The sequence below is a fragment of the Schistocerca nitens genome, chromosome 5 (assembly GCF_023898315.1).
Source record: "Schistocerca nitens isolate TAMUIC-IGC-003100 chromosome 5, iqSchNite1.1, whole genome shotgun sequence".
In the NCBI taxonomy this organism is placed as follows: Eukaryota; Metazoa; Arthropoda; class Insecta; order Orthoptera; family Acrididae; genus Schistocerca; species Schistocerca nitens.
This window is the reverse complement of record NC_064618.1, coordinates 712,678,556-712,966,913: the sequence shown is the minus strand read 5'-3', so window position 1 is coordinate 712,966,913 and position 288,358 is coordinate 712,678,556. Positions and strand designations below refer to the sequence as shown.

General features: G+C 41.4%; 1 protein-coding gene across 1 annotated transcript; it reads right to left on the bottom strand.

Annotated features, from left to right (window-relative positions):
- Positions 1–81,876: 81,876 nt before the first annotated feature.
- Positions 81,877–240,872, bottom strand: LOC126260085 (uncharacterized). Its single transcript, XM_049957297.1, has 6 exons — positions 240,673–240,872; positions 206,182–206,253; positions 206,033–206,102; positions 197,878–197,966; positions 174,558–174,735; positions 81,877–83,979 (listed from the first exon to the last, which is right to left on the bottom strand). Exons 2-6 carry the CDS (start codon positions 206,248–206,250, stop codon positions 83,870–83,872), a joined length of 516 nt encoding a protein of 171 aa, XP_049813254.1. The 5' UTR covers positions 206,251–206,253; positions 240,673–240,872; the 3' UTR covers positions 81,877–83,869.
- Between the last annotated feature and the right edge of the window lie 47,486 nt (positions 240,873–288,358).

Here is a 288,358-nt window from a genome sequence, read left to right as displayed (position 1 = left end):
AGGCTTCAAGATGTTGTGCTATTCACCAAGGTGGTTTTCTTGACTTCAGACGCTGATGTTCTGCTATTAATATATTGCTGTGTACAGGTAGCTGGGGGTTCTTCAGAATGTTTCTCCAGATCTTCAGGAGAGCATCTGATCTTCGTAGAGCTGCAGGTTGGATGTTACTTAAAACTGGTAGCCATGCAGTTTGAGTGCTACGTATGCAGCGTGTGATAAGTCGCATAGTCTGGTTGAGTTGCACTGTTCATCCAAGTTGAACAACAGTATTCAGCGACAGAGTATGATAGTGCCAAAGCAGCTGATCTTAGGGTTTGAGCACTGCAACCCCAGGAGGTACCAGTAAGCTTCTGAATGATATTATTACGGGTCTTCAATTTTGAGGCCACGTTGGAGAGATGTTGTCGGAAAGTATGGACCTATCGAGTGTTATTCCGAGGCACTTCGGAGTGCTGCAGTACTGCAAGGTTTGTCCTCGGAGTTTAACATTTGGTTTATAGTCAGAGTGTCTGTTCTGCAGGTGTAATGCTGATGTAACAGTTTTCTAAGGGTTTAGGCGGAGGCACGATTTCCTGAAGTATGTGTCCAGGATTTCCATGTCGGCAGTTAATGTGCTTTCAGCAGTGGTGAAACTGGAGCTCTGAGTTACTGAACAGATGTCATCAGCACATATGAATTTCCTTGAGGTTGTGGCTGGCAAGTCATAAATGCGTAAGTTGAAATGGAGAGGGGCCAATAAAAATCCTTGAGGTAGTCTGTCACTTAATTTGAAGACTTTGCTTCTGTCGTTATCGGAGTAAATCTGGAAAAGTCTGTTGCTTAGCATGTTGTTAAGAAGGTTTTTAAGTTTCCGACATTGAATGATGCCCACAAATTTTAAGAGAAGGCCTTGTCGCCATACGTTGTCGTAGGCGGCGGATAGATCCAAGAAAGAAGCTATGTTTACGCATTTCTTCTCATATCCGTTTTCAGTAAGGATTGTTAATGCAAACAGTTGGTCATTACAGCTTTTACCAGGCGTGAATCCAGCTTGCTCTATAGGTATTTGTTTATTGTTTCATAGATCATGTTGTAGATGAGTCGTTCAAGTAGTTCGTAAGTAACACTTAACAGGGCTATTGGGGGGTAACTTTTTACTTTTGTTGGGTCTTTGTTCGGTTTAAGGATTGCTGTTAGCTTGGTTTTCTTTAATAATGGTGGGAGATTTCCGGCGGAGAGAATGTCTGAGAAGTTAGGAAGATCCACACTAACGAAGAATATGCAGATATGGCGTACGTTTACGGCTTCTGCGATGGTAGTGCTTCTGCTGCTGTTGAAGAATACCGCGGCGCTTTCCGACCCCTCAAATTGCTGACTATAGAGTGTTCACGAGAGTTTACACAACAATGCGTAAAGTAAGTACTCTTCCATGTTCGCATATTTCTTCTGAACTCGTAGTTCAACAACCTGTACGTTTAACAACAACACGTTGTTCAACTAGTGCAGCATAGTCCTAGTACCATCGCACAGCAATTTTATGCACATATCAAAGGCCCACGTACACGTGTATGGTGAACATTGAAACGTCCCCTTTGAACATTTATACATGACTGTGTTTAAACTGACACACAATATTTTTAGCGCAACGCAATCTGACTTTCAAAAATCCCTACAAAAGAATGTCCCTGACTAGCATTAACCTATACCTTTCACAAATCACTTACCTCACAAAAATCTTCGTTACTCAAGCTACAGCAATACAGCGAGCGCCGCTACTGCCAGCTAAATAAAAGATTCAAACTACCGAAGGCACTAACTACTGATATGCATAGTTAGCAAATGAAAGATTTTGATAGAGAACAAACAATGTATTTACCTTACTAGTGTTCAAAAGTCATAATATATATAGCAGTTCATGACAACCAGTCTTACAAATTTCAAAACTCCGCCATCTCTCTCCCCACAACCACCACTGCTGGCGGCTCACCTCCAACTGCGCAACGCTACGCGCTGTTAACAGCCAACTGCCCAACACTACAATGGCAGACAACAATGCAAGCTAGCCACAGACTGCACACAGCACAGCCAGTGATTTTCATACAGAGCGCTACGTGGCGTTACCAATAAGAAAACCTAAACAGCCTACTTACAACATTATATGCGGAAACGTGTACCCATTTCACATAAGTGTGTCCACAATCTTCACATTGGCGATAATACCACGCGACCAGAATTTTTCCACTGGCAAATGACAATGGCCGTCGGCTTCCATTAATACTGTTCACTGATGAAGCCGCGTTCGCGTGGAATGGAGTCAACAACACATGTGATAAACAGCGATGGTCGCACGACAATCCGCACGTTATAGCGGAAAGTAATTTCCGCTTTTCAACCATTGTTTGGTGCTGCACAGTGGGTAACATGCTGATAGGTTAAGTCATTTTAGAAGACCTAATGACGGGACGGAATCACTTATATTCTTTGGAGAAATCGGTTGTTGAGCACCTTCAGGGCGTTCCTTTATCCACTGGACTGCAGTGCACTTCCAACATGACAGAACACCACATATTACCAGACGTGAGGGAGCATCTTAACCACACCTTAATCACTGGACTGATCGTGGTAGTACAGTTAACTGGCCACCAAGATCGACAGATCTTAAATGATTTGATTTTTGTTTATAGGCTTGTATACCCCAAAAACGAAAAGTAAATACACGGGATGATATTCTAGGTCACTCCATGGACGCTGCTGTCCTCATTAGGGTAGAAGCACTCAGACAACCAGAACATGTTGTCCCAATATTTTGCACAAATGCATTCAGCTTGACGCTGGGATATTTTAACATTTACTTGAACTGTACAACAGTTTTAATGTGTGTACGATGGCGCTTAGAGGCGAATGAATTGAAAATACGTATTTTCCAGCTGATAATTTGTAAAGTGCATATTGTAATGTTTACTTGATATTGTACTTGAGTAAGCGTGTCAGTGTGTTGTATTATGCAGAAAGTAAATAACAATGTATATTAGGTATGTTCTACCTCGGAAAGCATTCGGATTAGGGCATAAGACCATACGAAGTTTTTTACTTCAAATGATAGTTCCTGTCATATAGCTGAATACTGACCATCCGTCCTGAGACACCCTGTACAGTCATTTTTCTTTGTTTAGTACTCGATGTGAATGGCATAGGACAGAAATTCGCTGTCATTAGTGATAAACACCTTCCACCAGGCACCATACAGTGGCTTGCAATTTATATACGAGGATAAAGCAATACGATTTTTTTCTTCTCCGTCGACTGACAACGTTGTTCCGTCACTGAAACGCCCTGTTATTTTGAAGGAAGGAAGGAAGATACGTATGTAACATCCAATAGTCATCAAGATCATTAGAGACGGAGCGCAAGCTTGGAATATTGTAAGGATGAGGCAGGAAATCGGCCGTGCCCTTTCAAAGGAACCATGCCGACATCTGCCTGAAGCTGTTTAGAGAAAGCACGGAAAACCTAAATCTGGACGGCTGGACACGGATTTTAACCGCTGTGCTCCCGAATGCGTGTCCAGTGTTTTTGTTTTGTGTTAGCTATGTTTTTCAGTGAATGGTTCTACTGGTACTGATTTCAGTGCATTTCATTTTGAGTGCCCCATTGTCCATATGCACTAAGGAAGAAATGAGGATGGTGATTCGTTTTTTGTACTCTGAATGTACTGCAGCTGCAGAGATAATTAGCAGAATGCAGCTGCAGTGTGGTGATGGCTGAACCCAAGCTCTGGTGATTAGATCCTGCAGAGATGCCAGGCTGATGGAGTGCTGGTTGCTACGTTTCAGCCATTGTTCCAAACGGCGCCAAATATTTTCCATGCGGTTAAGGCTGAGTGTTTTACTGTGCCATTCTTCGAGGTGCGTTAGGAAGCCTGAGCTATGATCGAAAGAGGAACCTATGCGTGCGGCCCTGTAAACATGTCTGTTCTCCACAGCATTCTAACTACTGAGGGGTGCTTAATCGAATTGGAGAAAATAGAAATTTGTGGCACAGTTTGACTATACAAGGAATCGATTGACAAGACACACCCTTAGGCATCAAGCAACATCAAGAAATCGTCGATATGGTAGTGGCAGAAAATGTGAGAGGTAAAAATTACATACAGAGACCAAGCACGAAGTACAGTAAGCAGATTCAAATGGATATAGACTGTAGTAGTATTGCAGAGATGAAGCTTACACAAGATAGACTAGCGTGGACCGCTGCATCAAACCGGTATATGGACTGAAGACCCCAACAACAGCTTGAATACTAAATAGTATATCTGCAGTAGAACTGCTGTTTTTGAAGTCTATTTGTTCTATACTTGCAAGGCAGTCACATTTACTTTTCAGCCTATGATTCAATCTTTTAACTTAAATTTCCTTGCTGCATACAGCAAGCTAATCAGTGTATAACTGTCTTTCGAAACTGTGAGGTAATGCCACTGATTTTGGCGCTTTGGTAGACTGTCTTTTATCTGTACAGTTTGTTAATGTTACTCACTGTAAAGCATCATTCAAAAAATATATAAACCATTTATAACAGTCCTGAATGCCTCTGGAACAAATTCTCAATTGTTTGCTACATTTGAGAAACCACATTTATTAAAAACTAGAAATAAAAGCAAATAAAGGTATGAAATTTTAAAGTTTTATATGTCCAGTGCCTTACCACTTTCAAACCCAGGCTCGCTATCATTTCAGGGATAACGTTACATATCAAACAGACAGAATATAAACAGTTTTTGATATTGAAAAACTAGAAACCCGCCTCGACTGCGAAAAAAGCACATAGCGTTTACCTAGGGTTCGGCGTAGATAACTACACCTTCTTCAGAACAATAAAACCCACAAGTGCCTAAGAAGACCTTTGTCAATGATTAAAAGAACGCCATAGCTATACATTTATAAACGAAAAAGGGGAACACAAACAGTAGATATGCACAAAGTCTAAACGGTTACTTAACTTAATTGTGTAACCTCCACCTCACACCGGCCTATGTTCCGTGGGCCATGACCCGACATAAACTGCAGTTAGACTTTGTACATATGTACTGTTTGTGTTCCCCTTTTTTCGTTTATAAATGTATAGCTATGGTGTTCTTTTAATCATTGACAAAGGTCTTCTTAGGCACTTGTGGATTTTATTGTTCTGAAGAAGGTGTAGTTATCTACGCCGAACCCTAGGTAAACGCTAGGTGCTTTTTTCGTAGTCGAGGCGGGTTTCTAGTTTTTCAATATATTAACCAACGATTGCTGACGCGCTGCAATGTTGAAGGTTCTTATAAACAATTTTGTCTTTCATCAGAGCATTTTCTAATTATGTTGCACCTTGTGTAGAACAAAGATAATGCTGGTGATAACGCATAAAGCCTACAGCTACAGCATGTGTACGATGTGCTATCCAGCATGTTGTAAGGTTGATGTTATTCCCTTCACTCGTTCCTCATGTTCTGGCGGTGAAGCGTGCGAGGTTTTTGATCTTCATCACATACACATCTCCCCACAGTTAGAAATCAAATGGACTTCAACCTGGGGAATGTGGTGACCACCCCGCCAAACCTCTGCGACCTAATCATTTTATGGCAAACAGGACATCCAGGTATGGCCGACAGCTGGCCTGTTATGAGGCAGAGCACAATAGTGCTGGAAGAAAGTTAGAAATATTCCGTCTTCTGACAACAGCAATGGCAGTACAACTTCGCCTAACAACTGCAGACAGCAAACTATTTTCAGTTGACGTCATGTGTAGTTTACGTCATGTATAGGGAAGTGTCGGCGGTATTGGATAGCGCCTAGTCCGTTTGAGGGTCTGAAATGAAGAGAAGACTTTTCAGAGTGGCCAGTCCAACACCCTCAATTTTCTAGTGGAAAACAGGTTCAAGTCCAGCCACACTCGTCTGAAACTTGTTGATTTAGTTCCCCGTATAGTTTACATCAGATCTTCAATTCTCACGAACAGAAGGCGGCAGTGCACTCTCAGGGTTCCAGTCGCAGCTATAAACAATGGAGCATGTATCGCAGTGGTGCGTCCTTGCTAGGTGGGTGAGGTCGTCCAGAGAGCACACTCCGGCCCCTGACGTTTGGCTAGTGAAGCCATGCAACAGTAGCTGCTAAGTGTGATAGCTCAAATGATCCCAGTTTGACCCTCGACCCACCGGAGTTGATTCTGGAGCATACAGATGATGGTTCCATAGGACGACTGTGGTTGAAGGCTGTGCCAGTGGATGGTGATAGAACGACTGTGCTTCTGTGGGCTACACAGCAGTAGCTCAGTTCTCAGTGATCGCCGACTCCATACGTTTCGTCCTCTGAATGGCCAGTACTTAACCAGGGTCAGACTTGCAGACACGGAGATGCCCAAGGCCTCATGTAGCTCCGGCATCATGCAGAACCGTCCTGGATTTCTGTAACACCGCTGATTGCCGATCGGGTGGACATACCTACATACCAAGGTCAGTCAGGCCGGCGAAAAGCTGCGCCAGCTCATTGCTGCAACAAGCATAGCTGCAGCAATGGTGGTTTGCTCTGGCCCATGTCCCTACATAAGAAATATCAGTCATAAGTCGAGAATGAATCCAGGTATGCTCAAACGAATAGCATCGTTGTTTTTCTCATGTAATTCTCCATGTCTCCATTTGAAAATTATGAGTTGTATCGAAGTTGGAAGCTTTCATAATGACCATCATTTTCGCAACATAGCTTCACAGATTTTTACTGTCTGCCGTCTCATACTATTTCACTTTCAATTCATGTTTATTCACCTAATTTGTTTTAGAAGGGTGATTCCACACTCATGTAACAGCCTTTACTTTAAAAGTTGATAATTTATTCTGTTTATGGCTGCCGCCTTACTGGGTTTTAAGGCTTTTATGGCGTCAATCAGTTCTTCCATACCGCAACAGGCAAACGTCTGACAGTTGAAGTGTAGAAGGAAAAGAACAAGAAAAAGGGAAGTTATCAGATAATGAGGAGATGTAGCTCGCCCGACGGTAACAATGGCGGCCTCTCGCCGCCCGCCCGGAGGGATTTCGACGGCGTTCCGGTGCGCTGCAGCCTTCCTTCCTATCCTCCTTCCTTCCTTCCTTCCGGAACAGGCGGAGCCACCGCCGGACAATCCAGGGCGGCAGGTAGGGCCGGTGGCGGCGGCGGACCGGCTCCTGAATATTCATGCGGCTGCCTACGGCCGCGTGTTCCTGCGGCCCCTGTCCACACTCTCGCGTTGCTGCCGCCACCCCAGGTAAGTTCAAACACGCCGCTCGCGGAAATTCGTCCGTCACCGACCGTAAATTGTATTCCGCTTACATGGCCTCCTATTAATTGGCACAGTTGCCAAGGGCCCTGCGGCTTTTCCTTTAATTACGTAAACTGTTTTCCACGAATGAGTGTCACATAGCGTCCCAGGGTCCAAATTATGAGCGGGTTATCAGGGCTGCAGCATGGAAACTCACATCACGAATAGGCACACACCGCTAAAATTTAAAATTAAACAAAAAGTTATTCTAGATTTTAATACTGTGTTGTAATAGCAAAAGGCGTGGACTTAATTATTCTGTATCACCCTACTCGGGTGAGAGCTACATAAAGTCTACATCCACTTCTCAAATCTCGTTCTCCCTCACGTCAAGTTCGCAGTGGCATTCGGACAAACGCTCGGTGCTGCAGTTGACAAAACGGTGATGATTTCTAAAAGGTCAAGGGAAGTTTCGCAGTTCCAAAAGTGCTGGATTTTGCCAACAGCCAATATCTTTTATACGTCATTTCATCCTAACAAGGACACGTCAGAGGTGTTTTCTATCATAGAGATTACTCTAACAATGCAGCGATCGCAAATGTCCAAAAAGACGATTTTTAAAATGTCATTTAAAAAGGCAAGCGTATCATTTTGTCTTCGCTCATTATTGCAAGTGATATTTTAAGACGGCTAAGTTATAATGATACTTTAGGTATTTTCATTAGTATGAAGCGTAAGGCTAAACAAATTAGCCAATAAGATTATTTAAAACTTTAATTGGAACGCTGTTTACTCCTACTTGATCAAGTACTGCAGTTGCATTAAATGCGGGCGAAATTTGCTTTGTTGATAAATTCAAACCCGGCCGCTGTGATCGAGCGGTTCTAGGCGCTTCAGTCCGGAACCGCGCTGCTGCTACGGTCGCAGTTCTGAATCCTGCCTCGGGCATAGAATGTGTGATGTTCTTAGGTTAGTTAGGTTTAAGTAGTTCTAAGTCTCGGGGACTGATGACCTCAGATGTTAAGTCCCTTACTGCTTAGAGCCATTTGAACCATTTTTGATAAATTCAATTCGTTATCTGGCATTTTCCTGACAAACTGTTATGTTTTCCTGTTGTGTGCACAAATGACTCGCTAACCTGATGTCGAGCACTTCCAGCAGACAAATGGCACAGTGGTGAGCGTTCGCGCTGTTCCTTCCTGATTCCCAATAGACGGAATTTCTATTCACACACCTACCTGCGTTTCCAACGTCAGTACTATTGTAAGTAGGCTGTTTAGGTTTTTTATGTTGGTAACGCCATGTAGCGCTCTATATGAAAATCACTGACTGTGCTGTGTGCAATCTGTGGCTGGTTTGCATTGTTGGAATTTGCTATTGTAGTGTTCGGCAGTTGGATGTTAACAGCGCCTAGCGTTGCGCAGTTGGAGGTGAGCCGCCAGCAGTGGTGGATGTGGGGAGTGAGATGGCGGAATTATGAGAGCGGATGATCTGGACGTGTGTCCATCAGAGACAGTAAATTTGTAAGATTGGATGTCATGAACTGATTATTTATATATATATATATATATATATATATATATATATATATATATATATATATATATATATATATATATAATGACTTTTGAACACTATTAAGGTAAATGCATTGCTTGTTCTCTATCAAAATCTTTCATTTGCTAACTATGCCTATCAGTAGTTAGTGACTTCAGTAGTCAGATTCTTTTATTTAGCTGGCAGTAGTGACGCTCGCTGTATTGCAGTAGTTCGAGTAACGAAGATTTTTGTGAGGTAAGTGATTCATGAAAGTTATAGGTTATTGTTAGTCAGGTCCATACTTTTGTAGGGATTTTTGAAAGTCAGACTGCGTTGCGCAAAAAATATTGTATGTCAGTTTAGTGTTGATCAGAGTAAGTAAAGAGAGAAATGTCTGAGTACGTTCAATTCTGCTCAGCTGTTTGAAAATCAAATAACGTAAGAGGTTTATCAGCACAGTAATTGATAAATTTTTCTAAGGGTACCTTTCACTATGTTCGTTATATAGTCTGTCTCGTTTCTATTTTCTGCTGAATTTTTTATTTGTCTGACCCAAACATGTTTTGTCTATTCACGCAGTGCATCATCAGTGGTCTATTACTCAAATCAGACTATTTAGTTATACATATTTAACTAGGAGATCTATACTGACTTTCGACATCTCATTTAAATTACCAATTTATTTTAAAATATATGGTTGTGGTCTTATACACATACATTTCTTTAGGTACTAGATCCACACAATATATGTTTCCAGCTGCTAGGTCACATTTAGACACTTTAGTGTATATAACCTATGCTATTACATACTGCATGCGGTCACCCTTACATGCTGTGTAGTTGACTCAGGGTGAGCCGTGTGTGGCTCGTGCTCCCGCCATCATGTATTTTACACCCTGTTTTTAACGTAATTCCACCTCGCTACGTTACTTTAAATTACTGGTGTCACTGAGTTGCTGCTTTGCCTGACCGTGAGCGGCTCTAGCAGCACGTATCACTATTTGCCCTCTCGTATTAGCTTTGCTCGACTGCTATGACTTCCCGGTCGTTGTCTGTCGTAAGCGAGGTCGGATCGCGACTTCAGGTTGCCAGTCTGAAGCGCAGTCTGGACTTGCCAGTCGGGGAGTTGCAATGCGCCATTAGTGCAGTCGGGTTGGAGCTGTCAGGTCTGCGTCGACATGGCTCGCCCGACCATTGCCGCCATGCATCACTTGAGCCGGGCCACGGTCTTGGTGGATCGTCGGTCGGTCGTCCAACCGGACGACGCGTTTTGGCTCGCCGATCGTTCATGAGTCGACTGTGTGTGTGTGTGTGTCTGTGTGTGTGTGTGTGTGGGGGTGTGTGTGTGCGCGCGCGCGCGCGCATTGACGCCCGATTTGTCTTCGTGCGTGCTTAGTTATTGTTAGGTATCCTTCAGGTCTTCGTGCAAGTGTTTCTCAGGTTGTGTATGTAGTTCGCGTTACTTCCACTGACGACTATTTTAGATTTGTCGGCATTCTGAGGGTTGGTTAGTACGGACCAGGGAGGATATCTCCGTGCGGCGCGGTCGGCTGGGTTCGCTGCCGGTCCCCGGGGCAGTGTCGGAGCGTGTGTGGATCTGTCCGATCGCTACGTGCTTCGTGGCTCATCGACCCAGGATGTCAAAGATGAGTGGTGTGGTAAGTACCCAAGCCACGTTCGTTCATGTTGTGTCGTTCGTTTCGGTGGTTCACTGTTGGGGAGCTATTCCTGTGAGCAACACACATTGTTCGTAGCGGTGAAATTGAGCCGCCATCCGGTGGAATTAACTGTATTGGTTCACTACAATTAAAGTGCACCAGCAGAATTTTCTGCCTTTTGGCCGCTACTGTTATTGTTACCTGCCCTGGCAACTGACGTAAATTCAGACAGCGTCCTTTCCTCACTTGTTGTCGCTGTGCGACATGGTGTGTAGCTTTGACAGCCAAACACGTATTTCATTGTGGATAATCAGGTCTGTAACAGTTTGATCTTTGAGTTTTATGTACCGATTGGTGGCAAGCAAGTCATTTGGTCGGTCAGTTTGTGACTGTCTCTTGGTTGGGTTACCAACGGATCAAGTGTAGTTGGGCCCACCACCTATCTCACCTATGTGAACGCCCCCCCCCCCTCCCTCCTGGAGGCGTCTGAGTGCCGTTGACTATACTGTCCTTTTCATGGGTGTTTAATGGTCCGTTGGTAATCTATTATAGCCAACGCTTTGAAAGAAATTTTTTTTATTGTTTTATGTAAATCAATTGCAGGCCTTCAACCGCTTAAAACCTTATTCTTAAATTTAGTTATTGTCGTTGCGTTGCTGTTTTTCATTTAGTGTGCGTTCGGCCATTGAAAACTTAATGGTTAAGGTATTTTGAATTTTTGGAAAATTAACAGTGGGCCTTCAGCCGCTTAAGGCCTTATTTTCTTAATTTCTCCTTAAGCGAAAACACTGCGGCCTTCGGCCTTAAAAGATTATGGTAATATATTTTAAAATTTTGAAATTTAATTCTGACCTTCAGCCGTTTGTACTGCATCTTTTATATGTTTGTTCTATCCACTTTGCCTTGAGGCTTTCCGCCTAGCTGTGATATTATATATAATTTTATTATTTCACTTGCAGTTTTAACTGCATGTTTTCAGTCACTTGAAATTTATCTTGTTGCGTTTAAGATTTCTTGTTTGGAGGCCTTCAGCTACTAAAGAATTGGATTTTGAAACTCTAAGTTGTAAAGGTTCGGCTATGTGCCGTATTCGTTTAAAGGTGTTAGTAAATTACAAGAAACTACAATTTTGAGTGAAAATGTACACCATTTTTGGTCCTTTCCACAATCCTAATCACCTTTTCTGCCCAGCGGGTTTAGCTGACCCCTCACAGGGTTCATGGGAACTGTATAGGAAAAAATTTGGTGTTGGGGTGAGGATGAAGGGAAGGTGGTTTGTGGGGACGTGTCTGTGTGTGTGTGTGTGTGTGTGTGTGTGTGTGTGTGTGTCTGTGTGTGTGTGTGTGTGTGTGTGTGTGTGTGTGTGTGTCTGTGTGCACGCGCACGCGCACGCTGTCTCTCCATCCAAGTATATCCTTTTCTTTTTGTTATGGTACAAGATGGCCATGCCTGTATTCCAGTGTGACAGTAATTTTGTCTTGCTAGATTCTGCCTATTTAGTGTGAGTACATGATTTCTTCAATTTCCATATGTGCTCCTTGCAATTGACATGAAAATATATGAATTAACAAGTAACAGTTGCAACACGAAATATATTGGGATGACATGAGAAATTTTAATGTCAGGTACAAAGAACAAGACCACTGAGGAATGACTGTACCCGCTCTAAGCTTGTTGACACCAGTGCCTACCAACGTAAATTATATATTACAGCACTGAGGATGGTCACTTAGTGACCGAAAATCGATTTTGCGGTTAATAAAACAAAAAAATACGACCAATGCTGTCTCTCCTTCTAAGTATATCCATTATGTGGTCGTGGTGCACAGGACACTCCATGGAGTCGCCAATCAATAAAAAGAAAAGGAATGCTCAGTCTACAGAAAGACTATTTCATACAGATGGCCATAAATGAAACTATACTAAAAGACAAAACAGCTGTAGCAGAAGTTCAATGTTCTAACTAATTCATAACTGCGTCTACAGTTCCCATGAATCCTCAACCAGCCTAAAGCACTTAAGCATGATAATGGACATTGTGGAGTACGGTAGGTTGTGTACAGTTAATTTTAAATGTGACCTATCAATTGGAAACATGTACTAGCTGCATCTAGTGCTTAATAGACTACTACATTAATACATGGAAAGAACTAAAAATTGAATATAGTTGTAAAAAACACATATTTGTAGTGAGTTATGTAATGAGCTGCCAAGAATCAATAGTTCTCTTGGAGAATTATGTGCAGTTAAATAATACACTTCATATTGGAGACCACTGATGATGCCTCGAACGAATCGGCGAAATATGTTTTGTAGAACAAATAAAACATTCAGTTTCAAAAGGTGGGATTTTTATCTGTATGATGAAGTATAACAGACGTAGCGATGAATAAAAGTGTCTGCAAATAGTAATACACACATCAAAAAAAGTTTTGCATCATCCCAGTTCCAAGAACTCCTGAACATAAACGTTGACAGTGGATATTGTATCACAGACACAGTCACTTTGACTGTTCAGAGATGTCACTAAACACTCCCAAACTTGTAAACAACCATACATGAACAGCGCCTATTAGACGGAGGGAGTCGATAGCCGATCAGCCCGTCATTCTACCAGGAAGGAGGTACACGGCTAGTGTTGTCTGCAGTTCAACCATGCCTAGACGGTCAATACCGCGGTTCGATCGCGTCCGCATTTTTACTTTGTGCCAGGAAGGGCTCTTAAAAAGGAAAGTGTCCAGGCGTCTCGGAGTGAACCAAAGTCATGTTGTTCGGACATAGAGGAGATACAGAGAGACAGAAACTGTCTGTGATATGCCTCGCTCAGGCCGCCCAATGGTTATTACTGCAGTGGATGACCGCCACCTACGGATTATGGCTCGGAGGAACCCTGACAGCAACGCCACCATGTTGAATAATGCTTTTCGTGCAGCCACAGGACGTCGCGTTATGACTCAAACTGTGCGCAATAGGCTGCATGATGCGCAACCTCACTCCCGATGTCCACAGCGAGGTCCATCTTTGCAACCACGACACCGTGCGGCGCGGTACAGATGGGCCCAACAACATTCCGAATCGACCGCTCAGGATTGGCATCAAGTTCTCTTCACCGATGAGTGTCGCATATGCCTTCAACCAGACAATCGTCGGGACGTGTTTGGAGGCAACGCGGTCAGGCGGAACGCTTTAGACCCACTGTCCAACGAGTGCAGCAAGCCGGAGGTCCCGTGCTGTTTAGGGGTGGCATTCTGTGGGGCTGACGTGCGCCGCTAGTGGTCATGGAAGGGGCCGTAACAGTTGTACGATACGTGAATGCCATTCTGCGACCGATAGTGCACCAATATCGTCAGCATATAGGCGAGGCATTTGTCTTAATGGACGACAATTCGCGCGCCCATCGTGCACATCTTGTGAATGACTTCCTTCAGAATAACGACACTGCTAGACTAGAGTGGCCAGCATGTTCTCCAGACATGAACACTATCGAACATGCCTGGGATTGATTGAAAAGGGCTGTTTATGGACTACGTGACCCACCAACCACTCTGAGGGGCCTTCGCCGAATCGCCGTTGAGGGGCGGGACAATCTGGACCAACCGTGCCTTGATGAACTTGTGAATAGTATGTCACGACGAATACAGGCATGCATCAATGCAAGAGGATGTCCTACTGGGTATTAGAAGTACCGGTGTTTACAGCAATCTGGACCACCACCACTGAAGGTCTCACTTTATGGTGATACAACATGAAATGTGTGGTTTTAATGAGCAAAAAAGGGTGGAAATGATGTTTTTGTTGATCTGTATTCCAATTTTCTATACAGATTCAGAAACTCTCGGAGCCGAGGTGACGCTAAACTTTTTTTGGTGTGTATATCATTAGCTCATAATTTGTGTTGTAACATTGTATTCTATTGACTAATAAACCTTAAATGCTACAATACAGGCTTCTAATTCGAAGATCGGTCTAAAATGCGACTTTTTCAGTTTAGTTATCACTGGAGTACCTGGAGTACCTCTGGTAGATCCTACACTACAGATTAAGCCTAGGAGTCTACAAATCCTAAATACCTCGGTGCTCTGCCAGTGAGATACGGGAGACAAGGACTGATTGCTGTAAGCGGTGCTGAACAGCTTCTGATACTTTTATGGAGCTGTGAGGGATCCGTCGTGTCCAATACTCCCTGTTGGGGTAAGCTGTCATCTTATACCAGGTCATATTGGTACATAGCATGTGATGTATGTCAGCTCGTTACTGGTTGTCGCTGAGAAAAGAGTGCATGATGAGCCATTATTTTATTGTAGTTCCTGTGTCAGAGGCGGTTAACGAGGCTTGTTTGTAATAATTGGCATGTCAGACATTTGTAGTTGCCGTCGCCGGAATAATAGTTCATTCACTTCTTTTACGTAAGGCAGTCAGGCTGAAACTTGGCATGTCGCTGGCACTGGTACTTCCGTGGCAAGCCGCCCTAGACCACGCGGGTAGTAGCCAGACCCTTGGAGAGACGAGGCAAGCAATTCTTGTTTGCCAGGAGTATCTCGCCAGTGTGCTAGCTAATTTAGAATTTTTACATAGTAGTGCCCCATCACGTCCCCAGTTGGTTCCTATTAATGCCCATCTTGTCCATCTTGGCCAAATCGCTAAGCGAATACACGATATACGGCAGATTATTGCCGATAAAGAAAAGCTCTCCGTAATCGAAAGATTACAGGAAACATTCAGAAAAGTGCAATATTAATCTGTTTGGAGACGGGGAGGCACTTGAAATTTCTGTAAGTCAGCAAGGTGGCGCCGAGGCGGTGGGTACTTGTGACGTGGACATGTGGCAAAAAATTAATCGTTTGCTGAATCCTCTCGTGGTATTCCTGCAAGGAATCCGTGAATTATCAATTAGTAGTAGTCCTCAGACAGCACAGCAGTAGATATGTATCGATTTCATGTTCGCTTATACTCCTGCATATTTTAGAACGGGTCCCTGGAGATGAAGGGATCTTCAAAGAAGTGGGAAGAAGAATTATTATTTTTCGTGTAGGTTAAGAAATCTGCTTGTGAATGAAAATTACTTTCGTGTGCAGGATTGCCAAGAACCTTTTTTTTTCAATATGTAGACAGTATTAAGAAAGATCAGCATGCCTTTCGTAATGAGGCTAGTGAAATGGTGGTGGTTGACAACTTTGCCTATTGTATACGATCCTAGGCTCACTCTAGAGTGATGTTTCAGTGGAAAACCTACAACTTTTATCGAACTTATTGATACCGTCAGTTTTTCGGATCATAACCGGCAGGAATTGTCAGGAGTGTGAGGGTTACCTAGATTGTACTACAGGACAGCCAAGGGAAGTATTCGGACAATTTCAATTGCTTTATGTGTAATCAGCCTGGCCATTTTCCACATAATTGTAATACAGGCCGACGGAGGACGAAGAGGAGTTGGGTGCTGGAAAGGGGCAAACCAAAAGCAGGGGCTACTCAACGGCTACAATCACATCAGAGCGATTACTAAGCCTCTTTACCCAGAGTTTGTCTCGTTATTAATAATGAACCCATGTGTGGTCTTTTAGAATCAGGCAGTTATCTTTCATTAAACGCAACACCATTGGTGTGTGAAATATGAGAAAACATACAGTTTAAGCCAATTTCATGGCGTTACAATCTTCGTACTGTCACTGGGCTGAGTTTACCCCTGTTGGTGAAATTATGGGCTTGCATAACCATTTGGAATTTTTCATGGCCAATTCACGTATTAGTTGCGAGACACCTCTCTTAGTGTTTTGTAGTGGAGTGATTTTATTCTGTAAAACTAAGTTCTTTCAGATTATTGCACTAGAAGGTTGTCGTTTAAATTTTGCCCATAAATGGAGTGGAAATCTATTTTATTGATGATTGTTTAAAACACACAGTTAAAAAATATTTAATCAAAAGACCATCATATAACTTTTCTAAAATTATGGAAGAAAAATCCAAAATGATAAAAGGAAACGCAGAAGGCTTTTAACGCACAGTTACAAATTTCTTTGTCAGAAGATCATTAGATAACCTTTTTGAAACAACTGAAGAAAGTTCAAAAACAGTATAACACAGTTCGTAGAAGGAAATCAGGAACCAGAAGACAGTGCAATTTATACAGGGTGTCCCATTTATCTTGACCACCCTAAATAACTGTTTATCCAGATGCAAATTACAAAATGTTTCAAGCAAATGTTCTTTAGCCGTCAGGGGGACATCAATCAGCATGATTGCCTTCTTTGTAGCTTTGTTTTTTTTACGAAGATATGAACAGCAATATGACTTCTTAAAATGGCATCCTGTGTTTTTTATTCGGTAATTCATTTCCTCTCGTAAAGACCTATTCAAAAATGTATCACAGTGTACCATTCACTGAAACACAACATTATTAATTACATAACACAACATTGACGTTGACGCTCCCATCCCTTAGTGCAGGTACACGGGGTAATGGAGCACATGCATGTGCTGATGTTGACAGAGGACAAATGTAAACATAAGTAGAATGCACACGCATTATTCCGTCATACACCGTCAGTTGAAGAGTTCTGTCAGTAGAAAGTACACCAACGAAGAGAAGGTAGAAATGCTACTCATCTATGGGAAATGAAATTTAGCGTAACAGTAATTGCAATACTGTTTTCTTATGTGTGGGTACATTTAGTACAGTAGTTTAGTCCTTTTACTGTTGTGTAGAGCAGGCATACAGTAAACGCTATCTTTCCTACAAAATGCATCGACGTTATGTTTCTTTTGTTGTTGTTGTTGTTGAAGGTAGGCGAAATGTTACGCGGGCAGCGGAAAGCGGAACTGTACAGAGAGCGATATCCTGACAAGAACCCACCATCCCAACGGATGTTTTCTCGTCTTGTTGCGACGCTTCAGGAAACGGGAAGTTTCAACCCACCGGTCCAATCCTTAGCACTCGCACAGACGAATCTGCCGAAGTTACTGTTCTAGCTTCCGTTGCTGATTCCACAAGTGAGCACACGACAGCTTGAACACTAGATTGGCTTTCTTAAAACCAGTGTACGTCGTGTTCTTACACGTCACCGGTCCCATCCTTACCATGTACACCTACGTCAAGAAATGCATGGGAATGGTTTCCAGAAGTGTGTACAGTTCTGAGTCAGTGGGCACAGCAGCAAATCCTCGCCAACCCGAACTTCTCCAATGTTCTATTTACCGATGAATGTTCCTTCACAAACAACGATCAGGTAAATACAAGGAACATGCATTATTGGTACGACAACCCACGATGGCTGAGACAGGTGTAACATGGTCAATGGAGAGTTAACGTTTGGTGTGGGATGCTTGGTACTACAATTATTGGCCCTTATTTCATCAATGGTAGTCTAAACGGCACAGCGTATGCCAACTTCCTCAGACGAATTCTTCCTCCTCTTCTGGATGAAGTGCCGCTAGGAACCAGAATGCTTATGTGGTATCAACACAATGGATGTCCAGCACATAATGCCTTGCGTTCACGTCGTGTTCTGAACCGAAGGTATCCTGCCAAATGGATTGGTCGCGGAGGAACAGTTACTTGGCCTGCTAGGTCCCCTGATTTAAATGCTCTGGACTTCTTTCGTTGGGGATGCGTTAAAGACGTTGTCTATCGCGGTATTCCAACAACTCCAGAGCACATATAGGAACGTATCGTGCTTGCTTGTAATTCTCTTCAGCTGGCAACACTGGAAGCAGTAAATAATTCTTTCATTCAAGGAGTGCACAAGTGTATCGGTGACCAGTGTCACCACTTTGTGTTCCTTTGAATGTTTTACTACTGCGCAATGGTACTCTGTGATACATTTCTGAATAGGTCTTTAGAAGAGGAAATGAATTACCGAATAAAAAATACAGGTAGCCATTAAAAGAAGTCATATCGCTGTTGATATCTTTCTAAAAACAAAGCTACAACGAAGTCAATAATGCTGATTGATGTCCGCCTGACGGCTAAAGAACATTTGCTTACAACATTTTGTAATTTGCATCTGGACAAACAGTTATTTAGAGTGGTCAAGGTAGATGGGACACCCTGTCTGTATACAATCACTATTTGGCAATAGTGCGCAGGTGACTTATCGCATTTAGAGACAAAATGTTTAGTCAAAGTGCATCCACAATAACCAAACAGTTTAACCAACACGCATGCAGATTAAAAGTAAGCACGAGAACTGATCAGCTCTTAGTTAAATAGAAGGCTCTATTATTCAGTTACAGTTGTGCAAGGAATAGTATTTTAAAATAAATGCTAACGCAAGATAATATTGCTGAAATGCGATATTATTCGAAACGCGCAGAAGCCAACTTACAGCGATGAGAAATTACTTTATGTAATAAAACAGAAATACCGAAGCTGGCGAAATGCCAAGTTTCGGCGAACTGGATGTTAAATGCCTTACATAAAAAGGGCAAATAGTAAAACTTTTATTTCAACTGCAAGGACAGTCGAAATCCAGTCACCATAGACTGCTTCCACTTGTTGACAACTGAAAATTTACAGTGAACTGCCTGACTCCCAGCCTACAGCCTTCCACGAGCTTATCTGCTCTAGCAACATCAGATTAAATGTGGCTGTTTTGCCGACCAGCAAAATCCTCAACCAATAGTAATTACAGGCCAGACAACAGTGACCGAAACTATACCAGATAAAACACACAATTATGGCTTAAAATACACTATTAAATCTTCAGAATTAAAATGGAAAATCCGGAGAGGAAGACCTACTAGCCAGAGAGAAATGATCCCAAAGGACAGCTTGACTTAAGATCCAAAGAGCTAGCTCATGCACTTGGCGGTTCCGTCCCCCCCCCCCCCCCCCGCCTCACCCCTCACCACACCCCCGTTCAGAGAGCCCAGTCAGACGTTGCTTGGCAGGCCATTACGTTGAAGACACCGCTGTAATGTTGTTGGGTAGCTTTTTCGGCGATAATATTCAGCCTCCAGAAATGTGGAATACACGATCAGCTAGAAATTCGTGAGAGCTGTGTTTCTTTCTGTAGTTTCCTACACAACCAAAATTGCCTTCCATGCTGCTTGCTGGGTGCAGTCCGGATGCCGATCAGAAAAGAAGAGACTGCAAACAGTCTGAACGGCAGATAACATCTTGCCATGTCCGTGAGAGAGCAAAACTTGCTGAATGTTGGGCACATTCGGTTACATAGTTTCTTCATATAACTGAAGGGAAGAACAGGACACATTTGATTGGATGGTGGCCAAAACAGTAGACATATTGGGAGACTGGGTGCCATTTTCTGATAAAAGCAAAAATTGGTTTGCTCACATTGGTCTGGGCTGCAAAATTTTTAAAGAGAGTGAGGCTGTCGCCAAACAATTAGAATATCGTTTAACTTGAAAAATCTGTCTTGCGATTAAATGAAGTTTATGGTAGAGAGAGGAAAAGTTTTGTTTCATGGTATCCCACTTGGAACGGGAAAAACAAAATTCTGGTTGGGAGACAAGTGTTTCTGGCAACTTCTCCATGGAGAACTCCGAGGAGAGTAATTTTGGACACAGAATTTGGAGTCAGCATGAGAAACATCGATTTCAACCTCAGAAACTTGGATGTCGACTTAGAAGAGGCAGCCCTCGATTTGAAGACTTGGAAGGCGATCCTTGTTCTGGAGATTTTGGCTTTGGCTTTCGTTTCTCCAGAAGGTGGATGCGGTCCACTATCTCCTGATGAAGAATTATGGTAAAATCACGCTTCCAAGGTGAATGGGGGTCGAGAGTGGTGAGAAAGATTTAGGCGCGTTCCTCTGTGAAGTTAATGGAACTTTGTTTCGAAACTGCGCTATCTCCTCAGTCACTCACTTAAGGGTTCCTTCATGCGATTTCTTTTATCCCACAGTAGACTGATGCAAGCATCATGCCACATGTGGAATGTCGTTTTTGATTTACCTCGGTGAACTTCAGATTAATTGCCACACCCTTTTATCCACCCTATCCCACAGCCTTTGTTGTTCAGCGGTTGTGCTTAACTGACTTTATTGTAAGGCTTTTGTGTTGTAATTTTCTTTTATCTCTGTCGGTTTGGACAAAATACTGAACCAAATTTTCATTCTTTTTTCATTTTTATCACGACAAATTACGGTCTAAGAAATCCTGTCTTTAATTTCAGTAGCTAGATGAAGCACGTAGCTGCCATTATTACTATTAATTTCCGCAAGGGCCACCCCCTCGACTCATTTGTTAGCGCACTATTTTCCGAATCGTTTCCATTGCAAGCAGTGTTTTGCTATTTGTCAACAAATGTGAAGCAGAATTAACATGAACAATGGCAACAGTAAACCACTCTGTCCAAGTCAAAATGTCAACGTCAGTTAAATCCAAATTAAAACGTGCATCTCGAAACACTGATGGGCCATGTAGAACCTCAATAATCGTTGCACTGTCCACATTATATCAAGATAGAGATGTAAGTAACTGTTAAATAAAATACACATTGATGTTGTCAGAAGTCGAGAAGCGATTCATCTTTGCTTTTTTTGAGCCCCCTGGCCCCTCGCGTCAGTACCTTAATTCTGGGTTTCTCTGTGAACTCAATGATTACATAATCTGTGGCTGTATGCTGTTTGCAGCCTGTTGATCTTGGCCGCTAATAAGCCACTAATCGAATGCTCACTAGGAATCAGACCAGGTTAGAAAGAGCACCCGAGAGAAATAATTAGTTTGTAAATATGGACGTGGATCACGACAGGGAGGAGATTGCAATAGTAGGAGGGTAGGTGATGTTTCCCACGGAACAGGCAGTTCAAAGTTATAGAGAAATTGTGACAGAACCAGTTGACAGTAAGACTTTAGATGCAGTGAGTGGTAATGTTAGTAAAGAAGTGGTCGCAGTAGTATCACATAATATAGAAGCGACCGTGATGATTGGAGGATATGCAGAAATGAATATCACCTCTCCAAGTAATTGTCAATTACGTTCACATATCAGGGCCTCACACCGTTTACAATTAGCCGTAGCACAGTGGTGTCTTGCAATATTCTGTTGACAGTTACTTAGATTTCAAAATGGAATGTGTTACTGGCAGGCAATTCTACGTATTGTTTTAAAAAGAGCTATTTTGCAGCTCTTAATTTTGTTACCATTAGCTTTTCCTTAACCCCGAGTCAGATGGGTCACTACCCTTAGTATAAGAAGGTGGGCTTCTTCTGTGCGACTCTTTTAATTTAAAATACGGATCTTGACAAATAACTAGCAAATGATCTATGGAAGTACCGATATCGTAAAAGTAATATAATTTTGATAAGAACCTAGTGTGTAATTATTTACGTATAAGAGAAATCTTAATGTATCTCTATTTGTGAAGACGTCACCTTCAGTAACATATTCCATCTCACTACTTACAATATGATATTTTGTAATTTGTATAGCCTTCTCTGCTGTTCTCTTATGTATCATTGAGGAGTCCAATATAATACGTTTGACCCTTTTTTGCTGCTAATTTATCCAGCTTTAGTCGAATATCAGACTGTTTTTCCCTGTCTTTTGATTGTGAAATGTAGCACGGTAAAATAGACCCATTTGCTACAAGCCCACACTTTAAATATTTTTCTTCCTGTTCTCTGTTTCATATAAAATACATGAGCTGTTAATATGTGAAATCGCCGAATTCTTCCCTAAACTGTTTTCTTTGTTCAAAAGTTTATTATCTAGCACCGTGAAAATGGGCATCTTTGTGACACTTTTAGCACTTTTCGTAACGAAACCTAATACAAATGGATACTGTGACTATTAATTTCCACGTACAGTAAACCGGGGTGACTTTGTGCTACTTTTTAACGTTTTCTCCAAAAAGCTTTACTATAGTTAAATATTAGTGAAAAACTGTGAAGCTGTATGTAAGATGAATACTTGCCCCATCCATTAGAAGTATTATTTATGTCCTGAAATAAAATTTTCTACCATAAATAATGTCATAAACTTGGCACAAAGTCAACCCATGGTAAACAGTGGGTGGCCTAATGACACCAACCTTCAATGTATCTTTGTGACAATAAAAGGTAAGAAGATCCAAAATAATTATATTTTATTACATAATTAACATATCATTACAATTTTTACTTTACAAAGTTACTGGTCCCATACTTTTTTCAATTCAGGGATACAGAAGAGTCCTCTTTCTGACTTTTTCTCTGGAGTCTTAATTTTTTGAAGAATGTCTGCATATGAATAAAAGATTTCATCTCTCTCTTTTGGCCATTTCCAAAAAAAGCCACTTTTTTGAAAAACATTCACACGAGCAGAGTCAGTTCCAGTTGTTGTAATTTGCCCAGGAAACAGCTCTCCCTCATACTGCACAATCACATAATCCCTTGTAAAGAGAGTTTTAGAAGACATTACAGATAGTGCATGATTACTATAGGATTCTTGCACAGTTGCAGACTCTGTTGTAAGGGTTGTTTCCGTTTCACGGTCTACGGACATGCCACTATTACTATCCTGGTACATAACGTTTTCTTCTTCATTCCTGTCACTTGAACAGTCTGTTTTTGATGGTCTCTTCTTTTTATTTTTACCCACTTATCTGCTAGATGTTGAAGCCTGTGGTGTGGGTGACAATGACTGTGTATGACAACCTCGCTTAGCCTCGACCAATTCTTCATATGAAATACTTTTACTGGGGCGAACATTGAGGCGTTTCCGCCTTTTTGTAGTTGGTGTTACTATGTCACATCTCGTGTTCTGCAAATGTTCTTTAAAACTCTCTTCTACCACCAAGCTTCGAATGTTACCAACCTCAGGGTTGGAAGGTAAACGAGACAGCACAACATTTCTGTCTAGTGGAAACATACCAGCCTTTCTAAAACCACTTTTTAAACTGTGGCATCCAGACTCCTCAATCGTTTGCATTAGCTTCATCAAAAGAGAAGGGAAGCTCTCCTTTGGTATAGTAGTGCATCTGGATCCTCTTGTTGTATCTTTCCATTCATCTAAAATTTGTCTCCACTGGTGTTTTAGTGGTCTAAAGAAAGCAACATCAAGAGGTTGAAGAAGATGTGTGGAGTTGGGAGAAAGAGCAATGAAAGCAATGGTATTCTCTCTGCACAACCTTAAGACCTCTGTGTTTAAATGGGAGCTCAAGTTGTCACCAACTATCCTGCTTTTTTACAGTTGACAGCAACAGATAAGTAAACCAATCCTCAAAGCATTCATAATCGAACCACCTGTCCTGTTGTATCTGCCATGGGAAGGGCCATTTTCTGTCCAGGTGCTCCATAGCTTCTCTGACTTGTAAACAATGTATGGATGTGCTAGTGTTCCTTCAGCATTACCACACATCATTAGAGACGTACATGCCTTAGATGTGTTGCAAATCCTTTCTGGATATTTGGCACCATGTTTGGTAATAACTCTTTTGGTCCCTGGATAATCTACCAAGTTCGTTTGATCGTAATTCCATACATGTGATGGAGGAATGCCTTCTAGATGCCTTGGCAAGTGATCAAAATATTCATTGTCACTTCACCAACAGGTGCTCTAGCCCTAGTGATGTTTTGGGCAAACCTGCTGCTTATTTTGTCACTGTGGCGTGCTAGGAAAGACTTAGCCCATTCTCTGTCTGGCAAGTTATTTTGAAAAGATAACACTCTGTGTCCAACTCTGCCAAGATATGATTTTACAGTAAACTGTAAGTCGAGCAATGAAAGTGGGAAACCAGAATCACACATCGTCACAGCATGTGCAGCAAATATATCTTCCTCTTCTTTACTAAACACAGTTTGCCCACCAATCTGTGCATTATGTTCCCCATGTAACTTGTTCATGAGGGTATTTTGATGAATACCGTATTTATTTGCTGCTGCACGAACTGAAATTTTCTTATCACGAATTTCTGTAAGTGCATTCTCCAACATATCATCAGTGTAGTTAGCATAGGGACGACAACCAGCGGCTTTTTTGTATGTTCGTGGCATTTTCTGCAATCGTATACAGAAAATCAGTCTTATGAATACCGGTGCAGTATATAATAGAAAAATCACCCAAAGCCTTCGTGGAAACGTGGCACAAAGTCACACCCAAATCTGTCAATATTTAATAAATCTCGCTAATGTGCAAAAACCATCATTGACAAAACAATCATACTGTGGCAACAGACTAATGAATAATGCAGGAAAACAATATAATAACCTCAGTTAGCTGAAATTCTTCCTTCTGTAAGACACAATACAAATTTTTCGACAAACACGCTCATACTGCAAGACACTCCAGACACTTGAGACGATCAGGCGTGAATGTCTGAAGTGTGACGCAAATGACGAATACACCAGCAGATGGCACCACTATCCAGCTATGTTCAGAGTACATCAGCGCTTCTGGTGGGAACACCCGGAACTGCTGGGACACATTTGTTCGAAAGAAATTGCGATTGCCACTAAGTAACCAGCGTGGCACAGTCAACCCGGTTTACGGTATACGGAAATTTTGATGGCAATGGAGATTTATGTGCAATGTGATATTCAGAGTATGAAATATTAATTCTTACAAAGTTACCCTCCCCCCCCCCCCCACCTCAGGATAACATCGTTACAAGATGTCTAAGAGCCGGCCGCTGTGGCCGTGCGGTTCTAGGCGCTTCAGTCTGGAACCGCCTGACCGCTACGGTCGCAGGTTCGAATCCTGCCTCGGGCATGGATGTGTGTGATGTCCTTAGGTTAGTTAGGTTTAAGTAGTTCTAAGTTCTAGGGGACTTATGACCACAGATGTTAAGTCCCATAGTGCTCAGAGCCATTTGAACCATTTGATGTCTAAGACAGAGAAAGTAGAGCAAATTTCATATGACCAAAAGCCGGTCTCACCTAGTGTTCGTTTAAGACACACATTTATACATTTGTTACAAATCTGCTCATAGAGTTTTGATCTACAGTGCACTGAGAAACATTTGTAACGACGGTTACCAATTTGTTGAGATTATTTCTAAATTTTCGTGAAATGCTAATAATTATAGGCCTGTCCTCACTGAAACAGAATGAGAATGGAAAAACGCTGAACTACATTAATCAATGTAATTAAACAATACTTTTACATACTTATACATGCATCGGTTCAGTACAACTGTGTGAGAAAAAAATCAGGTCACAATCCTCAGTTTTGACACAATATTCTCTAAGCTAGTTAATTAGTTGAAACTGTTAGAAGCTTACTTATTGTTTCAATGGTGTGAGAAAAAACAAATTCGTGATACAGTTAACACAGTACTTTGAAAATGTTACATTTAGAAACAAAGTTATAGTAAAAATTAAGCTTTGTCTTATTAATAGACCATTTAGAGAAGTTCCTAATTTCTTTAATGAGTCTTATTTTCTAACGTTTCTATTATCACACCTGTTTCTGCAGATATGTGTGCGGTTGCAATGTTACTCCTGTAAAACTACGAAAATAACTTTTTTCACCTTCCAGTGGCTGCAACCAAGAGCTGGGACGCTCTGGTTAGCACACTGGACTCACAGTCGCGATGACGACGGTTCAAATACGTGTCCTGCCATCCTGGTTTACGTTTTCCGTACTTTCTCTAAATCACTCCAGGCAGATGTGGTGATGGTTCAATCCGAGCTTGTACTCCGTCTACAATGATTTCCTTCCTTCCTTTGTTCCTTATCATGGATGAATTTTTATGAAATTTAACGATTCCGCAGAATGGTCTACATATTTACATCAACTGATATTCAGTTAGTCGGCTCTTCAAATTTATTGGCTCTAGCAGAAAGTTCCAAAGAAATATAGAAACACGTTTTTCTGCCTGCAAACGAAATGGCTTTGTGACTAGCTCAAGCGTAATGTAAGTACTTGTATTTTCCGTCACTACTAGCAGCACTATGCAAGCCCACACTACAGGAAAGCTATATATTGAATGTTGACGTGAGTTACAGTACTTAAGAATAAAAAGGTACAGAGTCTGTTCTCATTAAGTAACAGCGATTTCACGAAGTTGCCCACCTTTACGGTGAATAATTTACAATCTACTGATAACAAGTGTACACACACTTCGTACAGAAGCGCACTGTTGAGAAAAATATTCGAAATTTACAATTCATAAAAAACAGGTGCTCTCTCAAATTCTCTGTTTTAGGATTGACCACCATATTTGAAAGCCCTCATTCTAGTCTTTCTGGAGAATAGCTCGCCTTTCCTTAAAGCTTCGCAATTCAAATTGGCAGTTTTTGGAATGTTAGAATCTTAGAACGTAATTCTGTCAAAACTTCAGCGCTATTTTCGTGTAGTAATAAACTTTCCGTTTCCAAAAATACACAATTGTTACAGAGTAACATACATTTCAGTTAGAAAAGTGTACTGCCAAGATAAATCATGGCGAACTTCGTAAATCCCAGCACACGCTCATACCTCGGCCTAATAAAATAGAGCCGTTATTTGTATCAGTTTAAGGACATTCAGCCAATTCGTAACCAGAATAATGTCTTGCTTAATCTGAATCTGTATTCTATAGACTTGTGTTTTATGTAAATATCTAATACCTAACAACTTCATATTTTAGCATTTTGTTCGTTCTTAGAAATGCGTCACACACATAGTCGCTGTCCGCCAGTGGCGAGCATTGAAAGAATACACACACACACACACACACACACACACACACACACACTCACTAAGTCAATTCGTGGTTAGCGTTCACTATATAACGTCATATGTCAATAAGTCGGTGCCCCGTATCGATTATTGTCACTTGTGTGTAAGTTTGCCGACCTGTTAAATGCAACACGTGACCAGCAAACCAAACTGCTCAACATCACCGTCTGATATCAATGATAATGTCAACATACATATGTAAATGTGGAACTCTGACCCTACATGTTGTATGATTCATTTACAAAACTACGTCAAGATACATGGTGCTGGGAAATTCCCTTTACAAACTTCTAGCACTTGTATAGGGGAGTGAGTATACAATATTTTGAATAGGAACCTATTTCCGAAAACGTACCGTTCCCGTACTACAGCTGTTTAAAAATATATTTGGTAGGTAGGCCTGCAACAGGATAGTCACGGTTGGGGGTCGTTACGTCGGACTGGCTGATGTCATTTTACATCTATCCTACCTATGTGGCCTGGTCCGAGCTTCATTCACGTGTCTATGAGTATTACAGGTGGTATGGAGAATTGGAGGTGGTATGAATGTAGCTGTTAGTCATCAATAATATACTAGACGGTGCTGGGAGCAGCATCCATTGCACGCACAGTTGTTCGTGTAGTCGTTGGCCTCTTCCAATTCGGGTGTACGGCGAAAAGTGTATGCGGTGAAGTCGGACGAACTTGATAAAGGCGACGAGCAGCTTTTCCATTACCGTAAACATGTACTCAACCATGTTGTTCTAACACTCACATACATGTGAATGAGGCTCGAACCAGGTAAGAAGAGTAGAAAAGGCGTCAAACGACATAAGCCAATCCGAGGCAGCCATCCCTCCACCATAACTACACTGTTGCAAACCTACCTAGCAAATACGTATTCAAGCGGCTGTAGCACGGAAACAGTACTTCAGTACACCTCAACGCTGCAATTATCTTCTTTCCAGGTTGTCACACAGCGCATGACACTTCCACACAACGCTGTGCTCCACAACTACATCTCAGAAATTTATTCCTCAGATTAAAACCAGTATTTTATTCTTGTAGACTTCCATCCCCGAGAAGTGCTCCTTCTGCCTGTGCTAACCTGCTTTGATGGCCCCCCGTGCTTTGTTAGTCATGTTGTACTTCGCCATTAATATAGGTGAATTCCTTCGCTTACTTTAATATGTATTCCCCAATTTTGATGTTAAGTTTATCACTAACCTCATTGTACTACTCCTTACTTGTATTATTTCTTTGGTTTCATAATCCCAAATTATTCGCTGAATGCGAATTACGAGGCATCAGCAACAGTGGGTATACAGACACATTGCCCAATTGTGACATGCAAATTTGTGCCACACCGGGATGCGAATCCGGTTCTCCTGCCTGAGATGAGCGGTTGCCTTAACCGTTACGTATATCCGTGCACGCTCCCCGGCACTATCTGTGGTAGTCTTGTATACGTCTCCCACTGAGGTAGATTGACAATACCACAAGCAATCGAGACCGCTTATATCGTCGTATGCTTCGTCTCGACTGGTGATACTAACATGTGATATAATGATTAGTAGCAGTAGTATTGGAATAATCTAATACAGTTGCTGATCGGAAGATGTAGGTTCCTTTGGTTTACTCTCAATCCACACTAGACTGTTCACTCCTTTCAATATTCCCAACCTTTTACATTTCTGGTTGTTGCAGCCATTATTACGTTCTTGTAAACCGAAACACCTTACGTGTTACGGCAGGCTGAAAATGTTTGCTGGGTGATGGGATAATGATGACAAGTGGGAACAAACCCGTTTATTTATTTATTTATATATTTTTTGCAGAATCTGTTTTATTTTAAGAAAGCCTGAGCTGCCATTTAGACGAAGACTCTAAGGAGTGCAGCACCTGGGCGGAAGATGTGTAAACGATGCAGACGAGAACAACGAGCCAGACAACACAGTCCTACTATCATGTCAAGAGGGGATTGAAAAGAAAACTGTTATACACCCCAGTCTTTGGTCAGTATTTGTTATTTACTGACACTGATTTTATTCCAGAATGAAATTCACTCTGCAGTGGAATGTGCGCTGCTATGAAACTTCCTGCCAGATTAAAACTGTGTGTCGGACGGAGACTCGAACTCGGGACCTGTGCCTAGCGCCGGTAAGTGCTCTACTGTCTGAGCTACCCAACCATGACTCACAACCCGTCCTCACAGCTTTCATATCAGCGCACACACGGCTGCAGGGTGAAAATTTCATTCTGGAAACGTATCCAAGGCTGTGACAAAGCCATGTCTCCGCAATATCCTTTATTCCAGGAGTGCTAATTCCGCAAGTTTGGCAGGAGAGCTTCTGTGAAGTTTGGAAGGTAGGAGACGAGGTACTGGCGGAAATAAAGCTATGACGCCGCATCGTGGCTCGTGCTTGGATAGCTCAGATGGTAAAACTTTTGCTTAAGGAAGGCAAAGGTCCCGAGTTGAAGTCTCAGTCCGACACACAGTTTTAATCTGCCAAACAGTTTCATTGATTTTTATTTTCCTAATTGACACAATATGAGTGATTGTGATATCACTTATTTTCAAATAATCACAATGGACCGCAGTTTTCTTCGTTTTAAGAATTGCTAAGAGAAGTTGAGACATATTTACTCCTAAAATTGACGTATGTAAAGTCATTTTATTCGCGAGTAACTTACTTGTAACACAACAAATACGCGAAAATTTATAAGATGTTCTTTCAATAGATACCCTGATGGCTGCGTATTAGAAGTAGGCCTGCAGTGCAAATAAAAGAAATAATATTCATAGCAGGGTAACTGGTTGTATAAATATATTATGTCCTTGAAAAACAAAAACTACTTTTAACTCTTTCAGGATACCTGAACTGATGGTGGGGAAACCTTCGAATAAAACCCAATCATTCCGTAAAATATCAGAACCGCCACATACTTTAAGTCTTCTACATCTACATCATTACTATGCAATTCACATTTAAGTGCTTGGCAGAGGGTTCATCGAACCACAATCATACTATCTCTCTACCATTCCACTCCCGAACAGCGCGCGGGTAAAACGAACACCTAAACCTTTCTGTTCGAGCTCTGATTTCTATTATTTTATTTTGATGATCATTCCTACCTCTGTAGGTTGGGCTCAACAAAATATTTTCGCATTCCGAAGAGAAAGTTGGTGACTGAAATTTCGTAAATAGATTTCGCCGCGACGAAAAACGTCTTTGCTTTAATGACTTCCATCCCAACTCGCGTACCATATCTGCCATACTCTCTCCACTATTACGTGATAATTCAAAACGAGCTGCCCTTTTTTGCACCCTTCGATGTCCTCCGTCAATCCCACCTGGTAAGGATCCCACATCGCGCAGCAATATTCTAACAGAGGACGAACGAGTGTAGTGTAAGCTGTCTCTTTAGTGGATTTGTTGCATCTTCTAAGTTTCCTGCCAATGAAACGCAACCTTTGACTCGCCTTCCCCACAATATTATCTATGTGGTCTTTGGTTCAAATGGCTCTGAGCACTATGGGACTCAACTGCTGAGGTCATTAGTCCCCTAGAACTTAGAACTAGTTAAACCTAACTAACCTAAGGACATCACAAACATCCATGCCCGAGGCAGGATTCGAACCTGCGACCGTAGCGGTCTTGCGGTTCCAGACTGCAGCGCCTTTAACCGCACGGCCACTTCGGCCGGCTTGTGGTCTTTCCAACTGAAGTTGTTCGTAATTTTAACACCCAGGTACTTAGTTGAATTGACAGCCTTGACAATTGTACTATTTATCGAGTAATCGAATTCCAACTGATATCTTTTGGAACTCACGTGGATCACCTCACACTTTTGGTTATTTAGCGTCAACTGCCACCTGCCACACCATACAGCAATCTTTTCTAAATCGCTTTGCAACTGATACTGGTCTTCGGATGACCTTAATAGACGGTAAATTACAGCATCATCTGCGAACAACCTAAGAGAACTGCTCAAATTGTCACCCAGGTCATTTATGTAGATCAGGAACAGCAGAGGTCCCAGGACGCTTCCCTGGGGAACGCCTGATATCACTTCAGTTTTACTCGATGATTTGCCGTCTATTACTACGAACTGCGACCTTCCTGACAGGAAATCACGAATCCAGTCGCACAACTGAGACGATACCCCATAGGCCCGCAGCTTGATTAGAAGTCGTTTGTGAGGAACGGTGTCTAAAGCTTACCGGAAATCTAGAAATACGGAATCAACTTGAGATCCCCTGTGATAGCGGCCATTACTTTGTGCGAATAAAGAGCTAGCTGCGTTGCACAAGAACGATGTTTTCTGAAACCATGCTGATTACGTATCAATAGATCGTTCCCTTCGAGGTGATTCATAATGTTTGATTACAGTATATCCAAAATCCTACAGCAAACAGACGTCAATGATATAGGTCTGTAGTTAGATGGATTACTCCTACTACCCATCTTAAACACTGCTGTGACCTGCGCAATTTTCCAATCTGTAGGTACAGATCTATCGGTGAGCGAGCGGTTTTATATGATTGGTAAGTAGGGAGCTATTGTATCAGCGTAATCTGAAAGGAACCTAATCGGTATACAATCTGGACCTGAAGACTTGCCCGTATCAAGCGATCTTCGCAACCCCTAAGGTATCCACTTCTAAGAAACTCATGCTAGCAGCTGTTCGTGTTTCAAATTCTTGAATATTCCATTCGTCTTCCCTGGTGAAAGAACTTCGGAAAACTGCGTTCAATAACTCCGCTTTAGCGGCACAGTCGTCGGTAACAGTACCATCGGCACTGCGCAGCGAAGATATTGACTGCGTCTTGCCGCTTGTGTACTTTACATACGACCAGAATTTCTTCGGATTTTCTACCAAATTTCGAGACAATGTTTCGTTGTGGAACCTATCAAAGTCATCTCGCATTGAAGTCCGTGCCAAATTTCGCGGTTCTGTAAATTTTAGCCAATCTTCGGGATTTCGCGTTCTTCTGAACTTCGCATGCTTTTTCCGTTGCCTCTGTAACAGCGTTCGGACCTGTTTTGTGTACCATGGGGGATCAGTTCCATCTCTTACCAGTTTGTGAAGTATGAATCTCTCAATTGCTGTTGCTACTATATCTTTGAATTTGAGCCACATCTCGTCTACATTTGCATAGTCAGTTCGGAAGGAATGGAGATTGTCTCTTATCAAGGCTTCTAGTGACACTTTATCCGCTTTTTTAAATAAAATTATTTTGCGTTTGTTTCTGGTGGATTTGGAAGAAACGGTATTGAGCCTAGCTGCAATGACCTTGTGATCACTAATCCCTGTATCAGTCATGATGAGCCGGCCGAAGTGGCCGTGCGGTTAAAGGCGCTGCAGTCTGGAACCGCAAGACCGCTACGGTCGCAGGTTCGAATCCTGCCTCGGGCATGGATGTTTGTGGTGTCCTTAGGTTAGTTAGGTTTAACTAGTTCTAAGTTCTAGGGGACTAATGACCTCAGCAGTTGAGTCCCATAGTGCTCAGAGCCATTTGAACCATTCAGTCATGATGCTCTCTATTAGCTCTGGATTGTTTGTGGCTAAGAGGTCAAGTGTGTTTTCGCAACCATTTACAATTGGCGTGGGTTCGTGGACTAACTGCTCGAAATAATTTTCGGAGAAAGCGTTTAGGACAATCTCGGAAGATGTTTTCTGCCTACCACCGGTTTTGAAGTATTTTTGCCAACATATCGAGGGAAGGTTGAAGTCCCCACCAACTATAACCGTATGAGTGGGGTATTTATTTGTTACGAGACTCAAATTTTCTCTGAACTGTTCAGCAACTGTATCATCGGAGTCTGGGGGTCGGTAGAAGGAGGCAATTATTAACTTAGTTCGGCTGATAAGTATAACCTGCATCCATACCAATTCGCACGGAGTATCTACTTCGACTTCACTACAAGATAAACCACTACTGACAGACACAAACACTCCACCACCAATTCTGCCTAAACTATCTTTCCTGAACACCGTCTGAGTCTGAAATGAAGTGTTAAAGATCAATTTACGAAAGGGTAAAACGTCTCTATTCAATGAGCTCATTAGCATGTACTTACTAAAACATGACAACAGTTTCAGTAAAATAAGTAAAGATATGAATGACCCGAATCAGCTCGCGTGTTGTCGGCTCGTCACGAACAATGCCGGAGGAAGGAATCCACACATGCAGAGTGTCGTGGAGTGCAGGCCTTTCCGCCAGCACTATGGTTGCGTGTTGTCACGGGTCTGCAACCAGTGCAGAAGAGTCAGTTATTACGAAAGTTATTTGTTCCTCATGGCACATGAAAAGTATTCTCGTGACATACAGTCTGTAACGGACACAAATGCAGATATTTCTATTGGTGACTGAGAACGTGTACTGAATGACATCTGCATCTACACAGGTGCTCAGAAAGCCACCATACGCTGCGTGGCAGAGGGTACCATGTACCACTACTTGTCATTTCCTTTCCTGTTTCACTCGCGAATAGAGCGAGCGAAAAACGACTGTCTGTATGCCTCCGTATGAGCCCTAACTTCTCGTATCTCCGTGGTCCTAACGCGCAATGTATGTTGGCGGCAGTAGAGTCGTTCGGCAGTCAGCTTCAAACGCAGGTTCTCTAAATTTTCTCAATAATATTTCTCGAAAAGAATGCAGCCTTACCTCCACGGATTCCCATTTGAGTTCCCGAAGCATCTCCGTAATAATTACGTGTTGTTCGAAACTACCGGTAATGAATATAACCCGCATCTGAATTGCTTCGATGTCTTCCTTCAATCCGACCTGACACGGATACCAAAACCCTCAAGTAGTCCTCAAGAACAGGTCGCACCAGCGTTCTATATGCGGTCCCCTTTACAGGTAAACCACTGTTTCCTGAAGTTCTTTCGATAAACCGAAGTCAAACCATTCGCCTTCCCTACCATAGTTCTCACTTGCTTGTTCCATCTCATTTCGCATTGCAACGTTATGCCCAGATATTTAAACGACTTCACTGTGTCAAGCAGGACCCTAGTAATACTGTATCCGAACATTACAGGTTTGATCTTCGTACTCACACCCATTAACTTATATATTTCCACATTTAGGGCTAGCTGCAACTCATCACGCCAACTGAAAATTTTGTCTACGTCGTCTTGTATCTTCCTCTAGTCACTCAACTTCAACACCTTATACTACATCACGGTATCATCAACAAAGAAGCGCAGATCGCTGCCCAGCTTGTATATAGGGAACAACAGCGGTCCTGTCACACTTCCATGGCTCACCCCTGACGATACCCTTGTCTCCGATGATTACTCGCTGTGGAGGATAACATACTGGCTCTTATTATTTAAGAAATCTTCGAGACACTCACATTTCTGTGAACTTATTCGATATGCTCGTACCTACGTTTACAGCTTGCAATGGGCCATCGTGTCAAATGCTTTCCGGAAATCTAGAAATATGGAATCTGCCGGTTACTCTTCATCCATAGTTCTCAGTATATCGCGTGAGAAAAGGATAAGCTGAGTTTCGCACGAGCCATGCTATCGAAAAACGTGCTGATTCGTGCACATACGTATCTCAGTCTCAAGAATGTTTATTATATTCGAACTGAAAATAAGTTCAACGATTGTGCAGCAAACAGAAGTTAGGGATATTAGCCTGTAATTTTGCGGGTCCGTTCTTTTACCTTTCTTACTCTTATATCCTGGAGTCACCTGCGCTTTTTTCCAGTCGCCTGGGCAGGAGATTCACGATAAACGCAAGCCAGGTAAAGGGCCAATGACGTAGAGTTGTTGTTGTGGTCTTCAGTTCAAAGACTGGTCTGACGCAGGTCTCCATGCTAATCTATCCTGTGCAAGCCTCTTCATCTCCAAACAACTACTGCAACCTAAATCCCTCTGAATCTGCTTGGTGTATTCATCTCTTTGACTCCCTGTAGGATTTTTACCCTCAACGCAACCCGCCAGTATTACAATGGCAATTCCTCATCCTCAGAATGTGTCCTACCAACCGATCCATTCTTCTATTCAAGTTGCGCCACAAATTCCCCTCTTCCCAATTCTGTCCAGTACCTCCTCACTAGTTACGTAATCTACCTATCTAATCTTCAGCATCCTTCTGTAGCACCATATTTCGAAAGCTTCTATTATCTTCTTATCTAAACTATTTATCGTCCATGTTTCACTTCCATATATGACTACGCTCCATAGATATACTTTCAGAAAAGACTTCCTGACACTTAAATCTATACTCGCCATTAACAAATTTCTCTTCTTCAGAAACGCTTTCGTTGCCATAGGCAGTCTACATTTTATATTCTCCCTACTTCGGCAGTCATCAGTTATTTTGCTTCCCAAATAGCAAAACTCATTTACTGCTTTAAGTGTCTCATTTCCTAATCTAATTTCTCAGCATCACCTGGTTTAATTCGACGTCGTTGCATTATCCTCGTTTTGCTTTTGTTGATGTTCATCTTATATCCTCCTCTCAAGACACTGTCCATTCCGTTCAGCATCTCTTCCAAGTCCTTCGCGGTCTCTAACAGAATTACAATGTCATCGGCAAAACTCAAAGTTTTTATTTCTTCTCCATGGATTTCAATTCCTACTCCAAATTTTTCTTTTGTTTCCTTTACTGCTTGATCAATATACAAATTGAATAACATCGCAGATAGGCTGCAAACTTCTCTCACTCCCTTCGCAACCATTGCTTCCCTTTCGTGCCCCTCAACTTTTATAACTGCCATCTGGTTTCTGTACAAATTGTAAATAGCCTTTTGCTCCCTGGATTTTACCCCTGATACATTCAGAACTTGACAGAGAGTATTCCAGTCAACACTGTCAAAAGCTTTCTCTAAGTCTACAAATGCTAGAAACGTAGGTTTGCCTTTCCTTAACCTATCTTCTCAGGTACGTCGTAGGGTCAGTATTGCCCCACGTGTTCCAACATTTCTACGGAATCCAAACTGATCTTCCCCAAGCTCGGCTTCTACAAGTTTTTCCATTCGTCTGTAAAGAATTCGTATTGGTATTTTGAATCCGTGAGTTATTAGAGTGATAGTTCGGTAATTTTCACACCTGTCAGCACTTGCTTCTTTGGGATTGGAATTATTACATTCTTCTTGAAGCCTAGGGGGAATTTCGCCTGCCCCATACATCATGCTCACCAGATGGAAGAGTTTTCTCACGACTGGCTCTCCCAAGGCTATCAGCAGTTCTAATGGAATGTTGTCTACTCCCAGAGCCTTGTTTCGACTTTGGTCTTTCACTGCTCTGTCAAATTCTTCACGCAGTATCATATCTCTCATTTCATCTTCATCTACGTCCTCTTCCATTTACATAATATTGCCTTCAAGAACATCGCCCTAGACTCTCTACATATTCCTTCCACCTTTCTGCTTTCCTCCTTTGCTACCATTATATAATATATCTGAAACCTTCCAGTGTTTCCAGAATTATTCCACGTATACAACCTTCTTTCATGATTCTTAAACCAACTGTTAGCTGTGATTAAGTTATGCTCTGTACAAAATTCTACCAGGCGGCTTCGTCTTTCATTCCTAACCCCCATTTCATATTCCCCCACTACATTTCCTTCTATTCCTTTTCCTAATATCGAATTCCAGTCAGCCATGACTATAAAATTTTCGTCTCCCTTCACTATATGAATAATTTCTTTTATCTTATCATACATTTCTTCAATTTCTTCATCATCTGCGGAGCTAATTGGCATATAAACATGTACTACTGTGGTAGGCGTGGGCTTTGTATCTGTCTTGGGTACAATAATGCGTCTGCTATGTTATTCGTAGTAGCTTATCCGCGTTCCTATTTTTTATTCATTATTAAAATCACTGCTGCATTACTCTTATTTGATCTTGTGCTTATAACCCTGTATTCACCTGACCAGATGTCTTGTTCCTCCTGCCACCGAGCTTCAGTAATTCCCACTATATCTGACTTAACTTACCCACTTCCCTTTTTAAATTTTCTAAACTACCTGCACGATTAAGGGATCTGACATTCCACGCTCCAATCCGTGGAACGCTAGTTTTCTTTCTACTGATAACGACGTCCTCCTTTGTGGGGGACTATTTTGGAATATTTTACCCAAGAGGACACCATCATCATTTAACCATACTGTAAAGCTGCATACCCTCGTGAAAAATTACGGCTGTAGTTTCCCTTGCTTTCAGCCGTTCGCAGCACTAGCACAGCAAGGCCATTTTGGTTAGTGTTACAAGGCCAGATCAGTCAACCATCCAGACTGTTGCCCCTGCAACTACTGAAAAGGCTGCTGCCCCTCTTCAGAAACCACACGTTTGTCTGACCTCTCAACAGATGCCCCACCCGTTGTGGGTGCACCTGCGGTACGCCTATCTGCATCGCTGAGGCGCACAAGCCTCCCCAACAACGGCAAGGTCCATGCCTCATGGGAAAAAAAAAGGGGGGGGGGAGCGTAGAGTACTCTTTGTGAAATCGAACTGGGATTCCATGATGACTTGGATATTTGCTTTCAAACCATTCAGCTGATTCTCTTCGCCAGATATACTTATTACTATGTCGTTCGTATGGGAGCCTGTACGATGGAAAAATGACGATATGTTTGTACGATTATCCTGTGTGAATGATTTTTTTAACTTGAACTTTAAAATTTCAGCTTTCGTTTTGCTATCTTCAACTGCCACGCCAAACTGGTCAACAAGGGACTGCATGGAAGCCTTAGACCCACTTAGCGATTTTACAAACGACCAGTTCTCTGCCAGATCCTTTGCTAAGGTGTGACGGAGGTATAGATCTTTTCACAGACGCACGAATCTTTACTAACCATCGCTTGTCGTTATTTATGCGTTGTATGTACGTCATTTACAGACTAATAATTATGGTTATTACAAGCCGCATGTTTTTAGTTTGGGTAGTACCTCCAAGTACATGTGACAAGAGTACTGCTGGGCAGTAGGTCAGTTTCTGAAGTGCTAATGCGTGGACGCAAAATGGTAATCTATACTGACAAAGTATCGTTCACTTCGCCGCCGAGTTACGGCCATGCAGAAATAGCAGGTTGTAATATTTGTGACGTCTTTGTGGGAAGGCCGTCTGATGCAAAGAAAAAACGACCAACACACAGACTTGTGTACGTATCAAAATCCCACACAAAAGAATATATGAACTTCCACCTGTCACACCCTGTATATGGATTATCTTGCTTATGTATAATACATGAAGCGCCAAAGAACCTGGTATAGCCATGCGTATTCAAATATAGAGATATGTGAACAGTCAGAATACGGCGCTGCGGTCGGCAACGTCTATATAAGACAACAAGTGTCTGATGCATTTGATAGATCGGTTATTGCTGGAGATTTTCCTGTACGACCATTTCATGAGTGTACCGTGAATATCAGGAACCCGGTAAAACATCAAACCTCTGACATCGCTACGGCGAGAAAAGTCCTTCAAAAACGGCACCCACGACGACTGAAGAGAACCATTCAACGTGACAGAAGTGCAGCCCTTCCGCAAATGGCTGCAGGTTTCTTTGTTGCGCCAGCAACAAATGTCAGAGAGCGAACCATTCACAGAAACATCATCGATATGGGCTTTCGGAGCCGGATTCCCACTCGTGTCCCCTTGATGACTGCACGCCAACAAAGCCTTACACCTCGCCTGGGCCCGTCAACACCGACATTGGACTGTTGATCACTGGAAATATATTGCCTGGTCGGACAAGTCTCGTTTCAAAATGTATCGTGCGGATGGACGTGTACGGGTACAGAGACAACCCTATGGATCCATGGACCCTGCGTGTCAGCAGGGAACTGTTGAAACTGGTGGAAGCTCTGTAATGGTGCGGGGCGCGTGCAGTTGGAGTGATATGGGACCCCTGATACGTCTAGATACGACACTGACAGGTGACACGTACGTAAGCACCCTGTCTGATCACCTGCATCCATTCATATCCATTCTGCATTCCCACGAACTTGGGAAATTCAAGCAGGACAATGCGACCCCCATACATCCAGTCCAGAACTGTTACAGAGTGGCTCCTGGAACACTCTTCTAAGTTTAAAAATTTCCAGTGGGGACCAAACTCCTCAGACGTGAACATCATTGAGCGTGTCTGGGCTGCCTTGCAACGTGCCTTTCAGAAAAGATCTCCACCCCCTGGCACTCTTACGGATTTATGGACAGCCCTACAGGATTCATTGTGTCCTCTCCAGCACTAGTTCAGACATGAGTCGAGTCTACACCACGTCATGTTGCGGCACTTCTGCGTGCTCGCGGGGACCCTAAACCATATTATGCAGGTATACCAGTCTTTTTGTACTAATAGATCATTGAGAATAAGCGATTTTATGATTACAGTTTTGTTAATTTAACCTTCTCAAACGTAGTGGAAAAGAAAATTGATCTACCCTGTGAAATTTCTACTACATCTCTTAATATTCTGCCTAAGACTGAATATCGGAGTCATTATCCGTAGTAAACCATTTGATCAGAAAGCGCCGTCTCGCCTGTCAATACACTGGGACAAACTATTTGAAGTGGAGATACCATGTCGGTACAATTTGCTGTGTTCCGCGATCTTTCCCGTTGCTCTTAAGACCCAACTGCGACCTCTCACAAGTACTGCAGTCTTAATACAAAAGAGGTAAGTACTGTAGACAAAGTGGTGACATTTGTATGGGGAATTTTGTATCTCAAAATACACCACCCTACCCCGCAGTCGAGTAAGACTGCTGAATTCCACCTTCAGGAAAGACTGTGACCTTTAAATGCGCAGGATCGTTAGGGAACGGCCCGTTCGTCTCTTGGGTCAGTGTTCAGGGCGGTGAAACGACACATTTTGCTGCGGTCGGATTCCGCAGCTAAGGAAGAAAGAGGAGGCAGACTGCGCCCGCAGCTTTCTGGTGGGCCATAAGTCTGGCAGAGCGCTAACGGCGTCCGTTGGGGTGGCAGGAGGGGGTGCGTGGGGGTGGGAGTGAGATACACAGAGCCGGCTGCGCCAGTAATCCGGCAGGCAGCACCTGGAATCCCGCACCGCGCCGCGCCCCGCCTCGCCGCACCTACCCGGCACTTTTAAGCGGAAATTTAATCTCGTCCGCCATTACGGCCGGCCATGCAGAGGGGTAAACAGCCAGTCGGCCCTCGCCCCTAAGTGAATTCCTCTTTGCTCCCACGTCCATTCGTCGCTGTCTCCTTCGGTTTCTCCTGTTTTCCTCTGATCTCTCGATGTGGTCTCTCGTTTTAAATTACCAGCTCTTTCAGCTTATCTTTCATTGCTGCAGTCGAGACACTGTACTTTCGATGAAAATATCACTACGTACGGCTACAATGAGTTTAGAAAGCATATTATACTGGAACAACAACACTGGACATCTCATACATCGACGATGCGTCTAAAATTTCATTAAGATATTTTTTTTTTTTTCCCTTAAGGTTCCGTTCGGACCCTCCAAGCTAAAGCTACTCAGACGTGGAACGTTGCGTTACAGAAACAAAAATAATTCAAAAGCAGCCCCCCCTCCACACACGCACCTCCCCTCACCTCCCCCCCCCCCCCCCCCTGCGAACATACAAAGCGCCTCAACACGACGTGGCATGCACTCTGCAGTAGTGCTGGAGGGAATGGAGGGGGCGGAGATCTCTTCTGAAAGGCGCGTTGCAAGGCAGCCCAGATATGCTCAATAATGTTCATGTCTGAGGAGTTTGGTGGCCAGCGGAAATATTTAAACTCAAAAGAGTGTCCCTGGAGCAACGTTGTAGTGATTCTGGACGTGTGGGGTGCCCAACTGTCCTGCTGGAATTGCCCAAGTCCGTGGGAATGCAGAATGGACATGGATGGATGTAGGTAATCAGACAGAATGCTTACGTACGTGTCACCTGTCAGTGTCGTTTCTAGACGTATCAGGGGTCCCATATCGCTGCAATTGCATACGGTCCACACCATTACAGAGCCTCCACCAGCATCGACAGTCCCCTGCTGAGACGCAGGGTCCATGGATTCATGGGGTTGTCCCCGTACCCGTGCTAGTCCAACCGCACGACACAATTTGAAACATGACTCGTCTGATCAGGCAACATGTTTCGGGTTATCAACAGGCCAGTGTCGGTGTTGACGGGCGCAGGCGAGGCGTAAGGCTTTGCGTAGTGTAGTCATCAAGGGGACACTAGTGCGAATTCGGCTCCGTAAGTCCATATCGATGATGTTTCGTTGAATGGTTCGCACGATGACATTTTTTGATGGCCCAGCACTGAAATCTGCAGCAATTTGTGGAAGGGTTGCACTTGTGTCACGCTGAATGGTTCTCTTCAGTCGTCATGGGTCCCGTTCTTGGAGGATTTTTTCTGGCCGTAGCTATGTCAGAGATTTAATGTTTTACCGGATTCTTGATATTCACGGTACACTCGTGAAATGGTAGTACAGGAAAATCTGCACTTCATCGCTACCTCCGAGATGATCGCTCTTGCGCCGACTGTAATACCACGTTCCAACTCACTTAAATCTTGATAACATATCATTGTAGCAGCAGTAACCGCTCTATCAAATGCACCAGACACTTGTTTTCTTATGTAGACGTTGCCGCCCGCAGAGCCGTATTCTGCCTGTTCACATATCTGTGTATTTGCCTACGCATGGCTATACCAGTTTCTCTGGCACTTCAGTGTATAGTGTTCTTCCCATCTGAGAGACGTCAGGTAAAAACTTACCAATTTATATTTAATTGTAATTACGTTTTATTTCAACGTGTTCACAGAATTTCGTTTCATTTCCGTTTCCTGTGGAGTTTACAGAATTGAGACAACGCGGCGTCGCACTTCTATGTCGACGCGAACATCTGCAGTTCCATTCGCCGCGAATTTTTAGCCAACGACCAGCGACCGCGAGAAAATGGAATACGGGTTCTCAACAGCCTCGAAGCGCTTTAATATAATAATTAAATAATTGACATGAAAGAAACATTGTAACCGAGCTCTCTAATTGTGTGATGTAAATTAGCAGTTAGCACTGATGTCTGATTGATGAAGGACGTAATCTGTTAATACTGTATCAAGAAGTTATTAACTGTATTCTACACTCTAAAAACTGTCGATAGATATGTCATAGATTCAGTCAACTGTGATATTACAAGCTTCGTTGCAAAGGAACTATAGAATTCCGTGTTTTTAATTTCAAATTAATTTACGAATTTTCTGTATGACTGCAGTTCACACCTAAGTTCCTGGCAGAGGATACATATACCAACTTTCACTCTATTTTTCTATCGTTTCCCTCTCGAAAAGCACGGGGGAAAAACGAACACTTAAATCCTTACGTACGAGCTATGATTTCTCTTATTTTATTATAATGATCATTTCTCCCTGTGTAGATGGGCGTGAAAAAAATATTTTCATATTCCGAGGAGAAAGTTCGAGATTGAAATTTCGTGAAGAGGTTTCGCCGCAACCAAGAACGCCTTTGTTTTACTGATTACCACCCCAAATCGCGTATCACGTCTGTGACGCTCTCTCCCCTATTTCACGATAGTGCAAAACGAGCTATCCTTCTTCGAATTTTTTTCTGTGTTCCGTCAGTCCTATCTGGTAAGGGTCCATACGGCACAGCAGTATTCCAGAGGAGGACGGACTAGCGTAGCGTAGCAATCTCTTCAGTAGATCCCTTGAATCATCTAAATGTTCTGCCGGTAAAATGCAGTTTTTGATTTGCCTTTGTAGCCTCTCCTGGAAAGCTTTCTAAACACCATAGTAATATAACAACAAGTGAACTGTGCCAACAACGAACAAAACCATGCGATTTATGTGTTTAAATGTGCTGTCAATAACAAAAAAATATTATTTTTGATCGAGAAAATCTCTCCACTTTTTTTCAACATAAAATATTAATAATACATATATTTCTGAGTAACAAATACTCAGAACAACAAAGACTAAAAGTATATGACGTCAAGTAATTTCTATGTAATTGTGTGATAAGTACTTGGATGAATAAACTAATCACTCTGATCTCAGCTCTCGAACCTCGTTGACGCTTTTGAACGTTGTAGTTTCTGAACACGCGATTTCGTTAATTGTACGTACGTTTTTTGCAGAATATACGTATAGAAAGTGTTTGTCCTCGTAATCTCATTTCATACCTCTCCATCCATGTGAATATAATTAAGTGGAAATAATTAAGTATCGCTAGAATTAAAGTTTTACCATTGGACATTTGCCACTGTTGTCTAGCAATGGCACATGGGCAGCCCTTAAGTGAAATGTGATTTTTAGGCTTCATCCACAAGATAAGACGGAAAAATACTTTAAATATTTTTGTTATCAGGAAACGAACATATTTTTTGCAGAAAAGGTTTGATTAAATATGTGCGACGAACACGAAGATAATAAACAGTAATACGAGGATGAGGTTTCTTTATTAGTAATTCGCTGACGTAAATATCTTATTTTCGCTGCGGTAAATGTTATTTCAATTATAATTAACAGTATAAAAGGTCAGTGTTTCAGAGAGAATTTACGTAACATTGAGAATAATAATGAAGCTACGTATGTGATTTTACCGTGTCCCTCTCTCTCTGCAACAACATTTACTTATCGGGCATTAATAACTAGTTTTAAACAATCCACGAGTATTTTTGAGTTAGCCGTGTGTGTTGACAATACAGTAAATTGCTAGAACTCAACCTAGTACCTTTACTCAGAATTATTTCTCTATGTAGCAACATTGATGTTTGTCAGCGTATATTTTACTGTTACTACGGGTATGCGAAATATACTCTACGTCAGGACTTATAATGAAAGGGTACAGTACCGCCCAACATTGAGAATAGGTACGAAATTCTGTCAGAACAACACATTTTTTTTGTAAAAGTAACTCAATAATTTCAATTAATACAGCGAAGCCGGATACCAGTGTGGGAAAGAATGACAATTTATTTATTTAATTGATCACATGTGCACTTCCTCAACATAAATCCTTACATCCAGTTTGGTGAGATCTGTGTGGTGTAAATGAATGAATGTATGGTCGTCTGCTAACCACAGATAGTGAATCGATATGAGCATCTTTGAGTCGATCCTTTGGGTACCTTTGGTGAGACCAAAGAGATGGAAGTTACCAGAGCTTTTGAGCGTTTGAAATGTGGCCGACCAATAAGGTAGCAAGGTGCTTCTCCCACTTCGAGAGAGGTGCGAGAGAACGAAAAGACGGCCATGTTTCAGACTCGGCACTCTGGCGCTGAACCTTCTGCTGTGAAGACCTGTTTTTTGTTGTGCTCCGTAATGAAAGCGTGGCGGCATGGTATGGATGTGGAATACTTAAGAGTAGTTAGAACTAATCATTTCTCTTTCCTAGGATCTTTTGTGGGGAAAATTACAAAGTGAGGCAGGTAATTTTAAAGGGATTATAGTAAACCAACGGTCACAAAGGGACCACGTGTAGTTATAAGTTGAGATACTAGCGTGGGTACAATAAGCTGAAATATTTAAGAATTAATATCGTGTGTACCATAAGCTGAAATATTTGAGAATTAATAGCGTGTGTACAATAAGCTGATATATTTAAGAATTGCGTGTGTATCATAAATTGAAGTATTTAAGAAATATCATTCCGTGTGACGCTGAATTTAAACTCTGAGAGAAAATCAAGGTGAGTCGGCCGTTTTTCCAGCAACGCCACTTGGCTTGCATTGCACAGGAAGACGAGCGTTTATCTCCAGAGTTCACAGTAGGAAACTGGAATTACAAATTGGGGCAGTGTCGAGTGAAACTGGGTTAAATATTGATTGAAGTGGGAAAGCGGAAAATGATGAAGTTGTAACGGTTTTTGTGTATTATTTCAGATTGTTGTATTGGGTATGTCTTGTAATTTGAATATGTGTGTTTTGCATGGGAGTAGCAAGGTAGTTTCGGAAGATTTTGTGGGTATGCCTGTTCCTTCTGCATCGCTCGATCTGGAGGAATGTTTCTGGAGAATGATTGTGAGAGGCGAAGTGTGAGGTATAATAAAAGATCCACCATCCGATCCAGGGAGTGCACAGTTGTGGTAGATAGATTACGAGACCGTAGTATGGAAATTCTCTTATGATATTGTCGTAGGTTGTAGAATTTGTGTGCTAATGAATAAATCAAATAGTGAAAAGAAAGAGATTAGTGGCCTATTTCATTAAATTGTATGTTATCATAATGTCCCGAATTTGTATAAAAGCCGTTAAATCAAAGACAAAAAGTAAGTGTGGTATTGCCAGTGCGTAGTGTGCAGACAGAGTTCTATAGTCAGATGCGTGTTTCCGTTGCGTATTATTCATGCAGGAGGATAATTTATAACAAAATCGTAAGATACGAGAATTCATGTTGCTAATCCACTCGCTTGGCAAACCACCCATCTTGCAGGCCTGACTGCTTGATGCCACAGTATGAGAAAGGCAAGTGGGTGCCTCCCATAATTTCGACCCTGCCAGGATCATTAAATTGTTAGGATAATTGTTGCCAGGATTATTTATTGGTTAGGATATTTTGTTGCCAAGATTCCGTTTTTGTCACGATAATTTTGTTGCCAGGATCATTTTTGTTAGGATATTTTGTTGTTAGGGTTTGCTGTTAAATTTTTTTTTTTTTTTGATGGAATATATTGTGATAGCGCTAAGAAGTAAAGTTTTTTCCGTTGGCAATTTCTTTCTGGATTGGTGAGGATCTTTTATTTTATTTTATGTAATTAATTGCAGTATAGCACAAGGCTAGAAGATCGTTTTATAATTTTTTTGTGTAATGTCCGTAGTAACTAGGTCGCAGGCTAAAAGTATAGTCACCATGGAGAATAACGATTCTGGCGTGAATGTAGCAGTGCAGCGGGAAGTAGGTGTTGACCGTGAGTTAATGAGAGGGGACGGCAGGCACTCCGAAGAGGCTGTATTGTTCAGTGGACCGCTGCAAGGGGAGCCTTTGTGCAGGGGGCTTTGTTCACTATCGGGGGCCTTTCCGAACGACGCGGGCGAGCAGGGACTCGGTCAGGTAGAGAGTGAAAGTGCAGCTACCCTTAGCGAAGCAATGGTTTCTCAGGCGAACGAGGTGAGCGCGTCGAAAGTAGGAAATAACGATGGGCTACTGCAGTTTTTACAGAGGATGGATGAAAGATTAGAAGCGATGAATAGGGAGACTAAGAAAGGGTTGGAAGCAAATAACGAGAGATTAGAAGCGATGAATAGGGAGACTAAGAAAGGATTGGAAGCAAATAACGAAAGATTAGAAGCAATCAATAGAGATAATAAGGAGAGAGATAGGGAGACTAAGGAGAGATTGGAAACAATGGATAGGGGAAATAAAGAGGCAATGAGGAAGCTCCACACAGTTATCGATGAGCGTTTGCCCGCAGTTAATAATCGGTTAGATGAGGGGGAGAAGAATCTGGATGCGTTGAAGCAAGTATGTGATGCCGTAAAAGAAAAAGCCAATAATCTGGAGGTACGAATAAGTGCAATAGAGAGCGATGTTACAGAACGTAGGGACGTTTTGCCGGATGAGCGAATCGAAGAGGTAGTGGTCAGAATGAATACGATTAGCGCAGATGTAGAAAAGATCAGTACAAGAGGCGAGACAGGTTCTGACAGTACGCAGCGAGAGGTTTGTGCCGATCAGGAGGAGATACAGCCACCATTACAGTTTAAAGAGGCACAATTAGAAATAAGTAGGAAACATAGTGGAGAACTAGCACAGTTGCAATTAGCGTGCAGTAGCGAAGGTGACACACCACCAGGTAGATTTCAGAGGGAGAGTGAGATAAACTCAGAAAGCGAAAATAGGCAGAAAGAGAAAGACGAATTCACAGAGTCAGAAGAACGGTTGTGTCAGATAAAACAGGTGGCAGACCCAACTGGGTATAGTCCAAGGCTGTCTCAATTTCAGGACGCATTACCTTCATTGAGGGGACTGCTCCGCAAAACGAAGTTTGTGTATAACTATTTGAGGGACGAGGCTAGAGCGAAAATGCAGGAAGACCTTAAAGACTGTAGTAGCTATTTAAATGAATTCTGGTCGAAAAGTAAGGAGGACCAGGTTACGCAAAGCATATTGATGATGCCAAATCGTAACGAATGTGGTATAAGGGATTCAGTGTCATGCTATCAGGAGATGTTCAGACGAAACAGGTACTTGGATGTGACATACGAACCAGCGGAGTTCATTAGGATCCATATAACGAAGTTGCCAGTGAAATTGCGCAGAGGTATAGTGATGGCAGGCAGAGGCTTAGACGATTCCGCGTCATTTCAACACTTGGGTAATGAGAGCGATATCGTGAACGGAGACAGGTCAGATAGTGTCGAGGGTAGAAACTATCTGAATGACAGGAGAGCATGGAATCCGGGTATTTCTTTCATGTCGTAATAGATTGAAGAATAGGAGAAACTAATCCAACATATCAGCCCTTAATATCTTGCTCTAAAACACATGCAGCTGGCACTGAAAATTATCTATGTAGCAGACAAACTCAACTAATATGTAGGAATGAAAATACCATATTTCTGATCAGAGAATAAAACGGCAGTAATGGAATCTGTTAGGCTGGTATCTCAGTAAAATTTGCAAATTTTTATTTCGAACAGTAAAGTAAAAGAAATGTTATGTAATAATGCCAATGAGTCCAGTTTAATTAGTGTGATTTGACTATTGTAGATACTAAACACGTAATGTAAGAAGTAAACATTGTGATCGAAGTTTTTAAATTAGATGCCATCTGATCTATAGTATGTCATTGTCGTGGTGACAGTTATAATGAAGTGCTGTGTATGGTTGTTCGGAATCTGGTGTTAGTGAAAGAGGCCACTAGCACCAAAGTTACTAACACTTGGGCTGCCCAATTCTCCCAGCTTGTATATTCTCTGCACACATTTAATTTTCGTGTAAGCACAGATTCCTAACTAGCGAATTCTTTATTGTGTATAGTGGACCATTCAGAGTGAGGCGAATTGTACATGAAAATGCTGTACTGATTGAGACGATCAAGGGAAAACAATCTCGTGGGCTTCATCACATTTCTAACATCAAATTATGGAAAAGTTAAGGATAGATCTAAGGTAGGCAATTTATGGTAGATAGTCAGTGTATTTATTTGTGGTGTGTAACGTTGTGCAGGGTCAAATCGAACGTAAGAATTTTCAGGCGGGATGTCAGGAAGTATGACGGAATAGACTGGTCAAATGAGTCATGAACAGGAGTCGACAGAGTGGTGTATGTACGTGTTTTTTTTGTCGTATGAATAAGGATCAAGCAGAAACGACGTGATGATTAATGAGTGAATAAAGATGGTAGATAGAGAAGCGACGTGATAAATAGTAGTGGATAAAGGTGAATTTTTGAGGAGAGAATCGACGTGAAGCAATGTGAATGATGAAGGGAGATTCGACGTGATGAAGCAGCGGTAAAATAAAGGTGAGTAGAATTGAATAATGTGGAGATGTCTTAGATGTATGTTACAGAGAGGCCTGTGTATGCTGCAATAGAGATTGATGCCAATGGCGAAGGAAGACCAGGAAATGATGGAGTAATGGACGGACGGAGAGCCGAAATACGAATGAAGAGATGAGGACAACTGCACAATGTGAAAGGACGTAAAGGGAGTATGAGACCCAGATGGTGAACGTTGTGGAATACTGACGAAAGATGTAATGTAGGTGTAGATCTAATTCTTAGCATAACAATTGCGATTTGAGAAAAATATTTTTTGTTGTTGTTGAAGCCTCGTACCAGTATAACTAATCAAAACGGTACCAAGAATGTGTACAGCTATTTTTTGCAGGATGAATAATTTGTGTATTTTTTGTTCTTAGATGAAATGTCGCAATTCTAGGTTGATATTAGCATAAAGTGAATGCAGAGGTAAGCCGATGGAGAGAGGTGCCAGAGTGAAAGGACGAATTCGGAGACTGGAAAGCTATCTCCGAAACAGCTTCATGTGTTATGTGGTTGAGTATAAGGGAGCAAAGGTATGGTATGTTGTAGTGAGTGTGGTGGTGTTAAGGTTAACTGACTTCTAAACCTATTCTGTTAGTGTGTTAATGGAATGAATGAGAGGGAAAATGTGATGTCTGGTGAGTGAGAGTCGTAGAGTAGTGTGATCAATGCGCACACTCCTGAAAAGGGGATGCTACCGATCCATAACTAAAAGATTATTGTGTTTTATTGTTTGTTGGGATGAACCTTGATGTGAGGTCAGGATCTGTCATACGTGTCCTAGAAACGTTGTTATATATAATGAAATGTAAAGTATGTGAAGAGATACGAATTTTCAGTCTGTCACAAGCACAGAGGTGCATTATATGTTGTAGATTTAAAGTCACCAGTTTCTAAAATGTTTATTGTGTTAGGATGTTAAAGTAGTTTACTATTTAATAACATGTGGTAGGTAATTGAGAGTTGTGTAGATTATTTTCTCATTTTTTTGTTAGAACACTTTCAAGGGATTTTAATTTCAGTGTGTCATAAGCACAAAAGGTTCATTGTATATTGTAGCGTGAGAATCAACAGTTTCTAATATTTTTCACTGTGATAGGATGTTAGAGTAGTTTACTATTTTGTATTGTAATTATGAGTTGTATAGATTGTTTCTTATTCATTTTGTTCTTTATTTTACACCTTCATGTTTTGTATGAGGGACGACAGGTACAAAGAATAGCACGAGTGTGGGCTATCTATAGAAAAAGGATAGATAAATGTATGTTGTCTGTGTAGAAAACTAGGGTGTATAATTTTATGTTCTTTTTAGAACAAAGATTCTTTTGTTACCAATGTAGCTAATAGATAATACATGTAATCAATGAGTATTTAAATGCTGTATATCCTTTTGTCTGTAATGTTGCGAGATGCACGGAAGATCTGGCTAATTGGGTGTCGTAACGCCCATACCGCTAACGGGCCGAGCTGACGTCACCACGACGACAGGCGACACAGCCGCGGCACTCCCCACTCCATTGTCGGGACGAGGTACACTCCACGCGCCCGCTACAGCAGGTCAACGGCCTGGGGCGACACGCACGTATCACTGGCCATTCATGAGTTCCGCCACCCTTACGACTGGGGAAGGTATCCCGCGGAGGCAACAGCGGGTGGTTTCTTCTGCTCAACGGCGCGCGCAGCGACGCTACTGCTGAATGGACGAGGCGCGACAGAGCCCGGCGAGCATTTTTTACCTGCAGCTATTAACTTGTACTGGACTGTGGAGCCGTGAAACAAGATGACTGCGACTTTCCATAAGGTGGAAAGTGAAGGGCTGGTGTTTCCACATTGTGAGAGGTGGAAAAGATGTTGTCCTTAGCAGACAGGACGATTGTTTTGTTTTGTCTTGACCACTGAATGGTGGGATCCATAAACTTTTGGCAGTGACTTGTTAAGTGTGCTTTGTGAATTGCATGTGGGACACTTGGTATACTTAGAGGACAGTTGTCGTTTGGTGAACAATTAGAGTGGGACATTGACATTTGCGTCTGTAGTAGGAGACATTTCTTGGATTGGCGCGGGAATAAGTGCTGTTTGTTGAAACTTACGACTTTTAATTACACCATGAACTGAAAGGACAGAACCGTGGGTAATAGTAGTTGTAGGGCCATTTTTTTTGGACGAACAGATTCGTGTGGATGGTACTCTGAGAGTGACTATGACATTTGTGTTTAATGAGAGATACAGTTTACTGTTCAGTGCGTGTTCAAAATGCCGAATTGAGTGACTCAAAGACTTTCGTCCGGGTAACCATGGGAGAGCTTTGACACCGAGACAGTGGTTCTAGGAAAATTATCAGCAACTTTTTGACCCCAAGAAAATCACAGAATGAAATGTTTCCGTGTGACTCGCAAGATAGGGAATAATGTATTTGTAATTGTGTAAATGTTTTTTTTTTATATGTTTCATTCCTGAAGGGACAGCAAGCGTAATTGTATTTTATTAATATTTGTGTTTAGAATAGTTAGTATTTGTTTTTTGTCTGTTCTGGGTTATCAAGTTCACGTAGCATGTTTATTAGAATATTTGGTACAATGATGCTCTAATTATAAGCCAGTGGCGTAATACTAACGTAGCGGTTCATGTAGCATTGATCAGTAAGATTGTCACAGGGGACAAGAGTTTGCATTGCACAACAAATATCGGAATTAACTGATGTATTTTGATGTCGTGCATAGTAATAATCTTGTTGGTGTTTTGACTGAAGCCACTTATTTTTTTTATCACAGTGGTGATATTTCACATTAAAGTGTAACGAAGGCTAGTCGAAATGCAAGTTCTTGTCGTCTATATGTGTGACAACAGAGAAATGAACAGTAGAGTAAGATAAGAGAGCTACTGGTGGATTCAAGCACTTATTGCTAAACTATTTACTGCGTGTATTGATCAAAGTTGATGAACTGACTAGCTCAGCAGCAGGTATTTGTACTGATGGACAAAGATAAGGCTAAACTCACTGTCGAGTAGCTGTGGCAATTGTTTAGGTGATGATAGTTAATGAGGTATGACATGATGTCTTAGACGAACTATATTACGTAACCAGTATGTAACTTGTGGTATATTTCATTGTTTTTCTTCTCAGTTTTTATTTCTCTGTAGGTTTGAGGTATATTTTAGAGTAATGGTATGGAGCCTGACATTCTACGTGTAACTAGTGTACGAATTTTTTTTTTCTTTTGTTGATTTTGTTTTGTATTTAGACTTTGCTGTGTAAGGGTTTTTACAGCGCAATTTATGAATGTCAGATTACTTGCTCTGTGTTTGGACGGTGAGCTGTTTAAAATTTCATGAGTACAATTAGTACTTTTTTTATTTGTTGTAGAATTATTGAAATTTGCATTACTCATAAAAATAACGAAGATCCCAGTAACTAAAGCAAATTTTTATCTCAATATTATTTTTTTATTTCTATGATGTGATGTTTTATTTGTCATGTGGATTGTTATATATTTGTATGTGTACGTTACTCCGGATTGTGGAGAGTACAATATAATTTGATTGTCTATTTGAGGTCACCAGGGGCTAAGGTCTCCTCCTGGTTATTTTGATGAATTGCTACGTTTGTTTTAATACAGTTTTCTTAAAAAAATGTTCGGAACTACCCTCGCATTGCAAGGATAGTACCGTGCCATTTTTTTCTGCATGGGTAGCCGGTGATGAAAGGGTACAGTACCGCCCAACATTGAGAATAGGTACGAAATTCTGTCAGAACAACACATTTTTTTTGTAAAAGTAACTCAATAATTTCAATTAATACAGCGAAGCCGGATACCAGTGTGGGAAAGAATGACAATTTATTTATTTAATTGATCACATGTGCACTTCCTCAACATAAATCCTTACATCCAGTTTGGTGAGATCTGTGTGGTGTAAATGAATGAATGTATGGTCGTCTGCTAACCACAGATAGTGAATCGATATGAGCATCTTTGAGTCGATCCTTTGGGTACCTTTGGTGAGACCAAAGAGATGGAAGTTACCAGAGCTTTTGAGCGTTTGAAATGTGGCCGACCAATAAGGTAGCAAGGTGCTTCTCCCACTTCGAGAGAGGTGCGAGAGAACGAAAAGACGGCCATGTTTCAGACTCGGCACTCTGGCGCTGAACCTTCTGCTGTGAAGACCTGTTTTTTGTTGTGCTCCGTAATGAAAGCGTGGCGGCATGGTATGGATGTGGAATACTTAAGAGTAGTTAGAACTAATCATTTCTCTTTCCTAGGATCTTTTGTGGGGAAAATTACAAAGTGAGGCAGGTAATTTTAAAGGGATTATAGTAAACCAACGGTCACAAAGGGACCACGTGTAGTTATAAGTTGAGATACTAGCGTGGGTACAATAAGCTGAAATATTTAAGAATTAATATCGTGTGTACCATAAGCTGAAATATTTGAGAATTAATAGCGTGTGTACAATAAGCTGATATATTTAAGAATTGCGTGTGTATCATAAATTGAAGTATTTAAGAAATATCATTCCGTGTGACGCTGAATTTAAACTCTGAGAGAAAATCAAGGTGAGTCGGCCGTTTTTCCAGCAACGCCACTTGGCTTGCATTGCACAGGAAGACGAGCGTTTATCTCCAGAGTTCACAGTAGGAAACTGGAATTACAAATTGGGGCAGTGTCGAGTGAAACTGGGTTAAATATTGATTGAAGTGGGAAAGCGGAAAATGATGAAGTTGTAACGGTTTTTGTGTATTATTTCAGATTGTTGTATTGGGTATGTCTTGTAATTTGAATATGTGTGTTTTGCATGGGAGTAGCAAGGTAGTTTCGGAAGATTTTGTGGGTATGCCTGTTCCTTCTGCATCGCTCGATCTGGAGGAATGTTTCTGGAGAATGATTGTGAGAGGCGAAGTGTGAGGTATAATAAAAGATCCACCATCCGATCCAGGGAGTGCACAGTTGTGGTAGATAGATTACGAGACCGTAGTATGGAAATTCTCTTATGATATTGTCGTAGGTTGTAGAATTTGTGTGCTAATGAATAAATCAAATAGTGAAAAGAAAGAGATTAGTGGCCTATTTCATTAAATTGTATGTTATCATAATGTCCCGAATTTGTATAAAAGCCGTTAAATCAAAGACAAAAAGTAAGTGTGGTATTGCCAGTGCGTAGTGTGCAGACAGAGTTCTATAGTCAGATGCGTGTTTCCGTTGCGTATTATTCATGCAGGAGGATAATTTATAACAAAATCGTAAGATACGAGAATTCATGTTGCTAATCCACTCGCTTGGCAAACCACCCATCTTGCAGGCCTGACTGCTTGATGCCACAGTATGAGAAAGGCAAGTGGGTGCCTCTCAATAAATACTTTCAACCACGTTTCCAAACGTAACAAACAGGTACCTTTTATTAAAAAAAAAAAGAGAGAGAGAGATAGACAGACAGACAGACAGACAATGTAATTGGCTCTCGAACGCATGGTCCGATTTCCAAGCGAACAGAAAGAATAGAAAAGAAAATACGTTGATTTATTGTACTTTATTGTATCGTATTGTGCTTGAAATTAATTTGTGCATATTTTTTCCACATGTTCATCGACTTGTGCTTAAATAGGAAACTAATGAGAATCTTTCCTTGCACTGGCGAGAAAAATTGTACCTAAATGAACTAAATATTACCCGACAAGACTAAATTCCAAGCGACCTGGATCTATTGCTGCACTTATATAAGGTAAGGATACCTACTGTTTTTTGTGGTGACAGGGTAGATAGTTACTGTAGTAGCCGTGGTACATTTTCGTATGTTGAGTGTTATATCTTCTATTGTATGTACCTTGAATGTATAATGACATTCGGCTGTAACCGTGTGAAGCTTGAGTTACATTTTCACTGAGAGTAGTGGTGGGTCTCGCTCGCAGCCAAATAACAGCTGTCGCAGCAACTGGCTGTGGATCTATGCGCTACAATTAGGACGATAAATTTTGTATTTATTCACACTATAAACCGTGCTAGAACACGTCAGCAAACGAGAAGGGAAACAGAAATGTCTGATACCGAATCTCTAGGCAGTTTAAAAGAATTACAAGGTGAAGACCGTAAATTACCCGAACCCTTTTCCCAAGAAAACATGACAGGAACAGAATCGGAACAGCTGATAGAAAGCGAATTCCAAAACGATATCAGCAAGTTCCAAAACAATATGTTATCAGATGACATTAAGTCATTAGTATTGACCTCTGGGGGAAGCGTGGTCAAAACCAACAGTAATTAAACAGTCACCGGCAGCTATACCGGTCGATGATTTCGTTACATAATATTGTTTTCAAATATTAGAATTTAGAGCAAAGTTACGTGAAAAAGCTCTTGTAGCAAAGCTACGTCAGTAACTAAACGATTGCGATAAGCAAATGAATGAAGCATTAGCTAGCTAACAGAATCGGAACAGCTGATACAAAGCGAATTCCAAAACGATATCAGCAAGTTCCAAAACAATATGTTATCAGATGACATTAAGTCATTAGTATTGACATCTAGGGGAAGCGTGGTCAAAACCAACAGTAATTAAACAGTCACCGGCAGCTATACCGGTCGATGATTTCGTTACATAATATTGTTTTCAAATATTAGAATTTAGAGCAAAGTTACGTGAAAAAGCTCTTGTAGCAAAGCTACGTCAGTAACTAAACGATTGCGATAAGCAAATGAATGAAGCATTAGCTAGCTAACAGAATCGGAACAGCTGATACAAAGCGAATTCCAAAACGATATCAGCAAGTTCCAAAACAATATGTTATCAGATGACATTAAGTCATTAGTATTGACATCTAGGGGAAGCGTGGTCAAAACCAACAGTAATTAAACAGTCACCGGCAGCTATACCGGTCGATGATTTCGTTACATAATATTGTTTTCAAATATTAGAATTTAGAGCAAAGTTACGTGAAAAAGCTCTTGTAGCAAAGCTACGTCAGTAACTAAACGATTGCGATAAGCAAATGAATGAAGCATTAGCCCTGAAGGAAAGGGAACGTGAAGAGAAGTTAGTCCTTAAAGAAAGAACTTGAAGGGAAGTTAGCCCTTAAAGAAAGGGACGTGAAGAAAAATTAGCCATTAAAGAAAGGGAACGGGAAGAGAGGTTAGCTCTTAAAGAAAAAGAACGCGATGAGAGGTTAGAGGCTAGATAGAAGCTGCGAGATGAAGACATCAATTGTCAATTAAATGATGTTTTAGTAAAGCTTGATGAAGCATTATTACAAAAACTAGATGAACAGCTAAGTACCATACGAACTGAGGTGACTGCTATGAAGGAAGCTTATCGTGGGCTACCTGATACAGTAAGCAATATTACGAATGAGGTACAAAAGTATCAGGAAGCACAAAATGCCCTGGACACTAAAGTACAGATTAATCACTGGTAGATTAAACCAGCTTTGTCTACAACAAACCGAGCAGGTGGATGAGCACATGTGGGTTAAAACTGAGAAAATAGGAACTGAAGTAACTCAGTGGTCAGCGAAGAAAAATGTTGAGGTTAGAGAACACGTAACCACTGAAGTGCAAAAGATGATACAAAGTGTCACGATCGATGCCGCATTCGGTAATAGTGAATCACCATCCGAATTAAAGCAGGCTCAACACACATTAGATGAGGAACTTCCACAGTGGAAAAATGAGATTAGAGCATGTGTTGTGCGTGTAGAACGGAAGGAATCGAGTGTGCAGGATAATGATCAAAATATGACGCAAAATCGTAAAAAATACAGAACGAATGTTATTATGAACAGATAGCTTTCCCGGTGCGGAGCAACTACAGTTCGGCTCCAGAGAGGGTAGCCGTTGTAGCTGATACCAAATTACAGGAAAGCCTTATCAAAAATAGGAAATTTCAGATATTCTCAGCTGAGAAAAAGGCTATACACCCCGTTATTTTTATCAAGACTTTTAGACACGTTCTGCCCAACTCTGGACAGAACTTCAGAAGATTCAGTTCGTAACTCTGCACATAGTCGGTGAAGCACCATTATGGGCTAGAGACAAGCATATAGCTATTCAACCTTAGAACAAATTGAGAAGGTGTTCTTATCTAAATACTGGATCACGTGCATTCAATACAGAAGATGTACAATCCCCCAATGTAAACTCAAAACTTGGTAGGTTGTGTAAATATGTTAAAAACTACATAAACAATGGTTGCTCGTAGGTATACATTCTTGGTGTTCACAAATTGTTAAATTCAGGTAAATACGAGAGTGCGAAATTAATAGCATCCGTTGAATAACAGTTATACTTATCAAGATATTTATACAAATTCAGAGCAGTCAATAACAATGATAACGTTCATAAATTATCTGAAGATGGAAGAACTATTTTTGTCGAATTTTGTTGTTTTGTATATCATTAAGTACAGTTTACGGCATTAACGAAATATTGTATAAGCCATCATACTCTCCGTTTCGCACTTTTGTGTAAGCGGGAGTTTTCGTGCTTTTTTTATTTTTTCGGACAATTGTATAGGATCCCTAATTCATGTATTAGTTAACGAATTAACTTCTGGGCTGAAACTCAGGCATTCTTACATTGCACTCACCAACAACTTAAACGCTTATTATACGCCTCTTTGTTATATGTTCGCTTGTAGTCACCCTTATTTGATTTCGTCCGTTTCTCTGACAACGGCTCTGGTCTGGGAGAACCTACCTCCTTTGCGGCTACGTTTTCCTGGTAATTTTCTGTCCTGTTAGGGCTCAATACAGGTTCAAGAGAGTTCATATCACCACTGCACAGGAAAGGCGATTCCTGCACAGTAAACAAACAGGAATTGCCGTTTTCGGAAATAATAAAATTCTAGTAGTACTATCCACAAGGTCATTTGACCAGAATACAAATGAGGTGCTGAGAGCCATAACGGCCAAAAGCACACCGTCTTCGACCCCCCCCCCCCACCCCATATACAGGGTGTTACAAAAAAGGTACGACCAAACTTTCAGCAAACATTCCTCAGACACAAAGAAAGAAAATATGTTACGTGGATATGTGTCCGGAAACGCTTACTTTCCATGTTAGAGCTCATTTTATTACTTCTCTTCAAATCACATTAATCATGGAATGGAAACACACAGCAACAGAACGTACCAGCGTGACTTCAAACACTTTGTTACGGGAAATGTTCAAAATGTCCTTCGTTAGCGAGGATGCATGCATCAACCCTCCGTCGCATGGAATCCCTGATGCGTTGATGCAGCCCTGGAGAATGGCGTATTGTATCACAGCCGTCCACAATACGAGCACGAAGAGTCTCTACATTTGGTACCGGGATTGCGTAGACAAGGGCTTTCAAATGCCCCCATAAATGAAAATCAAGGGGGTTGAGGTCAGGAGAGCGTGGAGGCCATGGAATTGGTCCGCCTCTACCAATCCATCGGTCACCGAATCTGTTGTTGAGAAGCGTACGAGCACTTCGACTGAAATGTGCAGAAGCTCCATCGTGCACGAACCACATGTTGTGTCGTACTTGTAAAGGCACATGTTCTAGCAGCACAGGTAGAGTATCCCGTATGAAATCATGATAACGTGCTCCATTGAGCGTAGGTGGAAGAACATGGGGCCCAATCAAAACATCACCAACAATGCCTGCCCAAACGTTCACAGAAAATGTGTGTTGATGACGTGATAGCACAACTGCGTGCGGATTCTCGTCAGCCCACACATGTTGATTGTGAAAATTTACAATTTGATCACGTTGGAATGAAGCCTCATCCGTAAAGAGAACATTTGCACTGAAATGAGGATTGACACATTGTTGGATGAACCATTCGCAGACGTGTACCCGTGGAGGCCAATCAGCTGCTGATAGTGCCTGCACACGCTGTATATGGTACGGAAACAACTGGTCCTCCCGTAGCACTCTCCATACAGTGACGTGGTCAACGTTACCTTGTACAGCAGCAACTTCTCTGACGCTGACATTAGGGTTATCGTCAACTGCATGGAGAATTGCCTCGTCCATTGCAGGTGTCCTCGTCGTTCTTGGTCTTCCCCAGTCGCGAGTCTTAGGCTGGAATTTTCCGTGCTCCCTAAGACGCCGATCAATTGCTTCGAACGTCTTCCTGTCGGGACACCTTCGTTCTGGAAATCTGTCTCGATACAAACGTACCGCGCCACGGCTATTGCCCCGTGCTAATCCATACATCAAATAGGCATCTGCAAACTCCGCATTTGTAGACATTGCACTGACTGCAAAACCACGTTCGTGATGAACACTAACCTGTTGATGCTACGTGCTGATGTGCTTGATGCTAGTACTGTAGAGCAATGAGTCACATGTCAACACAAGCACCAAAGTCAACATTACCTTCCTTCAATTGGGCCAAGTGGCGGTGAATCGAGGAAGTACAGTACATACTGAAGAAACTAAAATGAGCTCTAACATGGAAATTAAGCGTTTCCGGACACATGTCCACATAACATCTTTTCTTTATTTGTGTGAGGAATGTTTCCTGAAAGTTTGGCCGTACCTTTTTGTAACACCCTGTATAAGTGAATGTCAGAGAAACCAGTGAGACCGGTTTTCGTGAATGTTCAGATATACACACAATAAGGGCCAACAGTACAGAGAAATTTGACACGTCAAAGATCAACAGATGTCAGAAGCATGAATAAATGCTACAGACTCACAGTCAATGATGATGTACTTTATGGTTCTCAGGGCCTCAAATGGATTACTGTGTAATAAAATACAAAACTTAATGTAGTATATCTCGTTCAGAATCCCACAATTAGGTTTTTCTACAACTATAACATATACTAATGTCCGATCTATTTTTACTATATAGTGAGTGAATTGCCATATCTGTGGAGTGTTAGCGCATAGCGGTATTTAAGGTAAGCGAACGTGGATAAAAGTCTGCTGCACTGTGCTACCACCTGGTGGCATTGACAAAATCTTGCAGTTGTGAGGTAAGGGTTAGCAGTGCACGTTTTTCATAACATGTGCAGAACCTCCTTATAACCTGCACAAATGAAGGTGTTCTAGCCACCATGATGCCTAGTTTCACCGAGTCTAGGGAAGCAATGTAGCACACTGTGCTAAATTTAGCGACGCGTATTTCAGATTACCGCATCTACATTACGTTTAACAGCATTCAAAGAAAAATAGCCAATAAATCCGTAAGAGGTCAGAAGTTAGGCTGTTCACGTGCTCTTACATAAAAGCTGCCGCTGTACATTAGTAAAACGCGTTATTGGCATCAAGCCATGACCGCGAGAGAAGTATTGCTGATCTTTAAACCGAAACTATCTACCCAGGTGAGGTAACAGCTCGATCTCATACAGGAAGATCGAAAGAAGAATAACAAAAATAACGATAGTTATTCTCCGCCATAGGGGGAGGAAGGAGGGGAATAATAAAATTAATTGTAATGCTGGCAGGGATCAAAAGAGGAACGATTACCATAACAACAATAGTAACAACGGCAATAGTGATCAGATACAACCACCATATAATGTTGTGTATCTGATTTCAAATGTGAATGAATACGATGACGATCAACAATGCGGTAACAGGAAGAAGGCCGGTGACGTCATAGGGAACAATAATCCAAACTTCCAGCAGTCAAAAACAAGTAGATACAATTGCGATAGCTGGCCAAACCAACAACCTAATTCGAATTGGGGCCCACTTGCTGGATTCGCTTAATACTGGAACAATACTGAGCAAGGACGTAGCCAGGATTTTGTTACAAGGGAGGGGGGGTTTGATTTGTTGAAGTGGACCTTAAAAAGGCTTATATTTTTCATTTTATTTATTAATTTCGTGTGCATAATTTGCTTTCGGCAGGCCTCCATACAAATAATATTTAGTCTATAAAATCAGGCAAGAAAAGCTTTTCTTAAAAAAGCGCAACATATATCCTCAACATTATATAAATGTAAGAAATAGCCAAACATGCAATTAAATATTTCTTTGTTTGACAACACGATAATTTTTCTCTATTGCCAAACGAATTAAAATTCGATTATTGTGTATTGGCTTTTTACTAACAAAACAGCTCAGTCTTCTAATGTTTTGGAGTTCACTGTCACAATTCAGAAGAGTCTTAACGCTGGGTTGAATAACTTGCGTATAAAATTAAACGGATCAGTTCTCTTCGAACAGTTACTACCTTTCTCCTACTACAGTATTGTGATTAAATATACAACTTATCTAAAACCAATTCAGATTCTCTTCGGCATGTCAAAGCATCCCACGGCACTCAGTTCCAAAGCTGTTATTTCAGTAGTCAACTTGACACTATAGCAAACAAATTTATTTATAAAACAAAACGGAATACACAAAAACTACGAGCTACAATTCTCGAATCTTAACAGTCACAGTCACAGTCACAGTCACTTCTAACGGATGGACCTCATAAATAAGTTTTTAATTATCCATGATAACATAGTTATACAGTCTCTGACGCCGATAAACTCCTCTACGTTGTACAACACACGTTGTCGTTTACATGACCTTTATTGACAAATAAGTTAGAGCTGTGACTGTTAGACTCACTGCTCTTCGCATTGGAACATCATTCTTGTAGAAAGACTTGAAGACAGGATTTATTGCCATTTCACAAGTGAGCCACCTTCATGCTCAGATACAAAACACAAAATGACGATCGCTAGCTGCTTTCCAGTGTCAACATGGCTTTTAGTGGCAGAAGTCTCTGCGGACATGTTCGGCTCCATTTCGATGCAGCTCTTCTCATTTAAGCTGAGAAACTGCATCTTTAAGGAAATCCGAATCTATCAGGGAAGAAAGGATTTTAGAAGGAATTCGCTGTGGCCTACAGTAAAGTATCAAACCCAGCATTCGCTTAACCTGAAAATGAGATGCCACAGAAAAACATTTTCAAGGTTGCCTGCATATGGATTCGAACCACATCGTTCTCCGAATCCAGTTGTTGCTAGCTCAGCATTTCAAGCCGTACACCTACCACAGCCGTTGGAAATCTGGAAGGACTGGTTGTTGTGCATTGTATTCAATCAAAATAAAATGCATCACAATAAAAGATGCAACTCTGATGATGCATGTTTTTCCCTTATTTATTTTTATTTCGCCGTTTAATAGTGCAAGGATACATGCATATTTTAAGATTTAATTGTGCAGGGGATTCGTGGCTTCAGTCTTTTGTAGTATGACATGATCACAATTAGATTTTGGACGAAAGATGGGTGGGGAATGCAAGACGCAGTTGGCTCAGACGAACTGAGCAGCCTGCCGAAAAAATCTTTTGGGAACGAACGAACTGTAGACTGTGCTGTCATCACACCCCTCTCTCCACAAACCCTCCCCCATCGTTCCGTAGAGAAACAAGTTTTCATACCTGAGTAACACGTGGCTGACCTGACCGTGCGATATATAATCATTTAGGCTAATATAGATAAAATTTTGAGTAAATTTTTAAGGAAATGCAGCTATCGCCCTTTTGGGCGATATACAATAATAAGAAATAAGCCGAATACTGAACCGACTACACAGTTTCGAATTGAAAATGACATTCTCTTTTATTATAAAGAGAACGATGAGGATAGGTGGCATATCTGCATCCCTTCTAATTCAATAGAGGATTTAACCTGGTCGACTCATAGAGTATGGGGTAATTTCGGAATAGACAAATCACCAGAAAATTGCCGATTATTATTACTTCCGAAATCTAAAACGGATAGTACACTGGCTCATAAGGACTTATACTGTTTGTCAAAAAGACAAACACATGAATATTTCTATAAAATTGAACTGGATCGCATAATACCCACAAAATCCTTCGAGGTCACGTCAACTAATGTAAGTGGTCCCCACCCGACATCTCGTGGTGGAGTTAAGTATTTAGTGGCACTCTATGAATTTTTCTTGAAGCTTTTAAAGTTGTTGCCCACAAGAACCACTACAGCAGCTCTTATTACAGGAAAAGTACTAAATGATTGTTTGCCAAACGTAGGAAAACCCAAAGCTATGTTGTCTGACAATGTGTCCCACTTCGTCGATGCTAAATGGAAAGGGTTTTTGGAAGAACAGGATATTAAACAGGTATAAATATCAAGATTTCATCCAGAAAGTAGTCCAGTTGAATGCATGTTCGAAGTGTTTAAGAGATTTATATGAACCTACAGCCCTAGACAACATATGCAATGGTAGACTATGTGGGGCACTTCCAGCAGATATACAATAATCTGACACATTCTTCCACTGGTATACCCCAGCGAAGATCGTGTTAGCTGCTAAGGAAGCGAATAAGTGGGCAATCCCAATACCTAAGCTAGCAAATGAAATGAGAATAACCTTTTATTGAATTAAATCAAGAAGCAGAATACGCAAGAGGAAGTATTATAAGGCTTTAATAGAGTAAGAGACTATGATACTGGAGAATTCGTGTTCCTACAACAAGGCTTTGAGCCTTAAAAGCCAGAACAGAATATGGCAACTTTTGTACACTGCTCTCTGCAAGGTTGTAGACATTACCCATGAGGGCAGTCATGGGCTGGCACAACCTGACAGTATGACTACCAAAGACCTGTACCCAAATAAGGAATTGAAAAAAATTATAGAATAACTTGCAAAAGGAGGTGTGAGATTTCTCTAGATTATATTTGTTTTCTTGTATACGTGTTGTAGTTTGTCATGTAAATATTTGTTATATATTTTTTTGTTATTTAACCTTTTCAGTGTGATTTTTAACAAAGAGCCCAGCGGTAACAAAAGCAAGACTCAGTCTAGACAAATAACATGTACTGCATTTAAGAGTTGATTTGAAACCGTTTTTAAAACATTTTTAATTATATCTCTTGTATAATATTCTGAACAGGGATAGAACATTATTAAATGCTATTTACTTGAAATGAGAACTGTTGATGGTTGATCCATCTTTTAACTCAAATTCTTTTCCTTAGAAGTGTCGATAAGAATAATAATCACTTTTTTTTACATTTTATTGACCTAGAATATAAGAATGTTGGGATAAGTTTCATTTCGCACACTGTGGCGTGTGTGTGTGTGTGTGTGAGTGTGTGTGTGTGTGTGTGTGTGTGTGTGTGTGTGTTTTGGCTCGATGGAGATGGTTGTTCAAGTCTGGTTGACACAGGTCGGCATCCGTCGATCGTAACAACTCCGATCTGTAATTGTTAGAACAAACTCCTCGCTTTATTTGATTAGTTTCATGTACTATCTCCTTTTAACAGATATCCTCGTATAGATGGAGCAGCACGCCGAAATGTATAAGAGGCCCTCGCTTATAATTGAAGAAATGGTGTTCGCAGGACGTCTGTCTTCTTTACTGCTACACACAGCGACTGCACCACTCGGTACCGCAACAACTCCCTTTATCTGAAACAATAAACCAAATATCCTTCGCGTGTTCGCGACGGGGCTTATAAGCTTACGCGAAACATGATAACAGAAATTTTTAAGCCCGGTTTGCAAATGAATGTTGAAACGTAGATAATATGATACCTCGAATTAGAAGTTCCACCATTCAAGCCGATGCCACTTTATAGTCTTGCCAGGATGTTCATTTGTGAAGTATTGCCGGCCGAAGTGGCCGTGCGGTTAAAGGCGCTGCAGTCTGGAACCGCAAGACCGCTACGGTCGCAGGTTCGAATCCTGCCTCGGGCATGGATGTTTGTGATGTCCTTAGGTTAGTTAGGTTTAACTAGTTCTAAGTTCTAGGGGACTAATGACCTCAGCAGTTGAGTCCCATAGTGCTCAAAGCCATTTGAACTATTTTTTGTGAAGTATTATAGCGTCGTTAATGCGTCCCTACGGTGCTAATTCAACAACTATGTCGTAAGTGCAGAGATAATCTATTATCTAAATAACGTACAGAAAGCGTCGAAATAAAATGTCCAGTGTCTGTTCACTGTTAATAATGTCACTCAATTACCTTTAGTTTCGGCCTTCTATCATGAAAATGATTACTTCACAGTTACACAATAAAGTTCCATTAAATGATGTAGACGAGACGAAGTATTAAAGTTATAAATGAGTTTATTGAACTTCTGAACTGTCTACTCACTGCACTAGAAAGCTCGCCGATCTGTCATTCAAGGAACTGAAGCTACGATTTTTCAGCAATTTTGACATTGACTAGAGCTTCCGACGACACGGTATACCTGTGAATTCTTCGTGATTGCGTGTATATGTTTCCTATTCATGTCTATTTGCAGAGTTTATGTCGGCGTTTGGTATATTGCTGTGTCCATCAATGTTCGTGACAATCAAAGATCGCGACGACTAAGTCCCAGAATTGATTAAGAATCACACGAATTACTTTTCACTCGCGTATAACACCTGTTCCGTTGTCTGGCTAAACGGTAAATGTTCTATCACTTTTCTTCAGAACTTTGACTAATACGTCAAGACGATACTTGAAAACTTTAAAATTCCAGATCGGTCTGAAACAATCTAGTATCGGCCAATAAGAGTGCTTCTATCGTGATGTCTACAACAGAGCGAATTAAAATCTCCATTGAAGTTTTTTAATTGTAGTCGCAGCAAATGTACAGCTCGATATGGCGACAACTCTCTTCTTGGATTAATGTTATCTATGATCACTTTATCTCGTCTGGGTTTTAACCTTCGTAAAGCATATATTTTGAATTCTTTACTTAGATTTTCAGGCTTCGTAGATTAAGTGATCATCTGATAGTCTTTCTTTTAGTTCTTTCGGTGTAATAGATGTTATTAGTCCCCTAGTATTTCAAACTTTCGATAGTGTTAATACTTTGTTGCTAGTAGTTCCCGTCAAGGTCTGGATAACTAATTTTTATATCTTTTGCTGTCAAAAGGGATCTCATTAGAGGCTCTATATTTGGGGTGTTATAACACACAGTTAAACAGTGACTGATTCATTATTTACTTACATATCCTTGTGTGCCTTGACAAAAATTACAAGATGCGCCATGGATTATCAGAGTTTGGATTGCTTTGTGATGAAGTTTTTCTTTCTGTATCCAATGGCAGTTTTGCCAATTAGTTTTCGCGTTTCTGACATTGTCCTGGCGACAACATTATTCGCAACATTATTCGCAACTAGGCAACAGCAGCTTCCTTCTCTGAGTTAACAGGAACATGCACAGGTGTCTGATCCGTGCTCTCTCCCAACTATGCGTTTTCGTGAACTCGCTGTCTATCTGTGTTTGGTTTCCCACCCTTGTCGCAATTACGTAGTTGTTCTTCTTCCTTCTACGAGTGGCAGCAGTGATGTGTATCGATATTTGTGCCGTGTACAATCTTTGGTTCAGTGCATATAGTTTCCGGCAAGGGGGTCTGGAGTGAGTCGGTCAGTTGTTGTGGAAGAGGGAAATTATCTCCGCGTGGTGCAATCGGCTGGGGCCATTGGCAGCCCCTGCACAGTGTCGGAGTGTGTGTAGAGCTGTCCGATCGCTACGAGATTTGTGGTTCACCGACCCAGGACGTCAAAGCTGAGTAGTGGTTTCAGCTACCCAAGGCACGTCTATTCATGTGGTGGTGGTTCGCTTCGGTGGTTTGCTGCTGGGGAGGTTTTCCGGTGAGCAACACCGAGTGGTTCTACTGCTGACATTTAGCCGCCATGCGTTGCAATTAACTATACGATTTGAATGCACCAGTGGAATTTTCTGTCTTGTGGCCGTTAGTGTTCTGGTTACCTGCCTTGGGCACTGGAGTAAATTCGGGCAGCGTCCTTTCCTCACCTGTTGGCGCTGTCCAACGTGGTGTGTAATTCTGACAGCTAATACATACTCCATTGTGGATTATCACGTCTGTAACATTGCCGGTTTGAGTTCTCATGTACTGACTGATGGGAAGCAAGTCATTGTGTCGGTCGGTCCGTGGCTGTCCGCTGGTTGGCTTCCTAAAGATCAAGTATAGTTGGGCATCCCACCTGTCTCACCTAAGTAAACGAGGGCAGACTGACATCCCTAGAGGCCTTCTGAGTGCCACCGGTGTTTAATTATCTGTTGTCAGCAATTTTAGATTTTAGGCTTATGGTTATTTGTTTTGTTTCTTAAAATTTTGCAAAATTAGTTTTTAAATTTATCTTTCAAGTTCAAACACTGCGGCCTTCTGCCTTTAAAGATTATCGTAATATATTTTAAAATTTTGAAGTTTAATTGTGGCCCTAGGCCATTGGTATTGCACCTTGCATATGTTGCTTCTTTAAATTATTTTATTGCTATCTTCATTGGATTTTTATGTTATTAATTTTTAAGATTTCTTGTTGTTAAACATGCTAGCCTTCCGCCTTTAAAGGTCTATGGTAATATATTCTGATGTTTTGAAATTTAATTGTGGCCCTCAGCCATTTGTATTGCACTTTACGTATGTTTTTTTAAATTATTTTATTGCTATCTTAATTGGATTAACATCGAGTATAGATTTATGTGTCAGAAAGTATTTGTATGGTGTGTAGCCATGTATGGAAGTGAAACTTGGACGATAAATAGTTTAGACAAGAAGAGAATAGAAGCTTTCGAAATGCGGTGCTACAGAAGAATGCTGTAGATTAGATGGGTAGATCACGTAACTGATGAGGAGGTATGGAATAGAATTGGAGAGAAGAGAAATTTGTGGCACAACTTGACTAGAAGAAGGGATCGGTTGGTAGGGCATATTGAGGCATCAAGGGACCACCAATTTAGTATTGAAGGGCAGCGTGGAGGGTAAAAATCGTAGAGGGAGACAAAGAGATGAATATACTAAACAGATTCAGAAGGGTGTAGGTTGCAGTAGTCACTGGGAGATGAAGAACCTTGCACAGCATAGAGTATGGAGAGCTGCATCAAACCAGTCTCTGGACTGAAGCTCACAACAACAACAACAACAATTGGATAGTTATCTTGTTAAGATTTCTTGTTGGAGGCCTTCAGCCGTGAAAGAGTTGCCTTCGGTAAAGATTCGGCTATGTGTCGCTTTGATTGTAAAGGTTATCAAATTACAATAAATGACAACTACAAGCAGCAACAGACCTCAACCGCTGGCCCTTTCCACAATCCTGTTACCTGTTCTGCCCAGCGAGTTTAGCGGGCGTCTCAGTGTCCTCTACATGTGTAACTGTATTCTTGAACATGAAAAATGATACACTGACTATTACTTTGTAAAAATCAAGCCAGCGCCTTAAGTGGCACAATCCAGATAGTCAACTGATCATAAAACATGAATTGGAGAGATACATATGTAACCTTGTGTAAGGACATTATATATCTGGGAAAAGTTGCATACTTATCTGTATGATTATAATATGTGATAATAATGTACAGGTGAATAATATACGGTCGTTGTGTAGTCATAAAGTGTATGTAAAAGGATCTCATAAGTGATGTACGAAAACCTATATGTTCATTTATAAAGAAGCAACAGTAATAATGTCAGTGATGTGCGAACCATCTCAGAAGTGACTGTGAAATTTCCCACGAGTGTGATGCGTTAAAAACTGTAGCACAGCCAATGTGTCGAGACTTGAGGGACAGACTGTTACAGTGACATTTCAAAGGCGCTTTGTATACCCCTGGGTAACGTCGTCTGACGCTGCTAAAAATAAATTATGAAAACTTTTGGGTGGAAAATAAACATTTCAGTGGCCGGTAAGACAATGTAGATATTTTCAGCCGACATCATGTAGTGATAACGTTAATAATTTTCATAGAGACAGCGAAAACTGTGAAACTCATATTTAGTGCAGTCAGAGCAAAAGCATAATTTTAAATATGCGAGCGAATGCGATGAACCTGATTCAGTTGGTGCGATATTTCTACAAAGAACCTTCACAGACAACATAAAAACTTCTCAAACAGATGCGATCAACATTTCTGTGTGACACTGACAGTGTAGTAATCTGTGTGAGATCTTTCCAGTGGACGTTGTGTCATAAAGAAATTCTGATCCAGCTTTGGAAATGTTCAAGTTCGCGGTTCCAGATGAACTTCTGTTGAGATCAACAGGCAGCAGTGATGAGATTCTGCACGTGGTCCAGATGCTGTGTTCCTGATTTCACAGTCCTCAACAGATGCCCACTGCGCGTTTGCTGTCCGGGCAAACTATGGACTCAAATCACCGGCGAGGGCAGATGACTACTTCCAAATCATCGACGCCGCATGCCGACTACACACGCCGTCGTCGAGATTTTAAAACTTTTTATTAATGTATAAATCTTGTACATTACGAACATAGAACAACGAGTTATATTGTGTAACGACTTGGACATTACTGCTACGTCAAAAACATAACAACGACAAAACTCTTAAAACGAACTACATTGTGCAAGTGAGCATGGAACAGTTTAACAAATTTACGACTCGTTAATCAAACCTTAATTGCACCTTACTATGCAAATGAACTATATACCTTACCATTGTCCAAAGGACTATTTAAAAAATTTATGATTCATTAATCAAACTACAATTTTTCATTATTGTGCACATGGATTACATACTCTGCCAGTGGGCATTGAACAAGATAATCATTTTAATGAATCCTTAATGAAAATGCAGTTGTACATTCCTGTATTTCTGGAAATTAATTTATTCTCATATGTATGACTGATTTTGACTACAATGTTGCGGAAGTCAGATACAATTAGTCTGTAGGCTTCCACACATGTTTCATACTGGAGTTTTCTTTGGTCCTCGTCAAATAGGGAAGTAAAATATTCTAATCCCTGGCAGTCTGTTAACTTATTGCCGGACTAACTGTACTGGTCACTGTATAGTAAGTGACAAGATAACTGTATTCGCCACAGTATACCAAATGACAAGAACAATAGGCCCGCAACTAACTATATGCCAATTAAATATCGAAGCCATCAGTAGAAAAAAATGGTTCAAATGGCTCTGAGCACTATGGGACTCAACTGCTGAGGTCATTAGTCCCCTAGAACTAGTTAAACCTAACTAACCTAAGGACATCACAAACATCCATGCCCGAGGCAGGATTCGAACCTGCAACCGTAGCGGTCTTGCGGTTCCAGACTGCAGCGCCTTTAACCGCACGGCCACTTCGGCCGGCAGCCATCAGTAGAGCCAAGAGTGATAACCTCGCTAAGATCTTAGAGGAACACGAAGTGGACGTTCTAGTACTGGAAGAAATACGCACTGAAAGCGACGAACAGCTGTTAGCTCGAGGTAGAATTCCTGGGTCTCAAATATTGGCAACACATCACGGAATTGCCACATATATTAAAAACGACATACGTCAGTACAACGTAATCCCGACCTCCGAATACCATTCTTTCTTTGCCTCATCTGTACAAATAGAGAATACGGTGATTACAAATGTCTACAAACTTCCTTCCTCACTCTGGCCTGATCCTATAGCTATTGTCTCCACGAGTGAAAATATTGTAATAGGGGTTTTTAAGTCACCATACATTCTTTGGCTATTACCAGAATGACAATAACGGCATTAAGTTGGTAGAATGGGCCGAAATAAACAATCTGACTCAAGTCTGCGACCCTAAAGACAGGGATACATTTTACTCAGCTCGCTGGAAGCAGGATTACACACCAGATCTATGTTTCGACACCCCTGGCTTAATAACACCAATCCCTCGAGTCCGGAGACGAGTGCTTCAAGGTTTCGCCCATAGTCAACACAGGCCAATAATATACAAAATCAGATTCCAATTACCAGCTATGCGTTCCACGCCCAGATCTCGATGGAATTTCCGAAAGGCAGATTGTAAAATGTATACCAAATACACCGAAGCTAACATCTGGTGGATTCAAGCAGTACCTGAGAACTACACAAAGTTTGTAGGATTGATGAAAGCAGTAGCCAAAAGAACTATCCCAAGAAGTTTCCGCAAGGAATACATACCAGCAAAAACAGACATAATGTCTTATGGGATAACAGCAATCAGTGATTTTATAATGTTACTTAAAATCCGTCTTGATTGCAAATTTGTTTTTTATTCATATGACCGGTTTCGGTTCATTCAGAACCATCTTCAGATCTGATATTTCAGTTACAGGAGTAACCCGTCCAAATCCAGCAACTTTCACATGCTACGTCAGATCTGAAGATGGTTCTGAATGAACCGAAACCGGTCATATCAATAAAAAAAAAATTGCAATCAAGACGGATTTTAAGTAACATAATACATACCAGGTTGGAATGAGAAGACCAACAGATTAAGAGAAGAGTGTGATGAAAACAGCAGGAAATAGAAAGCATCTGAAGTACTACAATCTCTGGACAAAGCTAGGAGGGATAGTTGGATAAATACTGTTGAAAATTTAAATTTCACTCATTCCAACAGGAAGGCCTGGTCAATGATACGAAAACTAGATTCTGCTTCCACACAATGGAAGGAGACCACACCTGTCAATGTTAATGCAGTAACTGACCATCTTGTTGATACCTCTAACGCCAAACGATAAGAATCTCAGCAGACTAGTAAAATCCAAACTCAGGCAACCAAGCAGACAACTCAACCTCACGACGTATATTCACTACCTTTCTCCATACAAGAAGCTGAACAAGGTTTACATTCCCTTCAAAATGGAAAAACAGCAGGATTAGACGGGATTTATCCGGAACTACTAAAGAACTGCCGCCAGGCTACAAAACAATGGTTGGCATTGTTTTTTAGTAACATATTGGAATCTGGGAAGTTACCTGCAATATTCAAGAAGACCAAAATCATTGCTATCTTGAAGCCAGGAAAAGATCCAAACTTACCTCAAAGTTATCGACCAATAGCCTTGCTTTCTGTCAGGTACAAGCTTTTGGAAAGGCTGATATTGAATAGAATAGCACCAATAATTGAAGAGTTAATTCCAGTTGAACAAGTGGGATTTCGCCCCGGTCGTGACTGCACTGATCAAGTCCTTTCACTGACCACTTTTGTGGAAGCTGGTTTTGAGAAGAAGCTGAAGAGCGTCTCAGTCTTCCTTGATCTCAAGGCAGCTTACGACACCATTTGGAAGGAAGGTCTTTTATTAAAACTGATCAAGGTTGCGCCCCGTGTGAAGATATCAACTTTAATCGAAAATATGCTGAGTAACAGAATAATTCAAGTTTACTCAAAAAACAGCAGAAGCCGATTCAGCAAATTAATAGTCTACCACAAGGTTCCGTTCTCTCTCCAGCACTTTTCAGCGTATACACTCATGATCTGCCTAACACACTCTTCCGCAAATTCATATATGCGAATGATATCAACCTCACTGTTCAAGGCACTAATTTTCAGAAGCAGAGAATGTCCTCAACCAAGACCTTGTACTCCTGGATGAATACTGTAAGAAATGGCGTTTGAAACCGTACCCTCACAAAAGTGAGGTATCTACTTTTCACCTGGACAATAGGCTATCAAATTACCAACCAAGAGTCAATTTTAGAGGGGAAGCGTTACGGTTCAATAGCACATATCTAGGTATGACTTTGGAAAGGACCCTAACGTACAAAGCCCAATTACGTAAATCTGCTGCAAAACTGAAGAGCCATAATAACCTTCTTCAGCGTCTACCTGGTACATCATGAGGAGCTCACGCCAACACATGAGAATATCTGCTCTAGCACTCGTCTATTCCTCAGCAGAGTACTTCTCTGCAGTATGGCTTAATAGCTGCCATACTCACCTTGTAGACACTCAACTTTGTCACACTATGCGTATCATATCTGGAACATTACTTGCTACTCCAGTCCAATGGCTGCCGGTGTTGTGTAACATACCACCTCCTCACATCATAAGACAAAAACATCTTGGGTCATCTGTGGTCAAGAATACTGAATAACTCGTCACTTCCAATTCACGAAGATGTGAGACAGCTAGAATCATCCCGGTTGGAGTCCCGTAAACCGGCATATAAAACGACCATGGATTTGTTAAACAACCATTTCGACCCCAAAGACAGCTGGCTGAAAGAATGGACATCTATCCTTACTTCCAGGAGTGCTAGTTCTGCAAGGTTCGCAGGAGAGCTTGGGGCGTGAGTCGTGCTTGGGTAGCTCATTTGGTAGAGCACTTGGCCGCGAAAGGCAAAGGTCCCGAGTTCGAGTCTCGGTCCGGCATACAGTTTTAATCTCCTAGGAAATTTCAAATCAGCGCACACTCCGCTGTAGAGTGAAAATATCATTCTAGAATGGACATCTACTCCACAGGGCATCTTGAAAGTTGAAGATCCAACAGTAAGGCTCAATGGTTTCAGCTTGACAAGATACGCTTGGAGCAGGCTTAACGGCTTCAGAAGTGGTGTGGGAAGAAGTGCTTCGATTCTTCATAAATGGGTTTGGGTGGACACCCCATACTGTGACTGTGCTGACGTTCCACAAACAATGAAGCATATAGCAGTGGACTGCCCCCTCCGTGCCTTTCCTGGAAATCTAGTGGATTCGAACCTGGTTACTTCCGAAGTGGTGGACTGGATCAATGGTTTAGATACAAAGATTTAAACTGTATTTTAATGTGTATGTGGTACTGTATTTTATGTGTTATTGTGATTGTTATGTATCATTTGCTAAATAAAATATCTGTATTGGTCACAGTATGGTAAGTGACAAAGCGCAACAAAATGATATTCACATAATAATTCTGTAGGGCCTTCTGCCAAAATGTGAATTATTAACCATGGACCTTGCCGTTGGTGGGGAGGCTTGCGTGCCTCAGCGATACAGATAGCCGTACCGTAGGTGCAACCACAACGGAGGGGTATCTGTTGAGAGGCCAGACAAACGTGTGGTTCCTGAAGAGGGGCAGCAGCCTTTTCAGTAGTTGCAAGGGCAACAGTCTGAATGATTGACTGATCTGGCCTTGTAACACTAACCAAAACGGCCTTGCTGTGCTGGTACTGCGAACGGCTAAAAGCAAGGGGAAACTACGGCCGTAATTTTTCCCGAGGGCATGCAGCTTTACTGTATGGTTAAATGATGATGGCGTCCTCTTGGGTAAAATATTCCGGAGGTAAAATAGTCCCCCATTCGGATCTCCGGGCGGGGACTACTCAGGAGGACGTCGTTATCAGGAGAAAGAAAACTGGCGTTCTACGGATCGGAGCGTGGAATGTCAGATCCCTTAATCGGGCAGGTAGGTTAGAAAATTTAAGTAGGGAAATGGATAGGTTAAAGTTAGATATAGTGGGAATTAGTGAAGTTCGGTGGCAGGAGGAACAAGACTTTTGGTCAGGTGAATACAGGGTTATAAATCATAAAAGAAGATTGTATACATGGAAGAAGCCGGGAGATACTGAAAGGTTTCAGATAGATTATCTAATGGAACGACAGAGATTTAGGAACCAGGTTTTAAATTGTAAGACATTTCCAGGGGCAGATGTGAACTCTGACCACAATCTATTGGTTATGACCTGTAGATTAAAACTGAAGAATCTGCAAAAAGGTGGGAATTTAAGGAGATGGCACCTGGATAAACTGAAAGAACCACAGGTTGTACAGAGTTTCAGGGAGAGCATAAGGGAACAACTGACGGGAATGGGGGAAAGAAATACAGTAGAAGAAGAATGGGTAGCTTTGAGGGATGAAGTAGTGAAGGCAGCAGACGATCAAGTAGGTAAAAAGACGAGGGCTAGTAGAAATCCTTGGGTAACAGAAGATATATTGAATTTAATTGATGAAAGGAGAAAATATAAAAATGCAGTAAATGAAGCAAGCAAAAAGGAATACAAACGTCTCAAAAATGAGATCGACCGGACGTGCAAAATGGCGAAGCAGGGATGGCTAGAGGACAAATGTAAGGATGTAGAGGCTTATCTAACTAGGGGTAAGATAGATACTGCCTACAGGAAAATTAAAGAGACCTTTGGACATAAGAGAACCACTTACATGAACATCAAGAGCTCAGGTGGAAACCCAGTTCTAAGCAAAGAAGGGAAAGCAAAAAGGTGGAAGGAGTATATAGAAGGTCTATAGAAGGGCGATGTACTTGAGGACAATATTATGGAAATGGAAGAGGATGTAGATGAAGATGAAATGGGAGATACGATACTGCGTGAAGAGTTTGACAGAGCACTGAAAGACCTGAGTCGAAACAAGGCCCCCGGAGTAGACAACATTCCATTGGAACTACTGACGGCCTTGGGACCGCCAGTCCTGACGAAACTCTACCATCTGGTGAGCAAGATGTATGAGACAGGCGAAATACCCTCAGACTTCAAGAAGAATATAATAATTCCAATCCCAAAGAAAGCAGGTCTTGACAGATGTGAAAATCACCGAACTATCAGTTTAATAAGGCACAGCGGCAAAATACTAACACGAATTCATTTCAGAAGAATGGAAAAACTAGTAGAAGCCGACCTCAGGGAAGATCAGTTTGGATTCCGTAGAAATGTTGGAACACGTGAGGCAATACTGACCCTACGACTCATCTTAGAAGCTAGATTAAGGAAGTGCCAACCTACGTTTCTACCATTTGTAGACTTAGAGAAAGCTTTTGACAATGTTGACTGGAATACTCTCTTTCAAATTCTGAAGGTGGCAGGGGTAAAATACAGGGAGCGAAAGGCTATTTACAATTTGTACAGAAACCAGATGGCAGTTATAAGAATCGAGGGGCATGAAAGGGAAGCAGTGGTTGGGAAGGGAGTAAGACAGGGCTGTAGCCTACCCCCGATGTTATTTAATCTGTATATTGAGTAAGCAGTGAAGGAAACAAAAGAAAAATTCGGAGTAGGTATTAAAATCCATGAAGAAGAACTAAAAACTTTGAGGTTCGCCGATGACACTGTAATTCTGTCAGAGACAGCAAAGGACTTGGAAGAGCTGTTGAATGGAATGGACAGTGTCTTGAAAGGAGGATATAAGATGAACATCAACAAAAGCAAAACGAGGATAATGGAATGTAGTCAAATTAAATCGGTTGATGCTGAGGGGATTACATTAGGAAATGAGACACTTAAAGTAGTAAAGGAGTTTTGCTATTGTGGAGCAAAATAACTGATGATGGTCGAAGTAGAGAGGATATAAAATGTAGACTGGAAATGACAAGGAAAGCGTCTCTGAAGAAGAGAAATTTGTAAACATCGAGTATAGATTTAAGTGTCAGGAAGTCATTTCTGAAAGTATTTGTATGGAATGTAGCCATGTATGGAAGTGAATCATGGACGATAAATAGTTTGGACAAGAAGAGAATAGAAGCTTTTGAAATGTGGTGCTACAGAAGAATGCTGAAGATTGGATGGGTAGATCACATAACTGATGAGGAAGTACTGAATAGGATTGGGGAGAAGAGAAGTTTGTGGCACAACTTGACTAGAAGAAGGGATCGGTTGGTAGGACATGTTCTGAGGCATCAAGGGATCACAAATTTAGCATTTGAGGGCAGCGTGGAGGGTAAAAATCGTAGAGGGAGACCAAGAGATGAATACACTAAGCAGATTCAGAAGGATGTAGGTTGCGGTAGGTACTGGGAGATGAAGAGGCTTGTACAGGATAGAGTAGCATGGAGAGCTGCATCAAACCAGTGTCAGGACTGAAGACCACAACAACAACAATAACTAATTGATCCTGCATAAACTTCATGAGGTGAATGTTGGGTGGAAACTTAAAAGCAGGACTTTTACGACAAGCAGACAACATTGTACCTTCTCCTGGAAGGTCTTCGAAAAGCCATAGTAAAATGTTACGAGAACCAGAAGTTAACTGTGTCAATAACGAACAAAACTATGCTGTTTATGGAGGTTCATGCCACCTTTGTGACTTTCGTTGACCTTCAAAGACCTTACTGTTACACATCATTGGATTCGTCTCGATAGCCGCTATCAGAAAATAAGTGTCAAACTATAGCATCCCATTTAAAAAACAAAGCTGATCTTCATATCTCTGAAGGGACCCCACATAGCAACAAAAAACCAACGTCATATTATAGGCCCCATTGTCTCGTGCCACTCTTTCCCAAAAAGCTTTCAGTTACTGTCATACTTTCGGAGTTAATCTTGCTGGCAACAGTTAGTGTCTTATCCTGTATATTACAATTTAAGTCGTTCGTAATTGTAGTTCCTGTACATTAATTGAACTGTCAGCCTCTAGATTTATCGTGTAACCGAAATTTAATCGATTAATTTCAGTACTCATGTAGATGACTTCACACTTTACGTTATTTAGATGCAGTTGCCACTTTTGGCACCATGCAAATATATTGTCTTAACCATTTTGCAATTGGTTTTGATCTTCTGATGAGTTTACGAGGTGTTAAATGATACATCACCTGCGAACAAACTAAGATGGCTCCTCAGATTGTCTCCTAAATCGTTTACATAGATTAGAGATACCAGAGAGCCTATAACCTTTCCCAGGGAAACACCAGATATTAATTGTGTTTTACTCGATACCTTTCCGCCAGTTCCTACGAAATGGGGCCTTTCTGACAGGAATTCACGAATCCAGTCGCTCAACTGAGACGAAACTCCGTAGGCACGCAGTTTGATTAGAAGTTCGTGTCAAAGGCCTTTTCCAAGTCTCAAATATGGGAATCAGTTTGAGATCCCCTGTCGATAGCACTCATTACTTCCTGAGAATAGAGATCTAGTTGTGTTACATAAGCACCATACTACCCGAGTCTATGCTGAGTGTGTCTCAGTAGATCGTTTTCCGCGAGATAGTTCACAATATTCGAACACATATGTTCCAAAATAGTACTGAAAATCGACATTAGTGATATGGATATAATTCAGCGGATTGCCAGTAATTCCTTTTTTGTGTCTTCATGCCGTTTGTGCAACTTTCCAGTGTTCGAGTACGGATCTTTCAACTAGTGAGCGGTTGCATTGATTGCTAATTATGGAGCTATCGTATCGGCATACTGTCAAAGGAATCTAATTGATGTATAACCTCGACCGGAGGACTTGCCTTTATTAAGCAACTTGAACCGCTTTGCAATACAGAGTATATGTATTTGTTGGCAGTTGTTCTTGATTCGAATTTTGGAATATTGACTTCGTCTACTTTGATGAAGGGATTTCGGCAACCCGTGTTTGGTAACCCCGCTATAGATGCACGTCATCAGTAACATTACAACACGCTACAGCGAAAGCCTTTTTTGCGGTAACAGTGATGCATTTCCCTTCTGCGAGACGCCAGGTAAACATTTATAGATTTATATTTCAGAGTAACTACATTTACTTTCTTTCGATGTGCTCACGCAGTTTTCTTTCCTTTGTGTTTCCTGTGGCGTTTAGGGAACTATGACAACGCGGCATCGCACTTCTCTGCTGACGCCATGTTCCGGATTTCCAGTCGCGGAATTTTCTTTTCGACGGGCAGCTGACCGCGAAAACATTGATGCCGAATTGTCAAGAGCCTCATTGCGCTTCATCGTAGTAATTAAATAAATGACATAAAAGAAACATTTTAACTGAGTTTTGTAATAATATGATGTAAATGAGCAATTAGCATTGATGTCTGAGTGATGGCGGACGTAGTCTGTTAATGCCGTATAAGGAAGATATTAACTGTATCGTTCGCTCTGAAAATAATCAGTGGGTGTACTTGTCATTCAATAAATCGAGATATTAGACGATATATTGCAAAGGAAATATTACAGAACTAAGTGTTTTCTTTTTTTGTTTCAAATGAATGTACCGATTTGCATACAAAGCTTTAAATTATCTAAAAAATCATCAATGTGAGAAAAGATGTATAGTTAATAGCAAATAACATTCAAGGATAGTAATTCAATGTCAACGTCACTGAATGAAATTTATCTCAGATTCAGTAACTTAAAAAAAACTACAAGGAGAAAATTTAATTAATTTTGGAACAATTCCCTGTACTCTACATCGAATCTTACAAGAACCTGTAGTTAATGAGAAAAGTGCTTTATAAATGACAGGAAGATAGTATTACTACGATTTATTTTATAACCACTGCTATGAAACGAAATATTTTCCGGTTTGTGGAGTTACAACGAACTCTAAAACAATCCGACGCTGTTAATAAATATAATTATATAACAGAAATGGAGGAACTAAAAAACGAATAACAGTTAGATTTCGTGTACCAGGAAGTAAATAACTTATACTTCGAAAAGAGAGGCGGAAACAATAAATAGATGATGAAAGATAGGGAAGATAATGAAAATGCAGAAAACAAATAGTAACGAATAGGTGGAAAAGGTACTTGAAATAATTACATGAGCCGGCCGTGGTGGCTGTGTGGTTCTAGGCGCTTCAGTCCGGAACCGCGGGACTGCTGCGGTCGCAGGTTCTAATCCTGCCTCGGGTATGGATGTGTGTGATGTCCTTAGGTTAGTTAGGTTTAAGTAGTTCTAAGTTCTAGGGTACTGATGACCTCCGAAGTTAAGTCCCATAGTGCTCAGAGCCATTTAATTACACGAGAGAGATGTTGTCCAGATGCTTTGGATATGAAGGACGAGAAACAATTACTCCAAGGGGACCAAGGATTTCCAGTCACTGTGGAAGAAGCTGATGGGAGATGGGATTTCGAATGGGCGCAATGTCGTTGATCAAAAACCGAGCGAGGTGGCGTAGTTGTTAGTACATTGGATTCGTATTTGGAAGGACAACGGTTCAAATCCCTGACCGAGCATCTAAAGTTGAGAGGCAACTGGTTGAAGAACGGATCGGTTTCACATGTTGAAAAGGTACAGGAGATGTAACTGTAATCTCATTCTTACGAACAATTGGAGAAAGACAGCTAAGAAAAGGGAGGGAAGCAGTTTTTTTTTTACTTCGATTAAGCTTGTAATATGAATTGGATAATGAGCAATTTATATATATATACTAAAAGTAGAAGTAGGAAGGGAGTTGAGATGGCAGAACGAATTAAAACTGAGAGAGGGGTAGACAAGGCTGTTGTCCTTCATCCACTCTGTTTAATATTTATGTCGATGATTTATTTATGAATTGCTTCCCACAAAACAGTGGTGTGACAGTAGGAGGAAGAATTAATGATGCCATGGTATTACTAAGAGAAAATGCAATTAAAAGTATATGTGAACACCAGCTAAGAAAAATGTGGGATGAAGATAAATTTGAAGAGGTATAAGACAATGCCTTTCACAAAATAATCAAGGAAAGTAAACTGAAATTTTGTGATGAGTTGGTGGAAGAAGTTAATAATTTCAGGTGTCTAGGATGCAAGACAACCTGTAATGTAACATGTAAAGAAATAAAAGCAAGACTACATACTGCAAAAGAAAAATTTTACAAAAGGGGGAGTATTTTCTGTGTTCCAGTAAGTGAAAAATTAGGGAAACGTTCATCGGTTTTGGATAGAGTATTGCCCTGTTAGACCGCCAAAACCTGTACACAATGGCGAAGAGAGGAGAGATGCTTAGAGGCTTTTGTTATGTGGATTTGGAGAAGAATGGAAGGTGTGAAGTGGGAAGATTGAATACAGAACGTGGCTGTGTTCCTCATGATGAATACCAAAAGAAAAATACTCGAAAATACTGAGAGGAAGCAAAAAAATTTGCTAGGGCGGTGAATGAGAAGACGCAATGGAATGGTGACTGAGATGAAGACAAAGGGAAGTAGAACACGTCAACTAGTCAACAACATCAAGATAAACACATCCTATGCAGCTAGGAAATGAACAGTGGGAAACTGGGAGGACTGTAGAATGGCGAACTTGCAGCGATAAGCCTGCCTAATAGACAGAACACACCACCATCATCATTATGAGAAGTGAGGTGAAAAATGCAGACTGAATAGGAATGAAATCGGAATATACATTTAACTGCAGATGCGAAATTCAGATCTCGGCTTCGTAGTACACCAGCAAATTAAAACCAAAATTACAAATACTGAATGCGACCTAGGTAGAATAGTGACACTTGTCTAAATATTACATAGAAATCATTCGCATCTATACGGCAACATGTTCACTTTCTGACGAGCAGGCGGAAGAACTCTGCAAAGAGTTACGGTACTGAAGCTGATAAAAGGCATCAAATTGCTCTAAAATTAGAATAGAGAAGTTTTATATGAAAGTTTGACGAAAATAAAAGAGCAACTGTTTCGTGGGAACTTTGGATATAATACGGAAACTGCTAGGAACAATAATAGTCTATGTCCTTCGCACATTACACCGGAAAAACTAAACACGAAATGGATCAAATGAAACTAAAAAAAATGATTTCACTTTATTACAGAATAAATACTTTATACAAGATATGAATATCCGAAATTACTTAGAATATCATGTGACCATGGAGCCACCAGAAACGGAGAAAAATGTATACAAAGCTAGAAATAAACAGCCTTACCATCCAGGGAGTCCGATATGCACATTACGAGAATATATTTATGAATGACGAGGATTCCTGTCCAGTCAATGGCAGCACGTGTGGCAGATTGCTTTAGTTCAAAAAATTTGTTTTTGTTGTGGACCCCATTTCAACTACAAAAAAGCACTGACGAAAACCAGTGATCCGATTTAATTAGCGTTTATATCGTTACGTTTATCTTGTTCTCGTTCTTGGTGACTCTGTCGAAGAAATTTGTTCCATGTCTTCGTTTACTTGTCAGAACAAAATTAGTGACCACATAGATGAGCTTCAACCTGATACTAAATTAGTAGAGGAACCAGGACTTGTTAATGCCTGAATGTTGCACGGAGAAACGCTATATTCAGGACTCCCCCAGAACACTGGTTCGACGCTCATCGCAATCTTATGTGTTACCGCTGCGTAACTGATCAGCCAAAATTAAGGCACGGTTATGGTAGGCCATATAACGCGTCTTGGTGGCGCCCGAGAATACTCGGTTTGCTACAGCAGCGTGGAGACAGCTACACAGTGCTAATCTTGAGTCTCAGTATGTATTACGTTATTACGATATAATGTACAGTAGAGCTGACCGGACGAATTCATTTTTAAACTTTTGGGATGCCAAAGGCAGGAAAGAACTTGCATTCATAGTTTATTTTCAATATTTTTTTAACAACGCATACTTTTAATTAATTAATATTTCAGCTGATTTGCACGGAATATATATGCACAAATTGAAAGTTCCGCAAGACAAATGAGGGTGCCTTGTGAAACCTTGTGCCATTTCATGTCGCAACTTTTTTTTTTTTTTAGGTCTTTATGTAGACAGTGGAACTTGGTAGCAGTATTCACTCACTAACGCCCAACGTTTATTGAAATTCTTAAGTGAGCATTCATTGTTACAAATAACTACAACATCAGGTAATAAAAGAGTTCCCATTTTTTCTTCAATTTTTCGGTGGTCCTCTAGCCATTAACCACCGCAATGGTAAATTTCTCACGTTCTAGTTTATTTTAATCAGATCTATCATTGAATTTCGTTCAACATTTGTCCAACTCAACCTGCTTAACAATCTTATTTATATTTGCAGTACTGCTGACATAACCTGCAAACCCTTAAAACACATTTCTAAATTTACTTCCAAACTTTATGCACATCTGCACAACTGCAACAATGATAGGTATAGCTGCTGAAACAAATGTGTGTTCAATTCAATGAACAGGCAATTTTTTATCAGTATTGGTTTCTTTTGTTACTGTTTATTTACATTTTTTTTCAAAATGTAGGTACAAAAAGTGTTCAGATGCATATTCAAAATGTTGCGGTTACTCAGTATATATAAAATCAAACAATATTCAAAACGTTGTGGTTACTCAATATATAAAATCAAACAGGCGACAAATCTGCAAATATCGCTTCCTGAAAACAGTAGCTGTGGTTCACAAACCAAGCCTATTGCATTTCTCCAGATTCTTGTAAGACAAACCTCACATCTCAAAATATTGCCGCAAATAACATTTTATTTGATGATTTCTCTACGTCCATGAAGATTTTCAGTCATTGTTCACGATGCAGTATAAAGACATATTTCGTCTTCAAATCATTTTCAGTTGAAGCTTATTTAAAACGGGCTTTCTTGTAACGCATGAAGAGATGAACTTTATTATTTTAATTACAGTTCTTTAATTTTTCTTTCATGTGATCATTTATTTTTATGTAGAAATCAATAAAACTAGCAACCGTTGCTCTTACTATATTTGTTATCGTGTTATTCACGCCTCGCTATAAAACAAAATTGACACCATTTGAAACCCACTTTCCGAGTACCAAAATCATACGAAACTGTCTCTGTTACCTCCCTTTAGTAATAACACAACGAATGTACCCCTTTGCAGACATACCTTTTGCATAAATATCCGAATCTTGAAAGGCAAAGGAAACATTATGGTTAACATTTCCAAAACTTGTTACATCATTGCCATTCACCAAATTATTGACTGTTACTTGTTTGATTTGTAAACGTATTCATTCGTCTGTTGAAAAAAATGTTAATTCTAGGTAGTTTGATTAATTTTAATGGCATTAACATAAAGAAGAAATTTTTAAATGACTGTATTCACCCTTAACTGTGCTATTTATTACGATATCGACTACTGCAATTTCGATTTTAGGTCATTTTCAAGACGTTATAGGTGCTGAATACACAGCAGTAGTCAATAATAAAAACAATGTAAATGATGTGAACCCCTATGGCTCATGTCAGCCTTGGTGACGTACCACATTTGTACAAGTCGGATGAGTTATCTATCACAGTCGATAGCGAACGAAACCATTTTAAAAAAATTATGAGAAAGAGATCCCCCCTACAAATACAGATGTGTAAAGGAACATCGAGACATTTGTCTGCAGGATCGTCGATAGACAGGAAGTGTTTCCTCTGTAGTGAAAGTACATCGCCGTACACGGAAAGCTTATACGATAACCGACTAATTTAAATTCTAAAAATTTGTTTATGTGGTTTGGGACCAAATGGCAGTTGAGGTGCCTTGAACATATGTCATAGAGTCACAGATGTATCTTTGACTATTATCTCTAACATAAGGACCGACTGTTTGATACCAAACTCTTCTCTCAGAAGAAAGCGTTTAGCCGCCGGTTTTATAGGTGTTTACACATATTCAGAGGCAATAATGCAGAGAAGTGTCATTGACAGTTTTCGGTGTATCAAGTAAAGTTGAATTTGCTAAATTTTTCGATAAATTATTGTATCAACAAATACAACAGAACCATGGCGTCATAACTATTGTGTAAATTGCCGTCACAAGCACTTTCGTATTTCTGAGGCAGTTTTACGAAACACATATTGCCAGAAAATTACGAATATAGAAGAGACTCCGTCAATGCGAGTAAGTAACGTGTTAACCTACCGCCCAGTGCATTAAAAAATATCTGCAACCTTGATATTTAATTTATATTGGTCTTTACAGAAATAAACGAAGTATGTGGGACTATTGGTTAGTGAGATTCATGTTAGATGAATTTGTATGGATATCTGTACACATTAGCTTGATAACTTGATGCTGTAACTGCAAGAACCACACACACACAAACACACACACACACACACACACACACACAAACGTTGGCAGAAGCTATTTTCACTTTCTGAAAGTAATGATCCATTGTCCAATTATGATGTCTTTCCTCGTAACTGATGACACTCTGGAGAGGACGCTCTAGTCTCGCTCCAGCCGTTTGTAAGCGACGTCCAGACTCGGAGGCGGTGACTCCAGCAAGAACTTCCTTCGGAGGGACTCGACAACTATCAGAGCGTACACTTGTAGAGCTGTAAGAAGGAAAAAGTTGGTAAGAAGCTCGTTAGTAGTACTGAAAGAAGAAATTAGATGGCATAGATGGGATTTCCTCAAACAAATTTAAGAAGTGGATCATATATTACATAAGGTTATAGATTTGCTATCAAATCCAGTCGATGGATAAGAAATGAATTGTAAATTTAATTTTCTGTGTTCTTCATATATACTTTCGTGTCTACAACAGCTGTCAGGGGATAAGATAATAGATTTAAGAGTCGAACGTCCTGTCGAAATTGAGCCCATCAGATACAATGAATTAATTTGGACATGAACAATCCATGGTCTGATTGAAGAGTTGAACCTGGCATTTCTGTTATTTGAAAACAAAAACCGGAGAACCCGTGAATCAAGATAGTGGGAAGCACATTTCAATGATGGTACTCCAGTATGATAGTCCATTGTACCAGTGTTAATACAGAGAACTTTGCTGCCGGGAATACTGATACACATGAGTCCACTGGCTGACTGGCATGTCTCATGTGTCGTCCGTAACTGATTTAGTGTCATTACTATCTGATTTCTATTCCCATTAATTGAAAAATAGTTAACACTTGCTGTTAGTAACATCAGTGATTGCCAGCATTACGCATTCTACTTGGATACTGATTCCTCCTCATGTAATATAGTCTCCACATGTAATACAGTCTGCAGTTTAACTGTGTCATAGATGGGCCAGGTTGAGCACAGAGACGCAACAGGACAATGAGTTTGCATTTAGCGCAACCTCCTGGGACTGCGGCTAGCCTTTCAGAGGAGAGTGTGACGGGATCAGGCAAGTTGATCGCCTAGGGCAGGTACCACATGTAGAGTTCACGCACGATGCGGTGGCGGATGCGAGTTCATCCGTTTGTTCGGAAGGAGAGGTCGACACTGTCTCCTCCTTTCAGCCAGTCGGCGAGAAAAGAATTGACGCAAACACCCTGTAATTTTTCTCAAGCGATTTTACGGAAACTATTTGGTAAAAAATTCATTTTTGCTTTATTCATTTTAGCTTTATACGTCACGCTCGTTATGAGGTGCCCATCATTTCTTTAATGGTCATAGTTACTGTGACATGTATGTGGATATAGGACACTCCGCAAAATTCGGAAACATTTGCTATGAAAAACAGGCGCTGCTATGATTTTACACTTGTTGCATATTACATAAAACGTTGTTGCGTACGAAATTTAGACAGTATACTGAATTTTTCTTTAGTCTTGGGAGGAGGTTTCTATCCCTAACCAGTTTCTAAGAAGTTGATATGACGAAGCACTCTCATTTGCTATCGCGCCGCGCCAGCGATAAAGTCACAGCGTAATATTCACAACATTCCCCATATTTCATAAACGGTTTGAAATGTAGAAATTAGATTCTGGCAAATTATAGCATGCAAAGAGGAGAGTATTTTTCCGTTGGCTACTATGCAAAATTTCAATATCTACCATGTTATTCCACTAAGTACAGACTATTTTGATGAAAGAATGTAATTTTTAAGGGCCATCAATAGCTGGTGAAACGAGAAATGCTATGGGTTTTAGAACAACATAAGTGCAGACTTTACACGTTTATTTGTTACCGGTGACGTGCTTTTTCAAAAAATACTGACCTTACTTCTCCTCACTTCCTCATTTAATAAATTTGATAAACCACTGTTTCAGAACTCTCGCAATTGCGTCCACACAAGATGTTGGTGAAGTGAAACTGTGTAAATTCCACTGTGTTTTAGCAAAAGAAGCTAATTTTAATATGGAAACAAGAGAAATCTGTAGGTTTTAGTCAAAATTCCCCACTCATAACACTTCTCTGAAAGTTACAAATGGTTAACAAGCCAGGCGAAATAAATCCCTGCATTTTCAGCGGAATTCGCTTTAGATACTAACCAAAGCAGAGGTGACATTTAGTTTTGAACGGTCACCACGCAAGGGTGGGCGTGAAGGGGCCCTGCTTAATATTCACAAAAAAGTGTGAGTGTAGGTTTCAGTTTAGAATGGCACTTCACCTCCAGCACTCGGAATTTCGCCGACAGGACCTGCCTGTAGCCCCCACCACTACCGCTTTCCCCACACGTCTGCACTTCCACAGGCCATGTGTTCTGTGTGGGCTCTACCGGACAGAGGTCTGGGCATTGTTTAGTACAGACATCTGAGAGTCGCGTTCCTGCACTTCTTCTTATAGTGCGTCCAGCATAACTTGTGGTCCTGGCCTACATTCACAGAAGTCATATGACATAGCATGACAAACAATGGTGCTTGTGCGGAGTCTTACTTTTTACAAGCAGTGCTGTCCAGCGAAACACGTCTCCAGGCAACTTTGTTTTGTGCCAACAAGTCGACTTCCAAAAACACTTTACAAGAGGAAGTCAGTAATGGGCAAAGCTCTCAGTGTTCCTGAGACATTGTAACACCAATATCGATTGTAAGTAGGTTATGCTAGGTAACTATGTGTATGTGGTTATGAAGTGGTTAATCTTTACTATTTAAGGTCATCGATTTGTGAAAGAAAATTTAAAGTTTCTTATGTATGTATTGTAAAAGCTAAAGAATGTTTAAAAGTAATGAAATTTCATAACATATGTCTGTTCACAAAAGAAAATTTATACATTGGAAGCTGGTTCATGCTTAGGCAACTTGTATTGTAAAGTACGATGGTTGGAACTTTAATTGTGGCAACTATTTATTTACAGCTCGTACAAAATAGATACGTGCTTCAAAGTTTTACTGACTTTAAAAGCAGTCACCAGGATTGTGTATAATCCGCTACCAGCGATGTGGAAGTCATAGGATACTCTTAGCAGTGCCAATTGTGTTGACAGTTGGAGCGGCGCGGTCTATTGCCTGACGAATTTGCAGCAGTTCTGAAGCGAATGCCGTGAAGTGTTTCCTTCAGTTTAGAAATCGAGTTGAACTCACGAGGGCTTAAGTTAGGGGAGTGCAGTAGGTGGTAGAGCACTTAGCAGTCCTATAAGTCAAACAAATCAGTAACAGCTTGCACTGTACATGCTTGAGTATTGTCCTGCAAAATGATGGTCAGGTCCTCCAGAAAGTGTCATCACTTCTATCTCTAAGCTGGTCGTAAGTTGTGTTCCAAAAATGAACAGCATAGAAACAGAAGTGATGACACTTTCTGGAGGACCTGACCATCATTTTGCAGTACAATGCTCAAGAATGTACAGTGCAAGCTGTTACTGATTTGTTTGACTGATAGGACTGCTAAGTGCTATACCACCTACTGCACTCCCCTGACTTAAGCCCTCGTGAGTTCAACTCGATTTCTAAACCAAAGGAAACACTTCACGGGATTCGCTTTAGAACTGCTACAAACTCGTCGGGCAATAGACCGCGTCGAACCAACTGTCAACACAACTGGCAATGCTGAGAGTATCCAACGACTTCCACATCGCTGGCAACGGGTTATACCCAATGCTGGTAACTACTGGAAGGTCAGTAAAACTGTGAAACACATATCTACTTTTTACGAGCTATAAATAAATAGTTGCCACTATTAAAGATCCAACCCTAGTATACAAGCTGTAGGGAACCCCCTCCGCTACGGAAGTGGCTTGGCGCACGGTAAAATGTGGTTTTGGCGGTCGATCTGGACGGCTACTTGGTGGGAACGCTAGGCAGTCAGTGGCTAGTCATTGTACGGTAAACATCGAGGGTGCCAAGGGAGGCATTTGGAAGTCGATTTATATGGAAAATTGCCTCACATGTGGATTGGGCTGTTGTCTGGTGCGCTTGGTATTATGGAATGGCTCTAAAACGAGAAAAATCCGTCGCCAAAAGAAATTGTAAAGAGCATTCAACATCAAGAGTGTGAGACCAGTTAGCCACCACGTTGCTTGCCACCACTATTTCCCCACTGCTCCGCCAACTTCAGGAACACAGATACGTATTATAGCATGGACCAGTGTATTTGTGTGAGCGTTTTTCAATAATAATTTCAAGTGTTATAAACCTGTGTTTGAACCTTAAAGTTATCCTAATAATGAACCAATGCAGCATCCCATCCTAAATGTTCAGAAACCAAGTGACCTGTTTCTAACTAAACAGTGACTTGTTTCCGTATTAAATGTGCTAAAGTTCAGTGCCAGAGTCTGTAAATGTTGCTATCTAAAATATCTGCTTCACACGTGGTGAAAAAGGTATATAAATTGAACTTATAAGGAATGTAAATTTCTATTGATTGTTGCCATGAACTATTGTCTGAGGTTAATAGAGCTTTGTGTTTGAGTATTTTGCTTTAATGGATAAAAATATAAACTATTCCAAGTGGGGTTAGGAATCAATATTAGTGAATTTCACTTTGGTTCTGGAATAGTCACAGCGTTTGCCTGAAGAGACAGTAACAGTTTATGGGTCCCCACCATATTCTTATATTCTAAGGAAGATAATTGGGATTTTCGTTGCTACTAAAAGAAATCTGTGACATTTCTAAAAATGAGAGTATAAAAAGTGTATGTGTAGTATTATTTAATTTCATTTGTGGTATGTATTTGTTAGTCTAGTCAGAACTCTTTTCATGCCCAACTTTAGTCCAGTGTGTCGTATAGTAACATCTCAGTGCTGAATTGATTAATGATTGAAATAGTAACTATTATTATTATGAGTGAAGTACCATTTATCTTCCGACGATTACTGATTTGTGTAAATGGTAACTACTGCTATCCATAACGTAATTTGCCACGTAGTCGTGTGTATCCAGTGCGCTATTCAAAAGGAGTATCAATGAAAGTCACTTTAGCCAATCATTCAATTTCCTTCAGTATAATGTTTCAATTTAATATGCCTAATTAGACTGGTGACCGTTTATTGTTTCATTCGTATGAACTTTACTACTTTCATTATCTCAAAAGAAAGTCTGTTTCGTTTTTCTATTAATTCCCATAACTACAAAATTACTGTTTGATACCCTCGGTCCATTATGGGCAAACACACTGTCAAACACAAAAATCCTCCCAGAGGGTAACACTAGTCTGTGAGCATAGCGTTGCCCGCATCTCGTGGTCGTGCGGTAGCGTTCTCGCTTCCCACGCCCGGGTTCCCGGGTTCGATTCCCGGCGGGGTCAGGGATTTTCTCTGCCTCGTGATGGCTGGGTGTTGTGTGCTGTAGTTAGGTTAGTTAGGTTTAAGTAGTTCTAAGATCTAGGGGACTGATGACCATAGATGTTAAGTCCCATAGTGCTCAGAGCCATTTGAACCATTTGAACCATTTGAGCATAGCGTTATACTTGGCGCAGACTTGCAGGGGAGTGTTATAAAGTGACGGAGCTGCATTGTGGACAGGAATTCTTTCTCTTTGTGAAGGGAAGGGCCGAATATTCCGGCGCCACGTCACAGGGTGTGAACAAACTCTGCTCTAGAAGGTTTTAAGAGAACTAATCATTGGTTAATGTTAAAAAAATAGAAGAGAACCTAAGTCAGGATGCCAGTTTCTGAGAAATGTGGAGCTGGAGGCGACTTATTGGCTGAAGGAGAAAACATAGCTTACACTTCGTTTGGAGATCCAATGCAGAGCTGATCTTTTGCAGTGTGTACCAGATCACAGTGGTCGCTACTTCCCACACAACTGACTACAGGATATGGTGAGAAGCTGCAGCTTGGGAGAGCAAGGTACGACAATAACCACACGTTTTTAAGAGTGCTGTTATAATCAAATACATTCCATGCATTTAATGTTTTTCCTGAGTGGCTGAAGGCTCATTCATGGCTTGATCAGTAATGCAGTTTTCGTGTGTAGTTTTCCACTCTCCTGGCAGATTGAGGTAGGCTGTTGATATACTTTCCGGGATGTGAGGTCGTGGTCCAAGAACTTTTCTGCTCCTTACGTTTCGTCCTGGACTGCGCTGGACTTCCTCAGAGGCGCTGCTCCGCTGAGTCTTGCCGACTGACTGGTCGGGTGTCTGAGAGCGACTTATATATTGTGAGAAAGGGGGGCGTGGTTCAGGTGACACGTGATGAGCAGTGACAATCCATAGCAAAGATAAGGTTGACTATTGTCAAAGATAAAAATTGTTAGCAATTTTGTAGAGCCACTGACCATACATCGCTAAGTTTCATAGCCTCCTCTTTCCTATTAAAATTATCATGATGTTTATAAATTTCAATAGCTTCTCTATAAAGCCGTGGATAGTAATTTAACGTTGTAGATAAAACTTCGGTATCCGAAAACTTCACTTGGTGGTTGCCTGGTTGAAGAGCATGTTCCGCTACAGCTGATTTTTCTATTTTTCCAAGTCGACAAAGACTTTTATGCTCTTTCAGTCGCGTGTTTACGCTTATTTTGGTAGTACCAGTATAAACTTTACCACAGGTACATGGAATTTTATACACACCACATGTCGACAGATCGTAGTACTTGACTTATTTTCTTTGTTGGTTTAAAAACAGGTTTTATGTCATGTTTTCGTAAAATCTTACTGATCCGATCTGTTACTTTTTTAATAATAGGGAGAACTACTGTATTTTTCTGTCGTTGTGGTTCTGTCGGGATACGAAATATCCCTAAGGCAACCGCGAATGCAATTCGAATTGAAACCACTAGAGTTTTAAGCCACAGCAGACCTCTAGAAAGTAATTTAACAAAAGGTGAGAGGAAGGCTCTTATGGATTTGAATGCAGATGAAGAAATAGTGGTTCTTCCTGCAGATAAAGGGAACGCTACTGTTGTTACGAATACAGAAGATTACCGAAGAAAAATTTTGAACCTTTTAACGTCAGGGCAGTATAAAAAAAAACTTGCGAGGGATCCTACAGCCAGTGTACTTAGGAAAACAAATAATTTGATTAAGTCATCTACCTCTATCCGAAAAGAAGATAAAAGAACTTTGTTGAAAAGTGAAGCTATGTGTCCTCGATTGTATGGTGTACCTAAAATTCATAAAATAGATTTTCCTTTAAGACCCATAGTCAGTGCCATCAATTCTCCCACTTATGAAATAGCAAGATATTTAACAACTTGTTTACAACCATTTATTGGAAAAACTGACTCATATATAAAAGACTCGCGTCATTTTATTGAAAAACTAGAGGGACTAACTCTGGCCCCTGAAGATATTCTTGTAAGTTTTGACATTGTGTCCTTATTCACAATGATTCCTGTTAACGAAGTTATGATTTTCATAGCGGATATTTTTCCAGAAGATTTGACTGTTCTTTTCAGACATTGTCTTACATCAAGTCAGTTCCAGTGGGATAATGAATTTTATGAACAACTTGATGGAGTAGCAATGGGTAATCCATTAGGCCCTGCGATTGCCAATCTTTACATGGAAAAATTTGAACAATCAGCCCTAGACAAAGCTAATAACAAACCATCTCGTTGGTATCGATATGTAGATGACACATTTGTGGTTTGGTCCCATGGCAGAAAGGCCTTGGACTATTTCTTTGATTATCTAAATAAAATTCACCCAAAAATACAGTTTACCATGAAAATAGAAAAGGATAACAGAATATCTTTCTTGGATGTCTTAGTTATGAGACGGTCCGACAGAAGCTTGGAATATAAAGTCTTTCGGAAGGCAACAGATACGGACAGATATTTACATAAAAATTCTAATCATCATCCACAACAAAAAACAGGTGTCATAAAAAGTCTTACCGATCGAGCGGAACGGATATGTACACCTGAACATTTGGATGCTGAAGTGAAACATCTGAAGCAGGCTTTTGAAAAAAAAACGGCTACTCAAGAAAAGAGATAAATAGAATTTTGCGTCCAAGGAATAGAAGACCAAAAGATAAGAATGAACCACAACGACAGAAAAATACAGTAGTTCTCCCTTTTATTAAAAAAGTAACAGATCGGATCGGTAAGATTTTACGTAAACATGACATACATCTACATCTACATCTACATCTATACTCCGCGAGCCACCTTACGGTGTGTGGCGGAGGGTACTTATTGTACCACTATCTGATCCCCCCTTCCCTGTTCCATTCACGAATTGTGCGTGGGAAGAACGACTGCTTGTAAGTCTCCGTATTTGCTCTAATTTCTCGGATCTTTTCGTTGTGATCATTACGCGAGATATATGTGGGCGGTAGTAATATGTTGCCCATCTCTTCCCGGAATGTGCTCTCTCGTAATTTCGATAATAAACCTCTCCGTATTGCGTAACGCCTTTCTTGAAGTGTCCGCCACTGGAGCTTGTTCAGCATCTCCGTAACGCTCTCGCGCTGACTAAATGTCCCCATGACGAATCGCGCTGCTTTTCGCTGGATCATGTCTATCTCTTCTATTAATCCAACCTGGTAAGGGTCCCATACTGATGAGCAATACTCAAGAATCGGACGAACAAGTGTTTTGTAAGCTACTTCTTTCGTCGATGAGTCACATTTTCTTAGAATTCTTCCTATGAATCTCAACCTGGCGCCTGCTTTTCCCACTATTTGTTTTATGTGATCATTCCACTTCAGATCGCTCCGGATAGTAACTCCTAAGTATTTTACGGTCGTTACCGCTTCCAATGATTTACCACCTATGGCATAATCGTACTGGAATGGATTTCTGCCCCTATGTATGCGCATTATATTACATTTATCTACGTTTAGGGAAAGCTGCCAGCTGTCGCACCATGCATTAATCCTCTGCAGGTCCTCCTGGAGTACGTACGAGTCTTCTGATGTTGTTACTTTCTTGTAGACAACCGTGTCATCTGCAAATAGCCTCACGGAGCTACCGATGTTGTCAACTAAGTCATTTATGTAAATTGTAAACAATAAAGGTCCTATCACGCTTCCCTGCGGTACTCCCGAAATTACCTCTACATCTGCAGATTTTGAACCGTTAAGAATGACATGTTGTGTTCTTTCTTCTAGGAAATCCTGAATCCAATCACAAACCTGGTCCGATATTCCGTAAGCTCGTATTTTTTTCACTAAACGTAAGTGCGGAACCGTATCAAATGCCTTCCTGAAGTCCAGGAATACGGCATCAATCTGCTCGCCAGTGTCTACGGCACTGTGAATTTCTTGGGCAAATAGGGCGAGCTGAGTTTCACATGATCTCTGTTTGCGGAATCCATGTTGGTTATGATGAAGGAGATTTGTATTATCTAAGAACGTCATAATACGAGAACACAAAACATGTTCCATTATTCTACAACAGATTGACGTAAGCGAAATAGGCCTATAATTATTCGCATCTGATTTATGACCCCTCTTGAAAATGGGAACGACCTGCGCTTTCTTCCAGTCGCTAGGTACTTTACGTTCTTCCAGCGATCTACGATAAATTGCTGATAGAAAGGGGGCAAGTTCTTTAGCATAATCACTGTAGAATCTTAAGGGTATCTCGTCTGGTCCGGATGCTTTTCCGCTACTAAGTGATAGCAGTTGTTTTTCAATTCCGATATCGTTTATTTCAATATTTTCCATTTTGGCGTCCGTGCGACGGCTGAAGTCAGGGACCGTGTTACGATTTTCCGCAGTGAAACAGTTTCGGAACACTGAATTCAGTATTTCTGCCTTTCTTCGGTCGTCCTCTGTTTCGGTGCCATCGTGGTCAACGAGTGACTGAATAGGGGATTTAGATCCGCTTACCGATTTTACATATGACCAAAACTTTTTAGGGTTCTTGTTTAGATTGTTTGCCAATGTTTTATGTTCGAATTCGTTGAATGCTTCTCTCATTGCTCTCTTTACGCTCTTTTTCGCTTCGTTCAGCTTTTCCTTATCAGCTATGATTCGACTACTCTTAAACCTATGGTGAAGCTTTCTTTGTTTCCGTAGTACCTTTCGTACATGATTGTTATACCACGGTGGATCTTTCCCCTCGCTTTGGACCTTAGTCGGTACGAACTTATCTAAGGCGTACTGGACGATGTTTCTGAATTTTTTCCATTTTTGTTCCACATCCTCTTCCTCAGAAATGAACGTTTGATGGTGGTCACTCAGATATTCTGCGATTTGTGCCCTATCACTCTTGTGAAGCAAATATATTTTCCTTCCTTTCTTGGCATTTCTTATTACACTTGTAGTCATTGATGCAACCACTGACTTATGATCACTGATACCCTCTTCTACATTCACGGAGTCGAAAAGTTCCGGTCTATTTGTTGCTATGAGGTCTAAAACGTTAGCTTCACGAGTTGGTTCTCTAACTATCTGCTCGAAGTAATTCTCGGACAAGGCAGTCAGGATAATGTCACAAGAGTCTCTGTCTTTAAACCAACAAAGAAAATAAGTCAAGTACTACGATCTGTGAAGGATAAACGCCCTCCCCTGTCGACATGTGGTGTGTATAAAATTCCATGTACCTGTGGTAAAGTTTATATTGGTACTACCAAAATAAGCGTAAACACGCGACTGAAAGAGCATAAAAGTCTTTGTCGACTTGGAAAAATAGAAAAATCAGCTGTAGCGGAACATGCTCTTCAACCAGGCAACCACCAAGTGAAGTTTTCGGATACCGAAGTTTTATCTACAACGTTAAATTACTATCCACGGCTTTATAGAGAAGCTATTGAAATTTATAAACATCATGATAATTTTAATAGGAAAGAGGAGGCTATGAAACTTAGCGATGTATGGTCAGTGGCTCTACAAAATTGCTAACAATTTTTATCTTTGACAATAGTCAACCTTATCTTTGCTATGGATTGTCACTGCTCATCACGTGTCACCTGAACCACGCCCCCCTTTCTCACAATATATAAGTCGCTCTCAGACACCCGACCAGTCAGTCGGCAAGACTCAGCGGAGCAGCGCCTCTGAGGAAGTCCAGCGCAGTCCTGGACGAAACGTAAGGAGCAGAAAAGTTCTTGGACCACGACCTCACATCCCGGAAAGTGTATCAACAGCCATGTCACCCGGTCGTGAAAGCCTTCATTCTACAGATTGAGGTAGTCACTGTGTATCCACTACAGATTTGTCTTTCCTTTACAAATTTGTGGATTACGGTTTTATTTTACTCATCTAAACAATCCAATCTTTGGCGAAACATTCAAGTTCTAGATGAGTCGTTTTTCATGTCAATAATTATTAATTTTCTTATTCTGTGCTTTTCTTGTGATAGAACAGATCATTTAGTAAGCTGTTATTTGTATATATTAGCAGAGAACTTTGTAGGAAACATGGATTAATGAGCATTTCATAGACGATCACCCTGTCTGTTGTATTTTGTGATTTACAACACCATGTCTCATGTCTGTTAGAGCTACTCCTGTCCTATTAGTTATCCGCTGCACAACACCTTTTATTAAATGCCCACAAGCCCGTGTGGAGCAATCTGTCGGTCACTACTAGTGAAGCAGATCGTTCTGACATCCATTTGGGTATGTCGAAAGCTAGGTTGTACGCTCACATAAATACAAAGTGCAAACTGGTGATCGCTTTTCGTTGGAATCTAATGAAATGTAAATTCTAACCCGAATTTATACTCCTTACTTTGTATGATATGTAGCTGGGAAATATAATCACTGTTCCTCTTACATGTGTTACTACTTTGGCAGGGAACAGAATACGCTAAATATTACTGTTATAGTCTTCATACCAAAGATTGCTTTGTCGCACCTCTCCAAGCTACTCACCCTGTTTTCGGCTTCTTTATCTTTGCGTAATTATCAAAACCTACATCCACAAGAACCTGTTACTTTGTAAACAGCCCTTGGTCTCCCCTAACAATTCCCCCCCCCCTTCCCCTATTTCCACCCATGATCAAGTTGACGGTTCCTTGATGTCTCGGTATGTGTCTTACCAACTGACTCTTTGTTTTTTCTTAGTCCAGTTCTACCACAGATTTCTTTCTTCCCTGATTTAGTTCAGTACCCCATTAGTAATCCGACCTATGTATGTACTTTTCAGCCTTCTTGTGGAGTTCCACATTTTAAATCTGCTATCAACATGAATTATTTAGCTGTCCAAACAGCAAAAGTCATCAATTACCCTGGTTTGAAAAATTCCAGGGTGAATGTAAGTAACTTTCGGATGATGTGTCATTACCACTTAACATAGATTGATGAAACTTGGATCACACATAGAAACAACTACTACTGTGTAGTAACTGAGATATACGCAATGAAACAAAAGAAATGACACTCTGAATGAGACTATAATTACACTAAGTCACCGCGATTTATGATGATCCCTTGGACAGTACAAAGGACGGGATATGGTCCATAACAGGGCATGTGACCTTACCACGCACTAATGAATGATCTGAAAAGTGCTTCCATGTTGACCACATGGTTGGTAAGTGCTTATCTTAGGGTTATCTTAGGGCTTTCCGTTCCTCCATCAGCATGTTTGACGACTGCTGGATAGTCTTTGATGCTTGAGGACGTACTACGTCTTTTAATGCCATATGTGAGTTAATTTTATTACATTCATAAATACTCGAAATCAAACAGAATTTTAAAAAAGTTTCAAGATTCTCTTACGTAATTTGTTATTAAGAATTGACGTAATATGATACTGAGAAGTCTTTAAAATTTTTTTAAATATTTTAGGAAGAGGTTTTCAGATAAAAATTCGAATATAATATAATTATATATGAAAATTTGTCTTAAGGATCTGTTGCAAAAATGTTTTTTTTCTCTTTTTTAAATTGCGATGATCTGACGCTGACCGTATATTGTACATGATGGTATGTTTAACATTAATCATCTGAGGAAATAACACGTGAACATATTTGTTCTAGCATAGGCATATGTATCAGTGGACGAGTAATGCTAGACCAGTATAAGAGCGACTGCAATCCCACACGATATAAGAACTGTAGATTGTTTATATTAAACATTGGAAGACTGTTCACCTAGATATATGGTGACCAGATTGCACAGGTGAGAGATTTCACCTCGACCTCGAGTGTCGTGTTGTCGTGGATAAGCTCTTATAAACATCGTAATTGATAACAAAATCACAAACATTAAATATCTCCATTCTCGGTATATATCTTTGAATGTACGCTTATGAAATACCATGTAAGTGCCTGTTGGTATTAAGCTGTTCCCAGATGTATTAAAAATCAACCTACATATAATACCATTAGATGTATACAGAGAGCTTTTAAATGGTTGTAGTTTGTCATATTCTTTGAGACTTTGTATAAAGGAAAATTTGGTAAAGAGTTTTAAGAAAATGTTTATAAAAATTTTTCTAAAATGATGTAAAAAAGTTTATGTATACATTATGTTTCATAATACCACTGCGTCATCTGATATATTTACGTTTACTCTGGGGGCTGTCAGTTGTAAAGCAGAGCACTTGCAATCGGCACAATAACGTAGCCGTTATTTTAAATCTGGCATCCGACTTCTAGCACAGCTCACGTTACTAACATGGATATACACTGCATAGCACCACTTACTGCACTGAAGAGGAACATTACCTAATGATGTAAACATAGGTATGGCGTTATCCATGTGTGCTAACCTTGGATATATTTATTCGTGTTGTTATGTTAGCTGCTTTGTCCAAGCATTTTTGGTCCTATCTTTTGCAGGTATGACTATGGCAACAGAGAATTCCCGAAACCGGTAATGTATATTAATTAATGATTTTAGCGATCTTGGCAGTTGAAAGTTTATTTAGTGTTCATATCTTCGTGTATACGCTATTTAATCTGCTCACTTTACTGCACAGTAGATTTTCAAATAACACGACGAACATATAAACAGCAAGACTAAAGATAGGAGATCGAAGCATTGAAACACGAATTATTAATTTTACGCACATGGGCTGTGTTCTATTGAGGTCATTATGCAACATAGGTCGTTTAGCCTTCTTTAACAGCATGCATCGTCGCTCTTTAAGCGGAAGGCAGGATCCGAAGTAAGTACTCATAATACAGGGAGTTTCAAAACATTTTCACCCGGATTCACAATGTGAATTCTTCTTTGTGAATGAAGACAGAAACTTGGAGTTTATTTCAATTTACTCATAGGCCTACGAAGTTTGGACTTTTGAAGAGGATCTCATTTTAGAAGAGTATATGTTTCATATGAACACGCATATAGCCTTGTTTTTTTTTGTTTTTTTTTTTTACTTTTACAATTAAGTGTCAGAATTTTCAGAATCTCTCTTTTTTTGTGGGGTGGCGGTGAAAGCTCAAAACAACACACGAAACTTTGCAGAGCCTCTGTCGTGTCCAGCTATGGTATGTTGCTGGCTGTTGTATTCCACTTAAACAGAATTCTTCATCGTCATCATTGAACACAAAAAGTGAAAGGAAATATTTTACCTTTCACTTAAACACTCTGAAGCTCTCTGTGTCTTTAACGAGCACATGGAGGCGACCTGTGGATTTTCCTTTGCACAAAAACAATGTGTCTATGTCTACATGACATCTACACCTACATTACTACTCTCAAATTCACACTTAAGTGCAGGGCAGAGGTTTCGTCGAGCCACCTTCACATTACTTCTCTACCGTTCCACTCCGGAACATAATTTGTTGACGTCCACTACTTACGGGGAAATGATCAAAGAGAAACTAGAGCTCACATGAAGAGATTCATGTATTAGTATTTTCCGCGCGGAAAAACTAATACATGATTCTTTCCGTGTGAGCTCTGATTTCTCTTTGATCTTTTCTCCGTACGTAGGAGGACGTCAACAAAATATTTTCGCATTCGGTGGAGGGACTTGCAGATTTAAATTTCATAAAAGGATTCCGTGGCATCGAAAAACGTCTACGATATTCTCTTGCTCATTTCGCGATAGCCCAAAAAGAGCTGCCCTTCCTTCACTTTTTGATGTCCTCTGTCAATTCTACTTGGCAAGATCGACATATATCGCAGTAATACTCCACAAGAGGACGGACAAGCATAGCGCTCATTAACATATCTGTTGCATCGTCTAAAGTGTTCTGCCAATCTTTGGTTTGCATTCCTCACAACATTACTTATGTGATCATTACGATTTAAGTTATTCGGAATTATAATTCCTAAGTATGTAGTTGAATTCTCAGGCTTTAGATTTGTGTGATTTAACTGGTAACCGAAATTTAGCGGATTCCTTTTAGTACTCATGGGGATGACCTCACATTTTTCATTATTTAGAGTCGCACATCCTGTCTAAAGTATTTTGCAATTCATTTTGATCCTTCGATGACTTTACGAAACGATAAACGACAGCTTTATCCGCAAACGATGTTAAGATAGCAAATCAGTTCGTTTCCTAAATCGTTTGTGTGGATTAGAAACAGCAGAGAGCCTATAACACTTCCTTTGGGAATGCCAGATATCACTTCCGTTTACTGTATGACTTCCTGTCAATTAGTACGAACTGTGACACGAAATCACGAATCCAGTCACACAGCTGAGAAGACAGGCACGCAAATTGATTAGATGCCGCTTGTTAAGAATGGTACCAAAAGCCTTTTGGGTATCCGGTAATATGGAATCAGTTAGAGCTTCATTGCCGATAGCACTCGTTCCATTATGAGAATAAAGAGCTAGTTGCTCTTCACAAGAACGATATTCTCTAAACTTGTGCTGACTGTGTGTCCATAGATTGTTTTCTTCCAGGTAATTGTCTCTTGAAACTGCTGGTGCCGTCGTCAAATGCTACGAGCTGTGGGAGAGCAGTGGCGTGCTCTACACGAAAATCAGGCCTATAGTTTTCATTTAATTTCACCTGTTGGAACGGAGAACGCAAAACGCCTTTTGCTGCTGTGGCGTTCTCTACACGAAAAACATACCGCACAGTTGTAATTGAATGGCACCTGCTGAAGCGCAGAACGAAAAAGACCTTTCGCTGATGTGCTGTCGCCGTCTCGAATCGGAGTACAGTCGTTGATACACGACCGAGCGAGCGAGTCTCCTGGGCGACCCCTACCGGAACCACACCAAACTGCAGTTTATATCTGACGAGAGGGTAAAGTTTACTAGTCATCTCAAGATTCGATCAACATTCATATAAAAAATTGAGTCTTGTGAATTCCAATGAACCTCTACGAAACGATCTCTGGTTAGTGATCGAACTCTGTTACCAAGGGTATCTTATGTTGTTGTTGTTGTTGTTGTGGTCTTCAGTCCTGAGACTGGTTTGATGCAGCTCTCCATGCTACTCTATCCTGTGCAAGTTTCTTCATCTCCCAGTACCTACTGCAACCTACATCCTTCTGAATCTGCTTAGTGTATTGATCTCTTGGTCTCCCTCTAAGATTTTTACCCTCCACGCTGCCCTCCAATGCTAAATTTGTGATCCCTTGATGCCTCAAAACATGTCCTACCAACCGAACCCTTCTTCTAGTCAAGTTGTGCCACAAACTTCTCTTCTCCCCAATCCTATTCAATACCTCCTCATTAGTTACGTGATCTACCCACCTTATCTTCAGCATTCTTCTGTAGCACCACATTTCGAAAGCTTCTATTCTCTTCTTGTCCAAACTGGTTATCGTCCAGGTTTCACTTCCATATACGGCTACACTCCATACAAATACTTTCAGAAACGACTTCCTGATACTTAAATCTATACTCGATGTTCACAAATTTCTCTTCTTCAGAAACGATTTCCTTGCCATTGCCAGTCTACATTTTATATCCTCTCTACTTCGACCATCATCAGTTATTTTACTCCCTAAATAGCAAACCTCCTTTACTAATTTAAGAGTCTCATTTCCAAATCTAATTCCCTCCGCATCACCCGATTTAATTTGACTACATTCCATTATCCTCGATTTGCTTTTGTTGATGTTCATCTTATATTCTCCTTTCAAGACGCTGTCCATTCCGTTCAACTGCTCTTCCAAGTCCTTTGCTGTCTCTGACAGAATTACAATGTCATCGGCGAACCTCAAAGTTTTTACTTCTTCTCCATGAATTTTAATACCTACTCCGAATTTTGCTTTTGTTTCCTTTACTGCTTGCTCAATATACAGATTGAATAACATCGGGGAGAGGCTATAACCCTGTCTCACTCCTTTCCCAACCACTGCTTCCCTTTCATGCCCTTCGACTCTTATAACCGCCATCTGGTTTCTGTACAAATTGTAAATAGCCTTTCGCTCCCTGTATTTTTACCCCTGCCACCTTCAGAATTTGGAAGAGAGTATTCCAGTTAACGTTGTCAAAAGCTTTCTCTAAGTCTACAAATGCTAGAAAGGTAGGTTTGCCTTTTCTTAATCTTTCTTCTAAGCTAAGTCGTAAGGTTAGTATTGCCTCACGCGTTCCAACATTTCTACGGAATCCAAACTGATCTTCCCCGAGGTCCGCTTCTACCAGTTTTTCCATTCGTCTGCAAAGAATTCGCGTTAGTATTTTGCAGCTGTGACTTATTAAACTGATAGTTCGGTAATTTTCACATCTGTCAACACCTGCTTTCTTTGGGATTGGAATTATTATATTCTTCTTGAAGTCTGTGGGTATTTCGCCTGTCTCATACATCTTGCTCACCAGATGGTAGAGTTTTGTCATGACTGGCTCTCCCAAGGCCATCAGTAGTTCAAATGGAATGTTGTCTACTCCCGGGGCCTTGTTTCGACTCAGGTCTTTCAGTGCTCTGTCAAAATCTTCACGCAGTATCTTATCTCACATTTCATCTTCATCTACATTCTCTTCCATTTCCATAATATTGTCCTCAAGTACATCGCCCTTGTATAAACCCTGTATATACTCCTTCCACCTTTCTGCCTTCCATTCTTTGCTTAGTACTGGGTTGCCATCTGAGCTCTTGATATTCATACAAGTGGTTCTCTTCTCTCCAAAGGTCTCTTTAGTTTTCCTGTAGGCAGTATCTATCTTACCCCTAGTGAGACAAGCCTCTACATCCTTACATTTGTCCTCCAGCCATCCCTGCTTAGTCATTTTTGAGACGTTTGTATTCCTTTTTGCCTGCTTCATTTACTGCATTTTTATATTTTCTCCTTTCATCAATTAAATTCAATATTTCTTCTGTTACCCAAGGATTTCTATTAGCCCTCGTCTTTTTACCTACTTGATCGTCTGCTGCCTTCACTACTTCCTCCCTCAGAGCTACCCATTCTTCTTCTACTGTATTTCTTTCCCCCATTCCTGCCAATTGTTCCCTTATGCTCTCCCTGAAACTCTCTACAACCTCTGGTTCTTTCAGTTTATCCAGGTCCCATCTCCTTAAATTCCCACCTTTTTGCAGTTTCTTCAGTTTCAATCTGCAGTTCATAACCAATAGATTGTAGTCAGAATCCACATCTGCCCCTGGAAATGTCTTACAATTTAAAACCTGGTTCCTAAATCTCTGTCTTACCATTATATAATCTATCTGATACCTTTTAGTATCTCCAGGATTCTTCCAGGTATACAACCTTCTTTTATGATTCTTAAACCAAGTGTTAGCTGTGATTAAGTCATGCTCTGTGCAAAATTCTACAAGGCGGCTTCCTCTTTCATTTCTTTCCCCCAATCCATATTCACCTACTATGTTTCCTTCTCTCCCTTTTCCTACTGACGAATTCCAGTCACCCATGACTATTAAATTTTCGTCTCCCTTCACTACCTGAATAATTTCTTTTATCTCGTCATACATTTCATCAATTTCTTCATCATCTGCAGAGCTAGTTGGCATATAAACTTGTACTACTGTAGTAGGCATGGGCTTTGTGTCTATCTTGGCCACAATAATGCGTTCACTACGCTGTTTGTAGTAGCTAACCCGCACTCCTATTTTTTTTATTCATTATTAAACCTACTCCTGCATTACCCCTATTTGATTTTGTATTTATAACACTGTAATCACCTGACCAAAAGTCTTGTTCCTCCTGCCACCGAACGTCACTAATTCCCACTATATCTAACTTTAACCTATCCATTTCCCTTCAAATTTTCTAACCTACCTGCCCGATTAAGGGATCTGACATTCCACGCTCCGATCCGTAGAATGCCAGTTTTCTTTCTCCTGATAACGACGTCCTCTTGAGTAGTCCCCGCCCGGAGATCCGAATGGGGGACTATTTTACCTCCGGAATATTTCACCCAAGAGGACGCCATCATCATTTAATCATACAGTAAAGCTGCATGTCCTCGGGAAAATTTACGGCTGTAGTTTCCCCTTGCTTTCAGCCGTTCGCAGTACCAGCACAGCAAGGCCGTTTTGGTTAATGTTACAAGGCCAGATCAGTCAATCATCCAGACTGTTGCCCCTGCAACTACTGAAAAGGCTGCTGCCTCTCTTCAGGAAGCACATGTTTGTCTGGCCTCTCAACAGATACCCCTCCGTTGTGGTTGCACTTACGAAATACGGCCATCTGTATCGCTGAGGCACGCAAGCCTCCCCACCAACGGCAAGGTCCATGGTTCATGGGGGAAGGTATCTTATGTAAGACTTCGCAATTGCTAAATATTTTCAGGAAATGAATATACGTACTAATCTCCCCCTCTCTTTGTCCATTTCTTCCACTCCCCCGCCCCACTGTCTTCCTGTACATCATCTCCTACCCCCTTTCTCTGTCTATCTCCTCCTTATCCTCACTCTCGCCGTCTCTTCCACCCCCTCTCTATGTCTATTCCCTCGCCGCCTCTCTCTATCTCCTCTTCCCAGTCTCTCTGACCTTGAACATTGTTTATCGTTATTGCAGACGAAACCTTAACTGGCATTTGCAGCCGCTTAAGATGAATGAGTAAGTCGGTTGGGGTCAGTGTGACAGGGAATATGAGAGAGACCTCTGTAGCTTCTCGATCTGTGACGATAGTAGCTTCGACTAAAGTCTTTCGCATAGTCTTAAGACTTTTGTTTCGAACGATTCAACCACCACAGTAGTATACCAATCACAGGGCGATAAGCCATAAATACAGCTACCTATTTTCCTGCTAAAACCGACTATGCGGAATAAACAAGAACAGAAATCGTTGTGTATACAATATTTGTTTGCAGTTATATACAAAGTGCAATGTGTAAAAGTGCTGATATTTCTGTTGTTGACTGACGACGGCATACTGAACAACATGACGTCAGTACTTACATCATTTGTGGACTAATATTTATAGCTGTTACAAGTCGTATGTTTTTAGACTTGTTAGGACGTCCAAGTGTGTAGGGAAAGAGCAAGCCTGTGATGCCTATTTTCTCACGGGCAGCGCGTTAGGTGTTGAAGTGTGAACACGTAGATGCAAAAAGGTGAATCTATACTGACAATCAAACTTGGTCTAGGTCATTGGTGCAGTTACGACCATGCAGAAAATATGAATTCGTAAAGTTTGTGACGTTTCTGTGGAAAAACTATTCGACACAGAGAAAAAACGGCCAACAGACCGATGCATGTACAGTCTTAGACAATAAAACTGACCGCCGGCCGGCCGCCACAGAGTAAGTCCGAGTCATTCACTTAAGGTGGCCAATAAAACCGACCGCCCCTGACAACTCTTAGTCCGGCCATATGCACAATCTGGCAACACTGTAAGATGCGGAAGTGTTAGGAGGAAGTATTGTCTACTTCCGAGACGTTGTCGGACTATGTGAGCCCGTGGTCTAGTGGCAAGCGTCGTGCGTTTTAAGCTTATAGTCGCCTGTTCGCGTCCAACTGTTTTTTTTTTTTTTTCCCACAGTCGGTCTAAAGTTATGAGTCGGACTGAACATCAAAGATAATTCGCTTAACATTCTACCCACCAGCAATAACAAGTATTCCAGAAACAATTCCGCAGGACAGCTCGTGGCTGCGTCGCGATCATAACAGCTTACGCTCGAGCGTTTCCTCGCGCTGCAGCGGCTACCGGCCACCGGCCAGGCGCCACCCGCCGCCTGAAATCCGGCACCGCTCAGGTGAACGCGGCGCGACGCTGTCAGTGTATGTATCAACTGTCATTTTCGAATTTGAAGTTCTAGTTATCATCTTGCAGTTAAGCATTGGATTTTGCATACTTGAGAATCATGAACTACAGTTAAGCATTGTAAAATTGAGTCGCAAGTGGAAATAGGTGTAACATCTGCAACACAACGTTTACTTTTGGTATAACAGAGAGGTGAATGCAGAGGAGGCAGCTAGAAAGATTTGAATTGTGTGTGGAGCGAGTGCTTTTGGGAAAAATACGCCAGAAAAAGATATTCTTGTTTCAACAAAGATCGTTCTGGCATCAATGATTTTCCACATTAAGCAAGTCTCGACTACTGATATATGTGATAGATTACCATTTTACCATCACGCGACATTTGCATTCAACAGGCAAAGTTCAGAAGTCTGGTGTACGAGTACTACATGCTCTAATTCAAAACAACAAAAATCAACGGAGTGACTATTATTGAACGTCATCAGGTCGCTCATTGAGCATTCGTATGCAGTACTGTAACTGGTGACGTGTTATGATGCCTTTATCATTAACTTCCTAAGAAGAAATGAAAGGCTGAGCCCCTCCAAAAGACATAAACTCGAGCAAAGAGTAGTGTGAACATAATATTTTACATCTGATAGCTCCAAAAGTGAGTTTTGGGCTACGAATTCTACCAAAACACAGCTGGAATTTGGTGCCAACAACTGAGACACCTTTCGGTCTCAGCGTAAGAAAATCGAGCAACACAACTACATCACATGTTCTACTGCATGATAACGCACTTCTTGATTTGAGAAACAAAACTATCCAGGAAACTGAAATTAAAGTCGTCTCTCAGGCACTTGTATTGATAGAGAAGTCCTCTCTCAAGCACTTGACCCTCTCGTCATATATTCGTTAAGTTTTACCTTTCCCGCTCTTGATCGATCAACCGTCGACGCAATTCATTTCTAGACGAAAATACTCTTAAAACTACTCTGGTATAATTATATCGTTGAAACCAGTAGGTTTCTACTGGCGTAGAATTTGTAAACAACTTTAGCATTGTCAGATCGTTTTAGATATCGTGAAAGAAAATTCTTTTGCTGATTAATTTCTCATTGATGATTACTGTTGCGTTTAGTAAACTATCGGAAAATCCAATTAAAATATTCACTGTACTAATACAAAATAAATTCAGCTTACTACAGAAACATCACGACGGCAGACTATCTTAATAAAGCATTAAGTATCTGTGAGACGATTGAGCGTATTTTAACACGAATTAGTAGGACATTACCGACTTTTGACTTCGAAAAGATCCGTATTTACTTCATTTCCTGTATCATCCGCTATTATTATGAAAAGTGGCATTTCATAGATATAATTATGTATTCACAACAACAAAAAATATGTCATTATGAATTTGGCAGTACCGTAAGGTTTTCGCTCTGACACTAAGGGTTACTGAAAGTAGCAAGGCGCGCTGTCTTACGATTCACTTATTGCGTTTGTATCTGCCTGCTTGTAGCTCTGCTACAAAAGAATTAAAAATCTGGCTTTCAGCGAGTCTCGAAAGGCGAACGAAAGCAGCTTGCACCTGGTAGCCAAACATGTTTCTTGGGAACAGGCTACTTCCTAAGTGGGACGACATTCTTTTGTGGTTGAATTGTTGGCAAATGTCAGTCAGACATGTGCTGTTGGTCTAAGCGTTTCGGTGTGTTGAATTTGTACCAATGATTTTTCTACAGGTTTTTTCTGTCCCAAATAGAGAGTTGAAGCCTCCCATTAGTATTTTCACGTCATCTTGGTAAATTTTGCTCATAGTATTTTCGAGTGTGTTCCACAATTTTTCGACATTTTCGGTGTTTTCCTTATTTTCGATGTTGGTGGGGGCATGTGCATTTATGAGTGTATATTTTTTATAGGGGCTCTGAATGAGCATAGTCATAACTCGATTGTTGATGGGTGTGATTTCATCGACAGAGTTGTTGATAGATCTGTGTTCGAGAAATGCAATGCCGAGGATTGGTGCGAGTTTCGCTACCTTTTGTTGTATTTTGAAGATGCCATGGTTTCCGTAATGCAAGTTTTAATTGTCAATTAATCGTGGTTCTTGAAGAGCAAGGATGAGAATTTTTTGGCGGACGATTTCTTTTGTGAGATTATTTAGGTTTCTTGTTTAGATCAATGTATCGATGTTTAGTTTTCAAATGAATGTTTTCTGCTTGTAGGGAAATTTACCAGAGATCTTCGATATTCTCTGCCGTGCTAACCTGGACTCCCCAGAGTGCGAAAATCCAACTGCCGCCTATCGGTGGCCAGGTTGTGTACCACCTGGGATAAAGTTACCTTTGCTTGCATAGTTCATGTTTTCTTGTGTTTCATTGGTTTGGCCTGGGTGATACCAGGACCGGACAGGACCAGAGGGTGTTGAAGCCTTTGGAAGCAAATATTTTCAGCCAAGCTCATTGAGCTAACAGACGGTGACCAGAGTAGCGGTGATTTTCACTCAGATGTGTCTGGATTTTGGGTTCAACGGATTGAGTAGCCGTTCAGGATTGTGTTAGTATTTGGTTCACCACAAGTATTTGATTTCCACGGTACCATCCATATGGGGGAGGGTTTCCCCTATCGGCCACACGGGATTTTTATTATTATTATTATTGTCATTATGTCATCAGCAAATCCGATATGGTGTATCTTCCCTCCACTGAAATAGATGTGTGTTGTTCGATTCAGTATTTCCATCACATAAACATGGTTTATAATTACGTTACATTGCTGCTAGTAGACATATTTCTCACTTTTTCTTAGACAGTTGCTAGCTGTTACCCCATCATAGGAATTTATGTGCGCAGCATTGTTGCAATACAGACGTTCAAATTATCCGATTTCTGTAATTTCATTTCGATACAAGATCGTCCTAATCGGATTCAGCCAGTCAGTCTTAATGTGGCTATCCGACTACGACGCTCATCATATGATAGACTGGGTGAACCACATTCTTAATCGGACTGTTGAATCCAGATCACTTATCTATGACAGGGAATGAATTCTTAAACACTGTGCTTATTACAAATACGTTATTTAAATATAAATATATGAACTAACGACATAACAATGTATTTACAGGAGCAGAGACCCATCCATCATAGTAGAGCAGTGCGAGATTGGTTTCAGGGCCAAGAGAGGATGAAGCTGTAGCCGTTTGTTCCACGATCACCGAACATCAACCAGATAGAGAATATGTGGGCAGAGGTAGCAAGGTCATTGCCATGTGTCCCTACAAATGCAAACGACCTTTGGACGAATATAGAAAACGTATGGTGGGAAGTAAACCATCACGCTACACTGTCGACGACTTAATGAAATCAGTTTCCCTACGCCCTCGAGAAATCTTACGTAATGATCGTGGGTGGGTTGGTTACTAAAAGTATACTCGTCCACAAAGCCCATGTGGACAGTTATCTGATAATCGGTCAAGCTTTGCTTTGTCGCAGCCCTTTAGCATACATCAAGTCCATTTACTTTCAGTCCCCTCCTTACAATTCTTGCAGTGCAAGGTAATTGAAAAATCTCATCCACTCGACGCCAACTGAGGAACTGACTGGTGCATGTGTTGTTCAACACACAGTAGTTGTCACCCTCACAGGAATCAATGACTGTTTGTGTCTGTGTGTGTGTGTGTGTGTGTTTTCGTGTTAACGCACGATGTGAATCAATACTATTAACATTAGAGAGACAACCAACAATAAATATTGCATCAAATATGACTGTAAAGTATTTTAATGCGATGGGAAGCTACAAACTAAATTTTTACCCATCCCACGTCCTGCGTATTCCGTTAAGTAAGATCTATTAACTCCATAGTATCGTTAGCAGAGACAGTGCGCTCTTGTTGTCGAGGCTCGCGACAAGTGCAGCGATTATCAGTGCCCAATGCCGCCGCGATTTGTTTATGTTGGCTGAGCGTGGACACTGCAGCAGACGCTTCGCCCTAAACAGAAAGAACTCACCTTGGCTCTGACTCCAGTGAGCGGATATCACTGCCTGCGTGTTCTTATAGTAACCAACGTGAGACTCTACTCACAGGTGCCATGGAGCAATTGCAACGGGTATCATGTCATTAGTCATCAGAATATTAACCAGTGATGAAATGTCCTCTCTATTTGAATCCCAAGACAATAGGAACCTTGTCACAAAGGAATGTGAGGTGATATCAAAACTTATCCAACATACAAAAATTAACTGCAGGGCTTTCATGTTTGCAGTAATAGCACACAAGGAAATATTATGTCTTGGAAGCGTATATTTCATTTCCTCTTCTCATATTAACGCCCTTGTTTTAATATGAAGTGAGAAAATAAACACGAAAAACTAAAGTTCCTGAGAAGCATATAAGTCATTTCCTCGTCTCATATCACAACTTTTGTTTTAGTATGAAGTAAAAAAATAAACAGTTTAGAGTTCTGAAGCATAATATGACACCAGTTTCTTATCGTAGGCGCTATCGGAAACGCCAAAAGCAGGGAGCTGTCCATTCTTTTATTTATTCCTCCCGCTAGGAGATTATTATTTAAGGACTTGTGGGCATCAAGTTCTTCAGCAGAACAAGCCTTATGTTATTGTGCTAATTACCGTATGGAAAAAATGCAACAAAGACGAGTTCCGCTAGAGCAGTGAGGTTATTTGCACATGTGTGTATTCAGCAATGACTGCCAGCTGCCACAACACTTCACAGAATCCTTGCGGCAGGCAACACAACTGTGCGTGCACTTCAGACTTCATTCAGTGAGACGTCAGGAGATGGATGAAAACGTCAAATTAACGTCGCTTTCCGAGTCGTATTCAATCCAGAATGAGGTGTTATTAAGGTAGTTGGGTGATCTAGCAATTCCACTTTTATGATTCCCATATGAGTATTTCGATAGCCAAAAGAACCCGTTAGTGTGAAACTATCGGGAACTGCATTATATCAAACTGCAAGAACTTCAGACAATACGTGGACTCTATTCTTCGCTGGGTGACCTATTACTGTTATTTAGCATTCTCTCCGTCCTAGTCAAACGGTTCAAATGGTTCTGAGCACTATTGGACTTAACATCTGTGGTCATCAGTCCCCTAGAACTTAGAACTACTTAAACCTAAGTAACCTAAGGACATCACACACATCCATGCCCGAGTCAGGATTCGAACCTGCGACCGTAGCAGTCGCGCGGTTCCGGACTGAGCGCCTAGAACCGCTAGACCACCGCGGCCGGCCACGTGCTAGTCGTAATGCAAATGGAACTTCAGAGGCGCTTTCCGCTATTCTTGACAAACATCAGTAACATGTAATCACTGAGAGTCACAACTGCGTTCTAGGCGCTCAGTCAGGAACCGCGCGACTGCTACGGTCGCAGGTTCGAATCCTGCCTCGGGCATGGATGTGTGTGATGTCCTTAGGTTGGTTAGGTTTAAGTAGTTCTAAGTTCTAGGGGACTTATGACCACAGATGTTGAGTCCCATAGTGCTCAGAGCCATTTGAACCATTTGTCACAACTGCGTGATGATAATGGTTCAGGTTGTCAGTAGTTGTGGTGGTGTTACGTTGTCAAACTGCTTACAGTAACGTTAATGGTGGCGCACATACTTTAGCGCTGACTACCTACTTAAGTAAAGATAGTGTTGTGGCGTCGTCGCTTGTCTTTATTTGGCCTCAGCTTGAGTAATCCGATTTAACGAACATGGTACTCCAATCGCGGGCTCCTAATAAAGTATGACTGCAGAGATTATCGTGCGGATATTACATTAATTCTGCAATGAAATGCTTAACAAATCTTACCCTCAGATATGCAGCTGGAATGACTAATTACACAGGTACTCCATGTTGCACTAAGTGATCAGTTCGCTGCAATCCTGCTTGTACTGTTCGTAAATACTCGTATACTTCAGAAATGGTTCTAATGGCTCTGAGCACTATGGGACTTAACTTCTGAGGTTATCAGTCCGCTAGAACTTAGAACTACTTAAACCTACCTAGCCTAAGGACCTCAGACACACCATGTCCGAGACAGGACTCGAACCTGCGACCGCAGCGGTCGCGCGGTTCCAGACTGTAGCGCCCAGAACCGCACGGCCACTCCGGCCGGCTTGCCATATGAACCATTTGAACTATTTAACACAAAATGACATTAAAAATTTAAGTTATTCACGAGCAGCTAGTTGAGAATATGTATGAACATTAAATGACACGACGAACCGTCTTGTTCTGCATATGGATTCAAACCCAGCTCATGCAGACTAAGCAAAGATTTCGTGACTGACGGAAACTAACAGTCATTCCTGATTAGGCATACAGAGAGTGATATACCTCGATTTTAGACAGTATCAGTTAGCAAATATCAACTTTAAATTGCATAACGCAAACATTTTTAACAGACGCGAATTCCTACCCAGCATCTATTGTCCCTGTTAACGAACTACGAGAGATGTTAAATATTGCTTCTTCACAAGTAACTTACTTGAAATGCCGTGAGGTAAAGCTGTGTGGTGGACACGGATTCGAACCCGGAACCTAATCGGATTGCTATCGAAGCACAGTCAAATGTGACATATCGGAATTTCGCGGCAGTAGCTAGATGTTTTAACTGAAATGACGAGACGAAACATTAATTTTTTCCTTCCCAGGACTCCAACCCGGCACCTATCGCTGTTATATTCTAGAGAAAACGAACGTTAAATACGGGTTTGTTGCACCAGCAGTGACATGTGAGCATGTTTGAACTGAAATAATATGACGAAGAGTTCAGCGCTCACTGGGAATAGAGCCCCACACATATCGTTGTTGACTACACACAAAGAGACGTCAGCTACCGAATTTTTCTCCACCAGCTGCTCAGAATAGCATCTTGAACTTACAGTCATCTCGCAAATAGTTCTGTGTCTCACTGGGAGTTAAAAACGTCAGATATCGTTAGTGTTGACAGCGAATGAAAATACATTAAAAATCGAAATTATTATCCACCAACAGATAGGTGTTCTCATGCTAGAGCTTGATAATACATAATTAAATCTTTAGTGCCGGACCAGGATTCGATCCCATTCACGCGTAATATGTGAAGGTGTTGAGGAATCTGCAGTTTTGAACAAACAACAAATTGTAGCCGAGCTGTACTGCCACGAAAGGACCAAATTCCGCGTTAAGGGCGGTCTGAGTTGCATTCCCAGTTCAGAACCAATTTTATCGACATACAGAAGCTCAAATAAAAGATGGAATAAGTGTCCTGTGACCATACATAGCGTTTGTGTCGTCACTTGAAATAAATAACTAGTATAAGAAAGGTTACTGGTGATAGAGTTTCTACATGTCGCCACTCCAGACTTTATTGTGGTTCAACCTACCGTCTACTTGGTAAAGAAGGAATATCATCTTTAATGTGAATTTCCAGACCACGCAGCCATTATATCTCCTTCACTTGGTGTAGCCAGGAGAGAATGGAATCTGTCTCTCCCTATCTAAAATGATTGACAGAAGTGGGAATCGAACCCAGACCATAGGTATAACAACCTACCATCCGTCCAACAGACCACGAAATCCTCTTCTCTGCGAGTCATTTTTCTATCGTAACGCAGTTGCGCCACACTGGATGAAAATTCTGACACACAGGCTCCCTGTAGTAATTTGCAGCATGTTCAGTAAATTCATTTACTTGGTTGACCGAATCACCATGAACTAGCTGCCTCGCCTACCCAGTGCATACATTCGACTATTTTGTAATCACAGAAATAAAATCACGTAACTGCCACCTACACACAACTGCCAACAGTGTAGGATGCAGAAGTTTAAATAGGAAGTGTTCCTTTCCACTTGAGTTATTCTATTGCGCTATCTGTTACTAGAAAACGTCGTTCAGTCCAAAAGAAAAGCTGTAACTGTTTGTCTCTCAGAAGTCAAGACCTGGCCATATGCATAATCTCACAGTGCTGTGGAATCCAAAAGTTCTGGAGGAATAGCTGCCGAGCTCTGGAGCTGTTGTAGCTACGTGTCAGCTTGTAGCATAGATAAGATGTCGCGAGTTCGAATACATTCAGTGCTACATTTTTTAAAACGCAATTCTGCTCTCTGCTGAAGTTATCAATCTAATGGAACTTTGAACATAATTCCCTTCACTTCTCAACCCAAAGTAGTCGCATGTGGAAAAAGGACTATTAAACCTGAATAGAGCAAAATGTCACAGTAGTTAGACAGCAGGCAGCAGATGCATCTCGAAGATGTGCAGGGAGAGCGCATCGTGCCATAATATGTCAGAAAAGTATTTTCTACATTAGCCGTCGTGTGGTAGTGATATTTTAGTCCTCTTCAAACTTTGTTTGACAGCTTTAACTCAGAACAAGTTTTCTACATGCATGTAATCAATAAACTGCATGTGCATTGTCAGACTGTCATAGGTAACATCAGAGAATTCGCATATATCGTTGATGATTAATGTCTCTCTCAGGTTTACTATTGTTTTAACAACACTAAAGGAAACCTTACGAAAATTGTGCACTGTATTATAAGAAATGAAATAAAACTAACCATGATAACCTTACGACGAAAGTATCTGTACACAAGCATGCCTCTATCGACACGAATTAGTAAAATACTACTCACTTAGATTTTGATTGGGTCTGTGTTTAATTGGTATGCTGTGTCATACTCAAGAGGGATGCAAATGTGGCATTTCATAAATATAGTTACGTATTCCTAGAAACCCAAAATTCGCTTGTCAGCAGTGGAAAGAGGCGTTACCTGTTGTGCAGCATTGTAAGTTTTTCAACATTGTACTATGAGCTGAAAGCATTTTCTTGCGATTTCCTTATTGATGTTTGATCTGACTGCTTGTAGCTCTTTCACAGAAGGGATAAAAACGTTACCAGTCAGTGAGACTGGAACTGCGAACCGTAAAAGACGCTGTTTCACAGGTCAGCACGTTACCACAGAGCTGGCGAGGAGGTATGGGTCTCAGCTTCCTATTACGAGGGAAATAGTAACTAGAACTCGTAAACCGCTATTTAAAGGTCGAGATTAGTTGCGATTTCCACTTGCAACGACTTTCCTGGGCTGAAAACCGTAAATTTTCAATCTTTTGTTACCCTTCAAGCGATAATAACTCAGATTATTCAATGGAAATGACAGGTAAAATCAAGTGAACTTTGAGGCTTAATTCCGTGCACACCAGGAAGTAACTCGTCGATCACAGAGTTGCCAAACATACGTTGCCTTGTTGCCAAATCTCAGTTACAGTACCAGCAGGAAGAAGACGAACCGATGTGATCCTACAGCGGTCTGGGAAGTGACCATAGCTGGTGTCTCCAAGTCGCGGCTGCTACGGCCTGGAATACGTAATGCGTCTGATTCGCTTTCTGTAACTAGGTTTAGGGACTGGAGCGTAGTTACTAATAATACTCAGAACTGACTGCAAACTGAGCATCATAAATCAGCAACTCTCATTGTTGTTTTTATATTTCTTTCGTAAGTGTACTCAAAACTAAGAAAATCATTCACAGGCGTTTTCGTGCCTCGCCGATAGTCGAGCACAACATACAAATAAAAATAAAAAAGACTGTGTGTGTGTGTGTGTGTGTGTGTGTGTGTGAGAGAGAGAGAGAGAGAGAGAGAGAGAGAGAGAGAGAGAGAAAGAGAGAGAGAGAAATAAAAAGCAATGAGAGAGAGTGTAAAAAATTGTTGTAAAGAAATTGAATCATGGTATTTAAAGAAATCTTTCATTAAAATGACACGTTCCACATCATTACGAAATGTATTCATGATCTATGGAACAAGAGTTAATCTAATGTAATCTAATGTAATCTTCTCACATCATATTGATGATTAGCCATGAAGAGTCATGAATTACCGAAATTTTTGCCAATACTAGTAACCAAATCTAAACTTGACAATAAAAGACGACAATTTTTGTAATAAACCGTGACTCCTATCAAGACCCTTTCGTCCCCGTTATCTAACCACGAAAGATGTCTGATATACCTCCATTCTGAAGTAACAAAGTGTGCATGCATTTAAAGATGAAGTGCATGATGTGAAGTTCTGTGACGGAGATACGAACCCAACACGTAATCCGATTGTTAACTAAGAAAAATCAAATGTTACATATCGGTTTTTCTTACGAGCCGCTAGGTGTCTGAATCTAAAATAAGGATACAAACTTTTGTGCCTAAGCGACAATCGAACTGCACACCTACCGTGCATCCACGAATATAGCTTAACTATCAGTTGCCTACTCATGAACAGTAAGATGTGTGCGTGTTTGACCAGAAATAACGACACCTGTTGCGACTGTTGGCAACACATGAACAGACATTGAAATTGCGCGTTAATTTTCACTAGCAGGTGGGTGTGCACTTGATAAAGCTAGAAATGAAATTATGAATATTTTTGTACTGGATCAGGTTTCAGACCCACATACTTACCTTTGGAGGAGACCTAGAGAAGATTGCAGTCTTGGGAAAAGGAACGAAATGACTGAACTACTGTTCCGAAAGAGTCAGATCCTCGAAAGAGGAGATACGAATTCGAATCACAGTCCAGCACCAAATGTTTAAACGTCTCTAGTTCAATCAAGTACAAGTAAAATAACAGCCCTGTCCCTTTAAATGGCTATCGGTTCATCAAATAAAATAAAATTTTCTAATGTAAGTAAGCTTACTGGCGACTGTATTTCTGGTTACCATGACTTCCGCTGTCATTTCCCAACGTAAACCGGCTCTGCCTAGTTGGTAATTTCTTAGAACTAAGAAATTTGTTGAATTTGTGAAAAATCAAAATGGCTTCACATCCAGCCTATGATGCCTAGAAGAGTCTTTACATCCTGCTGACATGAGAATAGCATAATCTCTGCGTCAGAAGCTTGCTTCTACTTGACCATTTAATAGACTCGCATTTTTTCCACCGGTGACTAATTTTGTAAGCTAAGCACATCATCCGTTACAGCACACTCCTGGGGCTGGGTAATGTGGCCACAATGGTCTGGTGGAACGAACTATCACAGGTGCAATGCGTGGGTTCAGGCATTTACTTTTAAGAGACACAAACAGATTTAGTTTACCTCTGGTAACCTCAAGAGAAAGACGTTATAATCCAGAAGCCGCATTAAACATCACGTTCCTTCATTACCAACTAGGCAGAGCCGGTTTACGTTGGGAAATGACACAGCGGAAGTCATGGTAACCAGAAATACAGTCGCCAGTAAGCTTACTTACATTAGAAAATTTTATTTTATTTGATGAACCGATAGCCATTTAAAGGGACAGGGCTGTTATTTTACTTGTACTTGATTGAACTAGAGACGTTTAAACATTTGGTGCTGGACTGTGATTCGAATTCGTATCTCCTCTTTCGAGGATCTGACTCTTTCGGAACAGTAGTTCAGTCATTTCGTTCCTTTTCCCAAGACTGCAATCTTCTCTAGGTCTCCTCCAAAGGTAAGTATGTGGGTCTGAAACCTGATCCAGTACAAAAATATTCACAATTTCATTTCTAGCTTTATCAAGTGCACACCCACCTGCTAGTGAAAATTAACGCGCAATTTCAATGTCTGTTCATGTGTTGCCAACAGTCGCAACAGGTGTCGTTATTTCTACGGTATATTGATAATTTTCACTTATGGACCGTCTGACAGCAACTGAATAAAACACAATTTTAGTGCCATACGCGTTTCGCCTTTATTTTCTGCAAGGCATCATCAGTGGCCTGGAATATGTACATATGTTAGCTATTTTATTTACATTTTTGTCACTGTGCCTATAGGTTATAAACAGTTCTGGTGGTTGGTATTTCCTATTAAGTAGTAATGTTTTGAACTGTACTTACAGGTTGCGTAGACAGTTTCTTACATATTACGCTCCTGTTGCATTTTTGGTGTTGTTCTTCTTCCTATGAGCGCCAATTTGCTGTTTTTTCCGCATTCCACAGCACTATGCACTGAGCGCTTGTTTTAATGCAATGTTTTGGTTACTGTTGCCGACTGTCAAATGTTTTTGCCAAAGATCGAATATTACTGCCAAACTTATGAGTGTAACTATTGAAGTATCTGTGGTCTGTTCGTGTATGCATTTGTGTGTGTGTGTGTGTGTGTGAGTGAGTGAGTGTTTGAGTGTTTTTTGGTGTCGTATTAATTTGATTTAATTTAATTTTATTGTATTTATTTATTTATTTTTGTTTTTGTCCTGTGTATGTGTGTGTGTGTGTTTTGGTGTAATATATATATTTTTTGTGCTGTGTGTGTGTGTCTGTCTGTATTTTGGCGTTTTGTAATTTTTTATTATTTTTTATTTATTTTATTATATTATATTTTATTTTATTTTATTTTATTTTATTTTATTTTATTTTTATTTTTTTTTTTTTTTGAGGGGGCTGTGTAAATGTGAGTGTGTGTGTGTGTGTGTGTGTGTGTAATTTTTTTTTTATTTGATCATTTCCTTTATTAATTGTAGTAGGGAGCCTGTGTTGATGTGTGTTTGTTCATTTATCACATGTTTGTTTTCTGCTATGGATTTCTGGATGTGGAAGTTTTCTTGCATTTGTATAAGATGTTTGTCATGGTTGCTTATTCTCATTATTTTCATTTCTTGTTCCATGTTGGTAGGATGATGGTTGTAGTGTTTTAAATGCTCTGCAAATGTGGAATGGTTTGTTTCATACTTCCAACATCTGATATGTTCTTTGTATCTTGTTTCAAAATTCCTGCATGTCATGCCTATGTATACTGCATCACAACTTTGACATTCAAGTTTATATATTCCTGATTGTTGGAATTTGTCCCTCTTGGTAGCTGGCTGGCTTAGGTGTGATTGAAGGGTTTGCCCAGGCTTATATGCTATTTTGAAGCCCTGTCTCTTTAGGATGTTTGCAACTCTGTGTGTTAGTTTATGTGTGTAGGTCATGGTGTACCATCTGGTTCTTTTCTGTGTGGTGTTGTCATTGTGTGTGTTTGTTGAGTGTGTTTGTAAGTTTTCAGCTTGTGAGTTCTTTTGTATTGTGGAAATGTTGTGTTTGTTTTTTATTTGTGTTTTTATTTTTTGATTGAGCCTGTGTACCACATGTGTGTCATACCCGTTGTTCCTAGCTATTTGTATGATCGTGTTCATTTCTTGTTCATAGTTTCTCTTGCTGAGTGGGATTCTGTTTAATCTATGTAACATGTGTCTTAGTGCTGCAAGTTTCTGGCTTTGGGGGTGGTTGGATGTGGAATGTATTATTGTGTCCGTGGCTGTTGGTTTTCTAAAGATGTTAAATGTATGTTTTCCATTTTCTTTTTTAATTGTAATGTCAAGAAAATTTATTTGATTTTCTTTTTCTTTTTCAAGTGTGAATTTTATGTTCTTATGAGCTTTGTTTATTTCTGAATGGAGTTCATCTATTTTTTCACTTGGCTCATCTACCAGACAAATAATGTCATCCACGTATCTGTACCAATATATGATTTTGAAACTTTCATTTGTGGTTATCTTATCAAATATCTGATTTTCAAGGTGACTGATGAAAATGTTTGCTAGTGTTCCTGATATTGGGGATCCCATGGGCAGTCCATCAGTTTGTAGATAATATTCTTCCTCAAACTGAAAGTAGTTTTGTTCAGTTGTCAGTCTGAGCATATCTGTTATTTCTTTTATTGCGTCTGTGGTGAGGTTGCTGTGGGATGAGAGATTTTATTCTATGATTTCTATTGTTTCTGTGATAGGGATGGAGGTATACATATTTTCTATATCGAATGAAATCAGTGATGCTGTGTGTGGTACCTGTATGTTCTGTATGTTTTCTATTAGGTTTCCTGTGTTTATCACTGTTCTGTTGTTTTCTACTTTATAGTGTTTTGTAACTAACTTTTGGAGGTGTTTGGCTATGCGGTATGTTGGGGCTTTCTTGAAGTTGATAACAGGTCTCATTGGCATTCCGTCTTTATGTACTTTCGGTTGACTGCGGAGTGTTGGTGCTTGTGGGTTTTTCTGTGTTAAGTAGTATTTCTGTTTGTCTGTGAGTGTGTGTTCAATGTTTTTCAGTGTTCGTTTCACATTTGCCTGGAATCGTGTAGTTGGATCTGACTTCAGTTTTTGTATTGCGTTGGTGTTTATGTATTCCTTGGTTTTTGTGATGTATTGCTCTTTATCCATGAGTACTGTTACATTTCCCTTGTCTGCTCTTGTTATTAATATGTTGTTGTTTGTTAACTTTTGTTTTAACCTTTTCATAGTAGCTGCTTCTGTTTGGTTGTTCTTATTGTGTGTCTGCTGTGTTTGTTTTATTATGCCTTTTATTTCTTCTTTTACTAGTTCTCTTGTCAGTCCTATGTTTATTTCACAATTATTTTGTTGTTCTTCACGTGTAAGGATGTGTTCGGTTTCTACTATGAGATTTTCTATGTATTGATTGTTCACTTTGCTATTGGTGCAGTGTTTCAAACCTTTTTCCAAGAGCATTTTTTCGTTTTCGTGTAGTTCTGTCTCTGTTAGGTTAACTAAGCGTGGATGGAATGTGTGTTGGTGTTCATGTGGTTTCACATTTAAAATGTACATGTATTTTTGCGTCTTTTTTACTGTTAGTTTCATTATCTTGTGTTTATGTTTGTTTTGTAAATGTTTTATTGCTATGTATGTGTTGTGCTCAGTTTTTTCTACTAGTGCCATGAAAACTGCGGCGTTTCCTACGTTTTTTGCCAATTCTAGATGCGTCTCATAGAGCATCATGTTTAGGTGCTGTTTTTCCGAATAGAGCATCTTAATTTCATGTAGTAACCAATATCGTTCTGCAAATGATTTCGACTTTTGTGCCACTGTAGAACTGTTTTTAACCTTTACATTAATGTAACTTGGAATTAAATCGTTCTTTTTGCATGTTCTGTTGAATTTTATATGCTGTATCGTCTTATGGAGTCTCAGATGTATTTTCTTGAACCTGTTGTACACGTTGACAGGGAATGCTTGACATAGCTGTATTGACATCTTCAACTTTTGTGGTCCTGTCATCCTCAGTTGCTCGTAATACTACGGTATATTGATAATTTTCACTTATGGACCGTCTGACAGCAACTGAATAAAACACAATTTTAGTGCCATACGCGTTTCGCCTTTATTTTCTGCAAGGCATCATCAGTGGCCTGGAATATGTACATATGTTAGCTATTTTATTTACATTTTTGTCACTGTGCCTATAGGTTATAAACAGTTCTGGTGGTTGGTATTTCCTATTAAGTAGTAATGTTTTGAACTGTACTTACAGGTTGCGTAGACAGTTTCTTACATATTACGCTCCTGTTGCATTTTTGGTGTTGTTCTTCTTCCTATGAGCGCCAATTTGCTGTTTTTTCCGCATTCCAAAATGTAAATAAAATAGCTAACATATGTACAGTCGTGGACAAAACGAGCGAGACCCCTCGCCTTTTCGTTATGCTGATCCGCACGGCTTTAAAGTCTGCTACACAGCATAACAGGCAAGGCGACGAAGTGCTACCAACATACTATGCGCAGGCGTGAAATTGACAAACTATCTGAACTTTTTTAGACTGTATTCAATAATTTCTAAGACTATATTAATGCTGATTAGTGTGTTAAATACAACACGTAAACATAAGACAGAACTGAAAGAAGAAACGCTAATTTGTATGAAACGGACGAATAAAAATGAATTTCAGCTTATCCAGATAACAGACAAAGAACCCCAGACCGTTACGAATTAGCAAAATATTATCCGCATTCGGCCGCGAAACGGTCTGTGTCAACGTTCAGACCAGTCATACTGGATTACCATTGCTGACCTACCATGAAAGTGTGCAAATTTAGCAATGCGTGAAGATTCATAACGAAATTCACTTAAACATCATTCAGTGCCACACTTAAGTCAATTCCATTATTGACAGAAGCGGAAAAAGGAGGCAGTATCATGTATGAAATTCTACAAGAGTGTCATATTGACATCCACAGAGCGCCAGTACAGAATAAAGGTAGCGATAAATCGTATTGGGTGCGCGAGAATTTCTTAAAATTGCTTTACTGATATTCTACCTGCCTCCATAGAGATTAGAACCGAAAACAAACCAGACCTTCCTTTCACTATGCTAGCAGACAACCTAGGCAAACAGCCCTCTATTATTACCCCAGACATGAACAAGCCTGCAATTTCGCAATAAAAATCTGCAGTTTCTGTTGCATAGAGCTTTCTGGACTCAAAAACATGAATTTTCTTCCTTTATGTCACCACTTATGCGACAATCATTCGGGATGATTATCGAAATAACAAATTACTGTTATTAGAGAGTAAATTTTGTAGGATAATTCTGCACCACCCCAGGAAATAAACGGCTACATAGCTGCCAAACGTATTCTGCATTGTTTCGAATTCTCCACTAGACTCGCCACAGCCAGAAAACGTTCATTAGCAGAAGTGTTTCTTAAGCTAGCTAGCAATGAGAATGTTCGTACTTCTAAAACGCGGTGGCATTAATACTGGGATGTGAATTACCACGTGTATAGGCAAATACATTATATTTGCATTCCTGTAAACGTGATTTGGATCGAAAACGTAGCTACGACTAATATGCTTATGTATCGACAGCAACTAGAACATTTCGAATAAAGAGTAGCGGGTGTTATTTATGCGGCCCTCATCTTCAGTGTTTTCGTTGTTAGGATTTCGTCACCTAAACCGGTAAAAACGGAACCCTACTAGTCTCACTTTCTTGACCGTCTATCGGTCTACCCAACCCTTAAAACCCGTTTACCTCCAGAACGGGTGGACATAATAAGCGGAAATGTATCGCACTTCTTGCTGTAACCGGTCCCTTGCTGGTGTAAAAAAGTGAGCTTCTATGTCAACGCAATCAAAAGATACGACGGTTTATGTAAAGAAAATTTACGCGAAAGGTCAAAAAATGGCTTCAAGAACTATGCGACCTAACTGCTTAGGTCATCAGCCCCTAGACCTAGAACTACTTAAACCTAGCTAGCCTAAGGGCATCACAGACATCTATGCCCGAGGTAGAATTCCAACCTGCGACTGAAGCAGCCGTGCGGTTCGTCACTGAAGCGCCTGGAACCGCTCGGCCACCGCAACGCGGCGAAACCCTACTCACCTCATGTATAATGATAATATATACTGTCTAGTGAGGATAAACTGTATTCTCCAGCAACTCAGATCGTTTGATCACGGATCTTTTACGAAGCTACATTCAAACTTTGTCGAAGTCGTCTGCAATATCCATTACAAACACCCTAGGAACTTCGTATGCGATATCCACTTCTGAATACGCTGGCAGATAATGCAGTACTATAACAAATAGGTGGGAACTTATTGTTATTGGTCCATGCATGACACTTTATTTCAATATCACTTTAACGCGCCTAGGTGTTCGTATATGGCTGAAATTAATGAACAAAAAGTAAATAAACAGTAAACAACTTCGATGTTCAGATCAAGTGAAAGTCACATGTCGTAATTACAACATAATTTCGTTGTTACATCTACATGACTACATCAACAGGATTTCTTTGCAATCCGGACTTACGTGCCTGGCAGAAGGTTCGGATTATTTCTCTACCGTCCCACTCATTAACAGTGTGCGGGAAAAGGGACTACTTAAATCTTTTCTTGCGAGCCTTGAATTACATTATTACTATGGTTTCTTCTTGTGTAAGTACCCTAGGAAATAATGTTTTGGCATTCAGAACATATGGTGGTGATTGAAATTTCGTGAAAAGATCTCGTGGCAACGAAAAACGCATATGTTTTCATGAATGTTACCCCAACTCGATTATCAAATCTGGGATCCTCTCTCCCCTATTTCGTGACATTACAAAGCGTGCTACCGTTCCTTGGACGTTTTTGCGTGCACAGTCAATCACGTCTGTCAAGGATATTATAGCAGTGGACGGACAAACGTAGTGTAGGCAGTGTTTTCAGTTGGCCTGTTGCGTATTCTTAGTGTGCGGCCAATAAAACGCAGTCATTCGTTTGCCTTCCCCACAAAAGTATGTTTTCGATCTTTCCAGTTTAAGTTTTACTGGGTACTGAGATGAACTGACAGTGCTTCGACTTGTGTTTTGTCATGTAACCGAAAGTTAATTATTGTTATTGGACGCAGCTTTCGTGTTTAATGTATTCCTCAGTCAACAACAGTAGACTCCTCGTACACCACACATAACTGTTTCAAAGTATTAAATTGTTACTGATCTTACCATGTTGCAGTGGTCATCTTCACTTGCCGTTTTGAAAAAAAGGAAAATATTTTAGCGAAATGTAGCAACTTAGAAGCGGAGTATCCAAACAAACAAACGTTTCCGGTTTAAGTAGTTGCAGTAGGTCTACTACACAGTAACGTAAATTAGGAGCAAAGTCCATAAGTAGATCCTCATCAGGAAAACCAGCCCTCATAATGCAAAGTGCAACTACAACAAAGAAAGTTTCCAAACATGTCAATGAGTAGTCGAGGAAAGTGGACGCATTCTGTCTACTGAATCCCAACGCACGCAATTTACGAGGGGGCACGCCAAGTGTCAGACCCCGATCTTGCTTTTAACTACGCTCATTGAAAGAGGGGACAAAATAAGCTTAAACTCTACCGCTTCTGAGAAAACGACGGTCAAAGTGTTCAATGCGTTGTTGCTATAGTGTAGATACCGCTTAGCGGTTAAGGATTCAACTGAAGCGGTGGCTCTGCGGCTACCATAGCGACTTCGGAACTTTGCGCTGCGAGTTCGAAACCCGGTTTTTCCTTTTTTCCCCCCTCACTCTCTGAATTATCTACGAATGTTTATTCCAATTTATGATGAAACACTGTTGTCGTTATTCGTCAGTTAATTTACTGTGTAAAGAAATAAGTTAAAAAGGGAACACACAGTGCGTAGTGGGGCGATCACTCTGTTGTAGAAATAATTCAGAAGCCAAGATCGCTTAAATACTGTCTACTGGATAACCGGTTTCAACACACTAAAGGTGCCATTATCGGATCTAAATGTAGATTAACATTGATAAACCATTTGGATATAACGATACATGAGGCAGACGAGATGATTTTATATCAGCTTGTCTCATTCGTTTATTATTTTTTTAATTCATTAATTACACATAAAGTTAATTGCCGAGTAATGACAACATTATTTCAACATAAATTAGAAAAAAAACATTCGAAGATAATTCTGATAGAGAGGCAGGAAAATAAAATAATTAAAAAACCCAATATGGTCTCGAACACGGGAATCAATGCTAAGAAGCAACGACGGTAGCCACTGAGCCACCGCTTCAATTGCGTTCTCGGCTGCAGAATGTATCTACACTAGAGCAACAGCGCGTTGATAACTTTGGCCGTCGTTTCCTCGGAAACGGTCGAGTGTCTGCAGATAAGCCGAAACACGAGTTCGCTTATTTTGTCCTCTCCTTCACTGACAAGGGGAGGCCGCCAATTGTGAAATTCAGATTCGATTCATACTGCGCATAATAAAAGCTCATGGCCAGAGGTGTAATGTGGCAAAGCACCAAGATGCACTTCTCAGCCGTTGTCGAGAAAATCGACAGTTAGAAGAAACCGTTGCGGTGAAATACTCTCTACGATTCATAATTTTCTACAGCGTCGTGGCGCAGCGGTAAGCGCTCGAGTTCGTAAGCCGAAGGTCGGCGGATCGAATCTCGCTCCATGCAACTTTTTTTTTTTTAGTATTTGTTTTTTGTAATTCAAATGTGTGTATAAACACACACACACACACACACACACACACACACATATATATATATATATATATATATATATATATATATATATATATATATATATATATATATATATATATATATAATTCCCGGCAACAGGTTGCAACAATTATGCATATAATAAGTTGTTGAAAGTCGTTTGTCGTGGAAAAACTGGCGACTTCGAACATCATTATGTTTTCCGCAAACAAATTTGTATTTCACAAATGTTATTAATTGTCTTCATAATGTTAACCACGTATAGTTAGCGGAAGACGTAGAAACGATATTCCGAAACGAATACGTATAGCGTAAGTCAAACGTTCGAATTAGAATAGAAACCCCACGAACACAAATTTGCTGTGGCAGGTATGAAATATAAACTCCGTTAATCGCTCGTTACACTTGAAGGACAGATGTTGAATGGGCCGAAACGAGCCGCCGCATAACAGCGTAGTTGCCTGCTAACTTCGAAAGAAGGTAGATGCGGTCCCTAGCACAACTTATAACACCGTCGAAAATCAGTGCGGACGTGAGAGCTTTGGTACACCCTGTTAAACAAACGGTAAAATGGAGGCGGTACAATTGGAGAGCGATCCGCCTTCACCAACATGCATAAGCAATTCATTAATAGTTTATATATATATAAAAAATAATAATAATAATAAAATGTTGCATGGCGTGAGATTCGATCCGGCGACCTTCGGATTACGAACTCGAGCGCTTACCGCTGCGCCACGACGCTGTAGAAAATTATTAATCGTAGAGAGTATTTCACCGCAACGGTTTCTTCTAACTGTCGATTTTCTCGACAACAGCTGAGAAGTGCATCTTGGTGCTTTGCCACATTACACCTCTGGCCATGAGCTTTTATTATGCGCAGTATGAATCGAATCTGAATTTCACATTTGGCGGCCTCCCCTTGTGAGCAAAGTTTCGGGACAATCAGCCTATGACACTTGGCGAGTTCCCGTCGCTCGTCGAGTCGCTTCTTACGCCCGGCGAGAATTATGTATGCCTCCGAGTAAACTGCGCCACCTGGAAACACGGCGAGCGGGGATAAACACGTTTTCCTTCTTATAAGGCAACCCTCTACAGATGAAATTCATGAAGTGTTCTTCAGGTTGCCTCAGATATTTCAGAAATGTTTCTTGCGTCAGGCCTGCCGCATATGCAAAACGTAAACATTTCATTTCATGTAATATTTATCAGGATAAGACATGACAAGAGTGGACCAGTCCCTTCTGAGAAAAATTAGAGATTTTAAGTTGCTCCACTATGTAATGACACGGGTATGGGCTTGCGATCTCTCTTTTATGCCATCGATTTCCGTGTTACACATACTTGGCCACTGCGTTGTGGCTGCCATCGTGGAGGAGGCAGTCTGTTTCCTGCCAGCGCTGTTTCCGCAGCCAATATTAACCGCGACGAATCATTCAGTCAACGCTAAATGGCCCATCTGGCTGAGGCAGACAAGGGCGCTATAATAGAACTCCATGCAGAGGGATCTTCAAATGCCGACATAGCAAGAACTATGGGTCTTCACAAGTCGACGGTAGCCAGGTGGATCAGACGAAAGGAAGAGAGTGGTAACTTGAATGGGAGGCCTCATGGCCGTCGCCGCAAAACAACAGCAGCTCAGGATCAGCAGATACGCCGTTTCAGTGAGAACCACCCATTTGTCAACGCACGACAAATTCAGCAAACTTTGGGTCTCAATGTTAGCAGTAAGACCGTCACTCCTCGTGTAAGGGAAGGTGGACTGAGAGCAAGAAGCGCTGCTGTGAAAGAGACATTGACTGTTTCCCAAAGAGAAGCTTGCCTTGCTTTTGCTACTGAAAATGGCGACAAACCTCTCCAGTTTTGGAGGCGAGTGATTTTCACGCACCAAAAAGTTTTCTCTACGGCATCATCCGGAAAAGTACTAGTTTACCGGCCTAAATGTGCTAGGTATAATCGAAAATATATTTACAGTTGCCGAAGGAGTGGCAGGTTGTCGGTGCCGGCCGGTGTGGCCGTGCGGTTCGAGGCGCTTCAGTCTGGAACCGCGTGACCGTACGGTCGCAGGTTCGAATCCTGCCTCGCGCATGGATGTGTGTGATGTCCTTAGGTTAGTTAGGTTTAAGTAGTTCTACGTTCTAGGGGACTGATGACCACAGATGTTAAGTCCCACAGTGCTCAGAGCCATTTGTAGTCGGTAACGGTATGGGCGTGGATATCGGCCGAAGGGTGTGGGCCCCTGTGGGAAGTGGAAGGAAGATTCGATGCGCGCAATTACATATCAATTCTGGAGAACGTGATGTTGCCTGCTGTGGCAGCAAGATTTGGCGATGATCAGATCATGTTCCAACAAGATCGCTCGTCTATTCATATGGCACGTGTGGTTAAGAGGCGGGTCGACGACCATAGTAATATTACTGTAACGGAATGGCCACCTAAAGGAGCTGACACGAATCCCATTGAGAATATCTGGGCAGAAATGGTCAGAGTAATACTAGAAAAGGGCAGTCACCGTCGACTCGCCGACAGCTTTCTGATGTGATTCATGACGCTTGGAATGAGTTACTTGAATCTCCTAGTTATGTGGCTCGAGTTGTGGGCTCAATGCCCAACAGACTTCGAGCTGTTGTGGAAGCCAAAGGAGGCTTCACCAATCAGCTGTTTCAAGCTTTGTTTCTTTCTTCTTCGTCTTTTTTTTTTTTTTTTTTACTTACAGACGTATATTTTATATAATTTCAAGGAAACGCAGTAAATGGAATGTGGACTGATTTTTGAGGCTTCATTTTGTGACGGCTAAACAGTGCTGCATCATGGGACCCGCTATTTGTCCACATGTGGCTGAACATCAGAGGTGTAAAAAATTTTGAGGTGCCGAAGTTCTCTGGAAGAATAACGTCTTTTAGACAAGGAGATGATTTTTAGTTCATTTCATTTTAACCATTCACACTATGATTTGACATTCTAATCTTTGATTTCATTTTATTATTATGTATCTTTTCTCCAGTGAAAGTCAACGGTAGTAAGTTTCAAGATATGAAGAATAACTGGAAGTTTCTAATTTGTGGAAAGCGTATTTAACAGTTAATATTTTCGACAAATCTGTAGTTATAGGACATATTAAGAAGCGAGTCAAAAATGGCATTGTGGAATGATCAGGTTGGTCTCTAAAGGGTAACGACGATAAAATAGCAAATATGAAACTATGGGTAACAACTATTGTTGATGGTGAGGAGCCATAATCGATATGTCACTTTTCCGTAATTGTATTTCTGAAGTTTATCGTCAATCCTAAGACTGACACCGATACTCTGTTTTACGTAAAGAATACAACCTTCAAAATTTATTTAGCAGCGCAGAATATTAAATCACAGTTTATAGATCAGGAACCTAATCCAACTGCCTTTAATTTTATTTTCACGGATGACATTGAGACAGTAAATAACAAGAGAAATAACAAAACTCTCAGAATCAATATATAGAATTCAAGTGTCCAGTGGATTCAAAAGTTTGCTATAATAGCGATTAATTGCTTTTACAGACTCCTTCATGCCTACATTTTCTATCAGACAATGTTTGAAACTAGGACTAAGAAGGTAAACAATTTTTCCACAAATTGTCAAATTGGAAGTCGGAGAGACAGTTACACAAATTACGATGACAACAAACGTTTTTCAAGTAAAATGATCACAGGAGGCATCCAACGCATTTATTGTGAGTTACATGCACAGTATGTAAACTGGCAACGCCACCAACACACAATACCACTAACAAGGGAACATCCCCATCGCACCGCCCTCAGATTTAGTTATAAGTTGATACAGGGGATAGGCCTTGAAAAACTGAACACAGATCAATCGAGAAAACAGGAAGAAGTTGTGTGGAAGTATGAAAAAAATAAGCAAAATATACAAACTGAGTAGTCCATGCGCAAGATAGGCAACATCAAGGATAGGGTGAGCTCAGGAGCGCCGTGATCCCGTGGTTAGCGCACGCAGCTGCGGAACGAGAGGTCCTTCCGTCAAATTTTCCCAGGAGTGAAAAGTTTAATTTTTATTTTCAGACAATTATTATCTGTCCGTCCGTCCGTCCGATGCGAGGTAACCGCGCCGTAGTATGATGACGCTACACCTAAAAAACATCGAAAGACATGACGTCAGTCGACTATAGCGCACGGAAGAGAGAGTATTCCTGCTAATGAGGCTCCCTGGCTGGCAGTTAACTGTTCGCTACTTTGGACGAGAGTGCATTAAATACGTGCGATGCATTGCGTGGGCAATATGAATCCAGCAAATATAGCTCGTGACTCCAATAACAATGTCAATGAATATTTTCCGAACTGTAAGGCATCGGAAAGTTCCTTAAGGGATCGAACGATTGTCGAACATTTGTATGATTATTTCCTACATTTGTTGAATAACAGTACGTGTGGTGATGATTGTCTGAAAATAAAAAAAATCAAACAACTAACCCGAGGGAAGCCTTAAACCAACGACCTCTCGTTCTGCAGCTCCTCACGCTAACCACGCGACCACTGCGCTCCCGTGCTCAAGCTATCCTTGATGTTGCTTATCATGCACACGGACTACTCAGTTTGTTTGGTTTGAATATTTTTTTCATAGGTCCACACAACTTCTTCCTGTTTTTCGAATGATCTGTGTTCAGTTTTCAAGGCCTATCCACTGTGTCAACTTATAACTAAATCTGAGGAGGGTGCGATGGGAAGGTTCCCTTGTTAGCTATGAAACAACTGTAGCAAAACGGAGCATCCTCGTTATCCATGTGATGGATAAGACGACTAATTCGCAACATAAATGTCAATGTAAGCATCAGTTTCTGTTGGAACGTGCTTCCCGGACCAAATAACATACATTTCCTACGTCTTCAATGCGAATCATGTAGCAAATGTAATTTAAAGGACATAAAAATATCGAGTGAATTTACTAAAATAATTATGAACCACTTGAATTTGCATTCAACAGGCAATGTTCAGAAGTCTGGTGTAGGAGTACTGCATGCTCTAATTCGAAACAACAAAAATCAACAGAGTAACTATTATTGAACGTCATCAGGTCACTCATCGAGCATTCCTATGCAGTACTGTTACTGGTGACGTGTTATGATGCCTTTATCGTTAACTTCCTAAGAAGAAATGAAAGGCTGAGCCCCACCAAAAGACGTAAACTCGAGGAAAGAGTTGCGTGAACATATTATTTTACATCTGATAAATCCAAAAGTGTGTTTTGGGCTACGAATTCTGCCCCCAGGGTGTGTGCAACACAGCTGGAATTTGTTGCCAACAACTGAGTCACCTTTCGGTCACAGTGTAAGAAAATCGAGCAACAAAACTACATCACCTGTGCTACTGCATGATAACGCACTATGTTGATTTGAGAAACAAAACTATCCAGGAGATTGATAGGAAAGTCGTCTCTCAGGCACATTTGTATTGATAGGGAAGTCCTCTCTCAAGCACTTGTCCCTCTCGTCATATATTTGTAAAATTTTACCTTTCCCACTCTAGATCGATCAACCGTCAAGGCAATTCATTTCTAGACGAAAATACTTTTAAAACTACTCTGGTTTATTGACATCGTTAGAACAAGTAGGTTTCTACAGGCGTAGAATTTGTAAACAACTTTAGCATTGTCATATCGTTTTAGATATCGTGAAAGAAAATTCTGCTGCTAATTAATTTCTCTTTGATAATTACTGTTGCGTTTAGTAAACTAATGGAAAATGCAATTAAAATATTCACTGTACTAATACAAACTAAAGTCAGCTTAATACAGAAACATCACGACGGCAGTCTATCTTAATAAAGCATTAAGTTTCTGTGAGACAATTGGGCTTATTTTAACACGAATTAGTAGGATATTACAGACTTTACACTTAGAAAAGATCTGTATTTATTTCATTTCCTGTACCATTCGTAAGTGTTATGAAAATGGGGCTTTTCATAGATAAAATTATGTATTCACAACAACAACAAAATGTCGGCAGAAAACAAAAGTGGCATTATGAATCTGGCAGTACCGTAAGGTTTTCACTCTGACACTAAGAGTTACTGAAAGTAGCAAGAAGAATTTTGCTCGAGCGTTGTCTTACGATTCCCTTATTAAGTTTTTATCTGCCTGCTTGTAGCTGTGCTACAAAAGAATTAAAAATCTGGCTTTCAGCAAGTCTCGAAAGGCGAACAAAAGCAGCTTGCACCTGGTTACTAAGCATGTTACCTGGGGACTGGTTTTTTCTTAAAGCGGGAAGACATCCTTTTGTGGTTCAATTGGCAAATGTCAGTCAGACGTGTGACGTTAGTCTAAGCGTTTCGGTGTGTTGAATTTGTACCAATGATTTTTCTACACGTTTTTTCTGTCCCAAATAGAGTTGAAGTCTCCCATTAGTATTTTCACGTCATCTTGGTGAATTTTGCTCATGGTATTTTCGAGTGTGTTCCAGAATTTTTCAACATTGTCGGTGTTTTTCTTATTTTCGATGTTGGTGGGTTCAAATGGTTCAAATGGCTCTGAGCACTATGGGACTTAACTGCTGTGGTCATCAGTCCCCTAGAACTTAGAACTAGTTAAACCTAACTAACCTAAGGACATCGCACACATCCATGCCCGAGGCAGGATGCGAACCTGCGACCGTAGCGGTCGCGCGGTTCCAGACTGTAGCGCCTAGAACCTCTCGAACACTCCGGCCGTCGATGTTGGTGGGGACACGTGCATTGATGAGTGTATATGTTTTACTGGGGCTCTGAATGACCATAGTCATAAGTCGCTTGTTGACGGGCCAGCCGCGGTGGCCGAGCGGTTCTTGGCTCTTCAGTCCGGAACCGCGCGACTGCTACGGTCGCAGGTTCGAATCCAGCCTTGGGCATGAATTTGTGTGATGTCCTTAGATTAGCTAGGTATAAGTAGTTCTAAGTTCTAGGAGACTGATGACCTCCACTGTTAAGTTCCATAGTGCTCAGAGCCATTGGAACCTTTTGATTGTCGATCGGTGTGATTTCTTTGACAGAGTTGATAGATCGGTGTTCGAGAAATGCAATGCCGAAGATTGGTACGCCTTTCGTTACCTTTTGTTGTATTCTGCTCTTGAAGATGCAATGGTTTCCCTAATGCACGGTTTCATTGTCTGTTAGTCGTGGTTCTTGAAGTGCAAGGATGAGAATTTTTTGTCGGTCCATTTCTTTTGTGAGATTATTTAGTTTTCGTGTTTGGATCAAGGTATCGATGTTTACTTTTAAATGCATGTTTTTTGCTTGTAGGGAAATTTACCAGAGATCTTCGATATTCTCTGTCGTGCTAACCTGGACTCCCCAGAATCCGAAAATCCAACTGCCGCCTGTCGACAGCCGGGTTGTGTACCACCTGGGATAAAGTTGACTTTGCTTGCATAGTTTACGTTTGCTTGTGTTTCATTGGTTGTGCTTGGGTGATACCAGGACCGGACAGGACCAGAGGGTGTTGAAGCCTTTGAAAGCAAATATTTTCAGCCAAGCTCATTGAGCTAACACGGTGACCAGAGTAACGGTGATTGTCACTCAGACGTGTCTGGATTTTGCGTTCAACGGATTGAGTAGCCGTTCAGGATTGTGTTAGTATTTGGTTCACCCCTTGTATTTGATTTCCTCGGTACCACCCATATGGGGGAGGGTTTCCACTATCCGCCACACGCGATTATTATTATTATTATTATTATTATTATTATTATTGTCATTATGTCTCAGCAAATCCCATATGGTGTATCTTCCCACCACTGAAATAGATGTGTATTGTTCGATTCAGTATTTCCATCACATAAATGTGGTTTATAATTACGTTACATTGCTACTAGTAGACATATTTCTCACTTTTTCTTAGACAGTTGCTACCTGTTACTCCATCATAGGAATTTATGTGCGAAGCATTGTTGAAATACAGACGTTCAAATTATCCGATTTCTGTAATTTCATTTCGATACCAGATCGTTCTAATCGGATTCAGCCAGGTAGTCTTAATGTGGATATCCGACCACGACTGTCATCATATGATAGACTGTGTAAACCACATTCTTTATCGGACTGTTGAATATAGATCACTTATCTATGACAGGACCTGAATTCCTAAACACTGTGGAAAATAATAATCCGATGTGCTTATTACAAATACGTTATTCCAATATAAATATGTGAACTAACGAGATAACAGTTTATTTACAGGAGCAGAACTAATGTTCAAATGTTCAAATGTGTGTGAAATCGTATGGGACTTAACTGCTAAGGTCATCAGTACCTAAGCTTACACACTACTTAACCTAAATCATCCTAAGGACAAACACACACACCCATGCCCGAGGGAGGACTCGAACCTCCGCCGGGATCAGCCACGCAGCTCATGACTGCAGCGCCCCTGACCGCTCGGCTAATCCCGCGCGGCTACTAAAAGTATACTCGTCCACAAAACCCATGTGGACAATTATCTGATAATCGGTCAAGCTTTGCTTTGTCGCAGCTCTTTAGGATACAAGTCCATTTACTTTCAGGCTCTTACATACAATTCTTGCAATGCAAGGTAATTGAAAAAACTCATCCACTCGACGCCAACTGAGGAACTGACTGGTGCATGTGTTGTTCAACACACAGTAGTTGTCACCCTCACTGGAATCAATGAGTGTGTGCGTGTGTGTGTGTGTGTGTGTGTGTGTGTGTGTGTGTGTGTGTGTGTGTGTGTGTGTGTGTGTGTGTGAGTGAGTTTTCGTGTTAATGCACAATCTGAATCAATACTATTAACATCAGACAGACAACCGGGCATCAAATATGACTGTAAAGTATGTTAATGCGATGGGAAGTTACAAACTGAATTTTCACCTAACCCACGTCCTGCATATTACGTTAAGTAAGATGTATTAACTCCATAGTATCGTTAGCAGAGAGTGCGCTCTTGTTGTCGAGGCCTGCGACAAGCGCAGCGATCAGCACTGCCCAATGCCGCCGCGATTTGTTTATGTTGGCTGAGCGTGGACACTGCAGCAGACGCTTCGCCATAAACAGAAAGAAATCACCTTGGCTCTGACTGCAGTGAGCGGATATCACTGCCTGCGTGTTCTTATAGTAACCAACGTGAGACTCTACTCACAGGTGCCATGGAGCAATTGTAACGGGTATCATGTCATTAGTCATGAGAATATTAACCAGTGATGAAATGTCCACTCTATTTGAATCCTAAGAAAATAGGAACCTTCTCACAAAGGAATGTGAGGTGATATCAAAATTTATCCAACATACAAAAATTAACTGCGGGGCTTTCATGTATGCAGTAGTAGCACACAAGGAAATAATATGTCTTGGAAGCGTATATTTCATTTCCTCTTCTCATATTAACGTCCTTGTTTTTGAATGAAGTGAGAAAAGTAACGCGAAAAACTTAAGTTCCTGAGAAGCATATAAGTCATTTCCTCGTCTCATATCATAGCTTTTGTTTTAGTATGAGGTGAAAAAATAAACAGTTTACGGCTCTGAAACATAATATGACACCAGATTCTTATCGTAGGCGCTATCGGAAACGCAAAAAGCAGGGAGCTGTCCATTCTTTTGTCCTAAAGAGCTGCGACAAAGCAAAGCTTGACCGATTATCAGATAATTGTCCACATGGGTTTTGTGGACGAGTATACTTTTAGTAGCCGCGCGGGATTAGCCGAGCGGTCAGGGGCGCTGCAGTCATGAGCTGCGTGGCTGATCCCGGCGGAGGTTCGAGTCCTCCCTCGGGCATGGGTGTGTGTGTTTGTCCTTAGGATGATTTAGGTTAAGTAGTGTGTAAGCTTAGGTACTGATGACCTTAGCAGTTAAGTCCCATACGATTTCACACACATTTGAACATTTGAACATTAGTTCTGCTCCTGTAAATAAACTGTTATCTCGTTAGTTCACATATTTATATTGGAATAACGTATTTGTAATAAGCACATCGGATTATTATTTTCCACAGTGTTTAAGAATTCAGGTCCTGTCATAGATAAGTGATCTATATTCAACAGTCCGATAAAGAATGTGGTTTACACAGTCTATCATATGATGACAGTCGTGGTCGGATATCCACATTAAGACTACCTGGCTGAATCCGATTAGAACGATCTGGTATCGAAATGAAATTACAGAAATCGGATAATTTGAACGTCTGTATTTCAACAATGCTTCGCACATAAATTCCTATGATGGAGTAACAGGTAGCAACTGTCTAAGAAAAAGTGAGAAATATGTCTACTAGTAGCAATGTAACGTAATTATAAACCACATTTATGTGATGGAAATACTGAATCGAACAATACACATCTATTTCAGTGGTGGGAAGATACACCATATGGGATTTGCTGAGACATAATGACAATAATAATAATAATAATAATAATAATAATAATAATAATAATCGCGTGTGGCGGATAGTGGAAACCCTCCCCCATATGGGTGGTACCGAGGAAATCAAATACAAGGGGTGAACCAAATACTAACACAATCCTGAACGGCTACTCAATCCGTTGAACGCAAAATCCAGACACGTCTGAGTGACAATCACCGTTACTCTGGTCACCGTGTTAGCTCAATGAGCTTGGCTGAAAATATTTGCTTTCAAAGGCTTCAACACCCTCTGGTCCTGTCCGGTCCTGGTATCACCCAAGCACAACCAATGAAACACAAGCAAACGTAAACTATGCAAGCAAAGTCAACTTTATCCCAGGTGGTACACAACCCGGCTGTCGACAGGCGGCAGTTGGATTTTCGGATTCTGGGGAGTCCAGGTTAGCACGACAGAGAATATCGAAGATCTCTGGTAAATTTCCCTACAAGCAAAAAACATGCATTTAAAAGTAAACATCGATACCTTGATCCAAACACGAAAACTAAATAATCTCACAAAAGAAATGGACCGACAAAAAATTCTCATCCTTGCACTTCAAGAACCACGACTAACAGACAATGAAACCGTGCATTAGGGAAACCATTGCATCTTCAAGAGCAGAATACAACAAAAGGTAACGAAAGGCGTACCAATCTTCGGCATTGCATTTCTCGAACACCGATCTATCAACTCTGTCAAAGAAATCACACCGATCGACAATCAAAAGGTTCCAATGGCTCTGAGCACTATGGAACTTAACAGTGGAGGTCATCAGTCTCCTAGAACTTAGAACTACTTATACCTAGCTAATCTAAGGACATCACACAAATTCATGCCCAAGGCTGGATTCGAACCTGCGACCGTAGCAGTCGCGCGGTTCCGGACTGAAGAGCCAAGAACCGCTCGGCCACCGCGGCTGGCCCGTCAACAAGCGACTTATGACTATGGTCATTCAGAGCCCCAGTAAAACATATACACTCATCAATGCACGTGTCCCCACCAACATCGACGGCCGGAGTGTTCGAGAGGTTCTAGGCGCTACAGTCTGGAACCGCGCGACCGCTACGGTCGCAGGTTCGCATCCTGCCTCGGGCATGGATGTGTGCGATGTCCTTAGGTTAGTTAGGTTTAACTAGTTCTAAGTTCTAGGGGACTGATGACCACAGCAGTTAAGTCCCATAGTGCTCAGAGCCATTTGAACCATTTGAACCCACCAACATCGAAAATAAGAAAAACACCGACAATGTTGAAAAATTCTGGAACACACTCGAAAATACCATGAGCAAAATTCACCAAGATGACGTGAAAATACTAATGGGAGACTTCAACTCTATTTGGGACAGAAAAAACGTGTAGAAAAATCATTGGTACAAATTCAACACACCGAAACGCTTAGACTAACGTCACACGTCTGACTGACATTTGCCAATTGAACCACAAAAGGATGTCTTCCCGCTTTAAGAAAAAACCAGTCCCCAGGTAACATGCTTAGTAACCAGGTGCAAGCTGCTTTTGTTCGCCTTTCGAGACTTGCTGAAAGCCAGATTTTTAATTCTTTTGTAGCACAGCTACAAGCAGGCAGATAAAAACTTAATAAGGGAATCGTAAGACAACGCTCGAGCAAAATTCTTCTTGCTACTTTCAGTAACTCTTAGTGTCAGAGTGAAAACCTTACGGTACTGCCAGATTCATAATGCCACTTTTGTTTTCTGCCGACATTTTGTTGTTGTTGTGAATACATAATTTTATCTATGAAAAGCCCCATTTTCATAACACTTACGAATGGTACAGGAAATGAAATAAATACAGATCTTTTCTAAGTGTAAAGTCTGTAATATCCTACTAATTCGTGTTAAAATAAGCCCAATTGTCTCACAGAAACTTAATGCTTTATTAAGATAGACTGCCGTCGTGATGTTTCTGTATTAAGCTGACTTTAGTTTGTATTAGTACAGTGAATATTTTAATTGCATTTTCCATTAGTTTACTAAACGCAACAGTAATTATCAAAGAGAAATTAATTAGCAGCAGAATTTTCTTTCACGATATCTAAAACGATATGACAATGCTAAAGTTGTTTACAAATTCTACGCCTGTAGAAACCTACTTGTTCTAACGATGTCAATAAACCAGAGTAGTTTTAAAAGTATTTTCGTCTAGAAATGAATTGCCTTGACGGTTGATCGATCTAGAGTGGGAAAGGTAAAATTTTACAAATATATGACGAGAGGGACAAGTGCTTGAGAGAGGACTTCCCTATCAATACAAACTTGCCTGAGAGACGACTTTCCTATCAATCTCCTGGATAGTTCTGTTTCTCAAATCAACATAGTGCGTTATCATGCAGTAGCACAGGTGATGTAGTTTTGTTGCTCGATTTTCTTACACTGTGACCGAAAGGTGACTCAGTTGTTGGCAACAAATTCCAGCTGTGTTGCACACACCCTGGGGGCAGAATTCGTAGCCCAAAACACACTTTTGGATTTATCAGATGTAAAATAATATGTTCACGCAACTCTCTCCTCGAGTTTACGTCTTTTGGTGGGGCTCAGCCTTTCATTTCTTCTTAGGAAGTTAACGATAAAGGCATCATAACACGTCACCAGTAACAGTACTGCATAGGAATGCTCGATGAGTGACCTGATGACGTTCAATAATAGTTACTCTGTTGATTTTTGTTGTTTCGAATTAGAGCATGCAGTACTCCTACACCAGACTTCTGAACATTGCCTGTTGAATGCAAATTCAAGTGGTTCATAATTATTTTAGTAAATTCACTCGATATTTTTATGTCCTTTAAATTACATTTGCTACATGATTCGCATTGAAGACGTAGGAAATGTATGTTATTTGGTCCGGGAAGCACGTTCCAACAGAAACTGATGCTTACATTGACATTTATGTTGCGAATTAGTCGTCTTATCCATCACATGGATAACGAGGATGCTCCGTTTTGCTACAGTTGTTTCATAGCTAACAAGGGAACCTTCCCATCGCACCCTCCTCAGATTTAGTTATAAGTTGACACAGTGGATAGGCCTTGAAAACTGAACACAGATCATTCGAAAAACAGGAAGAAGTTGTGTGGACCTATGAAAAAAATATTCAAACCAAACAAACTGAGTAGTCCGTGTGCATGATAAGCAACATCAAGGATAGCTTGAGCACGGGAGCGCAGTGGTCGCGTGGTTAGCGTGAGGAGCTGCAGAACGAGAGGTCGTTGGTTTAAGGCTTCCCTCGGGTTAGTTGTTTGATTTTTTTTATTTTCAGACAATCATCACCACACGTACTGTTATTCAACAAATGTAGGAAATAATCATACAAATGTTCGACAATCGTTCGATCCCTTAAGGAACTTTCCGATGCCTTACAGTTCGGAAAATATTCATTGACATTGTTATTGGAGTCACGAGCTATATTTGCTGGATTCATATTGCCCACGCAATGCATCGCACGTATTTAATGCACTCTCGTCCAAAGTAGCGAACAGTTAACTGCCAGCCAGGGAGCCTCATTAGCAGGAATACTCTCTCTTCCGTGCGCTATAGTCGACTGACGTCATGTCTTTCGATGTTTTTTAGGTGTAGCGTCATCATACTACGGCGCGGTTACCTCGCATCGGACGGACGGACGGACAGATAATAATTGTCTGAAAATAAAAATTAAACTTTTCACTCCTGGGAAAATTTGACGGAAGGACCTCTCGTTCCGCAGCTGCGTGCGCTAACCACGGGATCACGGCGCTCCTGAGCTCACCCTATCCTTGATGTTGCCTATCTTGCGCATGGACTACTCAGTTTGTATATTTTGCTTATTTTTTTCATACTTCCACACAACTTCTTCCTGTTTTCTCGATTGATCTGTGTTCAGTTTTTCAAGGCCTATCCCCTGTATCAACTTATAACTAAATCTGAGGGCGGTGCGATGGGGATGTTCCCTTGTTAGTGGTATTGTGTGTTGGTGGCGTTGCCAGTTTACATACTGTGCATGTAACTCACAATAAATGCGTTGGATTCCTCCTGTGATCAGTTTACTTGAAAAACGTTTGTTGTCATCGTAATTTGTGTAACTGTCTCTCCGACTTCCAATTTGACAATTTGTGGAAAAATTGTTTACCTTCTTAGTCCTAGTTTCAAACATTGTCTGATAGAAAATGTAGGCATGAAGGAGTCTGTAAAAGCAATTAATCGCTATTATAGCAAACTTTTGAATCCACTGGACACTTGAATTCTATATATTGATTCTGAGAGTTTTGTTATTTCTCTTGTTATTTACTGTCCCAAAGTCATCCGTGAGAATAAAATTAAAGGCAGTTGGATTAGGTTCCTGATCTATAAACTGTGATTTAATATTCTGCGCTGCTAAATAAATTTTGAAGGTTGTATTCTTTACGTAAAACAGAGTATCGATGTCAGTCCTAGGATTGACGATAAACTTCAGAAATACAATTACGGAAAAGTGACATATCGATTACGGCTACTCACCATCAACAATAGTTGTTACCCATTGTTTAGTATTTGCTATTTTACCGTCGTTACCCTTTAGAGGCCAACCTGATCTTTCCACAGTGCCATTTTTACTTGCTTCTTAATATGTCCTATAACTACAGATTTGTTGAAAATATGAACTGTTAAATACGCTATTCCACAAATTAAAAACTTCCAGTTATTCTTCATATCTTGAAACTTACTACCGTTGACTTTCACTGAAGGAAAGATACGTAATAATAAAATGAAATCAAAGATTAGAATGTCGAAGCATAGTGTGAATGGTTAAAATGAAATGAACTAAAAATCATCTTCTTGTCTAAAACACTTTACTCTTCCAGAGAACTTCGGTACCTCTCAAATTTTTTTCAGCTCTGATGTTTAGCCACATGTGGAAAAATAGCGGGTCTCATGATGCAGCACTGTTTAGCCGTCACAAAATAAAGCCTCAAAAATCAGTAAATAAAACTATTCTTGTACAGTTGCTCCGAATCGCATATACCAACCGCCCTTTGCTGCGACAACTACTCAAAGTCTATTGGGTATTTGATTTTGTTCTGCTTTTTCGGGCCTCCTTACCTCTCCTTCTAGCCCAACCTTTGTTCTGCAATTACGTCTTCATCGGGGAGCTTCTCCTCAACATTTTTATTTTGTGCTGAACTGTTTTGTACCCTTCTTGCATACACACGTGTGTCACGTATTTTATAGAGACTGAATGAATATATAAGGTGAGTATTTCTTCTCTTATCAAATTAAATATTACATATCTTGCTGTGAATTAATTTGTTTGTCCCCATTCCACTTATTGCGTTTCCTTGAAATTATATAAAACATAAGTCTGTAAAAAAAAATCGCGTATAGCCTCCTTTGGCTTCCACAACAGCTGGAAGTCTGTTGGGCATTGAGCCCACAACTCGAGCCACAGAACTAGGAGATTCAAGTAACTCATTCCAAGCTTCATGAATTTGCTGATTTGTCGTGCGTTGACAAATGGGTGGTTCTCACTGAAACGGCGTATCTGCTGATCCTGAGCTTGCGTTGTTTTGCGGCGACGGCCATGAGGCCTCCCATTCAAGTTACCACTCTCTTCCTTTCGTCTGATCCACCTGGCTACCGTCGACTTGTGAAGACCCATAGTTCTCGCTATGTCGGCATTTGAAGATCCCTCTGCATGGAGTATTATAGCGTCCTTGTCTGCCTCAGCCAGATGGGCCATTTAGCGTTGACTGAATGATTCGTCGCGGTTAATATTGGCTGCGGAAACAGCGCTGGCAGGAAACAGACTGCCTCCTCCAAGATGGCAGCCGCAACGCAGTGGCCAAGTATGTGTAACACGGAAATCGATGGCATAAAAGACAGATCGCAAGCCCGTGCCCGTGTCATTACATAGTGGAGCAACTTAGAATCTCTAATTTTTCTCAGAAGTGACTGGTCCACTCTTGTCATGTCTTATCCTGATAAATATTACATGAAATGAAATGTTTACGTTTTGCATATGCGGCAGGCCTGAAGCAAGAAACATTTCTGAAATATCTGAGGCAACCTGAAGAACACTTCGTGAATATTATCTGTAGAAGGTTGCCTTATAAGAAGGAAAACGTGTTTATCCCCGCTCGCCGTGTTTCCAGGTGGCGCAGTTTACTCGGAGGCATACATAATTCTCGCCGGGCGTAAGAAGCGACTCGACGAGCGAGGGGAACTCGCCAAATGTCATAGGCTGATTGTCCCGAAACTTTGCTCAGTGAAGGAGAGGACAAAATAAGCGAACATGTGTTTCGGCTTATCTGCAGACACTCGACCGTTTCCGAGAAAACGACGGTCAAAGTTATCAACGCGCTGTTGCTCTAGTGTAGATACCTTCTGCAGCCGAGAACGCAATTGAAGCGGTGGCTACCGTCGTTCCTTCTTAACACTGATTCCCGTGTTCGATACCATATTGGGTTTTTTAATTATTTTATTTTCCTGCCTCTCTATCAGAATTATCTACGAATGTTTTTTTCTAAGTTATGTTGAAATAATGTTGTAATTATTCGCCAATTAACTTTATGTGTAATTAATGAATTAAAAAGTAATAAACGAATGAGACAAGCTGATCTAACATCATCTGGGCTGCCTCATGTATCGTTATAACCAAATATTTTATAAATGTTAATCTACATTCAGATCCGATGATGGCACCTTTAGTGTGTTGAAACCGGTTATCCAGTAAACAATATTTAAGCGATCTTGGCTTCTGAATTATTTCTACAACAGAGTGATCGCCCCACTACGCACTGTGTGTTCCCTTTTTAACTTATTTCTTTACACAGTAAATTAACTGACGAATAACGACAACAGTGTTTCAACATAAATTGGAATAAACATTCGTAGATAATTCAGAGAGTGAGGGAAAAAAAAGGAAAAACCGGGTTTCGAACTCGCAGCGCAAAGTTCAGAAATCGCTATGGTAGCCGCAGAGCCACCGCTCCAGTTGAATGCTTACCCGCTAAGAGGTGTCTACACTATAGTAACAGCGCATTGAAAACTTTGACCGTCGTTTTCTCAGAAGCGGTAGAGTGTAAGCAGATAAGCCGAGACACGTGTTCGCTTATTTTGTCCCCGCTTTCACTGAGCGAAGTTTCAGCAAGATCGGGGTATTTCCTCGGGAACACAGGAAGAAACCATAGTAATAATGTAATTCAAGGCTCGCAAGAAAAGATTTAAGTGGTCCTTTTTCCCGCACACTGTTAATGAGTGGGACGGTAGAGAAATAACCCTAACCTTCTGCCAGGCACGTAAGTCCGGATTGCCAAGAAATCCTGTTGATGTAGTCATGTAGATGTAACGACGAAATTATGTTTTAATTACGACATGTGACTTTCATTTGATTTAAACATCGAAGTTGTTTGCTGTTTCAAAATGGTTCAAATGCCTCTGAGCACTATGGGACTTAACTGCTGTGGTCATAAGTCCCCTAGAACTTAGAACTACTTAAACCTAACTAACCTAAGGACATCACACACATCCATGCCCCAGGCAGGATTCGAACCAGCGACCGTAGCAGTCGCACGGTTCCGGACTGCGCGCCTAGAACCGCGAGACCACCGCGGCCGGCTCGTTTGTTGTTTATTTACTTTTTGTTCAATAGTTTCAGGCATATACAAACACCTAGGCGCGTTAAATTGATATTGAAATAAAGTGTCATGCGTGGACCAATAACAATAAATTCCCACCTACTTGTTATAGTACTGCAGTATCTGCCAGCGTCTTCAGAAGTGGATATCGCATACGAAGTTCCTAGGGTGTTTGTAATGGATATTGCAGACGACTTCGACAAAGTTTGAATGTAGCTTCGTAAAAGTTCCGTGAGCAAACGATCTGAGTTGCTGGCGAATACAGTTTATCCTCACTAGACAGTATATATTATCATTATACATGAGGTGAGTAGGGTTTCGCCGCGTTGCGGTGGCCGAGCGGTTCCAGGCGCTTCAGTGACGAACCGCACGGCTGCTTCAGTCGCAGGTTGGAATTCTACCTCGGGCATAGATGTCTGTGATGCCCTTAGGCTAGCTAGGTTTAAGTAGTTCTAGGTCTAGGGGCTGATGACCTAAGCAGTTAGGTCGCATAGTTCTTGAAGCCATTTTTTGACCTTTCGCGTAAATTTTCTTTACATAAACCGTCGTATCTTTTGATTGCGTTGACATAGAAGCTCACTTTTTTACACCAGCATGGGACCGGTTACAGCAAGAAGTGCGATACATTTCCGCTTATTATGTCCACCCGTTCTGGAGGTAAACGGGTTTTAAGGGTTGGGTAGACCGATAGACGGTCGAGAAAGTGAGACTAGTAGGGTTCCGTTTTTACCGGTTTAGGTGACGAAATCCTAACAACGAAAACACTGAAGATGAGGGCCGCATAAATAACACCCGCTACTCTTTATTCGAAATGTTCTAGTTGCTGTCGATACATAAGCATATTAGTCGTAGCTACGTTTTCGATCCAAATCACGTTTACAGGAATGCAAATAGAATGTATTTGCCTATACACGTGGTAATTCACATCCCAGTATTAATGCCACCGCGTTTTAGAAGTACGAACATTCTCATTGCTAGCTAGCTTAAGAAACACTTCTGCTAATGAACGTTTTCTGGCTGTGGCGAGTCTAGTGGAGAATTCGAAACAATGCAGAATACGTTTGGCAGCTATGTAGCCGTTTATTTCCTGGGGTGGTGCAGAATTATCCTACAAAATTTACTCTCTAATAACAGTAATTTGTTATTTCGATAAACATCCCGAATGATTGTCACATAAGCGGTGACATAAAGGAAGAAAATTCATGTTTTTGAGTCCAGAAAGCTCTATGCAACAGAAACTGCAGATTTTCATTTCGAAATTGCCTGCTTGTTCATGTCTGGGGTAATAATAGAGGGCTGTTTGCCTAGGTTGTCTGCTAGCATAGTGAAAGGAAGGTCTGGTTTGTTTTCGGTTCTAATCTCTATGGAGGCAGGTAGAATATCAGTAAAGCAATTTTAAGAAATTCTCGCGCACCCAATACGTTTTATCGCTACCTTTATTCTGTACTGGCGCCCTGTGCATGTCAATATGACACTCTTGTAGAATTTCATACATGTTACTGCCTACTTTTTCCGCTTCTGTCAATAATGGAATTGACTTAAGCGTGGCACTGAATGATTTTTAACTGAATTTCGTTATGAATCTTCACGCATTGCTAAATTTGCACACTTTCATGGTAGGTCAGCAACGGTAATCCAGTATGACTGGTCTGAACGTTGACACAGACCGTTTCGCGGCCGAATGCGGATAATATTTTGCTACTTCGTAACGATCTGGGGTTCTTTGTCTTACTGAAACAGTTAAGTCATCTCGATAAGTTGAAATTCATTTTTATTTGTCCAGTTCATACCAATTAGCGTTTGTTCTTTCAGTTCTGTCTTATATTTACGTGTTGTATTTAACACACTAATCAGCATTAATATAGTCTTACAAATTATGGAATACAGTCTAAAAAAGTTCAGATAGTTTGTCAATTTCACGCCTGCGCATAGTATGTTGGTAGCACTTCGTCGCCTTGCCTGTTATGCTGTGTAGCAGACTTTAAAGCCGTGCGGATCAGCATAACGAAAAGGCGAGGGGTCTCGCTCGTTTTGTCCACGACTGTACATATTCCAGGCCACTGATGATGCCTTGCAGAAAATAAAGGCGAAACGCGTATGGCACTAAAATTGTGTTTTATTCAGTTGCTGTCAGACGGTCCATAAGTGAAAATTATCAATATACCGTAGTATTACGCGCAACTGAGGATGACAGGACCACAAAAGTTGAAGATGTCAATACAGCTATGTCAAGCATTCCCTGTCAACGTGTACAACAGGTTCAAGAAAATACATCTGAGACTCCATAAGACGATACAGCATATAAAATTCAACAGAACATGCAAAAAGAACGATTTAATTCCAAGTTACATTAATGTAAAGGTTAAAAACAGTTCTACAGTGGCACAAAAGTCGAAATCATTTACAGAACGATATTGGTTACTACATGAAATTAAGATGCTCTATTCGAAAAAACAGCACCTAAACATGATGCTCTATGAGACGCATCTAGAATTGGCAAAAAACGTAGGAAACGCCGCAGTTTTCATGGCACTAGTAGAAAAAACTGAGCACAACACATACATAGCAATAAAACATTTACAAAACAAACATAAACACAAGATAATGAAACTAACAGTAAAAAAGACGCAAAAATACATGTACATTTTAAATGTGAAACCACATGAACACCAACACACATTCCATCCACGCTTAGTTAACCTAACAGAGACAGAACTACACGAAAACGAAAAAATGCTCTTGGAAAAAGGTTTGAAACACTGCACCAATAGCAAAGTGAACAATCAATACATAGAAAATCTCATAGTAGAAACCGAACACATCCTTACACGTGAAGAACAACAAAATAATTGTGAAATAAACATAGGACTGACAAGAGAACTAGTAAAAGAAGAAATAAAAGGCATAATAAAACAAACACAGCAGACACACAATAAGAACAACCAAACAGAAGCAGCTACTATGAAAAGGTTAAAACAAAAGTTAACAAACAACAACATATTAATAACAAGAGCAGACAAGGGAAATGTAACAGTACTCATGGATAAAGAGCAATACATCACAAAAACCAAGGAATACATAAACACCAACGCAATACAAAAACTGAAGTCAGATCCAACTACACGATTCCAGGCAAATGTGAAACGAACACTGAAAAACATTGAACACACACTCACAGACAAACAGAAATACTACTTAACACAGAAAAACCCACAAGCACCAACACTCCGCAGTCAACCGAAAGTACATAAAGACGGAATGCCAATGAGACCTGTTATCAACTTCAAGAAAGCCCCAACATACCGCATAGCCAAACACCTCCAAAAGTTAGTTACAAAACACTATAAAGTAGAAAACAACAGAACAGTGATAAACACAGGAAACCTAATAGAAAACATACAGAACATACAGGTACCACACACAGCATCACTGATTTCATTCGATATAGAAAATATGTATACCTCCATCCCTATCACAGAAACAATAGAAATCATAGAACAAAATCTCTCATCCCACAGCAACCTCACCACAGACGCAATAAAAGAAATAACAGATATGCTCAGACTGACAACTGAACAAAACTACTTTCAGTTTGAGGAAGAATATTATCTACAAACTGATGGACTGCCCATGGGATCCCCAATATCAGGAACACTAGCAAACATTTTCATCAGTCACCTTGAAAATCAGATATTTGATAAGATAACCACAAATGAAAGTTTCAAAATCATATATTGGTACAGATACGTGGATGACATTATTTGTCTGGTAGATGAGCCAAGTGAAAAAATAGATGAACTCCATTCAGAAATAAACAAAGCTCATAAGAACATAAAATTCACACTTGAAAAAGAAAAAGAAAATCAAATAAATTTTCTTGACATTACAATTAAAAAAGAAAATGGAAAACATACATTTAACATCTTTAGAAAACCAACAGCCACGGACACAATAATACATTCCACATCCAACCACCCCCAAAGCCAGAAACTTGCAGCACTAAGACACATGTTACATAGATTAAACAGAATCCCACTCAGCAAGAGAAACTATGAACAAGAAATGAACACGATCATACAAATAGCTAGGAACAACGGGTATGACACACATGTGGTACACAGGCTCAATCAAAAAATAAAAACACAAATAAAAAACAAACACAACATTTCCACAATACAAAAGAACTCACAAGCTGAAAACTTACAAACACACTCAACAAACACACACAATGACAACACCACACAGAAAAGAACCAGATGGTACACCATGACCTACACACATAAACTAACACACAGAGTTGCAAACATCCTAAAGAGACAGGGCTTCAAAATAGCATATAAGCCTGGGCAAACCCTTCAATCACACCTAAGCCAGCCAGCTACCAAGAGGGACAAATTCCAACAATCAGGAATATATAAACTTGAATGTCAAAGTTGTGATGCAGTATACATAGGCATGACATGCAGGAATTTTGAAACAAGATACAAAGAACATATCAGATGTTGGAAGTATGAAACAAACCATTCCACATTTGCAGAGCATTTAAAACACTACAACCATCATCCTACCAACATGGAACAAGAAATGAAAATAATGAGAATAAGCAACCATGACAAACATCTTATACAAATGCAAGAAAACTTCCACATCCAGAAATCCATAGCAGAAAACAAACATGTGATAAATGAACAAACACACATCAACACAGGCTCCCTACTACACTTAATAAAGGAAATGATAAAATAAAAAAAAAAAAATTACACACACACACACACACACACACACTCACATTTACACAGCCCCCTCAAAAAAAAAAAAAAAAATAAAATAAAATAAAATAAAATATAATAAAATAAATAAAAAATAATAAAAAATTACAAAACGCCAAAATACAGACAGACACACACACACAGCACAAAAAAATATATATTACACCAAAACACACACACACACATACACAGGACAAAAACAAAAATAAATAAATAAATACAATAAAATTAAATTAAATCAAATTAATACGACACCAAAAAACACTCAAACACTCACTCACTCACACACACACACACACACACACAAATGCATACACGAACAGACCACAGATACTTCAATAGTTACACTCATAAGTTTGGCAGTAATATTCGATCTTTGGCAAAAACATTTGACAGTCGGCAACAGTAACCAAAACATTGCATTAAAACAAGCGCTCAGTGCATAGTGCTGTGGAATGCGGAAAAAACAGCAAATTGGCGCTCATAGGAAGAAGAACAACACCAAAAATGCAACAGGAGCGTAATATGTAAGAAACTGTCTACGCAACCTGTAAGTACAGTTCAAAACATTACTACTTAATAGGAAATACCAACCACCAGAACTGTTTATAACCTATAGGCACAGTGACAAAAATGTAAATAAAATAGCTAACATATGTACATATTCCAGGCCACTGATGATGCCTTGCAGAAAATAAAGGCGAAACGCGTATGGCACTAAAATTGTGTTTTATTCAGTTGCTGTCAGACGGTCCATAAGTGAAAATTATCAATATACCGTAGTATTACGCGCAACTGAGGATGACAGGACCACAAAAGTTGATGATGTCGTTATTTCTGGTCAAACACGCACACATCTTACTGTTCATGAGTAGGCAACTGATACTTAAGCTATATTCGTGGATGCACGGTAGGTGTGCAGTTCGATTGTCGCTTAGGCACAAAAGTTTGTATCCTTATTTTAGATTCAGACACCTAGCGGCTCGTAAGAAAAACCGATATGTAACATTTGATTTTTCTTAGTTAACAATCGGATTACGTGTTGGGTTCGTATCTCCGTCACAGAACTTCACATCATGCACTTCATCTTTAAATGCATGCACACTTTGTTACTTCAGAATGGAGGTATATCAGACATCTTTCGTGGTTAGATAACGGGGACGAAAGGGTCTTGATAGGAGTCACGGTTTATTACAAAAATTGTCGTCTTTTATTGTCAAGTTTAGATTTGGTTACTAGTATTGGCAAAAATTTCGGTAATTCATGACTCTTCATGGCTAATCATCAATATGATGTGAGAAGATTACATTAGATTACATTAGATTAACTCTTGTTCCATAGATCATGAATACATTTCGTAATGATGTGGAACGTGTCATTTTAATGAAAGATTTCTTTAAATACCATGATTCAATTTCTTTACAACAATTTTTTACACTCTCTCTCATTGCTTTTTATTTCTCTCTCTCTCTTTCTCTCTCTCTCTCTCTCTCTCTCTCTCTCTCACACACACACACACACACACACACACACACAGTCTTTTTTATTTTTATTTGTATGTTGTGCTCGACTATCGGCGAGGCACGAAAACGCCTGTGAATGACTTTCTTAGTTTTGAGTACACTTACGAAAGAAATATAAAAACAACAATGAGAGTTGCTGATTTATGATGCTCAGTTTGCAGTCAGTTCTGAGTATTATTAGTAACTACGCTCCAGTCCCTAAACCTAGTTACAGAAAGCGAATCAGACGCATTACGTATTCCAGGCCGTAGCAGCCGCGACTTGGAGACACCAGCTATGGTCACTTCCCAGACCGCTGTAGGATCACATCGGTTCGTCTTCTTCCTGCTGGTACTGTAACTGAGATTTGGCAACAAGGCAACGTATGTTTGGCAACTCTGTGATCGACAAGTTACTTCCTGGTGTGCACGGAATTAAGCCTCAAAGTTCACTTGATTTTACCTGTCATTTCCATTGAATAATCTGAGTTATTATCGCTTGAAGGGTAACAAAAGATTGAAAATTTACGGTTTTCAGCCCAGGAAAGTCGTTGCAAGTGGAAATCGCAACTAATCTCGACCTTTAAATAGCGGTTTACGAGTTCTAGTTACTATTTCCCTCGTAATAGGAAGCTGAGACCCATACCTCCTCGCCAGCTCTGTGGTAACGTGCTGACCTGTGAAACAGCGTCTTTTACGGTTCGCAGTTCCAGTCTCACTGACTGGTAACGTTTTTATCCCTTCTGTGAAAGAGCTACAAGCAGTCAGATCAAACATCAATAAGGAAATCGCAAGAAAATGCTTTCAGCTCATAGTACAATGTTGAAAAACTTACAATGCTGCACAACAGGTAACGCCTCTTTCCACTGCTGACAAGCGAATTTTGGGTTTCTAGGAATACGTAACTATATTTATGAAATGCCACATTTGCATCCCTCTTGAGTATGACACAGCATACCAATTAAACACAGACCCAATCAAAATCTAAGTGAGTAGTATTTTACTAATTCGTGTCGATAGAGGCATGCTTGTGTACAGATACTTTCGTCGTAAGGTTATCATGGTTAGTTTTATTTCATTTCTTATAATACAGTGCACAATTTTCGTAAGGTTTCCTTTAGTGTTGTTAAAACAATAGTAAACCTGAGAGAGACATTAATCATCAACGATATATGCGAATTCTCTGATGTTACCTATGACAGTCTGACAATGCACATGCAGTTTATTGATTACATGCATGTAGAAAACTTGTTCTGAGTTAAAGCTGTCAAACAAAGTTTGAAGAGGACTAAAATATCACTACCACACGACGGCTAATGTAGAAAATACTTTTCTGACATATTATGGCACGATGCGCTCTCCCTGCACATCTTCGAGATGCATCTGCTGCCTGCTGTCTAACTACTGTGACATTTTGCTCTATTCAGGTTTAATAGTCCTTTTTCCACATGCGACTACTTTGGGTTGAGAAGTGAAGGGAATTATGTTCAAAGTTCCATTAGATTGATAACTTCAGCAGAGAGCAGAATTGCGTTTTAAAAAATGTAGCACTGAATGTATTCGAACTCGCGACATCTTATCTATACTACAAGCTGACACGTAGCTACAACAGCTCCAGAGCTCGGCAGCTATTCCTCCAGAACTTTTGGATTCCACAGCACTGTGAGATTATGCATATGGCCAGGTCTTGACTTCTGAGAGACAAACAGTTACAGCTTTTCTTTTGGACTGAACGACGTTTTCTAGTAACAGATAGCGCAATAGAATAACTCAAGTGGAAAGGAACACTTCCTATTTAAACTTCTGCATCCTACACTGTTGGCAGTTGTGTGTAGGTGGCAGTTACGTGATTTTATTTCTGTGATTACAAAATAGTCGAATGTATGCACTGGGTAGGCGAGGCAGCTAGTTCATGGTGATTCGGTCAACCAAGTAAATGAATTTACTGAACATGCTGCAAATTACTACAGGGAGCCTGTGTGTCAGAATTTTCATCCAGTGTGGCGCAACTGCGTTACGATAGAAAAATGACTCGCAGAGAAGAGGATTTCGTGGTCTGTTGGACGGATGGTAGGTTGTTATACCTATGGTCTGGGTTCGATTCCCACTTCTGTCAATCATTTTAGATAGGGAGAGACAGATTCCATTCTCTCCTGGCTACACCAAGTGAAGGAGATATAATGGCTGCGTGGTCTGGAAATTCACATTAAAGATGATATTCCTTCTTTACCAAGTAGACGGTAGGTTGAACCACAATAAAGTCTGGAGTGGCGACATGTAGAAACTCTATCACCAGTAACCTTTCTTATACTAGTTATTTATTTCAAGTGACGACACAAACGCTATGTATGGTCACAGGACACTTATTCCATCTTTTATTTGAGCTTCTGTATGTCGACAAAATTGGTTCTGAACTGGGAATGCAACTCAGACCGCCCTTAACGCGGAATTTGGTCCTTTCGTGGCAGTACAGCTCGGCTACAATTTGTTGTTTGTTCAAAACTGCAGATTCCTCAACACCTTCACATATTACGCGTGAATGGGATCGAATCCTGGTCCGGCACTAAAGATTTAATTATGTATTATCAAGCTCTAGCATGAGAACACCTATCTGTTGGTGGATAATAATTTCGATTTTTAATGTATTTTCATTCGCTGTCAACACTAACGATATCTGACGTTTTTAACTCCCAGTGAGACACAGAACTATTTGCGAGATGACTGTAAGTTCAAGATGCTATTCTGAGCAGCTGGTGGAGAAAAATTCGGTAGCTGACGTCTCTTTGTGTGTAGTCAACAACGATATGTGTGGGGCTCTATTCCCAGTGAGCGCTGAACTCTTCGTCATATTATTTCAGTTCAAACATGCTCACATGTCACTGCTGGTGCAACAAACCCGTATTTAACGTTCGTTTTCTCTAGAATATAACAGCGATAGGTGCCGGGTTGGAGTCCTGGGAAGGAAAAAATTAATGTTTCGTCTCGTCATTTCAGTTAAAACATCTAGCTACTGCCGCGAAATTCCGATATGTCACATTTGACTGTGCTTCGATAGCAATCCGATTAGGTTCCGGGTTCGAATCCGTGTCCAACACACAGCTTTACCTCACGGCATTTCAAGTAAGTTACTTGTGAAGAAGCAATATTTAACATCTCTCGTAGTTCGTTAACAGGGACAATAGATGCTGGGTAGGAATTCGCGTCTGTTAAAAATGTTTGCGTTATGCAATTTAAAGTTGATATTTGCTAACTGATACTGTCTAAAATCGAGGTATATCACTCTCTGTATGCCTAATCAGGAATGACTGTTAGTTTCCGTCAGTCACGAAATCTTTGCTTAGTCTGCATGAGCTGGGTTTGAATCCATATGCAGAACAAGACGGTTCGTCGTGTCATTTAATGTTCATACATATTCTCAACTAGCTGCTCGTGAATAACTTAAATTTTTAATGTCATTTTGTGTTAAATAGTTCAAATGGTTCATATGGCAAGCCGGCCGGAGTGGCCGTGCGGTTCTGGGCGCTACAGTCTGGAACCGCGCGACCGCTGCGGTCGCAGGTTCGAGTCCTGTCTCGGACATGGTGTGTCTGAGGTCCTTAGGCTAGGTAGGTTTAAGTAGTTCTAAGTTCTAGCGGACTGATAACCTCAGAAGTTAAGTCCCATAGTGCTCAGAGCCATTAGAACCATTTCTGAAGTATACGAGTATTTACGAACAGTACAAGCAGGATTGCAGCGAACTGATCACTTAGTGCAACATGGAGTACCTGTGTAATTAGTCATTCCAGCTGCATATCTGAGGGTAAGATTTGTTAAGCATTTCATTGCAGAATTAATGTAATATCCGCACGATAATCTCTGCAGTCATACTTTATTAGGAGCCCGCGATTGGAGTACCATGTTCGTTAAATCGGATTACTCAAGCTGAGGCCAAATAAAGACAAGCGACGACGCCACAACACTATCTTTACTTAAGTAGGTAGTCAGCGCTAAAGTATGTGCGCCACCATTAACGTTACTGTAAGCAGTTTGACAACGTAACACCACCACAACTACTGACAACCTGAACCATTATCATCACGCAGTTGTGACAAATGGTTCAAATGGCTCTGAGCACTATGGGACTCAACATCTGTGGTCATAAGTCCCCTAGAACTTAGAACTACTTAAACCTAACTAACCTAAGGACATCACAAACATCCATGCCCGAGGCAGGATTCGAACCTGCGACCGTAGCAGTCGCGCGGTTCCTGACTGAGCGCCTAGAACGCAGTTGTGACTCTCAGTGGTTACAGGTTACTGATGTTTGTCAAGAATAGCGGAAAGCGCCTCTGAAGTTCCATTTGCATTACGACTAGCACGTGGCCGGCCGCGGTGGTCTAGCGGTTCTAGGCGCTCAGTCCGGAACCGCGCGACTGCTACGGTCGCAGGTTCGAATCCTGACTCGGGCATGGATGTGTGTGATGTCCTTAGGTTACTTAGGTTTAAGTAGTTCTAAGTTCTAGGGGACTGATGACCACAGATGTTAAGTCCAATAGTGCTCAGAACCATTTGAACCGTTTGACTAGGACGGAGAGAATGCTAAATAACAGTAATAGGTCACCCAGCGAAGAATAGAGTCCACGTATTGTCTGAAGTTCTTGCAGTTTGATATAATGCAGTTCCCGATAGTTTCACACTAACGGGTTCTTTTGGCTATCGAAATACTCATATGGGAATCATAAAAGTGGAATTGCTAGATCACCCAACTACCTTAATAACACCTCATTCTGGATTGAATACGACTCGGAAAGCGACGTTAATTTGACGTTTTCATCCATCTCCTGACGTCTCACTGAATGAAGTCTGAAGTGCACGCACAGTTGTGTTGCCTGCCGCAAGGATTCTGTGAATTGTTGTGGCAGCTGGCAGTCATTGCTGAACACACACATGTGCAAATAACCTCACTGCTCTAGCGGAACTCGTCTTTGTTGCATTTTTTCCATACGGTAATTAGCACAATAACATAAGGCTTGTTCTGCTGAAGAACTTGATGCCCACAAGTCCTTAAATAATAATCTCCTAGCGGGAGGAATAAATAAAAGAATGGACAGCTCCCTGCTTTTGGCGTTTCCGATAGCGCCTACGATAAGAAACTGGTGTCATATTATGCTTCAGAACTCTAAACTGTTTATTTTTTTACTTCATACTAAAACAAAAGTTGTGATATGAGACGAGGAAATGACTTATATGCTTCTCAGGAACTTTAGTTTTTCGTGTTTATTTTCTCACTTCATATTAAAACAAGGGCGTTAATATGAGAAGAGGAAATGAAATATACGCTTCCAAGACATAATATTTCCTTGTGTGCTATTACTGCAAACATGAAAGCCCTGCAGTTAATTTTTGTATGTTGGATAAGTTTTGATATCACCTCACATTCCTTTGTGACAAGGTTCCTATTGTCTTGGGATTCAAATAGAGAGGACATTTCATCACTGGTTAATATTCTGATGACTAATGACATGATACCCGTTGCAATTGCTCCATGGCACCTGTGAGTAGAGTCTCACGTTGGTTACTATAAGAACACGCAGGCAGTGATATCCGCTCACTGGAGTCAGAGCCAAGGTGAGTTCTTTCTGTTTAGGGCGAAGCGTCTGCTGCAGTGTCCACGCTCAGCCAACATAAACAAATCGCGGCGGCATTGGGCACTGATAATCGCTGCACTTGTCGCGAGCCTCGACAACAAGAGCGCACTGTCTCTGCTAACGATACTATGGAGTTAATAGATCTTACTTAACGGAATACGCAGGACGTGGGATGGGTAAAAATTTAGTTTGTAGCTTCCCATCGCATTAAAATACTTTACAGTCATATTTGATGCAATATTTATTGTTGGTTGTCTCTCTAATGTTAATAGTATTGATTCACATCGTGCGTTAACACGAAAACACACACACACACACACACACAGACACAAACAGTCATTGATTCCTGTGAGGGTGACAACTACTGTGTGTTGAACAACACATGCACCAGTCAGTTCCTCAGTTGGCGTCGAGTGGATGAGATTTTTCAATTACCTTGCACTGCAAGAATTGTAAGGAGGGGACTGAAAGTAAATGGACTTGATGTATGCTAAAGGGCTGCGACAAAGCAAAGCTTGACCGATTATCAGATAACTGTCCACATGGGCTTTGTGGACGAGTATACTTTTAGTAACCAACCCACCCACGATCATTACGTAAGATTTCTCGAGGGCGTAGGGAAACTGATTTCATTAAGTCGTCGACAGTGTAGCGTGATGGTTTACTTCCCACCATACGTTTTCTATATTCGTCCAAAGGTCGTTTGCATTTGTAGGGACACATGGCAATGACCTTGCTACCTCTGCCCACATATTCTCTATCTGGTTGATGTTCGGTGATCGTGGAACAAACGGCTACAGCTTCATCCTCTCTTGGCCCTGAAACCAATCTCGCACTGCTCTACTATGATGGATGGGTCTCTGCTCCTGTAAATACATTGTTATGTCGTTAGTTCATATATTTATATTTAAATAACGTATTTGTAATAAGCACAGTGTTTAAGAATTCATTCCCTGTCATAGATAAGTGATCTGGATTCAACAGTCCGATTAAGAATGTGGTTCACCCAGTCTATCATATGATGAGCGTCGTAGTCGGATAGCCACATTAAGACTGACTGGCTGAATCCGATTAGGACGATCTTGTATCGAAATGAAATTACAGAAATCGGATAATTTGAACGTCTGTATTGCAACAATGCTGCGCACATAAATTCCTATGATGGGGTAACAGCTAGCAACTGTCTAAGAAAAAGTGAGAAATATGTCTACTAGCAGCAATGTAACGTAATTATAAACCATGTTTATGTGATGGAAATACTGAATCGAACAACACACATCTATTTCAGTGGAGGGAAGATACACCATATCGGATTTGCTGATGACATAATGACAATAATAATAATAATAAAAATCCCGTGTGGCCGATAGGGGAAACCCTCCCCCATATGGATGGTACCGTGGAAATCAAATACTTGTGGTGAACCAAATACTAACACAATCCTGAACGGCTACTCAATCCGTTGAACCCAAAATCCAGACACATCTGAGTGAAAATCACCGCTACTCTGGTCACCGTCTGTTAGCTCAATGAGCTTGGCTGAAAATATTTGCTTCCAAAGGCTTCAACACCCTCTGGTCCTGTCCGGTCCTGGTATCACCCAGGCCAAACCAATGAAACACAAGAAAACATGAACTATGCAAGCAAAGGTAACTTTATCCCAGGTGGTACACAACCTGGCCACCGATAGGCGGCAGTTGGATTTTCGCACTCTGGGGAGTCCAGGTTAGCACGGCAGAGAATATCGAAGATCTCTGGTAAATTTCCCTACAAGCAGAAAACATTCATTTGAAAACTAAACATCGATACATTGATCTAAACAAGAAACCTAAATAATCTCACAAAAGAAATCGTCCGCCAAAAAATTCTCATCCTTGCTCTTCAAGAACCACGATTAATTGACAATTAAAACTTGCATTACGGAAACCATGGCATCTTCAAAATACAACAAAAGGTAGCGAAACTCGCACCAATCCTCGGCATTGCATTTCTCGAACACAGATCTATCAACAACTCTGTCGATGAAATCACACCCATCAACAATCGAGTTATGACTATGCTCATTCAGAGCCCCTATAAAAAATATACACTCATAAATGCACATGCCCCCACCAACATCGAAAATAAGGAAAACACCGAAAATGTCGAAAAATTGTGGAACACACTCGAAAATACTATGAGCAAAATTTACCAAGATGACGTGAAAATACTAATGGGAGGCTTCAACTCTCTATTTGGGACAGAAAAAACCTGTAGAAAAATCATTGGTACAAATTCAACACACCGAAACGCTTAGACCAACAGCACATGTCTGACTGACATTTGCCAACAATTCAACCACAAAAGAATGTCGTCCCACTTAGGAAGTAGCCTGTTCCCAAGAAACATGTTTGGCTACCAGGTGCAAGCTGCTTTCGTTCGCCTTTCGAGACTCGCTGAAAGCCAGATTTTTAATTCTTTTGTAGCAGAGCTACAAGCAGGCAGATACAAACGCAATAAGTGAATCGTAAGACAGCGCGCCTTGCTACTTTCAGTAACCCTTAGTGTCAGAGCGAAAACCTTACGGTACTGCCAAATTCATAATGACATATTTTTTGTTGTTGTGAATACATAATTATATCTATGAAATGCCACTTTTCATAATAATAGCGGATGATACAGGAAATGAAGTAAATACGGATCTTTTCGAAGTCAAAAGTCGGTAATGTCCTACTAATTCGTGTTAAAATACGCTCAATCGTCTCACAGATACTTAATGCTTTATTAAGATAGTCTGCCGTCGTGATGTTTCTGTAGTAAGCTGAATTTATTTTGTATTAGTACAGTGAATATTTTAATTGGATTTTCCGATAGTTTACTAAACGCAACAGTAATCATCAATGAGAAATTAATCAGCAAAAGAATTTTCTTTCACGATATCTAAAACGATCTGACAATGCTAAAGTTGTTTACAAATTCTACGCCAGTAGAAACCTACTGGTTTCAACGATATAATTATACCAGAGTAGTTTTAAGAGTATTTTCGTCTAGAAATGAATTGCGTCGACGGTTGATCGATCAAGAGCGGGAAAGGTAAAACTTAACGAATATATGACGAGAGGGTCAAGTGCTTGAGAGAGGACTTCTCTATCAATACAAGTGCCTGAGAGACGACTTTAATTTCAGTTTCCTGGATAGTTTTGTTTCTCAAATCAAGAAGTGCGTTATCATGCAGTAGAACATGTGATGTAGTTGTGTTGCTCGATTTTCTTACGCTGAGACCGAAAGGTGTCTCAGTTGTTGGCACCAAATTCCAGCTGTGTTTTGGTAGAATTCGTAGCCCAAAACTCACTTTTGGAGCTATCAGATGTAAAATATTATGTTCACACTACTCTTTGCTCGAGTTTATGTCTTTTGGAGGGGCTCAGCCTTTCATTTCTTCTTAGGAAGTTAATGATAAAGGCATCATAACACGTCACCAGTTACAGTACTGCATACGAATGCTCAATGAGCGACCTGATGACGTTCAATAATAGTCACTCCGTTGATTTTTGTTGTTTTGAATTAGAGCATGTAGTACTCGTACACCAGACTTCTGAACTTTGCCTGTTGAATGCAAATGTCGCGTGATGGTAAAATGGTAATCTATCACATATATCAGTAGTCGAGACTTGCTTAATGTGGAAAATCATTGATGCCAGAACGATCTTTGTTGAAACAAGAATATCTTTCTCTGGCGTATTTTTCCCAAAAGCACTCGCTCCACACACAATTCAAATCTTTCTAGCTGCCTCCTCTGCATTCACCTCTCTGTTATACCAAAAGTAAACGTTGTGTTGCAGATGTTACACCTATTTCCACTTGCGACTCAATTTTACAATGCTTAACTGTAGTTCATGATTCTCAAGTATGCAAAATCCAATGCTTAACTGCAAGATGATAACTAGAACTTCAAATTCGAAAATGACAGTTGATACATACACTGACAGCGTCGCGCCGCGTTCACCTGAGCGGTGCCGGATTTCAGGCGGCGGGTGGCGCCTGGCCGGTGGCCGGTAGCCGCTGCAGCGCGAGGAAACGCTCGAGCGTAAGCTGTTATGATCGCGACGCAGCCACGAGCTGTCCTGCGGAATTGTTTCTGGAATACTTGTTATTGCTGGTGGGTAGAATGTTAAGCGAATTATCTTTGATGTTCAGTCCGACTCATAACTCTAGACCGACTGTGGGAAAAAAAAAAAAAGCAGTTGGACGCGAACAGGCGACTATAAGCTTAGAACGCACGACGCTTGCCACTTTTTTTTTTTTTTTTTTTTTTTTTTTTTGGGTCTCCTTCCTCCCCTTCAACCCATCCTTTACGCTCGCCAAGTGTTGCCTTCTCGGCCCGGCTTCTCCGCCTTTAAGAATGAATGTAACTTGATGATGTGGAAACGCGCTTCTTCTGAACGACGAACGAAGTATGCCCCTTCTGTTGCCTTTGTTTGCAACATGGCTTGAATAAAAATAAATGTAATTTCCATGGACAAGGCAGTCTCATAATTGTTGTGGAAATGTAACTGCATCTGTAAATTTCGTTCTCCTTGCGTGGAAAAACGGAAAGAAGCAAACTCATTATTCCTGATAAGTATAATTTCCTTTTTCAGAAGGTAATGAAGTAAAATAGGCTTCTTCTGCTTGATTTTACACTTAATTAACATAAATGTGTCTTCTTGTGAAAGAAAAAGAAAGAAAGACAGAAACTAAATAAATGGTGTATACCAGTTTCATCACTGTTTCCCCGAACCTAAAGTAATAGATACACATAGGCTTAATTGGTCTATACTGATGATCTTCTCTGACTACATTCTGTTGGAAATCGTCCTCCTGCTACTTCAAGTACAAACTTTAACCAAAAATCATTCGACTAAGATACGAAATGCTTGGATGTGCAATGTAAATTACGCATTTCTATTGGTTACAGGATTGTTTTAGTTAAAAAGTTTGCGTAATTTTCTTTGTATTTTTTAGTACACATCAGCTTGTGGTGCTCAGTTGTAAGGTATACCCAGAAGTCCTCCCTATTGCTTGATTCTTTTGTTAGGACGTAATGCATCGTTTGGCCTTTCAACCAGTTAATTGCATTTCGTTTTGTTTTAGGGTAAGGTATACCGTCAGGGGTTAAAAATTCAGCAGGCGTAACGGCGTTGGGCGTAGTTCTGCTGATGCTCGCTATCTTTTGTCTTATGTAGAGCCATATTTCTTTGACCCTGTCACACAGCAATCTATGCTCTTCGGTATCTGGTATTTTACATAATGGACACAGCGGTGACTCGGCCAATCGAATGGAGTGAAGTTTAGAGTTCGTCGTAATTTTTCTGTTTACAGCAAAGTACCAGGTCGATTTGACATACGTTGGCAAGTTCCGGCAGTGAATATTTTCCCATATTGTTTCCCAGTTATAACAAGGATACTTTTGTTCTATGTCGTTTCTGGGTTTGTCTTTCATCAAGTTATTATAAAGTTCTTTAACTTTCATGATGTCTTTCTCAGGAATCCTTGCCTGTATATAGCTGTATTCTACGAAAAAGTATTTCAAGTGGTATAGTCCGTGGGGTATGTGTTGGACATTTATAGGTGCGCTGACGTCAGCAGGAGCTATTTCGTTTAACAAATGTGCAGCAAGGGTACCACTTGGCTCTTTCCAGTGTTTGTATGTGGTAGCAAGGTATAAGGCTTGCGCTTTTTTGCTGACATCGGTAAGATTTAACCCACCACATTTCGTAGGGAGCATCAGAATGTCATATTTGACTTTGAAAATACGTCCGCGGCTCACAAAGTGTCCTAGTGCAGATGCGATGCTTTTCAACAAAGTCGCAGGTGGTGGCCGAACTTGTGCTACATAATTAACTTTGGATGTGATGTATACATTTGCCACTGTTACTTTTTGAAGTTCATCGAGTTTCCTAATACTATGTGCTTGTACAGAGGCGCGTATGCTGTTAAGTAATTTTCGATAATTCGCAGCAATAGTGTGCTTGATATTTCTTTTAAAATCTATGCCGAGACATTTCATGGTTACAAGCTCGCGTAACAGATCCTGCGTTTGCGTCCCAATTCCACGGCCGATGTTGAAAATCCCCGACTTTGTTCTATTAAGTTTGGCACCAGATGCCTGTTCATATTTTGTTACTATTCGTAGTGCGCTCTGTACTTCAGCGCCATTCACGACTAGGAAGCCAACATCATCAGCGTATGCCTTGCACACGATCTTTTCTCCATGTATTTGTAGTCCTTGTAGATGTTTTATAAGGGAGGCAAGCAGGGGCTCGATGGCGATGGCGAAGAGTGCCATTGACATTGGACACCCTTGCCTAATGGAGCTGGTGACGTCAATCGAACGGCTAATGTGTCCATTGATGACAAATCTAGCTGAATTGTTTGTTAATGTATTTCTTACTACCGCAATGAATCGAGGTGGGAAGCCCATTGCGCCCATGGTGCGAAGGAGAAAACTATGGTTAACTCTGTCGAAGGCTTTGTCAAAGTCGAGTGAGATGAGTGCACATTTTATTTTGCAGACGTCGGCCGTTGAGATTAGGTCCCTGTAATCACAGAGGGTCTGGAGAATTCTTCTGTCTTTGCCCACACTTGTTTGATAAGGGCCAGTGACGCTGGTCATTGTGGTTTTCAGCCTGCGAGCGAGGATGCGGCCAAAGATTTTGTAATCGCTGTTTAAGCGTAATTGGCCTCAGAGCGCTTACAGATTTCGTATTCGTAGTTTTTGGCACTAGCACTACGAGTCCCTCACGAAATTCTTTCGGGATGTCATTCGCAGGGTTTAGCAGTTCGTTGCAGATGAGGGTAAACTTGCCTTTTACGAGGCCACTGAATCTGCGATAAAATTCTGCTGGAATTCCATCTGCCCCTGGAGCCTTATTTTTCGTGCTTCCATATATAGCTTCTTCGACATCTTCTTCAGTCACTTCCGAGAGGAGAGTCTGTGCTTCCGCGTGGCATACTCTGCCCTGGAGGCTGATCATTAACTCGTCTTGAAGCTGTTCGTCAACCGGCTGACTAGACATTAAGGATTCAAAATGCTGTACGATTGCCTCTTTAATCTCTCTTTGCTTCGTCAGCTTCCTTCCATCATCAGTTGTTATTTCAGATAATATCTTGCGAGACGCCTTTTTGCTTTCACGAATGACATGATAAATGGAAGTAACCTCGTGCTGGGCTATGTTCTGGGCACGCGACCTGATTTGGTAGCCTTCCAGTTGTTTACGCCGTAGTGCTAAAATTTTTGCTTTAATTTTGTTAATTCTTTCGTGGTTGTCCACAACTGTTGCATCGCACTTGTACAAATCCCTTAGACACTGAAAGTAAAATTCTATAGTTGATTTGTACCAAAAGTTTTTGTCTTTGGAGTAGTTTATGAAAAACCTCCGTATTTTAGGTTTGGCATGTTTCAGCCACCAGTCAGTGCCAGAGTTGTACGAGCTAAATTTGCTTTCACACTCTCTCCATACCTTGTGAAATGCCTCCTGACAAGCATGGTCTTCCAGATGTGACACATTGAGCTTCCATGTGCCTCTACCTCTGAATGTCCCTTGTTTTATCAGATTGATTGTGCATATGTATGCAGCATGATCTGAAAAAACGGTAGGCCATACTTCGGACTGCAAAATGAGGTGTTTCAAATTGTGCGTTACATATATCCTGTCGAGACGGCTCGCCGAGTGACTTGTGGCGTGGGTGAAGCCAGGGGCTGCACCGTGCATATGTTCCCATGAGTCTATTAGTCGTAAGTCATTAACTATACGTTCCAGTTCAGTACACTTGTTGAAATTGGGAGTTTGGTCTTTGGCATGCAAAACACAATTAAAATCCCCTCCTAGGATAAGATGTTCATATCGAGTTCCAAATAGTGGGACAATTTCTTCTTTATAGAACTCCGTTCTGCGGTGCCTGTTACTGGATTCTGAAGGGGCATACACGTTAATGAGTCGTATTTTGTTTATTGTGGCCGCTATGCCTTTACTGTTTGGTAGTTTTACTACATCTTGGACTACTATGCCCTCCTTTGTGAGCAGAGCCGTGCCCATTTCCGCTCCATGCCCTGGGTTTGTAATGGCGTTGTAGCCAGGTACGTTACCAAGCTCAATGTCTGTCACTTCTTGTAAAAGTATAATGTCACTGTCAGAAGCGTATATAAAATCTTTTAAGTTCTGTAGTTTAAAGGAACTATGAATCTTATTAAGGTTTACTGTCGCGATTTTGTATGCTTGTAGGTCAGACATTCTTCGTTCTACTTGATCTAACTTTAAAAAACATTCTTCCGTTTTGTCTCGCAAACGTCAGCTTTAAAACGCGTCTTAATAATATTCACCGGTAGCAAATGTTTCAGCGGTGTGTCCTTGTTCTTTAGAATGTTCGTTCGCGGAGACGTCGTCGTTGAAGATATCAGCCACCTGTGGGGCTAGCTTACAGTCTGTCTTAGTTTCTGAAATTTCTGTCATTTCAGCGTCGGGATTGTTATGGTCGCTTTCGTCTGCCCAGCTGGTTGAGGTTGTCGTCGTGGGTGGGACGAGTGAAGCTTCATGAGAGTGACTCGTTTCTTGAGGGTGGTTGGATGCTGTCTTTGTTGGTTTTCCTTGGACGTCTCGTTTTTCCAGCGCAGAAGGGGAACGCTCCACAGAAACTGGTGTCGCTTTCGTGTTGCTACAGATCTGTTGGCTTAAGGTACTACCTATTTCCTTCGCTTTTTGTCGAAGTATGGGAGCTGTCTCCTCTGCACCTTTGCGCGCCAGCCGGCGTTTCTTATTTTTCTTCGGAGAATTGCCTCTCGACGGACTTTCTTCAGCATCCAAGTTAGTGTCGCTTTCCTGCAAGGTGTGTCGGTCTTCAGCTTCCGGCGGATCTGCTGCCTTTACAATTGCAGGCGCCTGTGTCGGTGGAACTTCAACTGTTTCCGTAGATTGGCGGGACTCTTGTAAGTCGTCAGCTATGACGGCACTGACGTCCATCGGAATTCCAGTGTTTAGAGAATTTGTATTTGCACACGATTCAGGGGCTGAGGAGATAGTCGGCCGTTCGCGTGCCACGGCGGCGTAGGTTCCTGGCAGTGTTGTCATCGCCGGTGGCCTAGCGGCCTCGCCGGCCGGCAGCTGTGCTACGCGCCGCTGTATACATTCTGCGCGAACGTGCCCAGGCTTGTTACAGGCGGCACAGGTTCGCGGTTGGTCGTCATAAATTACGAAACCTCTATATCCGCAGACAATGATGTACGACGGGATGTGCTTTTGTAACTCTACACGAAGCTGCCGTACGCCATTTAGTACTGGGAATTTATGCGCGCTTGACCATTTCTCGGCAAAGTTGTTGAGCACTTTCCCAAAGGGCGAAATTACAGCATTAATTTGGTCTGTTGTAATCTCAAAGGGTAACTCGAAGATTCGAATCGTGCGAATGCCAAAACCAGCATGTGCAACGGTGACTTCACCAACGTTTCCATCTGAGTGCTTAAATTTCATGACACCTCCGGAAGACTCCACTATTTTCTCGCACAACTCGGAACTACGCATTTTAACAAACACGACACAAGCTACAATCGACAGGTGGATCCCAATTACATCATTAAAGGAAAGCTTCACATCTTCTTCTAACCAATTTTCTACTTCAAACGACTTGGGTCTGGCATATCGAAGATCAAAAGTAAGTTTCAACGTATCTTTTCGACTTGGTTGAGCCATCACTGCATGCTACTCATTACTTCTCGAAGCGTTCTATAACAGAGTTTTAAGCCGCAGCAAGCGCAAGACTTACCACGCGGAAGCACAGACGGCGCAGCGCACACCACACTACGTCCTACCTCCACGCCGTCCGCCGGCGAACTATCACTAGACCACGGGCTCACATAGTCCGACAACGTCTCGGAAGTAGACAATACTTCCTCCTAACACTTCCGCATCTTACAGTGTTGCCAGATTGTGCATATGGCCGGACTAAGAGTTGTCAGGGGCGGTCGGTTTTATTGGCCACCTTAAGTGAATGACTCGGACTTAGTCTCTGTGGCGGCCGGCCGGCGGTCAGTTTTATTGTCTAAGACTGTACATGCACACTGAGGTGAGAAAAGTCACGGGATAGCAATGTGCACGTATACAGGTGTCGGCAGTACCACGTACACAAGGTATAAAATCGCAGTGCATTGGCGGAGTAATCATTTGTACTCAGGTGATTCGTTTGAAAAACGTTTCCGACGTGATTATGGCCGCGTGACGGGAATTAACAGACTTTGAACGCAGAACGGTAGTTGGAGCTAGACGCAGGGCACATTCCATTTCGGAAATCATTAACGAATTCCGTATTCCTGGATCCACAGAGTCAAAAGTGTGCCGAAAATACCAAATTTCAGGCATTATCTCTCACCAAGGACCATGCATTGGGTGAGGGCAATCACATAACGACACAGAGTAACCATCTTTGTGTAGAGCTGTCAATGCAAACATACAGGTAACACTGAGTGAAATAACCGCAGAAAACAATATGTGGAATACGAGGAACGTATTAACAGGCTGTGGCAGCAGACGACCGATGATGATGATGATGATGATCATGTTTGGTTTGTTGGGCAATCAACTGCGCGGCCACCAGCGCCCGTACAAAGTCCCAGTTTTTACACAGTCAAATTTTTGCACAATCCAATCTAGCCACTGTTACGAATGATGATGATGATGATGAAGAAATTATGAGGACAACACAAACACGCGGTCCCGCAGACGACCGCCGGGAGTGCTTCGTTAATAGCATGACATTGCCTGCAGCGCCTCTCCTGGGCTCGTCGCCATGTCGGTTGTATCCTAGACGACTGGAACAGCGTGGCCTGGTAGTATGAGTGCCGATATCAGTTGGTAAGCGCTGATGGGAGGGTTCGAGCGTGGCGCGGGCCCCACGAAGCCATGGACCCAAGTCGTCAACAAGGCACACTGCAAGCTCGTAGTGGCTCTGTAATGGTTTGGGCTGTGTTTACGTGGAATCCACTGGGTTCTATGTTCCAACTGAACCGACCATTTACTGTAAATGGTTATGTTCGGCTACCTGGAGATCATTTGCAGCTATTCATGAACTTCATGTTCCCAAAGTCTCTAGGGCACAATTGTTAGCGACTGGTATGAAGCATATTTTGGACAATTCGAGCAAATGATTTGTTCACCCAGATCGCCTAACATGAATCCATCGAATATTTATGGAACATAATCGAGAGGTTAGGTCGCGCACAAACTGCAGCAATGGCAGCACTTTCGAAATTATGGACGGCTATAGAGGCAGCATAGCTCAGTATTTCTCCAAGGACTAGGAACGACTTTTGAGTCCATGTCGTATCCAGTTCCTGCAGTAGTCCGGGCAAAAGGACGCCTGATACGATATTGGGAGGTATCCCATGACTTTTATCACCTCATTGTAAGTATCACATACAAAAAGAACTGCATTTATACCTGTTACACACTGTATAAAGAGAGAGAATGTATAAGGGAGAAATAATTCGTCTAATGGTTAAATATCCTGCTACCGTTGTTAAAATTTTTTTTTTCTTTATTGTGATTTCATTCCCCTCCCCCATATGGGCAGGGGAGGGCTGTCAGCAGCACAATCCGCCGCTCTTCAGCCGGTGACATGACAATTAAAACAAGAATAAAATAATACATACATAAGGAGGTAAAAAAGGGGGAACATAAAACAGATTAAGGGGGGAAATGGAGGTAAAAATACACTGATATGTAGACGTTCCTTGGGGACAGTTAAAAAAACACCAGAAAGTTAAAAAACACAGTTGGCGATTCTTAAAACACAGAGAAGTCACTGGATGCGCAGGCACAGGATAAAAGTCGGCCACAGTATTAAAAACACTCCGAAACAACACACTTAAAACCCACTTGGAGCACACACGACGAAGAATAAAACTACCAGGTGGGACCTGCCGAGGGAAAGGTCAGAGAGGATGGAAAAGGAGGGGAGAGCATGGGGCAGCTGGGGAAGCGGCGGGATGAAGAGAGGAGGGGCAACCGTGGGTTCACGAAGAGGCAGGAGACACATGGGGCGGGAGAGGAAAAGGGAAGACAGGGCAGGAGGGAGCGCAGAGACACTGAAAGAAGGCACAAGAGATGGAGGGGGAGTAGGAGGGGAAATCCGCTCAGAAGGAGGGAGGGGGAGGAGAGGGAGCCCTGAGGAGGAGGCAGGAAGAGGGGGTTAGAGTTGGTAGGAAGGGTAGATGTCAGGGCGAAGCTCATCATCCGGGAGTGGTAGACGGTGGAAGTTGTGTTGGGAAAGGAGATGGAGGGTGTGGAGATGGAGAGAGGGAGGGACACAACGGTAAAGGCGCGGCAACTGGTCGGGAGTGGAGAGGAAGGGAGACACCAGGGGGTGAGGGGGATCAAGGCGACGGACAATATATAGTGTGCGGATGTGTTCAAGGAAAAGGAGAAGGTGGGGGAAGGGGATGAGGTCATACAGGATGCGCGTGGGGGACGGAAGGCGGATGCGGAAGGCGAGGTGGAGCGCATGGCGTTCGAGGATTTGGAGGGCGTTATAGAACCGGGGAGGGGCAGAAATCCAAGCGATGCTGGCATAACAAAGGATGGGGCGGATCATGGATTTGTAGGTGTGGAGGATGGTGGAAGGATGCAGACCCCATGTCCGGCCGGACAGGAGTTTCAGGAGGCAGAGGCGGTTGTGAGCTTTGTTTTGGATGGTAAGGAGATGGGGAGTCCAGGTGAGGTGGCGGTCGAGGGTGAGGCCAAGGTATTTGAGGGTAGGAGTGAGGTGGATAGGACGGCCATAAATGGTGAGGTAGAAATCATGGAGGCGGAAGGAGCGGGTGGTGCGGCCTATGATGATCGCCTGGGTCTTGGAGGGATTAACAAGGAGGAACCACTGGTTGCACAAAGCGGTGAATTGGTCAAGGTGGGTTTGGAGAGTACGTTGGGACCGTTGAAAGGTAGGATAAAGGGCTAGGAAGGCGGTGTCATCAGCGAACTGGAGAAGATGAACAGGAGGGGGAGGTTTGGGCATATCAGCAGTGTACAGGAGATAGAGGAGAGGGGAAAGGACAGAACCTTGGGGCACGCCGGCAGAGGGGTAGAAAGTACGGGAGTTGGAATTGTGGATAGTCACATAGGAGGGACGATGGGAGAGGAAGGAAGCAACGAGACGGACGAAGTTGATGGGGAGGTTGTTAAAACTGGCTGCGTGGAAGAAAAAGAAACCGCACGTAATCACAGTGTAGGACAGTGCTGCATTTTCTGTCTTTCAGGTCGTTTTAACAGAAAACCTGTGCACTGCTGTTTAGAAAAATATACAGGGTGATCCATTGATAGTGACTGGGCCAAATATCTCACGAAATAAGCGTCAAACGAAAAAACTACAAAGAACGAAACTTGTCTAGCTTGAAGGGGGAAACCAGATGGCGCTATGGTTGGCCCGCTAGATGGCGCTGCCATAGGTAAAACGGATATCAACTGCGTTTTTTTTAAATAGGAACCCCCATTTTTTATTACATATTCGTGTAGTGCGTAAAGAAATATGAATGTTTTAGTTGGACCACTTCTTTCTCTTTGTGACAGATCGCGCTGTAATAGACTCAAACATATGGCTCACAATTTTAGACGAACAGTTGGTAACAGGTAGGTTTCTTAAATCAAAATACAAAACGTAGGTACGTTTGAACATTCTATTTCGGTTGTCCCAATGTGATACATGTACCTTTGTGAACTTATCATTTCTGAGAATGCATGCTGTTACAGCGTGATTACCTGTAAATACAAAATTAATGCAATAAATGCTCAAAATAATGTCCGTCAACCTCAATACATTTGGCAATACGTGTAACGACATTCCCCTCAACAAGTAGTTCGCCTTCCGTAATGAATGGGTAGCGTCTTTGATTCATAATCAAAACGTCTTCGGTCCCGGGTTCGATCCCCGCCACTGCCTAAATTTTGATAAATAATCAGCATTGGCGGCCGAAGACTTCCGGCATAAGAAGTCAGCCTCATTCTGCCAACGGCCTTGTCAAAGAGGGCGGAGGAGCGGATAGAGGTTCAGGGCACTCTCTTGTCCTAGGGGTGGGATATTGCCCCTAAAGGCGGAAGAATCAGCAATGATCAACGACATCAGGATGCAGAAGGCAATGGAAACCACTGCATTAAAGACACGTAACGTGTATCCACAGGACATGTGGCCTGTAATTGAAGAAGTGTGATCTCTCCATTGGCAAAAGATTCCGGAATAGTCCACCATTCGGATCTCCGGGAGGGGACTGCCAAGGGGAAAGTTACCAAGAGAAAAAGATTGAATAATCAACTAAAGGATAACGTTCTACAAGTCTGGGCGTGGAATGTCAGAAGCTTGAACGTGGTAGGGAAACTAGAAAATCTGAAAAGGGAAATGCAAAGGCTCAATCTAGATATAGTAGGGGTCAGTGAAGTGAAGTGGAAGGAAGACAAGGATTTCTGGTCAGATGAGTATCGGGTAATATCAACAGCTGCAGAATGGTATAACAGGTGTAGGATTCGTTATGAATAGGAAGGTAGGGCAGAGGGTGTGTTACTGTGAACAGTTCAGTGACCAGGTTGTTCTAATCAGAATCGACAGCAGACCAACACCGACAACGATAGTTCAGGTATACATGCCGACGTCGCAAGCTGAAGATGAACAGATAGAGAAAGTGTATGAGGATATCGAAAGGGTAATGCAGTATGTAAAGGGGGACGAAAATCTAATAGTCAAGGGCGACTGGAATGCAGTTGTAGGGGAAGGAGTAGAAGTAACAACTTTCAGCTAGTAATAGCGAATACCCTGTTCAAGAATCACAACAGGAGAAGGTATACTTGGAAAAGGCCGGGAGGTACGGGAAGATTTCAGTTAGATTACATCATGGTCAGACAGAGGTTCCGAAATCAGATACTGGATTGTAAGGCGTACCCAGGAGCAGATATAGACTCAGATCACAATATAGTAGTGATGAAGAGTAGGCTGCAGTTCAAGACATTAGTCAAGAAGAATCAATACGCAAAGAAGTGGGATACGGAAGTACTAAGGAATGACAAGATACGTTTGAAGTTCTCTAACGCTATAGATACAGCAATAAGGAATAGCGCAGTAGGCAGTACAGTTGAAGAGGAATGGACATCTCTAAAAAGGGCCATCACAGAAGTTGGGAAGGAAAACATAGGTACAAAGAAGGTAGCTGCGAAGAAACCATGGGTAACAGAAGAAATACTTCAGTTGATTGATGAAAGGAGGAAGTACAAACATGTTCCGGGAAAATCCGGAATACAGAAATACAAGTAGCTGAGGAATGACATAAATAGGAAGTGCAGGGAAGCTAAGACGAAATGGCTGCAGGAAAAATGTGAAGATATCGAAAAAGATATAATTGTCGGAAGGACAGACTCAGCATACAGGAAAGTCAAAACAACCTTTGGTGACATTAAAAGCAACGGTGGTAACATTAAGAGTGCAACGGGAATTCCACTGTTAAATGCAGAGGAGAGAGCAGATAGGTGGAAAGAATACATTGAAAGCCTCTATGAGGGTGAATATTTGTCTGATGTGATAGAAGAAGAAACAGGAGTCGATTTAGAAGAGATAGCGGATCCAATATTAGAATCGGAATTTAAAAGAGCTTTGGAGGACTTACGGCCAAATAAGGCAGAAGGGATTGATAACATTCCATCAGAATTTCTAAAATCATTGGGGGAAGTGGCAACAAAACGACTATTCACGTTGGAATGTAGAATATATGAGTCTGGCGATATACCATCTGACTTTCGGAAAAGCATCATCCACACAATTCCGAAGACGGCAAGAGCTGACAAGTGCGAGAATTATCGCACAATCAGCTTAACAGCTCATGCATCGAAGTTGCTTACAAGAATAATATACAGAAGAATGGAAAAGAAAATTGAGAATGCGCTAGGTGACGATCAGTTTGGCTTTAGGAAAAGAAAAGGGACGAGAGAGGCAATTCTGACGTTACGGCTAATAATGGAAGCAAGGCTAAAGAAAAATCAAGACACTTTCATAGGATTTGTCGACCTGGAAAAAGCGTTCGACAATATAAAATGGTGCAAGCTGTTCGAGATTCTGAAAAAAGTAGGGGTAAGCTATAGGGAGAGACGGGTCATATACAATATGTACAACAACCAAGAGGGAATAATAAGAGTGGACGATTAAGAACGAAGTGCTCGTATTAAGAAGGGTGTAAGACAAGGCTGTAGCCTTTCGCCCCTACTCTTCAATCTGTACATCGAGGAAGCAATGATGGAAATAAAGGAAAGGACCAGGAGTGGCGTTAAAATACAAGGTGAAAGGATATCAATGATACGATTCGCTGATGACATTGCTATCCTGAGTGAAAGTGAAGAAGAATTAAATGATCTGCTGAACGGAATGAACAGTCTAATGAGTACACAGTATGGTTTGAGAGTAAATCGGAGAAAGAAGAAGGTAATGAGAAGTAGTAGAAATGCGAACAGCGAGAAACTTAACATCAGGATAGATGGTCACGAAGTCAATGAAGTTAAGGAATTCTGCTACCTAGGCAGTAAAATAACCAATGACGGACGGAGCAAGGAGGACATCAAAAGCAGACTCGCTATGGCAAGAAAGGCATTTTTGGCCAAGAGAAGTCTACTAATATCAAATACCGGCCTTAATTTGAGGAAGAAATTTCTGAGGATGTACGTCTGGAGTACAGCATTGTATGGTAGTGAAACATGGACTGTGGGAAAACCGGAACAGAAGAGAATTGAAGCATTTGAGGTGTGGTGCTATAGACGAATGTTGAAAATTAGGTGGACTGATAAGGTGAGGAATGAGGAGGTTCTACGCAGAATCGGAGAAGAGAGGAATATGTGGAAAACACTGATAAGGAGAAGGGACAGGATGATAGGACATGTGCTAAGACATGAGGGAATGACTTCCATGGTACTAGAGGGAGCTGTAGAGGGCAAAAACTGTAGAGGAAGACAGAGATTGGAATACGTCAAGCAAATAATTGAGGACGTAGGTTGCAAGTGCTACTCTGAGATGAAGAGGTTAGCACAGGAAAGGAATTCGTGGCGGGCCGCATGAAACCAGTCAGTAGACTGATGACCAAAAAAAAAAAAAAATGTTTGCACATGCATCGACAATGCACTGACGCGTGTTGTCAGGTGTTGTCGGTGGATCACGATAGCAAAGAAATCCGGTGACGTCAGATCCGGTGAACATGCGGGCCATGGTACGGTGCTTCGACAACCAATCCACCTGTCGTGAAATATGCTCTTCAATACCGCTTCAACCGCACGCGAGCTATGTGCCGGACATCCATCATGTTCGAAGTACATCGCCATCCTGTCATGCAGTCAAACATCTTGTACTAACATCGGTAGAACATTACGTAGGAAATCAGCATACATTGCACCATTTAGACTGCCATCGATAAAATGGGTGCCAATTATCCTTCCTCCTATAATGCCGCACCATACATTAACCCGCCATGGTCGCTGATGTTCCACTTGTCGCAACCATCGTGGATTTTCCGTTGCCCAATAGTGCATATTATGCCGGTTTACGTTACCGCTGTTGGTGAATGACGCTTCGTCGCTAAATAGAACGCGTGCAAAAAATCTGTCATCGTCCCGTAATTTCTCTTGTGCCCAGTGGCAGAACTGTACAGGAGGATCAAAGTCGTCTACATGCCATTCCTGGTGCATAGAAACATGGTACGGGTGCAATCGATGTTGATGTAGCATTCTCAACACCGACGTTTTTGAGATTCCCGATTCTCGCGCAATTTGTCTGCTACTGATGTGCGGATTAGCCGCGACAGCAGCTAAAACACCTACTTGGGCATCATCATTTCTTGCATGTCGTGGTTGACGTTTCACATGTGGCTGAACATTTCCGTAACGTATCTATCTGGCGAACGGTCCGGACACTTGGATGATGTCGTCGAGGATACCGAGCAGCATACATAGCACACGCCCGTTGGGCATATTCATCACAATACCCATTCATCAACACGATATCGACTTTTCCACAATTGGTAAACGGTCCATTTTAACACGGGTAATGTATCACGAGGCAAATACCTTCCGCACTGGTGGAATGTTACGTGATGCCACGTACTTATACGTTTGTGACTATTACAGCGGCATCTCTCACAAAGCGAAAAAAGTGGTCCAACTAAAACATTCATATTTCTTTACGTACTATACGAATATGTAATAAAAATGGGGGTTCATATTTTAAAAAATGCAGTTGATATCCGTTTGACCTATGGCAGCGTGATCTAGCGGGCCAACCATAGCGCCATCTGGTTTTCTCCTTCAAGCTAGACGAGTTTCGTTCTTTGAAGTTTTCTCGTTTGATGCATATTTCGTGAGATATTTGGCCCGGTCACTATCAATGGACCACCCTGTATAGCCTATGTCTCTCTGATTGTCTATTAAAGTATCATGTAAAAATTTGAAGTAAAGCAATCGAGAACTTTTCGAGACTGTTGTTGACAACATAGCAACGTTACACAACAATACAGTAGTACTGATAACTTTGTGATTGACAGACTGTATGGTCGGGAAGCGGGGAGGGGCAGAGTTGCCGACCTGCATCCAGCGATGCTATACAGGGTGTTACATAAAGATACGGCCAAACTTTTAGGAAACATTCCTCACACACAAAGAAAGAAAATGTGTTATGTGGACATGTGTCCGGAAACGCTTACATTCCATGTTAGAGCTCATTTTATTACTTCTCTTCAAATCACATTAATCATGAAATGGAAACACACAGCAATAGAACGTACCAACGTGACTTCAAACACTTTGTTACAGGAAATGTTCAAAATGTCCTCCGTTAGCGAGGATACATGCATCCATCCTCCGTCGCATGGAATCCCTGATGCGCTGATGCAGCCCTGGAGAATGGTGTATTGTATCACAGCCGTCCACAATACGAGCACGAAGAGTCACTACATTTGGTACCGGGGTTGCGTAGACAAGAGCTTTCAAATGCCCCCATAAATGAAAGTCAAGAGGGTTGACGTCAGGAGAGCGTGGAGGCCATGGAACTGGTCCGCCTCTACCAATCCATCGGTCACCGAATCTGTTGTTGAGAAGCGTATTACCACTTCGACTGAAATGTGCAGGAGCTCCATCGTGCACGAACCACATGTTGTGTCGTACTTGTAAAGGCGCATGTTCTAGCAGCACAGGTAGAGTATCCCGTATGAAATCATGATAACGTGCTCCATTGAGCGTAGGTGGAAGAACATGGGGCCCAATCAAGACATCACCAACAATGCCTGCCCAAACGTTCACAGAAAATCTGTGTTGATGACGTGTGATTGCACAATTGCGTGCGGATTCTCGTCAGCCCACACATGTTGATTGTGAAAATTTACAATTTGATCACGTTGGAATGAAGCCTCATCCGTAAAGAGAACATTTTCACTGAAATGAGGATTGACACATTGTTGGATGAACCATTCGCAGAAGTGTACCCGTGGAGGCCAATCAGCTGCTGATAGTGCCTGCACACGCTGTACATGGTACGGAAACAACTGGTTCTCCCGTAGCACTCTCCGTACAGTGACGTGGTCAACGTACCTTGTACAGCAGCAACTTCTCTGACGCTGACATTAGGGTTATCGTCAACTGCACGAAGAATTGCCTCGTCCATTGCAGGTGTCCTCGTCGTTCTAGGTCTTCCCCAGTCGCGAGTCATAGGCTGTAATGTTCCGTGCTCCCTAAGACGCCGATCAATTGCTTCGAACGTCTTACTGTCGGGACACCTTCGTTCTGGAAATCTGTCTCGATACAAACGTTGGCATCTGCCAACTCCGCATTTGTAAACATTGCACTGACTCAAAACCGCGTTCGTGATGAACACTAACCTGTTGATGCTACGTACTGATATGCTTGATGCTAGTACTGTAGAGCAATGAGTCGCATGTCAACACAAGCACCGAAGTCAAAATTACCTTCCTTCAATTGGGCCAACTGGCGGTGAATCGAGGAAGTACAGTACATACTGACGAAACTAAAATGAGCTCTAACATGGAAATTAAGCGTTTCCGGACACATGTCCACATAACATCTTTTCTTTATTTGTGTGTGAGGAATGTTTCCTGAAAGTTTTGCCGTACCTTTTTGTAACACCCTGTATAAGGCTCTGCAGTTGCCTCCAGAGCACGCAACACTGTGAACATGTGACGCTCGAGAAAGATCGACTATCGGCTGTCGATTGGCCCCTACCGCTCCACTTGCGGACGCTTCAGTGACAAAAGTTACTTAATCGGAGTGCAGTAGCTGGGCAGACACTCACCTCCGTGTACGGAGAGGAGGACGAGCATCGTGGCGACCACCTGCGGGCACAGCCTGCGCAAGACGGGAAACTGTGCCGTCTCGAGCAGGGTCGCCCACAGCGCGGCCGCGGCGGCTGCGTAGGCGGCCAGCAGCAGCGAGTGCGTCACCTCCCACACCGCCAGCCGGCATCGGCTGCGCTGCAAGTAGAACCAGCAGCAGTACCAAGTTCGTGAGAAGTCGAGTTAGAGGTTGTGGCCGTGCTGGCGGAGAACTGCTGCTTTCGTCGCAGCGAATCGAACAGTTTGACAAGTTGTGTGAAGGGAGTGATATTCTAGCTTAGGATGGGAAAGATGCATAGTATCAGCACTTCCAATCATGGCCATATCGTGGACACTGAACATGTGAGATATCCTGTGATGGGCCAAACAGTAAACTTTTCATGTGCCACCGTGTGAAGAGCGCATCATGAATACTTCGATCCAGGGAAAATCGTCAGTCTTAAAGTCAACTGCCAGGGGTAATGCGTCAATGACAGGGGCCTCGTCCACACTGTCCTGGATGTTGGCAGCTGATAGATGGATGAAGCAGTCACTTACATACAAAAAATTGTGTGTTTACCACATCTCCTAAAGCACTGCATTGATTTCAATCAAATGTGGTACACATTCTACTTGTTGTCTGAGAAGAAGTGTTGTGGGGTCCAGTAGGAGCGGTGGTGTGGGTGAAAATGTTAGACATAGTCTGCCCTGCATGACAGGTGTGTTCTGTGGCTTGTATTGGAATGCTTTCCACAGGCTGTATGTGCAAATAGGCACAGCAAATAGAGGGAGACGAGGAGGAGATAGGCAGTGAGAAGGGGAAGGATCAATCAGACAATGAAAGGGGTGAGGAGGAGATAGGGAGAGAAGGAGGGGATGGACAGAGTTAGGAGGTGGAAGGTATGACCAGAGAGATGGGGAGGAAGAAATGGTCAGAGAGTGAAGAAGGAGGACATGGTCAGGGAGAAGGGGGGAGGCAGGTGGAAAAGGAGGAGGATGAGAATGAGGGGAATGGGGTTATGGACATGCAGATGAGGGTGTATGAGATGGACAGAAAGAAGGCAGGAGGGGATGGAAAGAGAGAGGGGGAGGAGGAGACAGAGATACATGGAGGAGGAGGAAACGGACAGAGACTGGGGTAGTAGGAGATGGGTAGAGATAGCAGGAAGATGAGATGGACTGTGAGAGGATAAGGATGAGATGGACAGAGAGAAGGATAGTAGGAGATGAACTGAAAAAGGAAAAGGAAGAAATTTCCCGAGAGAGGGGGAGGAGGAAATGGACAGAGAAACGGGGGGTACACTTACACAGGGTAAGGTGAGGGTAAAAAGCTTATAAGGATCTAAGAAGCAGAATAGCATACCTGAAAGGATTTCTAGCTAAAATAATATCTACAAGGGTCGAAAACAGGCTTAAATTCGATTAATAAATTTCTGAGAATGTATTTAGAAATGTACAGAAGTGAATCATACAATACGATAAAACTGTAAAATAGGGGGAACAAAGTGTCTGAGATGTGATGTTATAGAACACTTCCGTCTTGCCAGAAGCGTCTTTAGAAGGCATATACTGTTGAAAGTTAATTGTGATGAGTGAGGCTGTATGATAATACACTGAAGCGCCAAAGAAACTGGTATAGACACGCTTATTCAAATGCAGAGATATGTAAACAGGTAGAATACGGCGGTGCGGTCGGAAACGCGCATATAAGACAACAAATGTCTGCACAGTTGATAGATCCGTTACTGCTGTCACAACGGTAGATGATCAATATTTAAGTGAGTTTGAACGTGATGTTATAGTCGGCGCGCGAGCGATGGGAAGCAGCATCTCCGAGGTAGTGATGAAGTGGGGATTTTCCGTATGACCATTTCACGAGTGTACCGAGAATATCAGGAATCCGGTAAAACATCAAATCCCTAACATCGCTGCGGCGGGAAAAAGATTCGGCAAGAACGGGACCAACGACGATTGAATAGAATCGTTCAACGTGACAGAAGTGCAACCCTCCCCAAATTGCTGCAGATTTCAATACTGGTCCTGCATCAAGAGTCAGCGTGCGAACCATTCAACGAAACAACATCGATATGGGCTTTCAGAGCCGAAGGCCCACTGGTGGCACAAATCTTTACGCCCCAATTGGGCCCATCAACACCGACATTAGACTGTTGAAGACTGGAAATATGATCCCTGGTTGGACGAGTCACGTTTCAAATTGTATCGAGTGGATGGACGTCTACGGATATGGAGACAATTTCGTGAACCCATGGACACTGAAGGTCAGCAGGGGACAGTTCAAGCTGTTGGAGGCTCTGTAATGGTGTAGGGCGTGTGTAGTTGGAGACATATGGGATCCCTGATAGGTCTCCATAGGACTCTGACAGGTGAAACGTACGTAAGCATCCTGTCTCATCACGTGCAACCATTCATGTGCATTGTGAATCTCTACGGAATTGGGCAATTCCAGCAGGACAATGCGACATCCCCCACACGTCCAGAACTGCTAAGAAGTGGCTCCAGGAACAGTCTTCTGAGTTTAGGCACTTCCGCTGGCCACCAAACTTCTCAAATATGAATATTATCGAGCTTATCTGGGCTGCCTTGCAACGATGCTGTTCAGAAGAGATCTCCACCCACTCGTACTCTCGTGGATTCTGGACAGGCCTGGAAGATTCATGGTGTCAGTTCCCTCCAGCATTACTCCAGACAAACTGCCTATTGGCTTCTGTCTCGGGTTCTTCGGCCGACGTTCATCTAATGATTTTTCTGACGTTTCGCCAGCACGAGTGGCTGGCATTGTCAAAGCTTCACCCTCCACTGCCGGTGGTGGGTGAAGCTTTGACAATGCCAGCCACTCGTGCTGGCGAAACGTCAGAAGAATCATTATATGAACGTCGGCCGAAGAACCCGAGACAGAAGCCAATAGGCAGTTTGTCAACAAGTGGCCACGGAAGCCTTAACAATTTTGTATTACTCCAGACGCTAGTGGACTCCATGCCACGTCGTCTTGCGGCACTTCTGCGTGATCTCGGGGATGCTGCACGGTATTAGGCACGTGTACCAGTTTCTTCGGCTCTTCAGCGTATCATAGGACATTTGGGATTAACACATTCCACCAGTATGCTCAGGTATCAGTATCATGATTTCAGATGGGATTTTAAAGAATAGAAAGGTTTTCATAGTCCTGCGAATCAAACGAATCCTGGTCACGAAGTCCCTCGCTGCACATTCTTGGTAAACGTTTCGCAAAAGCCCGCTGATATCATTTGCGGAAGGAAAGAAAAGGCCCTATTCGGGATGTTTGGCCGCCTTGTGCAAATCTCTTTATTTGACGCCACATCGATGACTTGCTAGTCGACGATGATGAAATGATGATTTCAAACACAGCTAGTCCCAAGCGGAAAGAAGGTGAGTAACAACAAGATTATACTAACGATTAAGGAGTTAGGTTGCTGTAAGGGGCAATGTGCTCTCAACAGTACAGAAATTATCCGGTGAACATTGCAAATTTGAAGAACTGTGCAGCAAAATGAAGCTAATTACATAAAAAATATGTCTGTTTTCACGTTTACGTTGGATGCTCCCAAAAGATAATGTTACTACAACTGAGCGAGGTGACACAGTGCTTAATGTATTGGACTCGCATAGGAGAAAGGCGGAGTTAACATCTTCGACCTGCCATCTCGATTCATGTATTCTGTTGTTTTTCTATATTACTTATGGCGAATTCCAGGATTGTTCCTTTACTATCCTTGTCCAGTACGAAGCTGCGCTCAGTCTGCGCTCAGTCTGCGCTCAGTCTCGTCGTAAACAGCATACTGAACCTCAACATTCCTTTATTCCTTTGAATAACAGGCGAATGTAATCCTGATAATTTTTAGACCTGTCTCAAGACAAAAGGACATTTCCACATATCTAACACGTGTTTATTATTTATACACTTACTGTGCAATAACTTAATAGTAGACATTCACTGCATGTTTTCACTCCATAACTGAGTTACCAACATCCAGTCTCTTCGTGCAGAGAGTTAAAGGTTCGATCGAAGATCCCTTTTGCTGTTAGAGCAACACATTTGATGATGTTGTGTTGGAGATCGAATATTATCACTTCCATTGACAATTATAATAAAAACAATCGCAGCCTAGAAATTCTGATATGGAGCCACGACTTCCACAAGGTATACTGAGAATAAGTATTAATGGTAATGAATGCCTTTCGTTGTGCTTACCATGTCATTATTCGATATTAATTTATACTCATGTCGCCATAAACATTTGCACGTTAAGTACCTCGATCGGTGTGGGAGAGGAGCTACTCGCGAACCAACAAAGAAAATATTCATACCAGTTCTGTAGTGCGGCTGTGTTTGCAATTTGTGTGTGTGTGTACCCGTGCGGGCGGGTACGTACTGTAATTATTTCCTGGTGTTGCTCAGTTCCTGTGAGCATTGGCAGAATTAACTGAAACTATTTTCCCGCTTTGCCTGACACAGCTTTCCCCAGAGATTACAACGAAGGCGGACAAGAAACGGTCGAATGGATTTGCGTTAACACATTCTAGGGATACGGCTGCAAAAACCGCTGCAGCTAATTGAAAAACAATGGTTCAAATGGCTCTAAGCACTATGGGACTTAGCTGGCCGCTGTGGCCGAGCGGTTCTAGGCGCTTCAGCCTGGAACCGCGCTGAGGCTGCGGTCGCAGGTTCGAATCCTGCCTCGGGCATGGATGTGTGTGATGTCTTTAGGTTAGTTAGGCTTAAGTAGTTCTAAGTCTAGGGGACTGATGACCTCAGATCTTAAGTCCCATGGTACTTAAAGCCATTTGAACTATTTGAACCACTGTGGGACTTAACATCTGAGGATTCGAACCTGCGACCGTAGCAGCAGCGCAGTTCCGGAATGAAGCGCCTAGAACCGCTCGCCAACAGCGGCCGGCTAGCTAATTACAGGCCTTTTTCCTGTAGTTCACAGGACAAATCACTATCCTGAAAGCAGTTCACCACCCTGGAAACCACAGGCTAACAATCGCTCACCCAGCTAGTTTCTGCCCGAATGAAGCCACTGAGTCTGATACAGACAACGCTGTCTTCTACGAACATGAATTGCGGACTCCCTGTGCGTACTTTTTGGGGAGCTGATTTGTCATATGCAACAGGTAGCAATAATGGAGGGAAAGTGTGTGTTAATAAACATTAGTTAAAGAGGAAGAAGATCTTTTAGGATGTCCAAACATGTACGGAAGAAAGACATCGAAAAGGGCACCTTATACGTCATTTAATACGTTTTATTTGGTTTACTGGTTTCGACCAATGATATAGATAACCTCAGATCAACATTGTTCTTCTTTGTAAACGTCAAGAGAAACATGATGCATAGATGCCCACAGAGTAGTGTATTATAATCCTGATAGCGTCCAAAGTTGTAGAACACACTACCCTGAAGCGTAGCTTGTCAGCACCGTGGACGTTCGCAGTAGTAGATACTCTGATGGCTATTAAAATTGCGGCTTCATGAAGGCGGCATATAACAAATATCAAACTGGCACGCAGTACGCTACATATTAATATATGTAAATGATTAGCATTTCAACGCAATAACACAAGCAGGTAGAGCCAAAGGCATCTTGTCCGATGGCGGTGCAGGATCGAACTGCCACATCACACACCCTGAATCAGAAAATGGGCTTCTTTATCGCAATAAAAGTTTGCTCAAGGCCAATTATTTTTTCATTTATTACATATTTAGACACCTGTTGCCTGAAAAGAATAGAGACGAGATGTAGATTCAAGCCACCAAAGTCCAGTGGGCAGTGGAGGAAGTGGGGGAGGTGGGGAGGTGGGACAGACATCGAACGAAGCGCCCATCACTAACTAGGTGATATGGTCAAGGAAGTTGACGTCATCAACGTCTGTATTGTTGCTTGGGTCAGTCTCGCTGTCTTCCTCTAGCGTGTCTGTCATGCTGATTGTTTGTTGTGTCCTGGGTCGTATGCCAGGTCTATTTTGTCATCCTTTTATGTACTGAAGGTGAACGGCGTTTGAGATAGATTCTGCCGTACTATCGACTTTCGTCAATAGGGTTTCGTCATCAATTGCCGTGTAAAAATCCTTCAATATGTGCTTTAATCGTCTGGCCTGTGAGGAACGTATGCCGTGTATTACGATGTGCTCTGGGGAACCTCCCTCTCCACGGGTATTGGGTTGGTTCAAAAGTTCATAGCGTTTTTCCATAAGTTTAATAACCTATGGAAAGTTCGACAAAGAGCGAAAAAGACGAGAATCTGAGGCCCTGTGTAGTGCTCTTTGTCAATCTAGAGGAATTGGTTCGGCCGTTATCATGGAGTAGCATCAGTTCACGCGGTCTTCCTGGTCGTCGTTCTTGGGTTGCATCTGCAAGATGTTCGACTTGTTGACAATAATTGCCAGCAGTTATGTTCCACCAGATGCATAACATTTTCTTTTGTGGATGTGCGCAGGTCTTTGTACGGGCAGTTGCTGCATTGTTTCGGCTCAACCAGTCCTTTCTTTACCTTATGTTAACACCCCCACCATGAACCATAGACCTTGCCGTTGGTGGGGAGGCTTGCGCGCCTCAGCGACACAGATGGCCATACCGTAGGTGCAACCACAACGGAGGGGTGTCTGTTGACTGGCCAGACAAACGTACGGTTCCTGAAGAGGGGCAGCAGCCTTTTCAGTAGTTGCAGGGGCAACAGTCTCGATCATTGACTGACCTGGCCTTGTAACATTAACCAAAACGGCCTTGCTGTGCTGGTACTGTGGTACTGCGTACGGCTAAAAGCAAGGGGAAACTACGGCCGTAATTTTTTCCGAGGGCACGCAGCTTTTTTTTTTTTTTTTTTTTTTTTTTTTGGACTGACTGGTTTGATGCTGCCCGCCACGAATTCCTTTCCTGTGCTAACCTCTGCATCTCAGAGTAGCACTTGCAACCTACGTCCTCAATTATTTGCTTGACGTATTCCAATCTCTGTCTTCCTCTACAGTTTTTGCCCTCTACAGCTCCCTCTAGTACCATGGAAGTCATTCCCTCATGTCTTGGCAGATGTCCTATCATCCTGTCCCTTCTCCTTATCAGTGTTTTCCACATTCCTTTCCTCTCCGATTCTGCGTAGAACCTCCTCATTCCTCACCTTATCAGTCCACCTGATTTTCAACATTCGTCTATAGCACCACATCTCAAATGCTTCGATTCTCTTCTGTTCCGGTTTTCCCACAGTCCATGTTTCACTACCATACAATGCTGTACTCCAGACGTACATTCTCAGAAATTTCTTCCTCAAATTAAGGCCGGTATTTGATATTAGTAGACTTCTCTTGGCCAGAAATGCCTTTTTTGCCATAGCGAGTCTGCTTTTGATGTCCTCCTTGCTCCGACCGTCATTGGTTATTTTACTGCCTAGGTAGCAGAATTCCTTAACTTCACTGACTTCGTGACCATCTATCCTGATGTTAAGTTTCTCGCTGTTCTCATTTCTACTACTTCTCATTACCTTCGTCTTTCTCCGATTTATTCTCAAACCATACTGTGTACTCATTAGACTGTTCATTCCGTTCAGCAGATCATTTAATTCTTCTTCACTTTCACTCAGGATAGCAATGTCATCAGCGAATCGTATTATTGATATCCTTTCACCTTGTATTTTAATTCCACTCCTGAACCTTTCTTTTATTTCCATCATTGCTTCCTCGATGTACAGATTGAAGAGTAGGGGCGAAAGGCTACAGCCTTGTCTTACACCCTTCTTAATACGAGCACTTTGTTCTTAATCGTCCACTATTATTACTCCCTCTTGGTTGTTGTACATATTGTATATGACCCGTCTCTCCCTATAGCTTACCCCTACTTTTTTCAGAATCTCGAACAGCTTGTACCATTTTATATTGTCGAACGCTTTTTCCAGGTCGACAAATCCTATGAAAGTGTCTTGATTTTTCTTTAGCCTTGCTTCCATTATTAGCCGTAACGTCAGAATTGCCTCTCTCGTCCCTTTACTTTTCCTAAAGCCAAACTGATCGTCACCTAGCGCATTCTCAATTTTCTTTTCCATTCTTCTGTATATTATTCTAGTAAGCAGCTTCGATGCATGAGCTGTTAAGCTGATTGTGCGATAATTCTCGCACTTGTCAGCTCTTGCCGTCTTCGGAATTGTCTGGATGATGCTTTTCCGAAAGTCAGATGGTATATCGCGACTCATATATTCTGCACACCAACGTGAATAGTCGTTTTGTTGCCACTTCCCCCAATGATTTCAGAAATTCTGATGGAATGTTATCTATCCCTTCTGCCTTATTTGACCGTAAGTCCACCAAAGCTCTTTTAAATTCCGATTCTAATATTGGATCCCCTATCTCTTCTAAATCGACTCCTGTTTCTTCTTCTATCACATCAGACAAATATTCACCCTCATAGAGGCTTTCAATGTATTCTTTCCACCTATCTGCTCTCTCCTCTGCATTTAACAGTGGAATTCCCGTTGCACTCTTAATGTTACCACCATTGCTTTTAATGTCACCAAAGGTTGTTTTGACTTTCCTGTATCCTGAGTCTGTCCTTCCGACAATCATATCTTTTTCGATGTCTTCACATTTTTCCTGCAGCCATTTCGTCTTAGCTTCCCTGCACTTCCTATTTATTTCATTCCTCAGCTACTTGTATTTCTGTATTCCGGATTTTCCCGGAACATGTTTGTACTTCCTCCTTTCATCAATCAACTGAAGTATTACTTCTGTTACCCATGGTTTCTTCGCAGCTATCTTCTTTGTACCTATGTTTTCCTTCCCAACTTCTGTGATGGCCCTTTTTGGAGATGTCCATTCCTCTTCAACTGTACTGCCTACTGCGCTATTCCTTATTGCTGTATCTATAGCGTTAGAGAACTTCAAACGTATCTTGTCATTCCTTAGTACTTCCGTATCCCACTTCTTTGCGTATTGATTCTTCCTGACTAATGTCTTGAACTTCAGCCTACTCTTCATCACTACTATATTGTGATCTGAGTCTATATCTGCTCCTGGGTAAGCCTTACAATCCAGTATCTGATTTCGGAATCTCTGTCTGACCATGATGTAATCTTATTGAAACCTTCCCGTATCTCCCGGCCTTTTCCAAGTATACCTCCTCGTCTTGTGATTCTTGAACAGGGTATTCGCTATTACTAGCTGAAACTTGTTACAGAACTCAATTAGTCTTTCTCCTCTTTCATTCCTTGTTCCAAGCCCATATTCTCCTGTAACCTTTTCTTCTACTCCTTCCCCTACAACTACTTTCCAGTTGCCCATGACTATTAGATTTTCGTCCCCCTTTACATACTGCATTACCCTTTCAATATCCTCATACACTTTCTCTATCTGTTCATCTTCAGCTTGCGACGTCGGCATCTATACCTGAACTATCGTTGGCGGTGTTGGTCTGCTGTCGATTCTGATTAGAACGACCCTGTCACTGAACTGTTCACAGTGACACACCCTCTGCCCTACCTTCCTATTCATAACGAATCCTACACCTGTTATACCATTTTCTGCTGCTGTTGATATTACCCGATACTCATCTGACCAGAAATCCTTGTCTTCCTTCCACTTCACTTCACTGACCCCTACTATATCTAGATTGAGCCTTTGCATTTCCCTTTTCAGATTTTCTAGTTTCCCTACCACGTTCAAGCTTCTGACATTCCACGCCCCGACTCGTAGAACGTTATCCTTTAGTTGATTATTCAATCTTTTTCTCATGGTAACCTCCCTCTTGGCGGTCCCATCCCAGAGATCCGAATGGGGGACTATTCCGGAATCTTTTCCCAATGGAGAGATCATCATGACACTTCTCAACTACAGGCCACATGTCCTGTGGATACACGTTACGTGTCTTTAATGCAGTGGTTTCCATTGCCTTCTGCATCCTCATGTCGTTGATCATTGCTGATTCTTCCGCCTTTAGGGGCAATATCCCACCCCTAGGACAAGAGAGTGCCCTGAACCTCTATCCGCTCCTCCGCCCTCTTTGACAAGGCCGTTGGCAGAATGAGGCTGACTTCTTATGCCGGAAGTCTTCGGCAGATTTACTGTATGGTTAAATGATGATGGCGTCCTCTTGGGTAAAATATTCCGGAAGTAAAATAGTCCCCCATTCGGATCTCCGGGCGGGGACTACTCAGGAGGATGCCGTTATCAGGAGAAAAAAAACTGGCGTTCTACGGATCGGAGCATGAAATGTCAGATCCCTTAATCGGGCAGGTAGATTAGAAAATTTAAAAAGGAAAATGGATAGGTTAAAGTTGGATATAGTGGGAATTAGCGAAGTTCAGTGGCAGGAGGAACAAGACTTTTGGTCAGGTGAATACAGGGTTATAAATACAAAATCAAATATGGGTAACGCGGGAGTAGGTTTAATAATGAATAAAAAATAGGCGTTCGGGTAAGCTACTACGAGGGCAGTTCAATAAGTAATGCAACACATTTTTTTCTGAAACAGGGGTTGTTTTATTCAGCATTGAAATACACCAGGTTATTCCCCAGTCTTTTAGCTACACAACACTATTTTTCAACGTAATCTCCATTCAATGCTATGGCCTTACGCCACCTTGAAATGAGGGCCTGTATGCCTGCACGGTACCAGTCCACTGGTCGATGTCGGAGCCAACGTCGTACTGCATCAATAACTTCTTTATCATCTGCGTAGTGCCTCCCACGCATTGCGTCCTTCATTGGGCCAAACATATGGAAATCCGACAGTGCGAGATCGGGGCTGTAGGGTGTAGGAGGAAGAACAGTCCACTGAAGTTTTGTGAGCTCCTCTCGGGTGCGAAGACTTGTGTGAGGTCTTGCGTTGTCATGAAGAAGGAGAAGTTCGTTCAGATTTTTGTGCCTATGAACACGCTGAAGTCATTTCTTCAATTTCTGAAGAGTAGCACACAACACTTCAGAGTTGATCGTTTGACCATGGGGAAGGACATCGAACAGAATAACCCCTTCAGCGTCCCAGAAGACTGTAACCATGACTTTACCGGCTGAGGGTATGGCTTTAAACTTTTTCTTGGTAGGGGAGTGGGTGTGGCGCCACTCCATTGATTGCCGTTTTGTTTCAGGTTCGAAGTGATGAACCAATGTTTCATCGCCTGTAACAATCTTTGACAAGAAATTGTCACCCTCAGCCACATGACAAGCAAGCAATTCCGCACAGATGGTTCTCCTTTGCTCTTTATGGTGTTCGGTTAGACAACGAGGGACCGAGCGGCAACAAACCTTTGAATATCCCAACTGGTGAACAATTGTGACAGCACTACCAACAGAGATGTCAAGTTGAGCACTGAGTTGTTTGATGGTGATCCGTCGATCATCTCGAACGAGTGTGTTCGCACGCTCCGCCATTGCAGGAGTCACAGCTGTGCACGGCCGGCCCGCACGCGGGAGATCAGACAGTCTTGCTTGAACTTGCGGCGATGATGACACACGCTTTGCCCAACGACCCACCGTGCTTTTGTCCACTGCCAAATCCACGTAGACATTCTGCAAGCGCCTATGAATATCTGAGATGATCTGGTTTTCCACCAAAAGAAACTCGATCACTGCCCGTTGTTTGCAACGCACATCCGTTACAGACGCCATTTTAACAGCTCCGTACAGCGCTGCCACCTGTCGGAAGTCAATGAAACTATACGAGACGAAGCGGGAATGTTTGAAAATATTCCACAAGAAATTTCCGGTTTTTTCAACCAAAATTGGCCGAGAAAAAAAAATGTGTTGCATTACTTATTGAACTGCCCTCGTACAAACAACATAGTGAACGCATTATTGTGGCCAAGATAGACTCGAAGCCCACGCCTACAACAGTAGTACAAGTCTATATGCCAACTAGCTCTGCAGATGACGAAGAAATTGAAGAAATGTATGATGAGATAAAAGAAATTAATAGTGAAGGGAGACGAAAATTTAATAGTCATGGGTGACTGGAATTCGATGGTAGGAAAAGGAAGAGAAGGAAACGTAATAGGTGAATATGGATTGGGGGTAAGAAATGAAAGAGGAAGCCGCCTGGTAGAAATTTGCACAGAACACAACTTAATCATAGCTAATACTTGGTTCAAGGATCATAAAAGGAGGTTGTATACATGGAAGAAGCCTGGAGATACTGACAGGTTTCAGATAGATTATATAATGGTAAGACAGAGATTTAGGAACCAGGTTTTAAATTGTAGGACATTTCCAGGGGCAGATGTGGACTCTGATCACAATCTATTGCTTATGAACTGTAGATTAAAACTGAAGAAACTGCAAAAAGGTGGGAATTTGAGGAGATGGTACCTGGATAAACTAAATTAACCAGAGGTTGTAGAGAGTTTCAGGAAGAGCATAAAGGAACAATTGACAAGAATGGGGGGAAGAAATACAGTAGAAGAAGAATGGATAGGTTTGAGGGATGAAGTGGTGAAGGCAGCAGAGGATCAAGAAGGTAAAAAGACGAGGGCTAGTACAAATCCTTGGGTGACAGAAGAAATACTGAACTTAATTGATGAAAGGAGAAAATATAAAAATGCAGTAAATGAATCAGGCAAAAGGAATACAAACGTCTCAAAAATGAGATCGACAGGAAGTGCAAAATGGCTAAGCAGGGTTGGCTAGAGGACAAATGTAAGGATGTAGAGGCTTACCTCATTAGGGGTAAGATAGATACTGCCTACAGGAAAATTAAAGAGACCTTTGGAGAAAAGAGAACCATTTGTATGAATATCAAGGGCTCAGATGGAAACCCAGTTCTAAGCAAAGAAGGGAAAGCAGAAAGTTGGAAGGAGTATATAGAGGAACTATACAAGGGCGATGTACTTGAGGACAATATTATGGAAATGGAAGAGGATGTAGATGAAGATGAAATGGGAGATATGATACTGCGTGAAGAATTTGATAGAGCACTGAAAGACCTGAGTCGAAACAAGGCCCCGGGAGTAGACAACATTCCATTAGAACTACTGGTGGCCTTGGGAGAGCCAGTCATGACAAAACTCTACCATCTGGTGAGCAAAATGTATGAGACAGGCGAAATACCCTCAGACTTCAAGAAGAATATAATAATTCCAATCCCAAAGAGAGCAGGCGTTGACAGATGTGAAAATTACCGAACAATCAGTTTAATAAGTCACAGCTGCAAAATACTAACGCGAATTCTGTACAGACGTATGGAAAAACTGGTAGAAGCCGACCTCGGGGAACATCCGTTTGGATTTCGTAGAAATATGGCAACACGTGAGGCAATGCTGACCCTACGACTTATCTTAGAAGCTAGATTAAGGAAAGGCAAACCTACGTTTCTAGGATTTGTAGACTTGGAGAAAGCTTTTGACAATGTTGACTAGAATAATCTCTTTCAAATTCTGAAGGTGGCAGGGGTAAAATACAGGGAGCGAAAGCCTATTTACATTTTGTACAGAAACCAGATGGCAGTTATAAGAGTCGAGGGACATGAAAGGGAAGCAGTGGTTGGGAAGGGAGTGAGACAGGGTTGCAGCCTCCCCCCGATGTTATTCAATTTGTATATTACCGAGCGAGGTGGCGCAGTGGTTAGCACACTGGACTCGCATTCGGGAGGACGACGGTTCAATCCCGTCTCCGGCCATCCTGATTTAGGTTTTCCGTGATTTCCCTAAATCGTTTCAGGCAAATGCCGGGATGGTTCCTTTGAAAGGGCACGGCCGATTTCTTTCCCAATCCTTCCCTAACCCGAGCTTGCGCTCCGTCTCTAATGACCTCTTTGTCGACGGGACGTTAAACACTAAACCACCACCACCACAATTTGTATATTGAGCAAGCAGTAAAGGAAACAAAAGAAAAATTCGGAGTAGGTATTAAAATACATGGAGAAGAAGTAAAAACTTTTAGGTTCGCCGATGACATTGTAATTCTGTCAGAGACAGCAAAGGACTTGGAAGAGCAGTTGAACGGAATGGACAGCGTCTTGAAAGGAGGATATAAGATGAACATCAACAAAAGCAAAACGAGGATAATGGGCGATGCTGAGGGAATTAGATTAGGAAATGAGACACTTAAAGTAGTAAAGGAGTTTTGCTATTTGGGGAGCAAAGTAACTGATGATGGTCGAAGAAGAGACGATATAAAATGTAGACTGGCAATGGCAAGGAAAGCGTTTCTGAAGAAGAGAAATTTGTTAACATCGAGTATAGATTTAAATGTCAGGAAGTCGTTTGTGAAAGTATTTGTATGGAGAGTAGCCATGTATGGAAGTGAAACATGGACGATAAATAGTTTGGACAAGATGAGAATAGAAGCCTTTGAAATGTGGTGCTACAGAAGAATGCTGAAGATTAGATGGGTAGATCACGTAACTAATGAGGAAGTATTTAATAGGATTGGGGACAAGAAGAGTTTGTGGCAGAACTTGACAAGAAGATGGGATCGGTTGGTAGGACATGTTCTGAGGCATCAAGGGATCACCAATTTAGTATTGGAGGGTAGCGTGGAGGGTAAAAAATGTAGAGGGAGACCAAGAGATGAATACACTAAGCAGATTCAGAAGGAAGTAGGCTGCAGTACGTATTGGGAGATGAAGAAGCTTGCACAGGATAGAGTAGCATGGAGAGCTGCATCAAACCAGTCTCAGGACTGAAGACCACAACAACAACAACAACAACAACATGTTAACATAAAGACACCATTTCTCGTCACCAGTAACGGTACGGGATGGGAATCGTTGGTGTTGTTCAAGAGTCGGTTGATAACGGGAAAGCGGAGATGCACATATGGCTACGTCCTGATTTTTGTGAGTTTGGCTTAGAGCATGCGGTACCCATACACCCTAATTTCGAAACTTTTCCACTGCATGGAAAGTTTGCACTATGGGGGAATGATGGCAGTTCATCACATGTGTCGTCCGCCCCTGGTAGCTGAGTGGTCAGCACGACGGAATGTCATACCTAACGGCCCGGGTTCCATTCTCGGCTGTGTCGGAGATTTTCTCCGCTCAGGGACTGGGTGTTGTATTGTCCTTATCATCATCATTTCATCCCCATCGACACGCAAGTCACCGAAGTGGTGTCAACTCGAAAGACTTCCAACAGGCGAACGGTCTACCCGACGGGAGGCCCTAGCCACACGACATTTACATTTACGTTTTTATCACATTTGTCCATTTTCGAGTTCACTGACGTGTATCTCTGATGCGTTTAAACGATCTGCATCAAAACCCAAAGGTGTTCCTGAACGTGTTCCTGAACGTGTTTCTGACTGTCTCTGCTGCTGTCACCCCTCCGTTGAAATCCAACAGAAGTATGTGTCGGAAATGTTCCCATTTGTCCACTTGACACTTCATTTTCAAGCGCCCACAGCTCCACTCATTATGTACAAATAACAAAATGACAGTTTGTGTCAAGTTGCAACAGTGACCTACAAATAAAAAGTGACGCTAGATAAATAAACCCAAAGCAACCGGAATACAAAAAAATGATTCAAATGGCTCTGAGCACTATGGGACTTAACATCTATAGTCATCAGTTCCCTAGAACTTAGAACTACTTAAACCTAACTAACCTAAGGACATCACACAACACCCAGTCATCACGAGGCAGAGAAAATCCCTGACCCCGCCGGGAGTCGAACCCGGGCGTGGGAAGCGAGAACGCTACCGCACGACCACGAGCTGCGGACCAACCGGAATACAAAAATGCAGAACAAGAAGAGCTACGAACTTATGCAACGACTTAATACATTTATCCCTTTCACTGAGAGGCATGCGGTGAAACTGCATTGCCGGCCGGTGTGGCCGAGCGGTTCTAAGCGCTTCAGTCTGGAACCGCGCGACCGCTCCCATAGTGCTCATAGCCATTTGAACCATCTGAAACTGTATTGGGTAAGAGCCCTGTCCGGTCAGAAAGTGGACCATTCTTCTGTTTGGGTCAATATGTGTCATTCCTAATCGTTCTCTGATGTTCGGGAATAAGGTATAAACTGTCTGGCCGTTACCACTGCTATCCCAGTCCCGTTGTCAGCTATGTGAAAGCCATCTCTTCAATTGGCATTTGTCTCCCATTTCTTCCCTGTCATGGTAATTATAATGTCCTGTCTTCCAGTCTTAAGTCAATACGTTGCAGCCCGATATTTTATGGTCTATTCCGTCGGGTAGATGACTAGGACTACACACAGAGCTCCAACCGGTATGAACTGGAAAGCCCCCGATAACCCGAGCAGCACACTTCTTTGCCTTCGCTTAACAGCTGTTCTTTTAGTAACAAAACTCAGGCGATGTGCCCTTGTACAGGCCGCAAAGCATGCGATGGACTCAAAGATCGCGCAGTGATATGTACGTAGTGAGACAAGTGGACCCTAAAATATTCTTTGCTTACCCTGTCTAGTTTGTGTAATTGTTCTTTAGCTTCGTTGGGATCTATTTTTATGGTGTTATGAAAGTCTAGTTGTCGCAATGTATATTGCCAAAGCATCGAGTTGATCTTTAAGGTGTTAAGGAAGTGTTGTCTAGTTTGATCACGAGATTTCTTTGTAGTTTTCCCATTAGCATTCTGTAGACTGTTTCGTTGAGTGCTATGTTTAACTTTTTTTTTTACACCAGTTGTCTGATTTACTCTCTAAATATCATCTTGTGTCGACCGCTACTGTCACCAGTAAATCGTGTGAATAAACTAGGATTCCACTGGTGTGTTCATTTTCCTTTACCAATTGTAGTAGAGATTCAAAGGCAACATCCCAAACATCGCAGAAGGCTGCCCCATCGAGCCCTGTCGGCCTCACTTACTGCTTTCCTTCAAACCTCGCGGTGTTCCGCATGCCACTCTACTTTTCTGTCTTTACAGTAGTCAAGGTGACTATTACATAGTGCCAAAGGTACTTAAAATTTTCTAACACGTGTGAACATCGCAATACATAGTAAAATGCACCTGCGCTGTCATTTAGGATTGTGACAACGTATATACGAACTGAATTTTGAACTGAGTGAACACCAGTTAATTGCATCATCAATTTATTTTAGTTTCCTAAAGCCAATCTGATACTGATTCAGGCCCCTAAGTTCCCTGTGTGCTTTATGCGATTACACAGAAGCTTCCGGACTTTAGCTAGTGCGTTTAGTAGACATATTGCTCTACTACACGATTGAATGGTCCCTATCGCCGATTTCTTAATTATGATTGTGGCGTCAGTTTTCCACATTGCACTTATTTTCTCTAGCCATGGGGCTTCTTAATATATCAGTAGAAAATGGGATAATCTGTGGGGCAATCTGCATGGATGCCATCAAGATCGGGGTCTCTCTTCCTTTTTGGCTTTGCTGTAGTAAGAGCGACCTTCTCTCGCACGAAAGGGCAAACGACGTTGTCTGACGTGTAATACTGTCCCATTTCTCTCCTCAGTTGTGCTTGTGTGTGGTTACCTTTTTGCAGTCGGCGTATGGGATGAGTTTATGCAGCTGGTATTATGCTGTTCTTCTCCAATCTGACACCCTCTGATTGAGTCACCGTGGACAAAAACTAGTAGGATCTTCATTCACTCTGTCAGCAGTCTCTATGATCCTCCACAAATGTTGTCTTAGAATTGTGTTCGTACGTAGTTGTCGCAGTATCGTTGTCTTGTCTCCGGTAGTAGTGTTTTGTACCTGAAGTTAGTGTTCCTACTTGTGTTATGTCTTGTGTATCAGTCCCATGCTGTTTTTCCCTTTTGGTACTGCTTTCGTGTCTCTCTTGTTACTTTTCGTAGCTTTGTTAGCTCACTTCTCTATGGATGTTCCACCTATGTGCTGTCTGAAATTGGTATCGCTTCAGTCTGTGCTTGTTGAATTAGCTCTGTTAACTGACGAATTTTAAAGCTGATGTTTCCTTATATTGTCTGAAACGGGTCGTCCTCTATCTTCCTTAGTCGTCTCTCGTCTGTCTATTCGGAAACAGTCCTTTTGTAGAAGGTAACGTGTGTGTTATTTGAAATCTTTATAAGTCTCACATTATGGTGAAACTGTATAAGTCTTTCCAATACTGTCCAACCGGGTATCGATGTCAAGGTCCTGTAATTCACCACTGTGATATCTATAATGCTTGTGTGGCCAGCACTTCCGTGATTCGTGGGTGATGTCCGTCTTTGTTTAGTATACACCGGTTTGTTTCGTTTATCACGTCATTTATTACTTATTCCCTTTCGTCTGATGTTGCATTCCAGGGTGTAGAGCGTGCGTGTATAGCTGCGCAGATGATAAATGGTCTGTTACCTGCGTAACCTACTTTGTCTAGCATTGGTTGCGCTTAAGGGTGTATTTCATGGCTGTATTGGGCATAAAGGGTTGCTATCACCCGTGTCTCAGTTTTTAGTACTAATTTCTATTGTCATAACGTGGCTAGTGGTCAGTCGCGCAACTGTTGTCACATTTATTTCTGTATTAACCACGGCAATAGCTGCCATAGCTTGGTAGCCTCCAAAGAGCATTCAGACATGAGGGAAGGAATGTGACGAGAGGTGGACGTGTTAGTTCCCCTCCCTCGTGTAAGGTTCTTGGAGACGCACGACGTCCACATTAAGATCTTCAACCACTCTACCTAATTCGCTGGTTACAACCATGCTCCTTCTCCTTATTGCATTAAGTTGTAAAACCTTAATGATGGGCTTTTAGTGAAGACGTAGCACTGCGATATAGATATAGAACGGTCAAAGTGAATCCTGCTGTGTGCTCTTACTAAGCCATTATACATTTCGCCAAGGTCTGTGTTTCATAGCTCCATGCACATACTTTAGTTACAGTGTCACATAGTTGTCTGAAGTCAGTCGCTATGTTTTCTGAACTTAAATCATATGACTGTCAGTTGTGTCGTTAGTTAACGGATACTATCCCCAGGGACTGCAATAGACGTGTAGTTAGTCTCTATGCAGTTTGTAAGAGAACTTTGTTTTGAAGTCAGCCAATCTGGCGTCATCTTGTGTGACAGTGCGCCGATGTCTGGAGCACCATGGATTGTCAGCAAGTTGGTTATTGTTGTGGTTACCTTGACGCAACGGCAGAGCTGTTGCAACGGATAACATTCGACATTGGAGTGGCATCAAGTCTTCTTTGCAGATGAGTCCCATTTCTGTGCACAGCACTATGATGAATGTGTCTGTGTGAAAAGGCTCTGAGGGCCACACAAATATTATCAAATGGTATTCGTCACAGTAATATGAAATGTGCCAGTTACAAACCCTCTTCTCCAATCAAGCTTGAGTGAAGTCTGTGGCATGAAGTTGAGATGAACTTTTAGTCGAGGGACACGCATGATCCATGAACACTGAACTCCTGCCCACAGTTCACAGAGACTGGTCTGATCTGGGTACAAGAATTGCACATCTGTCTGCAAGTGATCCCAGATGTTTTAATAGGACTGTGTTAAGCTTACCTTGGGTATCACATTTTCGGTGCGGCCAGCAGGTGTTAGTGTAGCGGCATAGTGCCACCCAGGTGAAGGCTATCCCGCAATTGGCTAGGCATCGGTAAGTGGGAGTCTTTGTACAGTGACATTTTCAAAGAGCCCAACAAAGGTGGCCTGGTGGCACAGATGGTGTTGCCGAAATAAGGGGTGCGCCTCAATGTAACATCGTCCACCCCCCCCCCCTCGCCATCCGTTCATCTAAATGAAATTACACACGACCTAGTTGCCGAGGAGTGAAACTGAAAGATATTTCGATTTGCAATCACAGACAGAAAAAGGGGTACGTTGGCTTTACTTGAGCCGGCCGGTGTGGCCATGCGGTTCTAGGCGCTTCAGTCCGGAACCGCGCGACCGCTACGGTCGCAGGTTCGAATCCTGCCTCGGGCATGGGTGTGTGTGATGTCCTTAGGTTAGTTAGGTTTAAGTAGTTCTAAGTTCTAGGGGACTGATGACCTCAGATGTTAAGTCCCATAGTGCTCAGAGCCATTTGAACCAACCTTTACTTGAGCTCAATTGTTGTTTTGTTAATGAGTTTAGTTCTTGCTTACAGTTGATTTTAACGTATTGCTTTTGTTCTATGTGCTGTTGCGATAGTTTCTAATTACAGGCACGTTTGTAACAAGAAAGAAGAGGAAAACCAGTTTTGATTCGTCCACAAGCGGTATGGTGTTAAAAACATGAACGCGTTACTATAATAGCCTAATTACCTAGCTGTAGCAGTTTAATGTTAGCATTGGAGTCGTTATTTGGAGACGTGCAGAACTTTGAGTTAAAATGTTTCAGGATTTCACATGGCAGCGGTGGGGTAAACATAACTACAAATACAATTTAATTGTAATCAGTGCACAAAAATACGCTAGGCTTTGCTTGTGTCGCCCAAAAATCGCGTTGATCAACAAAAATATCGCCTAAACGATGATGGTTGCATTTCCTTAAAGAATTTGCTCATAATTCTATCATTAGTAGCGCAAATGGCAAAATATCGGCCAATCTGGTCACCCGGGCGGTGCTCAATTATGAAAACCAGTTCCGATACAGAACGAGGGCGAGGAATTTGTGGAGATCAGAAGGGGTACGTGATGACAACAAATTCTACGATTACAGTTCGTTCGTTTCTAAAAGATTTTTTCAGCAGGCTGCTTGAATTGGTCCAACCGACTGCGCTCTGAATCCTCGCCCTCGCTCCCCCCTCCCCATCATCTCTTCCGCTGTTTACGATCTTGTAACATTGTGATAACTGAAGCGTTTTCATATGTTGTATGATGATCTACCAATAGTAATGTTTTTAAGTTGTAGAAACAACTATATAAAAAATTTTTTTTCGTTACTTTTGTAACTGTTCTTATATTGATTTGAGGGCTAGTTATTTATTTCTCGAGGAGACAGTATTTAATTTTAATGTTGTTTATGTACGATTTCTACAATATGCGTAGCTCAGCGATATTTACATTGACAGGCAGCTAGCGATCATAATTTTGTACTTCATAGGTGTGCATAAAGATGGCTCTCTTGTGGAACGGCGATATATCATGTTTCAAGTCTTACTACAAGAAAGACTTTTTACTGTGAAATGTCTTATTCTTAATAGTATACTTGGAATAGCGAGTCAACCGTCACAACTCTAACGTATTTGTAAATGAACGTCATATCAGCGATAACGGATGTAGTACATCACAGAGGAGTTTATTAGCATCAAAAACTGTATAATCATATTGTCATGTATAAATGCAAGCTCATTTGTGACGTCGTATATATTGCAAGTCTTGTTGAGATCAATGTGTTAATCAGTGTTGAGATCCCAGAAATGTACCTCATAGTAGTTATGTATTCCGTTTTGTTTTAGAAATAAATTTTGAAATTTTGACGTGCCGAAGGAATTCTGAATTGGTTTCAGACAAGTTGGAAATTTAAATGCAGATTCTAGTAGAAGAACGACAGATATTGCAACAAGAGGTTTGAACCTTCTTTTAACATTGTACGTCATTCAGCTAAACGTTAAGATTCTTCTGCTCTGCGATAGTGAATCTTGTATTAGAAGACTGGGCTGTGCTTCGTTAGTAAAGAGGTAACAGAGTTTTAATTCGTTTGGCAATGAACTGAAGTTATATTGCCAAATAAAGAAATCCTTAATAGTGCATCTGGGTGTAGAGGATATATATTTATAAATGTTTTTATTGCTTAATTTTGTAGTCGAAATGCTATTTGCATGAAGACCTCCAGAAAGCAAATTAGGCAACTCAAGTTAAAAAATAAATAAATCTGTTGTAGAATAAATAAAGTCATGAGCCTTTTTAAGGTCCTCTTTAACAAATCGAACCTCCTCCTCCCCCCACACCCTCCTCTCCACCTTTGACTAAATCTTGGCTACCTCCTTGTAAACACCCATTTCCGCTTCGGATCACGTTAAATTTCGTCGAATGGTTTGATCAGTCCTTAATCGTTACCCTTCGTACATCAGAGGAGAAACTGTTGTCATGCTATACTCCAAAGGGGTAAGAGTACGTTTAATGGGGTTTCAGCTCTGTGATGTCCTCAGAGAAGGGCTGACTCGTCCGGAGATGACAGCAGTGTCAAAGGTTGTCACGAATGTCGTCCTGTTGCACATAGAGCTGCAAACTGTCTTTTCAGACTGCAAAATATTTGTAAGATGAAGGTCCCTTGGGATGGTGTAGTTTCATTCACCCCTTAATGACACATAATGAGGTCCCTCCATGTCGAGCAGCGGTATGTTTGGAATTTTTTCCTCGACTATTCATAAGGTTCAAATGGTTCAAATGGCTCTGAGCACTATGGGACTCAACTGCTGTGGTCATAAGTCCCCTAGAACTTAGAACTACTTAAACCTAACTAACCTAAGGACAGCACACAACACCCAGCCATCACGAGGCAGAGAAAATCCCTGACCCCGCCGGGAATCGAACCCGGGAACCCGGGCGTGGGAAGCGATTCATAAGGAAAGTGCGTAATTTTAAGTGCTAGGCATTGCGTTTCAGAGGCCTCAAGAGATGGTGTGAGATGTGGCTAGGGGAGATGTGACGACCTTCCCATGGTTTGTTGTATCCACGGTGGCGTTGGGCGGAATTTTGGTGAAATCTGGTGCCAATGTGACCTTAGTAACCCCCTCACATCTGAGTTTCTCAGCTCTGGCCTGTTTTTTTAACCTAAGGGTGACGTCGCAGGATGAAGCTCTTTTGTACCATTACAGAGGAAGGCTGTAGGCACCTTCGAGCGAAAATGTAGAACTACCCCATTGTAACGGGAGAAAATGACGGGGTTAAAAAAATGTGACCCCTTCAATTTTGTTGTACAGGTTCTTATGCTGTGGGGCGCTTGATGGAAGCTTCCTGGTGGCGTGCAATGGAAACGACTGGATAGCACGAAATGTACATAAGGTAAGAATGGCAGTTAAGATCTGATCGATGGCTGATAATCCAATACCAGTTGCTCCCGAACACATGGAGTGAAGTGTTGCCTTCTCTCACCTACACTGCCTCGTATCACCAACAGTTCATCCCATCACAGTTTTGGAGGCTGGTAATATCAATATCATAGCCCCAATAACCCCATCAATAACCCCAAGCCTCTGAACAGAAAATGTAATCTCTCCTCACACTGTGCCCCATCTGGAGCCAGACCAATAGCCTCAAGATAACTTACCAAAAAGGTAGGCGAATTTTCTTTGTTGGTTTAATTAAGCACTGTTAAACAGAATAAGTTTCAGATGATTAACTTGTTAAATACATAATAATACTGAGTTTATTAAGTTACAGGATTCTACAAGAAATCCTTCCGAATGTTTCATCAGATGGAAACTGATCCATGTCGTAAGATTGCCCAGGTGCCCATTACGTGTCAAATATAATGTTAATATTGATTACTTACCTTCATGACGCCCTCGACAAGGGCAACGTTGGCAAACATCTGAGCTGCTCCTATAGCAAGGCTACCGGCAGCCAGGCCCAAGGGAATTTCTGCAACATCCCAAAGACAATTAAGAAGAAATTATCCTGTGATACGAAGATCGACTAAAACCTACTGAAGGCACTGAAAAGAAAGCAAGTGGTAGCGGTCAATAAACACTTCACATAGCTGCCATTTTTTACATTGTAAGTCTTGCCTTGAGAACCCCGCGAGTCCCAACTCGTGGTTGTGCGGTAGCGTTTTCGCTTCCCACGCCCGGGTTCCCGGGTTCGATTCCCGGCGGGTCAGGGATTTTCTCTGCCTCGTGATGACTGGGTGTTGTGTGCTGTCCTTAAGTTAGTTAGGTTTAAGTAGTTCTAAGTTCTAGGGAACTGATGACCGTAGATGTTAAGTCCCATAGTGCCCAGAGCCAAGCCAAGAACCGCGCGACCGCTACGGTCGCAGGTTCGAATCCTGCCTCGGGCATGGATGTGTGTGATGTCCTTAGGTTAGTTAGGTTTAAGTAGTTCTAAGTTCTAGGGGACTGACGACCACAGCAGTTAAATCCCATAGTGCTCAGAGCCATTTGAACCATTTTTTTCTTGCCTTGAACCTTATAACCAATACTATAGACGCAATCATAATTATTACTTATTTTATATACGGTTTTAGTGTTATCTACATTGTAAAACAGACCATTAAGTCGCACATGAAACTTAATATGTACAGTTCTACAGTTTACTGTATTTACACAAAATTTAAACGGTATCGGTTTATTTCAATATTGCGTGCTGTGTCTTTGGAGACTTTGGTGGTGACATGCTTCAATAAAATCTTCTCAGTATACAAGCCGCGCCATTTCGAATAAAACACTCGAGCTTTTGATAGCTGTCTTCGCCATCATCATCACAGTTGAAACCACTGACGACCGGGGCATTTCTGTGTGTTTTTTTTTTTTTTTTGGGTGGGCCTGGCACGGTGTAATTCCAGAGAGATGTAATTCCAGAGAGGGCCGGATGGCGCATGCGCAGATGGCAAGTTGGGCAGATCTTGAAGGCTCCGTCGTGCGGGACCGAATGACATCACACGGCGCGATCGGCCACGTGTGGAACTGCCGCTCCCGCATCCCTACAATATTAATGTCCGAGGCCCGCCCCATACCCTGCTAAGTGTTTACCCCTGCTCTCTGATAAAATTGTTGTAGTTTATTCTAATTTCGGTCGCTTTTTTTATAACATAATCCCAGTATGATGTTGCTTGAGGCAGAACACTCGTTTTTTTTTATTGTATGTTAACAGATATCTGGGTTACACAGTAGGGCATGGGGAAGGGCTCCCTACATAGAGCGAAAGCAAAGACGTATGCTTGACGCAGGGACGCGGTACTTGCAATTTTAAATGTGGCGCCGGCCGCTCGCACCATTTGACGTCACTCGGTCCCGCAACGGGACGGAGCCGCTAGCAGCTGCCCAATTTGCTTTCCGCGCATGCGCCACTCCGGCACTCTCTGGAAGGTTCCAGACTGTGGCTTAAATCGGCTATAAGCATTATGGGACTTAACAAAAAAAATGGCTCTCAGAACTATGGGACTTAACATCTGAGGTCATCAGTCCCCTAGAACTTAGAACTACTTAAAGCTAAGGATATCACACACATCCATGCCCGAGGCAGGATTCGAACCTGCGATCGTAGCGGTCTCGTGCTTCCAGACTGAAGCGCCTAGAACCGCTCGGCCACTCATGCCGGCGGGACTTAAAATCTAAGGTCATCAGTCCCCTAGACTTAGAACTACTTAAACCTAACAAACCTAAGGACATCATACACAGCCATTTCCGAGGCAGGATTCGAACCTGCGACCGTAGCACAGCGCGGTTCCGGACTAAAGCGCCTAGAACCGCTCGGCCACAGCGGCGGGGTCCAGACTGTCCCGTTACATCTACATAAGCAGAACACCAAGCCAGTCCCGGCAGTCAGTGATTTCATCACCGGATGACGATGGCGGAGATAGCTAATGAAATGATGCAGCTTGTATACTGAGAAGATTTTATCGTGTGCTGTCTTACGAACGGAAGTAAAATAGGGAGGAGAAAAAAGCAGTCTGGAGAGAAAGAGAGAGAGAGAAGAGTAATATCAAATCATAAATATGTCTTTTTGTACCGTTCCCCCTCTGGCATGCACATAGGTGTCCATCCAGAATCCAGAAGGCAGTCTTTGCTCTACTGTACCACTGTGCACAGCCTTACCGTTACATCTCAGATTTTGCGATACATAATTTCGAGCTAGACCACAGCATTGTGTGGAAGCGAAACTGGAGCAGTAGAGAACAGAAGCGTTTGAGATGGGGGTGTTACAGAAGAATACCTACTAGAAATTTAGTGGACTGGTAAGAAATGAGAAGGCTATATACAGAGCGTGCAAACAAATATATGGCGAACACAGACTAGAATAATGGGCATGACGATAGGACATGTGTTAAGACGCGAGGGAATAACTTCCATGGTACTGGATGAGACATGGATGACAATACCCGCACGCGAATACAGGCAGCAAGTAACCGAGGGCGTAGAATGTAATAGTCAATCTGAGACGGAGACGTTGCCACAGGAGAGGAAATCGTGTCGGTCCGCAACAAAAAAATACGCTGTGCGCTACACTACACTACACTACCTCTACTTCTACATCTACGTGACTGCTCTGCAATTCACACCTAAGTGCCTGGCAGAGAGGTTCAATGAACCACTGGTCCTCTCTTGAACAGCGCGCGGGAAAAACGAACACTTAAATCTTTCCGTGCGTACTCTGACTTATCATGTTTTATTACGGTGATCATTTCTCCCTACATAAGTGGACGTCAACAAATTATTTTTTTATTCGGACGAAAAATTTGGTGCCTGAAATATTTTAATGATTGCCATCCCAAATCGCGTATCATATCCGTGATACTCTTTCGTCTATTTATGGGTAATACAAAACGAGCTTTCTTTGAACTTTTTCAATGCCTTCCGTCGATCCTGTCTGATGAGGATCCCATATTGCGCAGTCATTTCCAGAAGAAGACAGATAAGCGTAGTGCCAATAAAACGCATTCTTTGGTTTTCCTTCCCCACATTATCTAAGGGATAGTTCCTATTTAAGTTGTTCTTAGTTGTAATCCCTAGGTATAACTGAATTGACATCGTTTATATTTGCATGATTTATAGTTTAACCGAAATTTGGCTGATTTGTTTTAATACTCATGTGGGCGACCTCATACTTCTCATTATTTAGAGCAATTTGTCACGTTTCGCGCTACACTACGCTACTCCACTATTCCACATACTTAGGCCCTGGCATACTCACTAATGATATGGACTGTGCTGTCACTGCGGCGTTACTCTTATTTTTCCATAGGTAGTTGTCTAGACTGGAAGGGCGATTTATTTATTTATTTATTTACACGTCAAGTTCTGTAAGACCAAATTGAGGAGCAAATCTCCAAGGTCATGGAACGTTTCAGTACATAAAAGTAATAACAGATATAAATTAAATGTTTGCGTACCCGAAGAAAGCCAACCCATAAGTTTAAATAAACGCAATCAACAATACAACAAGAATCAGCTTAATTTTCAAGGAATTCCTCGACAGAATAGAAGGAGTGACCCATGAGGAAGCTCTTCAGTTTTGATTTGAAAGCGCGTGGATTACTGCTAAGATTTTTGAATTCTAATGGTAGCTTATTTAAAATGGATGCAGCAGTACACAGCACACCTTTCTGCACAAAAGTTAAGGAAGTCCGATCCAAATACAGGTTTGATTTCTGCCGAGTATTAACTCAGTGAAAGCTGCTTATCCTTCGGAATAAGCTGATATTGTTAACAATAAATGACAGTAGGGAATATATACATTGAGAGGCCAATGTCAAAAAATACGCAGACTCGTGCACAGGGGTCGACAAGTGGTTCGTAAACTTACACCAGTTATTGTCCGAACCGCCCGTTTCTCAGCCAAAAATATCCTTTTAGAATGGTAAGAGTTACCCCAAAATATATTACCATACAACATAAGCGAATGAAAATAAGCAGAGTAGACTAATTTTCGTGTCGAACAATTACTCACTTCAGATACTGTTCGAATAGCAAAAATGAAAGCATTAAGTCTTTGAACAAGATCCTCGACGTGGGCTTTCGACGACAGTTTTCTATCTATCTCAACACATAGAAATTTGAACAGTTCAGATTCAACAATCGTATGCCCACTCTGTGAAATTAAAACATCAGGTTTTGTTGAATAGTGTGTTAGAAACCGAAAAAACTGAGTCTTACTGTGATTTAGCGTTAGTTTATTTTCTACAAGCCAAGAACTTATGTCATGAACTGCACTATTTGAAGCCGAGACAGTTTTGCACACAACATCCTTTACTACCAAGCTAGTGTCATCAGTAAACAGAGATATTTTAGAGTTACCCGTAATACTAGAGAGCACATCATTTATACAGGGTTTTACAAAAAGGTACGACCAAACTTTCAGGAAACATTCCTCACACACAAATAAAGAAAAGATGTTATGTGGACATGTGTCAGGAAACGCTTAATTTCCATGTTAGAGCTCATTTTAGTTTCGTCAGTATGTACTGTACTTCCCCGATTCACCGCCAGTTGGCCCAATTGAAGGAAGGTAATGTTGACTTCGATGCTTGTGTTGACATGCGACTCATTGCTCTACAGTGCATCAAGCACATCAGTACGTAGCATCAACAGGTTAGTGTTCATCACGAACGTGGTTTTGCAGTCAGTGCAATGTTTACAAATGCGGAGTTGGCAGATGCCTATTTGATGTATGGATTATCACGGGGCAATAGCCGTGGCGCGGTACGTTTGTATCGAGACAGATTTCCAGAACGAAGGTGTCCCGACAGGAAGACGTTCGAAGCAATTGATCGGCGTCTTAGGGAGCTCGGAACATTCCAGCCTATGACTCGCGACTGGGGAAGACCTAGAACGACGAGGACACCTGCAATGGACGAGGCAATTCTTCGTGCAGTTGACGATAACCCTAATGTCAGCGTCAGAGAAGTTGCTGCTGTACAAGGTAACGTTGACCACGTCACTGTATAGAGAGTGCTACGGGAGAACCAGTTGTTTCCGTACCATGTACAGCGTGTGCAGGCACTATCAGCAGCTGATTGGCCTCCACGGGTACACGTCTGCGAGTGGTTCATCCAACAATGTGTCAATCCTCATTTCAGTGCAAATGTTCTCTTTACGGATGAGGCTTCATTCCAACGTGATCAAATTGTAAATTTTCACAATCAACATGTGTGGGCTGACGAGAACCCGCACGCAATTGTGCAATCACGTCATCAACACACATTTTCTGTGAACGTTTGGGCAGGCATTGTTGGTGATGGCTTGATTGTGCCCCATGTTCTTCCACCTACGCTCAATGAAGCACGTTATCATGATTTCATACGGGATACTCTACCTGTGCTGCTAGAAAATGTGCCTTTACAAGTACGACACAACATGTGGTTCATGCACGATGGAGCTCCTGCACATTTCAGTCGAAGTGTTCGTACGCTTCTCAACAACAGATTCGGTGACCGATGGATTGGTAGAGGCGGACCAATTCCATGGCCTCCACGCTCTCCTGACCTCAACCCCCTAGACTTTCATTTATGGGGGCATTTGAAAGCTCTTGTCTACGGAACCCCGGTACCAAATGTAGAGACTCTTCGTGCTCGTATTGTGGATGGCTGTGATACAATACGCATTCTCCAGGGCTGCATCAGCGCATCAGGGATTCCATGCGACGAAGGGTGGATGCATGTATCCTAGCTAACGGAGGACATTTTGAACATTTCCTGTAACAAAGTGTTTGAAGTCACACTGGTACGTTCTGTTGCTGTGTGTTTCCATTCCATGATTAATGTCATTTGAAGAGAAGTAATAAAATGAGCTCTAACATGTAAAGTAAGCGTTTCCGGACACATGGCCACATAACATATTTTCTTTATTTGTGTGTGCGGAATGTTTCCTGAAAGTTTGGCCGTACCTTTTTGTAACACCCTGTATACATAAGGAACATGAGTAGCCCCAACACTGATCCCTGGGGCACCCTCCATTTGACAACCCCTTTCAGACCCCACATCACAGCTATTCTCAACACTGTGAATAATACCTTTTTCTGCCTGTTACAATGTAGGTTAGTTTCTAGGAATTCCTTCGTGCTCTCTCCTCTCTCCCCAGGGTCATTTGGACGCTAGTTCTGGAAAGTCTTTTTTGCATCAGCGTTCTGTCGTGGTGCGCCTCGTTGTATTGATGAGAGGCTTCTTCCAGTTTGTCCAACGATCAGATACACATGCAGGTCGTAGACTAATTTTCAGCATTTCAGCTTCATTCGATATTTTTTTACTACCGAAAACGCTTTTTTCCCGGTCTGTAGCATCTCGTCCATTGCCTATTAGCAGAGTCACACTAGCGAAAATTGTAGAATCACTAAATAATCATCATAAACTCTAAATTTCACACTAATGCTACAAAAAAATTACAAGGATTTTAGACCTGTTTATGTCAAAATTTTGTAAAGACTATGAGGAAAACTAAAGTAGGTGTTGATAAATCACATGAACTTTTTTTGCAATTTCAGGAAGATTTATTGAACTGTGTCACTGTTTAACAGTAAGTTCAAAAATGGCTCCGAGCACTATGCGACTTAACTTCTGAGGTCATGAGTCGCCTAGAATCAGAACTACTTAAACCTAACTAACCTAAGGACATCACACACATCCATGCCCGAGGCAGGATTCGAAACTGCGACCGTAGCGGTCGCTCGGTTCCAGACTGTAGCGCCTAGAGCCTCACGGCCACTCGGCCGGCAACAGTAAGTCGAAGGATGATGTTGTAAGAAAGAAGCACATGCTTCAGTGCAATCAATAGGTTTCTTGCAGTACGAGATTGTAAAAGGCATTCTGAAACATACTAGTTTACGTCTAATCAGTCACGAGTGTTTAACGGTGTGCAACCTGCAGCCAGCCGCAGTGGCCAAGCGGTTCTAGGCGCTTCAGTCAGGAACCGCACGACCGCTACCGTCGCAGGTTCGAATCCTGCCTCGGGCATGAATGTGTGTGATGTCCTTAGGTTAGTTAGGTTTAAGTAGTTCTAAGTTCTAGGGGACTGATGACCTCAGATGTTAAGTCCCATAGTGCTCAGAGCCATTTTGCAAACTGCAAGCAGATTTTGTTGCGGAGGCTGATTAATCGTCTTCCTCAAGAACACTATTGGCACATTAGGGCAACAAAATACTGCATTTTGATCTGAACGGCAAGACTGCATACGGAAAGTAACTTTTATCTTTCACCCTACATAAGATAATTTATGTAAGTCTGTAGGCTTTTGTGGTCGTTGTCATTAGAGTTAAAATCTTCTGGGTTGTTAGGCGCGTCATATTTCCTTCTAAAATAATCGACGTTTCGACCTCTCTGCTGGGATCCTCTTCAGGACGTTTCGATGCCCCGCGATTGTGTTGGAGAAGTGGGAGTATCGGTTAAAATTCTTGTGACTACCTCTAAGTAATTACCGCCTTTTTTTTAAAATAATGCTTCTAGTACGGTGTACGTGATACCCTACATGATTGACCAACACTAGGTGTACAGTTATGTATACGTAATCACTTACAATTTTATGATAAGTTCTTCACGTGCACTCTTCGACAGCATTGTTTAAAGTTAATCGTTTTACTGGAACAGACGGAAATGACAGGTTGGTGTATGGTTTAGTGGCTCGTAGCACGGTAAGTCGCTGTCACGTAGCCTACACAGCGCTGGCACAGTTCTCTCGGGCACAGTTCCAAGCAGCACCTATAAAGGCACTCTTTACTGCCTCTTAATTAGTGATTACATTTTGCTAAGCCACACACTCAGCTGAGAATCATCTGCCGTGTATACAATTTTGACTCCTAAGCTCTAGAAAACCCCGTATCTTATGGAAAGCAGGGTGCTTATCGAGCATTAATGATGCTTATGATAACGTGTGATCTGTTCTGATTTGCACAAATTGGTACGTAAGAAACATTATATTGGTTTAAGAATGCTGATGAGTTACTTTTTGCTCTTTGATTGTGTTGTTACAGTTCTGAATGAGAGTGACATAACATTAGCTTACCGTCTTTGTAGAATCGTGTTTTACTGATGAAAAAGAAGAAGCCCACGAAGAGATGGACCATCGAATTTACCTGCAAAGAATAGGCAGTTAGTATGAACACTAGCCTCACCAGCGAGCACCATGAATAAAATATACGTTTCCTTACTTACCGTAAAAAATATCCCAAACATAAAGGCGCCTGTCTTGAGCGAGTAACGTCCGCAGAACGTCTGCAACATGTCCTGCAAACAAGCAGAATAATTAGTATTCACAGACGATGCGATCAATATCCACGTACATCGCACAACAATGCTCGTAATATAGCGTCCCGCTAGCATGGCAATAATCTTGCACATTGTAGTGCAGCCTGCATAATAATGGAAACTTTACATCAGTTACTCTACCATTTGTTTCGGAGCTAAACTGTTTTTAATCAGCTGCAAGACAAGCCACAATTTTGGTGCATTTATTATAAATAACCTTGCCAGAGACGACTCCGATTGTTCGTGTGTGTGTGTGTGTGTGTGCGTGTGTGTAATTCAATGACCAACATCACAACTTCTGTGGGTGCGTATTTCCGTAAATCATGGTAAATAATATAGACGTTTTCGGAAATTAACAAATATTGACGATACATATTTCGTGAAACATCAAGCTTTGGGTCAGAAAACACAGCTGGCAATATTTCAAGTAATTACTAGCTCCGTTGTTTTGCAGTTTACATTTAATGCGGTTCCGCTCAAAACAAGTGACATCGCACTCTGAGCACAAAATAACTGTGAGCGAATTGTTTGCATGAAAATTACGTTTAATATACATCAGACGCTCATCGTTGCGAATAACTCTTCGGAACACCTCAGTCACTTGACAGCCTGGATAACGAATTTTTTGAATTTAGCCAGCACACAGGTATATTACATAAATTACTTATAAATTATACACATATGCATGTTGTGTGACCTAGAGTACTTTGGTTATGTTTAGTATGTGTTGGTATATATGAATATTTATGTTGCGATTTCTAAATTTTTCTTCTGTAATACCTTTGGGTACGTAATGACAATCCCCGGAAGTTGCGTAATAGAAGTGATACGAGGAAGAGGTGGCGGGGGGCGAGGGTGTTTTGTACCTGTGTGTGATGTGTGGGACTCGGAGGCTCTGAAAGGAGAAGGAAAGGGGGGGGGGAGAATATCAGCTGTTCATAGTCTCGAGAAATATTTAATGATATGATTATTGCCCTATATGTCATCTAGTTCACTTCTGTAAAATCTTAAACGTGAAATAATTTTGTATATAATGATTTACAGATAAACAAGCATATCACAGAAACAATGATGAAATAAATCACGCCTCGCGGGATTAGCCGAGCGGTCTATTGCGCTGCAGTCATGGACTGTGCGGCTGGTCCCGGCGGAGGTTAGAGTCCTCCCTCGGGCATCGGCGTGTGTGTTTGTCCTTAGGATAATTTAGGTTAAGTAGTGCGTAAGCTTAGGGACTGATGACCTTAGCAGTTAAGTCCCATAAGATTTCAAACACATTTGAAAATTTGAAATAAATCACATGCATTTAAGCAGTCTTAGTTTGTGACCTTCAGAGTTTTCCAGAGAATTAAGAACCAATGAACATATTGCAGTTGCTTCAGAAGATAATGCAAACACGTCATTTCGCTTATTAGATGCAGCAAGAGCAATTAAACCTGCACGGCATTTTATTTGTTTCAGAGGAGTAGATTTCACTTTTATAGTATTACATATACCCAAACTATCCTTTTAGCTTCTTTATCCACCAGTGGTCTGTATCGGTACTGTCTTAGAAACCATTCTTCAGAAAATCATATGAAGCACTGGAATCAAATCGTGCACGGTGGTTTAACATCTGCAAATAAACAACGTTCTAATAAATCCATCGTGTAAATCTGGTTAGAGTGAGAAACGCATGACATACGAAGTAGTTACTGAATACGTTACTTCCTGGAAGGACATATAACACACTGTTTTTCGTGAAATGTATCCCAGTGAAACAAATGTTAAAGTATAACGACAGTATTATGGATAACTTAGCAATGTTGGTAAGTCAGGTTGATAGGTTAGATCTGAATACAATGATTATGGATAGGCAGAAAAATGTTGCATTCGCGGTAACGGAAGAGACAGCAAAGGAACAGACAGGAACTTAGTAAGCCAGGAGCTGTGTGAAGAATGATAATATGAAAACCAATCACTGTCGCACTATTTAAATATGTCAGCAGAATTTTAAAAAAAAAAAGAGAGTAGTGACTTATTCAGGGACAGGTTGACTGCAAGGAATGATACAGATGTTTTGTACTACACGACCTTTTGCTGCAGAACAGTGTAACGGAGCAGCTTAAGTGATTCGATCAAGTCACTGTGGGAAGTAGTAGGTATCAGGAACGGAAATGAGCGAACAAATAAGGTTGGTTGGTTTGGCGGAGGGAACCAAACAGTGAGGTCATCGGTCCCATCGGATTAGGGAAGGTTTGGGAAGGAAATCGGCCGTCCATCCCGGCATTTACCGGAAGTGATTTAGGGAAATGAAGGGAAACCTAACTCAGGATGGCCGAACGCGGGTTTAAACGTCGTCCTCCCGAATGAGGGTCCAGTGTCCGAACCACTGTGCCACCTCGCTCGTTAATAAATAGATAAACACTACATTTTGCTAGATTGATCGATTAATGGCTTGTCTTGAAATTTCATATTATAGACTGAATTTTTTCTATTCTGAACGCAAAGCTACTCGTAGAGTAGTATTTTATAGTGTGCTAGTTTTATCAGCAACAAGATCAGATATAAACTTACCTAAAGAATTTAATCTATCATATAGATACAAATCATATTTTCTTCATGTTTGATGCGAGAACAATTTTAGTTGATAAAGAAGTGAACAAAGAGCTATTATGTTATATAAAAAGAGACATTAGTCGACAGGAGCCGACTGGTTAGCAAATCACCGACAATTTGACACAGATTTTTTTTAATTGAACAGGTGATACATGCCGAGGACGAATCTCTCTATTAAAACGATTTAAAACTTTTACACTACCTGCCCTCTGTAAATGGCATAGTTGTGACGGTCATAAGAACGTCCCCTGTTGGTAACTATCTTGAATCTATACGAAAGTTATGGGGAAGAAGTTCAAATGAACACACAGCAAAACTGCTATTCTTAATACCGAAAGGAATGGTTCATGTTAATAAACATAGTAATAACAGAACAGCATTGACTTTCCATATTTAAATTTTTATGCCCTGTAACTCCAGTATTTTAATAGGATACTTTCATTACAATTTCATCCCTAAGCGAGGTTATTTTCAGTATTTCCAGTAGAAAAAAGCCATTCCTACAGATGAATAATAGTATGGATGCATGGTGGCTATTAAGTGGAAATCGCAATACCGCATGTTCAGAAGACGTGCACGTGAAGCGCGTCGCCGTGTTTCGGACTTTGAGAAACGTCGAATCATTTGCATGAGAGACATCAGAGCGACGTATAACTCATTTCTGTCTTCACGTAGTAGAGAACACAATGACACTATGCGGGCAGACGCAAAAACGTCACGTATAGCAGAGGGTTAGTAGCTACGGAACGCCAGGGCCTCGATAGCAGACGTGGCCGGAAATGGAATGCATGTCTCCCGCGAGTCGGAAAACGTAGGTTACAGAGGTTGTTCTAGAAGGTTCTTCACGTATGTAGACCTTCCAAGGCACGAAAAGCGCGCAGAACGACTCTGCCCAAGGGAAATTCCCGTTTGGAATCTGCTGTGGTATAAGTCATATCGTTGACGTCATAAAATATTTCCACTCATTTATCAACTCTTCAGGTTCTAGATCATTATTTTAATTACGAACTAAAGCAGAAAAGAGAGGAGAGCCTAATAATGTAACCTCCTCTGTAACAGTTAATATAAATTCATTCATTTGCAAAACTGAGACCCCTGACGTAACTTACTAAACAGAAACATACCTAGAGTGGGGCGCTAGCTGCAGTATCGGTGTGTTCACCACTGGGAGTAATCTGACCTCTGCTGACGAAGATTACGTACTTGAAAGCACAACAAAAATGTTAATTTCAGAGTTGATAAACTACTTGGCGAGTAATAACGCATTTTGGACACTGCTCTGAGCATTCGAAACAGCATCAGAATAGACGCAGGTTGTTATATCTCGCGATCAGGAGAAAGTAACGGTCGTGTAGGAACTGATTTCTGACGGCGTGTAAACGTACTATTCGTGACTGTGAAAATATCGAGAATGACGGCTGGTCCACGTTCTTAACTCAAAATGCTACTGCTTCAAGATGGATAACTGATTCAGGCGCGTGACCGAGCATATACATGACTATCTGGTTTTCGGGTTTTTCACTCACGCAGATGGCTGGATGGTCGCACTTTAAAATATTAAGTCACGATTCTTGGTTTTATAATGATCAGGAGAACAATAGTTTTGTTTAAAATATTTGCTTGAAGACCCATATGGCAGTCCAATTTTCAGTTTATACTCTTTTTCAGTTTTAGGAGTTCGGAATTCAAAGTTCTGGTAGTAAGATACTTTCCCTAGACTAGAAATCTACTCTGTAGGAATCAGAATGGGTTTCGAAAAAGACGATCGTGTGAAACCCAGCTTGCGCTGTTCGTCCACGAGACTCAGGGGGCCATAGACACGGGTTCCCAGGTAGATGCCGTGTTCTTGACTTCCGCAAGGCGTTTCATACAGTTCCCCACAGTCGTTAATGAACAAAGTAAGAGCATATGGACTATCAGACCATTTGTGTTCCTAGATAACAGAACGCAGCATGTCATTCTCAATGGAAAAAAGTCTTCCGAAGTAAGAGTGATTTCAGGTGTGCCGCAGGGGAGTGTCGTGGGACCGTTGCTGTTCACAATGTGTATAAATGACCCCGTGGATAACATCGGAAGTTCATTGAGGCTTTTTGCGGATGATGCAGTAGTATATCGAGAGGTTGTAACAATGAAAAATTGTACTGAAATGCAGGAGGATCTGCAACGAATTGACGCATGGTGCTGGAAATGGCAATTGAATCTCAATATGGACAAGTGTAATGTGCTGCGAATACACAAAAAGAGAGATCCTTTATCATTTAGCTACAATATAACAGGTCAGCAACTGGAAGCAGTTAATTCGATAAATTACCTGGGAGTAGGCATTAGGAGTGATCTGAAATGGAATGACCATATAAAATTAATCGTCGGTAAAGCAGAAGCCAGACTGAGATTCATTGGAAGAATCCTAAGGAAATGCAGTCCAAAAACAAAGGAAGTAGGTTACAGTACACTTGTTCGCCCACTGCTTGAATACTGCTCACCGGTGTGGGATCCGTACCAGATAGGGTTGATAGAAGAGATAGAGAAGATCCAACGGATCTTCATTACAGGATCATTTAGTAATCGCGAAAGCGTTACGGAGATGGTAGATAGACTCCAGTGGAAGACTTTGCAGGAGAGACGCTCAGTAGCACGGTACGGGCTTTTGTTGAAGTTTCGAGAACATACCTTCACCGAGGAGTCAAGCAGTATATTGCTCCCTCCTAGGTATATCTCGCGAAGAGACCATAAGGATAAAATCAGAGAGATTAGAGCCCACACAGAGGCATACCGACAATCTTTCTTTCCACGAACAATAGGTGACTGGAATAGAAAGGAAAACCGATAGAGGTACTCAAGTTACCCTCCGCCACACACCGTCAGGTGGCTTGCGGAGTATACATGTAGATGTAGATGTAGATGAAAATCCAGCTAATTTGTGGATAGTTCGTTCTATACGAGATGTCTGGTCCATTATAAATTCTGTGATCAAATTTTCTAGGTTCCGAACTCGATTGTAATTATCAATCCCTTGCTTACATGTAATACAGATTCTGAGGCAACAGTGTGCCTGTTTATTAAATTGTGTGTTCAGTATAGACATCCGGCTATATTATTTTGTAGCTAACTAGCTACTTCCCTGACCATCCTTTTCTTTAGCTTATAGACAGCACAGGAATTTTAGATATTATAAATCATTAAAATAAGCTGGCAAAATAGCGTTATAAATCTCTAAAGTAGGTAATAAAAGGCTATATAGAAAAACCTTACATTATGCCTATTTATTTACTAGGCTGCACTATTCAATCACACATGTAGCAAATTCATGTCAACTTCATGTTGTACTATATTTTTAAAGTAATTTTAAAGTTTTAAACAAAATTATGAGGGTACTTGACAGGAAAATGAAAATGTTTCTTGAAAGCCTATGTATTACAATGCCTGATCGGCTTATTGGTTCCACATGACATCCCAATGCTTTTCTAAATTTTCCGGACTGATGTTGAGTCTCCTGTCAGATAACACAGTTTTCATCTGAGAAATTAACTTTTCAACATCTGCAGAGGCGACTGGAGCAAACTAAAACATGGAACTACTGCAGGGTCTATTTCTCCTCCAACATAATTGTCACTTCATAGATTTTTTGAGATTTTTCTAAGCTTGTCAAGATCAGAATTTTTCCGAAACTCTCATTTCTCTGGCACACCCTCCAATATTTACACTGCATCATCCATAACCTTCATTGACTTAAAGCTTGTGGCAAGAAACTGAACACAGGCGCAGTGAAACGTAGGTCTTTGGCACTTCCGAAGAATCGAGAAGTATCTTTTTTGCACAATTAAAGATGCTTCATCCTCCAGAGAGATGACCAACTTAGCTATACTGCTCTCAGAAAATATCAAGCGTAGAAAATTGCTTCTGAATTAATTTCCTCCATTTCGTTGTGACAGGCTGAGGAGGCACAGGTATGTCTTTAAATGTCTGAAACCTTGATGGGTTTTTACAGAGGTCTTCTTAATGATGGAAAACAATTTGTCGACATCCGAAAACAAGCTTCGTATCTATTCTGGTACCCTGTGCATTCCAACTCCAACGCAGATCACGTGATGATGTTTGGAAATAGCACTTTCAAAGTGTCCCAACCTTTTTCATGTATGGTGCAATGTCTGTGATAAAAAGTAATATATTTTCATATTGAATTTCTTCAGGTTACAGTAATTGTGATGAATGGGTAGATAAATGTGCGATAGTTGAATTGTTAAATTTTTCAGACAGAAATGGTTTCATTGATTTGCCTTCTGAAGGATGTCCTTGACCAACAACGACAGTGGCAAAAAAAAAAAAACTGTAGGATCAGTTGATTCGCCGATTTAAATCCGGATACTTTTTGCCTCACCTTTAATTATTTTCATTACTTCATCGTCACATTCACTTAAGTAACATTTTCGCAAACTTGACTCACTGAGCACATATTCGTCTGTATACTTCAACAAAAATTATTTTAATGTAAGATTCCGTAGTTCCCAAAAAGGGGTTCCAGCATATTTACGTAAGTCAAATGCAAACTGCAATTATCGACTCAGTGTTGCATTTGCCTTTAGAAATAAAGAAATTTTCTTTCTTAGCCTTTAAAGTGTATTTTTATGCTTGCTTGTACTGATATTGTGAGAAATGAAATATTTCTTTTCGTAGTTCACTCACTGCTCATATATTCTAAACAGACGTATTTTACTGTCAGCAGAACATACGTCGGATCCGAAACTATTAATATAACTGCAGTTTACTGAGCAAAGGAACTCCGCATTTCTGCATGTTTAGCCACATTGCACAACGCCGCAATGAAAACTGAAAACAACGAGAAATTAAGAATAATAATTAAACCACGTTCCAGCTCCGGCACTAATTGTTACTTTTTAGGAAGGAATGATCCGACATTAATAAACACAAGCGAAAATTAACTCTAATACACACAAGCGAAAATTAAAACTCTTACGAACTATTACTTTCTCTATCGCGACATCCATTGTTGTTTTTAATAATAAAGGAATGAGTAACAACCAAATACTTAACAAAGGTAATTTATTTCAGCAAACAAGCGTTTATACAAAAAAAGACAGAAAAAGGCAGCCCAAAACTGCGACGTTTCAATACGGAGATGCAAAACGTACGGATTCGAGTCAAAGTAAAGACAGATGTAACACATTTAAAAAGGAACTCTCCCAAAGCTCCGGTCTCATCTTATAACGAAGTAACGACAGCGTGCAGTAGCGAGAGGAGAACAGCAGGCCAACGGCTTGCCAACAGTGGCGTGGGGGTGGGGGTGGGGGGGGTGGGGGAGGGGGGAAGGGCGACTGCGCACATCAAACTCTAAGGGGGGGGGAGGGGGAGATACGGTTTCTGCAGTCAACAAATATGGGATCAGCATTTTCGTTGGTAGCAATTTTTGCTTTTGACTGAATCATCTTGTGATACCTACTACATTCTGTCCTCTCCCTTCTTCCATTTTTCAGTCTGTGGCTCAGGAACAGCCTCTGCATGCTAATGTAATTGTATGGCACAGCACTTTCGAACAGTAGTTGAGACTGATCGGGTCCTCAGGGCCGGCTATGACGTATAATCAAACTATAGAATGGCTAGTGCGCCAAATTCTGCAGAGGAGCGCCAGACTTAAGGCAGAAATCTTTACTGTCATTTTTTTTTACATTGTTAGCAGTTATCCTAATCACCTGCGTAATAATATACTGTTCAAAACAAGTATTGCCACCACCCTCATTACTTACTGTTTGGTTCCCTTTGAATCTAAGTCCAGGCACGTTCGCAGATCTGCAGGTGGCGCAAAACGTTTTTTTGATCACTTTAGTCTCGTGGTCACACAGAAATAATCCATGTGTGGTCCCATCGAAAATGACGAACCGCTGGTCAACAATGCCCAAACAACAGTCGGTACCCCTAGCATGGCTCACCGCTACGACAGTGTCCACCGCACTCTACGAACAATTCAACATTTAATGAAATAAAACACGTGAAAACCTAAATGTGAGGTGAGGCAGTATTCTTACATTCCCCCTTTTCCCTCCGTTCAAGACCACCTCGCGTTCACGCCGTAGCTACATCGCTTTTCATTGTTGCTGTGGGAACGAACGTGAAACTTGCACAGTGTATCCAGTGATTTTTCTCCAGTTTCCTCTAAAGCGGTAAAGAGACACACATTTGTTTTCCAGTTTCGAGGTGATACAGGTGAACCTTTCTCGTGAAAGGTTGTTTTTGTTGTTGTTGTTGTGGTATTCAGTCCTGAGACTGGTTTCATCTCCATGCTACTCTATCCTGTGCAAGCTTCTTCATCTCTAAGTAAGTACTGCAACCTACATCATTCTGAATCTGCTTAGCGTATTCATCTCTTCGTCTACATCTACTATTTTTACACTCCACGATACCCTCCAGTACTAAATTGGTGATCTCTTGATGCCTCAGAACGTGTCCTAACAACGATCCCTTCTTTTAGTTAGATTGTGCACCAGTTTTCTCTTCTCCCCAATTCTCATCAGTACCTCCTCGTTAATTACGTGATCTACCCATCCAATCTTCAGCATTCTTCTGTAGCACCACGTTTCGGAAGTTTATATTCTCTTCTTACCTAAACTATCTATCATCCATGTTTCACTTGCGTATATGACTACACCCCATACAAATACTTTGAGAAAATACTTCCTGTCACTTAAATCTATACTCGGCGTTAACAAATTTCTGTTCTTCAGAAACGCTTTCCTTGCCATAGCCAGTCTACATTTTATATCCTCTCTACTTCGACTATCACCATTTATTTTACTACTCAAATAGCAAAACTCATCTTCATCATGTTACCTTCCATTCGGAAAGTGGGTGCACTCAGCGACTGTTATGTGTCTTATAAATTATAGAGTGGAAATATCAGTAGTCCTTTTTTTAGATTTTATTACGCAAATCCAGATTTCGGCTAGTAGCTAGCCATTCTCAATGCACTGTTTTTTATTCTCAATGCATATTAGTCCCTGCTATGACATGACTGATATTTATATACGATTACTAGTATTTTGTTATTTTAGGTGTGATATTGCACAATGTCACAAAAATCTATCGAGGAATTTTTTGGACGTGCTAAAGTCCGCATCACGTAGGACGGCGCTTCCGAGCATTGGGGCAGAGCGATAGGCAAGCGTAGAGGGGATGAGGTTTGCGCATGCGTTGCTACAGAGAGGGGTCAAACAAAGACCGCGTTGCCGAACTGCACTGCTCCGATCAACAGTCAGGTTCATTTGCCTATGGTACGATGTATTATACGTTCAAATATATGAAGGGAAGAATACATTTTAAAACATTTTTCGATCAATCGACACATGAGAAAAATCTTACATCACGTCTTGATGTTGCGTCCGTTGCTCCACAGCGTTAGTCTGCGCGATGTCGGAAAGCAAGAACAGCTGACGCAGCTTTGGAAAGACGTCAAGTACTATTTTTCACAAAATGACGATTGTGTGACGGTAATATAATCAAAACTCGTTGGATAATTGTCATTTATTGCGATTTGGACTGTATTATAGATGAAAATATAGTACACAAGAAAATTAATTTCATACTCAAATCGAAATCGTTATATATACTTCGCAACCGTTTCTACTCCACAATTTTTTAAGATTTGTATTACGCGGGGTATGTGGGTCTGTCTCATTGTAGTTAAAGGTAAATGATTGTTGTTAAAAAAGAATTACTAGTCGCAAAGTCTAGCAAAGAGTTGTTGTTGTTGTGGTCTTCAGTCCTGAGACTGGTTTCATCTCCATGCTACTCTATCCTGTGCAAGCTTCTTCATCTCTAAGTAACTACTGCAACCTACATCCTTTTGAATCTGCTTAGTGTATTTATCTCTTGGTATCCCTCTACGATTTTTACCCTCCACGCTGCCCTCCAATGCTAGCTTGGTGATCCCTTGATGCCTCAGAACGTGTCCTACAAACCGATCACTTCTTCTTGTCAAGTTTTGCCACAAACTCCTCTCCTCCCCAATTCTATTCAATACCTCCTCATTAGTTATGTGATCTACCCATCTAATCTTCAGCATTCTTCTGTAGCACCACATTTTGAAAGCTTCTATTCTCTTCTTGTCCAAACTATTTAACGTCAATGTTTCACTTCCATACATGACTACACTCCATACAAATACTTTCTAAATGACTTCCTGACACTTAAATTTATACTCGATGTTAAGAAATTTTTCTTCTTCAGAAACGCTTTCCTTGCAATTGACAGTCTACATTTTATATCCTCTCTACTTCGACCATCATCAGTTATTTTGCTCCCCAAATAGCAAAACTCCTTTACTACTTTAAGTGTCTCATTTCCTAATCTAATTCCCTCGGCATCACCCGAGTTAACTCGACTACATTCCATTATCCTCGTTTTGCTTTTGTTGATGTTCTTCTTATATCCTCCTTTCAAGACACTGTCCATTCCGTTCAACTGCTCTTCCAAGTCCTTTGCTGTCTCTGAAAGAACTACAATGTCATCGACGAACCTCGAAGTTTTTATTTCTTCTCCACGGATTTTTAATACCTACTCCGAATTTTTCTTTAGTTTCCTTTACTGCTTGCTCAATATACAGATTAAATAACGTCGGGGAGAAGCTACAACTCTGTCTCACTCCCTTCCCAACCACTGCTACCCCTTCGTGCCCCTCGACTCTTATAAGTGCCATCTGGTTTCTGTACAAATTGTCTAGCAAAGAGAACAACGTAAAAATTGTCAGTATGTTATTATATTTTTCGATGTAACAGGCAGGAGTTTAAACTGACGTTACAGTGAGAGATCGCATTTATGGTCCACTGAACAAGGAAACAACTAACCGTCTTTTGTGAATAACTCTAGAGAATTCTGACCGATAACGTAGAGAACCTACGACATCCCGACAGGTAACCCTCCGTGTCATTTTAAAGCATTCGTGTCTTGAAAATAAACGGGTTTACTCGTCGCAATACAGATGTTTTTGACTTACTTCCCCGGCCGCGTTTTCGCGAGTAATTAGAGCGTACATCATGCTGGGAAAAATGAACTTCTCCTTGGGCAATATGCTGAAAATTATAGTCTACTTACTTCATAGGATATAAATGCCTAATCAACAAAGGCTGGAATGTTCTCAGGCACTATGTATGCTATTGATATGTCGAAAAACGGATTTTTTTAATCATGAGTCTTTAAAACCACGAAATATTACTTTGCTCCAATGTCTACATCGTAATATCATCGTCACTGCTATCTGAGTCCTTGTCCTAACCCCCCCCCCCCCGTTTAAAAATTTAGTATGATAGGTTCAAGGCATGTATCCATCTTCATCTCCCTGTCAAAGTCTTCCTTATGAAGCTATTCACTGTGCTGCACACAGTGTGCCCACGCAGAAGGGGGATATTGTCTATTGCTTGTTGCACAATCGACTGTAATCTTTCAAGAAGCTGTGATCCATTGGGTGATGTACTGGTAACTGTGAGAGCCGTCTCAAATATAATTCTAGAATTCGCAAAAAGGAAAAATGTGTATGCAGGCGTTGTGCTATCATCTAATGTCGTGAGACGTATACAAACCTAAAAGCTCAACGACTGATTCCAATGTGTCCCACCGGAAGGGGTGTAAGAGTAAGTAAAATCTTTGACACGTTTCAGGGAAAACTATGAGCGAGTCCAGGAAACGGTGACTGAAATATTGAATGTACCAAGCTCAGTTAAGAGACGAATGAAGGTCAGCCCTACGGGGCTTTGCGAAGCGGTTCTAAAAGTTTGAAACTATTTGTTATATAACAGTTGTAACTGAAGTGTTTGAACTGTGTGAGGAACTGGCCAGATCCCTACAGAATCCAAATTTGAATGTAGCCGGAGTGAAACATTCTGTAGAAGTTCTAAAAGTAGCTCTTGCACGTCTTAGGACTACGGAAGCATTTGATACGCTGTTAGAGAAATCCAAAGATTATTCTGAAAACCTAAACATGAAAGACCCAAATATCTCACGGCCAAGAAAAATACCAGCGAAATTGCAACACACAGTACACCGTCTGTTCCCAAAGAATTGTCTCTAGAACGAAAGTTTAGGAAAGATTTGTTTGAAATTCCTGATCTCCTTCTGAATGAGATTGATCGAAGGTTCAACTAAGAGGAACTAAAAAGTCTATCCTATCTTGAAGAAATACTTATTACGTCCCCCCCCCCCCCCAAAAAAAAAAAAACACATCCTCCATCTACACAACGTTTGGAAGAATTGCTTGCAGTGCATACAACAGACTTTAACCTGAACAGGCTTCGTGCACATCTCGAAATGCTGCATACCATTGCGACTGGTACACAAGCATGTAAGGTATTCTCTAGTGAAAGAAAACTTATTGCTGAACATGACAGGGCTAAAGCACTCTTTCAGGAGGTTATTCGCCTCATCATTCTGACAGTTCCAGTATCATCAGCATCCTCTGAGACTCATTCTGCGCCTTGAAACGACTTAAAACTCAGATCAACAATGACTCAGTCGAGTCTCACCCGTCTACTCCTCCTCAATGTTCATCAAGGTAGAACTAGAAAAGTTAAACTTACGGATGTCATGAAAGACAAACTGTCAAAAGGAAAACTACGTTTGGAAATCGTCCGTAAAATTTTTTAGTCCAAATAAAAACAATTTACGTCTTTCTTTTCTTTCTTTTCATTAAGATGTGATGCACAGTGTTTTTAAAATAGTAATAATAACAAAAGGGTTCTCTCTGGCCGATTGATATTGCAGTAAATATGAACTCCTTTGCGTAAATTGTCTCAAAACACGTAGGACTTCCCAGGTAAATAACGTCTTTTTAAAAACTGAAGTAACGAAATTGTTTGAAAGACCACGACCTATAAATCTGAGTCCATATTAGTATTAATGAGTTGTTTCTCTCTGTATAATAATAAGGCCTTCCCACATTGTCGGTATGGATGTATTCTTAACGGTTTTGTTAAAAGACGAAATCAGTAGAGGGGCTTGCTTGCCCCTCCCCTCCCCCTTCTAAAGAAATGGTTGATATGGCACTGCTGCAGGACTACCCTTGAAGTGCTAAGACATCGAGGGACCCTACTATGTTGGGGATTAAGGCACTCGTAGAATCTACAGACTATAAATATTCCATTGGCATTCTGCCTGGGCATACCATTCTTCAGGGGTTAGCCCGCATTGTCCTGGATTTTTAATGGTTGGTTGGCTGGTTAGTATATGGGTCTGCAAAAATGTTGTGGTTTAAGAATTTTATGACTGGTGAAGGTTTCATTTTAATCTTAGACTTCTATGTTCGACATCGCGCTTTTAACACTCTTTTAACCCTTTATAGGGTACCAGTAAGTATACTTACCACCCGCCTCTTTGTACAGAAGCATCTGTTTACATAGACCTTTATTGTAACAAATCACTTCCTTTAACGGTCTCTGGTAGAAATACGTACCACTTTTTGAATGCCCGCCTCACTGCCTTCTAAACATGTAAAAATAAGTGAAAGTGGTACGCATTCTTACCAAAGAGCGTCTCTGGTCGTAGTGTTGTTGAGAGAAGTAAACAGTCGTCAACTACGGTTCTGCAAAACAGAAACACTGCAGATTTGTGCATTCCAAGGTAAGGCAATAATTGCATGCTTAATTCTGCGGATATTGTGGTATAAATTATTCACTTTCGTTATGTGCTGAAATATTTATTACGATATATAGCTTATGCTATGCGCGAGCCGGAAAGAATAGCCGAAAATGGGTCATTTTCAGACTAAGATTTCTCGTTCTTTTAATGAAATTGTCAATTACAATTTTGTTTTGTTAATTCATTGAACAGTATTTTCTCACATGGTGGGTACAATTTCGTTCTCAAAATAGCGGCTAAGATGTTACTACGTTATAATTATACATGTGTAAACAAAAGGTAGGTTACACACGTTTTCAGTGACGAATTTTAAAGTTTAATTTTATTTATTTACTAGTTGAAACACCATCAAAAATGTGTTAGTGTTTACTGAAGGGATTATTTCTTAGGTAACAGTTCCATTTTGTTGTAGGCCTCATCATGGCTCTAAATAGAAGAGGTCTGACAGAGGAGAAAATTTTACAGAAGCCAAATAGAATAATGGATGAGATGGCTGACGATTCAGAAGAAGGTGGGGATGAAGATGCAGATGATTGCCTACCAGTTCAATTACACATACCCACAACATCCACCAATGATGCGCGGTTGTCACATGACAATGATGAAACTTTTCAGTTGTTGACGAAACAGAAACAGAAAGTGAAAATGAAACTGACCATGCTGTAAGAGTCACTTTCTCATGGTGCAGAGCAGGGCATGTACACCAATTATCCTGCAACACTGTTTAGTCTATGCCTTTTGGCATATCGAACATAGCTGAAGTGAATGTGAGTAGCCCAATGGCAATTTTGAACCTAATTCTGACTGGTGAGCTCTTGGAGCAGATCACGGCTCAGTCAAATTTGTATGCTATACAGAAAAATAACTGATTAAATTTAACTGTTGATGAACTGAGAGCATTGTTAGGGATACTCGTTATTATGGGATTCAATCCTTTACCTAGTGTTAGACTGTACTGGAGTAATGACAGAAACTTTTATAACAGTAGAGTTGCACAAGTGATGCCTATAAAACGTTTCTTGAAAATTATGAGATTTTTACACCTAAATGATAATTCCAAAATGCCAAAAAAGGCTGAAATGGGTTTTGACCGATTATACGAGATTAGACCTATGTTGGATCACCTCAACAGTTGTTTCTTCTATCCTGCCAGATATTTGTCAGTCGTTGAATCTATGGTGGGATTCAAAGGAAGAAGCTCCTTGAAACAGTATATGCCAAATAAACCAATTAAAAGAGACAAAATTGTTAAGGCTTTCGCGGCCACTTGTTGACAAACTGCCTATTGGCTTCTGTCTCGGGTTCTTCGGCCGACGTTCATCTAATGATTTTTCTGACGTTTCGCCAGCACGAGTGGCTGGCATTGTCAAAGCTTCACCCTCCATTGCCGGTGGTGAACTGGAGGCGAGCTCGCGGCCGCAGACTATATGTACGTGGCGCGCCAACGTCCGAGGGCTTCTCCGCGGTCATTTCCGGTGCGGTTCTCCTCTTGCTACCTGCGACGGTCGTTCGCTGCAGTACGGGAAGCCAGGATCCGTTTACCTTAAGGCTTTCCTCTTTCTTGTTGAAACTGTTCGCGTGTTTTTGGATTTCTACAGCTTCTCTGAACAAGCGCGTGTGATAGTGCTTCTCTACAGCCAGAACTTCCGTGTCGGCGAATTTTATTACGTGGTCGGTCTCATTCAGTGCGTGCTCTGCCACGGCCGATTTCTCCACCTGCCCCAACCTGCAATGTCGCTTATGCTCTTTGATCCTGGTGTTAATGGATCGTCCAGTCATTCCGACATAAACTTTTCCGCATGTGCAAGGTATACGGTATATTCCCGACATTGCAAGTGGGTCTCTTTTCTCCTTCGCCGATCTAAGACACTCTTTGATCTTCCTTGTCGGTTTGAAAATCGTCTTTACGCCGTGTTTGCGCAATATACGGCCGATTCTGTCCGTCACTCTGGGAATGTATGGCAGAAAGGCCGTACCCGACATTTCTTTTTCTGGTTCCTTACTTCGCCGAGTGTTTAGCTCTGTTACACTTCTAATGTAATTTGTGGAGTACCCATTGCTCCTCAGAACAGTTTCCAGGTGTTGCATTTCTCGTTTGAGGTGTTGAGGCTCACATATTCGTCCTGCTCTCGTTACGAGCGTACTAATCATGCCTCTTTTCTGGCTCGGGTGGTGGTTTGACAGTTTGTGCAGATATCGGTCCGTGTGTGTCGGTTTTCGATACACGCTGTGTCCCAGGTTTTCGCCGTCCCTTGTGACCAGCACATCTAGAAATGGCAGTTTCCTGTCCTTTTCTACCTCCATGGTAAATGTTATGTTGGCATGGAGGCTGTTCAAGTGTCTCAGGAATTCACCGAGCTGTTCTTCACCATGGCTCCACACCACGAACGTATCATCGACGTACCTGTACCACACCTTAGGTTTGCAAGTCGCCGAGTCCAGTGCCTGTGCTTCGAATTGTTCCATGAAGAAGTTGGCCACCACTGGACTGAGAGGACTACCCATGGCGACGCCTTCCAGCTGTTCGTAGAAATCGCCATTCCACGTGAAATAGCTCGTGGTGAGACATGCATGGAAGAGCTTTTTGATGTCTTGCGGGAACATGGAACCGATGTGCTCCAGAGCGTCGCTGAGTGGCACTTTCGTAAATAACGAAACAACATCGAAACTGACCAGGATGTCGTTTGGCGCAAGTTTCAGTTTCTTCAGCTTCTCAATGAAATGTCCTGAGTCCTTAATGTATGTGTCGGTCTTTCCCACGTGTGGCTGGAGCAGAGAGGCCAAGTGTTTCGCCAGTTTATACGTTGGTGAGCCAGGAGCGCTAACGATCGGTCTCAGTGGAACGTTGTTCTTATGGATCTTGGGTAATCCATACAGCCGAGGTGGTAGGGCTTCTGTGTTGCGCAGGTTTCTCTGTATGTCCGCCGGCAGAGAAGACGCCTTGATTAATCGATTCGTATTCCGAGTGATACGCTGCGTCGGATCTGCGCTTAGTTTTCGGTACGTCGTCGGATCTAATAGGTCTCGGATCTTTTGCTCATAATCTTCGGTCTTCATTACGACGGTCGCATTGAACAGCCAGGATACTGCGCCGAGCAAAACTACCAGCTTGCAACCTGAAGAAAGAAGAGGTACAAGCCATTAAGAATCTCAACGCCGACAAGAGTATATTGGTACTGCCTGCCGATAAGGGGAATGCAACCGTCGTAATGAAGACCGAAGATTATGAGCAAAAGATCCGAGACCTATTAGATCCGACGACGTACCGAAAACTAAGCGCAGATCCGACGCAGCGTATCACTCGGAATACGAATCGATTAATCAAGGCGTCTTCTCTGCCGGCGGACATACAGAGAAACCTGCGCAACACAGAAGCCCTACCACCTCGGCTGTATGGATTACCCAAGATCCATAAGAACAACGTTCCACTGAGACCGATCGTTAGCGCTCCTGGCTCACCAACGTATAAACTGGCGAAACACTTGGCCTCTCTGCTCCAGCCACACGTGGGAAAGACCGACACATACATTAAGGACTCAGGACATTTCATTGAGAAGCTGAAGAAACTGAAACTTGCGCCAAACGACATCCTGGTCAGTTTCGATGTTGTTTCGTTATTTACGAAAGTGCCACTCAGCGACGCTCTGGAGCACATCGGTTCCATGTTCCCGCAAGACATCAAAAAGCTCTTCCATGCATGTCTCACCACGAGCTATTTCACGTGGAATGGCGATTTCTACGAACAGCTGGAAGGCGTCGCCATGGGTAGTCCTCTCAGTCCAGTGGTGGCCAACTTCTTCATGGAACAATTCGAAGCACAGGCACTGGACTCGGCGACTTGCAAACCTAAGGTGTGGTACAGGTACGTCGATGATACGTTCGTGGTGTGGAGCCATGGTGAAGAACAGCTCGGTGAATTCCTGAGACACTTGAACAGCCTCCATGCCAACATAACATTTACCATGGAGGTAGAAAAGGACAGGAAACTGCCATTTCTAGATGTGCTGGTCACAAGGGACGGCGAAAACCTGGGACACAGCGTGTATCGAAAACCGACACACACGGACCGATATCTGCACAAACTGTCAAACCACCACCCGAGCCAGAAAAGAGGCATGATTAGTACGCTCGTAACGAGAGCAGGACGAATATGTGAGCCTCAACACCTCAAACGAGAAATGCAACACCTGGAAACTGTTCTGAGGAGCAATGGGTACTCCACAAATTACATTAGAAGTGTAACAGAGCTAAACACTCGGCGAAGTAAGGAACCAGAAAAAGAAATGTCGGGTACGGCCTTTCTGCCATACATTCCCAGAGTGACGGACAGAATCGGCCGTATATTGCGCAAACACGGCGTAAAGACGATTTTCAAACCGACAAGGAAGATCAAAGAGTGTCTTAGATCGGCGAAGGAGAAAAGAGACCCACTTGCAATGTCGGGAATATACCGTATACCTTGCACATGCGGAAAAGTTTATGTCGGAATGACTGGACGATCCATTAACACCAGGATCAAAGAGCATAAGCGACATTGCAGGTTGGGGCAGGTGGAGAAATCGGCCGTGGCAGAGCACGCACTGAATGAGACCGACCACGTAATAAAATTCGCCGACACGGAAGTTCTGGCTGTAGAGAAGCACTATCACACGCGCTTGTTCAGAGAAGCTGTAGAAATCCAAAAACACGCGAACAGTTTCAACAAGAAAGAGGAAAGCCTTAAGGTAAACGGATCCTGGCTTCCCGTACTGCAGCGAACGACCGTCGCAGGTAGCAAGAGGAGAACCGCACCGGAAATGACCGCGGAGAAGCCCTCGGACGTTGGCGCGCCACGTACATATAGTCTGCGGCCGCGAGCTCGCCTCCAGTTCACCACCGGCAATGGAGGGTGAAGCTTTGACAATGCCAGCCACTCGTGCTGGCGAAACGTCAGAAAAATCATTAGATGAACGTCGGCCGAAGAACCCGAGACAGAAGCCAATAGGCAGTTTGTCAATTAAAAGAGACTTTAAAATCTGGGTGATTGCATGTGCTAGTACGGGTACTGTCTAGGACTGTCAGTGTATGAGGGCAAAGAAGAGTGAGGCAACAGTAACACGTCCTTAGGCGAATGTGTCATAGAAAAACGTGCAGCTCCTTATTAAGGTCTAGGATACTTCCTGTTCTTTGATAATTTTTTTTTCAAATGTTGTAATGATGAAAAATCTGCCAAGAAAAAATCTGTTTACTTGTGTCACAATCAGAAAAACACGAAAGTTCTTTCCTAAAGATACTTAAGCTGCTGATAAAACTCTAAAAATAGGAGAATCTGATATAGTTATGGTTGGAGACATAGGAGTATCAAAATGGAAAGACAGAGGAAAGAAGTGTGTTATTGTAATTAGCACGATGCATAATATTGAATCAAAACGTTTTATTCTGAGAACTAATAACAGGGGTGTTAGGGAAAGCGTTCCTTGTCTAGAATCAATCAGGGATTACAACTTACATATGGGAGGGGTGGATCGTTTTGATCGGCTACTCTGTACCTACAACATATCATGGAAATCCCAGCGATCGTGGCTAAAATTATTTTATTATTGTATTGATGCATCCTCTACAAAGATACAGTCAGGAAATGTATGTCTGGCACAAAACCTTTGAGTCACTTGAAATACAGGTCACAGTTAGCAACTGAAATGACAGGTTCCTTCTCTGCACAAATCAAAAAAGGCCCAGTAATTCAGATTGAAAGAGGAAGGAAGGGAAATGCTCCTGATGGCCGAGCAACTGTAGCCAATACAATTCGTCTAACAAATGTAGGGCAGCATCTATCAGCAAAGGGTCCTACCTTTCGACGACGTGCCTATTGCAGTACTACAAAGAAATAAAAACGCTCCACCACAGTTTACATAAGATGCAATGTAGCCCTGTGTTTGCCATGCTTCATACCTTTCCACACGCCCAATTCGTAATTATGAGTAAATCTCCATTCAGTTGGTTTCGACTGTGATTTTGTTCTTAACAACAACAATTATTGCCACATCATCCTTCAGCTATTTATAATAGCTGTTCATGATGTACATTTCTCAGTTACTTACATTCATTCTGATATAATTGTATTTACAGTTTTGCACATACATATATATGTGACTCAAATATTGTAACATGTATTGATGTGTTTAAGAAATAAAATATAAGCAATGTGGTATTAAATCTCATTTATTTCATAATATTTCTAAAACACAATACGTGGTAAGAATACTTACCAGAGAACGATGTATGATATCTAGTATCACAAATGTTCTCTGTTAAGTATACTTACCCCCCCCCCCCCCCATAGGATGCCATGCACTTAGCTAACCAAGAAAATAAGTATGTTATATCACTAACCTCTAGTTTTGGATATGAAATAAAAGCATTTCAAGTTTATTTTTGGAAGTTCATAGTACCGCCCTATAAAGGATGCAAACGCTGACGTCGATGGGGAAGCGTGGCTAACGGTTCAGCCACGAATTTTGACTTCGTAATTTGGCAACACAAAAAGGGCAAAGTGTTTATGTTGTTTTCGTGTATGAAATAACTCAACTACACGTTTTTCATCATTTATTTCTTTTTGTTTTTTGTTTCATAGTTTGACAATGAGCAAAGGAAAGTATGTGTTTAACGTTAACCTCTACTAAGAATGTAAGTTTTTGAAACTGTGTAATGAGAGTAGCAAAAATGCTTCAAATGGCTCTGAGCACTATGGGACTCAACATCTTAGGTCATAAGTCCCCTAGAACTTAGAACTACTTAAACCTAACTAACCTAAGGACATCACACACACCCATGCCCGAGGCAGGATTCGAACCTGCGACCGTAGCAGTCCTGCGGTTCCGGACTGCAGCGCCAGAACCGTTAGACCACCGCGGCCGGCAAGAGTAGCAATGAACGTGTTTACTGCATACTATATACTGGAGAATTTTTGTTGCACGTAAAGCAAAGAATGATGCTAAGGACGACGTGAAAACATGTAAACATACAAGAGCTGTCAATGTCAAACATAAAAACATTTTTTAAAGCCGAAAATAGGAATAACAGTAATCTGGAATGTGCTGCTAAAAAGGCTACAATGTCATAACAGATTGCCAGACACGAACAGCTTTTCCGAAAAAGCTATTTCAAGTGAAAAATATAGCCGAATAAATAAAGTTAATCTTTCAGTAAACCGATTACATCAATTTCAAAAATCTGTCTAGAATTAGACCCAAAAAAAGGCTAGCCTAATTCTACCTACCCTGGCTAACTGGTAGCGAGACACCCTTGCACTCAATAACAGGACGCTGACATCCAACTGATACAGAAATTAATATTTTCAAGTTTAATTTTATTGTGGCAAGGTCATTCTTACAGGTACAGTGATAGATGGAATTAATATTTTAACGCCCCACCAAGACTGCTAGCTTCGAAGATGGCTATAGTGCAATTACTGCGACAAGGATAGTGACAGAGACTTGAACGGTGAAGGGCTAGAGTCAACTCGATCATCGAGTGGTATTCTGTGATATACAGCGATGAGACTCGATTTTTAAACAGTCACACCAAAAAAACGTGAGAGATCACTAACGCCAATGTGTCTGTAGACGACCTGGTGAAAAGCCGCAGGAAGGGGCAATTCTCGGGACCGACGCCTCTCTTACCCCTGGAATCATGGCGTGGAAAGCCTTCGGTTAGAAATGTCTTTCATATTACGTATCGATTCGAGTAACACACTTGGCTAAAGGACATATTTCATCCTATCGTCTACTAGAGAAGTATCGTTGGTTTTATAGTTTCCACTATATCTCCAAACTGTACTTTTACTGAGGCGCCTTGTCAGGCAAGCAGTATGGCGCAGGGTTTCAAGTTCTGATAGAACCTGTGGTCATCACCTGGAGAGCTGTTAACATTGCTCCACCAGCTGATGATTTGTTACGTTTAGAGAGTGCTATTGAGAGGCACGTTTCTAGTTTTCAGAGTTCAGGATGTATGGTGAGAGAGTTGTTTGCTGACGTTGCATTTGCCTCATTCTATATCACATGAGTTTCAGGTTTTTAGACGTGTATTCGTGTGAGCGAGGTGAGCTCTTTGTGTGGTTTGCATCTTTGACTGTTTTGGGAGGTCTAGCACCTACACCGATGTCCAAAATTATAGCAACAAAAGGAAATTTTGCAAGGTTGCGTTCATTTTGCCACAGAACAGTATATATAGGCGATAGTAAAGTAGAAACAATGTAAAGAACACAGAACGTCAGCAACTGCAACATGCAGAACGGTAGACAAAAATGTTCTTCGTTTCTTCTTACTTAACGGATTTTCACACACATTACGAAAACTGATTAATGTGTTCAATATGGAGTGTAACCACCTCTGGCAGCAATACAGGCCTCACAACGACAGGGAATGCCGCGTATGATGTCCTCAGTCTCGTAGTGAGGTAATAACGCCATTCTTCCTCCAGAGCTGCTCACAGTCTTGGAGAGGGGTTGGTGGATGCTGACGCGTTGGAAGTTGTCTCCACAGGGCGTCACAGACATGCTCTGCGGGATTCAAATCGGGAGAATGTGCAGGCCACGCCATGCGTGCAATACCTTCCGTTTCCAAGAAAACATCAACTACCCGTGCACTATGAGGTCGATCATTGTTGTCTATCAATATGAGGTCTGAGCCCACTGCACGTCGCAGCAACCGCAAATGAGGTCCCAAGGTCTCGTCTGGATACCTAACAGCAGCTAAACCTTGCCGATTCAGCCGTTCATGAAGAGGGGTTCAAGTGATAAACATAATCCCTGCTCACACTATTAGGGATCCTTCTAGATTTTGGTCTCTTTCCAGAAAGCTTGGGTCCTGAAATCGAGTTCCACGTTCCCTCCAGAGGCAAATTCATCGACAATCAGCTTGTAGACTACATCGGGACTCATCTGCGAAACCAACATTGGCTCACTCTTCGACCGTCCAGGCGGCATATTGATGAGTCCACTTCAGACGTTCCCTTCTGTGAAGACGCGTCAGAGGTAGACATATGGCAGGCCCCGACAGTAAAGGCCACTCTGTCAAAGCCTTCTGCACACCGTTTGCTTAGATACAACAAGTCCAGTGGACGTTGTGAGCTCACATGCCAGTTACCACGCAGTACTAAGGTGCTATCGTCGCGCCCTTACAGCCAAATAACAGTCTTCTCTTCTGAAGTCAGGGCAACGGCCTTGCCGTAGTGGATACCCCGGTTCCTGTCAGATCACCGAAGTTAATCGCTGTCGGGCGTGGCAGGCACATGGATGGGTGACCATACGGGCCGCCATATGTTGCCATTTTTCGGGGTGCACGCAGCCTCGTGATGCCAATTGAGGAGCTACTCCACCGAATAGTAGCGGCTCAGGTCACAGAAAACCATCATAACGACCGGGAGAGCGGTTTGCTGACCACACGCCTCTCCTATCCGCATTCTCAGCTGAGGATTAAACGGCGGTCAGATGGTCCCAATGGACCACTTGTGGCCTGAAGGAGTGTGCTTCTGAAGTCACTCGTGGTCGGCCCTGTCCTGGTCTTCTGGATACAGTTTCGGTCTCTCTAAGCTGTCACCACATCCGAGAAACAACAGAGCGATTCATATAAAGCCATCGGGCCAAATCAGTTTGCGACTGTCCTGTTTCCTTTCTATGTACGACCCTCCGCCGCAGAGAATCTGGTAGGTATCTTCTCTGTGGCATACTGCACCGTCTGTGCCCGTGTACACAGCGATTGTGGATGTGGGGCTACCCGGAAAACACTACTTCGTTTCATAGGTGCCCTAACGTCATCGTTGGCATGGTTGTTCGTTGACCAGAATGGCATCTGCCGTATAGGACACGATGGTACGGACATCTGGTTGACAGTTGGCATGATTGTATCGTGAATTAGACAAAGGATGGAGAAATAGCGGTTTGTTGCTTTAATTTTGGACACCAATGTGTTTACGCTTGAGCCATCAGCATATATTAGTCGCTTGTCATTTTACTTCCTCGTTTACTAAATTGTATTATGGTGACTTGGAAACATGTGGGGTAAGTTTTCTGTTTTGAGGATGTGTGTTATTCTAGATGCACGTGGTCCCTTGGAAGACATTTGTATCTACTGTGCGTGAACTTGATGCCTATTTGTTAAAAAATATTTAAAATTAAAGTCAAATCTCTCATGATTTATTTTCCTCCTGAAGTCATCTCCCAATTGTACGACTTTTCATGTTCAGTCTAGGAGTGCTCGCTTAACATTTGTTTACGTTAATAGCCAGTGTGAGCACGGCTCATTTGAAATGGTTAACCTTCAGCAGAATTAAAAATACCATGAACTGCCTTCAGCAGATACAGAATTTTGTTTTTTACATGAAATTGTAAAGTAAATAAGATACGGTTGAGATTCAAAGAACTCCAACACACATGTTGCATTCTTGAATACATCGAAAATTATATTTGTGTAACTGATGCTTCTTATCGTAAGATATTAGGTAGTACAACGTGGAGCTATAACTGTATCGCACGCGTCTCTTCTACAACAAGAAAAGCATCTACTCTTAAGATTGTAATAGAACAGTCGAAAATGTTGACTGTGATTTGATTTCTTCAAGTTGCATTAAAGGCCTTTTTACGTATTAGGTTGCGCTATTAAGCTATTTTACTTAGTAATTTTTATTAATAGTAGGCAGACCGCATTATTGTTCATTCATGCGTCAAATTTTACACAAAGGATAGTATTTTCTAGCCCTTAATAACGGAATTACAATTGCTACCCATTCAGGTAGTAGGTTGCTATCAGCGGGCTATTGGGTATGTCAACAGGACTGATTTGGTATCTGTTGGAAGGAGGCTAAACGCTCGTCAATACCCTGGGTACAGGTTACAGGGTGCACCCATCTGCAGGTGGTCGCTCATGTCGGCACCAATGACATGTGTCGCTATGGATCGGAGGAAATCCTCTCTGGCTTCCGGCGACTATCTGATTTGGTGAAGACTGCCAGTCTCGCTAGCGGGATGAAAGCAGAGCTCACCATCTGCAGCATCGTCGACAGGACTGACTGCGGACCTTTGGTACAGAGCCGAGTGGAGGGTCTGAATCAGAGGCTGAGACGGTTCTGCGAGCTTGTGCGCTGCAGATTCCTCGACTTGCGCCATAGGGTGGTGGGGTTTCGGGTTCCGCTGGATAGGTCAGGAGTCCACTACACACAGCAGGCGGCTATACGGGTAGCAGGGGTTGTGTGGCGTGGACTGGGCGGTTTTTTAGGTTAGATGGCCTCGGGCAAGTACAGAAATGGAAACAGCCTCAAAGGGTGCGGGGCAAAGTCAGGACATGCGGCGACCAAGCAGCAATCGATATTGTAATTGTAAACTGTCTAAGCTGCATTGGTAAAGTACCGGAACTCCAAACGCTGATAGAAAGCACCGAAGCTGAAATCGTTATAGGTACGGAAAGCGGGATGAAGCCAGAGATAAATTCTTCCGAAGTTTTTACAAAGGCACAGACGGTGTTTAGAAAGGTTAGATTGCATGCAACCGGTGGCGGCGTGTTTGTCGCTGTTAGTAGTAGTTTATCCTGTAGTGAAGTAGAAGTAGATAGTTCCCGTGAATTATTATGGGTGGAGGTTACACTCAACAACCGAGCTAGGTTAATAATTGGCTCCTTTTACCGACCTCCCGACTCAGCAGCATTAGTGGCAGAACAACTGAGAGAAAATCTGGAATACATTTCACATAAATTTTCTCAGCATGTTGTAGTCGTAGGTGGAGATTTCAATTTACCAGTTATAGACTGGGACAGTCATATGTTTAGGACGGGTAATAGGGACAGAGCATCGAGTGACATACTGAGGGCACTATCCGAAAATTACCTCGAGCAATTAAACAGAGAACTGACTCGTGGAGATAACACCTTGGACCTACTGATAACAAACAGACCCGAACTTTTCGACTCTGTAAGGGTAGGACAGGGAATCAGTGATCATAAGGCCGTTGCAGCATCCCTGAATATGGAAGTAAATAGGAATATAAAAAAAGAGCGGAAGGTTTACCTGTTTAGCAAGAGTAACAGAAGGCAGATTTCAGAATACCTAACAGATTAAAACGAAAATTTCTGTTCCGACACTGACAATGTTGAGTGTTTATGGAAAAATTCAAGGCAATCATAAAATGCGTTTTAGACAGGTACGTGCCGAGTAAAACTGTGAGGGACATGAAAAACCCACCGTGGTTCAACAACAAAGTTAGGAAACTACTGCGAAAGCAAAGAGAGCTTCACTGCAAGTTTAAACGCAGCCAAAACCTCTCAGACAAACAGAAGCTAAACGATGTCAAAGTTAGCGTAAGGAGGGCTATGCATTCCGCACTGTCGCCTGATAAACAAAGTAAGAGCCTACGGAATATCAGACCAGCTGTGTGGCTGGATTAAAGAGGTTTTAGCAAACAGAACACAGCATGTTGTTCTCAATGGAGAGACGTCTACAGACGTTAAAGTAACCTTTGGCGTGCCACAGGGGAGTGTTATGGGACCATTGCTTTTCACAACATATATAAATGACCTAGTAGATAGTGTCGGAAGTTCCATGCGGCTATTTATAGGTAATATTTATAGTTCTAGGTGCTTCTATGTACAATGCGATTAATATTATGTATTCTAATGACGTGTCCTCGCCTCGCCTAAATCAGTAAGTGGCTCGAAACAGCATATCCAGACACTCTGGGATGATGATGGCATTGAAATTGAAGATGACACGCGTAAAGCTGATATATTAAACATCTTTTTCCAAAGCTGTTTCACAGAGGAAGACAGCACTACAGTTCCTTCTCTAAATCCTCGTACAAACGAAAAAATGGCTGACATCGAAATAAGTGTCCAAGGAATAGAAAAGAGACTGAAATCACTGAACAGAGGAAAGTCAACTGAACCTGACGGGATACCAATTCGATTCTACACAGAGTACGCGAAAGAACTTGCCCCCCTTCCAACAGCCGTGTACCGCAAGTCTCTAGAGCAACGGAAGGTTCCAAATGATTGGAAAAGAGCACAGGTAGTCCCAGTCTTCAAGAAGGGTCGTCGAGCAGATGCGCAAAACTATAGACCTATATCTATTAATGTACAAGGACAATCCCCTCATCTGTCAAATAGCAAAGCTAGCGTCTCCTATGTTGCTCCTGAGATGCCTTCCTCTTCATCTATCTCTATTAGCCACGCAATATTCTTTTCCTTTATATTTCCTTAATTATGTTTCATCATGTCTCTCTATTCTTCTCCTCCCTTCACCATGAGTCTCCCTCATACTCCCTGCTGCCAGCACTCCTATCTCAAATCTGTCTGTTCAATAATGTCTAATTATAACAGTACTTGTGATCTAAGAATATAAACTCTATATGTATGTATTTTTCCAGGTGTACCTTTCAAATTGTTTATTTCACTTTTTGTACTAGATGTAGTTTAACATGCCTACTAAAACATATGAATGTAAAATAAGTAGAATGCCTGGTTAGATGTAAGAGAGGGCCTGATGGCCCTAATCTTGCCAGGTTAAATAAATCAATAAATAAATAAATAAATAAATAAATATATCTCTGACATCGATCTGTTGTAGAATTTTAGAACATCTTTATTGCTCGCGTATCATGTTATTTCTGGAAACACAGAATCTACTCTGTTGGAATCAACATGGATTCCGGAAACAGCAATCGTGTGAGACCCAACTCGCTTTATTTGTTCATGAGACCCAGAAGATATTAGATACAGGCTCCCAGGTAGATGCCATTTTCCTTGACTTCCGGAAGGCGTTCGATACACTTACGCACTGTCGCCTGATAAACAAAGTAAGAGCCTACGGAATATCAGACCAGCTGTGTGGCTGGATTAAAGAGGTTTTAGCAAACAGAACACAGCATGTTGTTCTCAATGGAGAGACGTCTACAGACGTTAAAGTAACCTTTGGCGTGCCACAGGGGAGTGTTATGGAACCATTGCTTTTCACAACATATATAAATGACCTAGTAGATAGTGTCGGAAGTTCCATGCGGCTATTTATAGGTAATATTTATAGTTCTAGGTGCTTCTATGCACAATGCGATTAATATTATGTATTCTAATGACGTGTCCTCGCCTCGACTGTAAAGATGGTCTTAGTCAAATGCAAAAGATTTAGTTCTGTGCACAATTCGATACGTAACTTGTCCGAGCTGGTAAACCTCTAGTTGAACCTGGAATGATTTGACCATAATTCTTATCTCTCATATGATGTGCTTTTGAAAGTTATCACAAGTATCGCATATTTTGTGAGGAATGTTCAAAATATTGTAAAACATTTCCAAAATCTGATCGTCGGTAAATATTTCATTGCTGAAGATGAGAAATTCCTCGTTGCAGGACACAGTTTCCTAACAGGTGATAGACATTTTGTCCTTAGAGAGAAGAACAAAAGATCTTTTCACGTATATCACCCCAAAGACTGGATTCCAGTAACCGCTAACGCCTAACACAGCGGATCCCTTGTCTGCAAGATGGAACCAGAAGGCTTCAGAGATCTTGCCGCCTGTAGACCAAAGTTCGCGCTGACACTCCTTCAAAATAACTGAGTATCTCAGGCTACAAATTTCATCTGACAGCTCTACTAAGCTAAGGAGAAGTAAAAGTCATAAAGAATCCGAGAAGTACGGGGAAATAACCTGCCCTAGGCAACATTTCAGTTTTATCTATTTTGTGCGGTAAACTTCTGCCAGTAAAAAGTGACAAGAAGGGGTAAGCTTACCTGACATATCCCAGCTGAAACACGGAATTTCTACGAGCAAACTGTCAAGTGAATCGTGCATTTACTCGTCTGTCTGCCAAAACCCACTGATTGAGGACAGAAAATGTAATGCTGAATGTAGATATTTCGTGTAATTGCAACACGAATAGTGTTAATTTTTTTCGTATCTTCTGTTGGTCCTTGTGCAGATTTGTATTGCAATAAATATCACTTGTTTTGACCTTTGTTGTTACACTTTCTCAAAATAAGCTCTATATTCCTGCCATTAGTAAGACAGAAAAACCAGTGTTTTTCAACTGCACAACGTCATAACTGTGGAGCTAAGGCGTTGTTCGTTCAGGAAAATAAAAAAAATAGTGCTATTTAAAAAAATCATAAGCAAATGTGTAATAATTGTTACAAAAATATGCAGAATGGCATTTACCTCCTAACACCACCTGTATCAAGAAAGCACTAGTACTTAAGCGCAGAACAGTTTTTTCTTTACCAGCAAAATTTGCTTAGGTAAAACTTGCTTTTAGTTAGTTACGATGTTGTTAGGGTAAACAATCAAATTATGCATTACCATGCACAATATTATTAATAATGAGATTTATTGGCTTTTGGCGTCAAAGCGACACTTAACGAATTTTCACCCATATCATGAGGAATAATTACTAAATGACAGCGCCTAGTACGCTAAAGGAAACGCTATTTAATTTTATTGGTTCCAATATCTACGCAGTGCAGTGATGCATTAACCCTGTAACTAGTAATGGGATGAAAATAACGCGAAGAAGCCGGCCGAAGTGGCCGTGCGGTTAAAGGCGCTGCAGTCTGGAACCGCAAGACCGCTACGGTCGCAGGTTCGAGTCCTGCCTCGGGCATGGATGTTTGTGATGTCCTTAGGTTAGTTAGGTTTAACTAGTTCTAAGTTCTAGGGGACTAATGACCTCAGAAGTTGAGTCCCATAGTGCTCAGAGCCATTTTTTTAACGCGAAGATAACAGTGTTATAATATTATAAAAGAGCATGTACGATTGTCAGAAGCTCTCTTGCGCTGTTCTCGTGCGGTTAAATCTCGTAGACGATTAGGTCTTCTTGGGAAATAGATCTTTCTTGATCGCTGTTGCTGAGCTGTACTACTAAACGTGAGTTGTGTTTGCGTGTGCAGACTGAATGTCCATTAAAAGCATTAAAATGTTTTGTGGCATTAAGACTACGTCATTTGAAGAACCTCTTTCAGTCTGAATAAAAATAAAAGATAAATCTCATTCGATGCGAGTGAGCGAGTGAGATAACTAAATATCGAAGCTTTTCATTTGGGTCTTGATTATTTCAAAAGTCTTTTTGCGAGAAATTACTACTCACGTATTACATTTATTTTTCTCCGAGTCCTAAATTTTTCTGAGTGCAATTATTACGAAATTAAACATCATTCCTTTTCACTGTCAACAAAATACGAAACGAACTGTTTTCAATCTAACTGTGCGACGTAGCCATTTTCCAGTTCAGAGGTAGCTTAAGTTAACAGTATTATTATCATTACTGACTTTTACGAAAGTAACTGAGATTAAACAAAAGAGTATCAGACTCCCGTTTTCTTATAAAGTCACGGCCAAAGACAGTATTCCAATAAATCATTTTACGTAACATTTAATGCTCTCGATTATTAGATTGAGAATATAGTCAGCTTCTTGCAATTACAGGTGGTAATGCTATTAGCTGACCTGTTTCGTTTAGATCTCCAGCGGTGTTCTGCCAGGCTTTGTCTTGCACACACCGACTGTAAATAGTCTGCTTGATTATGATCGTATAATTCAGGATATTTTTCTATTATTTCACGAAACTTTACGTTAATCTCTAAATAATTTAGCATTTTGACACTTCAAATTAATGTAAACAGCAGTGCGTCACTTGACGTCACCGCCAAGCGTCGCTTCGACGCGCCACTCGTGGCTAAAACGTACTTGGGGCTTGAAACGTTATCACATCTCCACCAGACGTCCCTGCCAAGCCACTTCTGTGTGAATTGCGCCTAATAGAAGTACAGCACACCACGATTGATTCCATCCTAAATGTTAGTATAACTTGAGGGATAAGACACATATTCATATCAAATTGGATATGCACAATAATCAGTACGATGTTCAGTTGTAATCATTACCGAAGGAATATCATAAACAATCAGAAAAAATCAGCGTGAAAACTTACAAACTTTTGCTGAATAACAGTAACTTTTTTATTTACATATGTGAATAACAAACACATAAATAGTGTTCCTTACCTACAGTTCACAAGCTGTCAAGTTCGACTTGAATAAAGTCTAACTCCGAGACCATTCGCAGAAAAAGCAAGGAAATAATGACGCTGAGGCGATATGTGCAGAATTTGACATTTTCATTAACTGATTACATCTACAATTCCCAGTATGTAGGAAATTTATTTGGTTATTGTAATTAATACCTAATCAGCAACAAAGTAGCTGAAAGTGAGGTGGGCAAGAATTTCCCATGAGTAGAGGACTAAATTAAGGAATTAAGTTCAGTGATAATCAACGTGAAAGAAAGAGAAAATAACTCACAACATGAACATATTTTGTACTAACTAACGGTAAAATAAAGAAAATAAAGAAAAAATAGAGAAGATATAAAATGTAGACTGGCAATGGCAAGGAAAGCGTTTCTGAAGAAGAGAAATTTGTTAACATCGAGTATAGATTTAAGTGTCAGGAAGTCGTTTCTCAAAGTATTCGTATGGAGTGTAGCCATGTATGGAAGTGAAACATGGACGATAAATAGTTTGGACAGGAAGAGAATAGAAGCTTTCGAAATGTGGTGCTACAGAGGAATGCTGTAGATTAGATGGATAGATCACGTAACTAATGAGGAGGTATTGAATAGAATTGGGGAGAAGAGGAGTTTGTGGCACAACTTGAGGAGAAGAAGAGACTGGTTGGTAGGACATGTTCTGAGGCACCAAGGGATCACAAATTTAGCATTGGAGGGCAGCGTGGAGGGTAAAAATCGTAGAGGGAGACCAAGAGATGAATACGCTAAGCAGATTCTGAAGGATGTTGGTTGCAGTAGGTACTGGGAGATGAAGAAACTTGCACAGGATAGGGTAGCATGGAGAGCTGCATCAAACCAGTCTCAGGACTGAAGACCACAACAACAAAAACAACAACGGTAAAAACACATACAAAGTAACTGTGAAGGGCTTTTTACGTACAACAGGAATTCCTTTTGTTGTCAGTATAAACAATCATTGTCTGCAAACTAACGTTCGTCAAACATTTGTGTTAAAAATGTTGTTGATATTGCTACTGAGCAGTTCGTCCTAATACCATGGCACTACCCTACGGTTCGCAAGTGTTAGGCAAATTGAAAGCCTCATAAACTTGTTTTGTTAGATGGTACAGGCTTACGTTTTACACTCTATTTTAGGTGAGGTCATGACTACCATGAAAAATCAAGAATGACAAAATCATGTCAAGAAAAGTATCGGCATTTTTGCAGCTGTTGATCACTGGTGCGTCACAGAAGAAAAAGAAAGACGTGAAAGAGCGTTTTAAAGGATGAATACGAAAGTAAGGGATTGAAGTCCCAAGGATAAAGCTCACACACCACATAGCCCTTCTGGCGAAAAGGAAGGAAAAATTACGAGAACTGTTGAGTGGGATGTAGTGCCTACTTAACATGGAAATAAAGTTTGCATTATACAAAGCATGGATGACAAAGGTCAAGAATAGCAGAAGAAAGGACAACGACTTGCCATGTATCGGTGGTGTGGATAGAACACAACTGTCTGTAAACTGTGATTACTGGAGATGGAGCGATCGCGGAAAACATCTGAATCCGATAGGTGCTGGAGGAAAGAGCTCTACTTGTGTAAAATTCTGACGTAAAATTGCACTGTTTGTATCTGAAAGATGCGTCTGGAGCCTAGAATTGCACGGAAGAGGTAGATACAACTGAGAAGAATAAACTAGAGACATTTGAGGAGAGGTGCTACAGAAGAATATGAAAATTTTATTGAACACATAGAGTAGGAAATGAAGTGATACTAGTTGCGGTAGGCGACAAGAGAAATTCTCACCACACTTGGGGCTGAAAGGGAAACTGGAATAGAGATCAACATAACCATCATTTCCGCCCTTTTTATTGCTCATGAAAAACACACACTGCATATTGTACCACCATACATCGAGACTTTCAGAGGTGGTGGTCTAGATTGCTGTACACAACGGTACCTCTAATACCCAGTAGCACGTCCGATTGCATTCATACATGCCTGTATTCGTCGTGGCATACTATCCACAAGTTCATCAAGGCACTGTTGGTCCAGATTGTCCCACTCCTCAACGGTGATTCGGCGTAGATCCCTCAGAATGGTTGGTGCGCCACATCGTCCATAAACAGACCTTTTCAATCTATCCCAGGCATGTTCGATAGGGTTCATGTCTGGAGAACATGCTGGCCACTCTAGTCGAGCGATGTCGTTATCCTGCAGGAAGTCATTCACAAGATGTGCACGACGGGGTCACGAATTGTCGTCCATGAAGACCAATGCCTCGACAGTATGCTACCGGTATGGTTGCACAATTGGTCGGAGGATGGCATTCACGTATTCTGCAGCCGTTACGGTGCCTTCCGTGACCACCAGCGACGTACGTCGGTCCCACATAATGCCACCCAAAAAATATCACGGAACCTCCACCTTACTGTACTCGCTGGACAGTGTGTCTAAGGCGTTCAGCCTGACAGGGTTGCCTCCAAACACGTCTCCGACGATTTTGTAGTTGAAGGCATATGCGATTACTCATCGGTGAAGAGAACGTGATGCCAATGCTGAGTGGTCCATTCGGCAGTGAGGCATGTCATCGACAGTTCCTGTCTCTCTCTCTATCTCCTCCGTGTCCGAACAACATTGCTTTGGTTCACTCCGAGAAGCCTGGACACTTCCCTTGTTGAGAGTGACCGTCTAGGCATGGTTGAATTACAGACAACACGAGCCGTGTACTTCCTTCCGGGTGTATTGTCTGGAACTGATCGGCTGTCGGACCCCGTCCAATAGGCGCTGCTCATGCATGGTTGTTTACATCACTGGGCGGGTTTAGTAACATCTCTGGACAGTCAAAGGGACTGTGTCTCTGATACAATATCCACAGTCAACGTCTGTCTTCAGGAGTACTGGGAAACGGGGTGATGCAAAACTTTCTTTGATGTGTGTAGGAGCAATAGAAACAGCTACAAAATACAGTACCGAAAGTGCTTCATATAGTAGATACGCGACGTTGGAAAGTTAGTACTGGACAAGAAGAAACTCAAGCCATTGTCAATTCAGCCGAAAATTCTGCTTTTCAGGAAAAGAAATAAGCAACCTGTTAGAGTTGAGATGGTGTCCTACATTACAAGAAAATATGTAGAGAACTTACGTGTGCGCCGACCAGATGTGAGGCTCCGACAAATGGACTGCTACAGCAGCGGGTGAGCGACTCTATCTAGAAAGGTGCGGATTGTGCAGAGTAAACATGGGGAGCCCGGCAAACAGCGACGAGGCTGATCTGCGAGTCCTGGGCAGATAACGCGTGCCGGTCGAAGGCCAGCCCACGCCTGTACGCACTGCTCTGCCTACTGCTATCTGCAGCCAGAAATGGAGAGTTTCGCGCCGGGCCAGTCGATAACAGCAGGAAGAGGAAGCAGCAGCTGCCAGCCGCCACTTCCGCCATGCGTTTCGCCGGCTGTCTTTCTCCATTCTAACGAGAAGCCTCGCACTTCCCAGGGTCAACAGTTCTGCTGTTAAGTACAGCGTTATCAAAAAAGAACGTACGTTAATAGGTGATGCTATCCACCTCTGAAGGCGTATGATGTTTCGTCAAATGTTTCCAAAATACAGCTGTTAAAACTTTCACAAAAAAGTGATGGTAAATGAACAGGACATTACTTGCCAGTGCTCCTTTGCATTTTGAAGTGCATAACTCGAATTACTTTGTGGTCTCGTGGTATAAATTGTGACCAATCGAAAGAAATGTCTAAGATAAATCTCCTTTTTCATACGGAACAACAATGCATGTGTTATTAAGAAGTATGATGCAATGGTCCTTCGGCCGTGTAATGTATGCACTTCCGAACTAACAGGCACTGCACAGACTACAGTCATCAAGCAATACAGGAAATGTATTCGAATGTAAACCACCTCCGGCTGTGAATTGTAAAGACGATAGTGAAAATTTCTGCCGGACTGTGACTCGAACCCGAACATCCCGCTGTACGCGAGCGGTCGCCTTAAGCGCTTCGGCTATCCGTGCCCGAATCCCGCTCAGCGGCAAACTGCTGTATGTCTTTATCCGTGTGTCACAACCTGCACTCGTACGTTACTTACACTCCCGTCCAGGAAGGGCAACTTTATTGATAGTCGAGGGCCACGTATGTTCGAAGGAACATTGCACCGTACTTCTTAAGAACAAGGGTGCTACTATTTCGATTGTATTCGCCAATAGCAGGCCCTCGACTCTCAATAAATGTCATTCCTTGGCGGGAATATTGGTAGGCACGAGTGCAGATTATGACACATGCACGACGAAATATGGAATTTGGGTCTGGCTGTGATACACGCACGGATAGCGGAAGCGATTAAGGCGACCACTCACTTAAAGCGGGAAATCTGGGATCGAACCCCGGCCTGGCACAAGTTTTCATTGTCGTCATTCCAATAAACAGCCGCTGATGGTTCATATTCGCAACTGCGAATACATTTCCAGCACGTCTTTTTTCACTCTGACTGACAACCAGCAGAACTGTTGGAACACCATCTCCAAGTACGATTTAATACGTCCGTTGGATCCGAATCTGCGGACATGCGCGAATTTCTGTACAAACCTCTCTCGCAACAGCAGCGGTCAACCTCAGACTATTATCTCAATATCACTAAAGTAACATTTTTAAATATACCAGATCGTGCTGTAACGTAATGTATCCAAATTTTTATGTGAAAACTCTTAAAGCTTTCTAAGTAAACAAATGTTATTAATGTTTTACATATTTATTTTTCACGTTTACATATTTTCAGCCATCTGAGTGTACATGGCTCCGAACTGCAGCGAGTAGCATGGCGGTGTGTAACGTAACTACACTGAAGAGCCAAAGAAACTGGTACACCTGCCTAATTACATGTAGGGCCCCGCCAGGACGCAGAAGTACCGCAACACGGGGTGGCATGGACTCGACTAATGTCTAAAGTAATGATGGAGGGAATTGAAAAACTGGTTTAAATGGCTCTGAGCACTATGAGACTTAACGTCTGAGGTCATCTGTCCCCTAGAACTTAGAACTACTTAAACCTAACTAACCTAAGGACATCACACACATCCATGCCCGAGGCAGGATTCGAACCTGCGACCGTAGCGGTCGCGCGGTTCAAGACTGTAGCGCCTAGAGCCACTCGTCCACTCCGGCCGGCGAGGGAATTGAAACCATGAATCAATCCATAAGAGTACGAGCGAATGGAGATCTCTAGTGAACAGCACGTTGCAAGGCATCCGAGATATGTCAATAATGTTCATATTTGGGGAGTCTGATATCCAGCGGAAGTGTTTAAACTCAGAAGAGTTTTTCTGGAGCCAGTCTGTAGCTATTCTGGACATGTGGGGTGTCGCATTGTCATGTTGAAATTGCCCAAGTCCGTCAGAATGCACAAAAGACATGAATGGATGCAGGTGATCACATAGAATGATTATGTACGTGTCACCTGTCAGAGTCGTATCTAGGCGTATCGGATTCCCATATCACTCCAGCTGCACACACCACACACCATTATAGAGCCTACACCATCTTGAACAGTCCCCTGGTGACATGGAAGGTCCATGGATTACTGAGGTTGTCTCCATACACTCACACGGTCATCCACTCGGTTGAAACGAGACTCATCCGATCAGGCAACTAGTTTCCAGTCATCAACAGTACAATGTCGATGTTGACGGGCCCAGGCGATCGGTAAAGCTTTGTCTCGTGCAGTCATCAAGGGTACAGGAGTGGGCCTTCAGCTCCGAAAGCCCATATCGACGATCTTTCTTTGAATGGTTCGCACTCTGACACATATTGATGGCCCAGCATTGAAATCTGAAGCGATTTGGGGAAGGGTTGCACTTCTGTCACGCTGAACAATTCACTTCAGTCGTCATTGGTACCGTCCTTGCAGGGTCTTTTTCCGGCCGCAGTGATGTCAGAGATTTGATGTTTTACCGGATTCCTGATATTCACGGTACACTCATGGAATGGTAATACGGGGAAAATCCCCACTTCATCGCTCCCTCGCTCGTGCGCTGACTATGACACCACGTTCAAACTCACTTAAATCTTGATAACTGGCCATTGTAGCAGCAGTAACCAATCTAACAACTGCGCCAGACACTTGTCTTATATAGGCGTTACCGACCGCAGCGCCGTATTCTGCCTGTTACATATCTCTGTATTTTAATACGCATCCATATAGCAGTTTCTTTGGCGCTTCAGTGTATGTCGGTATGGGAGAAACAGCGTTGAGTAGTCGAGTTTCGAATTCGAAGAGTTCGTCCACACGTGGAGCGCCTTCTCCTTCTGCATGACAATGCAAGACTACACACGAGCGCCCCGACGTCTGCAGCAGTCCAGCGCCTCGGGTCATTTATATGATCACAGGAACGGCCAAAAAGGGCTGAAATGTTGTATAATGTGGTTGGTGTTGCAAGTATACTGTTTAGGTTTTTATGTTGGTGACACCACGTAGCGCTCTGTATGTAAATCACTGACCGCGCTGTGTGCAGTCTGTGTCTTGTTCGGCTCATTGTTGAAATATTCGCTAGTGTAGTGTTGGGAAGTTGGATGTGAAAAGCGCGTAGCGTTTTGCAGTTGGTGGTGAGCCGCCAGCAGTGGTGGATGTGGAGAGAGAGATGCCAGATTTTTGAGAGGTTACTATAAGCGGACGATCTGGTCGTGTGTCCGCCAGAAAAAGGAAATTTGTAAAGATGGATGTCATGAATTGATATATATATATATATATATATATATATATATATATATATATATATATATATATATATATGTGTGTGTGTGTGTGTGTGTGTATGTATATATATGTATATATGTATATGTATGTATATGTATGTATATGTATATATATCATGGCTTTTAACGTTATTAAGGTAAATACATTATTTGTTCTCTATCAAAATCTTTCATTTGCTAACTACGCCTATCAGTAGCTAGTGCCTTCAGTAGTTAGAATCTTTTATTTAGATGGCAGTATTGGCGCTCGCTGTACTGCAGTCGTTCGAGTAATGAAGATTTTTGTGAGGTAAGTGATTCATGAAAGGTATAGATTATTGTTAGTCAGGGCCATTCTTTTGTAGGGATTATTGAAAGTCAGATTGCGTTGCGCAAAAAATATTGTGTCATTTTAGTGATGATCAGAATAAGTAAAGATACATCGGTTTGAGTACGTTGAGTTTTGCTCAGCTATTTGAAAATCAAAAATAACGTAGAAGTTTACCAGCACAGTCATTCATAATTTTTCTAAGGGGACGTTACATATGTCGACCCTGCCAGGATTTTTTACATTTGGCAAAATATTGTAACCTCCTAACAGTTTGTTTATTTCCGCAACCTCGCAATAAAAATGTGACTAACCACCCAATGAATATGTGACTCATATATAACCTTTCAATAATTAAGTGACTGTGAACCTAAACTGGTAAATCTGGACGTCAGCAATGCTCCGTCATCGACCTGAAAAGTCAATCTGAATAAACTGAAAATTCTTACCTCAATTAAGTCGCCGGATAACGCGTATATATTTGCTCCTATAAGAAATTTTTGTGGCACAGCCCAGTGCAATGCTTGTCACTAGATTTTGTTATGTATGAAAAACAACTGATTTTATTTACTATAGTTGGCATGACTATGGATAGGAGGAATTAGTAAATGACTGTCAAAAGTTTTTATAAGAAAGATTATTATGAAAAATTATTTACATGTGATTTTAATCTAACAATAGTACAAAATGAGTTGTTGCAAATTACATATGCTCGCGGCAATAAATAATAATAATTTTTGCTTTTACCTTATACTACATATCTCAGGCACCGCCATCGTTCTCCATGACCGGCCTTGGTAATTCCATACAGGAAACAAGAGCTCTTTGTGAGCTATATAACTAGATAACTGATCTCTAAGAGCGACCTGACCCCACCGCCCGACTGCAAGCTACTACTACTCCTACTGCCGACACTACTCTCTGGTCTGCGATTCTATTGTATCTTACATAGCGCAGGCAGCGTGTGAGCAATCCATCGAAGTTACATCTGCTCGAGTGCGCTAGCAATAAATTCATTAGTCATGGACCTCTTACAATATTGTTACTTTTATTTCAAGTTGTCATGTATTTTAGACAAAATTTTGATTCTGAAGCCATTAATGGATCTAAAACAACCTACAATTTAGAACTCACGAAACGCCCAAAAATAGATTACTGGGATCCAGTATTTTATAACGCCGTAGGATCTAATTTTCTACTTTTGAAATATTTGTGTACAAGGAGGTTCTAAATCTTTCGTAAACATGGTTTTCTCTTCTTCTTCATCTTTTATTATGGAATATCTAGCTTGTCAGGTTGTGATTCAGATTCTCGTTCTACTTCTTATTTCTCTTTGCAATAGGTCGTGAAAGTTTTAAAAACATAATCTTTCCATTGTTTTGTCATCCCTGCTAGAACTATTGCAGCAGGAAACCAAACAATCTCTTTGGGAAAGAATCGGTTCACAAATTCACTTTCATCATTGTCCATTTTGCAATTTTCATTACCGTTGTAGCTAACTATGAAATCAACGTGGATATATTTACCTGTGTGAGGCACTTTGTTAGCATTATCATTCTTCAGACATTTAGCCAGTCATAAGTGTACACATTAAATTCATCTTTTCTAGCAATCACACATGAATTAACATGGGTTACGTGTGTAGGTTTTTGTTACTACAATAACCCCAGCTGCCATTTTAGGACTGCCAACTGCAATTGGTATAATTTGCAGGCATTATACATTTGAAACGTCCCCTTAGAAAAATTATGAATGACTTTGCTGGTAAACTTCTACTTTATTTGATTTTCAAACAGCTGAGCAAAACTCAACGTACTCAAACAGTTTTCTGTTTACTTATTCTGATCATCACTAAAATGACACAATATTTTTTGCGCAACGCAATCTGACTTTCAATAATCCCTACAGAAGAATGGCCCTGACTAACAATAACCTATGCCTTTCATGAATCACTTACCTCACCAAAATCTTCGTTAATCGAACGACTGCAATACGAGCGCCAATACTGCCATCTAAATAAAAGATTCTAACTACTGAAAGCACTAGCTAACGATAGGCATAGTTAGCAAATGAAAGATTTTGATAGAGAACAAATAACGTATTTACCTTAATAATGTTAAAAGTCATCATATATATATATAAATCAATTCATGACATCCATCTTCACAAATTTCCTTTTTCTGGCGGACACACGTCCAGCTAGTCCGATTATAGTAACCTCTCAAAACTCTGGCATCTCTCTCTTCACATCCACCACTGCTGGCGACTCACCTCCAACTGCACAACGCTACGCGTTTTTCACATCCAACTTCCCAACACTACAGTAGCGAATATTCCAACAATGAGTCCAACCAGCCACAGACTGCACACAGCGCAGTCAGTGATTTTCATACAGAGCGCTACGTGGCGTTCCTAACATAAAAACCTAAACAGCCTACTTACAGTGTCTGTGAGGGTACTTGTTTTGGTGTAACTGTACTACCTCTCGACCTTTTCCATCTGCTTGGCCATATACAAACACCATCTGGACTTGTTACTGACATGAATACCGGAAGATTCTGCTGCTTACAGTACGCTGCGTCAGTCACACAGCCTGTAACACACAAGGAACTCACAGCACACGCTCAGAGGAACTTCCATTCGCCTGCGTCATCTACCGTGGCAACGATGCATTTCTGGTCACATGTTCATAGGTCCTTTTCCCCTCTATTCCCAGTCAGGAATCTTTCCCTGCCGTTTGTTGGTTTTATTAGTGCTCATACTGTATGGTGTTAAGGTTTTCTCATTTTTTTTGACTTGTGAGGTACATTGACCTTTTCTTCCAGTCCTTATGAAATCAGTTCCTATAGTCTTTGCCCTAGTCCAGCCGTCATTTACTTTCTTTTATCTTCCATTTGAAGCTAGTTTTCCTGCCGGTTGTAACCTCACTCTTACTAATCGGCATATCCTGATTGCGATATAAAATGTGACCGTGGATCGCGTCTATGCCCAATGGATTTTTTCTAATTGGATAACGCTATCTTTCCCGAAGAAGTAACACCGATAAGTAGGAGCAAAGTGTACAACCGACCCTTCTCATGGAAAAATCTACTAAAAATAAAAATTAATGAAACTGAACAGGGCTATAATTTGGAAAATGAAAGTTATTTTGTGCATTCACTCACGAACAACACTGGACTGAAAAGGGGTACCACTGATCATGAATCCAAAAGTTACACTAATGAACGAAAAGGAAATAATTGACGGTCGCCAGCCCAATAGCGCAATTTATATCCAAAATCCTGTACAAGATGATGGGAAAGAAAAACATGTATTATTAAACACTGATATGGCAACTGAAGGTTATCACTTTTTTACGCTAATTTTAAGTGAGTATGTAATGATAAAGAAAACTGAGAAGTCACTCTTATGTTTGGCATTAAATTTTGAAAAGGGCAAGGCCGGCCAGTGTGGCCGAGCGGTTTTAGGCGCTTCAGTCCGAAACCGCTCGGCCGCTACGGTCGCAGGTTCGAATCCTGCCTCGGGCATGGATGTGTGGGATGTCCTTAGGTTAGTTAGGTTTAAGTAGATCTAAGTTCTAGGGGACTGATGATCTCAGATGTTAAGTCCCATAGTGCTCAGAGCCGTTTGAACCATTTTTGAAAAGGGCAATCGAGTAATGATTTGAAAATAGGCACTTAAATTGTATGTTGGTATTGAACTCCGTTACGTGAACGATGTCTTTCAGTGACCTTAACATAACGTCATCAAAGAAATTTAGAAGAAAAACAAGATCTTTTTACTTTGCAGTTACTTATTTTGCAAATTGTATTTCATATTATTGTCTGAACAACTGAGCCTTTTTTACTGATTTTAACAAAATTAAATACTAGAATAAGTACCAAACCAAACAGCCATGTGCTCCAAGCTATATGTAAAATAAATAAAACTTCTACACTCTTAATTTGTGAATTTCTTTAGATTTGTATTTGTTTCCAGTGATTGATTCTCAAACTTGAAAAATGAAATTGCTTTACTTTAGTCATATACTGAAGCCTCTGTTGTACAACAGTTAATTGAAAGTAGACTGAGGCTAAAAGTCTTAAAAGTGAAATTATTCTTTAATAAACTAGCTAAAACTATTCAATTTGTTCCTTATGTCAATCGGTTAGCATATAAGGGAAAAAAAGGAACAAGGATCCTGCTTGGTAACAATGTCTGGGGGCAATGAGGACACAATCGCCCTGAGTTTAACAGATTATTATTTAAAAAAAACTTTATCAATCAAATCACATTCAGTTGTGCTGTTGGGTTAGCCGTTAATACTCTCTATCAATGAACAGTCTTACTTCAGTGCTGTGCATACGACGAAACTCGGAGCCGACGACGACACTGTGTTGCTGGAACTGTTGCTGTTGTTGAAGATGGTAGCATCTTGTGGAGCCACAGCTAATTACAGGAACGGGCAATCGTAATTAATACAGGTTCTTCCACCTGTCCACTGTTCTGCTGCTAGACATCTGGCCGGCGCACATACATGATGCCGCCGAAAATGGTAGTCTCTACTGTGAGAGCGTTAACACCACACTTCCGTACACTACAAGCGCTGGAACCCGTCTCTCTCTCTCTCTGTCTCTCTTTGCGCGCTCCGCACAACTCCCAACCCCAAAGATTTTACAACGCACAAGCATGCTATTATTCGTTGCTAGTCGATGCAAATAACAATTCCTTTGGCTTTTTCCCAGAGCTTGTAAGTTTCACAGTAAGACACAGATAAATACAATGAAATGTCAACAGACTTCTACCTAAATTTACACATACAGTGAAGCTATGTCCTTACTTATTAAAAGAAAGCATTTAAATTACAAATATTTACATACCATTCAGAAGAAAAATATATATCCGTAGCAGGTGCCATGCAAACTGTATTTTCAGTATTACATGGTCTCCATGCTGCTCTATCCTGAGAAAGTCTCTTTAAATCCGCGTGACTGTTATAACCTACATTCACTTGAACTTGCTTACTATAGCCAAGACTTGCTCTCCCGCTACAATTTCCGCCCTCCCACATCGCTCATTTATGGGTACAAAACTGACTATCCTTTATGCCTCAGGACAAATCCGATCAACTATATTATAATAATCCACGGCTCAGCACTTTAATAAATGCGTGGGCTTTAGAGCGGTGTTGCACGACTGCCCTATGACTTTAAAGCGAGCCGAGCTAACAGCCTACGTCGTACAGAGTCTGCGTCAAGAGCAGATTGTGGTTGTCTCCCATATTTTACTGAAGCTGAGGCTTAATACTCTCCCCATTTTAGCTCAGTAGCTATTCGTTAATTATTCCATACATCCATCTTATTTTCAGCACTCTTCTACAGCACCACATTTCAAAAGCTTTTGTTGTATTGTTGTCTGCATATTCATCGTTTGCATATCATTTTCTCATAAGGGTACAGTTCTCATGGTTGACAGCACATAGCACAAACTACATCAGAGTTATGGTTGATACTCTGTGGATATACAACGTTTGGTACCGATGTGACTGTATGACCTATGGAGGTCTCGATGTAAGTTATTGTACACTACTGGCCATTAAAATTGCTACACCACGAAGATGACGTGATACAGACGCGAAATTTAACCGACAGGAAGAAGATGTTGTGATATGTAAATGATTAGCTTTTCAGAGCATTTACACAAGGTTCGCGCCGGTGGCGACACCTACAACGTGCTGACATAAGGAACGTTTCCAACTGATTTCTCATACACAAACAGCTGTTGACAAGCGTTGCCTAGTGAAACGTTGTTGTGATGTCTCGTGTAAGGAGGAAAAATGCGTACCATCACGTTTCCGACTTGGATAAAGGTCGGATTGCAGGCTATCGCGACTGCGGTTTATCGTATCGCGACATTGCTACTCGCGTTGGTCGAGATCCAATGACTGCTAGCAGAATATGGAATCGGTGGGTTCAGGAGGGTAATACGGAACGCCGTGGTGGATCCCAACGGCCTCGTATCACTAGCAGTCGAGATGACAGGCATCTTATCCGCATGGCTGCAACGAATCGTGCAGCCACGCCGAGATCCCTGAGTCAATAAATGGGGACGTTTGCAAGATAACAACCATCTGCACGAACAGTTCGACGACGTTTGCAGCAGCATGGACTATCAGCTCGGAGACCATAGCTGCGGTTGCCATTGACGCTGCATCACAGACAGGAGCGCCTGTGATGGTGTACTCAACGACGAACCTTTGTGCACGAATGTGAAAACCTCATTTTTTCGGATGAATTCAGGTTCTGTTTACAGCATCATGATGGTCACATCCGTGTTTGGCGACATCGCGGTGAACGCACATTGGAAGCGTGTATTCGTCATCGCCATACTTGCGTATCACCCTGCGTGATGGTATGGGGCGCCATTGGTTACACGTCTCGGTCACCTCTTGTTCGTACTGACCGCACTTTGAACAATGGACGTTACATTTCAGATGTGTTGCGACCCGTCACTCTACCCTTCATTCGATCCCTGCGAAACCTACATTTCAGCAGGATAATGCACGACAGCATGTTGCAAGTCCTGTACGGGCCTTTCTGGATACAGAAAATGTTCGACTGCTGCCGTGGCCAGCACATTCTCCGTGTTGAAGCTGCATGGGCACCTGTACCTGTACACGCCATCCAAGCTCTGTTTGACTCAGTGCCCATGCGTGTCAAGGCCGTTATTACGGTCAGAGGTGGTTGTTCTGGGTACTGATTTCTCAGGATCTATGCACCCAAATTGCGTGAAAATGTAATCACATGTCAGTTCTAGTATAATATGTTTTTCGAATGAATACCCGTTTATCATCTGCATTTCTTCTTGGTGTAGCAATTTTAATTGCCAGTAGTGTATATTGTACTGATTTCCTTACAGTGCACCGAGCGAGGTGGCGCAGTGGTTAGCACACTGGACTCGCATTCGGGAGGACGACGGTTCAATCCCGTCTCCAGCCATCCTGATTTAGGTTTTCCGTGATTTCCCTAAATCGCTTCAGGCAAATGCCGGGATGGTTCCTTTGAAAGGGCACGGCCGATTTCCTTCCCAATCCTTCCCTAACCCGAGCATGAGCTCCGTCTCTAATGACCTCGTTGTCGACGGGACGTTAAACACTAACCACCACCACCTCCTTACAGTGCATGTAATAGTTCGTTCTGTGGCTGGTTTGGCAGATGATGATGGTAAAAGTACTAGTATGCAGATATCATACTGAGATGCAGATTTATCTTAGTTATTCAGAGCGCCGACTTGTAAAATTAATTACAGGCTGAAAAAAGTTGTCCCTTTTAGTTGGAGCCCACTTATATAGTTTATCTGAGACAAAAATGATTGACAAATTGGCTGTTGGCTTCTGTCTCTGGTTCTTCGGCAAACGTTAGTTTCCTGATTTTTCTGGCGTTTCCCTAGCACGAGTGGCAGGCTTTGTCAAAGCTTCACCCTTCATTGCTAGTGGTGAACTAGATTCGAGCTCGCGGCCACAGATTATATTATGTACCTGGCGTACCAACGCCCAATTGCTTTTCCGTGGTCATTTCCGTTGCATTTCTCCTCTTGCTACCTGCAAAGGTCGCTCGCTGCAGCACGGAAATTCAGGATCCGCTCACCTTTATGCTTTCTTTCTTGTTGAAGCTATTCTCATGTTTGTGTATTTCTATAGCTTCTCTGAAAAAGCGGGTATGATAACTTTTCTCTACAACCAGAACTTCTGTGTCGGCGAATTTAACCGGCCTCCCACACAACATGCTCTGCCAGGGACAATTTCTCCACGTGCTCCAGTCTGCAATGTCACTTATGTTCTGTGATCCTGGTGTTGGCTCATCGTCCGTCATTCCAACATAAACTTTTCCACCTGTTCATAGTGTAAGATGTATTTCCGAGATTGCAAGTGGGTCCCTTCTCTCCTTTGCCCATCTGAGACACTATTTGATCTTCTTTGTCGGTTTATAAATAGTCTTTACGCCGTGTTTGCGCAATATGCGGCTGATTCTGTCCATCACTCTGGAAATGTACGGCAAAGAGGCCGTGCCTGATATTTATTTTCCCGCTGTGTCACTTCGCCGAGTGTTTGACTCTATTACACTTCCTACATATCTGGAGGAGTATCGTTGCTCCTCAGAGAGCTTTCCAGGTGTTGCATCTCACGTCTGATGTGCTGTGGCTCACATATTCGTATCCTTGCGTTACGAGCGTATTAATCATGCTTCTTTTCTGGCTCGGATAATGATTTGACAGTATGTCCAGCTATTGGTCCAAGGGCATCGGTTTTAGAACTCCGCTGTCTCCCAAGTTTTGACAATCCCTTGTGACCAGCACATCTAGAAATGGTAGCTGTTTGTCGTTTTCTACTTCCATAGTAAATTTTACAAGGTGTACAACTTTGCTTCCGCCGTTTGCCGATAGGTGGCGACAGCGGTAAGTACTGGTCGAAAGAAACAGATCGCAGACGTCAGGCAGTTAGCTTGGACCTCGGTCAACATAACCTCATTCAAACATTAGTCGATGTGTTTGCATCATAAAGTTGTTCTTGATTGAAAAATGTCAGTTTACGAGCCTAATTCTCGTCATTTGAGGGAGGTGTTACTGTTATGTTTCAATACGAAGAAAACAACGGCTGAATCTCAGCGAATGCTCTCAAGTACGTATGGTAAGGACGCTATTAGTGAAAGAACGTGTCGTGAGTGATTTCAACGCTTCAAGAACGGTGATTTTAACGTCGTAGACCGTCACAGTGGTGGAAGAGAGAATGTTTTCGAAGATGCAGAATTAGAGACATTGCTGAGTGACGACTCGCGTCAAGCTCAAGAAGAATTAGCACGATTAGTGGGAGTGACGCAGCAAGCCATTTCAAAACGTCTCATGGCTATGGGCATGATTTAGAAAGAAGAAACTTGGGTCCCGTGTGAGCTGAAACCAAAAGACGTCGAATAGCATTTTGTGAGCTGAAACCAAAAGACGTAGAATAGCATTTGTGTGTTTGTGAACAGTTGCTTCAGAGGCAAAAACGGAAGGGATTTTGCATCGAATTGTGACCGGGGACGAAAAATCAGTTCACTACGATAACACTAAACGCGAAAAATCATGGTTATTTCCCGTCCATGCTTCCTCGTCGACGGCCAAACCGAATATTCAAGGCTCCCAGATCATGTTCTGCATTTGGTGGGACCAACCCGGCGTCGTGTACTATGAGGTGTTAAAACCAAATGAAACAATCACAGGTGCTCGTTATCGAACGCAATAAATGCGTTTGAGCAGAGCATTAAGACGCAAAACGGCCGCAATACAGCGAGAGGCACGATAAAGTGAGTTTGCAGCACGACAACGCTCGACCCCAAGTTGCAAAAGAAGTCAAAACGTACTTGGAAACGTTAAAATGGGAAGTCCTACCTCACCCGACGTATCCTCCAGACATTGATCCCTCTGACTACCACCTGTTCCGATCAATGGCGCATGGCCTGGCTGATCAACACTTCCGATCTCATGAAGAAGTCACAAATTGGATGGATTCGTGGATCGCTTCAAAAGATGAACGATTTTTTCGACGCGGGATTCGTACACTGCCCGAAATATGGGAGAAAGTAGTGGCCAGCGATGGAAAATACTTTGAAACATACATGTGTAACCAATTTGTTTCATTAAAGCCTCAAATGTTGGGGGAAAACGGCAGAAGCAAAGTTGTACACCTTGTATGTTGGACGCGAGATGCAACAGCTGAAAAGCGCTCTGAGGAGCAATGTGTCCTCCAACATTTACATAAGAAGCGTCACAGAGTCAAACACTCGGCGAAATGACACTTCGGAAAAAGAAATATTGCGCACGGCCTTTCTGCAACACATTTCCAGAGTGACGGAGAGGATTAGACGTATATTGCGCAAACACGGAGTAAAGACTATTTATAAACCTAAAAAGAAGATCAAAGAGTGTCTCAGATCGGCAAAGGAGAAAAGGGACCAACTTGCAATGTCGGAAGTATATCGCATACCATGCACATGCGTAAAAATTTATGTTGGAATGACTGAACGATCAGTCAATACCAGGATGACAGAACATGAGCGGCATTGCAAGTTAGGGAAGGTAAAAAATCGGCTGTTGCAGAGCACGTGCTGTTTGAGTCCGACCACATAGTAATATTCGCCAACAAAAAAGTTCTGGCTGTAGAGAAGAGCTATCACATCCATTTGTTCAGAGGAGCTATAGAAATACACAAACATGAGAATAGCTTCAAAAAGAAAGAAGATAGCCTCAAGGTGAACGGGTCCTGGATTCCCGCGTTGCAGAGAACGACCTTTGCAGGTATCAAGAGGTGAACCGCACCGGAAACGACGACGGAAAAGCCCCTGGGCGTTGGCGCGCGAGGTGTATATAATATGCGGCCACGCGCTCGACTCCAGTCAACCACCAGGAATGGAGGGTGAAGCTTTGACAAAGACGGCCACTCACGTTGGCGAAACGTCAGAAAAATCATGCAAGAAAGCGAGACACGAGCCCACAGGTAGTTTGTCAACAAGAGGCTGCGAAAATCTTAACACTTTTGTACAAGAATGAGTATTTTTTGTAAGTAATATACGGATGTGTTTTAGAATAAGTTCTGTTATATATTATCGCTGCCCGTTTGAGTTAAGAATTATTGTCTTTCGGTATGGACCAAATATTGTTTTATATCTGGTATCATCTGGTTTCTGAATTTCTTATTTGTGTTAATGAGCGCCAAGATAATTAATTACTTATGCGCTCGCATGTTGCAATCTCAATTGTTTTGTATCCTGTATCAGCAGGTTTCTGAATTTCTTATTTGTGTTATTGAGCGCCAAGATAATATCTTTTTTTTCCAGAACTCGCACCGATATTCCGTGAAAAGCATATTCTCCCAGCGTTGTTCTGCCTTGATGGATGTAATGGGCGGTGATATTTTAATAAAATGAGTGTCGGAACCCAAGCGTTATTTAAGATGAAACCTCCGTCTCCATTTCTTAGGGTTGCTGACATCTTCATTATGCTGTTCCAGAAACTTAGCGTTTACACCACGACACTGGTCTCATCGTATTTATCTTCATGACTGCATTAAGGATAGCCCTCTGGAACAGCTGATTTGGTTAGTTGTTTCAGCTGAATGTGTCGCTAAAGTTCTTTGCGTCTTTTCTCGACTGTTCCGATATACTGCCCCACGTAAGACATGCCACATCCACATGGCAAGCGAAACGCACCCTGCTTTCGCAGACCTAGATAGTCTTTAACTTTACAAAGAATACCTTTTGTCTTAGTTGAACGAAGCAAAACACACTGACTGCCATGTTTCCGTTGGAATCTATCAGCCTTTCCAGATATTGGGTCAGTGTAATGTAGATTAGCGATTTTTTGCTTACAGTCCTCGGTGTCGGTTAAATTTGATGATCGGAATAGCCATTGCTGCGGAACACTACACGATTCCTAGCTCTTGTAATTCTTCGTCAAGGCTATCCTTGTCTGAAGCTGATAGTAGGAGCTTTATATACCAGAGATTTCGGCGTCGAATTTCTTTGTGATGGTTGGTGATGGCTCGAAGCATAGAGATAAGGGTCAATGTGTGTGGATTTTCTATGCTCGTAAACACTGTGACCTTAAGATCTATCCGTTCCAGTCTTAACCAACTTTTGGAGGAAAGGTAGTTGGCCCTTTTTTCTTTTTTTAAGTTCCATCGTGAATTTTATATTACGATAGATGGAGCGTAAATGTTCCAGTCAACTCTTCTTGTAGCCTTTCCTCTTCATGTGGTCCTGCTTTTATAGCAGTATATGGGAGAGTCACGCACACCATTACACCGGCACACCTTGTGGTGTTTTTTTGTTAGATTTATAACATGTTGTCTCCATCTGGAGCCTATACTCTTGTTTGCTGGCATTACATTTTCTTCGAATTCCCTCACTCCAGCGGCATTTCCCTCATCGGTCGGTGCCTGGTCCGCTGCCTGCACAAAAGCCCTTCCTGTTGCTTTCTCCCTGCAGTGAGTTCACTGCCCGGCTCTGAAAAATCACCGCTGCGTGGGACCCAAGAGACTTTTGCCAGCATTCTCAAAAATTTTAGAAAAAGTAATATACAGGCAGCTTCTCAACCATCTGACCACAAATAACATATTATCAAGAACACAGTTTGCATTTCTGAAGGGTTCTGATATCGAAAAGTGAAAATGTACTTAATTCATTAAATAACAAGTTACAAGCAGCAGGTATTTTCTGTGATTTGTCAAAGGCATTCGATTGTATAAATCACAACATCCTTTTAAATAAATTAGAATTCTATGGTGTCACGGGCAGTGCTGCAAAATGGTTCAAGTCATACCTCGCTAACAGGAAACAAAGGGTGTCAGTGCAAGGGACTAGTGAATTAAGTCATCAGTCATCATCAGAATGGGAAGAAATTACATGTGGTGTCCCACAAGGATCCATCTTAGGGCCATTGCTTTTTCTTGTGTACGTTAATGATCTCTCATCAGTTACACTGCCAGAAGCAGAGTTCTTTTTGTTTACAGATGACACAAGTATTGCAATAAATAGTATGTTGAGTGTAGTTCTAGAAAGATGTGATAATGATATTTTCATGGATATTAATAAATGGTTTAAAGCCAACTCACTATATTTCGAAAAGACTCACTATAAGCAATTCAGAACCTGTAAGAGGTTTCCACCCAGCATATGCATAAAGTACGAAGAAGAGCAGATAGAAGAGGTTGACAGTCTTAAATTCCTGGGATTACAACTTGATAATAAATTCAGTAGGGAGGAGCACACCACAGAACTGCAGAAACGCCTTAACAAATCTGTATTTGCAATTCGAGTGTTAGCAGACATAGGCGACATAAAAGTGAAAAAGCTTGCATACTTTGCCTACTTTCATTCCATAATGTCATATGGTATAATATTTTGGGGTAACTCTTCAAGTCAAACTAAAGTTTTCAGAGTCCAAAAGGGTGTAATACGTATTATTTGTGGAGTAAATTCACGGACGTCCTGTAGAAACCTCTTCAAAGAACTGGGTATACTAACTACTGCCTCTCAGTATATTTACTCCTTATTGAAATTTGTCCTAAATAATATATCTCTTTTTCCAAAAAACAGCTCAGTTCATACATACAATACCAGGAACAAAAATGATCTGCACAAAGACTTAAAAGCACTTACTTTAGTTCAAAAAGGGGTCCACTACTCAGGAACACTCATCTTCAATTATTTGCCAGCATACATAAAATATTTTTGTTATAAATAAAGATCAGTTTAAAAGGAGCCTGAAAGACTTACAAGTGGCCAACTCCTTTTACTCCATTGACGAATTTTTTAATAGAAACAAATGATTATTGTATATATTCATACTATTAGTACTGTTATTTCATCTTTTAAAAAAAAGTGGCATGTTCCACAACCACAAGGATCTCCTTAACACAGATCTATGGAACAAAAAACTAATCTAATCTAACCATTACAGCAGCCCTTCACTGCCTCATTATCGTCTGCCCTGGTTGGCCCAGCATCCGTCTTTTGCACCTCGAGTTACAGGACCCCAATAAAGAGAGTGTAGGTATAGATAGTTAGTACTGCATAAAATGCATATTTGAACCATCAGCTGTTTTTATTTTATACCTAAATATTTACCAGTTTCTGTCTTGGACCATCTTCACAGACAAGGTTTAAAATTGTTTAAACTACAATATTGCATTAGTTATTGCTTAAAATGTGTAGTGCACACCATGAATGTAAATATTTGATGTAGGACTTTAAAAGCTAACATACGAATAGCTGGTCTTCTCTGCTGTACTGCTCATGCATTAAGTATCTATACGTTTGGTTTTGAAGTCCTGTGTCATACATTTACATTAATGGTATGCACTACACATTTTAAGAAATGACCAATGCAATATGGTGGCTTAAACCATTTTAACCCTCATCCGTGAAGATGGTCCAAGACCGAAACAAGTAGATATTTGGGTTTAAAATAAAAATAGCTGATGGTTCAAATGTGCATTTTATACATTACTTAACGATTGTTAACAGTCACCTTCCAACAATGTTCGAAAAAGTTAGTACAGCCTCTGCAATCATTGCCATGTCTAATAATACGATTCTAAGTGCAGTTTGTACGTCGTGTCTTTCATTCACTTCATCACTTCTACCTTTATGCAAGTATGATATGTGTATAGCTGGAAAGGTTAGTCATATCTCATAACTACCTCTTTGCAACGTAAAATTTACACAGGAGATGACATACTGAAAAATAACTAGTGTGCCATTCCCTACAGCAAAATTTTGCAAGTAAATAATTTTTCACCATACCATACATTTCCACTACCTATCATTTAATCAATAAGGATAGGAAGGAATGGGTACATATTTCATCCTTGCCAACACAGACGCTAAATACATATTATCAAAATATTACAATTATTTAGGCATACTCATGAGAACTACCCTGTTTTTTTTCTACTTAGTACTGGACCTGTTGCTGAAGGCAATTGCACTGCTGTTGTGGTAGATATTACATTCTCATAAATACTATACAATACAGCTTTAAAGCAACAAAAAAAATCCAAGCAAACTATCACCATGGCCCAGTAGTTTGCTACCAAATGATCCCAAAAAAAAGGGGAATCAATTTATATTACAAAATTAATATCATCCCCTTCCACACAACATTGGTCCCACATTCAGTAAATCAGCCACTTGGCAGAATAATATGAAAGGTCAGTGACTTATAGTTCCAGCTCATTTAGAAACATATAATATATATATCTTATAACAACATCAGAGTAATGTTTAGGTTAAATAAATGATTATCAATCAGACAAACATTAAAATTACACAAATGCATATTGATATAATAATAATTGTAGCTAGTTGAGGACAACAATGCTAGTATTAAATTTTGGGGGTTAGTGTCATATGTTGGCATTAATAAATTATGTAAGTCATTTGCTATTGATTCAATGACAGTACACTGACATGTACTTCATGTTCTGATAAAGAAATTTATCATATGACAAAAAATGCCTAGTAATTACATAAGGGTTGAATTTCTTGTGTTATATACCCAAAATTATATCGAAAGTCCCCCAACATTTATTTACAATAACACAAGAAACTCAACCCTTATCGAATTACTTGGCATTTTTTGTCAGATGATAAATTTCTTTATCAGAACATGAAGTACGTGTCAGTGTATTGTCCCTGAATCAATAGCAAATGACTTACATAATCTTTTTAATGCTGACACATGACAATAACCCCCAAAATTTAATACTAGAATAGTTGTACTCAACCAGCTACAATTATTATTATACCAATATGCATTTCTGTAATTTTAATGTTCATCTGATTGATAATCATTTATTTAATCTAAACATTACTATGATGTTGTTATAAGAATTCCTTTTTGTCTTTGTCCTCTTATTAATATTTACAACAACTCTTTCTAACTCAAACTTTGTTTGCCTTCAAACAACCACACAAACTTCATTATCATGTTATGTTTCAGTAGTTTTGTTAGGGTTTAGTATGCCATGGAGTAGTATCACACATTATTCATTTACTTCCAACTCTCTCCTCATTCATACCACATTAGGTGCTCAACCTCTCTTTGACTATGTTAATTTTTCTATCATTTATAGTCATGTGATAATATAATACCATCAACCAATATGACTATGCTTTATCACCAAGCTTCTTCTCGAATCCTCTTCTCCTTGCCACTGTGTTTAGGGATATCCTACTCTTGTGACATAACAAACAAATCCATATTTTTAACTTGCATGATATCATCCCAGTCAGCCTTTACTCCTTTTGGTCGAACTTGTATTCATGCACAATACTTCTCCTTCAGTCTTTCACTTCCCTCTTCTCTTCTTCTGGTCTATTACTGTGGTGCGACCAATGCACTATACATAACCTCTTACTTGTTCTTTCACCTCAGTAATTCGCCATACATACTCTAGACGTGGGTGTCTTAAATTATCCTTATTTGTCACATTCTTACTCTCTCATATGGTGTGGACATAAGTAATTACCTAATACACTGATAGTTCCCCTCCTTTTCGCTTCGTAAAGCGTCAAACCAATCAAGTCTAGAGAAAATGAAGTGCATTCCTACCGCATTCGATTATTACCTCTCTAGTTGGCTCAAGTGCCCTCTTAATGGTTCAAATGGTTTGAAATGGCTGTGAGCACTATGTGACTTAAGATCTGAGGTCATCAGTCCTCTTCTTAATGGTTCCTCTTATCTTTCCTGCAGCGAATATCCTTATAATTCAAACTCGCCCTTTCTCTTGGTTACTACATATTTTCGTTAGAATTCTAAGAGTGTACACTATTAGTACAAGTATGCTTCCTCTAATTACCAATGAAGAACATCTTTCTCCAGCTTCATCAGTTCTTACTCTGTGTTCTCCATTTTTATCAATATCATTTCACATCAAATGACAATAACAATCATGTCTTAAAAGTAATGACACATACAGTCATCACTCTATTCCAGTTCATAATGCATAATAAATAAAAATGTTATTCTCATACCATTACCCAAGAATTCTATAACAAAAGAATTCCATGTCACTTACGTTAAACCTAAGGTATTATTTTTCACAATTATTTACAATTACAGTTTAAGTCTTTCAATGAATAATTATACATTTGACACATGGTGAAGACAAAAACCGTTTTCTGGTTTTATTACAGTCTGAACAACCCCCAGTTCCCCTTTGAGTACTATTCTCTTTAATAGTACAGGACAGCATGACAGTAGAAGATAAGTTGAAAGATTTATAGAGTAGTACAGAACTAAATGTGATTCTAAAAACCAGAATTTTTTAAGTAAGATACACATAAAAAGTGTGCTCTGTGTTCGTTACTCTGTGTTCGTCAGTCACGTAGCATACGTACAATCGGGGCTATTCTCTTCTGCTCTCTACTGTCCTATCTTTATTTGAACAAGCTTAGCAACACTTTTGTTTGCTAAGAAGCTTTTAACTCTGCTAATGTCATACACAAAAAATTTTTGTACTCCTGAACACCATAAACTCGAACTTGCTACAAGCCAGTATCAATCACATTGTACATCAAGCAATAACAAAAAATTAAGTTGTAACGACCAGTACTTTTTATGTGTGCAGTTAGTATATTTCTGAGAATGGTTAAACAGTTTTACAAAGTTCATGATTAGCTTAACTCTTTCTGTAACCTTACTCAACTGCTCTTTATTACTTACTGTGTGATTGTCAGATTAGCCCTCAAGAAATTGAGCTTGACGCCTTAATTCATGGATTATTGAATGTAGCTGACCTTCCTGTTCAACTACTTCTAAAACCCTAGTGCATTTCACAAAAATCACTTCCTTAGCTGTTTCTTGTACAATCATTACATCCATGATAGTTTCTTCCATTACTTTATCTCATTCTCTTTATACTGTGCTTGGCCCAACAGGTACTACCTCCGTGTTTTCAGGTCTACTCTTCATACCACTGTGTCAGTCTCCTACTCTACACACATCTCTGAATAGGTAAGATTGCACATTGTGCTAGGTATCTTTCCTCATTATGTATTTTACTGGGCACTGCATTTTGATCTACTACTGCATTTACTATTTCACTTACTGTTCTCACTGGGTATAACCTCCTGACTGTTACTGTGTCAGCCTTTCTCTTTCTACATGAGAAGTTTGTAATTTGTTTGTATTCATTAGCTGATAACTACACTCATTTTTCTCACTGTGTACTACAGCTTGGCGTATCAGTGTATCAACAGCTTCAATTTTTACTCGAGCGGTTTCCAATTTATTTGAAAATACTACATGACATCTATAATCAGTGTTCCCAGAGCTTTACTGGTCGCTAGGCATTGTTGCACAGCTCTGAAGTCTTTTCCTAATCCCTGGCTTAACAATAAAATCGTAATGTCCCCTATCATCTCTTCCTGTTCTTTAATCCTCTCGTCTTTTCCGTTATAACCCTTGTCTACTATTTCTGTGATCTCCTGATAACAACCATCAAGCTAATTAATAACAATCCTCTCTTCCCACATACTAATAATATCTTCTTCACTAGTAACTACCCTTGTATTTGTTATAGTGTTGACGGTATCTAAGATCTAGAATGAAATTTTCACTCTACAGCGGAGTGTGCGCTGACATGAAACTTCCTGGCAGATTAAAACTGTGTGCTGGACTGAGACTCGAACTCGGGACCTTTCCCTTTCGCGGGCAAGTGCTCTACCAACTGAGCTACTCAAGCACGACTCACGCCCCGTCCTCACAGGTTTACTTCTGCCAGTATCTCGTCTCCTACCTTCCAAACTTTACAAAAGCTCTCCTGCGAACCTTGCAGAACTAGAACTCCTGAAAGAAAGGATATTGCGGAGACATGGCTTGGTATCTAAGATCTATTTTGTTTCAGTATCAGTCTCACTATCTGATAGAAGAACTCCAGTGATGTCTTTTCCCAACACATTGGGCGCCTGCCTCCAGTTAACAATATTCTCTTTTTTTTTAAATAAACTCTTCCCGTTTCTTAATAAACTCATCTTGCCTTTCAGAATACTCATCAAACACTTTATTCTGACACTATGTCATTTCCTGTGAAATATCTCCAAAAGGCGCTTGATCCAAGGGTCACTAACGGTCAGGGTCTATATCAGTGGTGGCTGACATCCTGACTGCAGTAGAGAGCAGTGAATGAGAATCACAAATCTCTTATAATCTCAACGAATAATTACTATACACAAATAATTACTGATACCACAACTAACTCCACAACAGATCTGAGAATCAAAATGAACACAGAAAAATACTATCAATACCTCTATCTCAAAACACAAACTTTCAATAAAAAATGCAAACGTGGTGTGCTGTATCTACAACCAAAAAGAGAACTACCTGCACTTCAGTAAATTAAAACAGTTGTGAATATTCAATATACACATCCACTATAAATCACTGTCTGCCTATTCAACACCACAAGTCAAGTATAGTAATCAGTAGGAAAAAATCTTCTTTTAAATGTAAAGAAGCCGATAGGAAGTGAAAATACTAACCAAAGAAATCAGTGACTTACTCTATGTAAGCATATAATAAAAATATCTCATCACAAACACAAAGGTTTTTTCCAAGCAGGTACGCATCTTACAAACCGCATATCACTTCATAAACTTAAAACACATTAATCTTTTTGTCTCTATGCTTCGGCACTGTTCTCTGTAAACAGAGACATATACCCCAAGTAACAAAGGAAATCGGGGTGGTTTTCATCTAGCATAGAAAATTGTTGCGTTTACTACTTACTGTTCCTCACTGAATATCTTACCCGGAAGAAATAAATTGCCTCTACCTTGCACAAAAAAAATTGTATGTGCAGTTAGCTGACAAAAAATACTGGAAACTTTTACACTATGTTGTCACATAAAATAGTGTTTTCTCACTGACAGTGCTATGCAGCTAGAAACACGTATGCAGCGTACTAACTAGTATGTTTTTAACAGAAAGTGAAATATATATATCAAAATCAAGGTGCATAAGTAGTCTTTCGTTGGAGACGCAAATTACAAGACAAGCATTCATGTGATTGCGGAATACCAATACCAATAGAACTGTACCGTATCCTAGGCCGAAAAAGGTTGATAAGCGAACAGTTTGTATTCATTATTGTGTTTGTTCTCAAGTACAACATTTCAGCTTCATAAGTGCAATTTTCCAAAATAGAGTTTTATGTTTGCATCTCAGTGAAACCTTTAGACTTTAACCTGACTGTTTACGTGATGTAACTGTATGCTCACTGGCGGCTGTGCATAACCATTACTGTTACTGCATATAAAGCTTCCGTGTTTATAGTATCTATGTGCAATATTGCGAACAATACAAGCACTTTTTATGAATACAACACATCTGATCTATCACATGTGAATAGTCTGAATATTTTAACCTCTAGCGCAAATCACTTACACAGCCAATGAATTAAATAACATAAAAATGTTAATGTAATTTGAATGGGCAATCACTGTACTCCGAGGCTATAAACAATGGTCAGCTAGATTTCCAATAATCATTTTGGCTTACCTGTGCGACAGCGGTTAAAGGACTATGCCTTGCTACTGCCTAACTGAATAAATCACGCTGCTTTGCCGTAGCTGAAATAATCTTTCCATGTGCAATGCAAAACGTTACACACCAGCTTAATACTTTGTACATGTTTAACAGACGGATCTCGTGAACTGCAGTGTGAGTCCGAATTACTTTTCTCTTAAAACTTTTGAACAGCAAGTAGGATAGAATGCTTTATGTCGAATAGTTTGAAAAACATAATTGCGCTTCAGGTTTTATTTTCATCTGCGATATTAAAAAGGTGTGAACAAGACTGGAATACTGCTCATTGTTGCTATAATGTGAACACCAAACACAAAGCTCTTCAAATGAATTCCTTAGCAAAACTTCCTGAAATTAACACTATAGCCAAAATTTAATTTCATTATCTAAAAATGAAAAAGGGTAATGAGTGACGTACTCCTTTCTTGAGTTCATGCACGTTCGAAGTATTAAAACAACAGTATCCAAATAGACAAACTATGCAAGTTACGAAAATTTACAGACCAAAACTGAAAATGTTCTCTAAATGCGACATCCTACTTTCTGCAAAGCTATTGCGCGTGGCTCGATACTACATTCTCTAACAAATTTCAGGTTACCTCAGCAGCACTCCGAAATTAGACCCCGGCACCAGTTCATAAGTCTGCTTCCAACCTCGCTAGAGAGCCATGTCTCCCTCTCTCCCGAGGACTGACTACTTGACAACAACATAAACCACAGAACCTCCTTCACACATCCACTCAGGGAAAGTGTTATCTGTCGGAAATATCGCACATAAAAAGGCCATTTCTAATGCTGTAACAACCTTTCGCGCCTCCTAAAGATTACCGTGAACATTTTCCGGAAAGAAGGAGTTAAATATGCTAAATTTCCAGGAACAACGCAGTGTCACTCGCACCGATGCTGAAATGCTGCTGCTACAAATATTGTTGTTATTGACTATACTGTCATTTTTAATGTGAGCGGTAAACATTCCACTGTCACCATATTCCTGGTGCATTACTGCATTTCCTTCAGTAATGTCCAACTTTTTATTGATAGAAGGGGCATGTAATGTCTAGTCAACAGAACACAGATAATGAACCTCTATGTCCCATCAAGCTAAACTAAATGACATGAGCATTCCTTGTTTTTTTAAAACAGTGCTATTCAATTTTATCGGCACCAACGGCGCTTCGCTACTCGTTGCTGAAAACTTTAACTGCGTCCTCCATGCTAATAATCAGACGACTAACTTCAGGAAGTGTCACAACTGCTAACACCGGCCTTCACCTCGTTCACACTTGGGAACAGTTTCACGGACCCCATGTCTCATTTACCTATCTGCCCCACTGCTCAGCAAGCAGACTATATACGACATATCTCTCTCCCATTCTGCAACCACATGTCAAGAGCGATGACATAGCGCCAGCCTACTTTGTTCTGTAAGTCTTCAACGTCAATAGGTTTCTCGTGGTTTCGGCTACTGGAAGCAGCATGTTAGCCTCCTGTAAGACCCCGAGATTAAAAATGAATTAAGACTCAAATGAGAGCAAATTATTTTACATACACACCGCCATCCTGACACTCTCACACTGAGGAACCGCTACGCAAAGCCTAGGCTTCAGTCTCTAGTGAAGCAGTACGCCAGGCGGAAACGCTTCTGACAAAAATTGAGCATAGTTTTCCTATCAGTGCATCAGGGCCCTGCACCAGAGAACTACTCTCCAAGACGCTGCAAACCTTAAGAATTTTAAAGCTAAAATTACTGGCGTATAGCGAAAGCACTTCCCTGGAATTTCTGTTCAGTCTCGACCTAAAGACCAAGCGACCGAAGGAAGGTTATTGCTGCTCCAAATTTTGCCAATCGCACGCCGACGAAAAGTTCAATTAATAACTGATGTTGTGAAAGACTCCGTCCAGCTAGTAGATACCTAGCGGGGGATTATGTTATGTGCCCTCGCATATTATAGTACCTTGCATGACAGACAAGACATCGACGATCAGGCTTGTCACACAATATTCAGCACATTCAGGAACACCTCCAAGAGGTAGACTGACTCAGTCTGGAAGCTCCATCCGTGAACGACGAAACTGAGGACACAACCTTTCAGTTCCTCTCCCGAAAACTGGCCAGGGCACACATGTGTGCAACCTCTGGCTTGTTACATTGCTTAGTGCAGATTTCAAAATCGTAATATGTGTGGCCAAAATTCATATGAAATCACTCTTGGAAGAGACTCTAGGCAGCTATCAACATTGTGCTGTCACTCGTAGAAGCATCTCTTCTCCGTCGTGTGGAGTACGGGACGTCATATGCTCCGCTGTAACGGCTCGAACTGAAGGAGAAAATGTGTTTTTGGACGAACGGGGCGTAAGTATTTATAGAGGTGATGTAGACGATGAGATAATTTGGACGTTTCGAAAGCGTCTGACCATAAGGGCCGTGAGTATTTAATAGAAGCGATGAAGAGGATGGGATATGAATACCACAACATTCCTCCGTGGTACGTTATGAAATGCTTCTTCTGGGATTTTAATCAATTTAATCAATAGTCATCTCACAAAGTCGCTCAGCATTGGTCGGTCTGTCCACTAAGGATGTCTGCCGTCGATGGCTCTGTATGCCATATCTACACTCCTGAAAATTGAAATAAGAACACCGTGAATTCATTGTCCCAGGAAGGGGAAACTTTATTGACACATTCCTGGGGTCAGATACATCACATGATCACACTGACAGAACCACAGGCACATAGACACAGGCAACAGAGCATGCACAATGTCGGCACTAGTACAGTGTATATCCACCTTTCGCAGCAATGCAGGCTGCTATTCTCCCATGGAGACGATCGTAGAGATGCTGGATGTAGTCCTGTGGAACGGCTTGCCATGCCATTTCCACCTGGCGCCTCAGTTGGACCAGCGTTCGTGCTGGACGTGCAGACCGCGTGAGACGACGCTTCATCCAGTCCCAAACATGCTCAATGGGGGACAGATCCGGAGATCTTGCTGGCCAGGGTAGTTGACTTACACCTTCTAGAGCACGTTGGGTGGCACGGGATACATGCGGACGTGCATTGTCCTGTTGGAACAGCAAGTTCCCTTGCCGGTCTAGGAATGGTAGAACGATGGGTTCGATGACAGTTTGGATGTACCGTGCACTATTCAGTTGCCCCTCGACGATCACCAGTGGTGTACGGCCAGTGTAGGAGATCGCTCCCCACACCATGATGCCGGGTGTTGGCCCTGTGTGCCTCGGTCGTATGCAGTCCTGATTGTGGCGCTCACCTGCACGGCGCCAAACACGCATACGACCATCATTGGCACCAAGGCAGAAGCGACTCTCATCGCTGAAGACGACACGTCTCCATTCGTCCCTCCATTCACGCCTGTCGCGACACCACTGGAGGCGGGCTGCACGATGTTGGGGCGTGAGCGGAAGACGGCCTAACGGTGTGCGAGACCGTAGCCCAGCTTCATGGAGACGGTTGCGAATGGTCCTCGCCGATACCCCAGGAGCAACAGTGTCCCTAATTTGCTGGGAAGTGGCGGTGCGGTCCCCTACGGCACTGCGTAGGATCCTACGGTCTTGGCGTGCATCCGTGCGTCGCTGCGGTCCGGTCCCAGGTCGACGGGCACGTGCACCTTCCGCCGACCACTGGCGACAACATCGATGTACTGTGGAGACCTCACGCCCCACGTGTTGAGCAATTCGGCGGTACGTCCACCCGGCCTCCCGCATGCCCACTATACGCCCTCGCTCAAAGTCCGTCAACTGCACATACGGTTCACGTCCACGCTGTCGCGGCATGCTACCAGGTTAAAGACTGCGATGGAGCTCCGTATGCCACGGCAAACTGGCTGACACTGACGGCGGCGGTGCACAAATGCTGCGCAGCTATCGCCATTCGACGGCCAACACCGCGGTTCCTGGTGTGTCCGCTGTGCCGTGCGTGTGATCATTGCTTGTACAGCCCTCTCGCAGTGTCCGGAGCAAGTATGGTGGGTCTGACACACCGGTGTCAATGTGTTCTTTTTTCCATTTCCAGGAGTGTATTAAAGGGTTACTGCGTCTGACTTCAAGCAGAATTAGAGGTTTCGTGATTCAGAACACACGGATCACTGCGCACCATACGGAGGCAACGTATCTGTTGTTGTGTCTTCCCAAGAAGACCTGGTCTCTCAAATGGTTCAAATGGCTCTAAGCACTATGGGACTTAACATCTGAGGTCTTCAGTCCCCTAGACTTAGAACTACTTAAACGTAACTAACCTAAGGGCATCACACACATCCATGCCCGAGGCAGGATTCGAACCTGCGAACGTAGCAGCCGCGTGGTTCCAGACTGAAACACCTAGAACCGCTGGGCCACAGCGGCCGGCTCCTGGTCTCTTTAGAAGAAGTAATTAAAATGTACATGAAGGCTTCTGGCGCTCATATCAATAGCAGGAACCCATTCCTGACCTTAGTGGTGGCTTCGGCGAATTACTCTGAAGTGACGTGGGCCGAACAACTGACCTCACGCCGTTCTCTGGACATCTACTGGGAGGCCACACCTGGTCGCACTACAACTAGGAAGTGGGCGGACCTCCTGAATCGCATCAGAGCCACTCGGAATCTGAATTTCACATACATCTGAACCTCCTGCAAAAAGTGTGCAAACATGTCATGTATTCGTCGCATGTGAAGTGTGCTATATTAGTCCAATATTTCCGATGCCTAAAGGTTTGGCGGCGAATATCCATCGGGTATTCACCTGGATTATTCTCCCTGACAGCACCTGTTTAGTGCAGTTCGCAGTACTCTCCCTGCTGACCTCGTGGGGCGGCCTTGGGATCATCACATCCTCATCAATCAAATGAGATAGAAACACAGCGCCAGGGCGCATTGAAAGGTGGCAATCAATCCATCTTTCATACAATCTTATGGTTTTATAGCTTCGTGGTTTGATCAAGTAGGCGGATAATCTATGCCTGCGTTTTCCCGTAATTTTACATACCAAGGAGGATCGTCGCTGTGGGATAGGAAATTCAGTGTGTTTTATTCTCATTTTTACTACACTACTGGCCATTAAAATTGCTACACCAAGAAGAAATGCAGATGATAAACGGGTATTCATTGAAAGGTGGCAATCAATCCATCTTTCATACAATCTTATGGTTTTATAGCTTCGTGGTTTGATCAAGTAGGCGGATAATCTATGCCTGCGTTTTCCCGTAATTTTACATACCAAGGAGGATCGTCGCTGTGGGATAGGAAATTCAGTGTGTTTTATTCTCATTTTTACTACACTACTGGCCATTAAAATTGCTACACCAAGAAGAAATGCAGATGATAAACGGGTATTCATTGGACAAATATATTATACTAAAACTGACATGTGATTACATTTTCACGCAATTTGGGTGCATAGATCCTGAGAAATCAGTACCCAGAACAACCACCTCTGGCCGTAATAACGGCCTTGATACGCCTGGGCATTGAGCCAAACAGAGCTTGGATGGCGTGTACAGATACAGCTGCCCATGCAGCTTCAACGTGATACCAAATTTCATCAAGAGTAGTGACTGGCGTATTGTGACGAGCCAGTTGCTCGGCCACCATTGACCAGACGTTTTCAATTGGTGAGAGATCTGGAGAATGTTCTGGCCAGGGCAGCACCTGCAACATGCGGTCGTGCATTATCCTGCTGAAATGTAGGGTTTCGCAGGGATCGAATGAACGGTAGAGCCATGGGTCGTAACACATCTAAAATGTAACGTCCACTGTTCAAAGTGCCGTCAATGCGAACAAGAGGTGGCCGAGACGTGTAACCAATGGCACCCCATACCATCACGCCGGGTGATACGCCAATATGGCGATGACGAATACACGCTTCCAATGTGCGTTAACAGCGATGTCGCCAAACACTGATGCGACCATCATGATGCATTAAACAGAACCTGCATTCATCCGAAACAATGACAATCTGCCATTCGTGCACAAAGGTTCGTCGTTGAGTACACCATCGCAGGCGCTCCTGTCTGTGATGCAGCGTCAAGGGTAACCGCAGCCATGGTCTCCGTGCTGATAGTCCATGCTGCTGCAAACGTCGTCGAACTGTTCGTGCAGATGGTTGTTGTCTTGCAAACGTCCCCATCCGTTGACTCAGGGATCGAGACGTGGCTGCACGATCCGTTACAGCCATGCGGGTAAGATGCCCGTCATCTCGACTGCTAGTGATACGAGGCCGTTGGGATCCACCACGGCGTTCCGTATTACCCCCCTCTACCCACCGATTCCATATTCTGCTAACAGTCATTGGATCTCGACCAACGCGAGCAGCAATGTCGCGGTACGCTAAACCGCAATCGCGATAGGCTACAATCCGACCTTTATCGAAGTCGGAAACGTGATGGTACACATTTCTCCTCCTTACACGAGGCATCAAAACAACGTTTCATCGGTCAACTGCTGTTTGTATCGGTTGGAAACTTTCCTCATGTCAGCACGTTGTAGGTGTCGCCACCGGCGCCAACCTTGTGTGAATGCTCTGAAAAGCTAATCATTTGCATATCACAGCATCTTCTTCCTGTCGGTTAAATTTCGCGTCTGTATCACGTCATCTTCGTGGTGTAGCAATTTGAATGGCCAGTAGTGTATATCTGATACTCACCACAGTACCTGTAACCACCTGTCCCAAATATGGATGACCGTTGGATTGAATAAATGTGGGTGTAATTAAAAAAGCATTCATGAATCTGGGAAAATTCTGGGGGATTTTCTTGGTGTAGCCTTGTGGCAGAAGCCTGGGAACGACAGCTGAAATTTCAAAGGTGACCCGAGGCGCCAATGTGGTTGGGTTGAGGAGAGTTATCCGCACAAGTTTTCGCGGATAGCAATTTGAATGGCCAGTAGTGTATATCTGATACTCACCACAGTACCTGTAACCACCTGTCCCAAATATGGATGACCGTTGGATTGAATAAATGTGGGTGTAATTAAAAAAGCATTCATGAATCTGGGAAAATTCTGGGGGATTTTCTTGGTGTAGCCTTGTGGCAGAAGCCTGGGAACGACAGCTGAAATTTCAAAGGTGACCCGAGGCGCCAATGTGGTTGGGTTGAGGAGAGTTATCCGCGCAAGTTTTCGCACAAGAGGCTCTTAAGATTGCTCACCCAGACGATACTACAGGGACACTTTCGTTCAATTTTTGCAGACGTGAAACCAATGGAAAATTTTGAGAGCGCTCAAACGGGTGCCATCTCTCGGGCTTTGCATTGGAGGAGTTGTCTGGTGCCACTTAAGGATTCGTCTTGTGAATTCGTCACTTCTCCGCCGCCCCCTCCCCTCTTTTTTCAGTCTCGGTGCTTGGAGACAAGGCAGATTACATTTCACATTGAAGCTATGGGAGCTCTGGTGAGTAGTGTCCCAGCAGGGTCGCTGTACTGGCAGTGAGTTTGTGGTGCTGTTCCTGTGCGCAGTTCAACGGAAATTTCGGATGGAAAGTAGAGCTGCTTTCTAGTTATGAACTTTTTGAAACTTTTAAGTCATTTGGTGAGAATCGTTATGGGTTTCTTGCGACTCTTAACTTTGTTATCATTTCAATAAAATCGGATCAGACATAACTATGCTGGACACTATTCACTTCGTTCATTGTGTTCCTGATAACGTTAGTGCTTCCTTTCCGCTGCGATGCAGAAGTAGTCACTTAACTTTGCTTCGAAAATTGTGAATATTATTTTCGGTAACTCTGTGAATTTCTGAGACTTTGTGTGGGTGCGTATGTGCATCCATGTTGGGCTCCTGACCCACCCTAATCCCTGCTAGATGATTGTGGCGAATACAGTTCATCCTTAAGGAACCATAGCGCTAGGATTTTCTTATGTGTTTCATGTTTTTCAGGAGTATATCAAATACCTCACAGCTTCTTACCAGGACGATGTACAAAGTGGCGGTAAGTTCCTATGGACAAAACTGCGCCGGCCACTGTGGCCGAGCGCTTCTAGGCGCTTCAGTCCGGAACCGCGCTGCTGCTACGGTTGTAAGAGGTCCGAGCAGATGTAATTTCGATGTATTGCTCATGCGCTGCCTGCGATATGCAAGGTCTCTGACCAGAGAGCAGTGTTGACTGCAGTAGGAACTGTGTAGCTGTAGCAGTAAGTTGTTGCTAGTCTGCAGTCTGCACTGGTCTGGTCTGGTCTGGTGTATCGTGTTGGGTGGCCCGGTCGCGGTGCAGCGATGTCGGAGCCTGAGTATTATTGTAAGGTAAAAAGCAGCCTCGCGCATATGTAGTAATGTTATCTCAAGTCCCACGTAAATGTTTTAAAAATGTCCTAATAATAATCCTTTTCATACAAAGTAATTTTTAACAACCATTCATTTCAATTTAAAGAACTTCTAATTTCTTCAATACATGATCATTCCGATTATTGCAAAAGAAAAGTCAGTTGTTTTCCTTTCATAAATGACAAATCTATCAGCCAGCATTGCACAGGGCTGTGCCAGAAAAGTTTATTGTGAGAGCAGATATGTATGCGTTATCCGGCGACTTCATTGTGGGAAGAATTTTTCCTTTTTTTATTCAGAATGATCTTTCAGGGCCATGACGCAGCACTGCTGTCGTCCAAAATTTACCAGGTTAAATTCACAGTGAATTATTGAAAAGTCATAAGTGAGCGACAATTTAATTGAGAGGTTTGTTACATTGTATTATTACCAGGTTACGGAAATTATTTTGTTGCGACGTTACACTGAATGTGAACGACATAATTATATTTTTTACTGTTGACAGGTTTAGGAATTTTTCTGTTTTGAGGTTACATTAAATGTGAATGAATTTTGTGGGGAGGTTACACTTGGCGACAACCGGCCGGGATCGTATTTTCTTTGTGAATTTCTGAGAAGTAGTCATATATCTGCTCTTATTTACTTAAATGTAGTTTGCATCTGGCGCAACGCATTTACTAATTTGTCACTCTTTCTTTCACAGATCATCGGCAATTTATTGCTCTTTGTTGTAATTGTGTTTGTTCCATTTTGCTTCGTCTTTGTTTCATTTTGTGCTTAATTTTGATTTGAGAAAAATGCCGCGAAAAACTGTTAACAGTACATCGCGATGTGCAATGAGTGAAAAAGCTGACTCGAATAATTTGACCGATCATACTAGCGACAGTCAGTGTAATAGTGATAATCCTCTAATTACTGATAATCGGTGCGTACCGACCACTAGTATTGAGTTAAATCCTAATGATGGGCAAACAAATTCAATTATGTCCACAGTAAATTTAACAATTGATGACGCGGCACGTTCCGATACAATGATCGCTGCCCAGTTTGGCACACCCGGTTTGCAAAATTTACGTAACGAACAGATAATTGTTTCTAACGAAGGTGAACAATGTAGTCAGAATACGTTAGATTTATTTGATTCCGATGTAGTGACCAACAGTGCACGTCCGATTGGCAAACCTTTTCGCGAGTCAGACAATGACCAAATGGTTACACAAAACGTGACACATGCAGATACACCATCACACAGCACAGAGAATACAGCAACTAATTTTGGCTGGGATCAACTTGTAGCATTATTACTACAACTCAAGAAAGAACAAGACGACCATTTCAAACGACTTAATGAATCGTACAAGCAACGTAATGAAATTCTAAAACAATGGAATGAAAAACTAAACAACAGTTTCAAACAGTCGAATGAAAAACACGAAACACGACAACTTTAATGAACAGAACAAACAACTTAGTGAACAGCCTACAGCCGTTGCTGTGCAACGTCATGATACTAAAGAACAATTACGTGAGGAAATTTAGGGTTGTGCTAGGAATAGTAGCGAAGAGTTACGTGATACGCGTGTAGCCACAACGAAATTACTTAGAGATGAAAGTAGTGCAGTCACTGAACAATGTTCTGAAAATGCAACACAGTTACGCGACGAGTTTAAATTAATGTCAGCAGAACTTTCACGCACTTCGGATGCGAAAGTCGATAAGAAATTTGAACAACAGAACAGCCAAATTGACGAACGTTTTAAAGTGACAGAAATGAAAAATGTTTCACCCTCTAACACGGCACAGCATACGCCACATTCCGAAAATTTCTCACACTCACACAGCCAGTGTAACTTAGGTAACTCAGAGAGAGAGAGTACATGACTTAGATTCCGAACAGTCACAGACAAACAGATTAGCATACAATCCTGAACCTGTTCAGACATTCCGAGACGATAATTTTGATTACAAGCACTTTCTATCCGTTAGGAAATTTAAAGTATTTATAAATGACAGAACACAGAGTCACGCTTTGGACTGGATACGACAATTTGCTTTCGTATTTTCACCAGCTTGGCCTGTAATGCAGAAACTAGAATTGGATTGGATACAACAACCTGCTTTTGAATTTTCACCGGCATTGCCTGTAACACAGAAACCAAAATTTATTTGCAGTGCGTAATTGACCTCAGGGGATTCATTACGCTTCGATGAATATGTGCCGTAGCGTGCACAGGGCCCCGAGCCGTAGTAGTGCTATTTCATCTTTAGTTTTCTGCACTGCTGCCTTCTCTTTTACTATCCTTTATATCTATCAAAACAGCTCTTCAACTATCGATCTATCTAGAATTAGGAATGAGTAAAGAATACCTGATATGACAAATTTTACCGAAAGTGACAGTTTTCTTTAGACACTCCCGAAGCGACAAGAACTACCAGCGTAATTTTAATAACAGACAAAATTTTAATTATCAGTATCGTCAAAATTATCAGCAACAGGAACCACATTTTGGTAACAATAGAGGTTTTTCCCAACAACAGCAACAAAACCAGTCGGTTAGCATACCTAACCAACAATGTAATGTGCAAGGTCAACCAAGCTTTAATGTTTCGCCGCCTACACGTATAGCGTCGGCTCCGCCAAATAGTAACGCACAGCAACAAGGAAATAACTATGTACCGAAAACACACCATTTCAGCTCATATCGCAATGCATCGTATAGAAATGACTAACATGACAGACGTAAAAGTAATGAGCACAATTTTCAGCATACGTTTAATAACAGTCGGTCTTACCAGCAACTAAATCATCCGCAACAACAGATTATCATGAATGAACCAGACAGTCGGTATCATCCCGAACCTAATACGTCAGGACGAAGTAACAGAACAGTACAAATAGTTGAAATGCCACAGCATCCTCCCGCAAATAACAGCACGTCAGAAAGAATTTGACTAGATACAGTACAGGTTGCATCTTGCAGCAACGCAAGCAATACTTTTGACACACAGAATCTTGTTCACGAAAATGTTATTACTTTTGACGACATCCAAGACACTCTTTTGCAGGAAAAACCAGTTATTCAAAAAACCATTTCCCACCCTGTCATTGAAGTAAAGATTGGATCATACAAATTTTCAGCAGCAATCGATTCTGCATCCCCTATGTCAGTTATAAATGAGGAAACTTTCAACGAATGTAACAAAGAGAATACCTATCCTATGTTACCATTAGGCAAAACTAAAGTAAAAGGAGCAGTATCTGGTAAAGGAGTAGACGTAAAGTTACAGACACACTTATCATTTTGTATTGCAGGTCATACGTTTCACTCAAATGTTTGGATTGTTCCCTTATTGACAACAGACGTTATTTTAGGTACGAATTTTTTGGTACAACACGACGCAATTATTGACTTTCAAAATTCCTATTTAATGTGAAAGGATGAAAATGTACAACTAGCATTAGAATTTCAGCACTCTTTATTTGCAGAAGAACAGACAATTAATCGGACAGAGGTCATTTCTGCATCACGCAACATAGACTGTCATTCCACATTGTTCACAGATACGTACGTACACAACTATAATACTCCAGGCGAAGCCGACTATGACGTTATACAGAAGATTTCTGATAAAGTTAAACAGAGCAATGCAAATACAGACGACGAACGTACTCAACTACACAAAATTCTTTTACAGCAAGCTCCAGTTTTTGACAACGTCCCTGGTACTATGTCCGGATTTATGTATGAATTTCAAGTTAAACAGCACGACACATTTAAAGCCAAACATTATCCCATTCCGTATATTCACAGAGAACAAGTTAAGAAAGAATTGCAAGCTATGCTTGACCAAGGAATTATTGAACCGGCAGTTAGTCCGTACATAAACCCGCTCCATATTGTTATGAAAAAGGATGGTTCACTTCACCTCGTACTTGATTCGCGTCACATCAAGGACATTATTATTAATGAAACACATCGCCCTCAAACACTAGAAGAACTTTTACAGAAATTTCATGGTACTGCTATTTATTCCACGTTAGATTTGAAATCGGGATTTTGGCAAATTCAGCTCTATCCGAACTGCAGAAAGTACACAGCTTTTCTCTGTTTTGGTGACTGTTATCAATTTTGTAAATTACCGTTCGGTTTAACTATTTCTTCAGCAGCATTTATTCGCAGTTTAAATACTATACTTCCGACAGAACTTAAAGACAGAATCACAACGTATGCAGACGACATTCTTATTGCAGAAGCTAACTGGTCTGAGCACAATCTGATTCTTGAACAACTGTTGCAAACTTTTCGTACACAAGGAGTCAGAGTTAATCTCAGTAAATCGCACTTTGGCAAAACTTCTATAAAATTTCTTGGACATGTAATTTCAGCAGAAGGCATTGCGCCTGACCCGGAAAAACTTCATGTTTTACGTGACATTACTGTTCCTAAGACGAAGAAACAACTACGCAGCTTTTTGAGTTTAATTAACATTTTCCGTAAATTTATTCATTACTCTGCTTTAGACACCCCTAGATTATGTCAATTGACGGGTAAAAACACTATTTGGTCCTGGGATAGGCAAGCACATTCTGAATTTGTGATCCTGAAACAAGCTTTGTTGAATGCACCACTTTTATCACATCCGGATCTTACTAGAAATTTTTCAATTTCCACCGACAATTCTAACACCGCTTTAGGCGTACACATTTTTCAGGAAATTGAAGAAGATGGTTCTACAGCAGTTAAAAACATCGCATTTGCGAGTCGCATTCTGTCACCTGCTGAACGCAATTATTCTGTTACAGAACTTGAAACATTACGTGTTGTATGGGCATTTGCGAGATTTAGGCATTTTCTTTATGGAAGACACACTACCGTTTACACAGACCATAGAGCGATACAGTTTTTACTTTCCGCAAAATTTACACACGACAGGTTAAGCAGATGGAAACTTTATTTACAGGAATTTAATTTTAAAATTGTTCACATTCCCGGTACACAAAATGTAGCAGACGCACTGTCCCGTTCTCTCAGCAACAATCAGCAAGACATCGCAACCAACTTCCGCAAAGCAAATTTCAGCGTCATTTACATTCAACAAGTTGCATTTTAAAATTTCATTTCGTCGTCATTACGAGATATAGCACAAGAGCGGAGTAAAGACAACGTATGGAAAGAAATTAAACACCTTTGGCAAGATAGGAATAATGTTACCATCAGAAACCATTACACTGTACGCAACAACATTCTGTTTCGCCGCTCTCACCCTGACAGCAACAATTGGTTATTATGTATTCCTGACGAACTGGTTAACAAATTAATTTGGTATAATCATTCAAGTTACGCACATTATGGAGCCAGAAATTGTTTTCTTATACTGAGGCAGACCCGTTATTTTGCCAACATGGAGAAACGTATTCGACGAGTTTTAGCGTCATGTAAAATCTGCCAGAAAGCTAAGTCAGACACGACTTCACATATTCCTTCGTTACATCCCATTGTACCTGTTAAATTGAGGCTCATGGCCGCTGTAGACATTTTTGGTCCGATTCCCAGAACTAATAGAGGTTTTTGTTACATCTTTGTCGCTGTTGAACTCACTTCGAAATTTGTAACCTTCACACCGTTACGCAAAGCTACTGCTAAAACTATTTCGAATGCATTTATAAAACATTTTCTATTTCATGTAGGGCACGTATTGAAAGTAATTTCCGACAGTGGACCACAGTTTCGGTCTGCTATATGGACACGTATGTTACGAACAAGAAACATTTCTCCGATCTATATATCAAAGTATCGCGCTTCTTCGTACCCTTGTGAACGACTAATGAAAGATATTGGTAAACTATGTAGAATATACTGCCATAAAAAACATATTGATTGGGATACACACATACTGTCATTCCAGGATGTATTTAACTCGATACCTAATGAATCTACTATGCTATCTCCGACTGTTATATTGAAAAATGTTGAACCACCTAACAAAATTAAAGAATTAGTATCCTTTCCTACATCTCGTCGACTACGACACCATGAAATAATTGACATTGCACTCAACAACATCAAACGTGCCGCAGAGACAGCAAAAACAGGTTTGTAAACGCCGTGACTTTCACGTTGGAGAGAAGATATTAGTACGCACACATTATTTATCCAACAGAGGAAAAAGTAGATGCAGTAAATTTGAGCTTTTATATGCAGGTCCATATCGAATTCGCAGCATTCCTCACCCCAATGTAGTACACGTCGAAACTTTGAGAACCAGAAAAAGCAGGGGCAATCACCATATCTCCAATATTAAACCCTTTATTGAATGAACATACTTTATGATTTATCATACTGTAAGGCCATTTCCTGATTTTTATATGACCACTTATGCAATTACATTTATATGACTACTTACTGATAACTATCATATTTTTTCTTGGCAAGTGCCCGGCAAGGTAAGGTTAGCAGGTCGCTTTTCTTGTCGTTATATATCAGACCGTGCACATTTTCCATTTTTCGTGTGTGTATGATTGTTTTCCTGTTTTACTTGTATGCACTACGAAATCTTTAAGATATAGCAAACACCAGTTGACTTTGATATTTTTCCTTATGATATCTGAATAACTTGACTATTCTACACTTTTGGCTACTGCATTATGAGACTGTGTGTACATTTTTGCACCTGAACACTCTCTATGTTTTTGACATAATACGTTTTCTGTCATGCTATGCTGTATGCTCAGTTATATCACTAGAAACCAGTTTTTATTTAATGGGTATATGATTTAAATGCAAGACATTAATCATTGTTCATCATTTTCAGAAAGCAATAACGTGTAAAAGAAATAAATTAAACAAACCACAGTGGATTACTATGAAATAGGCTTCGGAATGAACGAAAGAAGATGCAATACCTCGTCACGAAGAGTAAATGGATCATAATTAACAAGCATTAACAAGAATATACTATACACATCGTATGATAGCGGCCTTAACTAATCTTTTCTTTCAGAATACGAGGCGATTGATGCAGGCTGTCAGACAGAACTACACATCTTAGTTTTAGTGATGAAATATGCTAGAAATAAGAAACTCTATACTATGAATAGTTGTATGAAGTAAATGGTAATTTGAATAATGAAGTGTTTTTTTTTCAGATGATAATGAATGATGATGAATAGTGATGAAGAATATGGTACTATGAATAATGAAGTTTTTCTTTGCAGGTGATGATAGTAATGAAGTTATGCTAATAACTAAGTCTCAGGTCACACCTGATGAAGGTTACGAGCTACGTGACCGAAATATCGTGCAAGTACGACGCTGATATCCGGCAGAACACCCGACAACCCAAGATGTCATGAATAATGAAGTTTTCTTTGCAGGTGATGATAGTGATGAATTTTATATGGCCACTTAACGCACCACGTTTAAGTTTTTCTTTGCAGATGAGAATAATGATGAAGTTTATATATTTACTGTCAGTTAAGAAATTCTATGTAGTTATTTAAGTTAGTTTTGACAGTATGTCTTATTTCACATAGTATAATGACTGAATGTTTTGGAAAGGACAGCTAGAGTACATACATGTTGAGTACACGTTTCATTCCCTGTTAATTCGAAGTTCACTACTTTTCAGCATAATATGCGTTTCTTCTTTCAGCTTAATAATCCATTTTGTATTTTTTCCAGGAGAGGCTATTCAGGAAATTAATGTGCTATAAGCAGTTGGTCATTAAACCTGTTCTAGTACTCGCATTTTTTTTACCTATTTGTGTGTGTCATTCATGAATGTGATCACATGTACTCTACTTGTTCATACCTTGCTACAGCTGGCTCATGACGAATGACGTTATTAATCGTAATTTGCAGCAATAAGTCAAAAGCAAATATTTTCATGCCCCAGCAATTAATTATCGATCACAACGCAATGCATTGCTAGCACAAAAAAATGTATTACCAGTCCCAAATAATTCTACTAGTTTAAGAGATATTTCTAGTACTAAATATAATGCAGATTTCTCAGATGTATTGAATTCATTATATCTATGTATTATTGGACCACAGACCTTGAATAATAGTTACAGTGTGCTACATTTTAAATATGTCCTATGTCACTTAAATGATGAGTTCTGAGTAATACTGAATGATATTGTTGTTGTTGTGGTCTTCAGTCCTGAGACAGGTTTGATGCAGCCCTCTATGCTACTCTATCCTGTGCAAGCTCCTTCATCTCCCAGTACCTACCGCAGCCCACATCCTTCTGAATCTGCTTAGTGTATTCATCTCTTGGTCTCCCTCTACGATTTCTACCCTCCACGCTGCCCTCCAATACTAAATTGGTGATCCCCCGATGTCTCAGAACATGTCCTACCAACCGATCCCGTCTAGTAAAGTTGTGCCACAAGCTCCTCTTCTCCCCAATTCTGTTCAATACCTCCTCATTAGTTAGATGTTATCCATCTAATCTTCAGCATTCTTCTGTAGCACCACATTTCGAAATCTTCTATTCTCTTCTTGTCTAAACTATTTATCGTCCACGTTTCACTTCCATACATGGCTACACTCCACACAAATACTTTCAGAAACGACTTCCTGACACTTAACTCTACACTCGATGTTAACAGATTTTTCTTCCTCAGAAACGCTTTCCTTGCCATTGCCAGTCTACATTTTATATCCTCTCTACTTCGACCATCATCAGTTATTTTGCTCCCCAAATAGCAAAACTCCTTTACTACTTTAAGTGTCTCATTTCCTAATATAATTCCCTCAGCGTCACCCGCCTTAATTAGGCTACATTCCATTATCCTAGGTTACCTTTTGTTGATGTTCATCTTATACCCTCCTTTCAAGACACTGTCCATTCTGTTCAACTGCTCTTCCAAGTCCTTTGCTGTCTCTGACAGAATTACAATGTCATCGGCAAACCTCAAAGTTTTTATTTCTTCTCCATGGATAATAATTCCTACTTCATAATTTTCTTTTGTTTCCTTTATTGCTTGCTCAATATACAGATTGAATAACATCAGGGATAGGCTACAACCCTGTCTCACTCCCTTCTCAACCACTGCTTCCCTTTCATACCCCTCGACTCTTATAACTGCAATCTGGTTTCTGTACAAATTGTAAATAGCCTTTCGCTCCCTGTATTTTACCCCTGCCACCTTCAGAATTTGAAAGAGAGTATTCCAATCAACATTGTCAAAAGCTTTCTCTAAGTCTACAAATGCTAGAAATGTAGGTTTGCCTTTCCTTAATCTTTCTTCTAAGATAAGTCGTAGGCTCAGTATTGCCTCACGTTTTCCAACATTTCTACGGAATTCAAACTGATATTCCCCGAGGTTGGCTTCTATCAGTTTTTCCATTCGTCTGTAAAGAATTCGCGTTAGTATTTTGCAGCTGTGACTTATTAAACTGATAGTTCGGTAATTTTCACATCTGTCAACACCTGCTGTCTTTGGGATTTGAATTATTATATTTTTCTTGAAATCTGAGGGTATTTCGCCTGTTTCATACATCTTGCTCACCATATGGTAGAGTTTTGTCAGGACTGGCTCTCCCAAGGCTGTCAGTAGTTCTAATGGAATGTCGTCTACTCCCGGGGCCTTGTTTCGACTTAGGTCTTTCAGTGCTCTGTCAAACTCTTCACGCAGTATCTTATCTCCCATTTTATCTACATCCTCTTCCATTTCCATAATATTGTCCTCAAGTACATCGACCTTGTATAGATTCTTTATATACTCCTTCCACCTTTCTGCTTTCCCTTCTTTGCTTAGAACTGGGTTTCCATCTGAGCTCTTAATATTCATACAAGTCGTTCTCTTTTCTCCAAAGGTCTCTTTAATTTTCCTATACGCAGTATCTATCTCACCCCTAGTGAGATAAGCCTCTACATCCTTACATTTGTCCTCTAGCCATCCATTCTTAGCCATTTTGCACTTCCTGTGAATCTCATTTTTGGGACGTTTGTATTCCTTTTTGTCTGCTTCGTTTACTGCATTTTTATATTTTCTCCTTTCATCAATTAAATTCAATATATCTTCTGTTACCCAAGGATTTCTACTAGCCCTCGTCTTTTTACCTACTTGTTCCTCTGCTGCCTTCACTACTTCATCCCTCAAAGCTACCCATTCTTCTTCTACTGTATTTCTTTCCCCCATTCCTGTCAACTGTTCCCTTATGCTCTCCCTGAAACTCTGTACAACCTCTGGTTTAGTCAGTTTATCCAGGTCCATCTCCTTAAATTCCCACCTTTTTGCAGTTTCTTCAGTTTTAATCTACAGTTCATAACCAATGGATTGTGGTCGGAGTCCACATCTGCCCCTGGAAATGTCTTACAATTTAAATCCTGGTTGCTAAATCTCTGTCTTACCATTATATAATCTATCTGATAGCTTTTAGTATCTCCAGGGTTCTTCCATGTATACAACCTTCTTTCATGATTCTTGAACCAAGAGTTAGCTATGATTAAGTTATGCTCTGCGCAAAATTCTACCAGACGGTTTCCTCTGTCATTTCTTAGCCCCAATCCATATTCACCTACTATGTTTCCTTCTCTCCCTTTTCCTACGCTTGAATTCCAGTCACCCATGACTATTAAATTTTCGTCTCCCTTCACTATTTGAATAATTTCTTTTATCTCCTCATACATTTCACCAATTTCTTCGTCATCTGCAGAGCTAGTTGGCATATAAACTTGTACTACTGTAGTAGGCGTGGGCTTCGTGTCTATCTTGGACACAATAATGCGTTCACTATGCTGTTTGTAGTAGCTTACCCATACTCCTATTTTTTTATTCATTATTAAACCTACTCCTGCATTACCCCTATTTAATTTTGATGTTTTGTAATAATGCATAAATGCTATGCCAATAATTTCTGTAAATAATATTTTTGTTATACTCTATAAATGCTATGCCAATAATTAACTCTCATTCTGAATGATGACTTCTGAATAATACTGAATAATATTTTATAAAACTGTATCAATACTTTGTAACTGGCCAATGAATGTCACTGTTTCTTATATTTTAAATTTGTCTTATGTCACTTACATGCTATTATATATGAATACCAGTAGCTTGATGCTACACTCATTAGCTCCTGTTTTGAATGATGATTTCTGAATAATGCATAAAAATGGTTTGTAACTGACCAATGAGTGCCAATGATTACTATAATTAGATGAATCATATAAATGCTAAGCCATTAATTAACTCTTGCTTTGAATGATCACTTCTGAATAATGCATAAAAATGGTTTGTAACTGGCCAATGAGTGCCAATATTTACTGTAATTAGATGACTTATGAATAATGTTCTGTAGTACTCCATACATAGTACAGAAATGTTTAGTAACTAGGCAATGAGTGCCAATATTTACTGTAATTAGATGACTTATGAATAATGTTCTGTAGTACTCCATACAAAGTACAGAAATGTTTAGTAACTAGGCAATGAGTGCCAACAATGACTCAAATCGGTTGATAGACTAGTGTAATTCTCAATGATGACTAGCATAAGACTTAATGTCCTTCACCTTCTGACCTAATTACCAGAAATTACTGCAATATGCGTTTGTCCTGTCCATCCTCATGATCATGGAGCACTATATTTGGATTTTGCACTAATTCTACGTTGGTGAAAGACTATAGATTCTACAAGAATGTGGTGTTGACACATCATGCTGTCCACCACCTTGAACGATGGAGATGTTATTATGGTCCCACTGTTTGGTGTACCTAATATACTACCAAAATGATAACATTGAATATTAATACAACATTTTAGTGTCTTGGCTACACTGATTAATACTTCAGGGAAGAGAACTTCAGATTGTCTCACTTGGTGTTGTGCTTCTGTAGAAAGATATGGACTTTCAGTGCAGCTACGTGAAACCTACTGCGCTACAACCATGATACAATCCTTCCATTTCCTTTCCTAGTTCTTGTAAAATGGTAAAGATATATACAGTGCATGTGCACTTTATGTCATTTGTTAATATGTTTTTTACTCATTGCGTATACATTTTGTCATTTCTTGATACGTTCTGTACTCAGTGCATGTGCACTCTATTTCATTTCATGTTCTGCACTTATATAGATGTATATACTCTGTGACAGTAAACTTAGTTAATTAAGTAGATTATAGAAAAATTTGTTGCTTATGGCAAGTCCAATTGACTCACCATCACTGCCAAATTTTTGCCCCCCCCCCCCCCCCCCCAGTGAAGGGTTATGAAAGAGGTCCGAGCAGATGTAATTTCGATGTATTGCTCATGCGCTGCCTGCGATATGCAAGGTCTCTGACCAGAGAGCAGTGTTGACTGCAGTAGGAACTGTGTAGCTGTAGCAGTAAGTTGTTGCTAGTCTGCAGTCTGCTCTGGTCTGGTCTGGTCTGGTGTATCGTGTTGGGTGGCCCGGTCGCGGTGCAGCGATGTCGGAGCCTGAGTATTATTGTAAGGTAAAAAGCAGCCTCGCGCATATGTAGTAATGTTATCTCAAGTCCCACGTAAATGTTTTAAAAATGTCCTAATAATAATCCTTTTCATACAAAGTAATTTTTAACAACCATTCATTTCAATTTAAAGAACTTCTAATTTCTTCAATACATGATCATTCCGATTATTGCAAAAGAAAAGTCAGTTGTTTTCCTTTCATAAATGACAAATCTATCAGCCAGCATTGCACAGGGCTGTGCCAGAAAAGTTTATTGTGAGAGCAGATATGTATGCGTTATCCGGCGACTTCATTGTGGGAAGAATTTTTCCTTTTTTTATTCAGAATGATCTTTCAGGGCCATGACGCAGCACTGCTGTCGTCCAAAATTTACCAGGTTAAATTCACAGTGAATTATTGAAAAGTCATAAGTGAGCGACAATTTAATTGAGAGGTTTGTTACATTGTATTATTACCAGGTTACGGAAATTATTTTGTTGCGACGTTACACTGAATGTGAACGACATAATTATATTTTTTACTGTTGACAGGTTTAGGAATTTTTCTGTTTTGAGGTTACATTAAATGTGAATGAATTTTGCGGGGAGGTTACACGGTCGAGGGTTCGAATCTTGCCTCGGGCATGGATGTGTGAGATGCCCTTAGGTTAGTTCGGTTTAAGTAGTTAGATCTAAGTCTAAGGGACGGATGACCTCAGATGTTAAGTCCCATAGTGCTTAGAGCCACTTGAACCATTTTCAACCAAACTGCTGAGGTCATCGGTCCCTAAGCTTACACATTACATAATGTAATTAAACTACATTACACTAAGGACAACACACACACACACACCCATGCCCGAATGAGGATTCAAAGCTCCGAGAGGGCGAGCTACGCGAACCGTGGCAAGGCGCCCAGACCACGCGGCTACCACGCGCGGCGGATGTACAAAGTCATGACAGTGACCGTACCTGGAAACCAAATTGAAGAAAGGAAACCACAGGTGAACTGAACAGTACTGTGGCAAAATATTCAACAGATGTTCCTGCCGTCAAGGATTCGCTCACGATGGTATCCGTTTATCAATGAAAGAACCGCTATAAACGTCACACCAGAACAGAATCCACCTCATTGCAACAGCCGCCTTCCAAAAATGTGGAAACGTTGACTCACTCGCACACAGATTTGTTAGTGGAGCATTGCAGGACACGTGAAATTTTCTGTCACCGACTAAACATCAATGATCAGACGAACGCACAAAATCTGAATTTCCGATTAACTGTTGCAGGCCGACAACATCTGATAACCAATTACGAAACAAAATGCGGTTCTATGGATGATCAGACAAACAGCCACATACATTACAGAGAAACAACATGCTACATCTCGGACTACTCATCCTATTTTGAAGAAGAATATTTTCGAATTGCGCGGGATGATAGTCACAGTAGAACCATTTGCCAATACACTATATATCATGATCAAGGAATCCCCCTGATTTCCATCATGCCACTCCATAGATAATCGACACAATAAGAAAACGAAACCCACAGAGGAGCCTCTTAAATTATTGCAGCAGTGTCAAGCAAGTTCTAAAGTCGTGCGTGAAACAACTTAAGAAGCGAAAAAGAAACAAAAATAATTGTTCAAAACACAACAAAACCATTGCATCCGTGTAGTTCCCTGTTCTGGTGCTTCTGAGTTCTGGTATTGTAAACTACAATAAATGTTTACTACTCAGAGGTAACGCTCTGTTTTAATCTAGTGCGGTATTTGAATAATTATAAAGTTCCTTAAAAATGGAGAATCACTTTTATTAATTTGTAAGATGAATTTTACATTATTTGATGATAATCAACTACAGAAGATTGCTTTTATTTAATTAGAGGAAGTAAAATAATTTATTTATTTTGCTGCAGATACAGCTATTTTCTTCCGAATTGTTCAGAAAAGAAAGATATTTCATTTTTTTTCGAGATGTGAACAAGGACATTTTATTTAAACAAGAGTAACAGAAGCCTACTTTTAGTTATGAATAACTAAAATTTTGTGTCATGAAGCAGCTGCAGCAGCGAGATATTCATAGAAAAACATTTTTATTCGCTATTCACGCTTGACATGTTTCGGTTATTTCAACCATCAACAACTGGGAAGAAATTATAAATCTATTGGTTTAAAAATTATTTTTCTTCCAGCTGATGATGGTTGAAGTAACTGAAACCGATCAAAAATAAATATAATGTGTGCAGTTAATGGCAAATGAAAATGCTTTTCTGAAAATTAAATTATGAAGTCGGAAGAAGCACAATTTTTTATTTCATCATTTCAACAACAGGAAGTTAAAGCACCCGACCCAGACCATTTATATTATTATTTCATTATGGGGACATGGACATATTCGAACAATGGAGCTGAAGCCTGGCCTATGAAGCCATCTTGGTGAGAGCATGGGAGGGCTGTAGGAGAGTATGGAAGAACAATAAATAAATTTAAAAGAAGTGGCTTCTTTTAAAAAAAATAGTGACAACAGACTATCGCCTAGAGGGTAGTCGTGCATCCGGTACAGGGCACACTGAACGTTTGTGAATGCTAAATGAAAACTTTGATCTTAAATGTAACTGCAAAAAATACTCTGAGATTGTATATGCACCCTTGTAAAATATATTCCCTTGTAAAATGGGATGCTCCTTTGAAAATAATAACTTCCTAGTTCTACACAAAAATTAAAATTCATTCAAGTTTCTGGTTTCACTCATGTTGAAGGTATAATCTTGTGAAATCGGAGGAATGTCGTAATGCAAGAAAAGAGACGTGGTCCGTTTGTTGACATCGAGGCAGTGACGAAGCAGCAGCTTGGATTCAACATGGACGGGAAACTAACGTGGCTGAATTACGTAAGTAGCCGTTCGAGCTTTCACCTGTAATTATTTGAGGGAAATCACTCAAAACCTAAAACTGGACAATGACTGTCCCTCTTAATATGGCGT

Excerpts from the sequence above, each read along its gene's own strand:
- LOC126260085 (XM_049957297.1), bottom strand. The coding sequence starts at position 206,250 with ATGTTGCAGACGTTCTGCGGACGTTACTCGCTCAAGACAGGCGCCTTT. Across the intron at positions 174,736-197,877 it reads TTGTCGAGGGCGTCATGAAG|CGCAGCCGATGCCGGCTGGC; the intron begins GTAAGTAATCAA and ends TTCTACTTGCAG. Across the intron at positions 83,980-174,557 it reads CCTCCTCTCCGTACACGGAG|CTCTACAAGTGTACGCTCTG; the intron begins GTGAGTGTCTGC and ends TCCTTCTTACAG.